General features: G+C 43.9%; 6 protein-coding genes across 8 annotated transcripts in view; 4 read left to right on the forward strand and 2 right to left on the reverse strand.

Moving 5' to 3' along the window:
- The window catches only part of BCL11A (BCL11 transcription factor A), a gene marked incomplete at both ends in the record, with an annotated part of 70557 nt that extends 18632 nt beyond the window's left edge, over positions 1-51925 (reverse strand). For 2 of the 3 annotated variants that reach the window (XM_082277236.1, XM_082277235.1), the window contains 2 exons: positions 45877-46206; positions 51871-51925. In XM_082277236.1, coding sequence (XP_082133362.1) covers positions 45877-46206; positions 51871-51925 — 385 coding nt within the window. Of the gene's footprint in view, positions 1-45822; positions 46207-51870 lie in introns of all 3 variants that reach the window. The other variant, XM_082277234.1, reaches the window with a different exon arrangement.
- Positions 51926-120389: 68464 nt separating this feature from the next.
- Positions 120390-141219, forward strand: PAPOLG (poly(A) polymerase gamma; the record flags this gene model as incomplete). Its single annotated transcript, XM_082302372.1, has 23 exons — positions 120390-120448; positions 122618-122776; positions 122868-122934; positions 123561-123642; positions 123726-123835; positions 124413-124466; positions 125563-125674; positions 126554-126643; positions 127222-127360; positions 127501-127573; positions 127656-127776; positions 128066-128150; positions 128445-128498; positions 130028-130147; positions 130360-130469; positions 132305-132426; positions 132514-132683; positions 133601-133689; positions 133767-134005; positions 134897-134968; positions 135560-135613; positions 136317-136411; positions 141147-141219. The coding sequence occupies 23 exons, from the start codon at positions 120390-120392 to the stop codon at positions 141217-141219; spliced, it is 2349 nt and encodes a 782-aa protein (XP_082158498.1).
- Positions 141220-154373: 13154 nt separating this feature from the next.
- REL (REL proto-oncogene, NF-kB subunit) lies at positions 154374-182239 on the forward strand (the record flags this gene model as incomplete). Its single annotated transcript, XM_082276724.1, has 10 exons — positions 154374-154502; positions 159392-159534; positions 162183-162331; positions 166183-166274; positions 176215-176355; positions 179981-180085; positions 180369-180581; positions 180933-181001; positions 181103-181180; positions 181527-182239. Exons 1-10 carry the CDS (start codon positions 154496-154498, stop codon positions 182237-182239), a joined length of 1710 nt encoding a protein of 569 aa, XP_082132850.1. The 5' UTR covers positions 154374-154495.
- Positions 182240-184109: 1870 nt separating this feature from the next.
- PUS10 (pseudouridine synthase 10) lies at positions 184110-209394 on the reverse strand. The gene is made up of 18 exons (XM_082277123.1): positions 209376-209394; positions 207611-207747; positions 206365-206631; positions 205000-205086; positions 200819-200853; positions 200260-200371; positions 198586-198647; positions 196052-196097; positions 193819-193883; positions 193306-193391; positions 190999-191124; positions 190131-190187; positions 189138-189214; positions 188989-189044; positions 188744-188861; positions 187483-187625; positions 186818-186917; positions 184110-186569 (listed from the first exon to the last, which is right to left on the reverse strand). Exons 2-18 carry the CDS (start codon positions 207734-207736, stop codon positions 186531-186533), a joined length of 1602 nt encoding a protein of 533 aa, XP_082133249.1. The 5' UTR covers positions 207737-207747; positions 209376-209394; the 3' UTR covers positions 184110-186530.
- A 237-nt stretch (positions 209395-209631) lies between these two features.
- PEX13 (peroxisomal biogenesis factor 13) lies at positions 209632-215984 on the forward strand. Its single transcript, XM_082302542.1, has 4 exons — positions 209632-209773; positions 211756-212453; positions 212887-213012; positions 213252-215984. Exons 1-4 carry the CDS (start codon positions 209706-209708, stop codon positions 213545-213547), a joined length of 1188 nt encoding a protein of 395 aa, XP_082158668.1. The 5' UTR covers positions 209632-209705; the 3' UTR covers positions 213548-215984.
- A 6044-nt stretch (positions 215985-222028) lies between these two features.
- SANBR (SANT and BTB domain regulator of CSR) lies at positions 222029-239317 on the forward strand (the record flags this gene model as incomplete). Its single annotated transcript, XM_082302342.1, has 20 exons — positions 222029-222178; positions 224061-224247; positions 227408-227501; positions 228480-228718; positions 229561-229619; positions 230257-230417; positions 231238-231324; positions 231451-231561; positions 233324-233447; positions 233619-233771; positions 233964-234139; positions 234485-234584; positions 235582-235614; positions 236211-236310; positions 237290-237381; positions 237496-237524; positions 237617-237690; positions 238337-238425; positions 238788-238879; positions 239281-239317. The coding sequence occupies 20 exons, from the start codon at positions 222029-222031 to the stop codon at positions 239315-239317; spliced, it is 2187 nt and encodes a 728-aa protein (XP_082158468.1).
- Between the last annotated feature and the right edge of the window lie 4476 nt (positions 239318-243793).

The raw sequence follows: 243793 nt of genomic DNA on the forward strand, positions 1-243793 counted from the left end.
AGCCAGCACCTGGCACAGGTGAGGGTGAGTCATAGATGCTGCTCTGCAATGCACATCGTGCACTCAGTATCTCTTACACACAGAGACTCCCAGACCAATGCCAGGACACTGCTTTCCCAGGAAGAGCTGCTAAAGCCTGCTGACCTGATTAGTGCTGCAAGACCTTGCTGGAGGACACGGCAGCTCTGCCGCAGGGGGCACACTCCTGGAGAGATGAAGTGTGCTTCAAACCGGCTGAGCCCCATCCCAGGGACAAAGTGGGGCCGGCACCTTCCAACCACTGCTCACCAGCAGGGACACTGCTGCCAGAGTATCACTGGGCCATCAAGTCCCCTCATCACCTATGACCCTGCTTTATTTTTGCTGATTTTTCACATCTCAGTGTCTCTATTTGATGTGCCCAGCTCTGTAAAGCCACATGCATTTAAACCATCACCTTGAAGAGATACGGTGGTCCCTGACAGTCCCTCCTGGCCCTTCTCATCAGCCAGGCACCACCAACATCCCCTTCCCCAGCCCACAGCACCCAGCTCCCACCCATGCTTTGGGAAGGGCGTCGGTGGAGCCAAAAATCCCCAGCCCTCAGCCAAGTCAGTGGCTGAGGAACTCCCTGGAAGCCTTATTCCACCATCTCCTTCCCAGAACAGATCCTCTTCAGACTCTCCTCCTTCCCAGCCTTCTCCTTTGGCTCGCTTTCCTCTCACTTTCAAATTAATGATATTTAGCCAGCAGCAAACCATCCTGACAAAGTGGGTCAGGGGAACTGCAGGTCCCCCGAACGACACCTCCGCCTGCAAATCATCTGCCAGAAAGGCAAAGGTTTATTCTGTCCCTGAGCAAGTTCAATGTCACCATGGAGCTGCAAGCACAGCAAGTGCTGAACCAGATCCTACAACGTTTAGTTTCATAACTTGCACAAGCAAGTACTAGTAGAATCGATAAATTATATATATTTTTTCCCCTCTCTGCTTTGCAAATAGGACCAAAAGGTGTCGTAAAGTTGTCCAGTCTTCTCCGGTTTATCCTGTCTCCTCTCCATCGTTGAGATATCCTTGAAGTTGAAAATGATATAATACTCCGAATATCTGGAGTTTGGAAGGATGTAAGACTTGCAAGAATTGCTACAGCTTTATTGCATTCTCGGGGCACAGAGAGTATTTACCACACATACATCAAGTCAAGGAATGCAAAAAGGGCATGCGGAAATTTGGCGCTCCGAGCTCAGGAGCTGAAACTCCCAGAAAGGCAGATAAAGAGTGGATTTCCTTATTTATAGATTTGCAGATGAAACCCAACAAAACCAGCCCTCCCCCCTCCAAAAAAAAAAACCCCACCTCCCTCTTTTATGTCAGTAAGGCTGATTCAATTTCCAGGCTTGCAAGGTCTCCTCTCGCCAAGTATTACCCGACCCCAATAACACGCGCTGTTCCAAGGTTAAGATCCGTTTCCTTACAATAATGCAGAAAGCTGTTGTTTCAGTCGTGGCTGCAGAATTCAGCTTTGAAGGACAGGTTAGTACCACACTACATTTAACTGAATTCAGTTCATCTGATTATACAGTGCCTTGCTTTCTGGAATATGTAATCATCTCTTTCTGATGACATTTTAAATATCCAACTAGACAAATAATTGCAGCAATAATTGATAGCTGAGTCAAGCTGGAAGATTATTGATTGGCACAGTACCCACTGAAACAAATGTTCATCTTTCAAACATTACAGTGAAGATGCTTAAATCTAACTTTTGCTGATAAATGATAAAAATTTGATTTACTGATAAAACCACCGGAATAGAAGATGCACTTCAGGATTTGATTACCTGGGGAAATTTTTTCAAAGAAAAATTAGGCTGTGGGATTTATATTCTATTTCACGTGAATAATTGCCAAGATATGGATAAGCTGTTGGAACATAAACACACGCGGAGGAGTCTTTAAGAGTTGCTGATTAACTCTCTACCTTCCTGAGTGGAATTTATCTGTTCCCAGTCACTGTTTATGTGGGAGTTTATCCTGCTGCCTTCCCAAGGATGCATCCACCGGTCTCATTACCAGCGGCAGGAATTACGTGTCAGAAGAGATCCACTGGTCGTTTTCCCAGCAGCTCGAAGCCCTCAGTTTAAATGTGCATAATCTAACTCTGCTGTGAACGCAGCTCCAAGTAGGGTTCAATCTCATTGTCCGTGGTGTAAATCAGGAGCACCACCACCTCAATCTGTGGCACCACAGAACGGCAGTGAGAGGAAAGTCAAAACCAGGTGCATTTCCAAACTGCCTCCCTATCTTAAAGCTGAAATAAAACCACTTTTCAGCTGCTTAGGGCCTGCTTAAACTTGGGTTTCCTTCTAATTATGAAATTCCAGACCCCGCAGCACTACCTATACATCAGGGGAGAGAGGGGGAATTTCTGAAACTTACTGATTAGAAAGCAGAGCGAGTGGCCACGGCAGAGAATCGCATGCGGGGAAAGGCAGGCAATGAGCTGCCTAGTTAGGGCAGAGGAGCTGTCGCAAGGCAGAAGCCTGAAATTAAGGAAGAGAGCCAGAATATTTGAGCAGGGAACAAAGAGCATAAATTCCAGAGTAAGAGATGAAAAATGCACTGAAACGTTTTGAAACGGAGCCATTAGGAGCTGATTGAGTCTCAGAGCTACTGTTAAAAATCAGCCGCTTGTTAGATGCGGCGATCAGCTGAGCCCTGACACTTAAGGCGTACGAGGGGGCTTGTCGAGTGGCTTCGCTCTAATTTAGAGATCCTCAGCTAATTAGAAAGCCCTCAGATTTTCTGCAAATGCAGGTCACTATCGACAGCTCCTGCTTTTGATGCTTTCCGGGTGACAGTTGCCAGACTGACCTTTCCAGCACTGGCAGGGCTGCCCAGAACCTCGCCATGCCGGGGAATTCAATCACGGCCGCCAGCGCCACCGGGAAGTTACAAGTAAGGTTAGTCTGCTCCTAGATGTCGTTTCCTTCTCTGAAACAAGCCCTGATGAAATCTGCATCTGCTTAATGCTATAAATAGCTCCAGTGTTGAATTATTATTATTTTCCTCCCTGCTGAGTGGATGTCACAGCCAGTCCAGAACTTCAAGGTGGGAGCTTATCAAAGGTGGCACCAGCAGCATTTAGGAGAAGGGAATTGCTTTATGGGGGACAACCTGCTTGCATTGAACTCACATCCACAACTCTTTGCAGGAGAGAAACCTCCCTTTGAGATTTCATTTCCCCAATGCCTATGGCTGCAGAGAATGAAGGCCCTGCCCAGGGGACGGCACTTCCTGGGCTTCCCTGAGCACCCAGCATGTCCCATTCCATGGGGATGCCTTTCCCAGTCACGAGCAAGGTCCGGTGATGCTCTCCAGAGTGGAAACCACTGATAACACCTAATGCAGGGCAAAAAGCAACACAGGCAACCACTGAACAAAACAAGGCTTGTTTGGAAATGCATGGAAACGCTTGGAAGTTACAGTGACAACCCAAAGGCAAGATGACAGACCCGCAGTCACACAGGGAGTTGGCAGCAGACGCTAGAAAATTAACTCTCAGGAACTGTCTAGCATTGGCAGGGAAATGAATGAGATGATCTAAGAGATATTTTCCACCTCTAATAGGATTTGATGATGATTTTGCATAGGCTTTTGTGCTAGCCTGGCTTTTGATAAAGGCATGGTGTCTCTTTTCAACCCACATGCAAGGGAGAGATTAATAAGTTGCAAACTCGGCCCACCTCAGCTATAAATGGTTCCTGTGCCCATAGGGGGAAAAAAATCCAAGCTATGGCTGCAAAAAACCCCAGTGAACTGTGTGCAGTTAGTGCTTTCACACCCAAATCCTCAGTTATTAAGAGATTTGGAAAGGAGAGAAAAATTCTCCTCCAGCATCCAAAAAACCATCAGTTTAGTAGCCAGACAGGCAGCAATGCACAAACCGTGTCCAGCTAAGGAGCACTGGATTGAGACCCTTCCAGGGAGAGTCTTCTGGGGGCTGTGGGAGGTATGGAGAGATGAGATGGCTCCAGCATACCCTGCAGGAGAAGGGGACAGAGCTGTTGCACTCGTGTGGCAAGTGCTGGGCATGGACATTTCTGCCCGTGCACAGCCTCAGACTGGCAGAAGGTAAGACCTGAGGACTGGCCTCGGAGGACGCATTAAGACAGCACTGATGGTAAAGAACTAAATGAAAACCAGAGTTTTCAAGCATACAAAACAGATTGTAGAGAACCCCAGTTTTCAGCAAAATAAGCATTTTCTTACAGGAAAACACAATTAAATGTTGTAACTGCCAGCACTTAGATACCAGTAACAGCCTCTATAACAAACCCCTAACCTCACCTGTTCAAGCAAATAATCTCCCAGATAGTCTACATGGTCATATCAAAATATCCTTCCTTACTCCATGGGCTGTTCCACTGCTATTTTTCAGAACGAAAATTTGAATTCACTTCCAGGATCCTGGCCCTGCTCTTTAGCATCCCTGGGACTAAACCAAGCCTTGGTGCTGTCTAACCCTTGTGCTGGGCCAAATGAATGTGGCTGAATGAGCCACTCTCCTGCTCTTCACCCATGAGTCTTCCTCTTTTGACTCTTCATCTCTCTAACTTTGAGGACACATTGCATCATAAGGAGGGTGGGATCTCCATCACACATCTGCTGATGCTACCACAGGCAACCCACACATTCTGCTGTACATTCAAGTGCACAGGAGGACACAGGGCACACTGTGACCTGCCAGCAGCACCTCCACATCCACACAGCCAGGACAACCCATCTGGGAGGCACATGCAGGCATCACTTCCCTTGCTGCCAGCACACAGAGCAGCTCTGCTTTTCAGGAAAACCAGCCAAAGGGCCAAAGATGGACAACCAGACCCATCTGTGCATGCCTGACCACAGACTTTTGTCTGCAGCAAGTGCTTCAGGTTCAGGGCTGCTGTTGTTCACGCTGCAGTCAGGTCCAGCGGCCACCACGGGGGACCAGAGCCCCTCAGAGCGCAGCACTGCACCCAGAGATAACAAAATGACAGTTCCTGCCCCTGGAGCTGGCAGCTATCACCATCACTATTAGGACCTGCTGAGAGGGGCTGCCAGTTTAAACAGGCACTGCCTCCACGCCAACACTCCCCACTCCTCAGGCTTAAGAGCACCGAGTATTTCAGCTGGTGAGCGGCAGAAGTCGCAATCCTCTCGTTTGCTGCCATGTCTCGGAGCGCTTTTGAAAAGCCACAGAGGCCCATTCGTGGTTGGAGTAAAAGAAATTGGCCTCATGTAATTTTTTAGCAGTAATATAATAAGAGCAATAACATTAAAAAGTATTAACACCAAGATGTTGCACTCAAGTCCGAGGAACTCCGTGTGCTTTGCAATGTCATTAATGCCATGAAGGCTGTACAGGGAGTGGAAGGGTTGCTCATTCCATTCACTGACTCTGGGTCCTCATTTTCCTGCAGATGGGAGCAGTTTCCAACAAGTACAAGCAAGCACACAGCTCACACTTGCCACCTCCAGCACCTCCAACACTCTGTCTGTGGCTGACACCCTGCACTTCCCAAAAAAGGGTGCTGGATGCGGTGGGGATAGGTAGCAGCTCCATAAAAGATGTACAAGTCCTTGAGCCATCACTTTACCTGAACATGTTATCAGAAAACACCCCATCAGGGGCAGGCTGGGAGATGGCCATATATACAACAGGTCTGAAACTGCCATCAGCTTCACCTCAATCCTTTTCTGATGTCCTTGGCCATCCAGTTAAGATCTGACAGCATTTAAAGATGACAGTGCTTGAGGTAATGGGACAATGCCATAACAGGATTACAGGAAATGTGAAAGAAAGGACATACGTACGTAATGTCATTTAGGTAATGTCATCTATGAACAGTTTTGCTGCAATTTTTGCTGACAAAGAAGTCAGTCTCACTTATACAATTCCTTTAAACTCTATTATTGCCGTAAATAAATTTACTTCTTCCTGAAAGAAAGCTTTCTGGATTCATAGTCACAAATATTTTGTCCAACTTTCTGCCCTGAGGTGGGGTATCCTGGGGGGAAGAAGTCACATAAACCAGCACGAGGCAGTGAGCAGGATGAGGCAGGAAGATCGAAGGACTCCCCGCCACTCTCCCAACTGCTGCAGAGCACCCAGACTTCATAAGATCCTCCCAATTAATTTCCACCCAGCTATTTCCTCCCCACGCCTTTTTTTCCATCAGTATTCCCTTTCAGTCCCACCGCAGCTGCCCCCGAAACAGCTTCCTCATTGTCCCCCACCAGAAGTGGTGTATGTGTGCCAAGCAACTGACCGCAAACAAAAGCTTGTTTGACCAACGCTTGTTCTGAAACAAAACCCCGGCTGGAGAAGGAAATCCCGCAAAGGAGGGGGGGATTGATGCTGGGACAATTTGGAAGGCGAGCCCAGGGCGACTCACATTCTTGCCAGACAATGGTGTCTGGCCTCTTCATTCACTGCCTGCCTCGCACCCCTCCCCAAAAAGTCCCCCCTAAAAGCCATGTTTATTATATAGTCTGATAAGCAGGGGAGATGCCGTTAAATTGAGCCCGCAACACTCTCGCGCGCTGCCCGCGGCGCCTCGGGGACACAGGGCAGACAATAGGAGAAGCCTCTACGGGGACTTGGAGAAGGGTTTCTGGAACTGAACTTATTGCTAGGCGATATTGCAAGGAGTTGATTCCTTCTAGATGGGACGGTGAAAATTCATGGCCAAGGGTGCGTGTGTGAATTCCCCCTGTGTTACCCTGTATTGGGGAATATTTACTTATTCTGAGCAGTATGTTTCTTCCCACCTCCCCAGCCTTGCCTTAGGTGACTCCTTCCCCTGAGCAGCTGTTGAGAGATGGCTGAGCCTTTGCCCCCTGCACATCTGCCTGCCATTGGCATGTGAAAATACTGATTAGAGGAAACACCCTCGCTGGGCAGGCAGCCCCCTCCCTCGATAAGTACGGTTGGAAACCACAGGAGTTGCACAGGCTGGCTCGGGAGCTGTGTGCCGGCCTGACCATCTTATCCGTTAATAAACAGACACCCAGGTCCTGCTGGCGTTGAGCAACGCCGACATCTGCCCGCTGAGGCAACGTGTGGGGCAGCAGCTGGGTGTGTGGCCAGCGGGGTTTGCTGCAGGCTCCCTGTAGTCTTTTGTGGGGCAGCATCCCACCACCTGTCCATCTGTCCACTCGGGCATGCACCACTGCTAGAAGATGCTTGGAGTAAAGATAAGATACATTAAAAATCCTCACAAAGTCATAATAATCAGCCCTTGAATGGCACATCCCAGATCACCTGTCACCCAGCTGTCCCCAGAGCGCACCTCACCACCCCCCTGCACCAGGTAGAGACTGAGAAACCAACCAAAGCAGCTCCAGTCCTTTCCCCTGCACCTGCGCTCCGGTCACCACCTAAGCAGAAGAAAAGCTTTTGCTGTGATTAAAGGCCGATTCCAAAGCAGATCTGCCATTTCGGTGCTGAGGCCGCTCACAGTGTTTAGTCAGTACCGGGGTGTTTGCAAGCAGGTGCACACAGCTTTGATTTCTGTCCCGCAGAAGTGCAGGTGCAGTCAGTCTGGAGAGACCAGCCACAGAACTGAGGGGCTGACTTTGGTTCTGTTTAGAGAGTGCCAGAGTTACAGACCCAATCCTAAGGCACACTGCGGGTCCCTCGCTTTTGGGTTAGAATCTGCCCCTCTGGACCCTGTGTATCTGGGTCAGTTTTGCTGTTTCTTGAGCTCTCAGCTTTACAGAGATCCCACCACCGCTGAGCTTCCACAGCCTTGGACAACACCAAAATGGGAGCCATGGAAGCCATCCATCCCCTTGGTGCAGCTCCAGCAGCACCTGCAGCTCCTTGCCCCCTTCAGCAGGACATGCGGGTGATCAGGATCTGATCAGGTCATAAACAGCTGCAGTGCGTGTGCCTTCCACAGCACATCCCACATTTTTAGGCTGTTTGAAGCAATTCTGCACTTACTTTCCCATCTCCTCTAAGCTGAGCTTTTAACAGCCCTCCAAAGTGGTGTGTCGCTGCAGGCACCACTTATGGACTCATGGTGAGGATGTCCCATGCCACTGTGTCCATCCAGAGAGCTCCTGGCACTAGAGGAAACAGCAAGGGGGACAGGTGACCGCTACAAAACCGGCCTGCTCGAGCTATGCTGCCTCTGAGACACCAACCAGAACGTCCAGCTACACTATACATCGAGCAAAACACTACACAGACTTCTCTTTGGGGTTGCCACGTTAATAATGCTGCCCTAAAGTTGCCCTGAGCACTTACTGTTTCCATCTGCCTCCTCTCAAGTCGGGATGCTTCAGAGGCAGAGGACATCCCTGCTGGAAACTAAAGGAGAGGCTGCCAGGGAAACACATGCAGCCCTTCCAAGCCCAACAGGCATTTTTAAGCACAACCCTACTACTTTCAGAAAACCGGCCCTAATTGTTCTTATCCTGGTAAAGCCTCTCTGGGCACAGCACTGCCCCACAAGAGCACAAATAACTGCATGAAGGGAGGGGTCTACCCCATCCCACCCCCTGCAGCCAGGCTCATCAGCAATCCATCCATGGCCAAATGAGATGACTGGGACATACGGTTTGCAGGTACAATTTCAGGAATGGGGCTATTCCTGTTAGAACACAGGCAGAAAAACAGAGTTAATGCCCTTGTTATCTGGCTAACCACGTTGCTGTGCTGGGCACGGTCTGTCCAGTGATACTGGCCAAGCAGGGATGCTGCAGCACGGGGAGCTACAGGAGCAGGGCATACAGCGGTCCCAGCAAACTAACCAGCCACCATGGAAAACCTGGCTTTATTCCTTACTACGAGCATCAGGAAGTGATTTTCCCTCCCCAAGTCACTTGATCCTTCCCCTGCATGCAGCTCACCTGTCCAAGCCAGTGTTGCAGCAGCAGAGGGGCTCACCACAGCCAGGGATGTGGATGGAGCAGCCTCATGGCTCTGCTCCCCCTGTACAACACCAAATCCCAGGTGATGGGCTGACACAGGCTGCTGAACCTGACACTGCTCTGACACTGCTCCAGCAGGCCAGAGCTGAGGCACACATGACTCATTTATAAATTATATACTAAAATTATATACTACTTTTTTTTTTAAATTCAAATACTGTTAAGCAGAAATTGCACAGCAATTTGCTTTGTTTCTTTGATCATGGGATTGCTGCTCTTCTTTCCTTGGGGAAAAACATGCCCTAAAAACAAACAAATGCTGCACTGGAAGTAAAGAGCCCACTCCTTTGAAAGCTCTGGAGACACACTTATAGCTGTTAGAAGACACACATTCGTCCCTAAAAACCAAGGCTATCCCAAACTGTGACGCTGAAGGACACCAGGAGGCCCTAAGCAACCCCAGACTATGGTTTCACAACCTTGCAAATATTTTCCAAACTCCTAATCTTACGAATAAGTGGAACAGGACAGGCAATCACTATCAGCATGTGAAAACAGAGGGCTTTCTCTGCCAGGGCTGGGGCAGCTACTGATGTATTCCAACCCTGCTCCAGAACAGCCACTGCTTTCCACTGACAGCACTTGATTTATTCCAGTCACTTTGGTGAAGCCTCCAGCTTTCCCTACCACTGACTCAAACTCTTCTTGGTTCTGCAGATCTGGAATAATCCCTTTGGCCTCATGGCAGCAAGCAGTGTGAAGCCCGCCTGCATATATCCGATCTGAAGTGGAACTGAAGTCCTGTTGTCAAATTCTATTCCAGAGCGCCAGTAGGATCCTGTAATCCCATGGCTCCAAGAAAGCTTTAGGAAAAAACACAGATCTAGTGAGAATCACCATCAAACCATCAGCAACGCCTGGATACCTACCTATGTGGATATTTGGACTAACTTCCAACAGAAAGGCACAAGGTGAATTTTCCTCTATACCTATCCAAATCCATCTACACCTGGCTCTGCACAAAAGCCACCAAAATCTCTTAACCTCTCATTCTAAGTGACAATTGCCATTTTCCTATGTGGGGCCTGATGTGACATTTGCCTCCAACCATTAGCTGCAGACTTGGAATCAGACCCTCTCTGTGAGTGACCCTGGGGAGGAGCAGCATTCCAGGATAAGGTGGGAGTTTGCGGCCTGGTATAGAAATGTGTCTCTCAAATGCAGGGGTTGTCTCTCCATCATCCTTTGCTCTGAGCTTCTTCAGCCCACAATCTCACTCTGGGCTGCTCTGAATCAGCCCTGTGCCACATAATTGCATGAATTCAGTGCTAAGCCTGAACTAACAGAGCCAGGCTCTCACGGGGCTTATCAGCTGGGGCTGCAGGGGCTCAGCACCTACCCCACTCCCGGCAGGGCCGTGGCACGGGTCCAGCCGGCTCTGAGCGGGAGCGGAGCTTGCCATGTCCGCTGGCAAAACGAACGCAAGCCTCGTAAGAAGTACGCCTCGGAAAGCCTGGAAATCTGAGAGCTTTTTGTGCTGTAATAATGCAATTCAAAAGACTATCGGGATTGTATAAATATTTGTACAGACACTTATCGCTGGAGCAGTCAGATACTTGGGCCCCCTGCATCAGCTGATCGGCTTCAAGTCCTCGCCTCCTCTGCTAAACCAAAACCGGGCAACTCCAGCATCACCATCCACACAGCGAAACATAAAGCCTCTGTTTATATAAATAGTCTCCAGCCTCTACCCTCCCTGCTTGCTGGGAGGTTGTCAGCAAAATAAAAAGTGGGACTGGATTCCCGGCCCACTAAAAAAGAATAGGAGCAGGATGTATGTTTTAGCCAAGGAATTAATTAATTATTATTAATACAATGAATGCTTGCTAGGAAATGTTTGTACTTTGACACTGTAATTAAATATTCTCGCTCATGCAGCTCTCAGCCTTCAGAAATTAGTATTGCATTTTACAGTCCAGTTTGGGGTTCTTTTAATAAGGAAATACTTTCACACTGGATTTTTCATTTTCTGCTGGCACGGGAAGGCAGGAGAAGGTCTCTGAACACCCATGCCTATTTGCCTTTCTGAACAATTTCAAATACTTTTTTTCTGTGGCGTAGAGTTTTCAAAATGAAAAGTCCTCTGTCCTTTTTGCTCCAGTACAAGCTTGATCTTGGTGAATAAAATGGGTTCCATCACCCTGGGTGCCTCCCTCTGCACTTCCGCTGCTATTATTCGCATTCCCACGAGCTAAACCAGCAATCTCTTCATGATCAGGTACTTATGCAAGGCTTGTGGGGAAAACTCGTTCAAGAAACGACTCTCCACCGCACAAGGACTGCAACACCTCACCCAAGTGAAGGGCTGGTTTCTAATCCCTTTACTCAAGGTCTGTTTGCTTCAGCCAGCTGCCCACAGAAAGCAGGCAGCAGAATCCAGCCCTCTGTCTCCGTGAAATGGGTCAAAGACACGTAGGATTACTGCTAATTTGGAAAGAAAGCACCCAAGACATAATGTAATTCCACCACTAGATTTTATCGCTCTTACTCACAATGAGCAAATACCAGGGGAATCACTGAGAAGAGAGCTCAGAAGGAAACCAGACCCAGCTCCTTCCTGCCAGAGCCGCCGCCGGAGCCAACCAGAGCCACCGCCAAAGCCACGCAGCCCCAGCTCCCCAGCCGGGTAACTAACCACCAGACCAGGTGAGCCTCACCTGCCTCACCCTTCCCACAAAAGAAGAAAGCACTGGAGCTCGGGTTCAGGGATTTAATTTCTCCTCCTTAACCTCAGAAGGACGCGCGCAATTGCTCCGTTTTACCATTGCTGATTTAGCTAATGCTCAGTTCCAGCAGGAAACATCTTAACTCTGAAGATCTGATGATTGCCCCAGCAATCAGTTGTTCAAATAGTTGAAAATTAAGACTATGGCACACAAAGTAAATTAAGTAATTTTCTACCCTCCTAGGGTCTCCCAAGTCTATCAGATTTTCCACGACTGGTATGTCATGATGCCTCATTACTGTAAAGAAAATACATCTCTGTGAGTCCTTTAAGTGGCCTACTCTCAAAGACTCGGGGAAAAAATGATCTTAAAAAACAGATCCCACTGCAAATGTAACAGAAGACCATCAGCAGAGCTTGTTTATCTACTCCTGTGCTCAACTCTCATGGCTTAGGCCACATAAACCCCCAAGTGTGTGCAGCTGCTCTCCATCCTACCAGCTCTGTCACCTGAGACAAAAACTGAGACAAAACCAACTTTGGTTTTGTTTGCAAGGATGGCAGCAGAATCAGGGCTGAAGAAGATGCCCTCCAACCCAAAAAGACTGCAATCTGATCCTAAAACATGTACCACTTCAGCATCCTTAATACAGCAGTCCTACCTCTCGGTCTCCTTCCTAAAGCAAGTCAGCTTTTAGGCCATTACTGATTATTTTTAAATAAGCATTTTGAACTCAGCCTGCAAACATTCCCACTGCAACGCCATGGAATGCTGTGTTAGCTTTAGTCATTAAAACAAGCCTTCAGCATGGGGATGGTGCTGCGCTGCTTCCCAACGCTCCCTGGATCCCTTCCACCCCGGCTGCAGCATCACGGAGAGCTTTTGTTCCTAAGCCCAAACAAGCTGGAATCATTCCCAAGCATTCAGAAACCTTGAGCCCAGCAATAAGCACTCAGCATTACGGAAATCACCTGGTGGAGGCCATTCCAACTTCAGTTTTATGTTGTGACTTTCGCTGAAACCCTCTGATTTGGGCTACTTTTTTTTTTTTGAGCACAAACTCTCCCTCAAGACCCTCCCTTGGTCTTGAGTCAGAGGTGACCTTTTGTAAGATGAAAAAATATAAATCAGTCACTTATTTTCAGCTGAAAAGAGAGGAGATGGGAAAACCCCACTGATAAGAGCTTTTTAAGACAGTTAGTCTCAAGTTACCAAAGGAGGGGACAAATAGCCACCCCATGTTCAGACGCCTGTCAGGCTCTCAAAGAATCATCACTTTATAGACTGGTGGGGAAAGTAAGAGGGAAAGAAAGCAAATGCTATTATATTAACACAGTTAAATATTTTAGTATGTGCATCAAAACCTGTCCAGCAATCACTTTGTGCTGTGTTTTTTCAGCAGACCCTGACCCATGAGGCCAAACCCCACCACAAAGGTCCATCAAGACACACAGGGAAGCCTCCTTTGATCCAAAAGACAGAGAACAAACTGGAGCTCTTGCCGAAACACCAGCCATGACTGCTCAAAATGCCAGATTCACTGGAGGCACCTTGACTTGAGAAGCCACATTTCAATGTTACTTGGGCTTTGGCAAGGGGCTGAAAGCACACGTCAACCCTTCAAGACCAGGGGGAAAAAGCCCGCACCTCAGTTGACCACCCCAACCCAGATAAGGGAGGAGAGGCTTCAGGTTCCCACACAAAAGTGTATGCACAAAACAGGTGGAAAGATTCCTGTGCTGAGCCTGAAGCATTTTTCCTGGGTTGTATGCAATATAAAAGCCTGAGAAATGCCATGGGCCTGCTCGCCACCAGCCTAATTCCAAACACTTCCCACTGCCTGGCTGTTTAGGTGTTGCATATCCCCCCTCTTCCTCCTCCATCCCTCCCGGCATGCAGGCACCCAAAAGGAGATCGCCCACCGTGGCACAAGAATGTTGCACAAGCTGTGACTCTCCTCTGGTTACTCCTTATCTATCCCTGAGTCCTGATAAAAATCCACCTATGACCTCCTGCTCCTTTTGATTTATATTATGTTTTGCTTTTGAAACCTCGCTCAGCTCTTGGGATCCTAGAAGAGATCTGGAAAAAGCCCAGCCCCATGAGAAATACCATGATTTTAGCATTTTGCTTGGAAATGGGTGCATGCAATAGGCAGTAGTGTAAGGTAAACCAAAGAGTGCCAGAGCAGTTCTTCCCATCCTCTTCCAATGAAGCCTGCTATTCTTGGGCACCGTCAAAACCAAAGGAATTTTCCCTTTCCCTCTCCTGACAATACGTTATTTGCACATGTTTACGCTGAGGATTAACTCCTCATCCGGGCTGAAGAGCGTGGTTCATTCACAGCTTCTGCTCTTCAGTGGAGCTTCCCCTGAGCTGCCTTTCCAGGGCTGTTTAGCAGCTCCCTGGACAGGGAAGGCAGCCCACGGCCAGAACGCACAGGTACAATCCAGCGCAGCAGCTGGCAAACTTGGGAAATTACTCAGTGCATGACCACAAGGACTTGGTTTCAGCCGGACAAACACTTTCTCCACGTTTCTCCACACAGGACTCTCTGCCCTCCTGCCAAGCGCCAACTCACCCCTTATGTCTCCATCGGGACTCACCCCTTACCTTCCCATCGGGACTTGAAGGGGCTGTTGTTTCCTGATCCTATCATTCTGGATCAGGCCATGCATCCTCCTGACCAGGTATCTCCCCACGGAAAGGAGCACGCGCAGAGGTTCCCAACAGCCGGGACAGGGCCCAAACCCCAAGCGAAGGCAAGCACAGCACTCATAGTGAAATACCCCCTTTCTCCCTCAAAAACACTCAATGGAGTTTCATTTCCCTGCCAGCAGGCTTGAATAACATTTTAAATGCCAAGATTTATACGCAGACACTTATAAATGTATTCCATTATAGCCTTGCAAAACTACATTTCAACCTAAACATTCAATTAATGTAATTAAATTGCTACCTGGCGGTATTATCTAATTTCACTTCAGATCTGTGCTATTGAAAAGCATGTGTCTTTTAGCACTCCGACTGGCAAGACATGTGATAAACAGACCTATAAACATGTTGGCTCAACCGAGCTGTTTAAAAATAAATTAGCAAACTATAAAAATAAACAGTAACATACATATGTACTCAATTATGAACTAACTCTAATTTTTGTTCTGAAATACTGTCTTTGACCTTAGTCATAAACAAGCACTATTAAAAAAACATAATATCTCAACAGACAGAAGGGCAGGGATTAAACGCTCATCACGCGCGGCAGAATGCAAAATAAGGGATGAAAAGGAAGAAGAGAAGAAAGAAAAAGGGAGGGGGGAAGCTCACCCTTTATTAAATGCAGCAACCTATACCCACCGCAAGCATTTATGTTGATTAAAGCTGCTTGGATTCAAGACAAAAAAGTTAAAACCTACTGAAGTGCACATGGAGGAAAACCTTGTAAGGTTCAGCGGGAGGAAAGGATCGTTTTAGCGTGCGTGGGAGGGAGGGAGGGCAGTGTGGGTCCCACAGAGCCACCCATGGCCTTGAGCTGTCCAGGTGCAAACCCTGCTACCGTCTTGCAAGAACCCAAGAACATATGGCAGAAAGGTGGGAAGCATCCTCGCGCCCGCTACACCACAGCCGAGGGGGAAAAACAAACAAACAGATTTTTTGAAGGCTGTAGAGCAGCATCCAGACCATGTTTTTGCCATTAATCCCGAGCTCCCGTAAGAAAAGAACAAGGCACTGTGCTACAACTGCCAGCACTATTCTGTTTTCTCTGGGAAGGAAGGAAGGAAGTGTTGATACTCAAAAGGCACGTTTTGCACCCAAGGCTGAGATTTTCAAGGCTTTCAGGCTACACAAGGGGCACCAGTGTCTCTCCCCACAGCAGAACCCAAGCCCACATATGCACTCATGAGCAAAACCTCACAAGAAATGCAAAATCAACAGTAAAAGTAGCTGAGCAACTACTAAGCTCACCCTTGGAGAACCACCCTAAGACACCAACTGCCATCAGGCTGTCTCCCCAAAAAATCTTGCCTAAATAAACAATAGGAGGCAACTCATGCTCATTGACACATGGGCCCAAGAGCAGCAGAGAGAGTGGATGGAAGAGAGGCTTTGCCTAAGGCCAGATCCTCGCCAGCAGTGAGAAACTGAGACTCAGCCCTGCAGTCAGCAACAAGGCAGGGGCTGACATTTCCACTAACAAGAGGGGCTGCCAGTTGCAGAGACACAAACAAAACATTCACAAGGCATGTTTCTCAAGGGATGCAACAGGAAGGGTCCAGAGGAGACGGCAAGAGCATGCATCTCTTTTTTAATCTTTTTATCTTTTTTTTTTCCAAGGACCTCCACATTGGCAGAAGCTGGATGCTGGAGAGCTCCACGCACCAGAGGAAACATGGATGGTCAAAGAGGGTGGAAACAGAGACAAGCAAGGCTGTGATGGGTCTTAGGGTGAGTCAGGAAGACCACACAGCTGAAGTCACTTCCGGCCATCGGAGTCAGCACATGCTGCTGCTTGGTGGGATGGAGCCAACAGCCTCCCCTCCACAGTCATCAACACTATCAACAGAAAGATTTACCTTTATTTCTGGGGCAAACACTCCCGGTGTCTACGCAGACCCCCCCCACACCTTTTTTTTCCTCTTTTTTTTTTTTTTTTTTTGTTTTAGTTCTTCCAATAAATGTCTGCCATTCTCTTAAGCAACCTCTGGATGCTGGCACCTGGGAATGACCATGAATGATCAGTCAAATGTCAACCAACAAAGCACCAGCACAACCCAGAGCTGCTCTCAGTGTGGTGACTTTTCCGTGGTTCAGCAGTGGGAACATCTCACACATCTGGACCAACCAGCCCCGGATGTTACAGTAATGTTTCAGTCCCCACCACAGCCATCCCCTCGCTCTTCCTCCAGAGCTGGGTATCTCAAACACGTTGTAAGAGCAAAATAAGACTAACAACAGGTCCCATCCAGACTATCTGGTCCCTTCCTCCTTCTCTGTCAAAAAACTTGAAACCCAGCTGTGTGTCCCAAGGCCACCTCCCGAGCCCAGAGCATACCCTGATCACAAAGTAATGACAATAAAAAACTGCAATTAAAGCAACAAGCCAGTTTGAAAACAAATGCCATTTTCTGCCCATCCTCCCTGCTTTGTTACCAATAAAAAACACTCAGAGCCACTATTCATGCAGACATAAAGTGCTAATGGCTACCTGTTAACATGTTTCATCATGCCAACATTTTTGCTCTGATTTTGACAGTTCCCTTTTTGTTATTTTAAGCTAAGGGAGTGCTAATCTGGGTTGGAACTGCAAGAATTACAATCTACATCAACTGCACAGTTACTGACACGATTTCCTTTCACTCTGCACCATTTCACAGTCTTCTTGCAGCCAAGCTCTTTTCCAGACTATTACGAAGTTGGAAGTGCAGGAGCACAGTACACTGGGAAGATTGTAAAATGTTGCTGAGAAGTCCTGTGAATTCTTGCCCTGGCCCTGTGCACTTTAGGGCCAATGGGAGGGGAGAGAGCAATGTAAACACCAAAATCCATCGTACTGGAAAAGTCACTTCTAATGTCTTAAGGAGAAAAAATTAAGTGGCCAATCCTGTACAACTTCGGGAGTGAGACTTCAGGATTAAGAACAGCTGCTGGTGCAAATTGGCCAGGCAGGTCCCATCTGATTACACCTCAAGGGTTGCCCTAGGTGTGGCTACAGGTGATTCACTGGCTCTTCTGGATGTGGAAAGAACAAAACTCCTCAGGTATCATCCCAGCAGTCGCTGACACCAGCTGGACATCAGAACAGGTACCTGGTGTCCTCCGCACACAAAGATGTGCTGGGCACCTTTGCCTGCCTCACACTGAAAATATACCTACTGCCATCCTCAGAGTCGCAGCAGATGAAAATCTGCTTGTGTGAAAGGAGAGCCCGGTCCTCTGATTACCACCAGCTCAGGTCAGAGCCACAACCTGATTTTCCACAGGGCAGGAGAGGGACAGAAGCTCTTTGGTCTCCAAAGCTGCAGCAGCCCCACCGAGATCCCCAGCGGCTTTGAGTGCACACACAGGGATGTTTCCTTTCCCCAGCTTTGGAACTGTTTGTTAGAGCAAATTAAGAGTGCTAACAAGACTTACTGGAGCCCATTGCAAGGAGGTTAAGAAACACGACTTACCTGATGCAATCAGCAATGTAATGCAACCTCCCAAGTCCCAGTTCAGGCAAAATGCATGCAAGTAACCAGAAGGGACGGGCACAATCTTGAGGGAAGAGTGGGGATGCTCTGGCCCAACCCACAATGCCAGAGAGGAAAGACAAGAGAGCACAGCAGGGAATAGGAAATTCCCTGCACCTGCTTTGTGTCTTCTGCTGCTTCCAAGGGCTCCCACTCTGTACAGGCCAGAAAGAGAACACCAGATCTCTGGTCTGACTCAACATGGCCAGTTTCCTATCTTTTTTGAAAAAGATTGCTCCACAGTACAAGAAGGTGAGGGAGACCTTTATTTGCTGGGCTGAAAGGTAAACATGGGTCGGCTTCACCACCTAAGCCTTGCCAGCTGATTGCTGCAAGGGCAGTGTCATGACAGGTTGAGGTGGCCTCATCTGCAGACCCTGTACACTCCCAGGATCCTGACCAGGACAGGCAAGCATGGATCCCCACAGGAATCATTAGCCAGAGGGTGTTCACTTACAGCAAATCCCAGTGTGGAGCCCCAGGCCTCGCTGTGCACACCTGGCGAGAGGGATGGAAGGGCAGTGCTGCCCACCCGGGGAGGTTCCCACCACAAATTGGGTTGGGAGGCTGAAAGGCGGGAGAGAAGATAGTATTTTTGAGGGAGTATGAGATAAGAGGAGGTGAAGTTTCCCGATAAAGAGGATTTCCCTGCTCAAATATCAAAGGATTCACACTAAGAAAAGGGGGGAGAAAGGGGAATTACATCAGTCTGAGGCACACTTTCTCTTTTAAACTCTGACCTTCTATTGTCTGTCTTCTTGACTAGGATTTAAAAGCCCTTTGTTGGGCTGTGTTACATGGTGTGATCTAGAAAGCCGTCACAGACGAGGCACTGTGGGCTTCCGGCTGTGCCGAGCTCAGGCTCCCCCCATGCCTACACCGGACTTTCAGGAGGCGTTGAGCCAGCTCAGATAAGTCAGCACTTTCTATCAACACCCCTTCGAAGCCAAGTCGCAGCTTGTGACGCCTCTTGCAGCATGGCCAACACAGTCTGGTGGAGCTGGGCTTCACCCCGGCGTAGCTGCCAGACAAAAGGTGGTCTGCTCATCATTCCAGCCCTACCTCCCCTCAGGTCCCCTCCAGGCTCTCCTGGCAACGTCCTTCCCATCCCAAACACAAACAAATGGGTGAAGAGCAGATGACGGAAGCATAACAGATGCCTAAAATGGTTTAGAGTGATCTACGAGCATCTTTTGGTTATAATGCTCCATTAATGTGACATTTATATGGGGTAATATAATACTGCTCACTTAGGAGCACCTACGCCAGCCAGTCAGGTTTCCTGGTGTGCAAGGATAACCAGGAGGGTTGCAGCATGTCCAGGGACCCTACAGATGGAGTTACAGCGGACAGGAGGCACCACTGCCTAAAGGGGACATGTCGGGTCTATCCCTGAGGGAGCAGAGGTCGGTGGATATTAGGCAGGGAGAGGCTGGAGCAATGTTTCAAGAGGCAGAACTAGAGAGCCACAAATGGGGAAAAACCTGGCTTGGACCTATGGAGCCCTCTCTGCGGAACAGGAAATGTGATACCTGAGGAAGGTCTGACCCAGTCCCAAAGGCACAGCCTTGCCTTCCCCACAAGCTGCAGCATAGCTTGAGCATCCATCTGATTTCACAGCAGGCAGTGTTACACTCTGTAGCTAAATGCACCCTTAATGTCACCCAGGCCTAACAAGGGCTCCTGTTTTGTTCCCCTAATTTATAAACACAGTGGCAGTGGGCTGGAGAAGGGACGGCCTCACAACTGCAAGCCTTCGTTATTCCCCACAAATGACTTGCTTGCAGCTTTTGAACTGCCTAATTTGTTTTGCCCCTAGATTTTGGTCATTCATCTCATGTTTTCCTAATGGTGCTTTGAACACTGACACTTTGGGAAACGTCTCAAATGCTGTAACCCTTACTTGGCCCCGCGGAGGTGAAAGGACCAAGGGCAACTGCTGAATCTTCCCACAACAAGAGAGGGATCATCCATCTCCTCTTCCCTCCTCCTCGCCCGCCGCCCCACCCCGGGCACTGTTCTCATCTCAGAGTGTTTGAGTAAAGCACAAAACGAGGCCACATGAAGCCATTTCAGCACCTGTGGATGTCGAAGGCCACAGACTGTACCCAGTGACCTGGAAGGTCCTCCCCAGACATTTGCTGCTACGGCTCTGCCTCTAAGAAAAAGCATCTGAGAAATCACGAGGCTGGTTGAGTTCAGACTGTGGCAATGCCACTCAGAGAGGAAGGGGGAAAATCAACTGGTGCAGTCTGCATTCCGGGCAAATGGGGAAGGAATTGAATCAGAATCTGGAGTCTGATCAAAAACCCAATTCAACAAAATTCCACAATTTTGGCACTGTGTTTCAATACCTAGGTGCACGCTGGGTAGAAAATGAACAATCCAACTTTTCACTTCGCATGCCCAGCAAAAGCAGTCGACAGGTCTTAGGAATAAATGCGGAAAGTATCAACAGACTATTGTCACTAGCCTTTTGCCAGACACCAGGAAATCCAGAAGAGTCATCTAATGTCACAGGCAAAAAGCTGAGGACATAGAAAGTGTCACCGAAGGACAGGCAGAACAAACACAGAGCAAACTCCTACCAACAGATTAAACTCACGTCACGGTATTTTACCCACATTTTGCACTACTGAGATACCTTGAAATACGCGCACGCAACCAGAGCCACGACACCAGACCTTTAAAGACGTGAGAGCCACAGATTAAAAACATGTTGGAACGCTTACCGTGTCCAGTGCCAAAAATGTGTCTCTAACCTGTAGGAAGAAATGGGTGTGGAGCTGCTCACGGAATGATCATTGCACTCGCACAGCAGGGTACAAGGTCCCCCGCTTTGTTTCTCCCTTATAAGAGAAACAGCGACTAAAACAGGACTGAGGAGCTGCTTCACCTCCCCAAGTTTTTTTGAGAAGTACACAGAGCCAGATGGGAAAATGAGGTGGGAATCAGAGAAATACTATATGATTGTGAAGACTGAAGCCACTTTGCCATGAACCATCATGAACAACTGATCCTGGTGCTTGGCTGAGCACGGTGCTTGCTGCTTCTTTTTGGGGATTTCAGTCACCTCCTGAGTGGCACTGAAGCGCTGCAAGCAGATACAAAAACGTACACAAAGCCTAAAAGTATTTCCCTGGAATTGAAGCTCAATTTACAGCTCCCGAGACTGAAGGGTGTGTTTGAGCAGCCCTTTGTTGCAGGGTTTTGTCAAGTTATGTTCTGACTTGTCCCCTGCATGGTTGTGCAGTAATTCTTGATACTGATAGTCAATTACTTTGTTCATGTCACTCAAACACTGACTTTTTTACTGCTTTTTCTCCCCCTCAGCACGGCTAATCCGGGAAACACAACACAGACTGAAACCACCACTTCAAAAGGCATTAACTCCTGGCCAGTCCGGGCTGCCCTCCAGCCCTGCCAGGCACAGGTAGGAAAGCAACCGGCAGAGCAAAGAGCCCTCCTTATCCTTATCTCTCTTAAAATACCATTGGGCCCAGGCTCCAAAACTTCCTTCCCGACTGGATCAGCATTTACCCAGGTAATCTCATTACAGCCATTGTTCTCCGAAGGTTAATAAATACTTACCCTGATGAGTAAAGGCTCCGCAATCTGACCCTAACACAGCAGAAGTGATTGCTCAGGGCCAAATTTTCATACTCTTTATTATGCTGAACACCATATTCCTCTGCTAACAGAGCAGCATTAGCACCAAAATAAATGTGACTGCTTGCAAATAAGGTGTTGGCCCCACTTCTGGCCTCAAGTTTTTATGTTGCCATCATTGTGATGGCTCTGAAAATTAGCAGATGCTGCCAGTTCCTAATAAATACATGACTAAATTATTCTGAAACAACAGCAAAAACAAATTATAGAAGGAATAAAATTCAAGGAGACGCCTTTCCGATTTCAACATGTAGAAGAAAATAATTACAGGCCTTTGTTAATTTAAGGAAACACTTTTTCTCCCATCAGACGTGAGGTGTGAATTATGCAAACATGATTCGAATTTGACTGGGTTGACATACTGCAGCCCCAACAACTAATTTAAATTTGAGAGTTATGGAATGGAAAACCAAGTTTCCAAGAGCTTCTTAGCAAGAGCAGCAACCATCACCTTCCCCAAGGCCAGGCCAACATCCATCAAGATGGACATCCCCATCAAGATGGAAAGCAGCACAGTCAGCACTCCATAAAATCCGCCTCCTAACTCCTAAAATACCACGGACAAAGAGGGCTTTCCCTCCCAACAACACACATTTCAAAGCAATGCTAGTGCTGGCTGCTCTGTTGGGATTAAAACACATTATCCACTTGTTGCAAAACTTTTACTGGCAAAGCATATAGGTGAAGTGTACCTACAGATGTGCCCAGAAATCCACATGAAACCTCCACCTTGCCACAACATTAAACAAAACCCTAAATAAGACAAGATGAGCAGATAACTCTCTTTCAATGGAGGCCATCAAATCGCTGTGCAGTCATTAGTAATTTAAACTTAATCCCCTTCACAGGAGCTCCATTTTCCTAACAGAAAATTCAGAGGGAAAACCAGAATGGAAATGAAATAAAAGCCTTTTAGATTTCAGTTCAGTAACCAAAAGTTTTCCTTTTTTTTTTTTTTTGCCAGCCAAAGCTGTACCTAAATTCACCCAACCACACTTTCCAACAAATATTTTACCTGCCCAGAAAAGGTTCTCATTTTCAGGTGAACACACCACCACATGCTGAAATCAAGACAGAATCCTCCCCCTGCACCACACCAAGCTGAATTATTTGTGCCTCTCCTGAAGTCCCCCAGGGAATGAGGGAAAGTGCCAGGATCGAAACTTGGCCGGACTTGCTGCATGTGCCTGCAGGCTGCTCAAGGAGCACATGCCAAGGGCTGCAAGGGGCAACCAGCCTTCCACGCCAAGGCTTGCACAGCACCCTCACCACAGCTCTGCACCTTCTCCCACCACTGACCTCATTTTGAAAGGTGGTGAATTTAACGTGATCATCACTCTCATATGGATCAAACCCAAAAGTCAGGTTGGGCAGAGAAACCCCAGAGGTGTTCCTGCTTTGCGCTTTACCCATGAAAGCCTTGGCTCTGGAGCCTCCAAGCCCATACCTCCCTCCATAGAGACGGCCATACAGCACCTGTGCATGCTCCCCTGAAATGCACCCTGCGCGCAAACCACAGCCGCAAAGACTCTCCCACGCCAGGAGGCAAATAAATGGGAAGAACAGTGATAAGCAGGGTGCAGGACTCAAGGGAAAGCAGCCCAGCCTGCCTGAGCTGCACACCAGTCAATGCCGAGGTACCACAGGGAAAATGGAACTTGCTTACATCAGTCATTGACCCCAAAGCCACAAGAAAAGACAGCAATGAATTTAAGATGAGGGCTGAGTTTTAATCCAGCCATTACCTTTTCTAACATCTGCTATTTCCGTGTGGAGCGGCTGCTCACCCCAGCTCTGGGCAAACCTTGTTCCCATGCACCACAAATCCCACCCCCTCAGGTTTTTGGGACGATGGTCAGATGCCTCGTGTCAGGAGCACAAGGCACCAGCCGCCCTGGAACCTCATCAGCCGGCTAAAGAGACAAACATCTCCTGACACAACCAAGCTTGCCAACTCCTGGCCTGCTGCTACCCTTCTCTTCTTGAGGAAGCAGTTTTGGAGCGGGGCCTGTGTCTTGATCTTGAGAGGTGTCTTTGATCCCTCTCAATCTAACTTTAAAGGTAGAGTGATACTAGATGCAATGTCTAAGAATGCCCTTCAAGCAGCAGTTGAAGACCTCGGGGAGATGTCTTCAACCAGATTTTTCCATCCAGAGCTGGCTCAGAAGAACTCGGTTTCTGACACTGACCCTGTTTTAAACTCCTTTCCTCCCACCACCTCCACTCAAAATGGCCATCCCTTGTGCCACTCACCCACAGCAATAATTGGCAATTAAGTCCGTTCCATCTCTGACTAATTTCTTGACCTGATCTGCTTTTAGGGCAGAAAAAACTTGTGCAGAATCTTCTTGAAGGCCTGCTGCTTTTTAGCCAAAAATAAGTAAGACAAAAACATGCCCAGGAGCAAAAGGAATGACTTGCACCAACAGACTCATCAATAAGTAAATAATATTTATCATGAGCTCTGCACTACAGCATTTGAACAGACACAATTATAAGCACCAGTTTGGTGCCTGCACTTGCCAGCTGCTCACATCCACAAGCTCTCCATCTCAACATGCTTTGACTAACAGGGACATGGCCTGGCACTGAGCTGGGGATGTAGGTGCCCATGCTCCAAGGGATGGTGTTTTAGGTACCAAAATTGTCCCCTGCATGTTGAGACCCTCCAAGCACAGGCAGAGGGGAAGACCAGCTAAGGCTGTCCACCCTCACCAATGCCAGATTACATTTCCACGGCAGCTGCTCCCTTTGTCTACACCCAGTAAAGCCAAACCAGCCTAAAAATTAATTTAATCTGCTGTAAACCCAAGTGTCAAGCACTTAGATGGCAGCTAAAAGCGCCACTCTCAGATAACCGAGTGACACTGGCTAATAATAGCCTGCGCATTAGGGGAGCGGGAGCGGACATTTTGTGTAACCAAAGAGGAACCTGTGCCTGGGAACAGCCCGCGCTGGCCGGTCCCAGCCCCGCCAGCAGCGCCCGAGCCCACCCGGCCTCTCCTGTGATTAGCTGCACTAATACCACCGGTGACCTCTCTTTCAAGCTCGGAGGCAACAATAGTCCTGGCTTTTGTTAGCGGGGAGAACAAAATGCCACCTTTTACAGCTCTGCAATCATAGCTGCTTCCCTTTTCATCTCCCAGAGGCTCTGCACCAGACCTTGCTCACCAGGGACGACGGTTAACCCTTGCTGGGCAGCCCAGCCACAGCAGGAGGGAGGGAGGGGTGCCGGGGTCCCTGCAGGCTCCTCTTCTCCCACATCCCTTCATTTGCACAGAAAACACCAAACAAGCCCCTTCTGGTGGAGGATGCAGGTGTGCAATAGGGCTCTTCTCTGCCTGACATTGCCATAGGCAGGAAGTACCTGGTGGCCACTTCAAGCCCCTGTGCTGCATCAATAGGTCACCAAAATCCATGCCGAGCTCTCCCCCCTCCCTCTGCCCTTGGGAACTGCCTTAAACACACCCACTGACCAAGGAAATGGTGTAACTTAGGTGACCTTCTTTTGTGCAAATGTAGGAAGAATAGCTTAGAAACAAAGAAGAGTCTGCTTTCCAGAGCAGCACTTCCCTGAGCTCAGGAACTCACGCAGGGATGTGGCACAAGGTGCTGTTGTGAATGTGGATCTAGGTTTGCATGCAAGGTTCTTCCCAAAAGAGGATGGACGCTCAGAGGTGCTCGCTTCCCACTGCCCATGGGCTGGACCAGGGCTTGCTCAGGACCTGAAAAAGACCAACCCTCATCCACTTTGGGATTTCTGAGGGAGTAGGGCACCTCATCCACCACCACAGCCCTCCCTCTCTCCTTCTTCCCAACAAGGGCTACAAGGAGCACGGGGAGCTTTCTCCTGGGGCGTGCAAGGGTCTTGGATGCACAGCTGACTGCACGTGTCAGTTATGCTCCAAATGGGTTGTCACAGGTCAAGGTTCTGCAGGCAGCAAGAGCAAATGCTATTTTTAGACAGGATAAGGTCACGGTGCTTTTAGAGACAGTGAGGTCTACAATAAAACCTATTGATCAGTCTCTGGAACTAGTGCTCCGGAGAGACGCCTAAATTGAAACAAAAATTGCCTGGCCGTTTTCTCTATAGACTCAGTGGGTAAAAGCTTGTTGGAGTCTTTCAGGAGATAAAATAAGTAAGAAGAACCTGTGTACAGACCACAGTTGTCCATTTAAGTGGATGCACAGGGGGGAAAAAAGGGAGAGTGAGACCTATGGGAGAGAAGAGTGGGAAGCTCCGAGCATCCTTCTGCCATAGTGACAAGTCAGCTGCCCCAAGGGTGAAGGCCATCCTTACAATGCCCCGACTTCAAACTCCACAGCCCAGGTGTAAAGGCACCACAGCAAACTTGACTTCTAAGAGAATTAATGCTTTACTTGCATCTTGGAGGGTAAGGAAGCCTCTAAAGGCATTAATCACTGGGGTACCCGACAGCACACGCGCATTCACCATCCCTGAAGGTGTTCAAGGCCACGTTGAATCAGGCTCTGAGCAACCTGGTCCAGTGGAAGGTGACCCTGCCAATGGCAGGGACTTGGAACCAGATGAGTTCTGAAGTCCCTTCCAACCCAAATCATTCTGTGATTCTCTTTGTTTGTGTTTTGGTGATGAATATCACCCAGCTGACTCATGGAGGCCCAAAGATGAAAAACAGACCAGTATTTCAGCCAGGCAAATTATTTAACTGGATTGTTCACACACCTCCATGGTTTTTACAACAAATTCCAAGTGTTTATCCAGGTTGTGGATAAACCAAAATTTCACCAAAAATACCCCAAAGCACTGGACGATCACACCTTCAAGTCCAGCTCTAAGTCCACTACAGGCACATAAATCCCTCTATATCACAAGAGGATCTTTATTGTATTGGAGACTTAGAACCACAGGGATGAACATGAAACCATGTCGTATCTTCATTCATCATCTGCCCCACTGCCACAGCCTCGCTCACAAACAAAACATGCCGCAGTAAACGTAATCCATACATCACACCCTGACATGGGTGACCCCATCAGCGAGTCCCAGCCGGGGCACCCCACCAGACACCAGCAATGTAACAACCGATGCATTTGGAGGATATAATAATAACTACAGGTAAATACTATTAAGCCGTGAAAAGCTAGTGTGAGTGGCGGGATACGTAGTTTACTTTCTGCTCCCGACAATAACAACATGAGCAGAGATATACATTCAGTTGCTCAGGTAAAAGCAGATCGTGTGGGAATTAAAGCACTCGCAAGCCTGCGGCGTGGCTTGCTTGCCATCCGACTGCCAGGTTAGGCTGCAGTTTAAGTTTCTGTATAACAGAGATGACAAGATGCAAAATCTCAAGCAGTATTATCTGTACAGTGACTATGCTGCAGAGGAATCATAATAAAAAACACGTTTCAAAGCAGCACACTAATTGTGATTCTGGGGAAAAAAAAAAAAACACCACCACCAACAAAAAAGACAGGCTGATCTTTCCAAAAAATATACTGCTGCTAGAAAAGCCAAGGTAATTATTCTTCTATTTGGGAAATCAGGCTTGGGTTTTGTTTGGTTTCTTTCTATAAAGGTCCTTAGGCTCCTACCAACACTTCTACGATTTTCTTCTTAGTGCCCTGTGACTCTAGAACAAAGTTTGAGATAAAACGATTATAATAAATAAGGACAAAGTTATTTGGGAATTAAGGACACTGCTGCAGCCCCTCATCTTCTTAACTGATTAAATGAATGGAGCTTTAGTGGAATATATGTCTGAAAAAATTCAAAGCTAATTTCTGTTTATAATTACTGATAGCACACGAGTATCCTTTCCAGAAAGCCTACTCTATCACCCAGAAAGCAGATGCAAATATGGGTATAAATAGGGAGTGCAATGAAGCCTGTGGCAATGCTCACATTAACTGCTGTGCAGTCAGATTCCTACCCCATGTATGTGTATGGGTACACAGGCTCACACACACATGTGCTCCTCTGGTGATTTTTGACAGGCATCGCTTGTATCCAGGCTCAACTCCATGCCTGCCACCTTCTCCAAGTTTTTCTCCTAGACTCCAGTGGCTGGTAGACAAAGCTCTCTGTTAACATGAACAAAAATAACCGTAACGGGTTGAGCCCAAGCTCCTTTACACCGCTGTGCCTACCAAATGACTCTCCTGACTGCAAGGAAGCCACTTAGGATTTACCCCTGGGGTAACTCTGAGCAGGATCTGTCCCCACAGACACTCTCTGTGTCTATCCCTGCCCTTGGGTTTTGCATGAGCACAGAATCAGGGAGGGGACCACAAACATTCCCTACTGCTGCCTGAGAGGAGCTTTTGTAACCTGTGCAGCCGCTGTTGGGCATGAAACCGAGAAGCTGGAGAAGCTGGAGTGGCAGAGAGTGGCTCCCCCAGTTTATTTAACTGCAAGATGCATCTGGATTTGTGGGGCTTCCAGTACAAGGCAGCTTCAGGATCAGCACCTCCACGAGACAGAGGGCAGGGACATGATGCCATGCTTCCCAGAGCCACTTTCATCCCTCTCCCAGGGGGCAGAAGGCACTGAAAGACCCAACTCTTTCCACAACAGGCGGGGAAACGAGGGAAATAAACCCCCAAACTTTAAATTTCTGTCTTTTCCATTTATTTTTGAATTAGCATTCAGTGTCTGCTGCTGTGACACGGATAGCTAAAAATGTGTGTGCGGATATGTCATCCATGAACAAAGTGGCTCATGTTTGTTCTTTATTATTTAGGAAATGCACATTAATTACTGCAGATTTTCTCCTATACATCTACTGTATCTCAGACAGAATTGCTGAGAAGGTCTGCAGAATAAAAATGTATGGGGTAATTAAATGGATATTTATAATTAGAACTTAATAATTTGCATCAGGGACAAATGAGCTCTGATTTCAATCTGTAGTGCATTTAGATTAGCCTGAAGATAGTGTAATTTGATGTTTTATAGTCCTCCTCTCAGATTATGAAACAATACAGTGTCTTTAAAGCAGCCGTGTTTGTGTCAGGAGTGTGTTAAGAAGGAGCCACAATGAAAATGTTTGACAACGTGAAAGCAGCCATAAATTACACGACAACTGTGTAAAAGTCGTGATGAAACAAATAAAGAGCTGACCTATAATGCATCTGATTCAGCACCGTGCCCGGACCACTCAGCGCTCATCCCGGAGTGCATCCTTACGCGCGCGGCTACTTAGCGCTGAGAAAACTGTAAATTATCCCTAGTCAACAACGTTGATTTTAAGTCGACGTTTCAATCAGTTTGAAGTAGAAATACTACACCGCTCCGCCAGCAGCCTCTCAGCCAGCCGGCTGCTCGGCCCGAACCTCTTTGGGCGCAGCTCTGTTACAGCCCCATTGTTCCCACTGTACAATATTTATCGCGGGCTCTCCAGACACGGGTACTTGACCCAAAGGTCACCGCCTTGTCTCCTGGACCTGCAACCCACCTTTGCTACCAATGCCTTTTGCCCAAACACAGGGAGCCCCTGCAAATCCCGCTGCCTCCCCACAGATGTACAGGCGAATCTAACCCAGGGATGTGGCATTGCATGGCCGTAGCCGAGCACGTGCCCCCACACCAAGGGGCTGAATCTCCCCAGGGCCAGAGGTGAAGCGAGGTGGACTCCTTACCAAGGTCTTGGTAAAGAGCAGGTTGGTTTGGAGACGCGACCACATCTTTGCTTTTCTTCCCAGCTTTGCCGAGCCACCAGCAGGGAGGAAGAGCAGTGAGGCTGGGCTCCCACTCCCGCTCTGCTGAAGCTCTCTGGCCTTACCTGGGGTGAGCCACCCCACCTGTGCCACAGCAGTTGCCTCTCTCGCCCTGGCAGTGCGAGGGTGTGTTCATTAACATCTCCGAGGCACTCAGGTCCCCACGTAATGGATGCTGCAGAGGTAAACACCTCGATCAGCAGATAACAGGGAGTCCTGTGCAGGCATAACACACACGGGAGCTGTGCACGTGCGTAGGCAAACGCCTGGGAAAAAACACAGGGGTGCCAAGTCGCTGGGAAGCTCACCATCAAACCAGTTACAGTCTGACATGCAACATGAGGAGTGAGGGAAGGACCAGTGTAAGGAAGGAGATTTCCAGCCCCAGAGCCCTGGCACTTGGTTTCATGAAGCTGTATCCCACAGCCTCTTCCCAGCCTTTGTACTTTCCTTCCACAGAGCAGGGCTCAGCGCACCGCACGTCACCAGCTGCTGGCTAAGAACGCAAAGGGGAATGAGAGGAAACAAGGCTGGGATATTCAATCCATGGCATATTCCCAGATTCCTCAAAAACTACGACTCACAGACCTGCATGCCCACATGGAGCAAGGTGGTCAGGCAAAGCTTTAACTAAGAGAGGCTGTCCCTATGCATGCCCACTCTCCAAGAGGGACAGTCACGTGACATAAAGCCCCTAGTGCCACGCAAACCTCGTAATTCCCAGCAAGGCGTGATGCTGGGAATGCATCGAAGGGACGGAGGACAGGCAGGTGACCCAACCCACTCCGACCTACCCTTCACACCTCTGAAAACGCTGCCCTTTGCAGTGGGGGGAGCCCATGTTTTCCCAGCTATGCCCTTTCCGTGCATTTTGAAATCCACTGTCCATCAGCATGACGGGAAACAAGGCGCTGAGCTCTTCCTTTGAGGAGTTTCTTGTTTGACCAGAGTACACGTTATTCAAATCAGCCAGAGTGAAACACAGTTAAGCTGCTGTTTGTTCCAGCACGATGAGACTGGCCTGTTAAAATGCAAAAATGTCAGGATGTTACAGGCTCAGCCTCCTGCCAAGACTGGTAAGTAGCTGAACAACTGTCAGAAACAGCATAATCGGAAACAACAAAAAAATAAAAATACCCAAAACAACCATGAATTCAGACTGTGTTTCCAAGTCACAGGTGCTCTGGGGCCACCCACACCCCCAGTCAGGCACCCCTGGGAAGTTCCGACCCGGAGCATCCCTGCAGCCTCCTTTACTACATCCCCACCACATCCACCTCTCGCTCAGCAAGGAACTTTTGAGCAAAAACAACGGTAACCCAGTAAAGATCTCGGATTTTGTCTTTATTCTCACCACCACGGCATTACAAGGATTTTGTCTTTATTCTCACCACCACAGCATTTATTACACCACCACAGCATTTTGTCTATACTCTCACCACCCAACGAAGCACCTCGATGTCAGGGATGGCCCAGAAACGTTCTGTGAGGGCTGCGTGAAGGCTTTAAGTGCAGCCACCTTCACACAGACCAGCACAGGTCTGCCCTAGGGGATCAATTTGGTTTTGTTTCTCATAAAGTCATTTGAATGGGTGGGAGCCAGCATGGAAAGGTGCTGTCGTGCATAAGCTGTGGGCCTGCACTGGGTCTGCCCCCAGGGTTCACCCTCCCCAGCCAGGCAGGCATTGCCTTGCAGATGCTTTTCACCCCCCAATTTAACTCCTGCTATCTCTGAAATCTCCCAGACACACGCAAGCCCCTCCTGCTCTCACACTCTCAACTTTAGTTTGCCTCTCAGAACAGCAACCCCCTTTTTTTTTTCCTGTCCTGGGCCCTCAGGTTACTGGCACGGCGACAACTCTTTTTTTTCCCAACAGCAAGCCAGGAAAGATGATAGAACCTGCATGCGTGGCCAAGGGACTGGTCTCAACTGGTTCAGAGGGAAAAAATGGAGCTGTGTCTTTTTTCCCCCCCTCTCTCCCTCTTCTTGCCTTTAGCCAAAAGACCTGGGAGCATTTGATGTACAGTCAGCAGGTATTAAAAAAAAAAAAATTATTGAAAAGGCTGGCCAGCTCCGGAGCTGTGACACTCTCTCATCAAACTCTGGACTTCAGCCAAGTTCATCTGTTAATGGAGAGCCACAGCCAGGGCCTCCCCGCCCCCCCCCCCCACCACCACCCCCTCGCTCCCTCCTCTACCTCTTCCTCCCTCCTAAAAAACTAGACATCGATTATGTCTGTGCTTTTCCCTTTCTATTCAAGATAAACAAAGTGCTTCAAGTTCAGGGCACACCCTGGGACCCTTGACAAAGCAATCTATCATCCTGTCTGCTAAACCAGTCTGGCCACACCACCGCCGAGGAGACTAATGCTTCCAGTGTACAATTTTCCCTTTGTGCTGCTGCCCTATTACTAGTAACCTCTTTTCTTCCCTACCTTCCCAGGAGCAGATGTGCTTGACCACTTTGCCTAAGCCCCTCCTGGCAAAGGCATTTTTTGCTGAAAGCAACGTCAAGAATTTAAAAAAATAAAAAAAAAAAATAAAAACCATAAAAAATAAAGAGCCTAGCCCCCGCCTGCCCCCTCCTCTCCCCGACTCCCATCTCCATCCCTACGTCCACCAAAGAAATCCAGCACAGAGCTTGATTTTTCCTTCCCCACTGAAGATTTCTTTTTAGGGAGTGACTTCAGGTTTAAATCATATCCACTAATTCATTCTGACTTGCAATTAAATGCAAATACACTTTTATAGCCAGCATGGAGTGTATTAATTTTAACAGCAAATGACAAAATAAGAATACAGTCCCTCCAATACCAATAATGAATCGCACTATAAATCACGTTAGTGGTCACATTCATTAAAGCTTGTAAAGCTCTTGGAGATCCGCGGGCGTGATGTGCCACCAACCCACAGAGCAGCTTCAGCTCACACGGACCCCACCGCTGGCACCCAAGTGTCCCAGACCCCACCTGGAGGGCACAGGGAACACCCCATCAAGTGCAGGGCACCCAAATCCACCCCCAGTCCCTCCCAGCAGTGCCACAGGGAGCTGGTGCTTCCCAGGTGAGCCGTGCCGGTGAGATTCACAGCCCACTATTGAGGGTGAGTCTCACCACAGGGCCGAGGCATCTGGGCAATGCGGTTTAAGTTAAGGGAAGGGCCAGGCTGGGTGCTCTAAAACACAGGGCAGTCACAGAAATTAATAGAAAACCACGAATCACCATTTAAGGGCACTTCCTAACAGCTAGCCTGGCCTTTTCCTAATGCTCCCGGCTGCCGACAGCGCTTACCCCTTCCCCAGGTCTACACAGCGCTCCATTTGCTTGCCAGCACTAAGATCCTCTGCACCGTTTATTAGCCAACATGGGGGAAAGTGAGGGTTTTCTGGCTCCTTTGTTTTGTTAGGACAGCTGTGTGCCATTCCCACCCCCTCCCACCCATCCTCTCCTAAAGAAATAATTAAATCCAATTAGGACCAGAAAGTAATTTACATTTTGGTTCTGTGTAAGATGGGGAGGTGGGGGAAGGAAAAAAAAAAATCCCGTAAAACACGTTGTGATGAAATTTCATCCCTTTGCTACTCATTTGTCTGCTTTTGCTTTTGAGGACAGATCAGGCTGCACTGTCCCTCTTTAGAGGCTGTACATTTTGGTGTGTGGACCAAGAGGGAGACAAGGAAGGTGGAAGAGAGAAAACTTGCTCCCATTCCCTGCTCTGTGAACAAGACAGTTCTGCTAGGCAGCCCATCCTGCTCCTGCTCCTGCTCCTGCTCCTGCTCCTGCTCCTGCTCCTGCTCCTGCTCCTGCTCCTCCCCTCGCTGTGCCGGGGGCTCCTCTGCCGCGGTTTACTGATTTACAGAACCTTGGTATGTGAATGGCAAAAATTCCTTGGCATAAGTATATGTTTGCTGATCACATTTCAGATCATGTGTTGTTCATTATTATGACTTGCTCAAAAACAGTTTTGCTACAGTTATGTGGGTTTGCCTTCGATATTTTTTCCTCTTTTAGTACATTGAAAACATCATGGCATGGGGGGGAAGCAAATGAGAAAATGTTTTTGTGTCTACACCACCTCAAAAGTCTATTTTAAAAAATTACGGAAAGGAATACAAAATATTCCAGGACTGGGAAACAAGGGGGAAAGGAAGATTAACAAATCATTTCTTAAAGACCAATGTGATGTCAAATTTTCAAGTGGAGTATTTTCCTTTGGATGTGGATGGAATTATAGGTGGATTTGATATTTACAGACTGCTGAAATCTCTAAAAATATATCCAGCCCAAGTGAGGCATTGACTTTAATTTGGTGGATTATTTAAACAGCCAAGAGAGAAGATCTTTTTGCCAGGCAAGGCACCAGTGTCAGGACCTTCTGCAGCACAGGGCAGCAAGTCCAGGACACACTGATTTGTAAAAATACTCTCCCCTTGCCTTCTGCAGAACTTTTTTCTGAGTTCACATTCTGGCAATTAGAAAAGCAAAAAAGTCATCACTCCAGAAAAAATGAAAGTTTCCGAACAACGCCACTGTTTTGCTTTCACCTGTGTTGTAAAACTCCAATTAATTCCAGAGAGTTTGCTCTGAACTTCTCCAGCGATCTACCTCCATCTTTGCTCGTGGGAGATGGTCCACGTGGGTTTCCCCTCACCACGCAGGTCACCTGAGCACCCTCCTCTCCGTGCCCGGCGCAAAACGCAAACGTTTACCTTTTTGTCATTCTCATATAGTAAATTATCCATCAGATTTCAACATATCTTACTAAAGCAATTACATCAAGAAAATGATAGCGCGTGTGGAATCAATTATGCATGCACTTGGCCAGGGACCAAAGGCTATGAAGTCGGAGGGCAGAATCGTTCGACACACACAAATAAAAAGCCCCTGGATCTCGCAGATGGACCCCATCAGTTCATCTTACTGCCGAAAAAGTTCATGCACTTAATAATTTATTTGTGTTCTGGATACTGTTTCCCAGCTGAATATTAACAACTTTGAACTGAACCACACTTTTAGCGTGGTATGGGTGGAAGTCATGGAAGGGCAGCAGCAGGTCTCCTCCGAGGTTAAAATTATACTTCTGTTCCTTCCAGAATGGTCCTTTTCCCCCTCCGTTTATTTTCTTTCATTAAGCAGTTCCTTTAATCAGGGTATCCATTTCACCCCTCCGATTCATCTTCTTACCCAGTGATAAACTCTCCAACCAAAGCTGAGCATCAATTACCAAGGCTGGACAACCGAAGGGATGAAGCAAAGGCAAGGCCCCGATCCCACAGCCAGGAACTGCGGTGCTGCCAGCATGAGAAACAGGGGACAGGGACCAGGCCAAGCCCCAGCCAGGCAGGAGGGGTGGCGGATGGCCTCCGGTGCTGGCCGGGCACGGATGCCCGGGCAGGTTATGAGAGCTGGGCAGGCTTCCAGCCAGGCTGCTCCCAGTTTCCCCTCCCAGGGCTGGATGATTAACGCCTTGCCCGGACAGGCAGGAGAAAAAGACCCTTCCTTGCGATGAGGCAACTGGAAGACTGGAGTGGAAGAGGAGCAGCGCCAGCAGCACGATTTGCTGCTACGAACAGGGCGCTCCCTGCCCTTGACACAGCGTCTCCCAAAGGCACGGCCACCACCCCAATACTAGCAGCAGCTCTGCACCCACAGGCAGCACAGGATGGGGCCTGGGGCACGTCCTTTCAACACTGGTCACGCAGAGAAGGGTCCAGGCACCGCCACATCCTGCCCTGCTGTCACCTGTCCCTCCGGCCCTGGCGTCTCCGGAGCACGGAAAATAATTCTGGTCTATCTATACATATAGAATTATTTTTTAAAGGAATGTCTCCCCCAAATGGGAACAATTTCCTTCTACACTTCCAACCAAGTGTACTTAACATTAAAAGAGAACTGATAGAACATATTTAATTACTCAAGGTTAGACTCCTAATTCCTCAATTCACTAAAGGAAACTTGGCAAGAAGATGCATCATTTTGCTGCTTTCTACTGGAGCATCTGAGGGAGAAGAGCCACTGAGGCAGCTAATACACAAAACATGATCAAAAGTGATTAACAACAGCTTCATATGCAAATTGCATTAATGAAGGAGTGCAAAGTCATCATGTAAATTAAATATGTCAAATCTCTTGGTGAACTTTCAATCTTGAGAAGAAAAAACACCGCTTTAATTTTTTTACATCATCAATTTTCCAAGATTGAAAATCTAAGAATCTTGGTGCTATAAAACAATTTTCACCTTTTTTTTCTCCTTCAGCAGCCTGACAGGCTGGCCTGATGTGTGCCGAATGCACATGTTAATAGGCCAATCAAAAATGCAAAACAATTCGCAATTACTGCAAGGACCTAATGGTCATTAGAATTTACAACTAGGTAATGAACTAAAGTCTGCCCACACCATGCATATTCATAAAGCAATTTAGCCTTTGAAGATTAAAGAAGTGCTTAAAATTCAAATGAGCTTTAGCAAATTATCAGTAAGATTCATCCAAAAAGCAAAAGGGTTTTTCTTCCTGTGATTTCCTTATTTTTTTAATGCAAAATTGTTATATCTTCCAGACGGAGCTTCAACTAAACACAGGGCTCCGAGTCAAGCCAAAGGGGCTGGAGACAAACAGAGGCAGAAAACATTGTTATGGACTTTGTTCAGAAAACTAAGCCCTTAAGAGCCAAACCTATCTCTAAACATGGTAATTTATCAAAAGCAGCACAGACTTGCTCATAGGCAGTATTGTGTGCCGCTCTCCGAGAGCAGATTAACAAGATTTCCACCACCCTCCAAAAAAGCCTTTTTCCCCTCAAGTCACATCTTCCATGTAAACAGCAAATGCATTATAAAAACATTATTTTCATCAAAGTGCAGCAGCATTAATTTTAGGGACTCACTGCATTTAAAAGGGAGGGATGAAAAGATCTCGGCACCGGAGCGTGCCACTGAGAAAGTCGCTGTGCTCCCGGGGAGCGGAGCTGCAGCCGCCGAGCGAGCGGAGTTTGCGGGGGCACCGCTCAGCGCCGCTGGCCGCTCCCAAACTTGGCTCCGCTCTCGGCCGGCCCCGCCGGGGCCTGATCCAGCCATCCCAAAGGGTGCAGAGCAGGGGAGCGAGACACGCTTCTGCCAGAGATCCCAGGAGGAGGTTGGGGAGGGAAGCGCTGGCTGCCTCCCTGGCACCCCGACTTTGAAGGATGGATGAATGTTCAAATAATTCCTATTCCCACTTCACCAGCCTTCTCCAACCTCACAGTTTATCCTACCTGCACCCCTGCAGAGCAAAACAGAGGATGCCTAGAGCTGTGCTAATGCCCCGTTTTTTAACATTTATTGGACAAAATAGGACCTGGTGCCGTGCAACAACCGCAACAGCAAACATCTGGATTGGCCATGAGTCCCCAGTTTTAGGCAATTCCCCCCAACACCAACACTACTTCACACAAGAAGAGTCCAGAGAAGGCCAGTACGGGACGTGACAGCATAAATCAGAATTAGGTTAAAAACAAAAGTTTAGAAACTACTGCCGGGCCGCCGAGCTGTTGAAGGCCACGTCTCCCAAACTGCCTTCAAGACATGTCCCCCATTAGGAGATTTCCCCCCCCCCCCCTTCTTCTCTGTTTCCAGAGACGTAAAAACCACACTACTGGGCTCTGAGCATTCCTTAAAATAAAGCAATTAACTTATTTCCAGGCTCCAGCAAGCGATCGTGACAGCTTTCCCCCCGGCAGAAAGTGGGAGCCGTGGTCCCTGACCCCCGGCCAACACAAAAGAGGCAGCCCCAGCACAATGCCTGCTGTCAGCAACTGAATTATTTTTATACAGGAATTTTTATCTCTATGGTACAAACAAGTATGTGTCTGTGCTGACTTGTTAAGCAATCCACTTGTATGTAGAATAAGATTTTTTTTCCCTGCTACCAGTCACACAGCTCTAAGATCAGAAGAAATACATACTCTTTGAAGCTCCTCAAATGTTTTAGTTAAAAGAACAGCAGTTGTTTTCAAAGATCCAAGAGTATCTTTATCAGAATTTAATTTTTCCTTATTGATTTTTTCTAACGTAACACAAATTTAACATAGGACAGTTTATAGTTTATTACAAAATAATACAGCCTCTATCTCTTTTTCCAAATGTATCCCACTGTGTTCTAGCTCCTCAAAGAGAACAAGGCTCCTGGACTACTGTTTCTCGTTGCACAGCAGCAACTCTTCCCTAAACATGAAAATCAGCATCAGTAATAAAGAAACACGGGGAAAAGCCCCCAGCCACCCTCACACAGTAAATGCTCCGAGCACTTGCGATGCCCTGGCTGAAGAACGACAGTTTTGCTGGTCTATTCTCCTGCTCCACGAAGAATAAACTCAGTATAAAATGCAACGAAACGCAGATGATTCATCCAATGTCAGAAAAAAACGCCAGCTGTGACGCTGAAGCAAAGTAATGCTGGGTGACAAATTAATTGTGAATATTGGGGGGGGGGGGGGGGGGGGGTGATACAACACAACACATTTTTATTTTCGCATTTTATATTTCCCTACCTGATAAATCAATTAAGCAAGCAATTAATGCAAAATTAAACTCCTTACTTCCTAAAGGAAAAAGGAACTGTGATGCATAATTTTAAAAAGGTAATAGCTGTAGTAATAGCAGTAATAATAACAATAATAATAATAATAATAATATTATTATCCACAACAACAATAACACCACTAAAGGCAGGGCTCTTCTTTAAGCCTTTGTTGTTCAGCAGTAATTCCATTGTTTATTTAGGCAGAGGTTTTTCTATCTGCAGCAAAGATCAAATTGTAGGTGTAATTGTTCAGCATCTACGCAAAGCAGGGGAGGATGGAAGCAGAAAGTCCTTGGTTCTGACTGACCAAAGCTCCCCAGGTCTCCCTCCACCGGCACACCCACACCAGTGGGAATCGTGCACCCTCTGAAGCACCCTGACAACGCCTACCTGGAAGGGCAGAGAGGAAGCACTGCTTCTCCTGGCACCTATTTCACAGGGACAGCGAGCCTCCCTGCGTTGTCGGCAATGCAGTTATTTGGGTTTTGCTTCTTGCCCCACTCTTGGTGTCTCAGCTATTAAGTGTGAAAAACAAAAATCTGAGCTGTAGCTGAGCTCTGCACCCACCAAACAGGGGGAAGCGGTGGGATTTTTCTTTAACAGCAACCTGTTCAGGTAAAAAGTTCCAGCAGAATTGCAGCAGGCAAGCGGGGAGAGGTCTCCGGGGAAAGCGGAGAGAATAAACACTTTGGTGCACTGTCTGCAAACCCAGAATTCAGCAGCTTTTTTTGGCAGCCAATTTGTTTCAAGTATTTTGTTTCAGGGAACGTATGTATTTTTCTTTGTGCATTTTGTGGATTTACTACAACCGCTCCTGACAGCTGTTGATTCAGTTAAATGAGCACATCATTAAAAATCCTCGAACACAACCACACTGAAAAACAGACACCTTTGGATGGAGCTGAAGATTTGAACACACAAGAAGATGCAAATGAAACCTCTGGAGGAGGATGTACAGCCTGGGCTGTGCCCAAGCCAGGGGGCAAAGGGGGCTCCAGACCTGTTTGTGGTGACTGTTTTCTTTGTTTCGACCAGACCCAGATGCTAAAAAAAGAATGAAAAGCAATGCCAACAATCCCAAGTATAAAAAATAAATGTTTGCTAATACTTGAAAAAATTACATCCCCCAGTGTGCTGGAGTTAATGTGCTTCAAATAATTCTGCACCGTGCCCAGTACTTTGTTTTCTTTTCTTACTTACTCTCCAGTTTTGCAGAAGAAGGGCACCTATTCAGAACAAGGAGGAAAAGAAGAGGATGTTTTCATTTTGCTTTAGATCAAAGGCAAACAAGAATGCAAACTGTGGCATATTGAATATTTTTTTCCACCGCTGTCATTCACACTGGGCTATCGAAGTTTTATACAATTCCCCAGCCCGGCTGCATATTAAGCTGCCTGTGTACAGCTTTATTATAGCATGGTGCTGAGGAAACATTAATATTCCTGTGTTGCATCTGACAGGACATTTACATGCGCCCATCTGAGCTCACACCTGAGAGCTGCTCCAAGGTACAGTAGCTGTGCTCCGATTGTAAAGGCAAATGAAGAACACAAATTCCCTGCTGGGATCAGGGCTGACCTCGCCACACCCCACACCGCAAACCTTTCCCTCGCCAACCCCAGGCAATGCCACCTCCGAATGAAGAATGAGCCACCAAGTTACCAGCCTGGGTGATAGAAGAGCAAAAAAAACCTCGCTGAAATATTTTAAAGATGCACAGCAAGTGCAGCTGGCCAATAAAGGTTGGAAAACAAACTGGCTGAACCCCGTGCGGGATGTGTTGCATACTAAACCTGATTAGAGAGATGGGGAGGATGTTTATGGGCTTTAAAACGCGCTTGGCATTAACACAGGAGGGTGTGAATAATGTGAGCACTTGGTCTGCTCATCCATAGGGGTCCACAGCCACCGGTCCCGCTCCTGCAAGAGTTTGATCCACGTCTGGCGGAGCAACGCACACCCAAGATGGGGGCCCTCCGGAGCGAGCTGTGTTTCATGGAAACTCATTATCAGATCATCCCAACCGCTTGGGTGGTTTGTGGGTCCATTAATGTGCCTGTTATTTTTAAAAGTATGCCATAAATCACAGCAATCCATGTACCGGTGTCTACCTACATGGGCCCAAACCTGTGCTACATCCGACGTCACCAGACATCAGGCTGCAGCTACTGTCTGTGTACACAGTGAGACAAAATTATGTTCATTAGCCCAAGGGAAAAGCAAAAAAACCCACCACCCAATGGTTAATTTTAGGGCCATGCTACCAGTATGAATATATATATATGTAAGTCTTAATGTATTAAAATATATGGACTTGATGTGTTTTATGGCCTTGTGCAATACCCCAGTAGCTGACACATAAAACCCAACGCTCCCGGATGGAAGCTGGGTTCAAATGCCTGCCACGGGGAGAAGACAGCTTCCTTGGACTCGCGACATCCCTGGCAGCATCATGACCCGAACAAAATCACAACAAGCAGAAAGGTAACGAGAGATCCTCAGCGACTAGCTAAAAAAAAACCCCAACAAAACACAAGTGGCACTGTGCCAGGCCATGTCCAGCTTGATGCTAAACGCCTTTTATTGCACAAAGCTGGTACTAGTGGACACAAAAACAGACCGAAGCTTGAAGGGAATTTCGTCCAAAAAAATTTCCGTAATGAGGATGCGTGCAGGCAAACAACTGGAGGCTCTGCTCCCCTTGCCTGACGGTGCCTCGCAAGCCTCTTTAATTGTCTTTATTATTTGAATGAAACAAGAAAGAGCTCGTGGGCTGAGAGTTGCATGTACAAAACGGGGTAATGCTAATAGGCCTCCTCCTCTTTAAAAGAGGCATTACCAAATTATGGGAATGTTTAGGGAAGACTTTACTTCTCCCACCGGGCTAATTAGAAGGTGTTTAATTTACTCCCTGCCTCAGTTTCCATCACCCAGCATTCGTTGCTGGGACTCTGCACACAGAGCCTTGGGTTATTACGCGCATGATTTTCAAAGCTTTCGGCACGTGATGCCAACATGCACCTTTCAAGATCTATATGGAACTTAACGTGTGCCAGGCTGCCTCTTGAACCACCAGCATTTTGGATGCAGTGATGCTTCTGCTTGTGGACAGCTCCACAATTCAGTGTCCCATGCAATAGGAGAAAGAACAGAAAATATACTTCTCATCCTCTCCGAAGATCTGATTTGCAGGAAACAAAAAAATCCACTAGAAATATTCAGGGCACCACAACACTGGGATGCTCCCCTGGAAGGCAGAGACAGAGGAAAACTTTCTACCCTGCTTCTGTGCTTTGAGTGAACTCATATTTGTGTTTCCAATGAAGAGCCATTTTTACATTAACTGTCTGGAACAGCGGGGAATAGGAAAACTAACACAATCTTTACCTCGTACAAAGGATGATATTGGTGTCATGTGCTTGCTTCTTCAAAAAACATTATTTATAAAAGGCAACAGGGAAAACAGGGAAACTATTGACTGTTCTCTGTATCCCCGTGCAAGCAGCATTACAACAACTTTTTGATCCCCTACATTTTTTACATTTTTCCCCCCCGAGAAGTAAATTTCACAGCCGCACAGGCCACCGCCTTTAATTAAGCTTTCAAAAGTCTTCTGACAATGCCAACAATTGCAAGACACTTCTAGAGCTCAATCATGCAATCATCGTGACACTTCTATTTACAATTTGTCTTAGAAAGAGTTTCTCTGACATTGTACTTTGACAAAACAGCCAAGCTGCCGGTTCACAACCTTTCTCTGTCTTATTTACAAATACAGCTTGTACGCAGCGCTCCAAATCTCGGGAGCGGGAGCCTTTGGGTAGAACCCTCACTATTTTTTCCTGCCTGCAATATTTTACCCAGCCTGTGCTCTCTGTTTCTTTGTATGAGGAAAGCAGACAGATTTGACTTCAAAATCTTCCCATAGTCCTTTTTCCCCTCCTCTATCTTGAAGCTTTCATGTTATTGTCCAGATGCAATGCTAACTATTCAGTGCAGACAGCAGTATTTTTTTGTCTCCAGAACAAAACACAACAAGGAATCGACATTCACAACCTACAGAATTATAATGGCAACTACTAATAACAGCCCAAGAAAATTTCTGCTTAAAGATGTTACTTCCCGAGACCTGTAACAATCAAATACACTCAGTCTGAAATTTAGTACCGAATGACGTTCACCTTCCCCCGACTGCAGCAGACAGAGGGACTTCTTACATTATTTTCCCACGTGTTTTATTCGAATGTCACAAGCAGCTTGAGAATATAGGATTCGAGCAGTAAAAACGACCTCCCCTCCTCCTCCCCCTCTTTGTACGGTAAATAGAGCATCCACGGATACACACTCGGCATCATACAGGGGAATAAGCAGCAGCACTCCAAAGTGTTCCCCCAACTGCATCCAAGTAACATTTAAGATCCTTCTTCACCCAAACCCCAGCCTTTCATTAATTCCCTCGGATTTATACATTCAACAAACAAACCGCCAAAACCTGACACGGGCGGGCGATAAATATTTCCTCAGCCTTTACAATAAGTGAACAGCGATTTTACGTTCACTGATCTCCAGATACTTCAGTTAATATTTCCCCCTATTGTAAAATACGAGAGCGGATAACTAAAGCCCTGCCGTCGCCCTCACTGCAAATCACGGGCGGCTGGTATCTGGTGGTGAGGCTTTGACATACATATTGATGAAAGCTGCCTCGTTGGACCCACACAACATATCCTATTAATTTTCAGTTAAATTTATGGCATTTCAGCTCCAGTGCTGGATCAGCATCACTCAAAATTTTATAGCAAGGCAGAGCTGTGCACAGGCAGACACCCACATGGAATAGCCAGGTACGGACATATGCCTGCACCTATACGGATCCCACGGCTGCTGCACACGTTTCACGCATACATGTAAGCAAGCTCCTGTCCTCATCCCTGTCTCTGGAAATCGGCAGGATAACGAGCAGCCTAGTGACAGTTAAATCAGACATCATTTCTCCCTGCATTTGAATGAGTCACTGCCTCCTTTCTCGTCTGTAGATCTTTAACCATTACTTAAGATTCTCTTCTACTGTAATACCCCAACTTACAGACTACAAAACTGCAGGCAGGGAACAAACTGCACCCGGAGCTCACCTACAGCACCTCTGTATCCAGGGCTAACCTGGAACACCTCTTCCAGCCTCACAACTAACTGGGTACATTTTTATATTGCTACAAAATATGTATTTTCTGGTCTCTTAGCAAAAAGAATCACTTCCCCCAACTTCTGTGTATTTTTCCAAATGCACCCTCTGTCTTTTCTGTTTTAATTACACACTCAAATCTTTTGCATTTTGCATTCTTGAACAGAAGTCAGATATAAATAGCTGAACTGGAAGAATTTGAGGTTCTCTGCAGGGGCCTTCCTGTAGCCTGAACTCCACAGTTCAGGCTCCAAGACTCTCACTGGAAATTTTACTGCTGGACTCCGCAAACTACTGGCTACGAGCAGTGGGTCACTCCAGCTATCACCACACTTCTTTGTGACACGAGGGAGCTGAACTCATCCAAGTGAAAAGGGAGATGAAAACACGAAGGGGCAGAACAGCACAAGACCCCGCAAGTCCTGGTGCACCTTCTCCTTCTCCCAAAGCCAGGCTGCATTTCCAACCAACAGGAATAACCAAGGGACCCCAGTGTCACTCAGCTCTGGCCCAGCCAGAGAGGTGCAGAGAACCTGCATTCTTGGACTTGCCATCCGCAGGCACAGCTGGGCACCACAGCCAGAAAACTTGGAGCAGAAGAGCCCTGACAACTGCAACTCCATCTCTACTCAGGACACACTCACAGCTTGCTCTGTGGACCTTCCTGCATGACACCAGGCCTGCTCCCAGTCAAGCCCACCTATGTGTAAGAGCGAGCAGGGTGTAAGAGCGAGCAGGATAAGGCCCTGCCACCACGCCCCTGTCCTCAGCCACCGCCTCTGCCCAGCGAAGCATTTACAGTCAGTTAAAACCACGGCCCTTTCTGAATTAACAGCCCCATGACGGCACGCAAGCCCAAATCCTCCTCGCTTCGCATCACCCGTGCCACGCGAAAGGGAGACTTGGCTCACTGAGCCTCCCGCGCCAAACGAGTGCCAGAGCAAATCCTTCAGCAGAGGAGGTTCCCCTCGTGCAGAACTCCTCGGCGTGGCCATCCCTTCAGCCCAGGGACCTATCTGGGACCACGGGGACGACAGCATGTTTAATTCTTGCTTGACAGATACTGTGTTTTGTCTTTTGAGTGGAGCGGCGCCGTACGTAAATACAGCGTTACATCATACCGCCGCTCCTCCATATTTGGTGATTTAGTATGGCTCCAGAGCTTGGAAGACTACAAATCCCTTCCGCCAGGCTCCTGCTTCATTAATCATGCCCTACACTTCTGCTCGCTTTCCATCAGATTGCAGGCAGCACATGGAAATGGGCACTGCCCTCTACCACTCTGGGAAAAAAAACCTCACCTTTAACATCCTTGTCTGGGAAACTGCAATACGGGGAATTATTGGGGGTTTAAGTCTCATTCAAAATGTAGCTCAGCAGTAGCTGAGCCTCTGTTTCCGCTTAAATGTAGAGATATTCACATTTCAAGGAAATACCAATTACTCTGCAGAAACAGCACACACTCATTCACATGACGTCTGCGTGTGCACGCACATGGCTCTGCACACAGACACGTGCGCAGGCAGACACCCATGCGCCGATATGGATCTGCTGCCACCACAAAACCTCCAAAACTGCAGCTCTCCAGCACAGTTTGGCGACCAGCTTGGAGGCCAGAGAGGCTGAGGATCCCGCTGAACCTCCCAGTGCCTACTGCCCTATTATGGTTTAACTCTGTGGCCAAAGCAAGCCCAAGACAAGGTCCAGCACATCATGTGATGATGTACTGCGCCTCTGACAACCCCGAGCGGTCCTGTGGGCTCCCCGAGGAGAGGTACCAGCAGTGCCGCATCCCAAACAGCACTGGAGGGGGAGTTTGAAACTGGTTCAGGCATTCGTTGGGGCTGATACACTGCAGTCTCGCCTTTTTCGACTGGCAGTATTAGCGTGGTTTGAAGTGATTTGAAATGCTCACTGCAAATGGGCAGTACTTTTGTTTACTAGCAGGGTTTTAAAAGCAGAGTGTGCCTTGTTACACTACCAGGGCTCTGCGATTTTCTTTCACATGGTATACTGTTATTTTTTTAACCTCATTTGTGAAAATACCTGCATGGCCAATGGCTTTCTGATTTTTTAAAAAATAAAAAAATATGCTATGAAATGGAATTATTTACCCTTTTTTCTTTTTTTAAATTACATTTCACATTGTTTGTTGCACAAAACAGAACTCTGCCTTGGACATTTGTACGGCTGACATGTGGTTGTGTAAACCGCAAACAAAATCAAGATACATCTGTCAAAACCACATCAGAGACAAGAGAGAGCACAGCGAAGCATTTATCATTTGGCTGAGGAGGCAGGCTGCAGAGAGTAGCCTTTCCTGTCAAACCAACCTTTTGAAATTTCCAACATGCCCTTAAACTTTTCGAATAAGCATGTCTGTGCGCTTCAGCAACTGCCCTCTCTACTCTGGCCTGGCCAGTCGAAAATGGCATCTTAAAGTCAAGGTCGGTGGTGTCACTTTGCCATGGGGCTGTGTTTAATTACAGTCCATACGCTGACAGCCAATATGGAACCAACGCTGGCTGATGCTCGGTTAACTCTTTCACCCCTGACTTTGCCAAAGACTCAAAAGCTTCTCGCTTTCTCGCACGGCAGGCTCGGAACCCTCCTCCCACGGCGCTCCAGCAGGCGAGGCACCGGGAGACAGTGACTACAATGCAGGCAAATCGCGAGAGTGGCCTCAAACAATACCGCCAGAAACACCGGCTGGCACGGCACGTGCCTGTTGCTCCTGCTGCTGTGCAGGCACCAGGAAACACCACTAACCCAAGGCAGGGAGGCCATGGACACCCCGGCCGTCACGGCGAGCAGAACACACAGACACAGTAGCGCACGACTGCCAACATGCTACGTTGCAACTGAAACAGAAATAAACTCGCAAACACTTCTCCTTGCTTTAATTTACCTGCTATATGTTCCTGTTTAGGGCAAATTCCTCTAGATGACGTTGATAAACAATCGTCATCCTCTGGCGTAACCTGGATGCCAACCTCCACAGGATTGGATGCTTTTTTCAGCTCACTTGGTGAGGGTGAAGGTGGCTTATCCACAGCCTTCTCTAGGCAGAGACTGCCATTGCATTGTTTCCGTTTGTGCTCAATAAAAATAAGAATGTCCCCCAACGGAAAGTTCATCTGACACTGGCCACAAGTGAGGAGGTCGTGGTCCCCTTCCGGAGCTCCCAATGTGCCATGTTCAGGTTCATCATCAGTGAGAATGGCTTCAAGAGGTTCGGCTGCAGTTTGAGAAACAAAAGGAGAATGGTTAGAGCTCTCGGGAAAGGCACCGGGCGCGGGGGGAGGAAAGCGCCGAGCCCCCTCTTCATGAATATTACACCCTGCTCCCGAGTCCGCCTGCTCCCCCCCAGCCAAACCCATGCAACACGGCTGTCAGCACAGCACTGAGGACAGGGATTCATCAGTTACAGGGAAGAGATTTTGCAGGAGCAGCTGTAGCATGCAGAACTCAGAGGGCAAGCACAGCAACTGTTTCTGTGTTCCTACAGGAAGGCAAATTTCTGACTCCTTGAACAATTCTGTGCTAAAATTAAATGGATAGGCTGAAAGAATACACTGCGAAACTCTTGTGGTACTATGACGAGAAGGGAATAGAGTGTTTTACTGCTGAATGTATTATTTATGTACGTGAATTCAAGGCTAAAAGCACTGCACACGCTCTCACACACATGGGTGTGTATCTTCCACCAGCCAGACCAGACCCACTTTCTAAAATTCAGAAACACAGCGTGGACAGGAGGAGTTTCAATACACACAGACACCGCACATTGCCTGTTCAGGCCGTGCAGGTAATGTGTGCGTGTCAAAGAGAAGAGGGGGAGAGCCAGCCTGCGTGGCCACACACACCCAGGCACCCGACACGGGGGGCACATCCAGCCCTCAGAATGCACGTGCAGATGGAAATGCATGGATTTGTGTCACTGTCCCCATCGGCCCGTTAGCAGCTTCCAATTTAAAAAAATCCTGAAGGCGGTAGTTATTCAAAGGGGGGGAGGAGGGGGGACGGGACAAGGCAAATAAATAAATAAATATACATATATGGCAGAAAACCAAAATGTTAAAAAAGCAAGTGCAGCAGAAATGCCTTCGGGGTGGGGGAGGCACCTCTCACTTTCAAGTTACTCCTCAGGATCCAAATAAACAGCAAATTCACCACCGAGTCCACTCAGAGATATTAGCTGGATAGAATATTTTTTAGTACTTAAGGAAATCAGGCAATCAGTCATTTTGCGTTTTTTAATCCTGAAATAAGGGAATGCTTAAATTATCTTGAACATGTTAGCACTGGTGGCCTTCAGCATCTAAAAATCAGCCTGGCCAAGCAACTGCCACATTTCCTCGCAACAGTGAGAAGCGCCTTCTTTAAACTCAAAATACCTTGCCTAATGTTGTCAAAGTTGACAAATTTTCTGAATGAGCTCCAAAAAGCTTCATTATGAGGCTATTTCTGCTCACAGAATCGTCAGTGGATGCTTTAACGAGGCAGACTCAGCTCTCTTTTCTGTTGGCTTATTTTTTTTTACATTAAATTTGCAGAGAAATACCTTGGCAATCTCTGTGCAGTCTCCATCACTATTGCCTTTCACGAGGGGGAAAAAAAAATAAATACCAGCAGCATGTTGGTGTTCCTCTGTCTGCGCAACACAACAGGCACGCTAACAGCAGCGAGCAGGAGGAGAGGGTACTACAAATACAACCCACATCAAAACACTGCCAGGTAATGCAAGTGAGACAGAATACAACTCCTAAACAGTTAATCAGCCTGACCTTCTTTAGTTGGCTGCCAATTTCACATTTAATGAACTTAAAGCCACAGAGAATCAAAAAATAGATTTTAATTTGACTGCACAATATTGGAACTGATTTTGATAAAGTGCAAAAATCCAGTGAACTCAGGTTAAATTTATTTCAACCCTACCTAGGCTGAATATTGAGGAGGAAGATCTGGAGTAGCTCCCAGTTGTGCTGCGTAAAATAATATTGAAAGAGCACACTACCTCGCCGTACCTCAGCTCCAACTAGGACACAGGGATCCAGTCCATCATTTCTTGCCTCTAGTACTACTTCTAATTTAACGTAAGGTCAGCCACAGGAATATGAAGGTTACATTCGTATTAATAAAAACAATGTCTTAATCGCTGGGGCTTTCTTCTAAACTTACAGACCGACAGGAGAGGAGGCACAACGTGCGTCTCACGCTCCTCGGGAAGCCGGCAGAGGAGCAGGCTGTTTCTGCAGGATTGCCGGGCATGGCGTTTTTCTCCCCAAGCCGTTCCTTGCGTTCGGACCGAGGGAGTAAATTATTGCAGGACTAATTCCACCGGTAGCTCGCTGCACGCCGCAGACAAAGGTATTTTGCGAATCTAACTTCGAGCTCACCGACCCTCCGCAGCAAAAAGACACAAAACCACCCGTGTTCCCCTTACAACTGGCTTAGCAAGGAGCTCTGCATAATCATTACTCAATTATAATGTTTTCCCGCGGCCTGATTCCTTTCTGACGCTGTCACTATTATTTAGCAGGGGAAGGTAACCCGCTGCTTCGACACCAGACAGTTAAAAGTGGCACTGAACAAAAATAGACTTTGCTAAAAGTCTGTACGGACTGGGCTGATTTACAATCAAAACCAGGAAATGAAGTGGTAATTCAGAGGTTGCTGATTACACCTCCACATTTCACCTAATTAATTTTATAGGAGGCAAAGTTCTTGAAAATAACAAGATGATCAAATGTACAGATATAAAACCTGTAACCTCAACATTTTCTATGCTCTTAACGTAAATTATTGCTAATTAACAAGAATTATATACTAATGTATGAAATACAGCTGGCACCGTGTTCGCTGCAAAACATTTGGCTCCTGACAGAGGCAAAGGCAGCAAAAAAACCATGCTTTTTATTATTACTGCTACTTTTAGAACATAATATAAAATACCGTGATTACAAAGAAAACACCAGAATACTATTCACCTGGTCTTGCTTCTGATTTGCAGGATGTATCTTTTAATTCTGGGGCAATCAAAATTCCCTGCCTGGGTCCCTAATCATCCATCTCTATTTTTCATGCAAATTGCCCTTCCACCAACATGTCTTTTCAGCTTTCCCCCTTCGCCCTCCTACTCCCCCCTTCTTCCCCCTGTTCCCAGCCACCAAAACAACCACACCGGCAAAAGCGGGATGGATTTTGGAGTGTCGGGAGAAAGGAGGTACTGGGGCTGATGGGGCGGGGGGGTGGGGGGGGGGAGGGAGGGTGTGCCACAGTATGGTGCGGGGAAATGCCCGCGGGGCAATGCGGATGCGCTGCCGGGGCATTTCCCCGCACCGTACCGTGGGAAGGATGGACATGGGTTGTTTAATCCCAAGTTTGTGTCTTCAGATCGTGCGGTGCAAGGAAAGGGAGACTTGGGGGTACAATGGGAACCGCCAACACGTTTTGGGGAGGGAGGGGAAACCCGGGGAGGGGGAAGGCGAGCATCCCCCGCTGCCTCCCGGAGCAAGCAAACTCCGCGCAAAATTAAGAACAAAGAAGAAGGAAGGGGGGGGGGGGGGGGGTTGGGGGGGTGGAGGGGAGGGAGCTGGGCGCCCTCCCCCTCCCGCCGACCGGGAGGCAGCGGAGGAGCCGGCCAGGTTCAAGTTCGCGGGGCTGCCCGGTTGTTTGATCTCGCTGTGCCTCCTAGCGACCGAAGCGGGCACAGAGCCCGCCCGCCGCCTCCGCCGCCCCGGCCCCGGCCCCGCCGCCGCATCCCCCGGCGCGCCGCTCCCCCGGCCCGGCCTCCCTTTCCCCCCCAGCTCCCGGCCCACCCACACCCCCCCCTCCTCACCGCCGGGGCGGCTCTCGCCGGAGAGACCCCCCCGGGCCCGTCCCGGCCGCCGCTCCCGCCCCGCACGTGCGGGAACTCCGCGCCGGCCCGCGGGTTTCTCGGCGAGAAGCAGCCGCGGGGATCCCGCCCGTCTCCGCTGCCCCGGGGGGCGAGTCGGAGCCCCCCACCCCCTCCTCCGGTCCCGCCGCGATCCCCGCTTCCCGCAACCCACTTCCAGGGCTGCCCAGGAAAAGCACCCCCCGTACCCCATTTCCAGGGGGGGCCCCATCCCCATAAGCCAGTGATGCTGCACCCCATCCCCAGCCAGGCGATTAAAAAAAATAATAGTAACAAAAAATAAAAATTAAAAAAAAAAAAAAAAAAAAAGGCGCCCCGAAAACTAGCGGGGAGAAGAGCAGAAAAACGACTGGGGGCAGGGGGAGGGGCTGAGCCTCCGACACCCCCCGGGTTTTAGGGCAAAACTTTGGGCAGGCAGAGCCCCCGGCCGGCCCTGCCCGCGGCGGAGCGGCCGCCTGCATAGAGCCAGCGCCGCTTCCTTCGCTCCATGTGCGAACCTGGCTGGAATGTCTGGGCGGCCCAGGGGGAAGAGAAATCGCGGCGGAAAGTTTGGGGGGTTTTGCGAAGGGCCGAGGGAGCCGGGGATGGTTGGCAGGAAGAACTGGCCCTGGGTTTTCTGCAATCCCTGGGAGAGAACAAAACCCGCCGGGAGTAATGGGAGAGAGAGAAAGGAAGAAATAAAGAAAAGGGGGGAAAAGGAGTGAGGAGAAGCATGCAGCATTTCCCCTTCCCCCCGGCTCACCTCGAGGAAAGGGGGATTTTTTTTTCTCCCTTCCTTCCCACCCCCCTCGCCCCAAACCTTTCCAGCTCGAGTTGCCTTTTGTTGTGCAAAGAGCGCTCCCGCTTATCTTGCATCTAGCCCTGGTGTGTGTGGTGGCGGCTGGAGGGAGGGACGGAGGGAGCCGGAGAGTTTTTGTTGCGAACGGTGTGGTGGGGCTCGGGATTTGTTTTTTCTCTCCCGGGGAGAGCGGATTTGGTTTGGGGTTGAAATGCGGCGGCGAGAAAGGGCCGTTCGCGGGTGTGAGGGTGCGAGTGTGTGTGTGCGTGTCTGTGTGCGCGCGTGTGTGCTCAGCCCGGGCTCGCTCTCGCCTGTGTTTGTTGGCAGGAGGCTCCCCGCACACGCGGTGCTTGTAAACATTCAGACACGAGATTTTTCCCAATCAAAATCCACTTCCACTTTTTTTTTTTTTTGAAAATCTTCCAAAAAATAGTAAGCGAGCGGGAGAACGCGAGGCGAGGGCGAGGAGGGAATCCCAGCCGGCGCAGCGCGGCTCGGCTCGGCTCCCTCGCCGCCCGGTGCCGCCCCCCGCCCCAGCCCCAGCCGGAGCGGCGGCGGGGCGGGCGCGGGGCGAGGTCGGGGCGGCGGAGCCCCGCACGGCGCCGGCCCGGGGCGGCGGGGAGCGGCGGGACGGCCACCCCGCACCCCGCGGCAGTAACAAAAGGGAGGCGGCCCGGCGGCTCGGTTGTGCCCCCCCCCGGGAGGGCGCCGCGGGGCGAGGGGGCGAGCCCGCCGGCAGCCCGGGGGGCTCCGGCCGCCGGACTTTCTCCGCGCTCCGCTCGCCCGCACATCCTGCCCGCCCGGCCACCGCGGTGTCCGGCGTCCAGCCTGCCGCTCCCGCAGGAATTTCTTCCCACTTTAGGCCGGTTGTGCCCCCGGCAGCCCCGCACCTCGCCCGCGCCTCTCCCGGTGCCGGGGCGAGAGCTGCCGCTCTTGCCGCCAAACAGCGCGGAGAGCGGGAGGCGAGCGCGGAGTGGGGCAGCGGAGTGCGCGCCGGCGGGCGAGGGGCACGGGCAGAAAGAGAAGAAAAGTCATCAAGGTGATTAAATTAGAGAGGGAGAAATTAACCGGAATGCTGAGAATCCCGAGCCGGCGCTGAGTTAATTTTTTCCCCGACTCGCTCACTCGCTCTCACTTTTAAATTTTTTTTTTCCCCTGCTCTCGCTCGAATTAAAAATTAAATCCGTGAAGGGGAAATTAAATAAATTGCTCTCCGGGTTACTTACGTGAAAATTCCCGTTTGCTTAAGTGCTGGGGTTTGCCTTGCTTGCGGCGCGACATGGTGGGTTGGTGGCTTCGGTGGCTTGTGAGTCGCTCGGTTCACATCGGGAGAGACGGGTTAGAGAGGAAGGAGACTCCAGAGAAAATATCTTCATCAATGTCTTTTGACATCCAAAATAAATTAGAAATAATACAAAGATGGCGCAGGGAAGATGAATTGTGGGATAGCAGTCATGGCTTTTTTTTTTTTTTTTTTTTTTTTGTGCAAGGAAAAAAAAGAGAGAGAGGGAGAGAGAGAGAGGGAGAGAGAGAAGGAGAGAGAGAGATGAAAAAAATGGCAAAAGCCCCCCTGAGCTGCAAGTTCAAGTGCGGACGTGACGTCCCTGCGAACTTGAACGTCAGGAGCCTGGATGGACAGAGACATACAAAACATGGGCAGGGCAAGCCGGGGAGAGGGGAGGAGGGAAGGCGAAGGCAACACCAATGGACACTCATCAGGGGCTGGACATGAAAAAGAGAGCAGGACAAGCCAATGGACAGTGATCGCAGGGGGGAGAGGGGAGGGGGCGCGGCGGGGGGGGGGGTGCACCGGCCGCCCGGCGCACGCTGCCGAATGGAGCCGGGGGGCCGGGGGCGGAGGGGGCGGCGGCCGGAGCCGCGAGTGGCCGCGGAGGAGCGGGTGCAAGAGGAGACCCGGGAGAGGGGCGAGGGGGGGAAATTAAACACGCACACGGGGAGAGAGAAGGGAGGAAAAGGAGCGGGAGAAAGCGAGCAGGCAGGCAGGCAGCGGCAGCTCTCGCACGCACACCCCCGCTGGAAAAGCACACACATCGGTGAAGCCAGAGCCGGGCAGAGAGGGCTGCGGGGCAGGCTGGCCGCGGGCGTGGGGGAGCTGGGGGAAGCCAGGTAGGACCGGAGACCACCCAAAAAGCAGGGGGGGAGCATCCGGCTCCCGGCTTCCCCGCTCGCCCCCCCCCCCCCCCCCCCATCCCCCTCGAAGCCGCCGAGTCCCCTCCTCCTGGGAGCTGCGGCCCGTCCCCGGGGGACGGCGGCGGCGGCCCCGCGGGGAGCTGGGGGGCGGCGGGGGCTGGGGCCGGGCCGCGGGAAACTTCGGCGGCGAGCGGCGGGCCTTGCCCCGGGGCGGGCGGGGGAGCAGTGAGCGGAGTTTGGCGGGCGAGGAAGTGGCAGGCACGGGAGGAGAAGCCGCAGGAGCGGGGTGGGGGGGAGCGGAGGGCGGCGGGACCTCGCAGCTTTCCCCGCGGGCTGCTCGCGCCCGCCAGCCCCGGAGCCCCCCTTCCTCCTCCGGCGGCGCTCCGAGCCCTGCCCGCAGCCACGGGCTCTGAACGAAAGCGAAACGTGGGGCTGCCGGCGGCGGGGCGGCGCGGGCAGCGGGCTGGCAACGGGGGAGGGGGGGAGGCGAAGCGGCAGGAGGCACCGAGAAGTGGCTGGAGTTGGGAGGATGCGGCGACGGCGGCTGCAACTTCGCCAAAAGGACCCGGAGCGAGGCGGACGCTGCCGGCACCGGGAGGGATCAGGTTGCGGTAGAAATAAGCTCTGGAGGCGAACGGGTGTGCGGAGCAAAGTGCGGCTGCGAAGGGAGTGCGAGGGGGTAACCGTGCCCGGGACGGCGGCGGACAGCCGGAGCGGAGCGCCGGGCGAGAGCCCGGGGGAACGAGGAGCTGCCCGCCGCCGTAAGGGAGACTTTGCCGGGCAAAGCCGCGGCCGCCCGGGGGAGCGAGGGGGCGGCGGGGGCCGGGGCTCGGCGGGGACCTGTTGGCGGGGCGAGCCCGAGCGCGCACCGGCGGAGCTGTCAGGGGCCGGGCCGAGCCGCTCCGCCGTGGGATGGTTCAGCTTCCCGCCAGCCGCCCCCCGGCTCCGCCCGCCACCGCTCAGCCCCCACTCAGCCCCCGCTCCCCTCCTTTATCCACAGGCACGGGGATGCGCCCCGCGGCTGCCGGGGCAGGGTGCGGGAGCAGATGCGGGACCTGGCGGGGGGACCCAGCCGCAGGTGACAAGAGCGACGGCTCCTGGGCTCACGGCGCTCGCAAGGCTGGCTGTGCCAGGCGTGCACATGTCCCTGCGCGAAACGCGGGCGTGTGTGTCTGTGCCGGAGATGTAGATATATATATGGGGCTTGATTTATATCTAATGGCACGTATAAAGCTTTTGAAGGTGGCTGCAATGTAAAAAGTAATGACTTTATTACCCCTGAAAGGTTCTGCGGTTCGCAGTTAACACTCCTCTGAATTACAATTCATTACTCTCTCTAAAGCCAACCTGCATCAGAACACCTACCTGTGCTTATTCCCAATCATAGGCATCGTTTCATTGATTTTCTTTTTTTAAAATCATAGCAAATTAAGCACTTGGTGACAACTAAATCTGTTTCATTATCGTGCCGTGTTTGAGATTCCAGAGGTGACTTCCCAGACCGCATCTCAAAACCTACAGTCAGGAGCTAATTTTACAGATGCTTTCATGAATGGCAGCGAGGATGTTCTTACCATCAGCATGCCCTTAATTCCAGCACCGTAAAAATGCCTCGAATTAAATGGAAACTCGCTGCCTTAAAAATAATATTTCATCCTGGCTGGATAATTATTAATATTAGCATTTGATCGCTATAGTGCTGGGCTCCCCCTCGTTCCTGTATCCCCCCCCCCCAGCGCTTCGCATTGTCATGTGATTGGAGGGAGATAACAAACCTCAAGAAAGAAAAGGAGTGAGAAGACATTTTTAACACGGCATGACCGCAGATTAATAATGCAGGTGGGTTTTTATTTCATTGTATTTTTAGGGGAAGGGAACGAGGCTGTTTAACGAGCGGTCGTGGACACAAAGTGACTGTATTTACAGTCCTTGATGTGGCTTTCGGTGGGTAATAAATTATGACAATATTAAAATTATTTTCTGGCAACCCAGCTAACTGCGCTGGGGACTGTAAAGCCCCTACTGATTCCATTTATGCCTTGTAATTGCAGTCCACGGTCTCGCTCTAAACCTTTTGGTGTATATTGTGTGTAAACTTTTAGCTAATAGACTTTTTTTGAATGGAGGGACTTTTCTCGGTACTTCCTGCCGTATACATTTTGTCTCTGATCTCTGTATTTAATGGCCAAGTCCTGGTTTATGCTTTATAATGTGTTGACAAGTTTTCTAACAGACTTTCTGAAATAATGCACATATATTCACGTCGGTTAGAAACTCCACAGTATTTTTAGAGTCGAGTAGATCTATATCCTAATGCACTGAGAGGGAGTGTAAATCATAGAGGATTTCATAGCCCTTTCAGTAGTTTTCTGTATGAAGTATGAACAGCGTGGCCTCCAGACGTAACCTTTTAGAAAAAAAGACAGTGCTTTTATTTTATGGTGTAAAGTGCTTTTAGCTTCAGGGCTCTGAACGTGAATGTGGTCAACAAACAGCTCTTGCGAGGGAGTTTGCTACAGCCTCAGCCCAGTGCCGGGCGCTGCCTTCGCTATGGGGAGGAATGCGGGGCCGCCCCCGGCCGCAGGACCGGGCTGAGCCCCTCGAGACACGGTACCCCCCGCCGGGTCCCCCCGTCAGTGTCCTGGGTTCGGACACCCCGCGAAAGGAGGGGCCGGATGGCCCCCGGCGCTGCCGGAGAGGCTGATGGTGCCAGCAGGGTCAGCCCCCCACGGGGACGGTCCCCGGCGCGTCCGGGCGCAGGGGGGTGAGCTGCCTCTGAGCTGGCCCCGGCACCGGCGGCAAAGGCAGGGCCAGGGGCACAGCTGGGGCTGGGAGCACCCCAGGAGAGCTGTGGAGCAAGGGCGCTGCACCCCGTCACTGCCCCACTGCACCCCACAAGCTGCCCCTCCTGCATCTCTGCTTCCACCCTGACAGCACCTCTGTGACACACCAAGCATCTCTAGCCCTGTCTGTACCTCTTGCACACTGCCGTCCCTTGCTGGGTTGTACCAACAAACCCAGTGCAAGTGGCAGGTAAACACAGTGAGAAATGCCCTAATGCTGACTAACACCCAGAAACACTGGCAGATTGGAAGGGCAGCTGAAACAAACCCAGGCCATCACAGAAGATGACCCAGTGATCATATTCTGTGGATTGACACAAACTTGTGTCACCTCCTGCTCCTCCGCAACCGTTCTTTGCCCAAGCTGCAGGGGATGCCTCGCAGTCCTGCTGCAGCGTTTGGAGCTGCTGTCACCCTGGCCATGTTATCAGCTGCTCTTTGGCTATGGACTCCTAGCCCCAGAGCAAAGTCAGCTGGAGGAAATGTGGCCCTACACCTCAGCAAACTGAGGTACACGCTGAAATCAGAGCCATGGTGGGTTTCAGGCTGCCTCCAGGTGGAAGCTAACCTTAGAGAAGGGTCTGTCTCATTGACTGAGTGCCCATCCCACCTCAAACTGTCCCATGTGAACCAGAGCCCTGAGACACCAGCTCGTGCCCTGGAGCAGCTGAGAGCAGGGGTGGGAACCCATCCCTGTCCCACAACGATGGCAGTAACCTGCAGCAGCAGGACAGAGTGCCCAGGTGAGAACATTCATGCTGTAAAAATTAGTCTAAGATTTGAATCTACCAAAATGTATCTGTCCCTTTCCTCATACCTCAGCTCTCTGCCTGAGAAAGTGTAGTCCTCCCTACATTCAAGCACGTGAGATACTTAGAGGTTGCTGTACAAAGGGACGTAAAACTGTCTAACGTTGAGAAGTGTGGCCTTCCTCCGTCTCACAGGCAGGCACACAGGACTGGGACCCAAAGGTGCAAAGGAGTGTGACACAGTTCATGCCACATACTGCTGTCCCTGCCTATCTGCTAATTCGGTGACAGACTTGGCAGTGGGTGAGTTCAGCAACTTTGGTTGGGCAAATGTTCCTGCTTCGAAGCTCCAACTGTCACTCACTCAGAGCAGGAATCTCACTTGCCAACATTACAGAACATTAGGACCAAACACAAATTCCAAAACTCTGCCAGTTCCCCGGAGCTGGGCTGCATTATGTAACGGCAGATCGCACGGGGTGCTTTCCGACACTGTCTTGATAGTCTCAATCAGGCGGAGGCAACGTGGGTGGAACTCTTATCACACCAGGCTGACTCCCGTGAATGAGCAGAGGACTTGCACGTTCTAGAAATAGTACATGCATTAGTATTCCCGCAGGAGAAATTTGGGCGCGCTGCTTTGCCTTTTCTCCTTTCTCCCCCTTTCCCCCCCCTTTTTAATAAAGGCTCAAAATAAACTCCGATTTTGCAAGCTCTTACTAGCAAGCACAGCACACACAGCAGCGAGTCCGTGCAGGATCACAGACATCTGAGCGCCAGGTGACAGAAAGATTTCGTTATCGGCTCGCCCTAGGCAGGACCTGGAATAAAACCCTGAACTTGGGGAGACTTTTTTCCATGGGTTTCAGCAAGGTCTGGGATTTCAGCCTGCCTCTGCTTGCACAGCACCTAGCACAATGGAGCCCTGAACCTTGACTGGGCTTTCTGGGGATGACTATAAAATAAATGGCACAAAGTGCTCACGGAACAGACTTTGAAATGGCAAAAACCCTCCCTTGAAGCACACAAAGAGTTTTGCTTGTGTGTGGGCAGGTAGAGGAAGGCATCACTAAAAATCTCATTTTTAATCAAATGTTTGATTTCAGCCAAACTGGGTTTAGTTTGCACTACTTACTTAGTTATTTGTCATACTGTAGGTTTAATATTTATAAATCTTTTTATAAGTAAACACGTAACCTGCCCCTGAGCGTTTCTATGCTACATTTCAAGCCAACATGATTTAAACTATGTGCATTTAAAACCTTCCAGAACCTGACCTATAATGCAAATCCATAGTCTTAATTATTGCAGCACCAGCAGCCACGGCACGAGTGAGGCAGTTGAGCTTTTGTTACTAAAGAGGCACAGTAGTTATGGTCTGTCAGTGCTCCTGTTACAATCCCCACCTTGAAGAGGTTATAACTTGGTCTGTGTAAATTTGATTGAGCTGAAACTTGGGACTCCAACTGTCAGTCCATATAGGGAATTATCTTATGAATAATTGGCTAACCCATTGCTTGATTCACAGACTTTTATACAATGATTTTTAATGGGTTTTAATGTTTTTTTCTTTTACTGACATCTAGGGTATGAATTTGGTACTTCTAGCTCTTCTGAAGCTCCATACTCAGTGGAATATGTATAGATACCCAAGGTAAAGCTACAGCTACCCAGAGGATTTCACGGGGCACACCTGGCACCCTGACCCACCTGCATGTTCCTATACACTGAGAAGAGGCCAGGAACAAGAAATGACGCTTTAGTTATCTCCAAAGAGGGTCCTAACTGTGTAAGATAAAGAGAACATAAATAAATATCTTTGCTAATCTTTTCGTTTTTCTGGGCTTTATCTTCTCCCCGGAAATATGTGGAAATGGGTCCTACCTGTGTGCTGGCATCACTTAGAAAGGGATGAGCCATTCAGATTTTAATATTGAGCTTGAGTTTAAATATTGCTTTGTGTTACAAAGGATTTTGCTGATAAGTGCTCCCTACTTTTCTCTAGCCTTTAACTTCCAAAAGGTAGTTTTTATCAGATTAAATCACACTAAGACAAAGAATGGTTTAGACGAAGACTTGAGATTTTCCTTGACCTACAGCAAACAAAGCCCAGCCCGGGGCCAGAAAGATGAGCCACAAGGTGTGAATGGATTTCTCTCATAGAGCTGGATCCCACCATTTCCATGCCCACCTCCCCACACAGGTACACCCGAACTCAAGAGCAGCATCTCCATCTGTTTCAGGAGAGTTTTGACCAAGCCAGGCTGCAGCCCGAGGCTCTCTCACTGCAGGGTTGTGTTGTGTGCAAGCCATTCCCAAACAAAGCACTGTGAGGGGCCAGATTCTCCTCGGAAAGATGTTCCATGCATCCAAATCCCCCATTCATCGGGACTACTCTGTCTTGCCTCACAGGAACCCCTGATGGCACAAGTTGGTCCTTTTGAGTCACTGGTGAGATCCCAAGCCATATATCTAAGCAGGTCACTGTGTCCAAGCCTATGAGCAGTAGGAAGACAGGTCATTGACACAAACAGCTTTTTAAATTCCTGTTCTGACTTGAGCTGAAAAGTGCACTTCTGTGCAAGATTAGATCCAAGGGGATCAAACTCTCCCCATGAGGAAATCTAGAATGCCCTACTCTGGATGTGGCAGGCAGGGAAAGGCAAATATTTCGTTTTGAAAAATAAATCCAGCTACACCTCAAACGAATTTTAAAAAGTAGAATAACAAAAATAACTCACTAATCTGAGAAATCAAACATCAGCAATCAAAAAGAAATTATTTCCATTGAGAAATTAGTTTTGTTAAACAAGATGAAGAAAGGTTTAGTTGTTTACTTATCTGCTGCTGAACACAGTCCCTCCTTCCTGGCACGCTTGGTGTGAGGGACAGTAGAAAGGACAGTGCAATAAAAAAGGATTTTCCTCCTCTAACTCTGCTTGATATAACCCCTGCCAGAGCAATCTACTTGGCCTTGGGTACTGCAAAAGTCTTAAGCACATATTTATCTTTGGGTACATCAGCTGTACTTACATGCTTAAAGTAAGCATGTACTCAAGCATGCTGTTAGATTGGTCCCTTAACATCTTCAGTAAATAACTTGCATTGCTTTTTAGAGCTTCAACTTTTAGTCACTTAGAATGCATTGAACTGAAATTTAACATACACAATCATCATTCTCTATATTCATTTTATATTACTATTTCAGGTGACATTTAGCTTTAGCTTTTAGCTTCAGCCAAGAAAAAATGTGCCTGCTTTGCAGAACATGACATAGTTTGTGTGAAGATCTAGATGAAAAATAATTAATAGATGAGAGAGCAGAGTCCTTCCTCTGTGCTTAAAAATAAGGACGGCTTTACTGTGGGTTTTCTCCTTTGCCATATTTATTCCATGCAAAATTTCAGCTTAATTGTTGAAATGCTTAAAATAATATTTTAATGCAACGCTCTGTAGTCAGTAGAATAAATTATTACATAGCCCAAAGCTGCACAGAAAGACACAGTGCTGAGGGGGAGCAGGAGTGGTGGTGAATAACCTGTGATAAGAGCCCACCTCTTTGAGCAGTTTGGATAGTTTTGCCACCATTTGTTATTGTCAGCACATATAATTCTGTCAGTGCAGTATGAATCCTGGCTGCAGTGAAAAGAATGCTTTCTCCCACCAGAATGAATAAGATTTCACTCAATTAAAATAACATGCAAGTATATTGTATGGTATTACATAGAAAGCTGATGTGCATTAAGTATGAATGCTGGGGTTGGGGGGAGTTATTGTACTAATGCTATTGTTCACTGAGCAACTATTCCCCAGCATTTAAAAAAGCAGGGGAAATTAAATACAGAAATCAGAAATAAGTACAATGTTTGATATTACCATACTGAAATTAATGTATTCACAATTTAGACTGTAATTTGCCCTATCATATTTAGTTTCACAGCATCTGAGAGCCTAGAGAGAGAGAAATGGATGTAAACACATGGAGAGAGAGAGCTCCATGGACTGTCTGTGCTGACACACACCTCCCTCAGACGTTTGGGTGCTACAGATACCCACAGGGTAAATCCAGGCCATAGCAGAGCACCAGTCTGTAAGTGCTATCCCCCACAGGCAGCAGGGACAAGTTTGGTCTAGATGTGGCTGGAGCAATGTGATCCGCAGCCATCTCCTCCTGAACAGCCCCTCAGCACGGGGTTAGATGAGCTACGGGCTCGTGGCACCCTGGTTGGTGCTGCCCAGAACTGAAGGGATCTGAACACTTAGGGATGTACAAGGACACAGCGTGGCCCTTCCTACGAGGAAGGCCAAAAGTGCCTCACAATAGGTGTGGCTTAGGCAGTCACTGTACTCAGAGCCAATAAAAGTGAAACTGTTCTCTATTAATAGAACCCAAATTAGCTCTTCTATTCAATGCCATACTGCACATCTGTGCATTGCTTATGAGTGGGACTAAAAAAATATATGTACCATGACACTGTACTTTTAAAGTGTCTGTTCAATGCCTTTCTCAATCTCCAAGGACTGCCTCCTCCTTAGACTTACACATTCAGTGAATATGACGAAGCTAATTATTTTCCCCTGAAGTGATCAGTGCTCGTCTCCAGCACGGATCTCACATTTTCAGCCTCAGAACTTAAAAAAAAAAAAAAAAAAAAAAAAAAAAAATATATATATATAAAGAAAAAGAAAAAGAAAAAGAAAAAGAAAAAGAAAAAGAAAAAGAAAAAGAAAAAGAAAAAGAAAAAGAAAAAGAAAAAGAAAAAGAAAAAGAAAAAGAAAAAAAACCCACACAACTGCTTTCAAATTCTAAGACAAAAATCAGTTTGGCAAACAAATCCCCTGCCATGGGCTTTACCAGGCTTTACTCTTCCATCAGAGCCCCCGTGCACGTAGGAGCCTCTTTGCCATTTTTGAGAGGGGGTTCTATATTTTCCTGTTACCTTTCCTTCCTGTAAAGCAATCAGGGAGAACTGCAGGAGGCACTATCAATATGCAAATTGCTGCCAGATAACTGGTTTCGCTGGTTCCGCCTTGGGAAGCGGCACCGCCGCCGCGGGGGCATCCGGGGGGCCCGGCGGCCCCTCCGCGCCCGAGTCCCCCCGGCCCCGCGGGGCCCCCGGAGCAGGGCTCGGCGGCAAGGACAGCGCTCCTCCGAGTCCCACGGGTTCCCTGAGTCCTCTCAGCCTTCACGCTGGCTCACGGGGCCTTCTTCAGTGTGTTCGTGGGCTCTTCTGCTTGGGCATTTCTTTTGCAAGGGATATCTGAGTGCTCTTCCTTCGCCCTGAGAAGTGCTGGCAGTTGGATATCGCCTCTCTCTAATTACAAGATGAAGATTTTCGTGCCTCTATCAGCCCACCTGAGTGGTGCTCCTAGGCATCGGGTAGGAGAAAAACTGGCTCATCCCTGTGTGGCATCACAGACCTGCTCAGGAAAATCTGTGGACGCTCACATGTGGATCTGTATCCAAAGCACACACCCAGGCCCTCTCTTTTCTAACTCAGCATTTGAGGGATGGAAAGGGAGCCACTGGTTTCCAAATTAAAATGAAACCGCAATTTACAGGTAAGTGTTTGCAAAAGTAAATGAGCCCAATTTTAAAAATCACAAAGAAACAGAGATCTCAGGTGGGTTCTGGGTTTGCTCTGCTGGCAGATTCAAAGCAGCACTGCTCATCACATCAGCCTTCTGCAGGGCATTCATCAAAACCATGGGAGTATTTTAAAACCCCACCAAAGTAAACAATACAGCTAATTTATAAGCATTCAGAAGTGCAGTATCTTTAGCACAAATATCCCTATCAGTATGGTGGTGGCCCCATATAATACAATAAGACACAATTCAGACCTGTGATGGTCTATTGAATACATAATATGCATTTTTTAAATTGCCTGGAAACATATTCATATTGTAAAATCTAATGGTTCAGGTGGAGCTTTTACTCTTGATCAAATAATAAAATAGTTAGAGACCACTCTGTCATCCCATTGCTCACCAGCCTCCATGAGGACTGTTTTACGTTCCTGTTTAAATAGGACAGGAGAGCAAAAAAGGAAAACATAAACCACAGAAGAGTTACTACAGACATTAACTTTTAAGCCAAAAAAGCAAAAGAGCTGAGAAGGAAGTTCCATTCTGGGGGAATTGTCTTTGTCACTCTGCATCCATTGAGGTTTCCTGCAGCCAAAGCCTCTGGGCAGTGAATCACATTAGGATAAGGCTGCACTCACTAAGTCCCAGGGGCTGTCTGGGGCAAGGTGTCCTTGTTCGGCCTCCAAAATAGCTTCTTCCTGTGGATCTAGGTCTGCCAGGGAAGGGGACTGGTGTGGACAGACAGACAGAGCCTGTGGACAGCTGAGACTCTCTGTGGGATGGAGTGGGTGGCGATGGCCTTGTCCGTGGAAAAGGAATCTAAAGTGCAGACTAGCGATAGTAATGGTGATTACTAATAAAGCATGGAGCTTTTCATTACTGAAAACTTCAAATAACTCTCCTGAACTATATTTGAGACTTTTTTTTTCATGTTAACTCCGGGTTTGATTGCTGGAAAAGGCTGACTGCTCGAAAAGGAAAACCAGTACAGTGCACAGCAGTGGGGAATGTAAGCCCTTCTTTACCAGAACCCCTGCCATATATGTACTGTCACTCACCTTCCAGACACTCAGTACAACCATTCAATCTATTGAATCAAGAGACTGTTTGATCTTATCTGCATCTGTGAGCTGACTGTCAACCTGCTTAGGCTGCATATTAAATCATCTATAGTAGCTGTATCAAGCTGGGATGATCTGTTAATTCTAAATTTATTAACCCTTAGAGTGCAGTCATCATGTTTAATCTAGTGTAGCCAGCATTTATTTTACAAGACTAAATCCTTCTTTAAGATACAGCTGTGCTGTAGGTTAAGGAATTGGTAACATGGAGGAGCTGGTAACTGGGAAGAGCCTCACTTTGATCTCTGTAAGCCAGCTGACGGCACCGCTGCTCCAAACATGTATGTGTGTGCTCACATCACACTCCTGTGTCTGGGATGTGGGGTGTCTGCACACGTGTGTGGACCTAATGGCATTTCCTCAGAGTTTTGCCTGAGATGAGCCAGAAAATGAGTGGCCTTGAACAATGTCTGAGCCCTGTGCCTCCAGGAAGACTTACAATCAAAAATGAAAGTGACTGCAACCACTGCAACATGAGTTGGGTCCTGCAAGGAGTCTCCACCAAACCTCTCCTCCAAGTTGGCCCCCGCTTCTCGGCCCATAACTGCGGTCCAAATCGGTTAACAAATGTCCTGGGAGTGCCGAGGACCACGGCCACTGCAGGACACACAGGAATCCGAGCGCTCCTCTCCGCGTACGTACAAACACATCCCGGCGCAGACACGGCGACGCACACGGATAATTTTATACGGATACATACATCCGCATCAATATGTTAATCTGTTCGTTACACACACGCGTCTCTCCCTGCCCCTCTCTCCTGTTATCTATTATCTTTGCACATCGCCGATGGTATCAACATATTCACAGCTTTTATTTCAGTCGCAAACTGCTAGGCATGCTTCCTTTTTTGGTAATCATGTGCCCGGTATCTCTCTAATGTAGCCTAATAACAATTTTAGCATTCAGATGAAGCGATTTCATTCTGTGACTGCCTTTTCTATTAGATTTGATTCTGAGAAGCCCCAGTGGGTGCCTCGGAGGCAGAGATCTATCTGTGAGGCTGCAACCGATTCAATAGCAGCCTGAGCTAACCTTGACCTTTCCCTAGACCCTGCTCCATCTGGTGCCAGCCTGGTCCCCCCCTTCTCCTCCTCCTTGCTTCACAGTCAGCATTGATCAAGGCAGAATCGAGCGTCTCTCTCCCTCCAAGGGCTGGGCAGTCGTGGAAAGGACAGCACATTTCAATATATGGAAATGATTGAGCCTCTTATGCAATCATAAATCTACATACAGCCTCGTGATTTGATATTTCATTCACCTCCAAAGATTCTCACCCTCCCTCCCACCAGCAGGGATTTATAAACTAAAAGACAACAGCTTTCCCCAACACCTGGGTATTATAAAGCTTGCTGTTTATCGGGAGTGAACGCCTGGCGATTTCATCTGATTCACTTTGTGGTTTATTTATCACTCCGTTGTTTTTCCTGCGTGCCTGGGTTATTTTATTTTTTTTTTTCGGGGGCTTCCCCCGCACACCCCCGGCCCTTTCGGGCGGTGGCAGCGGCTTGGGCAGGGGCTGTTGGATGCCGCTGTCGTAGCCCCCGAGGGAAGGGGCAGACAGGCTCGGCTCGATCCGCGGCTCGCAGCGGACCCGAGCCCGCGGCCCCAGCTCCGCATCCCGCTCCTCTCCGGGAGCGTTTCAGTAGCTGGGAACGAGCACAGGCTCCTACAATAAATCAGCGCTCGTCACTTTGTCACCTTCCCACTTCTCTTTCTTGCCCCCTTCCCCGCTCCCCCGGCCCCCCCACCGGAGCCCCCTGGAAGCGCCGGGCTGCCCCTGCTCCCTCCTGGGGGGCGAGTCCCGCCTTAGCGAGAGCCGGCGTGGCTTTCACCGCCGAGATTTTCCGTGCTGCACCATCCCTCTGCGCTCCTTCCTCGCTAGGACGTGCACTTACAATCAATAATTTTATTTTTCTTCCGAAGAATTCTGACGTAACCACAGTTTCTCACTGCATACCAGCCTTGAGATTACATAACCGATTATGTAAAATTATAATTGCAAGATAATAGATGCAGACTCTAATTATTACCTAGAGTTTCCCGTGTAGCTGTAGCCAGGCACACAGCACATATGTTAAGAGTCGGTTCTGCAATATTTGCATAGCCAACACTTCTGGCTGGAGACGCGGTGTGGAAAAGGAATGGATAGATATTTGACAGTACATATGTATGAGAGAGATATATTACTTAATAGGAAAAGGTATCTGGAAATATATTCCTCTCTGTTTTGAGGAATTTGTTTTGCTTTATCTCCATGGGTAGTAAAAAATAATAGGAAGAAACTGTGAATTACATTGAAAAAAATAGATATATTCAATTTGTCAGTTTAATATTACACTTCCTCTGTGCAATGCTACAAAGATTTAGGACATTTCCTAAACTTTCAGCTCTAATCTGTGCCTTGGGTTTGTTTGGAGGACCTGCCACCACATGCCGGCTAAAAATGAGTGTCAATTAATAATAAAACCCACTCTTCCTTATTTCTGCACTCATATAATTTAACAGGTTTTGAGAAAACCACAGATGTAATGGTGAGAATTTTCCAGTGTGTGCAATATTAACAGCTTTCATTCTAAAGCACCAAAACTTCCTGGAACAGAACTGCTCGATGTTTTCTCACTTTTCCCTATGGCCATCTCCACCTACTATTATACACTTACAATGTAAAGAATATTCAGCTCCTTAAAAAGTGTGGTTTGTTCTACCAGGAACATAGCTGGTAGAAACAATCTCAGACCAAGGCAGCTCAGGTAAGCACACTATTATTTGTGGCCTGCAAAATTAGAAATAATTTGAAACAAGAAGTGGGAGAGGTTTCAGCTTGTGTTTTCCACCACATGAGACATGACCAGAAAATCCTTACCACTACAGTGCAACAGGATTCATAAAGTCTCTGATTTCTGAGCTACCTGAGCAACCACAAAACCTCTGCAGAAGTGCCTGAGCACGGCTTGTTGTTGAAAAGCATATTGTACTTATTAGTAAAATGTGAAATGACTTAAAAAAACAGTTTGAGCTATGAATTGCCATCTGCTCAATGGGGAGAAACAGAAAGTAACTGAATATATTTTCTCACCTTTTTTTATAGTAACATAAACAACACTCCAGAACACTATAAACTTGTAGCTGTACCAAAGGCATTAGTGCAGTTCATTGCGCTTCGTGTCAGGACTTTGTCCACACTATTACACACTGTTTCTTTTAACTCTCTGCAAATGTCCCAATGTATTTTTTTCCTCCTATTAGGTAAGATGGCCTTTTTAATTTCAGGGATTAAAAGTCTGATGCTGCTGCCCACATGGAAGCTGTCCCTGATACAGAGCTAGCCTGAGGTCTGTGCGTGCCTTGAGACATCAAAATACAGGTAAAGCAGCGTACACAACTTGTTCTGGTTCCCTGTGTGGGAGGGGAAGAGGGAAGGGTTTATGTTACCCAGCTTTCACGTAGAGCTTTGCATCACTCGTTCCATCACAAGAAAAATTTGTCTTTGTCCTCTCTCTGCCCCTGCCCCCTTTTTGCAGGGAAAACCTGAGGAAGCCCTTGGGACTGCTTCCTCTGGTGTTGAGCTTTCCCAGCGCCAAAAGCACATTCCTCCAGCGCCTGCAAACAGTGACCTTCCCCAGAGCTGTGGGGACAAGGCCGTGAACTCGGCTCAGAGCACGGGGAGGCCTCTGCCCGTCCCAGGAGAAAGGCCCCGCAGCAGGGCAGTGCCTGCCCTGGTCTCTGCCGGGAGCAGGACTCCCTGTGAGCGCTCAGGGAACCATCCGTGCTGGCAGTGCTGCTCCACACAAACGCTACAACAGAAAGGACAAAATAACATCTTTTTGTTTTCTGCTCAGCTGGGGTGATTTCTTTGCTGTGCTTCAGCTTTATCCACCTGGGAACACAGAATTTTTTTAACCTGTTTGTCCCGTTTCTTGCCTAACAGCAGCTCAGCTATCCTGCCCCAAACACTGCTCCGACCACCTGTGGATTGGAGGGGAGAGAGTTCCTGGAGTCAGGGAGCCATTCAAACCAAATGGAGGCAAACTGGAAGATCTTGGCTTGGACTGAGTTTCGCAAGGGAGTGTGAGGACAGGAGAGCTGTGAATTGTTAAGTTTCATCCCACAGGACAAGCACATGTAAGACAGTAACTTTGCAATGCAGAAATTGTCTTCACCTGCCTGCCTGATGCTTTCTCCTCTCTGAAAGCCTGACTTGTCAAAAGCATCACTTAATAATAATACAAGGAGCAGCTTTCCTGCTCCCTTGGAACTTGGCAGGAGTATAAATACACAGTAAGAGAAAAGAGGAATCAAAAACTTAACAATAGGAAAGGGAAATACAATGGTGTAAAGTGGCCTGCGCCCCTCATATTTTAATTTCCACCAAATGCCCCTAGAAACGCTGGGCACAGCAAAAGCCTCGAGATTGATATGCAAAGCGTGTGAGCTTGTTGCAATAGCTGCACCACAGCGCACGCCTAGGTGTTCTACACCTCACACACACATATCACCCCCTAGGATTAAGATTCAAATCACCTGTCCTCCGTCGCTAATAAAAATGAAATATATTAGGGGAAGTTTGAATACGGTGGCTTGACAGAGCATGTCATGTCTCACACGTGAAAAAATGCACCGAGTGCACAATCAAAAAGCAGCTGCCCATTTTTGTGGCACTGGATTTTTCTGTTTCAGAGGGCAAAATATGTGCTTGGAGACCAGGTGAGCCTGAACCCTTAAACTCCTGCAGCCCCTGAGAGTGCAGTGTAAGGTCAGATCAGCACTCACTGCTTTGAGGAGGAAAATCAGATGTTTTTATGAGACCTCCAGATTTGCTATTTGCTTTCCTTTTTGAGTGTGCAGAACATAAGCAAAGCATGAGAAGCAGCGCTGTACTTTGAGTAGCGCCTCCCCAGTGAAGAAGTTGCCACAGCAGAATACCACCCTAGGGTGGAAGTTGTCGATATTGTAATATTAAGGGTTTCCACTATAAGTCTAAGCCATCCTTAGCCTAAAGGCCAGATTGTACAAAGGCTTTCTGGAAAAAAGTGCCAGCCAGGTAGATGAGCACATCTCCAGAGTGCTGACAGGGCTGGTGGCTTTTTCAGCCCATCCTAGGCTCAGTTTTTCAGGAATGCAAGAAGCCAGACAGATTTTAGAGTGGAAAGTGATAAGCAGCACTCCAAGTGAGATGCAAACAAAGGACAGGGGCTTGCATTAAGGAACCACCAGGCACAACAGGTTATTTTGTTCTGTAAGAATGGCTTCCATTATTGACACAAGGATGGACATTACCAGTTCAATCCCTGTTGGAAACTGTGCCCCTTCCCTAATTGTGGGGATAAAACTGATTCAAAAAGGTACATCACAGCTCCAGGTGCTGGAGATAGAAATATGGTAAAGCCTGTTCAGTATGGACTCATGCAACAGACAGCAACTGCTTCAAAAATTGCCCCAGCTTCCAGGAAGGATGCTTTAAGAAGCTGTAAACAGCCAGATCCCAGGCAGCCTCTGGGAAAGGCCTCATGCAGGTGCACAAATGCGTCTCAAATCTGCGACCTCAACAGGTGGGCCTGATGTTGGTTTCTGTGGAGAGGCACCACAGCCTCTGGGATGCCCTTTTCCTCCTGAATTGTCAGGCTGGTGGTGGAGGAAGACAGAAGAGGAAGAACTTAATGTGCCACTGCTTGTGCTGTGACCTGCAGATAGCGTGAGGACTTTGCTCCTCAGGACTGTCCATCTGGCACCATTCCTGAGCAATAAAAGCTCACCCACAAAGTATTTTAAAGCAAACAGTTGGTGTAATGAATACCTTAATACTCCTAATACAATACCACAAATAGTAACAACTATAAAAATACCCACTCAGTGAAAAGAGCCCAAGTTCAGAGCCCAGCTCCTTCAGAGAGCAGGAGTTAGGACCCACGGAGGCTGTGAGTTTATATCACAGGAGGGTGACTTCCTCTACCACTCACTCTCCAATGATTCCCTCTGGCTAATCCAAGCACACCTGTACACCTTCCAGCAGAAGAGGTGTTCCAGCAACCCTTGGACCTAGCGAAAAGGTGAGCTAGCCACCAGAAATGGGAGTGTGTGTGCATGGGGGCATGGGGTCAGGTATCACATGTTCTAAAAAAAACTGAAGGAAGGATTGTACAATTTACCACCTTTTTTTGTTTGTGATCTCTGCACAGATTCTCTCTCTGCCTTCTTCAAACTTAGAAAAGCAGGGCCACTGAAACAGCCTCAAGAGCCAAATACTATCTCTGATTCATCAGCACGCATCATGCACAAGAGCAAGAACTGATTTCGTAAGATACCTGGAACAAAAAGTCTTTATCATTTAAGATCAGAATTTGTTTACCAGGGAGCATTATTTAACCTGAGGAAGACAGGCAGAAATCTGAAAATCTGCCTTTAATTTACTCTGTTATGATCTATATTATTGTTCTTGCAGTTCTCTTTTTAGGTGACTTTACAGTAGGCAGGCTTGAGCAACACAGGACAAGATACTTTGTAAAGAGTTGGATCCTAATGTCTGAATTCCTGATTTTAATCTTGTTGGTTCCAAACCAGATTCACCCATTTTTTTCCTTTTGAAACTGTTTACTATACAAATGTAAAATAAGCACTGAAACCAGGTGTACATAAGTATTGTGCCCAAGGAATACTTACAGTACCTGAGAAAGAGCACTGTGTGGAAGGGGTTTTTTTTGTTCAGTTTGGTTGTTAGCATAGTGCATCAATGATTTCATGCCATTTTATATCATTTTACCTTTCTGCTTTGGCCTATAATGAAAGCAGTATCTGTTCATATCCTCCTTTTAGTCCAAATCATACAGGTAAAAATAAGGTCTCTTACATTTTTAAAATTAAGTGTGCCTTCCACTAATCTTACATGTCTTTTTTTTTTTTTTTCACGAAAGCAAGTGTTGTTTGCTGTGTGTAACTATTTCAGTGAGCTAAATATCTACTGAAAATTCAAATCATTCACTGGCCTCGTTCTCTCTAGTTGTTGCATTCAGATTAATAAACCTGTTTCCCACTTAAAATGAAAAGAGAATTCAGAAACGTTTAGCATCAAGTGAAAAAAGCAGCAAGAAAATGACTAACAGGTACTGGGACATGGCATATTTATTTTGTCCTGTCAATTATTTTTAAAGAATCCCTTGCTTATGGAGGAAGATTTTTTAAAAACCTGGACTATTAAATAAAGATGTCCACAAACACCGGTTTCTTCATTTTTCCTCATTTTGGAGGAAGTGGATACTGGAATCGCTGGAGGTTTTTTACTTTATATTATTATACTTTTGCCAGTGCTGAAAAGAACTCCCGTTTCAAGGGTCTTAGAATAAACCTGCATAAAGTGTTTATGACACTGTGGTAACACATTTATGAAGCCAAATACTCATGGGCACTTACAACATTAGGAAAACACCAATATCAGACGTTCTCCTCAACACTTCAAAGCAGCAGCTGAGTGCAAAGTTCCAGAGGTACCAGCTACTCCAGGGTCAGCGGTGGCTCCAAGTAAACGCGTTTAGAGGCCTGGACCTGGAGGTAATTTCAATGTGTTCTCATCCAGTCATGAGCACACAATCACCTATTGAAAGTGTCTGGCTTGGAGTGCAGACAGATGGAGAGCACAGGGGTTAGTACAGCCAGGCCTTGGACTGACCTTTGCAGAGAGAATTAAATCAGTCTGACCTTGTTGTGAAGCCTAAATTATATCCATAGACCCCCAAATAATGCATCTTTAATGCATCGCTGCCCTCTTTTTATCAGCCTCTTTACCTCGAGGGTATCTTGTTTGCTAACTACTGATGTTAAATTGCAGCTATTTATGCTTACATTTGTGACCTCGGTGGACATCTTGTCACATTTTTCATGAGCACTTGAAAAAGTAGAGAAATATTTATATAGAGAGAATATATAAAACTGAGTTCTCGTTTCACTTAGACATAAAATAAACATTAAGGGGAAAAGAAACCTGGTTCAACTGTGGGGCGCTGTATTCATTGCATAAGTCTAACACAATAGTCATTGTATGATTCTGAGCTTCAATATCATCCATAACCTATCATCTGGACAGCCTGGAAAACAGAACGGTGCCACGTAATGGGATTTCCAGTATCTTACAAACACCTTTTCTTCTCAGATATTTTTAATATTTCAGGATTTTTTAAAATTCAAAATAGTGCTAAGAACAGAATAACCTCTGTGACACCTGTCAGTTTTTGTAATACAGACCTCTGGACAGAAACAATACCGAGTCCACAGGCTGGAATCTCGACTGGAAACCAGCTCGGTTCAGACCAGGAAGCGTTTAATTGGTTCTTCTGTTGACTGCAGCAGCAGAGGAGCCCAGTGGAAGTTCAGGAGAACTGCATCCTTTCCCACTGCCTAAAAGACTCCGTTTTCTGCTGTACCTTAACCCGAACAAAAGGTGCTTTAAAAAAAAAGATTTTAGTCCAGGATGTTGCTTTCCAAGTACCACTATTCTAAAGTGCCTCGAGTTCCCTTTTAGCTTCTATTAATCAAAATAAAACTGATTTAAACTACAAAAGGAGCAAGGTTTTGTTCCTCTGCTGTTAGTTTGGGATCTTGGCTCTGCCACCGGCTGTCTTTGCAATTCGGGCGAGTCACCGAGGCCTGTCACAGGGAGTCCTCTGGGAATCTCCACACGGAAAGCTGAGACGTCGCAGGCCAGTGTGGTCCATCATCCGCAGGTTCGGCCCCACACCACTTGTGTGTAGGAACGCTCTTCCCAGCAGCAGTGAGCTGTTAAGGTGGCTCACCCAATTCATGGAATCACTCCAGGGCTGGCCCTGCCACCTTGCTGACCTCATCATCCAGCTCTCTAAGCCAACACAAAAATATTTGCTCCCTTTTGCCGAGAGGGTTTTTGCTGGTTTAGCAAAGTGCACGGAACGAGCGAGGGGAGAGGAGCAGCAGCAGCAGAACAGAGCATGCAGCTGCAGGGCGGAGAAGAGCAACCCAGTGCAGCACTGATTTAAATCAGCTGCACAACCACACCATTAGATTAATCTGCTGATGAAGGTTAAGTTTGGTCTAATCCTTGGCACCGAAGCAGCTGAAATGCTGGACGAAGATGCTTGCTCCCAGCTTTATTCCTTACACTGAGAAAAGCCCAAACCATCAGAACTCTATTTGCATCACTGAAGAGCCGCCCTCCAGGGTGGGCTACAATGATCACGCTCCTCAGATACACTGGTATGAGCAGTGTTTGCCTGCTGCAATAAAATTAATATTTCACCTCTTCCCTATGAGATTAGACTGTTCATTTTTGAAATAGATAAAACAGGGCACACTTCATCCCAAACTGCCCACTATTACCGCCTCAAGAAGCTCATTCCTTATCCCAAAAGCGAGCTTTGGGATCAAGTCAGGCACTCAGCATCCTGCAGATGCAGGCAGCAAGCACCCCTGAGTGCTCTGCCTGTGCCGAGGGAAACCTGGCCACAGAAAGTAACAACTGTTGGTCAGAAGCACCAGCCCTGGGCACAGGAAGAGCCACAGCTGCACGCAATGCAAACTATGTGGTGTTATTTTAATTGGGTTTCTTTGGCTCACAAGTCCACAGGTGCTGCTGAGAACGACGATAATCTACTTGAAAAGCAGAGGTCAGTGCAGCCCACGGAGCTGGGCTGTTGGCATTTTCTGCCTTCAAACATGCTAGAAATCCCTGAAAATGGAAGTTTCGCATTGCCAAAAGCATGCAAGCAGAGCATGAGCACCAGGCTCAACTGTACTGCTGCAGATTCTTCCTGATATTTTAAGAGTCTTCCAGATAAATCAAGGCTCCTGTATTTCAAGGGACAGAAACAGCAGCTGACTACAACAACAACCAGTCAGGGTCTGTCAAGTCCCCCGAAACCAGGGCTACTGCTGCAGACCAGGTTGGAAAAGCAGCTCCCTTCTGGCAGCTGCAGTCTTTCCCCACCTTCTAACTTCTGACAGTTCCAAGGTCGCCAAGCCTGATCCCAAGCTCTCACAGCTGAGGCAGCAAAATTCAGTCTTGCCAGCCCTGCTGAGAAGTCTTGCTCCAGCTCTGACCCCAGTACTCTTAGTTGTTCTTCCTCTTATATGTGGTTCCCTACAAGGTGTGTGGAGCAAGGAACAGTGCCCCCAGGAGTTATATATGCCTGTGTTTGCCCAGTCATGGAAGAGACAATCACAGGATGGAATGGACATAGGGGAGAAACAGACCAACCAAAAAGACCCTTTTTTTTGTGTCTTCATCATAATTTAATCCTCCAAGGCTGCAAACTCCAAAAAATCAAGTGTGATCTAAACAGTCAGATAGAATACAATAAGTACTAACTACTACCTGCTTGCTTTGTCTATACAAAGCGAAAAAGGCAGTGATAATCACTCTATTTGATTCCATGATCTGATTCCTGTGTTACCTTATTTCTCAGAGACTACAGCTCTGCGTACCACAACATGCCTGTCAAGATGTGGATTTACAGGTTACACCGTAGTAGAACCTGCTGGTTTTCAGCTCCAATCGACATCTGCTTGTCGGTACATGCCTGACAGAGTTGCAGTCCAGATTAGGAAACATTTGTTTATGCCCCAAAATCCCCAACATATTTTTCCAGCTATGTTCCCAGTGCTGAGCTCCATGCCACTCCAGCTCTCTGGTAGTCAGCTCTCACACTGCTTCCTGGTATAAAATTGATTAGAAGCAGCATGAAATGTTATCAAGCTGACCCTCGGGAGGCTGGGCCCAAAAATAACAGATGGGAAAAGTGGCCTTTTGATTAAACTTTCAATTGCCAAAAACTGTGCATTTCCCCTCACCGTGCATGTACACACACGTTGTAACTCAAGAGAAGTCTATGCCAGCTGCAGACACAACAGTGAGCTTAGAACAGGCCTATTCTTAACAACACTGATGTTGCTGAAGTCAGCAGGACACTGGCCATCAGCTTCAGCAGTGGCAGGAAAAGGGTCCTTTGTTCCACTTTTTATTTCACATCTCTCTCTTCCTGGTGTCGCTCAGCTGATCCCGGGGAGAGGATGCGAAAGTAACCAGAGCAGGCCCAGGCTGGCTGCCCATGACACAAGAGCTGCTGGAGGGGGTGGTGGCAGCTGCTTGGGAAAGCCATGCAGATTTTCAGGCATTCTCTAAAGCCCAGGCCAAGATGCTTTCAGGGTGGTGCTGGGTAAGTGCAGTTTGTACCTTTCCAAGGTCAAAAAATTACCAAAAAGCTCTTCTGGTAAAATCCTGAGAGACCCAGGTTCCACTGCAAGGAGACAAAGGAGCCACAAAGGATTTTGGTGGGAAGAAAAACGACAAAGAAAGCAGCACATCTTCATGTACGCCTATACTGATATGAACCTCTGATAATACAAATCTGATTTACATATTCATATATTTATATGCCTGACTGTTCCCATTTCAAAGAGTCTTATTGCCTAAATTGCTGCAGAACAGCCAGCTGTAAAGGAATGAGGGAAGGACGGAACAGCAGACCTTGGAACCTGAATTTCAAGGCCTCACTAGCTTTGCCACAGTCTCGTTTGCGTAGGTTTTTCACTCTCTTCTAGAAGTGCCAGCTTACTTGGAGCCATTCATACACAGAGCATTTATGGTAGAGATTAGTAACAGGGCAGCTTGACTAGGGATTAGAACATAAATGTTTGTGCCTTCAGGCCCAACGTTTGGAGCTCACCCCTCATCCACGTAAAAGTGGGCATCTCTAGGGACAGGCCATGAGCTGCTGCCGTTTTGAGAACAACATATATCAAAACTGAGCACAGCTTTCCTGGACAGTTCAGTGCTGTCCAGACCAGGAGCTGCCTCGGTGGGGCTGGGCCTGGGCCACAGCAGGACCCTGTGGTAGCTTTTTTGCATGTCAACAGAGCCACAATCAGTTTAAAACTGGTTTTGAGGCCTACAGATGAATGACAAGAGCCAGGCATTTTAACAACTAATGATTACTATTATCCTGAAAACAGGGCTTGAGAGGAGCTGCCAAGAGCTAACACATGAAGAACGTACACATTCATCCTACCTCCTCTCATTCACACTTTTCTTTCTGTCTTTTCAGAGGACTCCAGGACCTTCATGTGTCCCAACCTCAGCTGCAGTTCCCCAGAATTTGAGGAGGGCATCTCCACTGCAGGACCATCACATCTTTCTACACTCATTTTCTCTTTTCCCACCATGTTCAACCACTAAGTTTGCAATGTATACAACTAAAAAAAAAAGTTTCTAAAAGACTTACTTAGTAATTCTCAAGGATTACCAAGTCCATTATGGCAAGTGTATTTGGGAAGCAATGGAAAGAAAGGAGAAAAGTCACATGTGCTTGGTAGGGCACGTCTGTCTTGAGCAGGGAGTCAGGACTCAGTCGGGGCAGCAGGGTGCACCTATGTGGAACCTGCACACCCACGGCAATTTAAGGTAATATTTTGGTCACCAGGTGGAGACCCCAAGTACACACTGGTTTAAGATCAGATTTGTGAGAGGGAGAAATTGGAATTGCATTCTAGGCCTGTTGTTTAACATTCTACGTATATGAGATAGAGAACGAAAGAATAAGAATTATCTTTAAATCCCTGCTAAATCATGCCCTGCTTTCTCAAGGCAACCTCGAGCTTTAGTAGTTCAGACAGATTCTCTAGCTGACAATTAATATTAATGGATAGATTTCACAATGTGGCATTATCACACTGTGCGATGGGTGGGCATACCATCTGGGTTTTGGCAGGTATTAGATGTAATCAAAGGGATTACTTGGCTCAGGAAGAAATAGAAAACCTTGGGTTTGTTTGGGCTTTTTCTTCTTTTGTTTGGATGCAGCTCTAGGTGCACTTAGCTGTTTTCGCCTTGTCCTTTGTTTCTTGTGATGAGCGCTTCCGAGTTTACACGGGGAAGGCGAGCCAGATAACCAGCACATTGTGTTAGTGAGAGCGAGGACCGATTTGCTTGAGAGCTCCCTCTTTCTCATGCATTGTTGTTTTGGGATCGATTGGCAGCTCGTTTAGGGGTCCGCTGCTGCCTTTTAGAAGGTTAAGCTGAGAATTTAAACAGTGAAGGAATTAAAGGCAAAATGTATTTAGATAATCAACCAATCGGACCCTTTGCAAGATAAAAGCTGAAGAAATCAGGTGTATGAACAGATGCACGCAGAGGACTTTGTCCTCATCTTCCCACAAAGCAAATACTAAGTGCCAACTTTCCGGAGGGAGGGGGGAAGGAAATTCCCCTCCTTCCCTTTTCCTCCTCCCAATCCAGCCACAAACAAGCCCCCGAGCATCAGCAACACTAAAGGGAGGAGATTAAGTTTTAAACTTTGGGAAAGCTATTGATTTGGCAGCCTTTCTCCTCTCCTGTCTGTGCCCCAGCTGATTGTAACTAAGTAATCCTCATCAATCTGTGGTAATGCAGGACCATGTTTATTGCTGTAGTAGTTAAGTTGTTGTTAATTTTACACTAAACGGTTGTTATGATGATGAATGAGTAGCTCGGGCTGCCACCCAGGGGACTTCAGCCCGTACAACCGACAAAAGGGAGATCGTAGAGGGAAGATCAGGAAAAAGCCAGAGCGCCCACCCGAGAAGTTTTTCCGGGACCTTTAAAAAAAAAAAAAAAAAAAAAAAGAAAAAAAAAAAAGAGAGAGAAAAGAAAAAGGCAGAAGCTGATCTTCAGGTTTATATTTGAATTTGGACGCTGTGGGGTAAAAGGTGCTGCTTAAGTGTAATTGCAATTCTTTTACATACTGGCTGGGATCAAAGAGGGGAACGAAAGTACAAGTGATTTCCCTTCCCGGCCCGGCAAAGCAACTGATGGGATTCTGCCCAAAAGCATCGCGCTCATTAGCTCTTGGGAAAAAAACCCCACATATATAAATTCACTCCCTCCCGGGGTTTTCCTGCGACGGGAAGGTTCGATAACGTAACTGCAGGCTTGAATCAGTGGGCAGCCTCCTTCAGCAGTAGCCTTTCCCGGCCCGGAGTGCCGCGTGCCGCCTCAGGCCGGTCCCTGCCCGCGGCCCCGTGCCCGTGCGCAGCCCGCTCCCAGCCCAGAGGCCCCGCGCCGTGCCCCGGGGGTGCCGCGTCTCCGCGCTGCCCGTGCCGGCCCGGGGCGGTGCCGGGCGCCAGCGCTGCCTTTGTCCCGCCGCCACCGCCGCGTCCGCGGGCGGGCGGCGCCCCCGTGCGGCCTCAGCGCGGCTCTGCCGGCCCCGCTCCCGCCGTGTCCCGGGATGCTGACCCGGCCCCGGGGCGCCGGGAGCGCCTGCCCGAAAACAACACAGCCAGCTGGGGTTTTCTCGCCCGGGGATGCGGCTGGTGGTTTCCAACCTCAGCGGTGCTGGGAAGAAGTGCCACAGTCATAAGCGCCCGACGAAAGATGGGCATGGAACTGTCGGAGCAAGTCTAGAGGAGCACAACAAGATGATTAGAGGACTGGAGTATCTCTCTTAAAAGGAAAAGCTAATGGAGTTGGGCCTGATCAGCCTCAAAGAGACAATTTGAGGGGACATCATCAATATGTATAAATATCTAAAGGGAGGGTGCTGAGAAGATGAAGCCAGACTCTTCTCGGTGGTGCCAACCAATAGGACAAGAGGCAACAGGCAGAAACTGATGCCTAGGAAGTTCCTAAACCTAAATATGAGGAACAACTTTACTGTGTGGATGACCAAGCACTGGAACAGATTGGCCAGAGAGGGTGTGGAGTCTTCCTCACTGGAGATACTCCAGAACTGTCTGGGGATCAATCTGGGTAACAATCCTGTGCCACATGCTCTGGGATGACCCTCCTTGAGAAGGGAAGCTGGCCCAGATGCCTCACTGTGGTCCCTCCCAACCTGACCAGTTCTGTGATTCTGTGCATCCCTCCACCATTCACCAAAGGCCTGCAGGAGAGGCTCCAACAGAAGAGTTACAAATGAATGCAGCCACATCTCTGGGTCAGAGCTCAGTGTGTCAGTGGAACAGCAGAGGAACCTCACTCAAGAATGAAGAATTAGATCTTGTCCTCCCAGACAAGAAAATAGTTGTAATCCAGGCTGTTATTTCCAAACAACAGCCAAACATGGGAATGATTAAGGATGTAATCAGAAGGTAGTAATCAGCATTGTCTTCCATCCCCACACTCTAGAGATGGAAAAATATAATAACCAGACCTCCCAAGCTCAACAAGAGCAGACCTGAAGGCCTAAAGCTCAAGAGAGACTTGACCTATTTTCAGATTATTCTAAAAATTTCTCACAAAGCCAGTAAAGGACAAAATACCATCTATATATCTACTGCAAAAAATACTGTGTCCACTTTGTCCAAATGGTGCTTTTGCCTGCCATGACAGCACCTCCATAGCTCAGATTCAGTGTGTGCAGGAGTCCCCCAGTTCTGAGGGGTGTCCCATACCAGTCTGGGACTGCTGGGATCACAGTAAATAGCTCTATTGCCAGGTGACATCCAGTGTTCAGACACCAGGAAAACAGCTCAAGTCCACAAGAGTCACAGAGGACCAAAAGACAGCATTTCAACTTGCTCTGGCCTTGGCCCAACTCCAGACAATCCCAGGCTTGCTCAGTAAAGCTCCTTTGGCTCTGAGAGATCAGAGCTGGGCAGCGAATGGTTCAGGTTACACTTCAACATGGGCACCTGCCTGAGAGCCTGGCTTACCTGGATGAAGGCCAGATGTGGGTGAGTCACCTAACGAGTCCTCAAGAACCATTCTCAATATGTTAAAGTCTTTGTTTCCCTATCACAGGAAGTAACACTTGAAGCACCGCACATTAAACAATAGCGCCATTAATTGTGAGAACCTTTGGCCATGCATCCTACTTTTCCATGGTCATTAGCATCTCCAGACTCTTAGCCTCCTAAAACAACAATCCCTCTCCAGCTTCTTTGCAACTCAAAGAGGACTATTACGTGAATGCTCCAAGGGCTGGGAGACTCCTTAAGCCATTATCGTATACTTACAGTTAACACTAATTTTGGCATATAATTCAAAGCATCACATGGTAACCCTCTCCAGATGCTGAGACATAACCACGACAGACAGGATTCTCTCAAGAAAACTAACACAAAAAGTTCTAGATGGCTCTGGAAGCTCAACAGCCATCACTAATCCCTTGCACATCCAATTAGTATCCATGCTGAGTAGGTCAGATCCATCCATGTGGGATTAAGAGATGCCTGTTACATCATCACAGTACCAGATGAGTAAAACACTCCATCTCAACTTCAACAGCACAGTCCAACAAAACTTCATCATAAATTTGGATTGTGAACAGCAGATTACCTTGCATCCTCTTATAATTTACATAAAACAACAGAATGTGCCATTCTCCGGGAGAACAGCAAGAAATATTGTGCTTATGTTGTTTAAGACACTTAGTTCTTCCTGGACCTCCTTGTTGTGCTCAGAGTACCTCACAAATGGCAGCAGCTCACCCCTGGGCCCTGCCATACGGTCTCAGCCACCTGCCTGGTTCCACCTGCCAGCTTTATCTCGGAGCAGGAGAGGACATGTGACGGGCAACCTTCGAACTCTTGCTCCCCAGACTGAAATAAGGCCTCATCTCATCAAGTGCCAAGCAAAAAGACAATTTCTGTCACAAACCGCTTGTGATCCAATGTGTTCCTAAGGCAGGGGCCAATATTTACTTCCTGTTATGATTAGTGGCAATTGGACTATTGAAAATAGACAAGTGTATCAGCACCTCCTAAAATTAATGGGCAATAAACAAAATAAATGAATGCCAGTTCTTCCTTATTGACATGGCTGTACCTGTTCTGTGCATGCTGTTCCTACCTTCCTTTCCAAGGGGAACACAGCTCCTGTGCCACGTCAGATCTTGCAGTACCCTCACCCATAAGAGGACACACAGAGCAATCATCTCTGAATATATGTAGTCATCCAGCATATATAACATATATAACATCCAGTTGTTATTGCAAGCAGCATGGCTGGAGCACAAAATACCCAAGTCTTTCCACAGATCTGCCACTGCCTTTCAGCATTGCTTTGAGCAATTCACTCAGCCAGCTGCATTTATTTCCCCCCGCCAAGAGACATGTTCCATGTATGATGCAAAAAAAGATCCAATTCATGGCTACCCTTGTGTAGGATAGGGTTCCCTGCAGGATTACCCTCTGTGCATATGCATACACGTTCCCACATGAGACTGAGCCTTTTGCCAAGGTCTCATATCAGTGACTGGCAGGAAGAAGAGGCTGCTGGGTGGTCCTACCCCTAAATTATTTGCTGACTGCTTCCCTAGGGACCATGGCAACTGTGGCATAGACAAGAGAATCCCTAAGGACAGCACTGAACTGGGTCACAGCCAGCCACTTGTAGAAGAAAAAGGGAGATGTCCTTGTGTTGGCATGGGGATGAGGTGCCGTCCCCCTTCTGTAGGAGCCAGAACCATCTCCAGTCTCAACAATCTACACTCTAAATTAAGGGCTACTATCCATGAGAAGATAGGAAAATAAAAGGAAGCAGCAGCAATACGAAGAGACTAGGCATTTATTCCTGGCTCACTTGCTCTTAATGGAGATAACAATACCTCACTCCTTGACAGCAAAGCAGGGAGACTTAATGCATGGAAGTTTGCCAAGTAAATTGAGATCTTTGTACAATAGGCACTTTCGACATGCACAACTCCTGGCTTATTAAAGCAAAACAAAAGCTGCTCACCTTGAGGAGTGTTTAGAAATTAGGAGCCACAGTTCCCCATGGCACAACACTCCACAGGATTATTTAAGCTTATGCACATCCTAACAGCAATGCTTGACTAGTTAAATACCTAACACCAAGGTGGAAAACAGTGAGGAAGGTACAGGATTGCTCCATCTGTTCCACACAATTTCCCAGGCATTTTCCAGGACCCCACTCTGCTCCCTTTGAGCAACATCTGAGTTTCAAACAAGGCACTGCATTGTGACCTTATCATATCCTTACATCTAAAGTATAAATGTACGTACGAGAGAAGGAGTGTTGCACAAAAGTGGCCCACTTAGAAAGGTCCCAGAATACTTTTTGTGTAATTTTCTCCTCAGTTCCCCATCCATCCCTCCCTGCTGAAGTGGTAGGTAACCTGAGCAAGAGCAGCATGTGAATTGATTTGGAGGCGATCAGCGCATCGGTGTTCAGCTCTGGCCAGCTGTCGTGTCTTTGATTGCCTCGAGATCGATTTGCACACCATTCCCACTCACCTGCCAAGTCAGATGGAGAGGGAACAATGAAGTGAAAAGAAAATTATGTATTTGTAGTAGACACCTTCACCTCGCTCCACATCCTCCCTCAGGAGAAGTTAAGGGACCTGGACTGATTTCAGCGCTACTTTTAGCAAGTGTTAGGAGAGAAGTCAGTACAAAAAAGGGGACAGCAGGGATGACCTTCTTCCCCTCTTCCCTTTGACAAGAACCACCTACAGTGTAAAAGAAACTAATATTTGTGCTTTAACAGAGGCAGAGATACAGCAGAACAGAGTTTTGGCTGATAAATAAATCTTTTACTGTACTGTAGTCTTGTGCACCAGCCATAGATGATACAGTTTTTTATTTGCTTGCACCTCATCTAAAAAGGGGACTAGAGCACTCCAATACACAAGTATTTCAGATGTCTGCTCTACCAGTGGCAATGATATTTCTCTTGCGTCACATGTAAAATTCTCTAATACTGGATAACTCCAACTTAAACATCTCATTTCTATAGCCCTTTTTTTCCCCCCCATTTCTTCTTCAAACACAAAACAGCATTTAACTGATTCATTACCTTCGTTCCCAAAACCCTACACAGATTCCGACAACATTTTCCCAAAAATCACTCCAGAAAACTCCCTTTATGGGCAATAGTTAGCGACTCTCAGAAGACCTAGTTTCATGTATCCCTTGTAAAAATGGGTGTTAGGCTCCTAAATCAACTGGAATGCACTACATGTGACACTGAGCTGGACAGGAAGACCCAATGCCAGGGGACAGAAGCAATCAAAGCAAATAGATGCATAAATGAGGGAAAGCACCATTCTGGGCTATTACACAAGATGCTTCGAAAGCAAGCTCAGACCCAGAAAATTCTGCAGACTGCTGAAAGTAGGAAATTACAATCCAGTCAGTGTCACACTCTACTTGTCACATATTTTCTTTTCTCCCTTATGCATCTGCTATTGGTCACCATCAGAGACAAAAACCTTGTGTTAGAAGGGAGTTCGGTTTGACATTGCAGAGACATTCCTACACTCTTTTCCTATTGGGAAATTTAATTTTCACAACACGTGTCAAATAGGTGTTATTTTTCCTTCCTAAAGAGTTTGCAGAAACAGGCAGAGTAATTAAAGGTTACACTTGCAGATACCATCACTATTATAGTTATTACACAATACAGTCATATTATTACAGTCACCACAGCGTTGTGTTCCTCTGGTTCTGGTTTTATCAGCTGGAGACACTTGCTTTCTAATTTCAGGTACATCACAGGCTTCTAGTGAATCTGGGTCTAAATGGCCATCTAGTTAAGAGTGATGGGTAACCTTTGCTTTGTTATCCTATTTTCAGAAGAAATCAGCTTACATTTAAGCACTGCCAAAAAAAACAACCTAGCACCAATAAATTGACCAGCAATTTACAAGGGCCTTTTGGGTGATAGCACCTGCAGAATGAAGAGAAACTTGTAAAACTGCAGAGCTACTCAGGGTTCTGCAAAGGCCCTGCCCTCAGGAACCCGACGCATTTGTGAATATTTTTCTCTCCCATTCACAGAGACTTAGACAATATAGAGGATTTAAATAGCAAGCTGAGGTATCAGTACCTACATGCAGGTGTCCACATTTAGTCAAGTGACTCCCATCCTTTTGTGCTCTTCTAAAGTAATTGGTTTCAGAGAATAAAACATTCATCATCTATCTCCAAGGAACATGTCACAGTAACCCTTCTCTCTAATGTTCGTACAGTAATGAGTATTTTGGACCAAACCACTACACCCACCTTCTCCCTTCGGGCACTTCCTGATCCCTTCCTTCCCATGCAGATTATGAAAGTAATGTTCCTTTTGCCTGGGCCTTTTGCCCCAGCCATTTTACTCTGTGCTTTGAATTCCTCTAACATCCTCCTCTGTGTCATCACATCATCTTCAGATGCCTCGTTCTGAGCTTCTCCCCTCTGCTTAGTCATCCTCATTTCCTATTATTGAGCCCCAGCACTCCCAGTTCTGCTACTAAACCACCATCAGGCTCACATGCAGAATACTGCACATGCCCAAGGGTCCCCTCTCACCTTTGCCCCCTCCATAAAATTCATCCTGAAAGCCCTGTTCTTCCTCCACAACATAATACAGGACTCATTGCTTTTGTGACCTCCGTGAGAAACTGATAACGAAGCTGATAATGAAAATGTTATTGACTATTTAGGTACAATCAGTCCATATTACAAAGTTTATTAACTGCAGGTAAAATAAAGAGCAACTGGACACAATGGTAAGTGATTCTGAAGGTTTAATTTTTCAGAGCTAAGAAACAAAACTGTGCCAAGTATCTGTGGTCTGAAAAATTAAGCTTTTTAAGAAAAATACACCTGGATATCAAAGGCATCTGAGATGACCCCACAATGGTACAAGTGATTTTGAAAGTCTGTTGCAGAAACAATTTTTAAAAGGGGAAAAAATAAAAGAAAAATTCACTTCAGGTATAACCTTTACTCCATTGCTTATGTGTCATTTATGCCTACTGGATTGAGTTGCAGACACATGCAGTAGAAATGAATAAATCCTGAAAGTCAGCTTATCAAAAATACATTGCCAAGTCATGACTTCAGCTTTCTTCAGTTCCAGTGGATTGTCAAGTATCCCCTGGGTTTTTTTCAGAAATTTGGAGAAGAACCTTATGAAGAATAACTGACCTGAAGACAAAGACAACTTTAGAGGAGGCTGGAAGACAAGGAGCATTTGGAAGATGGATTCTGATAGAAAATCCCTGAAGACAGCTGGCTCAAAAGGTGAAGTGTGGTCAGCACTTTTCTCCACAACAGGATGCTGCTGCATGCACCCACTGGCACACAACTTCCTTTATCCTGACAGCTGCTGGATGCTGATACAGATACATACTTAACGCTTTCCTCAGTCCAGCATGCTAACACTAGGCCTTACTCCACCTTTTGCTAGAGGTTCAGCAGAGGTACATACCTAGAAATGTTAAAAGTCCTCTCTGAATCCAGGTTCAGAAGTACAACCCCAGTCCTGCTGTGAACCCAGCGATGTGAAGAATGTGCAGTCACACCATGCTTGCAGTTGTGGGGCTTCTCCACTTCTCCACGGCTTCTACACTGTGGAGTGGAGCGGCACATCAAGCACTGACACAAGTGTCAAATTAGTAAGTAGCTGCATAAACTTCCTCCATGGCTCGTACTAGGACCAGGTATTTTGGTGTATTTTAGGTGCTCTACAGAACAGTTATTTAAAGAGTCACGGTTCCAAGAAATGCTCTCTACCATAAGCCTTTGTTTCCTGCCTGAGAAAAGAGGTCGTCCTTCCCAAATGAAAAAGTAACTATGACATTCTGAGCTTGACCTCTGGAACAGAAAATAGTTCATTTACAAAGAATCAATCCCATCACATGCAGTTGCTTTGAACTCTGCTCATAGTACAGCTCAGTGTAAAATATATAAATTCTATCAAACTGAAAAAAAGCAAACGTGGCTGGGTCAATCATGATGGGTTGTAAAACTGGAGGAGCTCATGCTGTCCCTCGGGATGAATAAATATTCATCAATTTCCCCCTTCTGGTCATCTCCAGAGGAAAGCAGATTGTGATGTACTAGGAAACTCCAAAAACAGGAGCTTCTTGCACACTCCTTGTCTTGAGAAGGGAAAAGACTTTGAGAAATCTTGTCTCTTGGCTCATAGTAAAGACACACAGCCTAGTGGCCACCTCTGTGTATCTTGTATCAAGCCAACTTGGAACACACTGGGACATCAGAAAGAAATTAATTCCCGAGTCCTTCTACTGCTTCTATGCTGGCTTGTTTCTCAATGCTTCTTGTAAAACTACTCTGCAGATAATCTAGTGGAAAAACAGCTTGGAGCAGATAATTGCAGGGGCTGGGAAGGAAGGGATGGCTTTCCAGGGAGAGGAAGTGAGCTCTCCCTTTTTTCTTGACAGTACAAGTAGCCCACACAGCAATATCTCCTCTCTCCCTACTGATGTGGCTATGACTGATGCAGATCCATTCCTCTGCATTCAGCCGTGTCCACACACAACAGGCAGTGCCTTAACTGTAGCACAAAAGATCCTGTGAAGACAATTGGGCCATTGATAGATTCTTCACAGTCCAACTGAGGATAGTGCTGCTGTGAACTCTTCTCCCCATCCACTCCTCTGCCAGCAGAGGAGCTCAGATGTTCACTTCCTAACACATGACAGACAAAATCAGCTGGGTGACTTCAAGCCAGCTGTTTGAACCGGTTGAACTGCTTGACACAGAAGAGAGACTGTTGGTGCTGGTGTTGATTAGCAGCTGGAGCATTATTGCCCTTGGCCTGCAGAGAGGGAGCCCAAAGAGGGCATCTCACCATGGCTCTGCATTACTGAGGGACATGAATCCTTTTCAGCTATTCCTGTGAAGGAATAAGGATGGGAAACGTGGAAACAGGGCACTTTTTGCAGCAATGTTTCTACCTCCACAAGTTATATCTTTAAATTACTTGTTTTAAAAATCACACTACATTTAAACTTCTAAGCTCGCTCACATTTATGCACACACACTAGCCTTTGAGATGAGGTAACTAATAGAAATCACAAAGTCTTGCTTTAACAGCCTATTTTATGCTGTAGGTAATTAGCATTCACTATTCTTTTTGAATTAAAAATTTAAATACAATTTCTTTGTTTCTTCTTCAGTTTGAGGTAAACTTCTGCGGGGTATGGGCCAATTCAATAGAGGTTCACTGCAAATACTGAGTATTTCATGCACAGGGAAGAGGCCGCAGAGTATTCGTGCACTGTTCTACCTCTTAAGGTCCACATAACATTAATTATGAATTACACAGTTTGTGAAATCTGTGTCACAGAAGTTACATGCTGTTGCTTCTAAAATTGATTGGTGCAACCCTGACAAGGATCTAATTGAAATCAGTCTGAAATTCAGTTGCTTAAGGTTATCTGGATGTTTTGTGTGCTGTGCCAAACCATGGCTTGTGAGCTCACCTTGTATGATACATGCCAATCCTGTTAATAAACCTAGCCTTGCATCTTAAACCTATGATCCAAACCCATATTCTTCATCTGCAAATCCAAGCAACAAAAGTCAGATACACATACTACTCATTATTCTGTTTTTAAAATATTCTTTGAGAAGAATCAACGTTTTCAAACTGGACACCAGAAATGGGTATTCAGATTTATCATAAAGCAACTGACATAGAAAACCTATTTCTTGGATGTAAGCAAAAGTTTAAGCCAAAGATTTTGGTAGTTGATTTAGAAGTCCTCCATGGGGAAGCAGCTCTGGAAGCAAATGAAAAGCATTCAACTCCTCACAAATCTCCCTTTTTTCCATTCACTTTCCACCGTCTTCTAAACCAGGGAATGGGTTGAGGTCTTAAAATAGACAGAGCAGTAAACGCCCAAAAATTCTGGATAATTACTGACTGAAAGAGAGCAACTGCTCAGATTACAGAATCAGACACAGGTTTGTCTTTGTTGGACACAGTAGTTTGATCTCAAAGAGACTGGAAGCCAGTAGACTCAAATATGTGGAGCCAGAAGGATGAAGAAAAAGAAGACAAACCTAATCTCTAATCTAACCTAGGAATGGCACTGGCAGAGGTAGAAGTCACATGTGACTAAACCTCAAGGTCTTCTATCAATAAGATGAAAAAAGCAGTGATGACCACCACTGAAAAGTGCAGGAGAATAAAAAGGCTGAGACATCATAAATTTAAGTCCACGTACCACTGATGTGCTAAATTCCAAGCCAGGAGCTCCATTCTTCCTACTTGGTATATTTTGTGAGCCTGAACAGCATACTCCAATTCTACGGTGTCAGAACTTTTTTCCCTTGTTTGTCTGTGAAAGAGAATCTTCAGTTCATGTCCAGAGTTTTAACCAAGGCAGTGAAACCTACCCAAGTTAGAATTTCAAATAACAGCCAAGAAATGAAAACTCTGTCACCTACCTTGGGATGTTGGTACTAAAGCATAACAATGGCACGTAGGAGGTCAGCATCAGCTGTTCTGCTGACAGCATTGTAACAGAGAAAATGGGACAGTGGTGAATAGCAAAGAGTACATTTGGAGCTGCAGCAAGGAAAGAAACAGAAGGAAGGATAGGAAATATGCCCTTTTAACACCACTGTGTATTTTCCTACAGAACAGGGCTATAACGAGGTTCTAAACAGAGAGGAAATGGGTCTATCACTAAAACAGCAAGTGCACTAAGATGTCTTTGCAAACTCCTTCCACCAACAGCAGCAGCAGCGCCCTTGCAGACTGAAGGATTGCTTCACATGTACACACTAATGTACAGATCAGAACAAAAACCCACAACCAGATTTTCTCCACCAGATTCCTTTTAAGTCACTAATTTAGTCAGATCCCTGCACTGCTAAACCCTTGATACTTTCAGAAGCCAAGTAAAACAAACACCATTTCAGGGAAAAAAAACCAAAAATACCTGCTTTTTGAAGTCTGAGTTTCGGGCTTGTTTGGTGAAAATTCTAACATAGTTTTGCTATTAATGACACTTGTGACTGGACTGAGGTATGTGCATCACACAAATTCCATCGTGTTCTGCCACTGAGAGGTCTGTGCATGCTCAGACCGAGGGAGGAATGTTTCACATCTGCATAGCTGAGCAGAAAAGCTCAAGGAACTCTAGAACTGTTTGAGGCAACTACAGAAATAGGCTGATACTGGCTTCTGCAGATTGGCTTCTTTTTTTAAAGTTTGAGTTTCTCAGCAAACACAACAAGAAAAATAGAAAGACACTGCATTAAACTTAGTTCTATTTTCTCTTGTTAGAATTCAAACCTAAAAAGTAATGGTAAAAATGAAGAGCTGATCTCAGCACTCAAAAAATTCAGAGTGGGGGAAAGGAGTGCAGGAAGGGGTGAAATGTAGGTCAGAGGATGGTGTCGGAAAAGCACTCGGGAAAAGCAGAAGTTTCTGACTGTTTATGAACCACAAGCTGAAAGTGAGGCCTGTAACAAAAGCTCTAAGAGCAGATGATCTGTGAAACCAAACCTGCAGATAACAAGATAACTCCTAAATCACAATCTAACAACTGTGGAACTTAAAATACATATTAAGGCTGTCTTGACAGAAGGTGTTTTACTGTAGATTGACAGTGATGAAGACACTGGTGCTCACCACACTCCCTCTTCACCCAAACCTCATAAGGCCTCAGCCCGAGAGCCTCTGGCTGCCAGTCCATTAGTGCTCTTCCCCCATGGAATCTATAGCCAGGATGTAGCCTCAATCCAGAGTAAAACAGAGTGAAATATCAGCTCGTTGAAAACTCTTCTCAGCACTCAGCCATCCATCAGCAAGTCCACCGGCCTTCAGCCACAAGTGCAAAACTTCCCATTTTCTCCCTTATCTTTTCATCTTGTGGTATTTATTTGCCAAGGCAACTCGGCACACTGCAGTAACATGTCTTCATGTCCCTGACCTCCTCCTGTTTGTGCTTCTAACTGTGACACCATTTCTGATCACCCTCTGGTTTCTACTGTCATTAAGTACAGTCTCCACAGCACCACTCCAGTGGCACCAGCAGAGATAAGCTGTATCAGCAAATATAACCAAGAATGGATAACAGTAGGATAGTTTTATGGCTGGGAGTTCTATAAACAGCATATGTCATAACTGCATTAATAGAGACGGACTTTAATGGGTTCACCTTCACCCCATATAACTGCTCAATTACATCACTGGTAACAGCAAGATAACCATTATTGCATGGTCATTACAGCCCAGTTGAGGTTTGGTTTTTTTTAACAGATGCACCGGAATAATTAATTTGCAAAACAGGACTTCAAATTTGATTAGTGAAAGGTAGTAACAGGACTCAAAACAAAGTATAGTTTATGTTTGCCAGCGTCCTCTAGCAGAGACCACTATTACTCAGCAACCAGAGACCACTATTACTGTGCTTCTGGAAAACTTGTCTTTTACCTCCCATTTCCAAACAGGTGTAACTGTCTCTTAAAGAACATTAATTAAGATAGATCCATTGTGATTTCAGAGTACTTTTTGTCTAAGCTTGATAAATTTATCACAGACAGCCTTAACAATACATAACGAGTTATATCTGCACTTTCTGCAAGTCTATGCAATTAATTTTCTATTTGTGAAAGGAAATGGAAAATGAAATATTGTGCCCTTTCTAATGCAGAGGCAGATGTAATGAATGGCTTTGGCAAACAGTTGTCAAAGTATGTTAACTAACATCTACAAATCTTTTCCTTCCCCAACAATGGTTTTAGGGCCCAGGATAATTCACTTCCCTTTTTTGTCATACTGATATGACATACTGAATCCACTGTATCTACATAAAAGAAACATAATTGAATTCAAGTTGCAAACCAGTTGTCTTCATCTTTTAGCCAGTGGCTTGAGAGATCCCAAATGCAGATTAAAATCCACAGAGCTGATCTTTTCAGTATTCCCACTGGAGAACAGAAATCTGGTTGGCAAACACTTGAACAGCAGACTCCTCAGTTTTGGAAGACGCTGCTGACACACACACTGATCACTCTGCTTCCAAAGCGAACAACCACTGTATCCTGCACCTCTTGTCAGCACCCTTTCTTTGTGTGGGGAGGGGAGTATTCACACTCTTTGCATCTGGACTTCAGAACTGGTTTCAATACCTTTAAATTCTTACCTGTACTACTAGAAAATACCTATAATACTCTTGCAGGCAGAGCATCCCACCCTGCTTCCAGACGGTCAGCAATTTGCTGCAGCTCTCCATTATCCCATTAATGCACGCAGTGATATCCACAGGGCAGACCTAAAGAGCTTGTCTTCTGTAGTCTTCAAAACATGGGGAATTATTCACCAAAACCTACATGAGTTTAATCTTTTAGTTTGCCAGCTTTAGGCTTCAAAAGGTTAAGAAGCCCTAGGACGAAGATTACCAGTAATTCCTTGAGTTGGGCCCTTTGGGGCACTCAAAGAATCTTTAATGGCATGCCCACACACCATTCTACTCCTACTATCAGATTTCTCTTTTATTTGTGAACTCGGGAAGCAGAGCATGATTTCAAAACTTCAGGTTCTTTCATCCTTTTACATGACAAAGTCCAGCTAAGTTCTCCAAGCAGCTTTGACTCTGGCTTTTCCTGCCCTTGGAAATCTTGCAACTTTCCTAATACTCTTAAAACTACTGCTTTTAACTTTTGGACGTATATGATATTAGTGTGATGCAAACCAGCCAAGGTTAAGTATTTGGTAAAGCCTGAAATAGTTTAGCAGTCAAGGATAACAATGCATGAAATAAAAGCAACACCAAATTGCTTGTAAGTCATCAGTGACAGCACTAAGCTACAAGAAGTTCCCCAGCACTACACAAAAGAAGAAAGCAACACTTTTGTACCCACAAAAGCAAAATTGAAATGACCCAGCAGTACAACAACCCTAGCCTTCAATCTGCAAGTAGACTGAGGAGAAAGAACACCTGGTTGAAAAACTCCTGGCACAGAAGCCACTGTTTCACCTGAAGTCATGAATGCAATAGCACTCACCATGGGAGAAGTTTATCCTCTCATGGATTCCTCAAAGCTTTCTGATTTTGCAATGCTCAGCCTTGCACTACCGTGAGACATGACACTGCCTGGATACAAGCTGTTCCACAGGCACAGAGGCACTATGCAATAGGGAAGGCTCCAGAACTGATCAGGCATGAAGTGTACAGGCCATTGGTGGCATTTCAGCATCCTGCCTGTCTTTCCCACAATCAGTAGCATCCAGCAAGGATACTTCTAGCATCATAGCAATGCAGCATTCACATCCATTTCCTCCAGCAAGGAAACAAGAAGTGAGGGAGAGCCCCTGGAGTAATTAGCCACCTACGGTTTCAAGTACTCCCTCAGGAAACTCAGATTCCTCATCTGCTCAGTTTGAGCAGACACACAAACTTCATTCCTCCATACTTCAGGTGACACCTTAACCACCTCAGCCTCCCCTCTGAAGTCGCACTTCCACATTGTGTAAGTAAGGTCAACAGTAGGGGCCTCTAGAGATCAAGGTTTGGGTCCCTAAACTGTTTAGGGGGCAAATCAGCCATGTTTTTTGCAAGTCTAAGTGGAATACAAGCATCTTCAAAGACATCACCAGCCACACACATGCACACACCCAAAGCCCCAAGCTCAGAAAGGATTGACGTCTCTGATATTACCAAAATGTTTCTGAAGTAGTTGATGTTTCCCAGGCATGTTACACCTGAAAAGTAGAACAGCCTAGCCAATAGAGCACCTGCTTCACCAAGCACCCATCACATGAAAGAAAAACTATGGGAGCAATAGAATAAATGCCGAAGGCATCACTGCTAAAGCCACAGAACCCACAAGCTGGATAAGCAGTATAAGGCTGCTGAAAAGGTAGGTAATTGTTTTGCATCTTCCTGACCTCTGTACCCACCTGATTCCTTCTGAGAGCCAGGTAACAGCACTCCTGCATAGACACAGAAGTTGTGCAAAGCCTTTGAAAAAACACTCATCAAGAAATACTACCTGACTTGGCCAGAGCAGTCACAATACTCATTGCCAAAGGTATTGTGGAAGGATAGCAGTTACCTCACAGCACAGTGAGCACCAGCAGATGCCAAGGAATGCCATGTGGGAACCAGCCTGCCACAAAGAAATATTGATGTCATCAGCAAAAGCAACCAGCACGATTTCTGAAACCTAGAATCAAAACTGGGGGTATGGGCACAGGAGACAGGATGGCAGAAGAGGTGGCAGAGCACAGCTGTATCTCCAGGCATTTGCTAGAAAGCACAAATATGGGAAAAAGTTACACACATTGAAGCTGGAAACAGCTACAAAACTACACACAGTCCATCCTTGCTTTTACTGCAGGAGCTACAAGCTGAATCTGTAAAGCAACTCAGAAGATGCCACCGCTAAAAATGCAGCTGGGCCCAGAGGTTATTAGGGTTTGTAGATACCATCTTTTGAGCCCTTCAGATGCAGACGAACTACTGGTACGAATGAGAGACAAAATTGCAGTATGGACACTGTTAATTCAAGGCAGCACAGCCTTCACAAGGAACTGGCGAACAAGGACATCAATCACAGGATGCTGCCCCATGAAAAGGGTGTTCAGTGATGCAGAATGTGGGCTCGATCCCAGTGAGCTACACAGCACTGATGTCAGAAAATGCATCCACCTGAACTGACTTTCCTAAGTGTCTGTCCTTCTCTCAGGATGGCTATTCAAAAAGACAGCAACTCAGAATGTGAATAGAGCAGGGATGAAGTCATATATGACAATCAAATCATGAGGCACAGAGCATTAAAAAGAAGGAATCCTTCTTTCTACACTTCCAGGGTAGTGGCCTTAGCGTGGAAAATAACAGATGCTGTATGCTGGCCAGGCATGTCAAGTGATATCAACATCATGATGAGTTTTTAAAGATGAGACACATGAGGAAGTGCAAGCAACGAAAATGTAGCTGTGAACATAGATAAAGCTCCTAAGAGACCCTGAAGTAAAACAGGAACGAGACTACTGGCCTTGTATTCAAATGTCTTCATTATTATAAGTGACTCTTTTGACTGCTGAGAACTTAACAGGTAGTCTTTCATTACCACAATAATCACCATCAACATTTCTGTACATACAGTGTCCCAAACCATGCAGCTGCAGAAAATACATTTTTGGTTACCAAGAAAAGAGAATTCAATTCCACCACACATCAAACCAAATTGGCAAGTTATGAACAGCAATGACAGGCGAGTCATTTCAGACTGGGGAACATCTTGGAAGGCACTGAGCAGTGAGAGACCTGTGTTAGAAAGAACAATGGATGAAAGAGAGGGAAACAAAAATGTGCAACAGCCAAAAGCTGTCTAGTCTGAAAAGACAGCAGCCAGAACTAAAACCAGACACCACTTATTAAGAAATTGTTTCCATCGCCAAATCATGCGCTCCTGAGTAGTGTTTTGAACAGATAAACTCTTATTTACATAACATGACCATGGTTGTGTCTTTCTCACTGAAACAGCACATATGTTCACACACGCCATACATATCAGATGCACACATGAATGTGGAAATTAGTGAGAAATAATTAGTGAATTAGTGGGAAAACCACCATGAGCCAATAAGCTCATAGCATCTGGACACTCTTCCAAAATCCCTGGGAGAATAAAGTCAGGACAATGTCAAATTCATAGGGAAATATCTGATTTACCAATCAAACAAGCAAATGCTTTAAAAGTTGAGCTCACTTTATGGGTTTGTGCATTCAGATGTGCACACACGTGATGTTACAAGCAGGACAGAAACATGATAAGTTCCATAAGCATGTTTACTTTTTATCTCTGATAAATACAAAGGAAGTGATTCAGACTTGCCCAGAAGGCAGGGATTCGCCTGACATTACAGATGTCTGTGGTTATGTCTAGGAGCCTTCAGACAGGTAGTACTTGTGAAAGAAATATTGAAGTCAGCTTTAAAGTATTGAATTCAGGCATAGGTACCAGACTAGCTGTGGCAGCCTGGAGCTCAGCAGGGGCTGATTTATCCTGCTGGAAAGTAATCATCATGTAATTAATGGAAACATCAGTCTTTATTTTAGGGGGTGGATGGCAAATCTACCACACAAGTTGTTAACTAAACTATATGTAAGTTTGTTAAATACTTACACTTTTTGCACCAATGTGAAAGGATGGTTTATTCTATTTGCAGAAACGTTTTTCAGGGGAAAAAAATGACTAACAGACCATGCTTACGTGACAGGTCACAAGAAGCAGGTTTCATATGCTGAGACAAGAGGGGAACTCCACCCTGCACCCTGAGCTTCCAATCTTGGGTCTTGACCTAATGGCAAAAGTCCTCAGAGACCCTCCCAGAATTACTTCCTCTTCTCTGGTAAAATAAAGCTTCTGCTTCTCTTGGTTGCTCTATCCTTCTTTTGGGACACAGTAAGTATAAACAACAAAAGTGCTTCATCTTCTGCACAGGGAAGGATTAATCCTTGAAATTAATTTTACCAGCAGCATCTCAAATGAAAACCAGGGGCACTGCCTCCACCAGCACTGCATTCAGAGCAGCACAGCTATTGATTTAGCTCAATTATGTTTTAAGGTAACATTTGTTTTGTTAAACAAAGCTCAGCATCTTGCAGTTAATGGCACTGGCCAAACAACCTCAGCCCAAAGATGCCACTATCTGAGGTGAAAGTACAGCTGCATTGTCACATGCTGCTTCTCACCCAGCGCCTGTCAGCTGAGGAGCCAGCACAGGTCTTCTGTGGCTGCATGACGTACTCCAAGTTAGCTCAACTCTTTCTACAAAGCACTGAACCAGACCATGTAGTCCCATCCAAGGCTGCTCTCCGGTGTTCCGACCAGCAGATTTTGAATTGGCTCCCCACAGAGCCGTTTCTGTATGTTCTGGCACAAAACAGCTCAGCAGCTGGGCATTACCAGTGTTGCAAGCAGACTATCACACTAATGCCCAGGAGACCTGAATGAGGTGGGCCACAGCCAGCTACTCCAAGCTTTTCTCAGGGCACCCCAACTCTACAGGCACAACTGCTTCTTATTTTTGAAGTTGACATTCACCACCACAAATGTTAAGACAGAAACACAAATGCAGCATTTAAACCATGCCTATACAATACCAAACAGCCAAAATATCAACAACATGTTGCCTTTTTATCAAGACATCAGTCATTTTAATTGCCTTACACAGTGGAGTTCTGGCTACCCTAAGCTTCTGGACACCTTGGGTAAGTATTTAATGACACCAGTAGCTCTAAGAGGCGAGTCTATCCTTCAGTATTTTCCTTCCTATCATGAGGGCTCAAAGTCCTTCCCCCCACCCCAAGCCCACTGCAAGGCAGTCCTTTAATTTCTTTGGGTCTTCACAGAACAAGATGCACTTTCAAATAATGATTTTGAAGGAGCAGGAGAACCAGAGTAAAACAAGTGCAAAAACATACCAGCAAATAAAGTATGAAAGTTTTAGCATTCATTCAAAGCCATAAGGGTATAAAGGATTTGGGGAATTAAGACATAACCTTCACACCAAAGATCTTCAATTTAATGCAGGCAAGCTATAGCAAGAGCTGACATTAGAGAAAGGCAAGATGACACTGCAGTGAGATCATCAAGGACTAATGCTGCCTTTACACTGGGGCAGATGGAAGACTGGGATGTTTAAAATCCCTTCAAAATACTTTCAAGTCAAGCTGTTACATGAGATGGAAACAGTACAGGTAGGAATATACTACGTGGGGTTTTTTTTCAGGTACATATACATTTTGGACTGGACTTCAACAAATAGGAGGTTGCAGGGAAGAGACTGATAGACTTAGTAGCAACACAAAACCCAGCCCTAGATTTCTTGGTCAGGTTGGATAGGTGCCAGGGAAAGTAGGGCAAAATATTCCATTAACTTTCACTTTCACAATTCCAGGGCTATTCATCTTTGAGAAATGTAGTAAGTTACACAAATGTATACAGGTGTCCACTTAAAATGACTTGTTTTGGAACTCCCATACCTTAATATTGCAACTGCATCTACAAACAAATGTAACGCGGGTGATACAGGATCTTCGGATCCACAAGGAGAGGGACAGTAGTCAAGTGTTTACATGAATTGAACAAAGGGTCAAAGAAAAAAAAAAAAGGCAATTTCATTTCAAATACATCTAGGGCTTTCTCATTAGGCCATGAAACTCACAGGTATTAATCATGAAAATAAATGTTCCTTGCCCCAAGGTGTGACACAGTTCTTACACAAGAGAAATGACCAATACAATTCTTTCTCTGATCAAATTACTGAAGATGAAATTAATTTTAAAACAATATCCTGGGTGGATTATGCATTTAGCTACTTAAGAAGAGACTTTGTAAGGACCCCCATTTATTACTTTGAAAAGCCAAGCTAGTTGCTGCCAATAATTAAGGCACAGTCTTGTTCACATCTCACCTTAAAGGCTTTGGAGCTGAAGAGCCTATGGATGATAGCCAGCTGCCTTATTGTACCTCACGCTTTGCTTTAGAAGTTTTGTTTCAAAAGTAAAACCAGGTAAAGTAGATAATGTCATTCACCACCACTTTATTATGGGGACTTGTTACAGGAAAACAACAAATATTTACTATATTGCCTTTTAAAAAATTGATAGAAAGAATTCTATACGTGTGTACTTACCTATACATTATAGGTAATCTCACACACACAAAAAAAAAAAATCACTGAAAGGCAGATGTTTAATTAGCTCTAGACCCCCAATTTAATAGGATTTCATTTAGGCTGGGCTTCTCACGAGTATAAAATGAAGTGTGTGATGTATATTTGCAGGATTAGGGCTCGTGGGCTGATTGCCAGACCTACACGACAGCTCCACTGGGGTTGCGTGCAGACAGCGTCTCACACGCTGCACCCTGCACGAGCAGCTCCAACACCCAGACAAGGCTTTTGTGCCACTCAGCCACCTCTGAGGCTGCTCCCTTTACTCCACTCAGCCAGCCCAGGACACCGAAAAAAATCCAGCAACCACAACTCACATCCCAAAAATGTCAGGGGTTTGGTTATAAACCATGGTGAGAGCAGCCAGTTAAGAAAAGAGGGTATCTTTTCTACTTGAACTGTACCTCTTGAGCACTTCAAGCCTTAGTCATTGAAGCCTCATTATGTTTAGGACGGATTTTTCAAGCTTTCCTTTACAAAATGAGAGCTAGAAAGTGTAGAATGAAAGCTCTATTTTCAGAAAATTCACTGAACTTCAGTATGAAAAAAACCCCAGACAAACAAAAAACCCACGCATGGCTGGAAATAAGATCATGAGCAAAAGCACTACTGTTCTTTAACTCAGAGTACAGCTCTATACGCTTTCCAGCTCCTCTCAGCACTGCTCTTGCCTTGCCTTTCTCCCCACGATGTTGTACATCCCTGACCTCCTCCTGCACCTAGAACTGGCAATTGTCAAATCCCACAGTAAGACATCCTAGGATGAGTTCAGCTGCCAATATGAAAGCTTTTCTGCAGGTTTAGGTTCTTGAACCTACTTATGTTAGCATGAGACAAGCTCCTGGGCAGTGTACCAGGGGCAGGGGGGAACTTCAACAGCACCAACTAGAGAGGCTTCAACTGGTCTAGAATCACAATTACATTTAGCCACAGCCAAGAAAATCCAAAGCCACTGGTATTCAAGTGTCCAGCAGAGTAATTATCTACCTAGAAGAACATTTCCAATTTCTAAAAGATATAGAACCAAGCTCCTCTTTCAGATGTGCCAGTGTAAATCAACAGCAGAGCCCCTGACAGCAGCAATCTGTTCAGATCTACCTCAGCGTATTTGACAATAGCTTTTGGCACAGCTGACAAATTCAAGCGGGACAGGGTTTTAAAACCACATCTGAAGTTCCTACTGCAAGTGTTGTTATATGAACTTCTCAGCAATTATAAAACCACCTCAGTAATTACAGCAACTTATGTTTTAGTTCAGGCCAGTCTCAATTAAGGGGCAATTCTGTGGTAACATGATTAATACCCAACAATAAAGTAAATAGTTTCCTACTAATCTGTGTCCACATAGCAAAGACATTAGCTAAGCAGTGTTGGGCGAACTCTGAGCTTTGACAGAAGATTTTAATGGCACTGAGAACCTGATCCATTTCTCCCAGAAATCTTAAATCTATTCTTTTAAAACCCTGACCCAGGGAAAGCACTGCAGGACCATAACCAAGTTTGGCATGTGGCTCTTCCCTGGACAGAAGTGACAACACAACACCAAGAAATTCTCAAAGCAAGAGGTATCACTGGGAATATTCAGCTGGGCTTCCCAGTGGTATCAAAGATTCACAAGTAACAGCAATACAAAAATGATGGAATTCTCGGGGCACTTCAGAGTTGGGATAATTCAGGCAAATTCCAGTTTGAAGAATTAAGACTGTACTGATTCCAAATAACCACTAATCAAATGTGTTTCATCCTGTCTGAAGTGTGGTAGAGCCTCACAGCACCATTAACCAGCTGCATGTTTGGGTGTTAGGTGACATAATCATTCTACCTCATTTTTGGAGTGTTACAAGATTAAAAATTATTATATTAATGAAGAAATTTTCACTTAAAAGGAGTAGCAGTGACAGCACAGAGGGGAATGTTTCTGTGTGGTCTTCTCATCAATGTTTCCTTGCCTTTTAAAACAAGGCAAGCCTTAAAATTAACAGAGTGAAGAGGAAAGGACAGAGGAGTTACTACGCTGAAGTGGTCCAAATAAAAGGAAAAAATGGAAAATGGTACCAAAAGGAGCACATGAAATTAAACAGTGAACTTTTACAGACAATCTATAAGAGAAACTATATGACAATCTACAGAATAATTAGTTCTAAAGTTAATTCATATGCTCATACAGCACTAAAATATAACGTGGTTATTCCTGGGGGTTTTCCATTTTTGTTAACTTTTTAACTAAGGACAAAAATTTTAAAGGCACATTAAAATTATCATCTATCACTAAATTACATATTATACAAATGTAAATGTGATCACACCACACTTAAATTCTTATAACAATAAACTATTCTGTTTTCTTCCCCCTGACATTTACAAAATTCATTTGGAGGAGTAGGATATACCTTACAGAGATTAGTGATAAATCATGTATTTTTAATGAATATCAATAGGAGAAACCCCAGGACATAACCCACCATCTAATTTGATTAAACTGTGCTTAAGGCAACACCACCTCTCTGGCTGGGGAATAGCACTATAATGACTTTGTGAGCATTATTGCAGGCTGTTTTAATGATTTAATGAACTGACTCTATATTTAGTTCAATAGCCTTAAAATGATTAGTGTTTAAGAAAAATTAGCTCACTTTGATCTGATTCTATTTGATAGTAAGTTTAAATAACCTAACCCTTCAAAACACAGTGGAAAAAAATTCCTAGAATCACAGCCAGCTAACTGCTAGAAAACATTATGGCAATCATTAATAACAGTTCATTTATGTTTAGCTACAGCATATGGAATGACATACTCATCCCCCAAGATGGGACAGCAGCATATATTAAGTTGTATCATATTATTTTCCTGTGGTTTTTTTAATGTGAAAAATAAACCAAGAAAAAAAAATTCCCTCCTGTATGCTCATGTAATGAAAAAATTTTTCCTTCGTCAACAGTTCCACTTAAGAATTTTAACTTGTGGGCCCAGTGTGTGGTTCTGTGTCATCTAGAGATGTGTTGGGATTCTGGAGGCACAAGCTATGCTTGATGGCATTAGTCAGTGCTGGCAAGTTACCTGAAGTGCTCAAGCCATGAATGCAACACAGTCATGCTGCTGAGAAAGGGAAACAAAAATATGCCATAGTGCTTAAAATAACACTTGCAATAGGAAGTTTACAAAATATGGAACTAAATCGGAGCTGAGTTTCTGCAAGGATGAAGGCGGAAACATCCACTCTGCAGGGTTCTCTGTACTTCACCTGTGCAGACACTGTGATCCTTTTGCGATCCAAACCATCCCTGGTATATCACATCAGCACACTCCCTATACCAAACTGCTAGAAGCAAGACCACAAATGTCCAGTATTATAACCCACTGTGCAAATTCAAAAGCAGGCACCCAATTCAATCAAGAATCAAACCTAGATGTCAAATTCTTCTTGAGAAACAGCCCTAGCAAGGAGATCCTTCGCTGGTTGTAACAAACACCGAAGGGGAAATGCCAAGTACAAGCTAAAACTAGAGACTAGCGCAAGATACCCTCAGACCTTGTGTTATGTTTTTCCACTTTTGTTTTCTAACACTATAATCATGAACTGGTCCTCAGGTTTTTAGTCTTAAGCAGTTCACCTAGCCTTTAAAGTGAGCTCCAAATTGACAGGCTGCAAACACCTTCCTCTCCCCAGCAAAGAAGTGCAAATGAATGTGTTGCCAATCGACCCACTGTCATAGCCAGCAAGCTGCAACAGAAATCCATCACCCCAACGAACATTTTCCCCATGTCCTTTTACAACTTGCCTAATTGTGTCCCTTGCAAAGTACAAGAGCTCAATTTGCTCAAAAGGAATTTCTTGGTGGTGTTTATCTGTACAAAAAATGTTTGGGTACACCCAGAATACTCATACTGCTTTTTCTTATGGTTATTTCTGTGTCTCAATACTCCTGATTTCCAGCCATCCATCAGGAACTGCAGGCCATGTTCTCCCTGAGGCTGGCTTTCCACATTATTTTATATAATCTGTGTTCCTATAGTATTTTTTCCCAGACCTCTTATTCTTACTGTGCTGGTCACACTTTATGGCCAGTGAGTACTTTCCAATGTTTTACGTTTCCTGTAGAAAAATCTGAGGCCACCACTTCCATTGGAGACTCACAGGACTGGTCAAAATCTTTATCATCAATAGATTTGATTTACATCAGGATTTGGTTTTTTTATTCTGCCAACTCTTCCTAAAGCTGTCAACTTCTGTTTTCCAAGAAATTCCAGCATTTCTAATTTTTATTAGAATCTAATCTAGAACCTAATTTTTATTTTATTAGAATAAAATAATAAATGACATTCTGTGGCAGTGACACTCAGTAAAAGTTGTGTTTCTACCCGCATGTTCCACTTTAATACAATTTATCATCAACAAATTATTGTGTAGAAGATAATAGTTATCATATATGCAAACTGGTATCTCGGTAAGAGTACAATTACTCTAATTCTGCTTTGAGCTCCAACATGAAACATGTCAAATAGTTCAATAAGGCACACATTGTCCAAATGACACACTCATATTACTAAAGCACTGACAAATTGACTTAATTTTCCCTTTCTGTCAAAAGCTACGATCAGATTGACACAGTCCTATGGAACACTCCAATTTCCACTAAACTGCATTTTCTAACAGAAAACTGTTCCATTAAAAAAAAAAAAAAAAAAAATCAGCCAGCTCTAATGTGCCTGAAGTCTATGCAATTAAAAAAGTTTCTAAATATAGCTTTAATCATGGCCGACCCCAATCTTCTCAGAAGTCCTTGCCCTCTAGGCCATCCCAAAGGGATGGGAACATCCAGTAACAAGCCAAAAGTCTCATGACAGTGTATTGACCCCATTTGATATTTATCTCTAGCCATTTGTGAGAGCTTCCCATGAGCTTAATTAAGCTCATTCATTTCCACAAATTGTGGCATCCTAGAAAATATCAGACTTTTGTTTGATAGATGAGATTCAGATGTGGAAGTCTTATGGGAGGCAAGGTGTCTCTCAGGCTATTTGACAGAGTAGCTCATGAAACAACTTATCTAATCCCTCCCCTCCAGAATGTGGAAGTGGAATGCACATAGGATTGTGCCCTGTCCAATGCAGACCACAGCAAAGAGCCACTTGCTACAAACTGGGAAAAAGTCCCCACACATTGTGGAGAAGCTGAACCCTCTAACTATAGAGGCAGAATTGCAAAGCCACAAAACAGTTTCTGTCCTTCGAGGCGATATTTAGAAGGAAAAACTCTTGCATCAAGAAGCAAAGGTCTGAGAAGCAAACAGGGTGAGTGTTTCTACACTTGGCATTTGGGTTTGGCTTCAAGTGTCATCCTTGTCTTTCCTACATTATATTTTTCTATTTGTGCTATATTTGACTGCCCTTAGGGAATTTGTTTGGTGTAACAAAACCCATTTGAGGAGACACTGTAGCAGCCTTCCACTGTGCAAAAAGCTGCTGCAAAAACTCACTAGTTATTCTACACAGATAAGACAAAATACCAGGTAAAGATAATCAAGCATGAACAGAGGAAAGCAGGAAGACTCAGTCTTTATTATAATGGCTTTAAAGGGAAGCCAGACAAACTTCTGTCTTGAATAACAGGTAAAATTGATCCCGCCTCAGGGCAAAATAATAAGCTAGCAAATCCCTCAGAGTTGCTTCAAGTTGGGATTTTTTTGTTGTTTGGTTGTGGGATTTTTTAATTTAAGAAAATCCATTATAACTGCACGCTGGGAAAATGTGTACCTTAGTATCCTGTAAAAACCACTTCTTAATATCAAACATAAGTGGGAAAAAAAAGTATTTCCCTAACGCACCAAAAGATTTTTCTTCAAAAAAAAAATTTGCCTTTCATTTATTTCCCACTAAAACATTCAATCACAAGGTATAAGCTTAAACTTTGTTGATTACATACTTTTCTCCCACAAGTGTTTTCCTTTACAAAGCTGCTTCAATCTAGTATGTGGTCAGCTGAAGACCAGTGCTAATATAACAATATTTTCATTCCTTGAGTATATTTAAACACTTCATTTACTTTGGAATTTTGGTTCGTAATTCCTGTGATATCCTAATTGCTCCATTTACCTTTAACATATGTGCACAGAGTCCATACCAAGGAGTTCAGGCACTTCATGGAAAGGAAGAGCATTTGGTCACCACACTGCTACCATCATTCCTAATTTTTCCAGCTCATTTAACACCTTTTCTACTGTTTTATGTACACTGAGCACCAGTCTCATCTCAGCTGTGCTACCACCATTACACCTCATCTAACCTGAAAAACATTTTCATCTTGGGGTCCTTCAGTACCTCCAACACCTCAAAGAAAAGATTTTTTCCACCCTTCATATCTGGATCATGAACTATCTTTCTACTGTAGCACAAATAGAGATCTGTTTTCTCCAGTACACAGAAGTTCAGGATTTCCAGTGTTTTTGTTATTCTGAGGTTACAGTGAAATCTATTTACCAAGCTGTGTCCCTGAAACAGGGCATCACCAGTGGCACCAAACACCAAATGATACCCACATGAAGGCTCTTTCCCCACAGAAGTTAATTAAGTCATTTGTTGCCAAAACAGCCTTTTTTCTTTAATGTTTCCTTTTTCTAGATATAGCTTACCTGGAAAAGTGTAACCGATGTAAAGCACCCCGATTTTATATTTTGCTTTTTTATTATTTGACTTAGACAAACTCCAAGTGGCAAGACAAAACATTTCATGCAGGCGAAGGTACTTGAGATAGCTACCTAAAAATAGTAATGTTTAATGTATATAGCATCTAAAAATAGTCCCAGAGTCAGCAGGTATTGAACAGCTACAGAAAATCTCAGCCATAAGGATCTGTTTACACAGATACTGTTCAGTCTTGGGACAGAAGTATTTAAAAAAATAAAGAAACAAACCACCATACAAAACAAATCTGTTTGGGGGCTTTTGTTTTGTTTTTTTTCCAATTACTAATATATTTCAGAACACAATGTGGGTGCAACAGATGAAACCACTACTGCAGGGGAGGGTGTGAGAAATAGAGCAAGAGAGGCAATTTTGCTGCTCCATATCTTGGCCCCATACTTACAAAAAGAAATGGCTTGTGGACAGCTAACTTCAGGTCAGCAAAGCTTCTACTATTAAGTAGTTCCAGCTGGTAGGGATTATCCAATTCCCCACTTACAGGAGCCTCTGAAATTATCATTTCAAATTCATGCAGATCTGGGACTCCAGATACAGATTTTACAGATTTTTACAGATACAGCAACCAAAAAAATACTACACCATAACACCAAAAAAATCCTAACTCGAGCTGCAAGTGAAATTACAAAAGCAATACCTCCAGAAAACTACATGCTTCCTATGTGAAGCTTTCAGGTATGAGGTGCACACAAAGAAGTCAAAATCTGAAGAAAAGTGGGAGCCAACCTTATTCTGTCAACATTGACCTATTTTGTTCAGGTCTAACAGCTCAAAAAGCTACAAATATGGTGAAACCTGGATTGTAAAACTGTAACACTCCTCAATTACTTTTCGTTGGCCAGACAGGTAAACCTGTCATTTGACAACACATCATGATCCAAGATAGTAAACTTTATCACTCAGGGGTCATGAGAAAATGGCCACAGGTACAGCTTGCTAACCTTCCCTAGGTAATTTTTCACAGTTATCATCCAAAAAGTGTAAAAGCATAAAAGACATGTTATCTTTGAGCTCCATTTATTGTAACATGGGTGAGATCCCCTATAAAACCACTTACTAAGTAACTGTTGTGTGTTCTTCAACACAGAGAGTCAAATCAGTAAAACATCTTCTTGACAGTGTGTCAGGAACAAGACGACACCTCTCCTCTCAGAGACAAACACATTATTTATCATTCTGCTCTGACTTACCTTTTCTTCCCACCCAGCACTAGCTCCAAAAGCACTCCCCTGCTTGGTTTCTTAATAAAATATTTGAAGACAAAGCTAAGCTAGGAGTTCCAGAATTCACTTCACATTTTCCCAAATGCCAAGAATCCATTGGAGTTTTGCTCTTACCTTTGAGTAGATGCTTGATCACGGAATTTTCACTAACATTCATCTTCTTGTGAAATCAATGGAGCAGTTTCTGTGGGGGAGTTTGAAGAACAAATCCACTTAATTTCTCAGTTCTCCTAATAAAGTTTTGCCTTCATAGTTTTGCACTACGTTCATTACAGGGACAAGTTCAAAGACTGGTTTCAGGGCTCCCTGGATTACCCTCTCAAGGATTTTGGGTTTTTCCTTCCCCTTTAAATGAAATCAAAGTCTACAGAACCATGGTTTCAAATGAAGGACGTCCAGCCACCCATGCAGAAATTCACAGCCAAATTAACATGCAAATCTTGACACTTTTGATACCAAATTTGAACTCTGTACAGAATCAAGTTCTAATTTAGTATTGAAACCTCTCATGCTGATTCTTACTTAAACTGAAGTCCATCGCACTGCTGAGAAAAGTTAACCCTTGTATTCCAAAGACGTATTAAGGGGCAATAAGAACAATGGATCTGACACTTCTTTTGGAACAAAATTACCACAAGCTGAAAAGTGCCTTAACCAGTTCACCACTGGCTCAAGTTAAAACAGGAAAGCATTGGAGTGGTAGGTATGCAGTCTCCTTTAGAGCTGGACAGACACAGAACTCATTAACATTATTAGAGGAATCATAACTGTGTCCCTCTTGTGGGTTAGCCAGAGCCCGGTGTTGACATAACACAAGAACAATTGTCATCCTGACACAGCCTCACTCTGCAGTCAGTTAAAGGACTGGTCACGTGCAACACCAAGTTCTCTCAAATTCATTTTTTTAAACATGAGCTGGGCAGGCTTGGCCTCTAACTGAACCACTGTAGTGGTCAGGCTGGTGCAGTAGAAAGTCCTTTGATTATTTATTTCATGTTCACCCAAGTTTGTTCCTCTGGAGAATTTCAATCCCTGCATTTATGTAACACCCCATTACTGTTACATCCTTCTTAATGCTGTGAACTAGCAGAACTTTCAGATAATTTTCCTGATCACCAGGTTTCTGCTGGAGTTTTGTTTCATTGAGTTTTTCTTCCCCAGCAAATTGAAGAATGTTAGGAAGAATATAAAATATTTCATTGTGTAATAATAGTATTATCAAAGTAACTTTGATTGCTTGAATTTATCATTGCTAGCAGAACCCCAGGTTGAAGAATTTCCTCCATGCTATTCCACAAATGATTATTCCTGGCTGTTTGTACAGCCCTCTACCCTCATAGCTTGTGGCCTTCTTTACTTGATACCTCCCTACAGTCACTGCAAGCTCCTTCTCTCCTCTTCCGCATCTTGAAATCAGGTTTGACTTGCAATAGCAAGTCTTTTGTTTGAGAATACTTTCATTTATTCTCACAAACACATTTTTGGGGTAGCTTACAAGTAATCTACCACCTGATTTCTACTTCATGGCACATGAAGATCATTTATAGTTGGTTTTTGTTTGGTTGTTGGAGGGTTTTTAATAGCTACATATCTTACACTCCCTCGCACCTGCACAAACACACCACTAAACAAAACCACAACATTTTGTCTTCCACAAGGACACTAATAATGGATTCCTAATAAAAAAATCACGGTAATAACTTATCATTTATCTTAGGAGACCTACTAACTTGCAGTAGAGTAAAACCATGCTCAAAGCACACACCTGGGCATTATCTCAGCCAAATCAGACTGGCAATCTGCATTTTTACATCCTGCTGCAGTCGACCCTCAGGAGCTGCACTTGGTGCAAAGTAGTACAAAACAGGATGAAATTGAAGAGTTATACACACACACACAGAGCAATCCTAACACTGGTCACAGGACATGTAGGGGAAGAATATCTTTGCAGGCACAAGCCCAAAAAACATATTCAGTCACTTAATCAAGGAGCAGACTGACCATCTTTCCTGTTTTCTGTTCACCTTTGAACCTTTTTATTTTATTGTCATGCATAGTGGATTAATTCTTTGCTCTTGTTTTATTTTTGATTTGATGATGAGCGCAGATTACACTTAGATTTCTTCCTTATACCTACAACTGCTTTTCTGTCAGCACTTTGTTCTGTACCTCCAGCTCATTTCAACTTAATCTTTTTCAAATACCCAGGTCCCTGTAAGGGGATGTCTACATTAGCAGTTTAAAGTGTAACAAACTGGAGTATTTGGCGCAGTTAACTCCAAATTAACCTCCCACCCTGGCTAAGCAGGGCTATGAGGAGCTCAGAATCAAGTGCTTGGGACCAGTGCTTTTCTTCCATTACCAGGAGAAAACTGTCAGTGTAAACACTGCCTGCTCCTCTGCAGCTTAGTGATTGCTTATAAACCTGAGTGAGGAGTATCTGGTAGTGCCTTGCACCCACTTCCCTCAAGTATAAATGACTACAGGAGGTGAAGGGTAGTACAGAAAGATCACTGAAATTTTCTGTTTGTTTTAAAACGAAACTATTTTATGGCTCTCTCTACAGCTATGTGCTTTTAACCTTCTTGCTGTGCTGGTGTTTTCTGATTATACCTCTTAGCATGAGAAAAATCTGTATCCCAGTCCTAACATTCTACTACACTTAAATTAGATGCTGAGGAGCAAAAAACAGCATCTTGGTGGAAAAGTAGCATCTTTTTAAAATACAGTGACTATAATATTCTATAATCTTAGGGCAGAAATAATTTTTATTTGCATTAGCTAGATAAACTGAATTACAAAGAAAATTATCCCTTAGGCAAGAAGAAAAAAAATATCTTCAGATGTGACTCTTTTTTATTGCAGGTCATATGTTTGCTTTGCCCTAGTTGATTCAGAATATTAAAGACAGCATATTAATTACCATGTATATGAAGACTCTACTAATCATAAGGACCATAACATTAGAGCAAATAAAACCACTAGAAATACCTAAGAGCAGAGTAAAATTTGGTTATAAACAGGAATTATCAGCACCAGTCTGAACCTGTTTGTTAAAAGGTTTAATCCATAAATGCTCAGGCAAACTTAGAAGTAAATATCTTTGATGACATCTCTTAACACAGAAGCTTAAAACCAAAATCACTTTCTATTTGCAGTCAGTTTTGGACTACCCAGGGCATCAGTACCTTCTCAGTTTCCAGAGCTACCTCCAGATTGGTTATACATAAGGATTTGCCCTTTCAAGAGATTTTTAGAAGAATACACAGTTTGTTCAACTACTACTTGGCAACTCTACACATACCAGATCAAAATCAGTTGTAGAAAATCCTTATACAGACCTGCAGGACTTTGTCAGATTTGTATTTTCACAGATACAGAGAATTATCCTCTGAGAGTTAAATGACAATGGGAGGGGAGATATATTTTTAGACACAGACGGTGCATGTGTAACTGCAGTGGGCATTTTCATCAATTAACAAAAGCTTTGGGTAAACCTTAGGTGAAATAGATAAAACCTCTGTCCACAAAGTAAGGGATTAAATTAGTCTGCAAATCACTTCTGATATTTAATATTCCATCTGTTATATTTGCTTTGGCTAAAGACTTCCAGCTGGAGCAATTTCTACTCTACCTAAATGACAGTCTAACTATACACTTATTTTATGACTTATTTTTCATTTGTCTGAAAAAGCAAGAATGCCCCCTTTTGACAATTCCACATATTTCCCCTATGAGGCCAGGAGAGGGAGTAGTAGCTCGTATTTTTCCCCAGGAAAATCAACACTGGACGCCAAGTATTGTATTCAGTTCCCCGCAGACAACGATCACATCCTTTGTTCATTACTTTCTATGAAAACCATGGAGAGATTTTGGGGGGGGCGAGAGGGGCAGAAAAAAGTACGTTGGGAGCAGAACATCTGCCAGAAGGAAGTTTCAGACAAGAACTAATACACACTTTGTAAAAGCTAAATCTCTTACACATTGATGGATGGAAAGCTGCGCAGGTGCCTGCACGGGTTAATCTGTGCAAGCTCTGTGCTCACTTGCCCTGCTGAAGGTACAGAACAAATCCAGATCACCTGCAATCAGGTAACCGAGCAGATGCTGGCCAAAACACGATATTAAGGTCAATTAAAAATAGACTCTGCCATTCTTCTGCCTCTAGTTATACAAATTCTAATTTAAAAAATCTGAAATACATGTTTCTCTAGATTCCCACCCAAAATCTCAAGGCTTTTGTATGGATGCCAACAAAAAGCAAAGACTGTTTGAAAGCACTTTTGCTTCAAGTTTGTCTGCAGTGAAACCTGAAAAATGACTCGAAATTCTTCCAAGATTCTGAAAAACTCACCACCTGCTCTTAAACAATTTAAATTCCAGTGTTAGGAAGTCAGTCAGAGCTCTCTAGACAGAGAGTGGCAAATGACATGGTCTTCCAAAAGATGACTCAGAGGAGGAAGAAAAAAAACCCCCAAAAAACGAAAAACTTACTTGTGTATTTTCCAGCTCTTCCCGAGGGCTGTTACCTCAGCCTGAAAAACGAAAGGGAAAAAGTCCACAAATGAAATCATACAATGTATCAAGTAAGGCATTTCCAAGAGAAAAAAGAACATGGTAGAAGGCACCAGGCAGACACCAGTTTAGGGTTTCTCTCGCCCACATCCCAGGCAGCAGAACTGGAAGCAGCACAGCTGCACTGCCTTGCACTAGAGACAGTCTCCCCTGACCTCAGAGACTGTCTGGGGGACTGACGGGCTTAGAGTGATACATATTAGACACCTGCAGAGAGCAGTGCCAGCCTCAATCTCTCACCGAGAGTCAGCACTGACTTAAGGGTGCTGCGTTACCCATCTCGGTTGTTATCAATCTTTGTTTCTGTAGTTCGAGCAAGAGGCACATCCCTGCACCTGTGTGATCCTGGAAAAGAGAGATGAGCACACTCTCCTTGATACTTACCCTATATAATAACCATTAACTGAAACTGTAGCCTCCTCCTCTCAGAGACAGATGTGCTTATGGCGTTTAATTAACAATACACAACAGTCACGACAATTGCAAGATACCTTATTCAGCTGAAAAAGCATAAGTGTTAAGCCAGCAGCACGGAATGACAATTGAAATTACAGCATGGAGAGAAATCTCAGGTCAAACCTGGGAGAAATTTTTTTATCTGACCCAATAAGAAGTTAAAAGAAAAAAATAAACTAAAGTTAACTTGCAGCTGTAAAAGTAATATCAAAAATCCTGCTGTGTACACCTGAAAAATAGAAGTGTTTCTTTCTCATGAAAGAAAGGTTCCTTCTGCATCAGTGAAAAATAATCTTACAAATTTCAGGCTTTGCACCACTGCTTAAGTTTCCCCTAACACCACTGAGTTACTGGGCTTAAAGTGCTTATTGGGGTCACCATGGTTTGTTACAATCCAACTACCATGTTTTCCAATACCTGCATGGATATTTAGCCACATATCTCCTAAATAACGCTATTAAAGCTAAGTCATCTTAAATAAAAGAATCACTGTGTATCTGACTACCCATGCAGCTCCTTGAGAAATTGTAAGAAACTACATTCATGTTACATTCTCTCTTTGGTGCAGTAGTGGAGAGAGGAATCATTGTTCTCAAGCAATATTGCTTGCAAACTAAGTTTTGCATTGGACCAGTGGCATTCACTAATGGCAGGGGCCTTACCCATGTGAAAACTACAGATTTCACAGAGGTGCTTGAGGTGGCTGCAATTAAACTATGCAGGTTGGATTACATATGCAGATTTTCTCCAGCTCTTCCTTTTTCAGTGACAAGATCTACAAAATCAGCAACACGAAGAATAGGAAGCTGTTTGTAAAGCCTGGCATTGAATATACTATTTAGGAACAGCCACTCTGAACACCTTGTGCTTTGTTACTCATCATTTAATTCAGCGTGATATGACCTAGCACACACTGGAATTTTTTAAACTCTGTTTTGCTCCCTAAATTCCTTCACAAACATTCTGAAGCATGTTACCTACAGGAGGGAGTTTTCCAAATAAAGATCTCCTTACAACAAAAGCACCTTCAAGGAAGTCCTTCCCATTTAACAACAGCTAAAGGAAAAACAAGAAGTTTTCTATGAGAATTGAAGAACTAGTTCAGGATGGAGCCCTTCCACCTGAATTTGGCTCCATATCAAATTCTGTTCAAACTTAAGCAGGGTGCTCACTTTCTTAGTGACTTGCACACTTATCTTTAAGGTTATAGACTTAAAGTAGCCTTTCATCTTCCTCGTATTATACAGATTTTAGCTGTCTCCATAGCAGTAAGTATTGTTGCTGCTGCTGTTTAGTTTTACCAACAGTTTTGTATTCTTCTTTAAGTGCAGAAGAAGTACAGTTGGGTTTGATTCCAATTTCATAAAATGGGGCTGTGAACAGAGATAATAATTTGCTGAAAGATTCAGAAAATTAATTTACATTGCTTCAGCCTTTTTCTCTCAACTCCAAGGACATTCACCACTACATTCCTCTGACCACCTTTTTCATTATTAAGCAGCTTCGTAAGGATATTACTCTGATTTAGAGAATGTTTTACTGGAAGCAAGTTCCAAAGAGCCTCTTTCCTACTACATTCAATGTGTTAAGCATTCACTATCAGCTCTGGGATTTACTGAGAACTCAGCAAAATCTGTTCTCATTCTCCATCAAAGATTAGAAAATTTAAGTGTTTCTATAGTTACAAAGAGCTAGTTTCTGGAAAGCCCTTTATCAAGAATGAACTCTGTCTTGTTGAAATGAGATTCTCCTTACTGATATTTTAAATATTCTCAAGATCACCTAGCCAGTATTAAAGGGATTCCACTAGTGGCTATGCAACCAGCTTTTTCTAGGCTCTGATTCTCTCCCAGGAAACTGAAGGCTTTTATCTGTTGCCAGCTAAGAAATATCCACTAGACTGAAAATCCACTGTATACTTTTTGGAAAGCTGCAGGGCTGAAGGTAAAAGCTGAACAGCACTGAGGTTTCTTTTCTAATCTGTTTCAAGTTCTGCACTCTTGGACACTTAATTATAGTACAGTATGAAACTAGCAATATGAAAACCTATTTATTCTCAGTCTTAGTAGTTGAAGGTAATTAATACTTTTATCTTCCTACGTGCTTCATTGATGGGGCACATGAAAGGATAAATGAAATGAATCCACGTGTAGTTTAAAGGAAAAAAAAAAAATCAATTTATAAAGCTACAGTCCCAGGAAAGAGGTAGGGCAGTCTATGCATGTCTCTTGCTAGTGAAAAGTACAGATGATTTCTACCTGAGTCAAAATAAACACCAAGATGCTGAGCTGCAGGGTAACAGTTCTAGATCTGTATCTGTTACCACGTTAGACCCAGCCTTTAGGAGAGACCTTCACCCAGAATTTACATTCTGCCTCATACTATTACACGATAACACAATTTACACAGCATAGCTATGAATCAAGTATTTGGCAAGTAGGTCCTTCCACAGCCATGACTAACTAGGGGTGGAGAGCACATACCACACAAACACCTAAATGCCTCACCGCTTTATTTATGCTTCAAAAAATTCATTTTACTTCCTGACTTTTGCCTCAAGAATTTGTGTGCATTGAAGGAAATCCTAAAGCAAAACCAGACAACTCAAAGACTCAGTTGCACTCATGTGGATGCCACATTGAGGACAATTCTCTCAAAGCAAGATCGCTGTAGTTTCATTGCTAGAAGCTCTCAGCCCTGAGTTTCAGAGCTCAGCCCTTCCCTTAGCATTCTCCTCACTCACATCAGAATCCACTTCACACCGTATGAAACACGTAGAAGGATCATACACCAAATAAAAACCCCTACAGGAGCCTTAAGTTTCTACTTAAGTATTAAGAAGATGACTCCAAAAAGTGCAGCTTAACAGTAACTCATTGCTTTCAAGAATCATTGCAATTAATTGCATTTATCTAGGCATAGAGCATAGCCAGTGCTATTATCCACATGCATTATAGAACAGTACACAGAAATATTAAGAACCCACTGGTCATCCATCGGGGAAGGAACCAGCAGCTTAACAAAAAGGATAATTGCACAGATGTGGACTACATGGAAAATTCACAAACATGAAACCAGTTATTCCCTCCACTTTTCCAACAGTTGTGATAGAACATTTCTTCCCCCTGACAAGTTTTCAGCAGTCAACATGGCACACTATTTTTGTGGCTATGCTGATGTGACCAGAATTATTTTATTTATCAATATGTGTATGATTTTAGCTGTGTATTAATAAATTCTTAGCTTTACTTTTCTGTATCTCATCTGCAAACAACCAGCACATTACAAAGATTAAAGTGTGACTCCAAGATCTCACTTGTCCCTGTTTTCACATTATAGTAAAATAGTCCCAAAGTCTGGCAGATGGGAACATAATTAAAAGCAACCTTGCACAGGTTAGCATTATTTCTTAACTATCTGGAATAATTAAATACTCCTGTTCAGAATAGCAAAGAACACCTGGAGACTTCTGCTTGAAGAGTGAACTCAGCCATCCCAGAAAGGAATTACTTTATCTAGTTAACTAGATAAATTAGTTAACAAGTTAATAAGGGCTCCCCAGGGAAAATAGAGCACTTCAAAGATGGAAAACTTACCTGGCAACAAATTCCTAGTGAATCAATTTTCAATAATCTCAGAAAACAATAATCCTGTGCATCTGAAATCTTTACAACAATCTTCCTTGTGAACAACTCCCCTTTATTGCACTGCTTCAAACAGCAAGCAAAAGGGAAACTTTCAGACAAACAAAATTTGTTAATAGAAAAAGGACCAAATATACATTATTTAGGAGAAAGCACGTGGATGAAAGTACAATAAAGGTAGCATGACTGCTAGATAACCACTAAGAATTTGTGAGCTCACAGACTGGGGGCTTATTTCCACAACTGCCCTTTTCTTCTTTCTGTACAGCATAAAGAAAACCTAAATCAGGAGTAAGTTATATTTATACCAGGTAGAAACCCTTTGTATTTTAGTAGAGTTGATGCACCCAAGAATGAACCCCATATTCAGGGGCTCAAAATATTTCAGCATTTCACCCACACACTGGAACACCCACCCCAGGCACTGTATTCCTGATGCAGACCTGGGACTGCCTTATTTAAAAGCAGTTTGTTGTGAACATCATGCACATCTAATCCACTGCTCACTTGTTTGTCTCTTGCTTTCTATTCTCTCACTCAATTTTTACCTGTAGCTAAGGGAATACATAACACACGTTAAAATTTCAAACCTATCAGGAAACACTTGCATATTTGTGTGCAACGTTGATTTTGCCCTGTGCTTGTTTGCCAGTCATCAAGGCAGAAGTAATTGAATGTGCACATCCACCTATACACACACAGCTAGGCAAGAAGTCCTAAAGGATACGCCCATAAACTACATAATTGTAATGACTTTGTTCTAAAATGTTCCTCTTGCTTTTCCCTAATTTTTTAGCCCATTACTTGTCACTCTCCTTTGCGTCATCTCCTCTTCTTTTTCAGTTAATTTTGGTTTATTTAAAGACTTACAAGAAAGCATCACTTCCATGCTTACCTTGCACATAAATTCACTGACCAGAAAACTGTTCAAAAATAAATTATTATCAATTATCTATGGTTTACTTCATCGACTACAACAAAGAAAGCCTGTGAACAATGCACCAGACTGGATAAAAGTGCCAAAATCACAAAACCCTCTAAAAGAAGCTGAGCTCTACTTATGGCCTCTTTTCCTGTTTCTGCATGAAGTTGAACATAACACCATCACGTAAAAAGGTGAGGGGAAAAAAACCCTTCGAGAGGGTTTCACTACAAGGTCAATGGATATGAAAATTTCTCCCCACTCGCACATACAATTGAGGTGTTTCAGTAATTATCAGTATCCATTCCCCTCTTTAAAGTTTCCCTGCAAGCAGCAATCAGAATTATATACGATCTCTGCATGAAACTAATGAATTCATGACAAAGAAGACTCCTCAACATGATAAGAGATGGTGCATCAGGGGTATTAGCACCAGGCTTTAATGCTCAAAAACAGGCTCACAGCCACGTTCACACTATAATGGAACTGGAACAGTACCAGTGTCACACACCATCAGCTGTCCAAGGACTTGGGTCCCTATCAGAGGGGTAAAGAAAAATGCAAAGATTAAACAGCTTTGTTCTCTTCCTACATCAAGAAAATAAAAAAAATACACTTGTCTGCTCTCCATGTAAAGCTTTTCATAAAGATACTCATCTTAGAAACTTCAGGTCAGAGGAAATACTTCCTCAACAATAACAAGCAACACCTCTTCAGTACTCCTGTAAAATAAGTATTACCTGCAAAATGAAGATAGTATGCTAAAGAAAAAACTACAAGAGCCATATCCTGTTAAATTTGGGCAATACCTTCCTGGCAACTATTTCTGACCCAAGAGGCTTTCTGAACCTATACCTACCCCCTAAGATTTTTTCCTTCTTCAGGTGCAGCTAGCACAGATCACTGTTCTTTTTATAGAGAAGTAATCTTAAATTACAAGCACGCTTTTCACTCAATTTTCCTGCCCGAGAGGAAGCACATTAAAGGAAAACTGAAAGGGTAAGGAATTTTATGCACATTATATCTTTGGAGGGTACCAGAGTTCAAATCAAATCTTTACAGAACCACAATAGCCAGGTTCTCCATATGACACGCAAGCACTTCACGACACAAGGTTCCTCCTAAGAGTGAAAGCCCAAGAAACTGAAGAAACCTACAATTCCCTATGCCAGCTACTTATCCAAATGCTATCATCCTTAAACCTTGTTAAGCAGACCCTTTGCTCATGCTTAACTCTTGAGCATCACAGGTCCCATCCACACGTCCCCACAAATGAACATCCCAAACTTGCTATCCCCACATCTGATGCATTCTGGTGGAATAAAAAAAATGACTGATTTATGGGCAAAAATGAGTGAAGAAGAATGGGAGATGGTGGATTGGGACGTGGTTGCAACTAACACACAGCTTAGGAAACACCTGGAAAAGCAAAAAATCCTCAACACCCTCCACTGTCATCTTGCTTGTTCCCAGACATTTAAAGCTATACCCCACTAGCAGACGGCAGAACAGCAGCGTCCTTTACATGACCGGCCCAGGTAATCAAAGCAGAAAACAGCCAGAAATAACACTGCCAAGTGATTAGAAGAGAACTGGTTGTAAATTCAAACACCCTTTTGATTCATTAATCTCCAACAGCTAAAGACAAACCTAAAGCGAAATTAACGTGATTGTAAACCGAGCACTCCTGTCCTGTGGCTATTTTTCGGCCTGCTGAGAGAGAATGAGTTGATCAAAGACAGACACTTCAGTGAGATTAGTGCTGCTTCAGTGAGCTCACAGTTAGCTCCCATTAACTAACCTGTGTTAGGAGCTGGTAACACCGGCATTAATCTCGGCTCCAATTTGGAGTGAAACCAGGGAGTGACCCGTCCATCTCCTGGTGACATTTGCACCCGCCCTGCGAGCCGGTGCAGGTCCAGTGAAGCCTTTTGCTGCTGATGGGCAGGGAAGAGCGCTACTAATTTTGCATCAAGGGCACAAGCATTCAAACCTTCCCTGGGAAAGCAAAGCAGAGGTTCCATTTTGCTGGCTCATCACCAGTAGCACGTTGAAATCCTACCAAGTGACTGCAGTGAGGTGAGGAATCCCCTGGAATGGCCCCTATGAGGAGCTAACAACCATTAGGAAGAAGCCAGGCTGGAAGGACAAATGGCAGTGTAACAGAACAGTCCCAAAAAGGATGCCCTCCAAGGCAAGCTCGGTGTTTCAGCAGCAGCCAGGACTGGCTTAAAAAATAAATGGTTTATGCAGTCACAATTCTGAGCAGCTCGTACAGTTATAACTCCACAGAATTGCATCTCTGAAGTAAACTGGTGGAATTAAAAAACAAAGGAAAAAACCAAATCCACAACAAACTACTCAAACCCTTTAGCCACCACTTGTTTAAATCCATCCATCCAAGATCTGTCTTCAGTAACCCCACCTTCTGCTGTTCAGTGTTATCTCTCAACATAGATCTTCCCGTGATAGATTAGTGAACCCTGGGAACATTTATTACAAAATGCAGCTTTCCAGATTTGAATTTCATATTTTAGCTGATATTCATCAGAGCCTAAATGTATATATACAAATTATTGCTGACAAAAATCTCTCTAGTGAAATATAGTACATTACACAGATAAGATCCTCTGCACAAACACAGAGTTTGAATAAACTATTTTTTCTGATAAATTTCTGTGATGTGGACAATATTTTAATACCATAAAAATATTTTCTCTGCAGCAGTCTCCCTCTCAGATTTCACATGTTGAAGCAGAGAGACTCAGGTGCAGTAGCTGGTACATAACGTTTCATGAAGAAACCCCAAATTCCTCCAGAGCTGCCTTAAAAAAATCTGTTTAGGCTCACTTATCTATCTTTAATCATTAAAATTTTATAACATTTAAATATGATAAGAATCACAAAGAACTTTATCAAATAAAATAGTAACAGGTAACTAGCTCACTTAGGAGAGACAAAAGCAGTCTTCAAAGAGGAAAAAATGGACAAGGCTGCCACTTCCCACTAAAAAGGGACAGGCATTTACAAGCAAAATTCCTTATGGCATACAGGGTGGTGCCTGAATAGACCCAAGTGGAAGAAGGATAAGAAACAACAACAGAAAGATTAAAAGGAATATACAGACAACTTCTTTTAACCAGGAATAAGAAGACTGTCAAACATCCTAAGTCTATCAAACACATGGTCTCCCACCACATCACACTATCATTAACTTCACGGATTAGACTAAAATAATGTATACAGACTATGACATAGGAAAATGCATAGCCTAGGTGTCTATAAAGCATCTCTCCATAACTCAGTAATACTTTCTAACAGATTAAAAGTACTCAGTTATCACCTCATTTTTACTACAGAGAAGGATATTTACTCCTTGACAATGTAGCAGCAATTTAAAAAATAAATTTGAACAAATAAACCCAAACATCCCCCCCCCATCATATCACTCTAAAGTAATCATATCTGGATGACATAGACCCCCACCAAGAAACAACCCCAACTAGAATATTTAGTTAGCTTTTAGGCATTTCTATAACCTGGGCACTACACAAAAGTATTTTAAAGGTAATGTAACACACCCAGCAAAGAAAAGCACTACCTCAAAACAAACTGTCCTCATACTCTACACACTCTGGAACATGAGATGGTTTAGTCACTGCTACATATAAAACTGGGGAAATTACGTGGATAGAAAGCAGCAATTATACATTAGAAACAAATAACTAACAGTAACCAATATTAGAATAAATAAATGGCAAACAACAGAAGACCCCTATTTTCTGTGGAAAAAAAAAAAAAAAAAGCCAAACTACTCACAGAAGAGCCAAAGAGCCAACCCAGTCACCTCAAGTAACACTGGAAACTAGAATTCCTAAACTCCAAGACAACAAGAAGAACACCATTCAATTATTGTTCTCAGAACTGTCCCTTTTCCAAGAAAAGCGTATTATTTGTGAATCCAAGCTCTAACCACGTAAGAGCTCACCCAGCCACCTCACCCTAACTTTATCCTTCTCTGTTTCTCCTGCCTTTTCTCTTCAACAGCTGAGCATTAAAGATGGTCAAGCTTAATTAGTCTTCACTTCCATTTAACATTAGAGTTGCACCTGAAGAAAATCTTTTGTGCTTGATGAGCTGTTAACTTTTTCCTAAACGTTCTAGGTGATTTAAAGGGAAGTATCGCTTCTCCATTAAAAACCTCCCATCACATCTGTAGGTAAACGCAGCTCCTGTTGAGGTCCTAAAGCACACAGCAGAAACAGGTTTAAAAAAAAATAGACGTGGGTAATTGGCCTTGTAAACTCGGGAAAAATAAAGGCAGGTGTTTTCCTCACACTAAATAGATAGTATGAATCTGAGAGAAAAGAACAGGAAGCAGTATACAGGTTTTCCTGATTGTAGGATCACACTATCGTTGTGAGTACCATAAAATATTAAAGAAAACCCTGATGAATTTCTGAGAATAAAAAGTGCTTGACTAGAGGTTTAACAAAAACTCTCAATAAATTTGCTTGGTTTTTTTTTCTTTACCAATACAACTCCTTGCAGAAGCATCAATCATATTAAAGGCTTTGAAATGTTAGGATGAACACTACCATGCAAATATTCAATAGATAAAATAATTTTCATCTCCCCATTAAGTTATTTGAGTAGGGTGGGTAAGACTATCCTGCTAAAGGTACATTTGTTTTGTTAATTTGGTAAAATTTCAGGACAAAAGTTAAGTTTGTTTCTTCAAAGCATCTTGCAAGATAACAAGTATTTTACCTCAAAAAAGATGCTATGGGCAACTCAGAAAAGTACAGAAATCATGTGTTTATCTCAGAGAAAGGCTGTGATGTGGCAAGTCCTCAGGGCAGCAGGAAGGAGAAATTTTTCCAAAGATTCATTCAACTTTACTGAAACATTATGGTTTTTGATTTTTTAACTTTTTTGCAGACTCGAATGTGAGGGGGGAATTGTTATCTAAATGCCATCGTCTCAGGGTAGTTTGGTTGGTTGAATACTGAGTTTGTAATACACTGTGTTGGCCCAAAGCTGTTGTAATAATTGTGGCCTGAATGGAACTTTGAGGGAAAGATTAGCCAAGGCAATTTACAAGAGCAAGTAGTGACAGGAGAAGGGGGAATGGGTTCAAACTGAAAGAGGGTAGGTTTTGACTAGGTATGAGAAAAAAAATCTTCCCTGTGAGGGCGGTGAGGCCTTGGCACAGGGTGCCCAGAGAAGCTGTGGCTGCCCCATCCCTGGAAGTGTCCAAGGCCAGGCTGGACAGGGCTTGGAGCAACCTGGGACGGTGGGAAGTGTCCCTGACCACGGCAGGGGGTGAAATGAGATAAGCTTTGTGACCCCTTCCAACACAAACCACTCCGTGTTGCTATGATAATTATATATAGTAATTATGTTGTGGTGTGTACTCAAAGCTATTTGCTGATATTAGCAAGGTGTGTTAAATCCTCCCAATACCAGCTGTAGTAAAGGGATGCTGGGCTTGCACTTACTGGATGAGAATAAACCAATACAAGAGCGGTTCCTGGGGTTTTTTTTACTCGTCCTCTCTGGAAGGGGATGTCAGGAGGCTGTCAGGAGCCTAATACGAGAGCGAGTCCTGGTTCTCTTACCCCTCCTCTCTGGAAGGGGGTTTGTGAGGAGCGGGAACGTCCTATGGGAGTTGAGGGGCAGGCAGGTGCGATGCGGGATCCCCTCATGCCGGGGACCAGCCCAGCCTCGGCGGATCGGTCAGCGCCACGGGGAAGGAGTACCCTCCTCGGGGCAGGAATATACGCCACGGGCAAGGAACATCCTCCCCGGGACGGGCTGCGCGCTCCCGGCGGCGCTCTGAGGGGATGGGGGGGGCGCCGTGAGGGGACACAGCCCCGCCGCAGCCGCCAGGGGGCGCCGGGCGGGCGGCGCGGGGGCCGTCGGGAAGGGGGCGGCGGTGTAGAAGGGCGGGAAGCGCGGGCGGCGGCGCGGGCGGTGCGCGCGCGCCATGAAGGAGACGCGCGGGTGAGGCGGCGGCGCCTTCCCGCCCTGCCCTGAGGGGAGAGCGGGCGGGGGTCCAGCCGGAGCAGCCCCGCCAGGGGCCCCGGCGGGCCGCGGGGGCCAAACCTGCACTGGCCCGAGGGGAGGAATTCTCGGTTGAAATAAATGGTGGAGTGCGGGTGGCGGGGCTGCCTCGCCCGGGTCTCACCGCGTGTGGTGGCGACGCCGTCGCCAAGCAACGGCAATGGCGGGCGAGGAACGGCGGTAACGGGGCTGCGCCTTGGTGTGGGGCTGCGCGTCCTGCGGAACCCTGCGGAGAAGTGACTCTGTCTGAGCCTCGGGGACAGGGACAGGGAAACTTGACCTGGCAGCAGCTGCCCGCGGGCTCCGCGCAGCATGAGCTGGTGCGGCAGCGGTGAAGGGTGGAGTTGGGCTCCCTTCGTTGAAGGTCCCAGGTGGTGGGGTTTTTCCTCCTTCCTTGTTTTTCCCGGTTTCTGCTATTGATTGTGGTGTCTCAGGAGCTGATTTCTGGTCGTTCTACCCCGCACCGATGGCTGAAAGCAGCGCCCTGAGCCACATGGCGTGAACTTACCCTTCGACTCTTGGTGTGTGTGGGAGACACGCCTTGCAGCTTTTGGAAGCTGTAAAGGAGGGGCAAAACCTGGAATAAATCCCTTTAGGTTGGCTTTTTGTGTAAAAGTATGATTTACTAGAGCAGACACATCTTGGAGGTGTTTGCTGTGGTGCACAGGTTGTAGCAAGATTTGGCGAAATATTAAACTGCAGCATGATTAAACAGAAGGCTGATGGGTGAACATCAGCCGTATGTGTTAGGATCCATAAGATCCCTTAATTGTATATGTTTGAGAGAGCAAAGTAAGACTTTACTTATTTTTTATTCCAAAAGGACAACAAATTCTATGGAGTTTCACTCAGTGAAACTTCCCAGGTGCTGTTTCCCTCACCTCTTGAGTTGTGAAGTCAAACTATCAGTAATATGTATAAGCAACTGGAAAATACCTACTGTTGACTAGAATAATTTTATATGAATAATAATTAATTAATAAATATATTTGATGCTAATAATATTAGGTTTATCTAATTGATACTGTGCTTTACGTCAATCTCCACTTATATTATCTGTAGGCAGAATGAGGCAATGAAAGGTAGGTGGTGCCTTTTTGGACCTTGGAAAGCTCTTAAATGCTGGTGTAGTCTAAATCCTGTTCTTGTTTTGTGCAAACTTTATGAAGTGCAAGTCGTGCAATGCAAGCAATGCATAAAACATGGGAGCAGTTGCTGCTGTAGGTGTTTTAATTTAGTTGTAATGCACACCAACTAAGTACAGGCTTTCCTCCTGTATTTGTTATGGAAAGTATATCATAGGAAAGAAAATATTCATTATGAACATTTTTATTTATGAAGTGGAAATTGTCAATGTCTATAAACAAGGCAAATTAGGTCAAGACCTAGTTATGCTTGTAAGTAAACAGATGTTCTGTTCTGACTGGGGACACCAGTTGATAGGACTACAGTCCTAATAGCTGCCCCCAGCTTTTTGGAAAGCACAGAGAAGAAGGTTTGAAAAATGGGCTTGGAGAGAGCAAACGTGGGGGTGTGGGGGGAACCCCTAGGTGACTACAAGTTCTGTGTGTTGCTGCATAAAGATACTTAAAGAGAGGGAGTAAAGGCACCAATTAGAAATGAGGAGCTGTGTAATAAGCTTTTTGTTTTTTTAAATCAAGTGGTGAAGCTGGCCTTTGAGCATTTCCCCGTCTTGTTCCAGCCAGAATGGGTCAGGTACCTTAAATAGGTATAAACATCTCTCGCCTAACTCAGCTGATCTTTGAAGTCGTACATGTGTGAAGGAGGAAAATATCCAGCTTAAATAATGGCACGATCACTCCCTTGAGCCTTAGGGTCTGGATCCGGACCCTGACAAGCGTGATGAGACCTTCTGGGGTGTCTCCCGCTTTTGCTCCTGCTGTTTCTGTAGAGACCCTTGATGTATTAAGCACCATTCTTACCTCCTGGCCCACTCCTTTCTCTCTCCTGGTTTCAGCTGATAATGCAAAATAAGATGCTTTTTCTCCATTTCCCCCTTTTTAAAGCCAGCGGTTTATTTAATAATATATTGAATTTATTGCATCAACTCTATTTAACAGACCTATATGCCTTTACAATAAACTATAATGCCCTTCCTGAATCAGTAGAAACCTAACAAAACCTTTAATTAAAAGGAGTTTAATTGTTGTGTTTGGTGCTAGCAGGAAACTGTTGCGAGTATCCTTAAACTTAAACTGAAATGTCCAAAACTGTCCGTAGGGTTGTCCTTGGTGGATTTCAAACCTTTTTATTTCCCAGTGATTAGTTTTGATGGGCTAGAGCAATGCAAATAAATTGTGTTAAGATGGCAGCAACTTGGATCATTTCTTACATCCATAAATGCTTTTTTTTTTTGAAGTAGTTGTGACTTCTAAAAATGATAAGCGAGATTTTTTTTGTTCTCCTTTCTGTTAACATTGGGTAAAAAAGCAGAAATGGATTTGTAAAGTGTAAGCTAAAGTGTTTCTATCTAATAAGATTTTTTTCTCATGTGTACTCATTCCTTTATTTTCTCCCAGTACTTCCAGGCAGCAGAACCAGCCTCAAGGGCACTATGGACTTACCTCTCCAATTAGCTTGGCTCCTCCTACCGATAAAGATCACATTCATACTCAGAAGCTGATTGAAGCAATGAAGCCATTTGGGGTGTTTGAGGATCAGGAAGAACTCTTTCACAGGTATAACAAGACTAAAATTTGTTAACCTCTTGGGGGTTTTTTGGTTTGGTTTTTTCTTTTAGAGCAAACTTAGCATGGGTTTTCTTTACAGGACAACTGTTCTTGGTAAACTTAATAACTTTGTCAGAGAATGGATTTCAGAACTTGCCGAGAGCAAGGTAAGAGTTTTTTTTTGTTTTTATCAAAACAGCTGAAGCCTTTTGATTTAAAAGCTCTGCTACTAGGATCTGTGCTAAAGTTCAACTTTTCTTAAGAATTGAGTAGAGCTATAGTAACTCCCATTGGAATAAGTTATAAAAGATACTTCAAGATCTTAGAGTCTTCGGGGAACTGAATAAATTCCTGCATTGGCTCAATCAGTTTACTTGCAGTTGTTAACAAAGCCAAAACAAGGCATAGTGGATGAGAAAGATGGTAAGATTGGCACTAATCTTGCCCCAAACAGCCTACAGCATTCAGTCTAGTTTGAAATTATTACTCTAGACATGCCTTTTGAATGGCTCTTAGGTTGTGTTAATTTATGTGCCTTTGCTGCAGGGAAGGCTAATAATAGGTCTTAATTTGTATAAATTAATAAAAGTACTGCTACATCACCTATAATCTTTTTTTGGAGTTGCAAGCTCAATTTATTTCAGAAAAACAGTATCAACCTAGTAAACTGAAATATATGGGAGTGAGAAGACATTGCTTATGCAGGCTGCTACAGTTTTCCTAAATAACTTACATGCAACTTAAACTTGCACAGAGGACAATGCGCATCTTAAACTCTCTCTTCTACCCACAGAATCTTCCCCCTTCAATAACAGAACAAGTTGGTGGCAAAATATTTACATTTGGTTCCTACAGGCTTGGAGTACACACCAAAGGTAGTACTTTCAGTGTCTGGTCATAGTTCTGATGGTGGAAAGTGATTTCTGACAGTAAGAGGAGAAATGGAATCTCGTTGCAGGTTCTGACATAGATGCCCTTTGTGTTGCTCCCAGTCATGTGGAAAGGTCGGATTTCTTTCAGTCATTCTTTGAAAAACTGAAGAATCTAGAGGAAGTAAAAAACTTAAGAGTGAGTAAACTCTGCTTGATAGATGTGTACATTTTACAGTAAGAATATTCATGTGAAAGACTTGAGTTGGTAGTGAATGTCTTACAAGCCAAAATTAAATCAGTTTTGAGTACCCTCTAAAATACTGCTTTATGCAGCATGAAAATGTTGATGTCCAGCTCTCTCTGTCCTTGCCCCAGTGACTACATCACGTCAGAGTTTTTGTGGTCCCTCTCCCCCCCCACTATGATCTCAGAATGAGTCAGCTGTATCAAAAAGCAAGATTTTCCCTCGAAGCTATGCTTTCACCTTGGATGTAGTAGGGGGCTTACAACCACTGAGACTGGTGGTTTGTTGTGCACTGACTATTGGTTACAATACACAATTAGCCTCTGAATCTCTTGCCTAAATAACTTTTTAATAAAATCTAGTCTTAGGACCATAATTCTGCTTGATAGTTACTAGCATTTTTTGTCTTTGGAAGGAACTCAGTCTTTATACTGAGTAATTTAGTGTAAATTCTGTATTTTATCATAGTATAGGAAAAGCTTTAAAGTAGCAAAAGGATGTCTTATTACAGATATCCTCTCCTTCACAGGCCATTGAGGATGCATATGTACCAGTTATCAAATTTGAGTTTGATGGCATTGAGGTAAGAATTTTAATTTCTATTTGGGTTTTCTTTCCCTTTAAGTGAGATTTTTTTCTTTCTTGCTTTGGAGTAGGATTAATTTTTCGGGGACTTATGATCGTGCTCTTTTATGAGATTATTGGTGTGTTGCAGCATGTTTAGGAAACTGTAATTAAACTGCCTGACCACGACATATCCCAGAAGAAGTAAAATGGGGTCTTCTAGGAAAATAAGCCTGGCAGGTAGCCTGGCAAGCGTGGGAACATGAGGGACATCTTTTTTTAAACCCATGCTGCAGACCAGGGTAGCCTCCTTGGATAGCATTTATCTCCCAAGGATGTGCAGAGTGGGAGTAGAGGCAGTGTCCTTGCTAACTCCCCTGAGCTCTGACAGAGCTCCCTTTCTGCAGGGGGTATTCATGTTGTGGTTCACTGCATGAATCACCTGATGTTTTGTTGCAAATCAAAAATGAAGTGCTTGTGAGACAAACACCATGGAAAATGAAAAGTAAAAGTACTCATTTGACTCCTGCCTCAGCTTGTCAGCTGCAGGAATCCTTCTATCTGGAATACATTTCATGTAGATTATAAATACCTACTTGCTGTAATACCTAAGCAAGTTACTGCCTGGTATTACTATCATGGAGACACTTATTCAATGACCTCCCTGTGGCCTTTATCTGCTACAGACATTCACAGAATATTGTCTTGCCTCAGACTACCAAAAACCAGATGCTTAAGGCCTTACAGCATAAAGAAAATGCTTTCTCATTTGCTGAAGTATCATTGAGGTGATTTAAATTTATGTCTTAATGTCATGGTTAATTTAAAATTTCATTTTAATAGGAATTCTAAGTTTAGAGTAATTTTTCCAGCTTTCAAAAAAACCCCTTCCTTTCCTTAGCTTAAAAAAAAAAAAAAAAAGAGGTGGTTTTGTAAATAAATAGGGAAGAGTAGTTTTCTTGTTTTCTGTCAAATAAGTATCTGTGGTCATATAATTCTAAATACAAATGTTAACCACTCCTTTTAGAGCTGAAACTCTAAATGTCCTTCACTAGTGTCCTGTTTGCAAACAGTGCTGCATTGTAAGTCATGGTTGAAACTTCTTTCTCTTGAAGATTGATCTCGTGTTTGCAAAGCTGTCTTTGCCAACGGTTTCCGATGATCTCGATCTCAGGGATGACTCGTGCCTCAAAAGCCTGGATATAAGATGCATACGGAGCTTAAATGGTGAGCACGGTCTGCACACCTTTAAAAAGACATTGAAATTGGCATAGAATGCACATTGCACAACCAACATTTCTGTGCAAGGTGCAGAAATTGATCTCCTGTGTACCTCAGTTCTGAGGAGGTGACCAGAGGGCCTAAATTTAGATATTTCAAGGAGTTGTGTGTTTACATAGACTTGTGTTTCATGTTTGTTTGATTGGTTTGTGAGCAGTGCTCCAGTTTGCCTCAGAAACTCTGATGACTAAGTAGGGCACTTGATAAGAATGTATGAATGATAAAGAGGGTAGTTCATAAAAAACAAAGGAATTAAAATACCTGACATCTGACTGGCTCGCTGTTTAACACCGATTGGTTTAATGGCTGTCAAAAGAAACCTAGCTTTTGGAATCACAGAATATTTAGGGTTGGAAGGGACCTCTGGAGATCATCCAGTTCAACCCCCCGAGCTGAGGCACAGTCATCTGGAGCAGCTGACCCAGGAATGTGCCCAGGTGGGTTTTGTATCCCTCCAGACAGGGATATTTCACAACCTCCCATGGCAGCCTGTTCCAGCGCTCTGCCACCCTTCAATGGAAAGTTCTTTGTGCTGAGGTGGAACTTCTGGTGTTCTAGTTTATGGCCAACACATCCTGTAGAGAGGCTTTATTTAAAAGTTTTTAGTTGTAGTCTAAACTGTGAAAAGGCTGTTGAGGGCACCAGTTACCTAAAGTGATGCTGAATGTTATGTGTAGTCTATAATTTTTAAGGTAATACAAAGCAAGAAATCCAAACTTGTTTTCCTAGACTTGAACCATAAGCTGTAAGCTGTTGATCCTATATAGGAACACCTGACTTGTACCTGTTACTGGGAACTTCTGTAGTTCACCTTTTGTCTTGCAGGCAGCAGGGTTACAGATGAAATACTGCGCCTGGTGCCCAATCTGGAGAACTTCCGGCTCACGCTCCGTGCCGTTAAACTGTGGGCAAAACGTGAGTGATGGGATGGTTTGGGATCCTTTAACTTTTCAGAGGCACCTCATGCTCGCTATCGGATGTACCGCAGCTTTGGATTGCTATTTAAATGGCAGTTGTTATGTCAAAACCCTTTTAGTTCGTGGTCTGTCCATGTGGTAAATTCCATGTGTTTTTTAGTGGGGGTGGAGTTTGGAGAAGAGGGGAGTGCTTATGAGACAGGGCACTGCATTGTTTGTCAGGAACCTGACTAAAAATAATAAAAAATCCCAATTAAGTGTAAAAGGAATAAGAAAATCCCGTTTGCCTATGTGGCCAGAGCAAGTACTAGAAGAATGGCAGAACTTTTCTCTTAAGGAGAACTGGAGTGAAGCAGTAGGTGTAGCAGCACAAGCAAGTTTCACAGTAGCAATATTTTGGGAAGTGGTGTTATACTGATTCTTTTTCTCATCACTATAAGGACCAGCAATTTTGGCCCCACTGCACTGCAAAAATAAATGACATTGAGGCTGAAATATATTAAGTATTCTATAGATAGTGCAGCTGGTGCTGTGAATTTGAAAGACCATAGACTAACTGCATGGTATCCATTCTAGGACGTGGTGTTTACTCCAACATCATGGGATTTCTTGGTGGAGTCTCCTGGGCAATGCTGGTAGCAAGAATATGTCAACTCTACCCAAATGCTTTGGCCTCTACTCTCGTTAACAAGTTCTTCTTGATTTTTTCAAAATGGTAAGAGCTGTTTATTTTAATTTTCATCAAGAAATGACACTTGTAATTATATAAAGATGTACATTGACAGCATCCTGTGCAGCCCTGAATTCAGAGCAGATCTTAACACAGACACTTAATTACTGCCTTGTCTTCTCTAGGGATTGGCCCAAGCCAGTATTGCTGAAACGTCTTGAAGAGAGCTTTCTTAACTTACCTGTCTGGGATCCTAGGGTAGGTAGCCATTGAATTCAGAAGCCTTAAAACTTTCTTCTGACCTAAACTGGTGCTAAACAAAGCTGTTGTAACCTCGTAGGTGAACCCGTCAGACCGGTACCACGTGATGCCCATCATCACCCCGGCCTATCCACAGCAGAACTCCACGTACAATGTGTCTGTGTCAACACGGGCAGTCATGGTAGAGGAGTTCCAACGTGGTAAAGTGCATTCTGTGCCTATTAACTGATTAAACAGTCTAATTCTTGCTCTATGAAACCACATTATCTGAATTAGTTTTGTGCAGTGAGGTGTTCTAGTAATAAGATTTCTCTGGGAAATACGCCTGTTGCAGGCAATAAGGGACCAGTTTTCCAATAAGCTGTTGTAGATCTGCATTGTGTCAAGGGAATTCCTGCTTTTTGTTCTGTCAGTTACTGTTACAATCTTCTAAAGTTTGTCATGGTAATCTTTAAAAAGTAGTAATAAGATTTTCAACCATATTTGTAGGTCTTGAAGTTACTGATGAAATTCTCAAAGGAAAATCAGACTGGTCAAAGCTCTTTGAACCACTGAACTTCTTTCAGAAGTACAAGTATGTATGAAATCTGTTGTCTGAACTTGAAATTATTTACTTAGTGGTTAGCATAATGAGTTTTAACTTGGGGCCTAAATAGAAGATTGTATTGATATATTTCAGTTTGGTTTTTTTTTTTTTAAAGAAACTGGAGGGGATCACAGAAATTTTGGTACGTATAAGCATAGGGGAACATAGGAAAAACTGTCTCATGCCACTCATACAATTTTTCCTACGAAAAATAATCATCTGAAATTTAGAATATAGAATAAAGTTTTGTGCTAGTGTATTCATTTTCCTTTCTTCTTCTAGACATTACATTGTGCTGACTGCCAGTGCCTTTACAGAAGAGCACCACTTAAACTGGTAAGCCTCACTTTAAACGTGGGTCCAATGCAAAACTGAAACTCAATTCAATGTTGTACCATATTTTTGTTAACTGTATTAACAAATAAAGTCCGTAAGTATGCAACTAGGCATGGAATACACCCCCTTCCCTCCCTGCTTTGAAGACCACTGTTACAGAGCCTTAGACTTGATTTCATAAAGAGTTTAGTATTTAAGGACTAGGTTGCACTCAGTGCTAGATTGCACTGGTGTGTAGTCAGCCCATTCCAGACCTACTTTTCTTCAGTGAAGGGAGGTATGCCAATAATTACTTACTTAACCTATGTGAATGTGCTGACTCACTGTGAATTTTGAAATAAGGGGAAATAGTGAGGAATTAGGCACTGTAATGCGTGTTTATTGACTTTCCAGCGGGTTTCTTTGCTGAGAAATGAGTACTTTGCTTGTTTTGCTCAAGTAAGCAAACTCACTGTAACAGACCCCCATTCTGAGGGCACCTTAGTTTTGCTTCAAAGTTTGGCTTGTGCTTTAAGTTAGATAATTCTTGTGCCATCTCTAAAAAACAGCTTAATGTTTAAAAATAGTTTTAATACGTAATACCTTTTATCTGAACTTTGTAATATATCCACTTAAAAACCTTATCAGCTACAGCTTGATATCAGTCACAGTTGTGTACAACAAGGAGCATGGGCAGAGGGCCAATTAATTTTTAATATGAAATGTTCTCGAGTGAACAAATCTTACTGTACCTCACAATAAAGACAAGGAAAATTCTGGCTCTGGTAAGAGCTGATGTTTTTGTAGTGAAAGAAACAGAGGCAAATTTTCCAGTTTTGCAGCTGGGATAAACAATAAAGCAGAAGATAAATTTGTTCAGTTTATTTTAAGAAAAAGTTTAGTTCACCAGTTCTTGGGTGGATTTGGGAATAGATAGCACATCTGTGTTATTCATCAATGTAAGATACTTTTGAAGAACATACAGATTTCTGACTGCTTTTAAAGTTAGCAGAGTTTTAGGTAGAAGGCTGAAATGCCACTACCTTATTGAAATTAAAGCTCTCATGGTGATGATTCATTTCTTAGGGAAGTTTCTGATGGGACTGTTGACTAGATCATTTGTTCATTAAAATAACTCTATTTTTCCATTTTCACTGATCAGTCTACAGGAAAAATTGCATCGTGGTGTGCTTGAGCCTTTTCAAAACCACTCTTCTTGATCCGTGTGGCAAAAAGGAGTTTTGCTGCACCCCAGAGGTGCTGAGATCTACTCCTTGTTATTTTCATCATAGGTTATTGGTGGAAGTGTTGTATCTGAACTATTCAGAGTACATGTAAAACTTACTTATCTCTGTCTTTAGAAACAAAAGCACAGATGGCACTGGAAACATCTCAAATTATTGTGTGTGTGTGTGATACAAAGATCTAGTGTCTGCTCAGCTGTATGAAACTTGGTACTTATTGATTGGTTAACATGCTATTACAAAAAGACATCTAACTGATGTGCTGGATCCAGTTAAAATTAATAAAATACCTCTTATTCTTATTAGGATTGGCCTCGTTGAGTCTAAAATCCGTGTGCTGGTTGGAAACTTGGAAAGGAATGAATTTATAACTATTGCACATGTGCAGCCACAGTCTTTCCCTGGCAACAAAGATCTCTATAAACAGTGAGTTTTGTTATTTTTCTGAAGTACAGTAGGTGCTCTAACAGGCAGGGTCCTGAGCGTGGAAGATCTTTTTAAAGAAGGGAGAACGTCAGGAAGAAGTACTCTGAGAATTTAAGTCTGGGATGGCTCTAAACTAAACAAGTAAAATATACTAGAATCCAAATCACTGGTATCTGTGCCTAACTAAGGTTTGTGAATCTGTGTTTTTTTAGGAGTGGATATGTATCAATGTGGTTTCTTGGCCTTGTATTTAAGAAAGCAGAAAGTGCAGTAAAGACTAACGTTGATCTAACACATGGGATACAGTCGTTCACAGATACAGGTAAGGCTCTATTTTTGCTCTAGACTTGCAGGGTTTAGTTCTTTTTATTCCAGTGGAAATTGCTTCACGAAGTGAATTGTGCTTCCTTCTGTTACTAGATATCCCTGTAGATAGCAACATAGAAAGATTAGCTTGAAAAACAGGTTGTGTTGACACTTTCTCAAAGTGAGGCCATCTTGAAACAGAAGTGTGTTACAGTCATACACCATGTACCATATGCGAGATAAGGGTTCTGTAGCTCATAGTGTAAAGACTCCCAAAGGAGCTGCATCTTCTGTAGGGGACAGTCAGATGTGAAGCCCAGAGATGCCCATTTGCTGGGATAGCTATACTTGTCAAACAGTAGTCAGGTGCTGTACTGTGAAAGTGGGAATTGACTGTGCCAAGCTCTGAAATGAGTTGTTGATGGTATTTTTCCAAGACAGTTTGTGTATAAGATGATCCTAGAACTGTGAAGGTCGCTGGGTTGTCATATTTTAATTACATGCAGTCTTGCATGTAAGTTTTCATGTTCATAGTCTGATACTACTTTGGATAGATGTAGACATAAATTAATATTGCAAGTGTTGTTAGATAATGCTACAATAAGAAGGAAACCAGGCTATTCTTCTGAAGTGACAAGTGTGTTTGGACAAGGAGTTCTAAACAGTGAAATGCTCTGTTGGAGTTTATCCGTATTACCAGCATGATGACCTGTGTGTTATCTTGCTCAAACAACAAGTAAATGCAGTAAAACCTGACCTTCTAAGTTCATGCTTGGGATATGAGAAAAGCACAGAAAAATGCATCAAAACTCTCGTCTGAGTTACAAGCTCAAGGTGGGGTGATTTCCTCAGACTTGCACTGTTATCTCTGCGTGCACATTACATCCAGTGGCAAATGTTAATTGTGTTAATGAGATTTACGTGCTGCCAAGAGGCCGGAACTAATGGTGGATCCTTTATGCACAAAAATCGTTAGTATGGCTGTGTGCTCTTACTTCAGTGAAGCACAGCCTATGGTATTGGTTGGATAGAGGACTTGAATCCAGAGAGAATTGAACAGAAAAGCTATTCCTTGAGAGGTGTGAAAACCTTTTGCAGCTGTGGGGATGACCAGTAGCTCTGTGCTAGAGAGCTGTTATCATGTGCCTTGACTTTGAGGGAATAATTTTAGAGGGCAAAGACTACTTTCAAATTTATGAGCTCAAGGATAGAAGACTCAGTTTGGAGGGCTTTTGTTCAGTGAACTTTATTTCCCTTTTATGTACAAATATTATTGAATTTCCTTAGAAATAACTGTCCATATTGGTGTGTATGTTCTTGTCTGTGCTTTTATTTCATGTCTGGTCTCCTGTAGAAAGCCTTTTAATTGCATGTCCTTGCTTTGATTCCCACTCTGCATGTTAGTAAGCTGACTTTCCAGTTACGCTCATGATAGGCCAGTTAGATAAGCTTATCTAAATGTGACTTAATTCTGTAGTAACTGTTGTGCTGCTATAGCAGTTTTCAGTTGCATAAAAGGCTGCTCGCAGGCAGTTGAGAAAAACCTGTTTAAATTGTAGCAAGTCTGTTAAAGCAGACGTCCCTAAAATCCAGTCTTGCTTCCTCAGACAGAGAGAATTTATAAATGAGTATTTGAACTCCAATAGCTGTTGTGGGTGGTCTGTAGTGAATGTGAAAGGGGTATCATAGGTCACATTCATCCTCTTGTGAGTTTTGGGAGTTTTGTGTTCACTTAGGCTGGGAATTCTTCATGTGGGCTGGGCAGACATGTTCCTAAAGGAACCATCTGTAACTTTGACAAGTACTAAGGCAAACATCCCCACTAAGCTACAGCACTGTGTTTGATGTCAGTTTACAGACAGGCCAGTGCCCTCAACATCCTAAAGGAAGGTATGAAGATTGAGGCAACTTACGTGAAGAGAAAGCAACTCCATTATTTTTTGCCAGCAGGAACCTTACAGAAAAGAAAGAAGGTATAATAAAAATTCAGCTCTTCTGGTAATTTTTAATAAAATCTTTAATAATTACTTGAAGACTTTATTTTTTCACTGTCGTTTCAGCAAAGGGTGTCAGATATTAGTCAAAATAATAGTGGACTTCAGTGCAAAAGGTCTTCTTTAGGTGAAAGCTGTTCGGATGGTTCCAAAGATAGAGATTACAGAACACCCTCTAATTCCTCTTCGTTAAATAAGATATCTAAGCTGGACATCTCTACAGCAGAGACAGAAAGGTTAGTGCCATAACCTTGGAACTGTGGAGAAGCTGCTCTTAACCGACTCACAATGTAAATGAGGTCTAGGATTTCTTGTTTGAATCTGTGTGGATCATAAACATGTGGAGAGCTCTAAGAGTTTCAGGAACAAAGCTGGAATCTCTATTGGGCACATGGTAGGAGACCAGGTTAAAGGAATTCTTGAAAAAACGAAATGTCCGTGAACACATAGGTAGGAAGAATTTGATACCAGGGAAATTATTTAGTCTTGAAGATAAATCTTCATAGGTTAGCGTGTAACTTGAAGCTGGAGTATTTTACGTGCAAGTAACTGTTCTTTCTAACAAAAAGTTGACGCCAAGTAGGTTGAGTTCTAATGAAGTACTGATCTTGGTCCCAGAAACACTAGAGCTGCTGCTGACGTAGCAGAGTGGTATGAGAACTCAGGCAGTAAAAGTGTCTGTCACTTCCTGGGAAGTCTCTTTATCCCTAAGCTACTCCCGAAGCACAGGAAGAATATGTAATCTTGAGAGTAACTGCCCTGTCCTACCAAATGTGTGATACCTGCTCTGTTCAGACTGTTTGATACTGTAGGAGTCACATGAAAAACAAAAAAAACCAACAAAAAGTTGTGTGCACATCTGGGTAGAGCAGAATGGTTCAAAGCAGCACAGTGTGCTGGGTAGGCTACTAATCTGGGAAAATATATCAGGACCTAAAAGCTCAGTAAAGAAAATGCTTGAGTTTAAATCTGCAGTCTGAAATTCAGCAAAATGATGGTCTTGTGCTATGTTGCCTGGGAGGTTGTGTTGTTTACTAGAGCTCTGACAATGAGCTAAGGAGGTCGATGTTTGTCTTGCATGCACTTTCTGGAAATGACATATATAGTATTTTACAAACTAGCATTTTATAACTCTAGTGTTTGACTTTTATAGAAATGTTGAATGTCAGAGTTGTAGTGGTGCCAACAGTGTAGCTGAGCCATCAACGTCTAAGGGACTTTGCATTCCTGTGACTGATCCAAGTATGTATTTGAAGTGGTAGGTGGAATGTGGTTTTAAATTTCATGGCCAAACTCTAAAAGCCAGGTGTCTCCTACAGAAATGGAGGCTACAGTTGCACTAAGAGCATCGGGACCTCCAATTGGTTGCACCATTCCAGGATATAACATGGTTTGTCAACTCAGAACGTGTTTTGTGCAAGGACAGCATAAATTAAGTGGGACTCTAATCACGGATCCTAAGAATGCTTCACCTAAGCAACATTATTCACCAACCTCTAAAGTATCTCGTCCACCTACATCGGGAGAATGCCCCCAAAAAGCCATAGATGGAGAAAAGGCAAGAAGGGGGGGGCTAGGCCAAGGAGGGTTTGAAGTAGTACTAATTACTGTTGTGGAACAAATGAAATAACTGAAAAGAAATGCATTTACACATGCCCAAAGGATTTGGGAATCTAAATTTAAACATATCTAGTTGTACTAGAATGTACATGTGAGAAATTGTAATCAATATAATGTATAACTATTAAACAACATATTTTCAGGATCTGGCACTTAGGGACTGCTTCTCATCTGGTGCCAAGGTCTCTAAATACTGCTGTACTTATCTGTCACTGCAGTGACCAATTGCTGAATGAACTGTCTCATCTGGAAGCAGTTCTTAATTCAGAAAAAAATCATATTCAAATGAAGATATGAATCTTACAACTGTACAAGTATGAGTTAATCTGTTTCTGGTAGATGCTTTTTGAATGCCTTTTGACAGTTTTGCTGCTTTAAAAGTCAGCAGCCTACTCAACAGGTCATTACTTCTGAAATGGTAGTGTGGAGTTGCTTGTTAAATCTTGGTTTTGTGGAACTTTTAGATTAATATTTCATTTGTTTTATTGCTACATGTAAATCTCCCTAAATAGCTGTTCTTGGAGCTTGACCTGTGGTTTGAGGCCCAAGCAAAGAACAACTAGAAAAAGAACCCTCAGTTTTGACACTTGTAAAGAATCATCTTGTAGAACTGTTATGTAGTACTGAATATTGCAAGTACAGATTTCAAGGTTTGGGTAGTAGGACTTCTTCAGAGGCTTGACATTCCTGTGGGGTAATGGTGGACTTGTATAAATATTCTTTTAAGAATGGCCCCTAATACATTTAATGTGTTGACTGGAAGCTGTACCCAAATAAGAAGGGAATTTTAGCACAGCAATTATTTTGAGTGTGTATTTTGTTCCCCCAGCTAAACGTGTGGGACTCCGATTTCACAGAAAGCGGATGCCCTCAAGATGGGAGGAAGAGAGCCACAAAAAATGTAATTTTAAGTGATTTTTCTCAGTGGACTAACTGAAAAGCGGAATAGTTTAGTACCTAGACTGCCTCACATAAATACTCTGCATGTTTACTGATGGAAACAAAAATACACTTTTTAGTTTAGCTTATTTCAGTCCTCATTCCTCCAATGTTACAGGTATGACCTATCTTTTAAATGTTTGATTTGGTAGTGTCTAATTCCTTGCATGCTTGAAATAATACTGAATTTTCTTTCTTTGAATTCTCTTTTTAAAACTACTTGTTTCACTGATATAAATTAAAACAGCTATAAAGACCAAAGCATTTGACCTCTCAAAGGGAAGATAAAGAGCTTTGCTATTCATGTAGCTTGTTACTGAGGCATAAACTCTTGAGGGCACACCCTCAAATCAAGATGAGATCTTGTTGGTCAAGGTTAAAATACCTGAACCACTGTCTGTGTGGTTTTAGGGCTTCAGGATACCTAAACCCACCCTCCACGGGGTGGAGGTTGTTAATGCATGTGTGATTTTAAGGTATCCTAGCTGCCAGAACTTGCTGCCTCTCAGGAACCTGGCAATACTGCCTAACAAATTCCTTCTGGCTTTTTTAGGGTGTCCTTGATGGAAAATCCATGCAGATTCCAGTGATCACATCAAGATCACAGGTATTTATTGTGCTTTTGTGTTCGTAGGTAAAGCAGAGCTAGCATTTTCATTTTATGTAAGATTTATATACCATTAAACTTGGTAGTTTGAAGATTAGTAAGGTTTTGCCTGTTGTGCTTCCAACAAATTAAATAACTGAATGACCTTCACAAAAATAAAGCCAAAGTTTCCAAGTTTTGAACTTGAAAAAACATGTTTCTGTGCTCTCAGAAACGGCCAGTTTGTCCTGCTTTGGTTCTCTTGTACTGTTATCAGCACTTGTATACTGGTTTCTGTGATGAGACATGGAAGCTTTGAAGTCTATAGGTGACTTTAACTGCTGTGTGTCCTGTAAAATGTTGCGAAATTGAGGGCTGTAAGACTGGAAGTGATCCAGACAGTAGAGACTCTGTTTTCCTGATCCATGGATCTGAACAAAATCTTTCTTTACTGTGCTGTTGAGCAACTCACAGCTAATTTCCAACCCTCCTCCCCAATCAGGGATATACTTGTCTCAGTTCATGCAAGAGAACTGTGCAGAGGGGAAAATGCTCTTCCTCTGCATATTGTGGTAGTTAAACAAGTGGTATGGTAAAAAAAAATCTTCTCTGAAAATGGGTCTGGGCTCTGCTGCTACTTTTGAATTAATGAATTTAAATTAATTCATTAATTAATTAAAAATTTCTTTTTTCTTTTTTTCTTTGGCCTGTTTGTGTGTTATAGAGGCTTTCCAGTAAAGAGCTGCCAGATTCTTCATCTCCTGTTCCAACGAATAGCATTCGTATTATTAAAAGATCCATCAAACTTACCCTTAATGGGTAAGTGGTTGATCTCCAGGTGAAGAGGATAATCACTTGTTACCAGTCCTTATTCTGAATGTGTGTTGTAGTTACTAACAAAGGTAGAAGGTTACTGTGGCTGTACTGTAACTGACCAGTTAAAATCATGGTCTTATTTTTATTCTGTTGTTAGATGCTTGCTTCCTTTTGAACTATTCTTTGCATGGGCTTGTAACAGTTGCCTTTATGAGTTTTTAAGAAGTCTGAATTGCCACCAGCTGAAGCAGCTGCTAAAACCAACCTGTCCTGTGCCTTGGATTCAAAATGTATATCATCAGGGTTAATTAGGTGCTGCAACCACATTCTGTTTTCAAGTGTTTATGAATGTGCCTGTATTCATCTGTGTTTGCCTAATTCATGTGCATATATTGTCCTTATCTCCAATTATTTTCCCATTTGGCACACGCACTCCTGTGCATCTCTCACAATGGTGCTCAGCTTCCTTGGCTCGCAGCCTTCCACTGTCTTGCACAGCCATGCACTACACAGGTATTGCCTCCCATGGAGGCCCATAAATGATTTCAGTATTGAAGGAAATGCAGCAGAGGATGCTGCCAAGGTATGGAGATGATAGACATGTCCCATGCTGTGTTGTCTGATACTTTTTTTTGTCTCAAGACTGCTCTCCAGCATGAGACTTGAGAGGTTTTTTGTGTCACTGGGTAGTAAAGCCCAACTCTGAACACACAGCTGAAGATGCATTGAAACACTGCAACAGCTGAGGCTGTCCTGACACTACTGCCCATCTGCAAGCTGTGTGCAGAAAGTGGTTTCAGAAAAACCCTGAGAGCTGTTCTAAATGCTTGCGTGAAAACCTGTAGTAGTCCTGAGTCTGGTTCTGTAAACTGGTAACACTGCTTACCCAGCTTAGTGCATTAGGGGTTTTGGGGGGTGGGGAGAAATTCTGATCATATGAAACAAGTATTATGCTATTTCTCTATTGTAATTTCTTCATCATTTGGTGGTTTCATAAGTGAACTTGTAAGTTGTTTTTCCAGAGTATTTTTGTATGTACTGTAAAAAACTGTCTTCAAAGTGAAATTTAAAATCTTTAGTCTCTTTTTCTTTTTTTTTTTTTTTTTAGTGCAGATGTGATCTGCTTAAAAAATCTAGACAACTAAACCAACTCTAAGGGATGGGAGAAAGGCAGTGCCAGAAAAAGTGTTCTACAAAATGATAATGTCATAGAATCATTTAGGATGGAAAAAACCTTTAAGTTAGAGTCCAGCTGTAAATCTGACACTGCCAAGTCCACCGCTAAACTGTCATGCTAGAGTAAATCTGAGGAGACCAGGAACACTGTTTTGCTTTCCTGCTTCTGGTAGATCTGGGGTTTGATTTAATGCCCTCTGAATTTTGCAGTTTGCAAACTGCATGACTCCACTGAAGTCCCAGTATGATGTGTGGACAAAGATACCCCTGAATTGTTTTTAAATTAGTTGCTTGTCTTAAAGAGCAAATCTGAGCTCTGAACATCTTAAGTATCTACCTTAGTGACAAGATTGAAGGACTGTAAAGAAATAAGAGGTGGGATCTATCTTGTCATGTCTTAACTCTTTAGCATTCCCTCTGCTGCTACTATCCCAAACCTATGGAGAAAGCATGACTATATTTATCATAATCTGCTTGATTTTTCCCTCACCCTCTGGTTTCCAGCTTGCTTCAGGTGCAATTTATCCCTTAGAAAATTGACCTTAGTGGGTTTGAGAGGCCTTATTCTTCCTTCTACCCTCCAAAACCCCCAAAACTTAGACTGTAAGGCTTTGATTTAGTCACAGGTTAAAGTTAAGGAAGAGTACCCATATTGCCTAAGTAGTTTTTAGCAGAACTACACCTTGGGTTTATAAAACAGTTGCCTCAGTTTTGTGACCTGTTCTAAAACAGTGGTACTCAAATATTGTCACTTCTGTGTACCAGTTACAGTAGGTATTCAACTTCAGCACCTGTGTAAATACAAATCTGTCAAGAATTTGAAGGAACTAAAGCTGAAGTAGGCGATAAGATAAACAGCAAAGCGAATATGGGGAGTGTTTTGTAGTAGACTACAATCCTGTAATATTCCCATGCTTTTAAATTCTTCCACGTGAGTATTCCAAGACTGCTTAAGGGATGATTTTCCCATAGGCTTAATGTCAGTACATGCACTTCTGCAATTATTCTCAAATTAAACTAATGTCTTTAGTGCATATACCTTTAAACAGATCATTTTATTTTACTCTTGCTTTGTGGTTATCTTCTCATTGCTCTTTTTTAAAACTTTTTTATTTTCCTCCTCACTCTTAGGGTTTTAAGAAGAATGTTCAGGGTTTTGAGAAGAACATTCAGGAAGAATTTAGGTTACTAGTTTCTCAGACTTGATCCATTGGTGAATTACACGTCTTATCTTAATGTATCTTGACATACAAGATGTCAAGTGTGATGTTAAGTGACGTCAGTGTTCTGGAGTTTCCCTGGATGTTGCAGAAGCTCGATGCTGCTCCAGGACTCTGCAGATTAGAATTCAGCTGTTTGTAAATAAAGTTCGAACGTATTCAACTTCAGTGTTCTCCTCTGTTAAAGTGATTGAAAGGGAAGTTACTCCTGCATAAGGACTCAGTGAGGGAGGCTCTTTGGTATCAGATTTCTTCCAAATGTTGCTCTTTTCTCTCTGCTTTCTTAGCTGGTTGCTGGGTGCGTGGCTTGAGATGAGGGACTCGTGCTCAATCTCTTCCACGAGGAGCAGCTCTATACTGAAATTGTCTGATTAGTAACTTTGACCAAGAAATTCCTTTGCAGGAATTAACATCTATGGTTTTACTCGTTAGGTACAAGCAAAGAAGCAGTTAATGTGAAGTCACCTACATTTTGGCTGTAGCCATTGATTTTCATGTAGAAACTGAGAGAAAGTAACAGAATACGTACTTTTTGCCTTAATGAGGAAAGAGCAAAGAGGAAAAAAGGTATCTAGAAATTTGTTAATCTTGACTGTGGGAGAGAGGGGGCTTACTAACTTTCTCTTATGTAATGCTTAGTGACATAAATTGTTGACACTAAAAAGACCAGCAAAAACTCCTGGCTGTATTTTTGTAATTACCTCATCACACTTCTTATAAAGAGCGTGATCTTGTGCATTATTCCAGTAAATGAAGAGCCGTGGTTATAGAGTGCAGGCGAGGGGCTCACACTCACCCTGGGGCTGGAGGCAGCCCGTGCCCTGTCCCAAAGAAAATCAAATGCCCGTGAGCAGGATCTTGGTCCTGTGGTCCTCTGCCCCTGCAGAACCCAGCGGGCTGCTGCCTTCTCCTCCCCTCCACCTACTGCGGGGTGGCTGCGGGGGTTGCGTGCCCTTTCCCCGGGGCTCGCAGGGAGCTGTGGCCGTCCCACGCCGGGGCGGGTTCCTGGCCCGGAGCCCGCGGCGGGGGCGGGCGGGGTCTGCGGGCTGCGTGTGCTGTGACAGTGCCGCGTGTGGCCAGCGGGGAACGGGAACGGCCACCTTGGAACGTCACTCCTGCCCTGGGCTGCTGCCGCCGCGGCCCCCTGCTTCCTGGCCAGCCCTGCTGTGCCCTGCCTTGCCTTGAGCCCTGCGGGACTAAGCGGAGTGCAGGAGGCTGTTGTCCAGCCTGGAGCGGGTGGTGGGCACTCCTTGCTGCCTCCATTGTGTTGGTCATTCCCCATGGATGAGGGTTTCTTCAACCATCATCTACCTCAGGCTGCCAAGCCCTAAGCGTGGCCCAAGGGCTCAGGGCTCCAAGCTCTTGGACCTTGGGTGTTTTTATGGGAGGATCTTGGCAAAGCAGTAGCCTGGGGGCTGATTTTTCTCTCATTCTGGAAAATACAGCCTGTTAAACTCTCAGCTGTCTGACCTTCAAGAAAGTGATACGGACTGCTCATCCTTGAGCAGTTCCTCTTTCTTGGGAAGAGAAGACACTCTGAATCCTCCTGCTGTCTTCTCCCAACCTTGTTTCTTATTTGCACCTCATCTTTTTTTTCATTTCTTCCGATCTCAGGCTCTTGCCTGTTTTCCTTTTCTCTCTGATAATTCACATTTCCCTTTCTCACCTGAGCCCCTCTTTCTGAATTTGAACTGGGCAATACATTATTCGATGGTGATGAGTAAAACTCTCGTGAGTCCTGAAACCAGAGGAGAAATAATCTTACCTGTTTCAGTTTCAGCTTGTGGCAGCCTGGCAATCAGCTGCCTACTGCAGGCACCATCCAGCTCTCTCTCTGCATGTGTGTGCACTGGAGAGAGAGCTGAAAATTTTGGCTACTAAAAGCAAGTCTGGCAAGCATATGCAAGGTCAGTCTTTTCCAAGGAAGAGCAAAAAATCCCAGTAGTGACACCAGCACGGCCTCCTTGCTAAATTTCATGTCCCTGTTTCTGAAATGCAAAGAAGTTTCTTAAAAGTTTTCAGAATTCTTTGAATATAGTTAAAGCATATGTTCCCCGTGATCATTCGTAGAAATGACTGAGTCATATTTGTTCTGTTTTTCCTAAAAAATCATCTCAAGGGGCAGTGTATGTGATCATGTGAAGAAAAGGTGTTGGCAAACTGGGAGTAACTAAAAATGTGGCCTTAAAATAGGAAGTGTTGACTAGCCATAACCAACAATGTGTTGGTGATAATATGATAAAAACAAAACAGAGTTCAGGCTATAGTAAGTAGATGCTAAAACTAGAACATGCTAGAATTTCTTTTATCCCTGCAGTTTTAATTCTCCTCTGTTTTTCCAGTGTGGTCACTTGGCCAGAACAGAAAGTTATCACACCTACTCTGAGTGCATGCACACAAGGAAGAAAAGCTTGAGTTTTTGTGAATCACTTGATGTGTAATTCTTGGCTAAATGCTTTCAGCACTGCTTCGGAACAATGTTTGTTGTGATTTTGTTAGATTATTTTCCCTTCTTTTGTTTATTTGATACTGAATTTTCATTTTATTATGTACAGCCTTAAGCAGAAAGGCATAAACCTGTCATAATGAGCAATCCAACAGAGATTTCTAATGACTAAGCTAAAGAAATACCAGCTATGTAAGTTTATGCATTTTCTGGTCTTAAACGAAACAGGCATTAGACTATCAGGAAACTGAAAGCTGGTGCTGGGTCTGTATTTCTGAAACTGAAGTCTCTATTTCTTGCAAGACTTGTAACTGGTCGTTACATTCACTTTTGGTTTTGTCTAGATGGTATAGCATGTATTAATTTTCTCCTCATTTTGAATGTTTTCATAGGTCTTTAATTGATACTGTCCCTTTTTTGCTATGTAGGATAACATGTTGGGAGAGTCTGTAAAGCAACCCGGTGTAGCTTTTGTTCAAAGCATTTACCAAATTTGTCAAATAGTGAACAACTGGAAAATCATGGAAACAGTATTTGCTGTAGAGTGATTAGTTGCTGTAATTTAGTTAAAACCAAATGAGACAAAAATATGCCCCTAGGGATCGTATTTTGAGGAAAATGACGGTGTTGCAAGCAGTGAAGTACTAGCAATGAGAAGGCCAGGGAATCCCCTGTTTCTGTTCCTCTGTTCACCCACCAAATAAATCCTGCCTTACACCAAATGGTAAGTTGTGCAAGTACAGAGATGTTCACTTTGCTGTAATTCAGGGTAAATGTTTGGTACGTGCCTGTAAAATTATCAATCAGTTTACTAAATACTATTCCTCTTACAGAAATGAGTAATCAGCAGCATGTTAATTTTCTCTCCCATTCATACATGTTGTGACTTCAAGTGGGGAAAATTCGGTAAAGGTAGTATCTCGATTTTCTCTAGACTTTAGTTATTTGAAGTTGGTTTGAGTTCACCTTTCAGTAACAAGTAAACTGAGATGGATTGTCCAGCAGCCCAACTATGGAGCTCAAACAGAGCTTTGTATGTTCAAACTCAAATCTGGTGTGTGTTGAGCCTTAAAGGTCACTCCTGATTTCAGTGGCTGTGATGTCAGTGGGGAAACCCTGCTGCACTTCTGTCTGTCCTCGTGCAAAGGTCTAAAAACGTCAAACAAAAGCAAAGCCATTACTTAGAAATGCTTAAGGCTACAGTATTGAAACTAACCACAGGTTCTCAGTGACTTCTAAGCAACACCACATTATTTCATCAGCTCCTGCTTGTATGTGAACTTTGGTGTGTTCTCAGTCACTGTTCCTTTAGCTTAGATTGTTTTGGTTTTCAGCTACTTATTGAGAAGATGATTTGTTGATAAACATGGGATGATCTATTTGTTAAGTAATGGATACACCACTAACACCAGTGTTTAAGGTGACTTCTTATCTGGAATAATTGGACAGAGTGCCCACCAAAAGTTCCTTATTTGTATTAAGTTTTGGAATGAAGGATCATGCATTGTTTTCCAAGGCTTTCCTTCTGCTTTAACAGATGAATTTAAGGTCTAGAGATTAACCACTTATGAAGGGTCAGACAGAAACTTTGTGGCTAAGACCAGAAACTAAAGCCAAGTTCCCTGAATGTGTGAGACCCTTTTTCTTTAGAGTCAGGTTGCCTATGCCTGCAGTGGGGATTCCCAGTGCATAAGTTACTGTATCTGGCTAAGGCCTGTTGTAAGGGCTCTGGTAGCTATTTCTAGAGACTACTGACACCAGCTACTGATTTTTAAGCCACTACTTACATGATAGCCCACTACTCTTTCCTGTTGCTTTTTTATAAGTTTGCAAATTAAACAACTTTTCCTTTCAGACTATATTCCTAACAAGAAAAAAAAAATCACAAATTTGTTTCCTGCTTATTTTTGTTTCTCCATAAAAAAAGTCTCTCACTAAGAATTTTAGCACAACACACAGTGCCACAGGACTGTCAGATGCAGGTTAACACCTTATTAAGTGCTCATAGGTAAGTTCTTATCTCCTACTATCATGGAGGTGAGTGAGAGCGGTAAGGAGGAATCCCAATAATTCTTGATAGTAAAACTGTAAAAAAAAATAGGGTGACTTATTTTGTAAGGAGTATTTCCAGAAAAGGAATGGATGCTAAGTGTACATATTTATTTAAAAACATGATTAAAGTTACATATATGAACTGGTATATTGTTATATCTTTCTGAAAGAATGAAAGAGGTTCCAGAAGCAAGTTTCTGGAATCCACCTCCCTTACAATATTTCAATACTTACATGAATGTTCTGTTTGCAGGGCCGTGGACTTTTATCACTCAAAATTTCAGTCAGCTCAAATGGAAGGGTTGTCTGAAAGTGAGGTGTGTGACTGGGTTCTTGACTTTTAACTGTACTGTATTGCTGTGAATGTGTTATTGCCTGACCCCAAATTTAAGGAACTTATTCCTGGACTCAAAGCTTGTTCAATGCAGTGAATGTGCACAATGAGCATGTCTCCAGCACCAAGAATGTGCTGTTGCTTCATGAGTTTCTTAAAGCCCCTCAAATAAAGCTGGAAAAACACTCATTTGAGAGAAGCTGACATACCCCTTCTGTCTTCCAGCTTTAAGAGTGTGAATTTTCTGAAATTCCCAAATAATGCTGTTGAGCAGTCTCTGCTTGAGCATGTTATGAGCCAAGATGGAGCTGCTCTTGTAAAGGGAACCACAGAGAATTGTGGCTCCCCGCCATCTTACTGAGCCAGGGCAGGAGTTTATGAGGAAACCAAACATCTGTTCATAAAGCAGTGCTGTGCACATGGCATTAGGAAGCTCTGGGTTGGAAGACAGCCAGTAACTTTTGCAAAAGTTGAAAGAATGGTTGGTTAGAGGCTTGTGAAGGGGAGGATATTGCAAAAGAGAAGTGGACAGGGTTGCTAGAGCATAGAATGGCTGTTAAGGAGAGGAGAAAAAAACCCTTTAGTAATATATAATTAAGCAGTAGCTACTTTGCTATGTATTGTTTTTATAAACCACAATCAATTGGGTTTTTATCATTTTAGGAGGTTCTTGCTGCTACTTTCATCCCTGAGAACTTGAGTCCTTCTCTTCTTTCCTGGCTGGAGAGTTCTGCTTCATCAGCTGCAGTGAATGGACTGCCTGTATGTAGGTAAGGAGCCAAACAATGTTAAAGGGAACAAAAGGAACACCATGTTTATTTACCCCTGGTTTTTGTTATTTCAAATTAATTACAGGGATGTTTATGAGGCAGGGTTGTTGACCACACAAATATAAGCTGTTCATAATACATATAGTCTGGGAGAAACTGTAATTGCTATGCTAAGTGTAATTTATTCTGTGGTTCCATTCAGCTATATATTTAATTTTATTTTTCCATTCTTCTTCTAGGGGCACTGGCAAACATTCTTCTAAGCAGAGATGGTATGATGAGGCAGTAATTGTCTGAGTAAATTATCCAAGTGGCCATCTTTCTTTTTTTTCACTTCCTACATTTCTGGTGTCCTCTGGCATCAGAACAGAAGTATATGCTAGTCCTAGGCTATGTAAATTAAAAGTTCTGTCTGCATTGCAATTAAAAACATGTCAGGTCACATGGTTTCCACTTGACCAGTTACAGCAGTGCTGTTTTGCAAATAAGGTTTTAACTGTGTTGCAAGTGTGAAGTCCTGAACTGACCAAGTCTGTAGTAACTGGGTCACCTGCCAGAGTTTTTTGTGATGTAGGTCATGGGAATATTTGCAGAAGCAAAAGTGCTGTAATTGCATAGCTGTACCAGTATTTATGTTGACATTGAAACTTAAAGATGCATATTCAGGAGGCAGAAACAATACCGTGTGTAATTAAGATCCGTAAAAGGAATATAAATTCTAGTTTTAAACAATCCAGCAGCTAAACAATGTGGATTTTTGAATTAATGTCATTATTTCAGATCTGTTTCCTAATGGGCTTTTTGCACCCCGAGAGCACAGACATCGCCCACTGTTAGGCAAAGAGAATTAGGAGCAGTAACATAAGAGAGCTCAGGAACCCAAAAAGAAATCAGTGTATCACATGTAAGAGTTGGGTTGCCACACAGCCAAGGAGCTGTAGTCTTAGACCACCCTGGTGTGCTGTGGAGCCAGGATGAAAAATCCCCCCAAATTGTCCCAAAGCCCTGGCAGTCTCAAATAAACAGGTGAAAATTGTGAAAACAGGGTAGCACCAGCAAATTACAAGACAGCATTTGTCATGGAATGAGGTACTGTCTTGGAAAGGAACCTCAAGATCATCTGGTTCAACCTTTCTTGGCAAAAGCATGATCTAGACAAGATGGCCCAGTGCCCTTTCCAGCTGAATCTCAAAAGTGTCTAACACTAGGGAAAAGAAAGCTGGAATTTAAGAAGGAGTTAAGGAAAGGTGGAGGTAAAGCTCTCCTTGCAGCAGGAGCTTTCTTCTGGGAGCCACAGGAAGTCTCACTTGGTGGGGCAGGTAAGTTTGAAAGACTCAGGGCAGTAAAAGTGTCCGGATGTGAATCAGGCCTCACTACCGATCTCACAATTGCAACAGTCTCTCTGCAGGCTGTTTATAGGGGGTGTGGAGCCTAATGACTACTAATTAAGTGTGGTAGCCAGTTTTACTTTAGGCAAGTATCTCTGCTATTACCATGTCTGAATCTTCTGGAATCAGGCAGCTACAGATTTACTTCTCTACAGCATCCATGCCTTTGGGACCAGATTTGGTGTCTCTCTTACTGAACTATGAGTCTCTAGTATCTCTAAAGCTTTGAAGTGGTATTAAATCTGGATTGGTTTACTCACAGGATTTTGCTTTTACAGTGTAAGAGAAGGTAGTAAGAAAAACTGAAATAGCTGTATTATTTTTAAAAAGTAACAAGCTTGTTTAGACTTCTGGATTTTGCTTTTTGTCTGTTTTTTTTAAGCAAATGATTATGTATATGGACAGAAATACTTTTCAAATTCAAGTGGGAACTTTGGTCTCAGTTTAATTTCAGTTACGCCAATGGTTATTTATGCAGGTTTCCTTTTAATGGAAACTCCTGGAAAAGGCACAGTCAGCTCTCCTTGGCTACTTTTCTTGGAGATGAGAGCTCAAGATAGTGCACAGAGTCTACAGTTCTCTGCTTTGCACATGGAAATTTTTACCTTCGTGTTCTGGGAGAAGCAGACAGCCAGAGCAGGGAGGGAAGCAGGATTTGTGCCCTGTGAAGAAATCGTGGTGGTCACCACGAGGGGGCATTTTATTGAGACACCACAAACCCAAGGGTGTTACTCACAATCGCTGAGGCAATGGTATCAAGGCCCTTAAGGGACAAGCTGCTGTGACAACCAGGAGTAAGAGCAGTGGAACTGTAATCAGAGACTTTATTCCAAATGCCCTCCATTCCTTACTTTCTACTCTTTGGATACTGGAGCCTGTAATGCCCATCTTAGAATCCATGGGGCTGGTGCAATGGAAAAGTTTAGGTAGCCGGTACCTGTCTCAGCCTCTGAGAAACAGAGAACCGAACAGGTTGACTTTCAGCACTGCTGACCTGACTTGCACCCCAGGTTCTCATTGGAGACTAATCAGAAGTGGAGCTGGGACATCAGTTGCTTTAATAATTTGTCTTTTTTGCATCTTCCTGTTAAGGAACTTTTCCATAAAGCAGTTGCCTTTTCTTCATATTCAGCTTTATATATGACATTGCCCTTGTAACCAACACTAGCCCTTGTTCTAATTAATCCTTCTTGCCACTGGCTTCTTTCTGTCAGCTCTTTCTTGGGTTAGGCCTTCTCCTTTCTCTGGTTCCTGCACGTACTTGCCAGAAGCAGCTTGTGGTGTCTGTTGTGTTTCCATTCAACAGCCTGAGTCTAGAGCTGTTATTTCCACTGCACAGAGCAAAAAATCACTTCAGTTCCTTTTTTAAAAAAATTTTATTGCACAAGAGATCTCTTCAAGAATTAGTTGTCTTCTTGGCTTATTGTTCTTTTTAATTCAAAACCAAAAAAGTCAGACTGATATGTGTATTCTTTACTTGCTTACAGTGGGTAAGGTACATAGAGTATTTTTTTTCAGACATCTGAAAATGTTCTGAGTCTCATGGTGCCTGACACATTTACTGTACCTAAGGCACAGTATTTCAGATTGAAAACACAGAGGTTGTTTTTGGATTTCATCTCTTTTCAGCAATATTAAGGCTCACAAATGGAAATCCTATGCAGATGAATGAGTATTCATCAAAGTCATTGTTATATGAGAGGTTAACCACAACGTTGATTATAAAAACGATGTCAAACTTTCCCCAAATGTCCTAAAAGCAAAATTGACAGGTCATGTAGCAACTGCCAAATGAACAAGACAATGAAATAGCAAACCTCATCACTGTTCTGGGTGAGAAATCAAGGGCTTTCAACCCTGTAATTCAGAGATCTCAAACTAATAATGATAGCCTTACTAAGATGTAGGCCTTGTTAATAAATCTGAATTATTTTATTGCAGCAAGGCAGTGAACTGGATGCATAGGCACAAAATGTGGACAGCAGCAGGGTGAGCAGCCTGCTGGTGGCTTACTCGGAGTTGATTGTGGCCAACTACTGCCTGTAAGACTTTGCATGGTGAGGTGGCACCTGTGACACACAGCCCCAGGCAATCTGTAAGAAAGGGCTAATGTAGGGCCAGATAAGACATGTAGTGGCCAATTTACAAACTGGAGGTTTGCTTTGTATATGGAGGAGGAGTTGATGTGTAAACGTGTCCCAGAAGGTTTTAAGTGTTTACTTTTGGCCTGAAGAGCCAAAGAGTGTCTCTCTCTCATTCCTGGGTGTAATCCTTTAACTGTACAAGTCAGAACTGCAGGAGTCATTGGGCTAGAGGTTGAAAATTAAGGTGTGAGACTCCAAATTAAGAGGAGATATATCTGATGGGGCTGTACTGAAACAAGGTACCTTTTTCATCTCTTTAAGGTGGCCTTGTCACTCTCTGCAGCTCCCTGAAAGGAGGTTGTGGCTGGGGTCAGGCTCTTCTCCCAGGCAGACAGCAATAGGAAAGGAGGACACAGTCTTAAGCAGCACCAGGGGGTGTTTATGTTGGGCATTATGAAAAATTTCTTCACAGAAAGGGTGATTCGATACAGGAGCGGGCTGCCCAGGGAGGTAGTGGATTCACCAGCCCTGGAGGTGTTTAAGGAAAGACTGGATGTGGCATTCACTGCCATGGTCTGCTTGACAAGGTAGTGTTCAGTCAAAGATTGGATTCTGATCTCAAAGGTCTTTTCCAACCTAATTGATTCTGGTTATTGGCTGTAGATACAGTCTTTTGAGATTCTTGAAGCTGAGGGTGCTGTTAAGTAGCTTAAACTCCTTGTGAGCCCTGAGGAAAAGGGAAGCCTTGTAATAAAAACCTGGATGAGCGATTGTTATGCTCTGTAGTGGATCCGGTGCATGGTGACTGGCTGGTATGTGCTGGCATTTTGGAGAGCAGCAGAATCACTTTAGACACCTATTGCCTATATATTTTTAGTATGCAATTTTCATGATAAACTCCGTACCCTAACAGCTTGCTGTTGCCAAAGGGACAATTCCCATCCTTCCTTCTGCCTCCTTATATTTGTTTTGTGGCTGCAGATAGAGTAACTCTATTACTTCCCTTTGAAAGCAGCAACAGTGATCTGGCTTCTAGAGGTAATCTATTTTGAAAAAAATCATTCTGGGCAGAAAAAGGTTGTTTTCTGCTGACTTAGCTCCTTCTGCTCAGCTTGAGCTCATCTCTTCCCTAAGTCCTCTCCCTACAGCTCTACTGCATCAGATGAATCTCGATTGTGGCATGAGGAAGGTGTTTACAGTTTTAGTGACCACTTCAGAGGTCACTAATCAGCTTCACTGTAGTGAGAGGCTTTTATGTACCACAGTGGAAAATGAAAACACTACTCCATCTTTTTCTTTGCCTGCCAACAAACATTTAAAGTTTTGCTCTGTTAAATAATGCAACTCCCAAACCGTGGTATGTGTTTATAGCACTGGGAGGAGGAGAAGGGAATAGGAAGCACTTGAGAGGTCTGGGGGAGAAAGTGCCCGAGAAGTTCTGCTCTGAATACTAACTCTGGGAAGGAAGGAGTGTAAATTAGAAATCTCAGGAAGGTTTATCAATTTCTCAGGCTAAAAATACAGTGCTATGCTACCGTTCCATGACGTTAGCACTCTGTCAGGAAGCAGGCACCTCTGCCCAAATTCGTCCTCCAGAAACTTCTTGGTCTTGGTGCCACCACATTCCTTCCTGCTGGCAGAGTCATTTCTGTGATTGTACGTGGAGCTGGCTCAGTAAAAACTGAGCCAGCAGAAAAAAACCAATAATCTTGTTTCCACCAGGTTGCTTTTAAGCATGCTCCTGTGTCTCCAAAGGAATGCTTGGGACAGTGTAGGAACACACAGGAGTGAGTTACCTGGATGGAAGGAGACAGAGAGGGGACACTGTCTTTTTCTGACACGACCCCTCATCATTTTGTGCTTGGGACTTTAATGTAACAAGCGGTTCATCCCCTGAAGAAGTTGCATCATCAGTGAATAAGACAGAAGTGTGGGAGCAAGGAAGTATCTTCTCTGATTTCTGTTGGGGAAATTGAGGCTTAGAGAATTAAACGACTTGCCTAAGAGTAGAAAGGCTGACTTGCCAAGAGCCAAATACCAGTCTCCTGAATCACAGCCTTGTGCCTTATCCACAAGACCAACCTTTCTCTATTAGCATTTCCTTTCTCTCCACCCTGTTTTGAGGGAGGCACAGTAGCATTGTTCTATGTCAAACAAACTCAAACCGTGGCACAGGAATGCTTCCAGCAGAATGACTTGAACAACCTTTGAGTTTATCATTAATCTGAAAGCCATGACTTTTTTGAGAATGGCTTCTGCATTAGAACCTTCCTCAGGACCAATAACCACAAAAGCTTTAACCACCAAAAGGTCTGATGGTGTTTAAGTAAGATGCCTTTGAGATAAAAAAACATACTTCAAACAGCAAAAGGTTTCTTAAGGCATAGAGGATTGGAAATTTCTAATCTGGCAGTAGGTGAGGCTTGAGATAGAGTGGACAAGAAAACAGGACTCTCCCTATATAAAGAGAGGAGGGAATGATTTTATTAATACTATTCTTACTCCTAGTATGATGTACCTTATTAGGAGAGCCATACGCTGAAAGTACCTTAGTGTCTGCCTAACCAGGCCAGTGACAAGGGCCTTATCTTTGATCGAAGTCAGATAGCTGGGAACAGGAAATAAAGACTTAACAGTTTGCTTGAGCTGCTCTCCTGTCACAGCCAGCTTCATTGGGCAATGCCTGTGCTAAGCACCACTAGAGAGCCATCATCCTAGGCTTGACAAATACCATGTCAAACACTCACCCCTCTGCTGTAGGAGGTTTTAGTGCTGGCTTTTTATCCCTCCACTCTACTCTTGCTTGCCCCATAACGTTCCCTGCTGGAACAGGGAACTTTACTCCTTACAGCAACATAGGTGTTAACTGTGCTAGTGCAGCAGCCAGTGAAAAGCAGGAGGTGAGGACTTGTCTTTGGACTTGATAAGTGGAGGGAAATGGGATCTTAAAACACTTGCTTTAACTGGAAGACAGGAAGTGAAGCACTGGATCAGACTGGCCTAAGAATTCTGGTATCTCGCTTCTGGCTATAGCCAAAGTCAGCTGACAAAAATAATAGTGAAGCACCTGGCTTTTGTTATGCAATGCTGCAGGAGGGGAATTCCGTCTGCTCTTTGCAGAGATCTGCATATAACCAAAGCTATGACATGTTCTTACACTTCATTTCAGCTGCTGACGAGGTTTCTGTGATTGCCAAAGCTGTACTGCAATCCTCTAGTTCACCACACTCTCCCCGGGATAATCCCCGTGCCAGGGATTCCGATCGCAGCAGAGCAGAATTGCATACAGGGTAGTCAGGAATAGAGGAATAGCCTCATGCTTGCACGACCTTGAGTAAGGCCTCTTTCATTTGCTTAGGTTTTTGCCTTTTTCTTGGGAAGGCTTCTTGGTTTCCATAGAGTTTAGGAACACGAATGTTTTATAAAACAGCTACAGTGGTCTTAGAATAAAAGCTCCTTTTGTCCCACTGTTGTGCTTTCCCCTGGCCATCGGCTTATGGCTACTGCTAGAGAAGAACCATCAAGAAAACATCTCCTTTTCACGCTGTCCTTCCTCCAATCACTTTGTTCAGTCTGTGTATTCTGATGACTGGAGCACACAGTTTTAACACAATGAAACTCTTCATATGGTTGGTTGTCCTTTTATCACAAGCTTTATTCATTTGAAGGAAGGGCTGGAGGTAAAGTTTTTGGGATGCTCTAAGAAGTGCAATCCATTCATATTTTTTTCTTAAAAATAATATCAAGGAGCAGTTTGTACCAAAGACACTGGTATGTATGTGAGATACCACCTCAATTTCGAACGTGCAATCTTAAGGATTATCTTTGAGTAGCCTGTTCCTGCAAGCCCTAAGAGTTAGAGTTCAAAAGAGCTGGGGAAACGTAGGGAATGTTTATTATGTTTTAGTCATAACATGGCATTTGTATTGCCTGGAATACTGCCCTTAATTTCACATTGGTTTAGACTGTGTACCCTACAATAACACTTTCCTTCTGAAGAAATGAGTAGATACTTCTGTTTTGAGCCACAGTCTCCCTGGTCCATGTTTACTCAGTAGTGTAATGGGCTGGAAAAAGAGGTGGGAACCAGGGATATAAACTGTATTTAGGGAAGCACCTAAATTCATTCTGAAATGTCACAGTTTTTATCATCAGAGGTTTGGCAAACCAGCCTGAAGATAAGTAAGAAAAAGTATTTAGTCACTTCATACATCTGTACTGACAACTTGCTTTACATCCAGGCTCCAAACTCACATCTACAGCTTCAGCTATCCCAGAGGAACTGCAGCCCTTTCCTTTTAAAAGTCCTGTCCAGGTCACTCCTGTGATCTGCAGACATGCCCTCAAACTGGGGGCATTTCTCTGGCTGTTCAACCCTGGGAAGGAAGGCTTGTACAAAACTTGAACCACCAGGCTATCAGTTAAAAACCTGAAGTATCTTCTAATATGAGATGTTGACAAGCTGATTGTTTGGATGGGGCACTTAGCAGAGAGAATTCAGGCTGTGTGTTTTCCATTTGCTGCCTTTATTGTAGAGCAGCACAATTTTATTTGTGATCTCTTTTTCAGTTCGTGCTTTGGGGTCATGTGTGCTTGTGTAGGTAAAGTCCAAGTTTGATTTAGAATATTAGACTCACTTGCCTGCTTTATTGTACATCATCAATCATAGGGAATCCAAGAAATCCCTGAAGATGTAAAAATCTAGTCCGAATTTCTCATACTTTTAGGGCACTGCTGGTTTATATCTTTTGTATTGTTTTGTTTTGGCTTTTTTGTGGGAGAGAAAATAAAAAATTATGTTCTTCTGGCAAGAAACTAACCCACAGCCATAGAATTATTTTATTATAACATCTGAATAATGTAGTTTTTCTTTAATCATCTAAGGCTAATCTCACAGACATTTTGATTATCCTGTGTGCTCCCTAGGATTCTTCTACTCCAATTTCAGTTGTAAGTTTGACAGTGGTGCAACCATGTGACAAACCATGAATCTTAAATAAGGAAAGTTTTGCTTGTAGGGTGAAGAAAGATAGATAATTTCAGTTTGTAGGAAATATGCTGATAGCTGAGCAAAATTAAGGTTACAAAGAGAATTCCTGTTAATATGAGATGGACTACAGAGCAGGAAAAATAATAAGCATTTGGCAGCCTCTTCTGCTTAGTTATGTGGGTTGGTGTATGGATTTGCAGATCATAGAACAGCATTTTCAGCTTCATTTGTGGACGTCCCAATAGCCTTAGCTTTAGAAATAGGATAGCGAAAAAAAGTAAAAACCTTGTACCTTACTTGAGTGTTCTTTCAGGCTTTTCTTGTTATTTTATTAATCTTTCTTTCTCAGGGATACTAATTGATTTAACTGCATTTTCACATGGGACAGTTTACTCCACTCCCAGAGTAAAGAGGTAAGAAAAAAATTTAAATTTTGTTGCTAACTAAACAGTCTTAACACCCCAGCTAGGTGTGGCCTTCCTGTTTCTTTGTGTTCCTCTTTTTTCAGGTGTTTTTTAATTTTCCCTCAGATTTGTTTGTTACTGACCTCTCCACCTGATCCAAACATGGGGCTATGGGGTTGTTCCCAGTGTCCAACTCCTTCGCTTCATCTTGCTGTCAGGACCTAGCTGTGAGATTGAGGATCTGGGATGCTCTGAAGGTTCGGTAGATTTAAAGCTGATAATTGTGACTTAATAAGCTTGTTGGTGATTAGTTTTTACCTCACCTGCAATGTTGGTCTATCCCTAGTACATACAGCTTAGTTCTTGAATCGCAGAATGGGTTGGAAGGGGCATTCAAAGCCCATCTCATTCCAACCCCCTGCTTTGGGCAGCAGCATTTTCCACTAGACCAGGCTGCCCAAGCTTCATCCAGCCTGGCCTTGAACACTTCCTTTGGATGGGGCATCCTCAGCTCCTCGGGGTAGGCTTGTTCCAGTGCCTCACCACCCTCACAGTCAAGAATTCCTTATCAGTATCCAATGTAACCCTGCCATCTGCCATTTAAAGCCATTCCTCCTTGTCCTGTCACTACAGGCCTTGGTAAAAAGTCTATCCTTGTCCTTCTTATAAACCCCAAAAGGGGCTTAGACAGGCACTGGACGGCTGCAGTACAGTCTTCCCTGGAGCTTTCCCTTCTCCGGGCTGACCACCAAGCTGCATGCAACCGAGAAGATGGATAACGAGAGCGCTTGGTGTCTCGAGGCTGACAGGGCGGGAGAGCAGGGTGTAGGAATGATGCTCTGAAAGCGTGAGGGTATGGAAGGAAACAGGCTCTCGGTGTATCTGCCGTGCTGTGAAATCAGAGGAGCTGAACTTTTTCCTTTGTACTTTCGGCTACCGGGCAGGGCAGGACCGGAGGACAGACTCGTGCCTGCCTTCCCGGCGCGGCTGCAGTCCCGGAGCGGGGTCTCTGAGCCGCTCCCGCGGGTGCCGGGCGGGGCGGGGGCGGGCGGGGGGCGGCCCCGCACCGCCCCGCAGCTAACGCGCACGTCCGCCCGCCCCACGGGAAATTCCCCCTGAAAAGGACAGCGAGCCCGGCAGCTGTGGCTGTCCGTGCGTCCCTGCGAGGTGTGCGGGCCCGGGCCGGAGCCCCGCGGCGCAGAGGCCGGAGCGGAGCTGTCAGCATGGCCGGTGAGCGGCGGGGCTGGGCGGGGGGCGCGGGGAGCGGCCCCGGGGAGCTCCGAGCACTCTCCGCCCTCCCTCGCTGGTCGCGTTGGGTGTTCACACTGCGAGGCTGAAGCAGGGATGGGTTGTTCGGCTGAGTCGCGATGAGATCTTACGAGGCTGTTCCATTTCAAATGGATCTCCTAAGCCTTAAAATTGCGACGTTAAAGCCTTTAGGTGTTAAATACGCACGCGGGTCCCGTATCTGGGCTGGAGACAACCGGCTGAAGGTTGGGTGATGCTCATAAGGACCCTGTTCACATCGGAACTCGGCTGTGAGAATGCAAATGAATGAGAAATTGTGATGGCACAAATGGAAAGTAACGCAGATAAGGGATCGTGCTTTGAGTAATTACAACAAAAAGCACAATTAAGTTTCTTCAGGCTAAATTAAACCGAGTTTGTCATCCTTTCGGGAGGAGTCTCTCTGGTATCTGTCTTAGGGTTAAAAAAAAGTCCCTAAATTTAAAACTTGGCTATACTAATTAGAATAGTATTTCTAGGGAAAGCTGCTTTTCAAAAGCTGTACGTTCTGTTCTTGTTCTAGTTAGCAAGGTATAAACTTTCACTCCTGATAAATATATAGGTGTGCTTTACTATCAACATAGAGAGAAAACAGCTAGGCTTGTCCTTTAAATGTTATGATGTATTTTAGAGTGGCAACACTGAAGCAGGAGAGAGCAGTTTCGGGGTTTTTTTTTTCATGTCTTTATGTATTTTCAGTGTAATTAGGAACCAGATAAGGAATTTTTCAGCGGGGGAAGTTTATAACTTCCTGGTACTAGCTAGCTTTTGTCGTTTTTTTTTTCTAGTTGCCGTTTTATAATGTAACACGATAGTAAAGAGGAAGTTCATGAGCGTTTCTCGGTCTGTTAGAATTTGTGCAGTTCATGGAGCCGTAGGTAGACTACTGCTTTTTCAAATTAAGTCATGTATATGTTTCCAGTTGCTTTGGCTTAAACTGGGGTGTGCTGCAACAAAGCTTTCACCGTCCTCCCCCTATGCCTGAGGTGTTGCAGAAGGTTATAAGTGGATAGATTCTTGCTTTTTAGAAATGACAGACTTAGGGCCACCAGGGATTTGTACAGAGCAGTGACATCGGAGTTAAAGGGCGAAGCTTCTCCCATCTGTGTCTCACTGCAGTCACCTCGGGCGGGAGGGTTTCGGGTGATACTTTCACATCTTCTACAACGACCCGCAGCTGCTCTGCTTTCACATGCAGATGTTGATGGAGAGTCTGTTCACCGGGCACTCCTGGCTGTGCAAGAAAATTGGGCACAAATGACAAATTGGGCAGTTCCTCCAGAGCCTGCTTTCCTGGAGGAAAGGAATGAGACAGAACCCTTGATCGCGTGTCACTTTGCTTGGTGGCAGCATGTCACACTTCCTCCCTCATGGCACAGACTATGTTAAACTTTAAGCCATCCCGGGTTTCTTGTCATGGAGAGGTCTGAGGAATTTTGTTCTGAGTTTTAGGGATTGTCCTTTTGTTCCTCTTTGTATTGCTCAAAATGTGAGAATAAAACACCCTTCAGTTCTTGAATGAGCATAAACTGGCTGAACTCTTGGAGCTGTCACTGCTTTTACCTGTTTTCCTTTCTGAACTCTCAGAGCTGTCACTGCTTTTACCTGTTTTCCTTGAGTATATAATTGGGACACTTGATCTCCTATATTCTCTTTAAAATTATTCAGTGTTGTATTCGGGGCAAGAGGGGGGAAAAGCAATTTAATAACAAAAAGAATGACAGGCAGGTTATAATATGTAGCACAATGTTTCTATTACTAGCATGTGTATAGGCAATTAGAATTAATTACAAAGGCAAATTAAACTCTTAAGAACTTAGATGAAGGATTAGCTAGATTTTTTTCTTTTCTTCCATTTCAAATGCTTTATGGAGTAGTTGTGGGCAGGCAGGTAATACGAGTAGCTGTGCATTTCTCTTCCAGAATTAGTGAGAGTTTGGGTTTTGGCGTATCTCACATTTGTTTGACAAACAAAGCGAGACCTGAGGAGGACAGGTCTGTAGTGACTGTGTGGGAACTAACAGACCTCTGTGTGTGTGTGTGTGTGTGTGAGCAGATTGTGAAATAGTTACGCTGTGCCGCTTTCCAAGCACATTGCTGATTTACAGAAATGGGGAACACTGGACACTTGGCTGCAGAGTGCTGGTAATACCTCTCGTTTGCACAAACACTTCTGTGTGTTTCCTCTCTACGCAAAACATGATGACACTGATAAGCACAGCAGCGATGATAACGCGATTCTTAAATAGAGAGAGAGGCAGCCAAGACAAAATGAAGTTTAATGTTTAATCTCTGGAGGCTGCTGTGTCACTGAGCTTTACTTTCCCACAAACACACCTGCTGCTGAGCAGTGGGTTTACCTTCAATGACATTTGTTTCAACCACAGCCCTGTAAAGATCACTGAGCCCAGAGTTTTAAAATAAAGGGCTTTTAATAGGTGAGAAAATAGCCCTCTCAAGTGAGTATTAATAGAATGTGAAGGGAAATTGTTGGTTAAAGCAGCAAGAGTTAAAGACCTCAAGTGATTGTGCTCTTGTAGTTTCAAGCGGTGAGGCTTTGGCTAGTTTTGACAAATACGTAATGTCTGTGGGTGTCCTGCACGTCTGGTTAGCAGCTATGTAAGCATGAGAATCTCCAAGTGTAATGATTAGTAGGTACTTTGCTGCAGTTTTGTCATTTAAACTTGTAAAACAGATTTTTAATTTCATATGTGGATGTGTGTCTGTATTTGTGCTGATCAATGCAATAGCATAAGTAAATTGAAGTGTTAAAGTTAAAATAGCCATACGCAGATGTGTGAGCGTATTTTTGTGAGAAACTCAGACTTCTGCTCTTCTTGAAACTAGCTTTACGTCATTTTTAGGCTTTTTTGTTATCAGTGCCTGTCTTCCCCTTCCCTTTTGCTGGACTTGCTTGTTTTCCAGAAAGAGAAAATACGCAAAGCTCATCTAAAGGACAGTTAGGTAAAGAGCTGGGAAGTATCTAGAAAGGGGACTTCTAAGTGGCTGGACCTAGACTAGTGGCTAATGTGTATTTAATGTGACAGCTCATGGCTGGTGATCAGAAAGTTATTTAAAATCTACCTTATGGGAGGTGGTCGGTTTAGAAACTGCACTTTGATTGATTGTTAGAAAGGTCTATAAAGAGTCCTGAACCACAGTTCCCAAAGGTTTTGACCCCAAACACAGCCTGGAGTAGAAGTGCATTGTGCTTTTGAAGAGGCATTCAGGTTTTGCAGAGGCTCTGGTTGTTGAAGACAATCCCAGCACAGGAGCTGCTCTCACACGGTGGCAGATGCAGTTCCACCACTGGCTGTAGGTGTGTGACAGATCAATGTGCTTTCAGGTCAGACCAAGGTGACGTCTCAGATGTCGTTCTTTCCATCCATCCCTTCTCTGCTGCTCTTGATTACTTTATCTCATAGGTTATAATATTTTCCTACTTTGGGTATGAACTGCTGCAGCACTGGAAATGTTTTGCGGTCAACAAATCCCAGGCATAAAGCTCAAGTTTTGTGTTGGCAGGGGTACCTAAACCATTGTAGGTGCAGCAAAAGAGAAGCCTTTATATGGAGTTAGGATTGGAATCCACCTCTTGGCCAAAACTCGTGTGCTGTGGACTCTCAGGCAGCACAGACCTTGGGCAAAAGGAAGTAGGGGTTCTTTTACCCTTTCAGCACTTTCAATATATTTAATAACTGTTTTGCTTATTATGTTGAAGTCCAAGCACTTTTTTTTCAGTGCTGTGCCACAGGATATTGTCTGTCCTGTTTGTTTGTGATGCTCAGCCTTGCTTGAGGAGGATGCTATTATATGAAGATGACAGAGAGCTCAGTAGACATTTCCATAAGCTACGTTCTTCTGATCGTGTAGCACTGTGATGATTCAACTTCAACAATATTTACTTAGCCTCTGTTGTTTGTTTTTCACATGCCATCCCACTGTTGTCACTGTTTGATTGACTGTCCTGTTTGATGTTCTCAGTGAGATATATTAAATAGCTTGTTACTGTCTGGCAATAAAACATCACTTGAAAAGTACTTAGGCTCTTGCTAAGTTAATGTCTTTCTAACCCCCCCATTTAAGAGTTCTGCTGTCTCTTATTCTCATCTATCACTCTGTGTTTCCTGAACACCTCCCTTCTGACAACTGCCCAATAGCTTTTTTGAGGTTTCATTGTCTGGGGAGATACTGCAACTAGAAACGAGCCCCGTGGGAGATAGACAGCTCAAAATGTAGAATTCAATACGAGCAATCAGGTATTTTCTGAGCTCACAGGACAGTATTCAACCCAGAAGGGTGGGGGTTTTTTGCAGAATTTGAATAGTTTCTGCTGCAGGGTGATAGGAACTAAATCAATCAATTCTGAGCAAACATCTTCACTTTCGGAGGGCGCTTAAGAGATCATAGCAGCTGACCATACCAGTGCTTGGAGAGGACAGCCATTCTTAAAACTGTATTATTCCTAAAAATGTCAACCATTCCCTCAAAATAATGATATGGATTTTGTTGTATAAAATCTTCTTTCATCAGACATGTCTTCTATGATGGTTGAAAGAAGCTAAGTTCTAGATCAGATGGAAGGAAGGGTGTCTTTTTTGCTAGTTACTTCCATGGCACTGATACCATGGATGTTTCATCCAAATCTGTCCTCTTCCCTTGTACCCCACCTTCAACATGTGCACGTACATAAAGAGTAGATTTTTCTGATAAGGTAGACCAAGTGAAAAGATGGTAATGTAAATCAAAAGTCTAGAAATTCTAATTCTTGCATCTTCTGCTGCTTTTTAAGCTCTACTGTGTCCTAACATTGAAAATATTTTATTTTTAAGGTGGCCCTGAGCCCTACATTGAAATATTTGAGCAACCCAGGCAAAGGGGCATGCGTTTCAGATACAAATGTGAGGGAAGATCAGCAGGCAGCATTCCAGGAGAACACAGTACTGAAAACAATAAGACCTTCCCTTCCATCCAGGTAAATACCGCTTTTATCCGGGAATTACCATTGCCCACGTTACCGTGATGCTCGTAGCTATGCGTTGGACTCTGCACAGTAAATACAACGCTTTTCATCTCGCGTTCTCTGATTCTTTCCTTGGCATGCAAATGGAGTTGCAGCCGAGTGGGAAAAGAGTTACTTGCTCCTGGTCACGAAAAGATTGGGTTTACAAAAAGAGGAGAAGGTGCAGAGGTGGTTTACAAAGTGCTGCTAGAGGGGACTCAGTGAAGACTCAAGCTCTGGGAGCCATTCGTTAGTAGCTTTCTCTGTATGCATGTTTGCTCTGCTTTCTTAGTTTGGTGACGTAGGTTTGGTTTTACGGTTTGGACTACAGCATGAATTTTGGGAGAGCGTTGAAGGAATTTGCCTACAAAATGTGGAAAGGCTTTGAAACATTGCTGGGCACAACATGAAAGAAGGTGCTTTGTACAAGCGAACAATCGCCTATGATGCGGTGAATGGGCTCTGCAAAAGACACCAGCGTGAGGTGTGTGAAGTCAGAAAGGGGGTACAGAACTTAAAAATGAGCTGAGAAAAGGGAATTGTGTCCTCAGAGCATCTGCAATGATGATGAGTTGGATGGTTGCACCATGGATGGGTTGGGAGATTCAGAATGAAGGGATTCAGAGGAGCCCTGGCAGCTGTGATCAAAGCAGGGACAAAGATAGACAGTAGAGCTGGAGTGGAACCACTTGGGCAGTAGCTTTCATAGGTTGGACAAAGGAGACCTCAGACACATAGGGTAGGAGAAAAGAATTTCTGGTCCCCTATCTGATATTTAAGTTGCTTTTGTTTCCTTGATCTATTTCAGTTTGGAGAAAGTCTGTCAGAGCTGAGATTAGAGGAGAAACCTCAAATTTAAATGGGAAGTTAAGAGCACTTGCCATCTTGCAGTCCGTTGCAGTGCCCCGGAACAGAGGCTGTGTATCTGTGTTTGCAGTGTGTGCAAGTACAAAAAAGCCAATGTGGAGCCAAAAATGGAGTCTCTGGAATCACAGCAGAAAAACAACTGATAGAGAGGTGGTGAAATGGGAAAAATATGAGATGTTTTATGCTGAGACATAAAAGCTCTTTAAGAAGGAGGGTTTGAGAAAGAGAGTGTTGGCAGTCATGTGTTGAGCGGCAGAGTGAGTCTCTATTGCATAAAGCAACTGTGGAAGCTGGTCCAGCCCTGGAGCCAGAATTACTAAGGGAAGAAGCAGAGAAGGTTTCCCTTTGACTATCACAGTGCCAGATTTGGTTAGGGAATGCAGGAAATGGAGATGGTGCCAGACTCATTTTTTCAGCTCTCTGCCAATTGAACAAGGAACTGTGTGGGCTGTTGGCAAGAGCAGAGGCTTGCACAGACTCTCAGCCTAAGTCTGTGTCAGGGCACAAGCTGAATGGGCTGAATCAAGCCTTGATTCCTCTTTCCTTGGACTGTGCTGGACATGAAGGCCAGGCAGAACCCAGAGGGGAGATGGGACATGACTAGGTGACCATGCAAGGCTGGCCAAGTTTGTTCTTTTGAAAGGTGACTGTTGATGACAGCGCTGATTGTACTGATAGCAGGTGATTTCTAGGTGAATTCCTGCCTCCCTGAAGCCCGTAGGAGGCTTTAGTGCTGATTAGGTGCCAGGGGAGTCCCCTCTAGAGATGGAAACGTGAATGAGGATGAGAAGAGAGGGGCCAGGAAGAGATTAAATTTCTTGGTGTGGTTATGAAGATGAACATCAAGGAGGAACTAGAGAACCAAAAGCAGCTAGGTCAGCTTCAAGTTCATGGGGCTGGGTGTGAAATGAGGGAGAAATAATGTAATGGTTGAAGAAAGTGAAGGAGTAGTGAAGTATCATTTTAAGGGTAAAAAATACCAGTGACTTGCATGAAGACTGAATGGAGCGGAATTGAAGACTGAAGAAGCGAACACATGATGACAGGTAGAAGAGCACAGGTCAAGTCAAAGGTTTGAGGTGTTGACTAAAAGGGATACATGATGGATCCTTGGAGTCTCAGGAGGATGAAAGGAAGGGAAGGAGAGGAACTGTTAGTTATAGGGCAGGGGAAGTGGAGGAGGCGAGCTCACCTCTGCGCAAACGTGTGCCTGGGCAAGTCTTGTATTTGCTTTCAAGTTTTTATGCGTCAAACACTTTAGGCCAAACTGTTTTTCCTCTTTTTTTTTTTTTCCTTTTACACTCCCCCACACTCGGTGACTTCACTGGTAGCCGTCAGCTCGAGGTTGCTTTTATGCACCTGAGAAAGGACACTGAATTAGGCTGATGACTGCTGTGAAAGCTCTGGTAGGGGAGCTTGAGAATTTGGTACTCCCCAGCTTGAATGTAAGATTGAATACTCATCTGAGAATTAGTTGGGAAAAAACCCAACAACTTCAGAGGGGATTGTGTCATGTTGTATCTGTTAAGATCCTCTTTCACTACTAAGTGTTCCATGCACAGGTAATATCCTCATCCCTGAGGCTTTATGAGTTTTTTCCTAAAATCTTTGGAGGGAGACTTGTTCTTCAAGCAACATTTCTGTGTGTTCACCTACGTAGCTCTGCTGTTTCTTCCATAGAGTATTTCAGGATAAAATTTATTTTCTGTAACAGGTTGGGACTGATACCTAAAATATCTTGCATTTTTTTGTAGATTCTGAACTATTTTGGAAAAGTCAAAATAAGAACTACGTTGGTAACGAAGAATGAACCCTACAAGCCACACCCTCATGATCTGGTTGGAAAAGACTGCAGAGATGGCTACTACGAAGCTGAGTTTGGGCCAGAACGGCGAGTCCTCTCGTGAGTAATGGTGTTCCTTGGGAGTTTGATTAATTATTCAAGTGATTTGCTAATCTTGTGTTTTAAAACGCACACTAATGATTAAAAGAGCAATTAGAATTCTGTCTTTGCTGTAGCTTACTAATGCATCTCGGGGAACTTCCCTTTGGAGTATTTCCTTCTTTTTTCAATACTACACTTGCGCTTTTTCTTTCCTTTCACCCTTTTCTTTCCTTTATCCATTCTCCCAATGTCTGTCTTCTTTTCCTTTCTCACACTTACTTTTTTTAGTCTTGCTCATTAATACATCTTACTCTTGACCATGATTCTTTGGTACATGTGAAAATGGTGAGTAATAGAATGGGTAACAGCTACTTCGTGGTGATGAGGGAAGTCCACGTCTTCCATGGAAATTATATTTGGACTTTCTGGAGAAAGTTTGTAGTGGCTGAGTATCATGTAATCTAGAAGACAGTGGTTGTGGCACATCTAGAAATGTGTTAGTAGCTGTCACTGTTGTTGCTTGTTGTTTGGATTGGGGTTTTTTGAGTGAAAATACAGATTCTGCTCAGGCCCAGCTCTGAAGAGTAAGTGTGCCAGGGAAGGATCTGCTTGTGGATGCAGTGAGGAAAACTCAGGGATATGTACAAGACATTTCTCAGTGCTATTAAGAGTATCTCAAATACAGTTGTATTTGATGGCATTTCCTCTAAGTTTACCAAGTCTTGTATAATAAAATGGAAGCAGAATAAGCTGCAGCAAACATGGAGTGATTATTGCTGGAGAGGGGAATTTAGAACCAGCAAGCTGTTTGTGGTTCACAGTTTGCAATGTAGGGAATATGGAAGTAGGCTGTTGCTCTGGGGTAAGCATAACTGAGCTGGGAAGAAAATCAGGTAAATATTTCAGTGTGTAAGTAGCTCTTACACACAGCTCTCAGGCCAATGGGATTCTGTTGTGTTAGTGAAATTACTCCATGTTTACATGGGTTTAGTCAGTAGGACACTATTAAAGGAGGGAGCTGAAGACACATCTGTTTTGAAGGTGGTGATTGCCTGATGGTGAAATAAACAGTGGAGATGCTTCTTCAGCATCCAGCCCAGGCTCAAGGGATCATGAATGTGCTGCAGTGTGTTCTGGTGGCACGAGGCACGCTGACCTGCAAACATCCTAAACTGTTACAGGACCTTGCACCTTCCTCTGACCATCCATGACCAGCTTCCCCTTTTTCTTCTCAAATCAAGCTTCCTCAGCCAAGGTCAAAGGAAGTCTGCTGTTCTGGCCCGTCCCACTTCCTCCCTTCAGCTCTGTGCTTGCTGATCCGAAGCAGAAAAGCCCGATTGCTTAACACCTTTTCTGGCCCTGTGTTCCCATCACTGAGTGCGGGAAGACACTGATAATTGTTTCTCCTCTTGGCATTTTGTTGCACAAGGTTCAATGTGTAGGCACGAGGTGAGGCTGTTAGAGAAGCCATTACAGGATGTCATGCCAAGAAACACTGGGATGCTCTGCAAATATTTATTTGCGGATTGTGATTTCATCTCCATTATATGTTTGCATCAAGTCCTGTCCTTTGGCATAATGCCATGCCTCTGTTTCACTTCAGGCACTGGTGCTTGTTTGCTCCATCCAGGAATTCTTCTCAATATTTTTAGGAATTGAGCCTCTCGGTTTCTTACAGAATAGTAAGTGGGCTGCTTTCATTTTATTGATAATGTGAAACTGTGAGCTTTGTGTTTGACATTGGAGATCCTGATGGGAGGAGGCTCGATATGTTCCCTTTGAAATGTTTCCAGCATTGGTACACTCATTTTTTTTAACAAATCATTGGTTGCTTTAAGATGAAAGAACAGTGTGATCCATAATTGGATCTGGATGTTTAAAGTCATTTTCCTTTTTGTGGCTGGTGACTCAATCTTCACATTCTTCTCTTCGAGTCTGTGTTGGAGAAAAGCCTCATCCAGTACTAGTGAACAGGAGATGTCCTCTGTCAATAGTGTTTCTGGCTCTTTGCTCTTGCTGAGCATCCCAAATTGAGCAAAAATCCATTTTTTTTCACAGTAGAAGTGGAATTATTAATCACAGATTTTGGGCTGCTCTGAGTAATTACTCTGCTTTCTGCTGTTCAAAGTTCCCCATGTTCTAAAGTTCCCAAGTGTTTTGTTCTGCCTGTGGTATAATGATCTTTGTACTGCTGCCCAAACTTGATCAGAGCCCTCCCTGGCCGAGACATCAAGGCAAGAGTATGAAAGTCAGAGCTTGTGGGGCTGCCTGTGTACTCAGATTTTTACTTCCTAGTTTCCTCTCTCTGTGAGGATGATATCATAGTTTTTTAGATGTTTTTCATTTTTTTTTCTCTCTCTTCCTACTTCTCCCTCTCTCTTCTCGTTACCTCACTTGCTTCCTGTCAGCGCGCATCGATGTGAAACCCCACAGCCCTGCTGGGGCTCTCGGCAGTTCCTCCTCTGACCCAGCCTCTGCCTAGCCATGGTTAAACACACACTTTCACTGTGACAGCCCAGCCTCAGAAAACACTGATAATCTGACAATTTTGGGGTGCTGAAAAGCCTCCTGTCCACGAGAGGCTTTGTTTGGGGCTATCATATGGAATCAGGCCTGTTTGTGGACTTTGAAGTGTGCTTCACACAACCTGTGGAATACAGTGGGTATTCGGGGGGGGGGGGGGGAAGTACTGTGTGCTGTGATCAAGCCCTAAAGAAAGTACTTCCTCCAGGAGCAGGTGGAAGTAGGATTGCTCATCAAGGTACAGTCCCAGTCTGAATATCAATAGCCACGATATGAGGGCAAAATGCTTTAGTGAATGAGATGCTGCTGTGTTTTATTTTCCCTCAGTCATGTCATGTTCAGTTTGCAAAGGAAGCCTGTGCCTTCCTCTCGTGAACAGAGGTTCTGGAAGTGGAACCTGATGGTGGAGGGTTTGGGAACCTCTGAACACAGTATGTGGGGTGCAGACAAGGGAGTTTAGAAAAATTAAGCTCAACATCATGCTAGGATAGTCTCGTTCAGAAGTATAGAACCACTCTTGGCAGGAACAAGGAGTATCTTTAGGTGCAATAAGATGCTCTTTTGGTAAAGCAAAGAAGGTTTGTGGAGTTTCAAAGGAAGGGAAATGACTGGTACTTCTGGAGAAAGATGCCTGCTGGCACAACCCATCTTCAGGAGCTTATTGTAACATCATGAAACACAGATTATTTCTTTCTTTTTTTTTTTTTTTTTTTTTTTTTAACTTCCTGCTTTACATCCACTCAGCTTTGATGATGTCATGGTTTTTCCATGTGGGAAAGAGTCACCCTGCCTGGGACTCCCCCCACCTCCTGCATTGGGTTGACCTGCACTTTTATGCAAATCAGGAGGAGCTGCAGCTCTTCAGAACTTTTCCATAACTATGTGAGATTTAAAAACCTGTTTTGACCTGTTAAACACTATTTTAAAGGTGGTTTTTTTAAAGATTTACGTTTCCTGATAAAAGCAGGAGAGCAAATCCTTTAACTAATGCAAATTACCAGGTTTATTGATAACAAAAATGACTGTCACTATAAATCACCCAAGAGTGAGTATCTTTTTAATCACTATAGGCTTACTGCAGAGTAATAATTTTCAATATAGAAATATATATTCTTAATAATATAAATTATTTAGGATTTTATTTTAGAATTTTTTTGCTTCTGTGTCTGCCCTTACTTTAGGAAAAACAGCATCTCTGCTCTTCAGGTCTTGTACACCCTTCTCAAAAGAAGCCTTTTTTCATTCCTTACACTGGATGTTATCGCACTAATTAACACAAATATTTTATTTAATAGTCTACACTGAAGATGTTATTAGTTGCTGAAATCTTGCCACATATGCTTCAGCTTTCAGAACTTGGGCATTCAGTGTGTGAAGAAGAAAGACCTGAAGGAATCCATTTCTTTACGAATCTCGAAGAAAATTAACCCTTTCAATGGTGAGTGGAAATCAGCTGGTTCTCTTGGCACGGTGATGGGGTTTTGTTTGTCCTGTCCTGCCTTTGCTTTTGTGTTGGAGCTTTATTTTTTTTCCAAAAAAATCTCTTTCTGAGAAACAGTCTTCCCCTTCTGTGTCCCTCCCAGTCTTTCTTCCCAGTCATCACATGATGAATCTATTTGGATAGCTGCCCTTTTTTTTGAGCTTTTTAATTCCTGGCAGCAGTCTGAGTTGCTGCTTGGACAGAAGGAATGGGATAGCAGCAGAAGCCTTTCCTGGAAACTTCTCCAAGTGTCTTGGGAATTGGATTCCCCGGTTTTGGCAGTGATGAGAGTAAAAGACTGAATTAGAATAACTCTGCAACAACTTAAGCCAATACAAATCTCACTTGCCACTTTCTCATCTTTTCTCTTGCTGTGTTTTTTGTGACCAGGTCAGGGGGCTGATAGACCCCTGGGAACTGCCTCTCACTTGATTTCACAGCTCAGATACCCACAGCAAGATTGCAATATCAAGGCTGGGTTGGAGAGGGCTTGGAGCAGCCCAATCTGGTGGGAGGTGTCCCTTCCCATGACAGGGGTCAGAACGAGATGATCTTTAAAGTCCCTTCCACCTCAAAGCATCCTGTGATGCTGTGGTTGGTCTCAGCAAGTCAGAGGCAGGACCCACTGCTGCAGAACCACACCTGTGAGGGGTTGCCCACAGGGTTTTGTTTGATGTGACGACTGATCTGTGGGCTGCTCTCAGAAGGAGTCATCCTGCTCTTCCCTCCATCCCTGCTCACACACTCCTACCCCTTTCCTCACACCACACACAGGGGCTGCGTGCCACACAGCGAACGAAAGCAGCGAATTGCTCCAATGGAAAACCAACTTGAAAACAAAAAAATAAAAAAAAAAGGAGAGTGGTTTCCCTTCAGATCAACTTGCTAAACCAACTCCTCTCACAGCAATTTAACTGCCAAGTTCACTGCACAGAGGGGGTGGGGGGCACACTGCAAAGTTTTGGGCCAACTGGAGTCAGACCAACACATGCAGAGGGCAGGCACAACTGGGGGGAATTAGATGAAAAGCATAAATACCCCCAAATTATTAGCTAAGCAGTGTCAATGTAGTCATGTATTTCCCTAAGTGTGGCAGAAGCTTGGAGGTTTTCCAGACACTTTGGTGGGTTTTTTAATACCCACAGAATTCTTGCTATATTCAGGTAAGATCCTTTATAGAGAGTTGAGAGCTGGATTGCTGGCTGGCTTTAAAATACACGTCCGTGAATTGGGACAAAAAGAAGGATGTTGAATTTATCACAGAATAAGAAATGTCTTAGATATTTTTCTTAATTTTAGGACAACTGCTTGGAGTCAGGTTGATGGCCCTGATGACCCATCTGAACAATTACCCTAGTTATGATAATGTATGCACACAGTATTTTGACAAGAGTTTAGTTCAGCAGCACAATTTAAACAGTTTAAGGGTTTGAATTATGTTGCCTTGACTCGGCCAGCTCTGCCTTGATTTCAAACAATGGAAGGGGAACTTTTCTGTAGAAGGAAGTAGATTTTTACAGTTGTTGGCGCTTAACTCCACATTCACTAATAAATTTTGGGTGATTGCAGAAGGTTGTGCTTGGTAGCATCCAGGCAGATCCTGGGCTGCTTCCTGCCAGTGCAGCAGTGGAGGCAGCCACATTCCTGCCCTGGCAGCAGAGGAGAGACTGCCTGGGTGACACACGGGGCAGCACCCTGCTCTGGGCAGGGGCTGTGCTGAGAAGGGGCCGCTGGCAATCCCCACCTGCATCATTGCCCTTCGGCGCATGTTAACGTGTCAGCACAAAGCAGAGCCACTTGAGAACGGCCCCAGGGCAGTCCCACGCTGAGCAGAGCCTAGAAAGGCCTGGGACCAAGGTCTAATAAAACAGGATTAGTGACAGAAATATTTTTATATGTTTATTTAGTTGATCAGAACAGGGTTTTGTGAGCAGCAGTCACTGCAGTGTTTGCTGCTTGATAAGGCTGAAAGTTTTATGTATGGATTTAGTTTGTTTTTTAAGGTCAGAAGAGTACTGGTACATTTTCCAGGATTGTGCAGGCTGTGCTGAATCCATCCTGCACTGTGCTTTACCTCTGTGTCTTCAGAGAGGCATCTGACTTCCCTGTTCAGAGACATTCCAGAGCTGTGCATCCTCTAAGCAGGTCGCAAGTTGGTGTTATTCATTCCTTGTATGACATCATCAAAGAGACTTCATGGAAAATGAGCCTTCAGGGTGCTTGTGTGTTGGCTGGCTTTTCTTTTTCTTTCCCACTTTCTTCTGGAACAAATATTCCCTGTCCTGAGCCTCCTTTTGGGGCAGAAAAGTTCAGTATTGACCCTAAACAATCGATGCCTACCTCAGAATCCCTGGGTCATTGGAATTTGTTTGCAGATCACTGCTATGTGCCCAGCTGGAGGTGTCTGCATCAGCGTCGTTCTGCAAGTGTACCTGTGTAAAGCTGTCTCCCTGTGAATTCCCAGGGCTGGCTGGCAGCATTTATCCCTTATGAAGCTCAGCTCAGGCTGTAGGAACTGAGTGCATTCACTAGGATGACTTGCAATCAGGTTGTTCCTCGTGTTAGCCATGTTTGAGAGAGAGGGAATTGCTGTTTCCACACCGTGTTCGTGATCCGTTGTGTTCCCAAAGCACATCCCATGTATTTTTGTCCTCTTAACAATCTAAACAATTCTGTAAAATCCCTTTTGTCTCTCATCCCTGAGCACTCCAGGGAAATGGGGCACAGTGTCAGCCTAACATGTAACTAGGACTCATTGGCATGGTGATGATGGTGAGGATGATATAAATAGCAGAGCATCGAAGGAGCAGAGTTACTCCTCCAGTGGAGCTAGTCCATGTCTGCTTTCTATGGTGTTTGTTTTCCTTTAGTAGCTGTTGAGTTGTGCCATATCCTTGTCTTCCCATGCACTGTCTGATGTACAGCCAACTCAAATTAAAAGAAGAGCCAGTTTTCAGTTAAGAGCTTTTGTGAGTGGGTGTGACTTGACATAGAGACAACAAGTGAGTTAATAACAATACGAGTTAATTATCAATGAGGAAAAGCCATAAGTGTTTTCTTTAAATTAGGGGAAAACTAAACTCAGTGCAGTGTTACAGAGGGCTGACCTTTTTCCAGCCAAATGCATGACGGAATGGAAACCCTGGACTCATCTTGGAGTGAGAACCCAGAGAAACACCAAATTCCAGGCAGTTTTTATCCGAGGGGATAAACTGGCTTTCCCTGGCGCTTGCCACAGGCTTAGCCTTCCTGCTCCTTTGCAACTGCTTTTGCGTTTGAGCGTGCAGTTCATTTTTAGGCTCTCCCCTGCACCCCACACCTAAACACGTCTGCGTGTGCCTCCGCAGTCTTTCCTTTGCCATTTCCCCTTTCCACCCGCGGGCAGCTGACCCCGCGGCGGCTCTGCGCTCGTCACCGTCTCCGCCGTGACGCCCCCTCCGCGCCCCCGCCGCGCTCGCTTCCTGCCCACGCGCGCTCCCCTCTCCGCAGCTTCCTCCGGCACTGCCTCCATGAGACACCCCCCTCTCCTCTGACGCCACTCGCCCACGGCGTCCCCAGGATCCCCCTCTGCACCTGCGCCGGCTCTAGGGCGAGTTTTATGGAGCCGTGGATTACGCGAGCGGCTCTTGGCAAGAATCCTTGGGTTGGGAATGGGTTGAAAGTGTCCACTATAACGGTCGCCTCAGATATCACAAGAAACTTGAAGCTTCTTTTCTTGTATTAAAACAAATATGCAACCCCCCCACTAAATCCTGAAGTATAAAATATCAGTAGTGAGAGTCATCAGCTTTTGAAGAGGCACGGAGCAAACCCACTCGAGGGGAGCTGCGTGTCCTGACCATGGCATGACTTTACCACTTAGCTTTGGAAAGCCCTTTGTTCTTCTGTTCTCATGCAAATGCCCCTTGCTGCTGATGCCAAAATATGTATGTTAATCTAAAGGACAGCCCCCTTCCAAATTGTTTAAAAAGGAAAATTACCAAGTAGCAAGACAAAAATGCTGACTTCTTTATTTTTTTATGATAGAAACTGCTAAAGAAAGGTATTAGGAATCTACAGAGGCTGATGGATACACTTGTTTAAATCTGTTTGAACTTTACCTTTCTCATATTGAATTTGAAACAGGAAAAGAAGCCAGAGAAACATTGTCTAGGCAAAACAAGGACTGAGTTTTGAAAGTTTTAATTTGTAAGAATTTCCAGTTCTTCCCTTGGCCAGGCCATCCACCTTCCTTGCATTTCTTTGTTCTGTAAACCAGGGAAATGCATCCATACAAGTTGGGCATTTACTGACTGTAGATTGGCATCTGAATTTGAGTTGTTTGCACTCATCAGCTTCCTGAGTTTTTTGCTTTTTAAAAAATGGGTGTTGCTGATGCACATTCTGTTTCAAGATATGTGTAAAAGTTTATTTTTTTTTCTGCAGAATTGATTGAATATTACCTTTTTGTGGATCTCAGTGGAATAAAACAGGCGTGGGTGTATCAGAAGAAACACAGTGCTGCCCAAGTCCTTCCCTCCCCTTGTTCCCAGCTTCACCAGGACTCTTCATCAGGGACTGTAGTGATAGGACAAGGAGTAATGGGTTCAAACAGAAAGAGGGAAATTTAGGTTGGCTATACAGAGGAAATTCGTTAATGATGGTGGGGCATTGGCATAGGGTGCCCAGAGAAGCTGTGGCTGCCCCATCCCTGGAAGTGTCCCAAGGCCAGGCTGGATGGGGCTTGGAGCAACCTGGGATAGTGGAAGGTGCCCCTGTCCGTGGCAGGGGGTTGGATCTGGATGATCTTTAAGGTCCCTTCTAACCCAGACCACTCCATGATTCTACCTCTCTGGAAGTGCTGGTAGAAGGCTACACCAGCTGTGGCTGCAGCATAGATGTAGGCTGGGGGGATAAGCTGGGTCTGAAATGGACCTCCTGGGCACCAAGAGGGACCTGTGACTTGCACCCCATTTCCCTGCCTGGTTGAACCTGGTGTAAATCAGCAGCAGCTCTGGAAGGAGGCTCTGCTTCCACCGATTCCCTTGCACCAGGGCTACCTGTCGTGGGAACCAGCTGGCTGAAAACGAGCCTTTTCCTCTTCCCTTCTGGCAAGATTGTTCTGAACCAGACCAGTTTCTTGATCTGATTCACCACATGAGAGCTGAGCCAGTCTGAGCAGCGCTGGAAAGGTTGGGCAGAGCCACCTTTTGCAGCAAAACCTCTGGCAGGGACCGAGTTAGACTGCCCAGTTGGTATCAGGGCCAAGGGGGGTATCTTTGTACTCCAGGAGCAAAACCCTGGAGGCAAACCACCTCTGTGTCATCCCTTAAATGAAACTGAGCTCCCAGTGTATCCCTAAATTAAAAACCCTCATCTGCGTAAGAGAGAAACAACTCATGATGATTATTAATGATGTGTGTTCCCCACACATGTGGGGAGTGATGTGTGATGATTATTAATGATGTGTGATCTCTGGGGTGTTTTAACTTGTGAAGGTCATTCTCTTTGACATCTCATGTGGCTCATGTGCCCCTGCAGCCCCTCACTGAGAGGGGAAGGTCACAGGATGTCCCTTTGCAGGGTGAGCTGGTGCTCTCCACAGAGCCCTCTCTGACTGTCACACCACGTTTGCCCTGGAAGTTTCCATGCAGGTTGAGATGCTCAAGTGCCTCCAGCTCTGCCCACTCCAGAAGGCTGACATCATTAGCTGGGTGATGGGCTCTGTGTGAGGGATCTGCTGTTTGATCAGGTGTTACATTATCAGTCAAAAAACCAAACCCTTGATCATTTCTCTTCAGTGTTCAGAATAAACTTTCACTTTCCCTGAAGCATCACCTTATGAGTGAACATCAAAGCTTTTAATCCCCCATTTATTTAATCAGATAAATGGCGTTTTATTGGCCTTGCTGGATGTTGAAAGCTGTTGAAATACTAAAAGAATTACAAAACTATAATTAGAAATTAATGAACAGGAGGCCTGATACTACAGGCATCTTTAATTTTGTGTTGGAATTTGGGCTTGCACATTGGTGTGTTGAACCCAGGAAGTCTCCAGTTTTGTGTCACAGAAGCAAATCCAGCAGGTTCTCAGTGGAATCTCAGTGGGGCATCTCTGGATTTTAGAGAGACAGTCTTGGAGACAGGGACAACCCAAACCTAATGCCTGTGAGTTGCCCGGATTAGCCAGCTCAGGCTGGAGGGAGTTCACGGTTTAGCTCCTGTGGGGTGTTTTGCCCACTCTGGGACTATATTGGTCTCTTCCCATGTTATTAGACAATGGATTAGGGAATTATTTCCAAGATAATTATTTATTAAAGTTGGGGAACCAGCATTTTGTTCAGAGGAGTTGTAAACAGATTTATAATGAAATTATTTACTAGTTACTGTAACCCCTTTCCAGATGAACAGCAAATCCTCCCCAGCTTTGACTTTCGAAACCCTATTGCCAGAATCTTGGTGAGTGGGGCTGGATTTCTTTTACCATGGTGCTGCTGGTATTTTTATGGATTTTTTGGACATCATGTTCTATATTTACCTTAGAGTTTTATTTATTTTTAAATATTATTTTAATTTCTCTGTATTATTTCTGTTACTTCTGAAAGCTCCTTGTAAAACTTACAAATAGTCCTTCATGTGTTCCTGTGTGCAGAGATAACTACAGTTGAAGGATTTCTGCCAGGTTAAGGCTATTTTTTGTAATTAGATTGGGCCACCACAGGAACATACCCAGGCTTTTGGTTGGGTTCCAGCTCTTTCGGCTGGATTCAGATGAAGACACTAAGGTGTGGTACCACACAGTGAGCAGCAGTCAGAAGAGGAAGTTGAACTCTTGCCAAAACCAGAGAACTTCTTCCCTTTTTGTTTTTGTTTTTTTTTTTGGTTCATGTGTTGTGTTGGAGCCTTTTTTTACCACACCTGCCCTGAAGGTGCCACGTCGGGCGACGTTTGCGCTTCACGTGCGTGATGCCCCTGGTTTCAGTCGAGCTGCTTGTGCGGAGCTCGCAGGGCTTGATGCAGTGGCTGCTCCTCCTCTCCAGTACATAGCGTTCCCAAAATCTTCGACAGCGTTTCCTAACTTTAATAACTTCAGGTTTGTCAGGTTTAACCCTGTCTGTTGTCCTCCTGCACAGAAGTTGTTGGAACAACATGGAATGACACGACCATCCTCCATCCGGCCATGCTCCAGGCATTACTCAGGGTGTTTGTCTGCCTCGGCTTTGTTTGCTTTTAATATTCCTAAGGTGTAAGCCAGCATCCATTCCACGTTGGTGGCTGCTCTCAAATTGACTTCAGAGGGAGCAGAATTAGACGTTTGTTAAAAATAACAACATTTTATTTTGTTTGGATGATTGTCTTTTATGTTTTGAAATCGGTGAAAGCGGTGTGCTTCTTCATATGCGTGTGGAATCTGGTCTCTCTCTTATTTTTTAAAGCATGTCATCACAAGATGGAGTTGCAGCTGTCTTGTTCTCCTTTCTTTTGCTCTGTTATGTTCTTCTTGTCTGGCTAAAAATAGCTCAAGAGGAATCATTCTTGACTGAAAAGTTCCTCTTTCAAACTACAGACTTTTAAAAAATTCTATTAAATCATTTATAAAAATATGCAAATCAGGAGCAGTGGGTTTTGCTGCAATGGAATGAGCTGTACACAGTGATTCTGTCCCCTGCCATTCTTGGCACACCAATCCTGTGTCAGGTGTTAAACAGATTTATTGGGAATTTGCGCAAGTTTGTAGCATAGGAAATGATGTCATTTGAACATTAACATTGCTAATTTTTTCCATATCTAGAGTATTTTTGCTTTTATAGAGTACTCTTAGGCTTTAGTCTGCTGTTACTTGTTTCTGAGGAAGAGACACATTTCCCTGTGGAAAAGGGAGGCAGGAAAAGAGCAGGACTGAGGCTCCTTTAGCATGAGGGACTTGGTTGCACAACTACAAAGTCCTCACTTCTGGTTCAGGGTCAAAAGCCAGATCCAGATTTCGTGCTCGGCTTCCAGCTACAGACAGCTTACTCAGGCAAAGGTGTTGAATCTCTGTGCTCAATTTAACTGGGAAGAGGTTTGAGGTTTGACCACCCCTTGGGTCTCTGGAAGGATCCGCGTGGTCACCAATGGCTAACACAGCACAGGAACATAGGCCGTGAGGTCAGGGTGTCCTTGGGAGCTGATGTCAGGGCATGGCTTAGAGCTGCTCTCCTGATAGCCCTTCTGCAAGGTGCACTTTGGAAAATGCACTTTCCTTTCTGTGCTCTCTGAATCAGGCTGTATCAAGAGCTGGCCTGCGGAGTTGGCCAGATCCAAGTCAGTCGGAGGAGCTGTCTGTTCCAAACCTGTTTCCTAAAGATCCTGTTTCAGGCTAGCAGGTGAAGTGGTGAAGTGTATCAAAGCATAAAACTCTGTGTATCTGTCACAGTCAGCACCAGCCTGCAAAGTGCTCACGTGCAGAGCTCCCCTGGGCCTCACCACTTCTGAAGCTCACACCGTTGTTGCTTAGTTTGTACTCGCTGCTGTATTTGTCTTGAAATACTGCAGATCACAGGCTTATAAAGGGGAAAGGTGACTTGATTTCCCTTTGCAGCAGATACCAGGAGAAACTGATATTCAGAGCACCAGAAGGACTCAAAATGCCAGTGGAAAGTATTCTGAGCTCATCACACTTACTATTTCACACTATCAAAAAGTAAAAGGAAGAAGTCACTCAGGTGGGCATTGTGGAATCCCACTCGTGGCAGGGTGGAGACCTGAGCCAGTAATAAATGCTAAAGGTCAGAGCAGGCAATCTAATCAGTACAGCATGGTCCCCAGACTTCTTATCACAGCCATGTTTAATCTTCTGTTCTTGCAAGAGGCCTTTGAAAGGGAGGGAGGGAGTGAATGGGGAGCTGGTGATCTGGTGACTTGGCACCTGTTGGCTTTGGGTAATTGTGAGGAGTGTGAAACTGCTGAACTGCTGCTTGGAGGGGTTTGGGGAAACAGAAACACTCACAATGATTTTAATTATCAGTACTTCTACTTAAGTGAAATTAAGTCAGTTTCTCATTTTTGCTTGCACTGAATGTCAACACAATGGTTTAGTGTCAGACCTTAAAGGAAAGTGTCAAATTCAGAGGGGGCTGCTCTTCCCAGAGTTGTCCATTAAGATGGGAATACATGAAATGCTCAGTAATGATATTCCAGGTCCTGTGTCTTGTAGTTAGAATAAGGAGTGAACAAAATTGGAATGCTGAGTTCAGGTTATGCATTGCTGGGTTTTACACTGGGAGGGATATGCAAGGAAATGGATCCTTTACAACAAGAGTTTCCTTCTAGTTTTACAAATCTGTATCCTAATGGTTCCACTAATCCCTGCTCTGAAAGGTACAGAGGTGACACTGGTGGTGATGGGGTGGGGAGGTAGTTTCTGTTGTTTCAGCTTCATTCTTGCCCTGGGAATTGCCGTCTTACTCTTTTTCCATCTCAGTTTCTAGAGGAAGATAATGATACCATGTAGCCAAAGTCTGTCACTGCTGCAGAAATTCTTTCAAGAGATCCTAGGATCCTTTTGTACCAAAATATTTCTCTTGGACAACAACATTAATTTTGTAAATTTTATCATGCACAAAGAAGAATAAAAAATGACTTTTCAACTACAGATACATGAAACTGTTGTGGCAGGCAAGGTGAGGAAACCAGACACAAGAAACAGCTGGAGAACTCAGACAGCTGAGCCCTGTTGAGTGCAGGGAAAGCGTTAAAGGCTTCAGTACCATTTGTTGTGAACAAGGGATAATTCATGCAGCCCCTGTCCAGCTGCCAGGGGCTACGGGCATGTGTGCCTGGGCAACACCATCTCTTTTCCTGGTGAGGATTCATCCCCAGTTTGGTAAAGAATTCCTGCTGGTTCCGTGACTGACCCGCAGTGTTGTCTGTCCTTCAGTGCCCGAGGAGCAGCTGCACAACATCGACGAGTACGACCTCAACGTTGTGCGACTCTGCTTCCAAGCTTTCCTTCCTGATGAGCATGGCAACTACACGAGAGCCCTTCCTCCTTTGATTTCCAACCCCATCTATGACAACAGTGAGTACCAGCTCAGCCAAATCGCTTTTTTTTCTTTTCCCTTTTGTTTTTCTCTTTAGCTTGGGATGAGAAATGCCAGGTTTCTGAGGTCTATGCCAGTTCTGGGTCACTTCTGCATGACTGACACGTGGCAACTCACAGTGAGCATACATTCAAACTTGATGCCAGGGTGAAATGTTAGCCAGCCAGAGTAAGGATTGTCCATGGCATTCATGGACTCACACACAGGTCTTTTTCCAGCCCTTGTTCACACACAGCAGCAGTGATTAAAGTGATATAGATAGATGGCTGATAGAGTAGTGAGATAGATGGCTGCCTCAAGGTTGATCTGTTTTCCAAGAGAGTCCTCTGGATCCTGTTTGTGCCCTTGAGGAATCTTGCCTTTGCCTTGTGAGGGCTCTGGAATGGGACTTGCAAGAGAGATTTATCCCAGTGGGCACCTGTCTTAAGGCCTTTCATGTCCTGGTTGGTGGCTGCTTCACTGTATAGGTGGGTAATGGGGGAGTCTTTGATCATGTTCCAGGAGGGTGCAGAAGTACATGAAACCCCTTCTTGGCACAGAAGGGGTTTTCCACATGCTGCAAAACTGGATATCTCCAGGGCATCAGCAGCTGAGGATTTTAGCCCTCGGTGTGTGCTGGACTCCTCTCTGGGAGCAGAGTAGCAAAAGAACTCTTAATCCTGGGAAACTTTCCTGCAGTGTTTTTCATTTCTGCAGCATGGGTGTTTCCATACTAAATATTTGAGGTCCTTATTTTAGCTGAAACTACTGGATAAAATGAGATCTGCATTTCTTAAAGTTGTTAGGATTGTGTTGATGTGGGCACAACCATTGTGAAAATGTTGAAAATCTGAACTCAGATGGCTCTGATATATTTAGAGGCTCCTCTAGAATGATCTAGAAGCTGGAACTGCGAGCACTGTGTTACTGAGAACCCTTGCAACTGAAATAATCAGGGCTGAGATAAAAACTGATGTACCAGATTTACAGCTCTGCCTCAGATGCCATTTAGAAATGTGCCAAATCATGATTACTCGTCCCCGTGGATTGACGTCAGTCCCGGCACAGCCGCGAGAGGCTGGGGCTGAGCGTGGTGGGGGAAGCAGGGGTGGTGCTGGAGGTGTCTGTGGGCAGCACTGGAGGCACCCAAAACCCTCCCTGTAATGCAGCAGCCATGTAAATAAAAGTGTGCAGAGCTGCAACCACAAATCGTAAAAAAATGGCCTCGCTCAGTTTCAGATCCGAGTTGCTTTTAGAGATGTGAGCCTGGTTAGAGCTGCTCTGAGGTACAGCTGGGTTGTACCCTCAGGTGACAGGGACTGCAGGCTGGACAGCCCTGGGCTCTGAGCGCTGAGCCTTCACGGATCTGCTTGGATTAGGAGCAAAGAGATGCTCTGAAAATCAGCTTAGACACTTCAAGTGTTGTCTTCACTTTCTCCTCCTTTGTAGTCTCCTCTTGCTTTGCACAGTGCGACACAGAAGAATCATATTGACATCACACAGGCAGCCCCATTAGCAGAGGCTGCAAGGGTATCAAATTCAGCACCTTCTGTTTCCAAATGCTTCTAAAGTTAACTGGTTTGGAACAGAATTTCCCAAGCTGCATATCAAAAACTCAGAGTTTTTGAGTCAGATGAAGCAGGTCACCATTTCTGAGAAATGGGGTTGGATAGATAGAACATGTTGTCTGTCCTTGTTGAAAGCAACATGATTTTCGGTGAGGAGCTCATTTCTTTAGGGACTTGTCACCAGGGATGTGGTGTAGGGGAGTGAGGAACAGGAATTGCACAGGAGTTGAGGTGACAGGAGGTGACGAACGTTTCCCTCTGAGGTGGGTGCCGGGCTCAGCGCTCCTGCTGACAGCACGGTGGTACATCCACATCTGCTGGCATTTGTGTGTGTCGATTTCCCTTCTGAATTCCTTGCCTAAGGACAAAACAACAAACTCCAGTGAAGGAGGCCGTCCCAAAAATCTGTTATAAGGACCTAAAGGGAACTGCGAGAGAGCTGGAGAGGGACTTTTCACAAGGGCATGCAGTGACAGGACAGGGGGTGATGCCTTCAAATTGACAGAGGGAAGGGTTAGATTGGATATTAGGAAGAAATTCTTCTGTGTTGGGGACGGTGAGGCCCTGGCACAGGGTGCCCAGAGAAGCTGTGGCTGCCCCATCCCTGAAGTGTCCAAGGCCGAGTTGGACAGGGCTTGGAGCAACCTGGGATAGTGGAAGGTGTCCCTGCCCATGGCAGAGGGTTGGAACTGGATGATCTTTAAGGTCCCTTCCAAGCCAAACCACTCTGATTCTCTGCTATTGAGTGCCATTCAAGCACACAGAAGTGAAACAATGGTAAAATTAGGCTTTTCCTCACAATTCTTAATTTACCCTTCCTGTGAAAAGTGCACCATGACGCTGTCAATCACATGGCCCTGTTTCTGGGTTTGTTTGGTTTCCCCTCCCTTGAAGGTTTCTGATTCATTCAGCAAATGAAGTGGTGTGTGTCATGTAGTACATGAGGCTGTAGCTCCCACTTATAATAATGACAGTAATAACTGCAGATGGTAACTACGTAATCAGGGTCTGGTCACAGGTTACCAGGAACTCTGCTCTAGGTGTAGTCTGTGCTGTGCTGTACCTGTACTTGGGCAGGAATTGATTCCAACTGAGAGTCCAAAGCAGGTTTGATTGGTTTTTAGGGTTGTTTTTTTTTTTTTTTTTTGAGGGTGACACTGTGAGCTTTAGTTTGTATTTCTTCTCTATGTCTGGATGAGGGAGCCTGTGGTGGTGGAGCCTCATGGAGGATCAGTTTCATGGTGTCAAAGCAGCACCAGCTGGATTGTTCCAGACATTTTAAATGTGTTTGGAGCTGCTGCTCCAGAACGGAGCCAGACACCACCGAGCAGAGCGTGGCTCCATCCAATTGGAGTCACCCATAGCCATGAGATTGTTTGGAATGCAGTGTGCAGTCTTCAGTGGGGGCTGATTTCATGGTGAGAGACAGCTCTCCACCCACAGCTATCCTGAGGGCTGTTCACGTACAGCCACAGTCTGGAGTTTGAAATTTGAGTGGTTTGGGGTGCAACCTGCTGCCCTTGGTGCAGGTACGAAATTATGGTCCTAGAGCTGTTCTTGGACACCTGCAGAGGGGAACAGAGGAGAGGCTGGATGGCCAAGTACTTCTGAGAATAGAACTAGATAGAATAGAACTAGAGCCAGATCCTCAGAGAGGGGAATTCTCCTGACTTGCCAGCCCAGCTCTTTCCAGAGAAGTGTGACTGTACCAGGTAATCAGTCACTCAGAGCTGCTTTGAATTCTGCAGCTGAAGGGCAGCGGGGCTGAATACAACCACGTCAGTGGGGGAAGTATTTGAGACTGTTCTACAATAGTTAGGGAGTGAATGGCACAGCACTGCTGGTGTCTTGTGTTTGGAGATAAGCTGTAGGATCATGGAATAGTAGGCCCTGCTGCTGAATTTCCTGTATGGAGCGACTTGCTTTGTGTGGATTTCAGGGTGTCACACTCCTCCAGCTGTTGCCTTCCCTTTATATGCCTGAACTCCCAGTACCCATCCAATAGTGACAAAGCCACAGTAATTCTATGTCATTAAATTTGCCTGTTTGCTTCCAGGAGCTCCCAACACCGCAGAATTGAGAATCTGTCGTGTGAACAAGAACTGTGGAAGCGTCAAAGGAGGAGATGAAATATTTCTGCTGTGTGACAAAGTTCAGAAAGGTAACCTGGACTAGGTGTTTTCTCTCCCTTTTTCCCAAATGAACACATTCCATAACCATTTTCCTGCTGGGGGGCTGAAACCCTTCACCACACACCTCAAAGTGGTTTGGTTTTGTAGCTGGGTGGAACAGCTTTCAGGTTCATGGGATCTTTTGCCTTTAAAGTTTATCCATTTACTTTGCATCTGAATTCTGAGTCAGGCTCCTCACTTTGCTCCCCTTTTTTCTGCTGCAAGTTCTCAGTTTTCCAGCTTAACAAGCAGCTTCTGTTTCTCATGGCCCAGATGACATAGAAGTCAGGTTTGTCCTGGACAACTGGGAGGCCAAAGGTTCCTTTTCCCAAGCCGACGTTCACCGCCAGGTCGCAATCGTGTTCAGGACGCCGCCGTTCCTCAAAGACATCACTGAGCCCGTCACGGTGAAGATGCAGCTGCGGAGGCCCTCTGACCAGGAAGTCAGTGAACCCATGGATTTCAGATACCTGCCAGATGAAAAGGGTATGCTTCCAATGAGATGAGCTTCTGAACAGCCATGATCAATGCAGGACTCGTGGTAGTGGCTTAATTAGTAAAAAAGCTACAACATTGCTTCTGCAAAGTGGAGTTTTGGGTTTTAAAAATTACAGCAGACAGTTTGTTCCCTCTTTCGGTGAAAATATCCATAATTTCCATCGGGTAACACTGGCATGGTTTGTTAGTGCTGCCATGCCTGCAATATTCTCCTTTAAATAAATCCTACTACAACTTGGTGCCACCAAGGTATTTATTAAATACCACTTTAATAAATACCAGTTGGGTATTTATTAAAGAGAAATGCAACTCTTTGCCCTTCCACTCCTTTCTCTGTAGATCCATATGGCAACAAAGCAAAAAGGCAAAGATCAACGTTGGCTTGGCAGAAGCTCATACAGGACTGTGGTAAGGAAAATATTTGCCTTTTTCTTCTGTTTGATTGAACTTACATTTAGATGGAGCTGTTTTCTCTGAATGCTGCAGACTCATGTTTTGTTCCTTTGCAGGATCAAACACCACGATGGAGAGGCCCAAAGTAGCCCCATTCCCCGTCGTCACCCCTGAAGGGAAGCTGATTAAGAAAGGTAGGTTTTTGCCTGCAGTCTGACGGTTGTTTAAGCACATAGTGCCCTCCTCTTTGCTTGAAACTCTAATCTCTTGAGGGTATTTTCCTGTAAGATACTGATACTTCTGACTGTACAAACTTAAAACTATCAGTTTTTTATGTCACCCTCAGTATGGGCTATAGAAACGTGAGGTAGGCAGCTGTCTTGCTGCTGTCCAGAACTCTGAGGTCCATCCTGGGGAGCAGTGAACCAAGTAGACAGTGGAAATGCATGTACAGTCTTACAACGATTCTGCTGTCTTGTCTTTGCTTTTTACCATTTGTAATTCGGAAAAAAACCCTAAAAAGAGGCATTCTCTCCGTAGAACCAAACATGTTTCCGTCCACGCTGATGATGCCAGGGTTAGGCGCCCTGGCCAACACGAGTCAGCTGTACCCCGGCTGCTCCCAGCTGGCGCCGGCGGTGGGGCCGGGCAAGCAGGACGTGCTGTCCCCGTGCTGGCTGCACGGCTCCGCGGCCCCGGCCGGGCTGCTCGGCACCCACCCGCCCAACAGCTTCTCCACGGAGCCCCCGCCGGCCGCCCCGGGCAGCAGCTCCCTCCCGGCCTTCCACGACAGCGCCCTGGCCTGGCCCGAGGAGAAGGACTCGGGCTTCTTCCGGACCTACGGCAGCACGAACGGGCTGGGGGCGGTGGTGTCGGCCGCCGAGCTGCACAGCCTGCCCGGCGGCAGCGCCGCCAGCGCCGGCATGCTCGGCATGGACACGGACGACATGAACTGCACCAGCATCAGCCTGGAGAAGTTCAACGCCGTGCTGGGCGCGGGCAGCCACCGGCAGCAGCTGCAGCTGCCCCCGGCCGCCCCGGGCAGCGGCGCCGCGACTTTCGCGTCGCAGCCCGGCCTGGCCGACCCCGTTTACAGCTTCATCGACCAGGAGGTGCTGAGCGAACCCAGACTGTCCAGCAGCCACCAGGGCAGCCTGGCAGACGGCCAGTTCTATGACACCGACGGTGTCCACACTGATGAGCTCTATCAGTCCTTCCCCTTTGATAACATTTTACAGAGCTATAACCCGTGAGCCAGCGCTGGGTACATAGAGCTCCCCGGGTGCCGCTGCGTGGAGAGGAGTAATTGACCCTTCTGGAGTCCCTGCTTTCTCTTTCAGAATGTTGCTGTGCAAGTTTCGTGGTATAACTTAAAGGTTATTTATTGCAGCCCATAGTGGTGCCCATAAAGAGGGCGGTGGGAGTAGGGTTTGGGGTTCTCTACCTTAAAAGTACCTTGTAGACATATTTTTGCGCTGTCGGAAGTGGGAACTGTTAACACTTAAAGCTTCCTTATCTTTGGGGACTGTAAAAGCTGGCATCTTCAGAAGGGTTAAAATTTCAAATACTTCACAGGGTTAAAGTTGTTTTGAAATAGCCATTTTTGCTATAGAAATTAAATTTTGATAGGACAGAAATTAGGAAAAAAAAACCTGCACGTGAGCACTCTAGTTCAGTTTCATCTAATGACGTCCGAGTTCTGCTCAACTTACTTGAAAGGTTTAGGTTTTTAACCCCCTTTCTATAAATATTCTTCTCCTAAAATGAGAACATATATTGATTTTCCACGCTGTCACCACACTCCATTTGCTTTGAAGGCAAATTTACTCATAAATTTTTTTTAATGACTATGTCATTGTTAGATATATTTAAAAAGACCGGAAGGTTTGAGTTCTTAAATAGTCCAGCTCTGTTGTAAAGGAAATCACTGCACAAGAAAAGGAACAGAAAGTGAGGACTTGTCTGCACTTCATCCAGAGTGCACTATTTTACAAGCCATGCCCCTGTTGCTTTAGGAATGAAGCTGTTATTGCTCTGCAAGTCGTGTGTGTGTGTAGCTGCGATGTGAGTGAGATTTGGAAAGGCAGAAATCTCTGGAGCCGAAGTATCCACTTACTCTTTCCTCAGGTATCCCGGCAGTTTCCTGCTATGCAAGTGACTGCTTAAAGAAGGCTCAGATCCTGCCTCCCCAGTACCACCCCCTCCCAGGAGGGCAAAGCCAGAGGCTGCCTTGGTGCAGCCTCACCTCTATTAACAACTTTTAAAGCCATTTCAGTCAGTACTAATTAAAAACACTCCTCTATCCTCTGTATCAGGAACCAGAACTTCTTCCCTCCCACTTGATTCCCAGTCTTCGCTCTTAGCCTGAGCTGTTCCTGGCACCAGCTGGAGGTAACTGGCTGGGTAAGACACTCTGGCCTTGGCTACTTCATTATACTGTTATTTTTTAAGAAGCAACACAGAAAAATGTCTGAGTATTTCTTAAATGACACAGCTGCTCTTTAGGGCAGATAAGGCTTAAGGGTCTCAGTTGTTACCTTTCGGTGACATAAAACTGCACAATGAGAGCAGCAATAAAAAAAGCAATAAAAAGTCCAAAACTCAGCCCCAAATCAAAAAAGTCACTTGAGATGTAGAATTGTACACAAGGAAAGGTGCTCCAGAACCCCTGTGTGGCTTACAGGAACGCAGGGATGCCTTCCCTGCAGGAATCCGCTGCACTGGGAGCACTCTGGTGGTGCTGCTGGAATTCCATCACACAGACCTGACAGGCATGTGAAGTTTGGAAACTGCTTCCCCAAACTCCAGGTGCACAACAAAATGAATTGACTCTCCCTGTTTCAAAGCAGTTTTTCCTCACTTCTGCACCTCTCCTCCACACTCTTAAGCAATAGAAAGACCAAAGAAATACACAAAGTTTGAAATGTGTTGTTTATTCAGTTCTTTTTTTTTTGAAGTTCTCAGTTTTAAGTATATTAAATGTAAACATTTTACTCACTTCATAGAAAGCTCTTTATAGTACAATTTGTTTTTACTGTATAATTAAATATTTTCAAAGTTCTGTTTTCCTTTGTAAACGAGTTGGTTTGGTAATTAAAAAAACTGGTTATACCAAGTGCTCAGCTTCTGCAACCTCCTCAGCTCCTGACATCCCTCACCATGGGAAAGGCAGGAAAGAGGGAGAAGGTAGGTTATTGGTTGCTTATCCTGGGTTTTTTTAGGGTATTTTCTGCTCCCTGCTGCTGGTGGCCACTATAAAACCTCAAGGCACGTGAGGGCTCATCTGCCTCAGCAGGTTGTGTGGCAGAGCTGTTGAGTTTTTGGGCAGAGGGGACAAGGGTACAGATACTTCTGGCTGAGCTGTGCTGCTAGTACAGCTTTCTCCAGGCCCAGCTGAGCTGATGCAAAACCAAAATGCAGGGGGGAGGCATTAGAGGTGTCCAGCTGGGGAAATACAAGATGAAGTCTTGCTCTCACAAAACACCCAGTCTGAGCACTCACAGAACTCCTAAAAGTCAGGTTGAAGGCCCAAGTACAGCATGAATATTATTGCTGCAATATTTGGTACTTGATGGTTCAGAAACTGGACTGCAAGCAAAGTTCAGACCCCCAGATTGCATCTCTCAGTTTCATATTTGCACATGATCAGTGCCCAGGAGCTGCCCCAAGAGCTCAGGGATATTTGCATATCAGCTTCCACCCCCCCATTTGGATACTTCAGATTTACCGTAAAAATAAACAGCTTGGGAGTTTTGGGAGGAGCTCTCTGCCTGGTCCAGAGAAGAGCTCAGGCTCAGCACTTTGAGGGTCATCTTTATGGCCTTGTTTATCCTGGATTCTGCCTGGGATCCCCACATGCAGCAGGAGCTGCAGAGGGAAGCGCCTCATGTGTCCTTGGCACTACGGCAGCAGCCCTTTCCCCCTTTTGGCTCCATTTCCCCTTGGAACAGCTCTTCCCATGCCTGTTGTGTCCAGAGTGCACAGTCTTGTTTACATTTTTTCCCTTGTAGCTTATGGAATTTATAAATCATATTTTATCTCACTTTGAGTTTTAAGAAATCACACAGATATGAAATTCTCTTTTGTTTTCTGAATTCAGTTTCTTTAGTTTTCCATCATTAATGACACTTCCTTCCTAGCTGCAGATCATTATCTGAGAACTGCTCATGGAATCTGTTGCTCATAAGAGCGTTAGTATTAAAACCAAAAATAATATTGCTGTCTGAATCAAATTTTTGTGTTAGAGAAACAGGAGCTTCTGAATTACTTATGTTACAGACACAAGTTTTGACAGCCCAGCACAGGCAGAGCCTTAAAGGAGCTCCTTAAAAATGTATTCATTAACACTTTTAGAGCCTCCATCTCAAGCTCTCATGGAGCTGTTTCTAGCATGAAGTCCTGGCATCACTGAATTCAAGGCAAGACATCCCGGTCATCCTCCCTGTCCCCAGACAGTGGTTTGTCTTTGCAAACATTCCCCTCTTTATTCCCAAGATGTTCACAAAGAGCTCTGAAATTCCAAACCTTAGTTTCTTGTTGATAGTTTAACTCTCTTCTGTTCTTCAGGGAAGCACGTCCCTAATGCATTAACATGATACAAGTATAAAAAATTACTTCCTAAATATGTAGGTGGTGCTTAGTATGAAATATTTAAAATAACCAAAGAAAACCTCACATCTTCCTTATTCCAGGCAAGTTCCTAGGCTGTGTTCAGCTCTTCCAGGCATCCATCCAAGGTGAGGTACAAGAAAAAATGTATTATGCTACTAAATCACAGCTTTTTATCTGTCTCTCGATACCAACATACCTTTTGTTTCTGCCTGCACTCCGACATTCTTGGTATTCCTGTTTTTCTTTAGATTCCCATCATGCACCACTGCCAGGAGTTCCCAATCTTTTTATATAGTGTGACTCACTGGGGAATTCCTACTCCTCAAGAGACCTGATGAGGCCACAACTCTTGTTTCTAGGAAGCATCCCCAATGTTTTTAAATGAGAAAACCTTGGTTTTAAGTGCAAAGTTTTCCTCTGAAAGCTTTTTTTTTCCCTTTGAAAAGTACTTTGAGAGAGAAATTTGCTCATCTCTACTGCCACTGGCCGTAAAGCAGTCAGTGTCTCAGGGAGACTTGCTCCAGGCGCTGTCCTGCTGGCTGCAGTCTCCCTGCCTTTTGGGATTTCCTGCATGAACTGCTCAGAAAAGGTTGTGAGTGGGTTTCAGGTAACTCAGTGCTACCTGCATCCACACAAGGAATGCTGTAGTATCCCATATAAAGAGTTTAAAATAAAATCTGGCTTGATGGAGGGTTATATACACTGGCTTCCCAAAACCTTTCTATGTACAGAAGAAATAAAAGTAAGGCTAGAGCTTGAACCAACACTACCTGGTCCAGAGTGCGTAAAGTAGGGTCCAAGGGTATCCTTTGCCAGATCAACATGATCCAAATGTTCCAGGGACACCCTTGGCACCCAGGCTGTAACACTGCACAGTATCTGGTCTCCAGCTGCTGCCCAGGAGCTGCTGCTTCCTCATCCCAACTCCAGAAGTTAATCAGCCAGGGTTGGAGGCCAGTCAACATCAACAGACTAGAAAAGCAGAGGGGGAAAAAAGCAGCAGAGTTGGTGTTTTACAGATACCAAAAGAATCACAACTCCTTCTGCTACTTCTTGACAGCATCACTCACTGTTGGGTTGCATTTACAAAGGAGAGTAGCAGTAGGAAATGTGTCCTGTGGTAAGGAATGTTGATCCACTTGGAGCAATTCCATGGAAAGCATCTCACAAGGGCAACTCCCTTAGTAATTTCCCGGAAAGACAAATAGCAAACAACTTACTTCTACATCCAGCTCCAGAATGTCAGCAGTTCTGTTCAGAAGGGACCCAATGTTGGGCTTTGTTCTCCCAAAGTCTCCGTGCACAAACTCTTTAATGTAGCTGGAAATACTGGCTGAGGAGAGGTGGATTCCACACCAAAGAAATCAAAAGGGGGGGAGGGGGGAGGGAAGTGGTTTTTTTTACTTCCAAGTAATTTCTCAGTTAATATCCTCTTAAGCCCATACTTATCTTTAAGAGAGCTCCTAATTCCTGGCTTCTGACTCTGGTGCCTGCTGCACTGCTGGCCTTTATTTTGTTTCATTCCAAAATGAGTGGTGACTTTAGGACACAACTGTAACTTTTAAGTAGCAGTGATCTCCAGTGTGCACTGAAGTGCATTAAATGTTGTGGAAAAGCTCCTTTTTAGAGGTGAAAAGTTCTCAGTTAAATCAGAAAAAGCTGAAGTGTATTTTTAAGCAGCACAATTTTTATATCTCTCACATACTTTATGAAAACTCCAGTGTGAAATTGTGACCTAAAAGCAAATACTGTGCAGCAACATCACTGCGGGAGAGCAGGAATTTTGCAACACCGCAACCACCAGAGCAGGCAACTTCCCATTATCCCAATCACTCCCATCAGGAGGCTGTTTGGCACCTGCCTTGTGTCAGGGCACCAAGGATACGTTCCTGCCTGAGTCTTCAGGTGCAGGCGGAAGTGGTGCTCGTCGATGTACTCGGACCTCATGGTGTGGATGAGCCGGCAGCGCACAGCCAGAGGCCGCCGGTGGAGCACCCGCAGCGGGGTCTTCTGCTCCAGCTTCAACTCCTGGTACAAGAAGCAACCAAAAACGTGAGGAAGGGAATGTGCAAACGCTGCATAGATGGTAGGAATTGTGTTTTGTTAACCAGTCCCATCTTTTTTATCTTTTGTTCTGGTAGTTGAGTCATCTCAAGGCAAGACCCGTTTTTTCCAAGTTTATCAAAGGAAAAAGGGCAGCCCTCTCAGAGGCCAGAGATCTCACATGAACACAAACTAATGCAATCACAAATACAGAGGAATAACCTTGAAATCTCCATAGACCTTTGCTGGAATGACTCCAGGATTTGGCAGCTCACTCAGAGCCTCAGGGCAATCAGGAAAAAGAAATCCCACCCACAAAATGCTTTGTCTAAACTACAGCCAACCCCCTGGAAATAAAAGTGAGGGAAAAAAAGCCTTAAATGAGATTAGATCTCAGAACAGTCTTTTCAAAAGTTCATTCCCAACTCCCTTCCCCAAAGGAGATGCAGCAGGTTGAAAGGCAACTTCTCAGGAGCAAGGGAAGCTAAAGGAAGAGCTTCCAACAGTTGTCTGCCTGAACTGCAACTGCTCAAGCCCTCATTTTGTGAATGAGCTCATTGGCAAGTCCTGTAGGAAATGGTGCAACACACCAAAAACTGAACCCACTTCTCCATCAGGCCAACTTCTGGAGAAAGTTCTCATTCCTGCACATGCTGAGCCTTCCTGAGGCCTCTTTGCACTCTGTCATAGACACTTCCACCTCCAAATGGTTGCAGCTGTGGGAGAATGGCTTTAGAGCAGAACAGAAGAGCTTCTCTGCCCCTCTCACACAGGACACTATCTAAGGTAAAGAAAGGGGTGCAGGTACCAGGTTTCCTCCTCTCCCATCCACTGATTTTGATGATTTGGTCTCCTGGGAGGTGAACATTACACAAGGATTTGTTGTCTCTGCTACCAGCCAGCCCCCTGTCCTGCTGGAGTGACTGGGGAAGGAAGAAGGGTGGTATGGAAGTCCCTACAGCAAGAGAAACCCTGATTAAAAAAAAAAAAAAAACAAAAACCAAGCACAGAGCAAGAGATAGGCCCATGAGTGCATGTATTTAACTCTTCCCTAGGATATCAGGACAGGTACCATTAAAATCAGCAACAAGAGCTCCTGCTACCTTGATATCATCTAGAAAGGCGATGTCTTCTCTCTGTATTGCTTTGTCTGTCCATATTAAGGCACTGTAGGTCTTTGTCTTCTCCTCTTCACCTTCCTTCATACGACCAATCGCCTCTCTAAACAAAAGAAATTAATGACTCACTTAACATCAGCATAATTATACAAGGCTGTGAGCAAGAACACTTCCCAACTCCCCCCCGAGTGTCGCTTTGAAATGCCTCGCCAGCAACGACAAACACTGACCTGGTGACAAGCTGTAAATCTCGAACCTGTATTTTGTCTGAAGAGTCATTAATTGCCTGTGATATTTAAAAAAGAAATCAGTTAGCAGAGCTGCTGGGTTGGAGAGGCAGCACGTGCTTTACGAGTTCCGGGAGGTGCCAGGGATTTACCTGCTGAAGCCTCTTCATCTCCTCCGCGGTGAAATGTATCCTGCGAGGATTCACCAGCTCGATTGCAAAGGGCCTTCCTGGCAACAGGCACAGGCATAAAACACAAAAACATGTTGTTCTAAATTAATGCTGGAGTTTACACAGGAAGCCTGCAAGGTGTGAAGACGCTCTGCTGCTACACAAACAGGGAGAGGACTGGCGGGCTGAGGGATGGAGCATCAGATGGAAGGGAAGAAACAAGGGACCTTTTTTTGGCTACTAAACCCCAGTATCAGCAATAAGTGCAAATTATGACTTCCCAGAAGACATCTTGTACAAGTCTGTGCTAATTAAAAAATAAAATAAGAAAAAAAGCTAATTAGCTTATTTTCTGTCACCTACAGCAATGCCCAGGTGCACGGCGATGTTAAATCCCACTCCCTCAGCTCAACATCTGTTGCCAGAGTTGTAACTCTGTGCTCAGGGCCTGGACAATCCCCAGCACAAGCAATGCCAAGAATCACACTACAAATCAGACAGCAACTGAAACACAGAATTGTTCATTTTTACTTTTTCCTTCCCTCCTCCCTCGGCTACAGCAGCTTCAGCACGCTGGAAAGCAGCTGACCTTTATAAGGGACTCAAGTTCATAAAGAAAACAAGCTCCCCCACTCTGCAGTCACAGTGAGGGAATTAGAAGGATCCAACAGAAAACAAGAGAAAAATCAGTCTGACATAAAGGGCTTAGAAGTAGGGAGTGAATAAAACAAAATACTGGTAACTAACTATGCCTTTCCATGCAGCCAAGGCCACTGAAAAAGGGCTCCTGTTTCAAGCTGGTTTTATGAAGCTGTTTGGTCTTTGGGAATAAATATATAAGTTTCACTAAATTGCTTCTGAGATAAAATTCCAAAGCATGCCTAGTCACAGACGTGGCATTCAGCAGGATCTGTTAGAGGAGCTCCACACACCCATTTCATCTCTGTGTTTCACAAGGGGTCTTCCAAGCCTTACCATTGCCTAGTGTCCTTACATCCACATCTTCTCTTCCAGAGGAACTAAAATTAAAGCCTATAAGAGATTTGAACAAGGCAGGTGAGCTTTAATTTTACATTTTTAATACTCTCTACAACATTTAAAAGGCAAAATATTTTCTTTCTAAACTTGTTTGCAAAATATGCTCCAAAGATTTGTCTTTATAAACCGAAGCCTGCACTTTACAAACTGTGAGAGTTCCCATTATTCCCAAATTTCTTGAAGAGCACTCCCAATTCCTTGGCCTGAATGAGGCTGCCACAACCAGACTAACCATATCCATTGGGAGGAGAGGAGGGGGAAGCAGCAGGTTTTTTTCCAAACTAATATTTAATGCAGTTTTTCCTTGGGCCTTCTATGTCTCTAATTCCACATCTGTTAGATGACAAATGATGGGCAGTGATTATTTCATCTGGATAATCCCTGGATAAGCATTTAGCTTGTGGAGCTTTATACACTGAGGAAAAGAAATGAATTGAGCTAAGAAACATGAAGGGGTCAAAAGCCAGGCAGATATTGTGAAATACCTGTGGCAAAATCCTCCTTGGTACAAGTAATTCATGAATTACCAACGGTTAAGAAGTTTGGTTAGGTAAAAACACTGCTGCATGAAACCAACGTTTGCATCATCAGATCCACTGAAAAGCTACTTTAGCACAATAAAAGGATCTAATTAGTCCCAGATCACAGCTAAATAAAGTTCACAAACTTGACTTGGAACGATAAGAGAGGATAAAGAAACATAGTTTTTTCCATTATACTCCCATATTAAGTGGGTAGCTACCAAGAAAAAAATCTCTAGTAATGATGAAAAATGTGTGTGGTAGGAGATCTCCTAAATTCTTACTGTCTGCCTTGAATTCTGCCATTAGATGCTCTGAAATCAATTCTTCCACTGAAGACTCCAGCTTCCGCTCCCCATCAATAATCCAGGGAGTCTGAGGTAAATTCCTGGAATATTTGTTGTATCTTCCTGGAAAAAAACAACCACAGTATTTCTAATCATTCTATGACCATGAGCAAAAGCTGCACTCTTGCACAGCACATTTAACTTTCATGGGAGCTTTGTGACAATAAATTGACAGGCTCGAGCTTGTTTTATGGCAGGAGCATTACACCAGCACTATGGAACACATGTGGCTTGGTTTCTGATTTGGATTCAGAGAACTTTATACACTGAGGAAAATAAATGAATTGAGGTAAGAAACATGAAGAGTTTCTTTCTCCTTGCCAGGAGAGTGGCAGTAGCCAGGATGGCCACTTAGGATGGACTTAGGGAGCCTGTGGCTGCAGTCCTGCCTCCAGGTATATCCCTCCTGTTTGAAATAATCCAGGTTCCAAGCCAGTTCTGCCATTGTCTGAAGGCTTAAGAAAAGAAACCCACACTAAAATGCTTTGGCTCACTACAAGGAACACCATGCAAGGAGCAAAAAGTCCCAATAATAAATGAGGAGGAATGGCAGGAGTCTTGAGAAGGTGCTATGTAAAGAGATTGGCATCCTTGGATGATCCCAGGGATGTTTTCATGGCACCTCCATGACAGGCTATAATCAAAGAACAAGCCTGATGTGGATGACCAATATGAGCGTTTTTATGGACAGGTTTGATAAGAACTGAAAATATTCCCAAAGGAAGGAAATAATTCATAAAGGCCAAAGAGCAACCCCTTGCTTAAACCACTTTCAACGTGAAACTTTGCATAGAGAAAATGACAGAGTTCAGAGTAGCTCAGCTCTGTGCATTTCTCTGTGTCTCTGACATCTCAGGGGTTTGGAGTTCTGCATCATATTTTCCTATCTCGAACAATGTTTCCTTCGTGCAGTTTGAGCTGCAGAAAAAGCGACACAAACAAATGGGGAAACTGAGTAACAGTTTCACTGGGGCAAATAATGAAAGTAGGATGACTCATCATTCAGATGCAACCTCACACTGCTAAATTCTCTTTCCATAAAATGGAAAAAGGAGAAGAAGGTTTGCTTTTTTTTTTTTCTTTTTTTCTCAGCTCCCCATTCTAATAATTTTAACTTTTGATCTGAACAAGAGTAGGTTTAAAAAACCAGAAGGTGTTTCTTGCTTTGACAGCCCCATAATCCTTAAAGAAAGTTGGGGTGAAAAGTGATCACTAAACATCAAAGGTAAGGTCAAGAGGACAATGCTGTGCTTACAAATTAAGGTCCCATCTCATTTATTAAAAGCAAAATACCTGCACTGTACTCAATAAATTCTATTCTGGATTTAGTTCTTCAAAAATTAAATACCTCCCTGAATTTTTGTTTGTTGGAGCAAGATATAAACTATAAATGACAAGAGCAGTATTAAATGACAGGCAGAAAACAGACCCTCTGTTTTGCTGTTCATACTGTTGAATTCTGATAAAACTATCCCAAAAAGCACCCTAAAATAAAACAGTGTGTTTGGAAAGGCCTATAAGGAGCTGGATATCTTGGATTCACGAAAATGTACATCTAGCTGTCTAACCAGTAATTAAAAATAAGGAATGGTTATACGCTGAACATCAGCTACCCTGCCATTCACTTTTGCATGTTTTCATTTTCCATTTCTCTATATTCAGGATTTTTATCATCATAGTATGTTGTATTTAAATTGCAGGTTGGGCTCTTTTTAATAATAATCAGTTTGCATGTATTTAAATAAGTTGTTCATACAAAGGATTAGAAAAAGGGCAGATACTCTGGCAGGCAGACGATAAAAAAGTTAAATCATCTCAACGCAGGGGCACCCAAGTGTTGCTGCACTACCTGTCTCACCCAAACCTCTATAAATCCCATTAAGATTTGCAGTCTTGGATGGGATAATATGCAGAGAAACCCAGATGGTGAAAACCCCTGAATCCAAATCAAAACCCAAGGAAGTGAACAGCACTGCTGGGAGCTTTTTGGTGCAGAGGTGCCTTTCCCAAACCATTATTCTGAGGGGATCCGTAATGCCTAACTTTTGACAAAAAAAATATCTTCAGCAGGGGTCAAATGTAACTTCTTCCCCTTTCAAACCACTCTTGGATAGAGCTGGATTTGTTTCTTTGCTCCCTACACTTCATTACAGGAATTAACAAACAGCAAGAATCCTCTGGGTCTCAGGGCAGTGTTACAAAGTTCTCTTCAAAACACAGCAGCAAATAAATGGATTGCTTTACCAGCCACAAAAACTGCACCATTATTGCACTGAATTTCCAGAGCATCACAGAGCTTCTTTGGTGAACTTGGAGGACATGGAAAATGCCTGCATTAAAAGTAAAACCAATGTAAAATATATTGTCACTACCAGAACATGATGCAGCATCATCAGAGCAGTAAAAAGTGTCAATTCTTGGCTTCCCACCGTGTGTGATTTTTACCATATTAACAGCACTTGGTGTTTTCCTAAAACTCACCTCCTAACATTTTGGAACTATGAGAATATTCCTTGGAAAGGGAAGCTTACCTTACAAACTCTATAAAGTTCAAAATAATCCTTTTAATTAAAAGATCAGGAGTGATTTTCTATTGCCAGAAAGAAAACACGTTTTAACCAGTAAACCAACAGAATTTAAACAGTCAAAAGTTCTTTTAAAGCCACCCTACCACTACTTGCCCACTGACTATTTTCCTCCCCTCCCTAATTCTATACAAAAGCACAGTACTAAGAAATAGTTTCAGTATATACTTACTTGAGAAAATCCTCTTCTTTTATCTTCTCCAGGGCTTTTATAACTGCCATTCTGGTGAAAACAGACTGCACAGTGAAATTAAAAAATGAGTCAAGAACTAAGAAAAGCAAAGAAAGGATTACACTGTGCAGTTTTGTCACTGCTCACTTGGAGCCCAGGTCCAAATTTGCAAAACAGTTTAAAAGCAGAATCCTAAATCCATGAACATGAACCTAAACCAGCTTCACTTTCAAGAGTTAAATATACCTAAGCCCCAGCTTTTATGTCAGTGACAGCAGGCAGGTAGTTCTGCTGAAAATAAGCCTGTTGAGTAGGAATCTGTTTCTGAAGTTCAAAAGTTGATTGATTCTCAGAACTAAGGGCTCTGAACGGTGGGGCTGGGCAGTTCGTCCTGTGGAAAGCAAGCAGCTTCCCACTCCCAGGCTGCAGCAAAAGCAGCAATGACAGGGCAGCAGGAGCAGGAGCCACGACTGCCAAGCTCTGTGCACAGCCAGCTGCTGCTGGGGTAATGCCAGTGAGAATTTATGTTCCTAGGACACGAGAAACAAGCGTTGCAACAGCTGAGGTGAAATCCTGCTCTGGGAAGGCTGAGAGCAGGAGAAGGTCTCTAAATGAAGCTCCTAATCAAAGCATGGTCAGGTCTTGAAATCTACCAAGCCTGCAGCCCCTCTCTCCACAGCCTGCTCCACTCTCAGTTCCCTCAAGGTAAAATGTTTTTCTTGCATCTCCTCTGAACTTCTCATTTCAGCATATTCCTGCTGTGTCTCATCCTTCCAGTCATGCTCTGTGAAGACCAGCCTGGCTCCCTGCTCTTGATCATCTCTTTTGGCACTGGCAGGAGACTCAGCTGGATCCTCCCCAAAGCCTTCACCAAGAACCTTAGAGAATTCCAGGTTCCTCAGCCTCTCCTCCCAGGCATGGGCTCCAGCCCCAGGACTGCCCTGATGGCTGTCTGCTGAATTTCCAATTTAATGGTGTCTTTTTTGCAAACTGGACTGGGGATTTGGGGAAAAAAATTAAAAAAAAAAAATACTGGGTCACTGTTTGGGACAATTCAAGTCTTGGCTCCAGTTCCAGGGTGTCTTCTGGAAAGCTGCTCTTTCTCCTTCTAAGCATAAATTAGAGATAGTAGCACTTCCCTTCCTCATAGAACAGATGAGCTGGAAAGCCCTGCAAGCAGCAGCAGGTTTAAATAACTATCTACAGACAGCACAGAAATTTTCCCTCAGAAGCCAGTTTTTACACCACTTCTCTGATTAACACAGCCCTTGAAGCCCAGCTTCTTTGTAAGGACAAACTTGTGACAGCTCTTCAGAGCTGGTATTTTTCTTTAGATTCCCCTACATTTTGTTGCCTATGTGGTTTTAACAGCCAGGCCCTGCTGGTTTAGCTCCTTATGTGGGATTTCCCCCTTTTAAAGGACAGCAAGCAGCGAGTTATAACAATACAGCCCTGCTAAAAAAAGAGTGGCGTTTATTGGTCAGGTGGAGTAGAGTCAGCAGAATTCCTGGGCCAGACTCTGCCTCTGCCAAACGTTGGCAGACTCTTCACCAGAAAGAATAAAAGGCCTTGCAATGGTTTCTCACAGAAGTTACTTGTTCTCCCTCTGATCACATCAACTGTCCCACTTGTATCAGTTTCCCTCCGACTGGTTTTTTATCCTCACATGTCCCCCTTTCCGTCAATGGTTGTGTGTGTGCTCAGGGTCTGCAACAAGTAGCAAGGTCCCTTTTCTTTCCTCCCCTCCTCCAGAGGCAGAGAGGATAAAACCATCCTGCATGCATCCTGGCTTTCATTCAGATCAGAGGACATGAAAACTACAGAGTGATCCTTTCCCTTTTGGCTGCCGAGTCTCATCTTCACAATGTGACTTATCTGAACTGCTTCACCCACAGAGAGCTTGAGGATCATCTTTTATGCTACTTTTAATGCATGACAATCAAATTCCTAGATCTTAAGGGAGGTATTTACAGAGGACATTCCTAAAATTATGGCCTTTAGACAGCCTGGAAAATGAATGACCTAAAGAAAAGCACGAAGCTCTTGGTTTTCCTCAGCTGAGAATTGTGAAGTGAATAAAGGAGACAACTTTATTTTCAGACAATTGAAAACTGGAGAGCTTTTTGATGAAGGAAAACCAGACATTGAGCACTGACTGAATACCCAGATAAGTTGTATCTACTGCTGTGAAATTTTGAATGTCAGAACAGAAATACAGTGATGGAGATCTTACCTGTTTGTTCTTCGCTGGTTTGAAACAGTCTGGGCAGGCTGTGGCTCTAAATACAGAAATGAAAATTAGCTGCTCCTCTTACAGAGAAAGAAATAAACAGGCAGACTCACAAGCACAGCACGTGAATGGTTTTTGTACCCATAGATCCAGTGTCTCACTTCCACAGCTTAGCTCAGAGCTAATTCAAATTCCCTTTATCCTAAACCACAAATGGTGCAAGATGTGCCTTGCTTGATCCAGAGAAATCATGGACAAAGCTCTCTTCTTCTGCTCTGGCCAACACCACTGTGTCTCAGCTTTGAGAAGGGCTGGAAAAGCACACAAGTTTAGCTTTCAGTCCTTTCCAATCCTTCTCAATAAAGGCCATGTTTAATGTTTTAAGTTATAGGCAAGACTTTCTGACACCTTGAAATCTGTACTTGCTGCTCTTAGACAATGCCTACTACAAACCTGAGATTCAAACTGTCCCTTTTGGAGAGGAAAATTCAATTTCCTACTGAAAAAGTAGCCCCAGGTGTTCACACCACTTGTGCTTTGCCTGTTCAAAAGGAAACTACTGGCTGTTTCACAAAAGTGAAAGCCAAGTCAGTGAAACATTTTTTCTGAGTAGTGTAGAGGAAGTTGCTCTTCCTATTAGTGGATTTCCATGTATGCAGTCAGAGACGATTTCTGGATTTCTGTGTATGCAGTCAGAGATATTTCTGACCTCCAACCCAATTTATCACTTCTTGCTGATGCTTTTCAACACCTCTGTATCTATTTTCAGACTCTAAGGAAGCAGGTTTTGCAGTTTCTATACAAACAACTTCCCTGGCCAGTCTGCGACACAAAGCAGCACAAACTCCCTCTTCCAGAATTTCAGTATCACCTTACCCTTAAATATCTCCAAATATGAATTGACAAGAGCCAAGCCAATCTTGGGTCATTTCAGCACAGCTACCTCCACACAACTGTGTAAGAACAGGAGAGAAACTGCAGATGCCATGCTTGGAAATCCAATCCAAAAATTCTCCAGGTTGAGACAAAGTCCTACTTTGCTTCCATAAAATCCATGACTGTCACTATTCCTGTGACAATTGCCAAATTTATCATATTCACATCAAAACCAAAGCACTGCCTCAGAATGTGCCCAGAGCCAGCCACTCACACAAGCAGAATGCCTTGGCACCTCAGGAACCACCGCGTAATTAAATTAGGTAAGGTGCTGTTACTTCAGAAAGCCTCTCAAACCTTAATTGCTGTTTAAGTGTGCTACAAAGAGAAGGCAAATAAAGGGATATTGTCAGGTCACATGGAATAAACCTGAGTAATTGGAATGTGGAATGGAACTTCTTTACAGCTTTCACCTCTACAACTGCTCTGGTTGGAGCACTAGCACTGGCACCATAGCATGTTCCACATCAATATTCCTGAAATGCCAGAAAAAGGATGGAAGGATGAGCTGAAAATACCAGGGAATAGGTTTCAGATGAAGGAAGTAAAATTAAATAAATGAGAACAAAAGGGTGAAGGATCCAGAAACACTTCAGTTCTTACAGGATTGAAGGTACCATTATTGAGAACTGTAGTTTGGCCCCCAACAATTTTCTCCCTCTTTTGCCCAGCCTTGAAGAAGCTGGAAAGGAAAGATGTTCAGCAAACACTGATTATCATTGTTCCTAATACCTGCTCCTTCCCAAGCTTCCATTCCCTCATCCCCCACCTCATGATAAACTAAAGATGCAGTTGTGGAAAACCAAGAAGGTGGTGGATTGAGCACTCAAAGATCACAAATTGCCAGAAGAGAAATCAGGAAATAAATAAAGGCTGCGAGACAAATCTCCAGCGTCAAGAAGTGAATTCACTGTTCAGCAGAGATGTCTCTGCTGAGCCTCTTTCTGTGCTAAGAGCTTGCAGTAGGTGAAAATTAACTGAGTGAAACTTTGAGTTTTCCAGGAAGCACCAACAAACAGGAAGAGTGACCCTAATTATCCAGAATATACTACAGCTAGATTTTGAGAAATCAGATCAAATGGCAGCTAAATTCACAGAACTGTTTTGCTTCTTTGTGTACAGCAGGTGCCCTACTGGGCCAGGCCAGAGGCTGTGTGTAGTGGCCAGGGAAGTTCTGTTTGTTTTCATCAACCAGCTACGTTGGATTAACTCACTTCTAAGCCCTCCCTCCTGTCCATGTATCTTACAAGAGGAGGAAAACCTATGTATAATCTCAAAAGATTCCCCACCTGCAGTTACACGGTTTGAATTTTTAAAAATGATCCAGGGAATGACTTTGAGAAGGGCTGAAATTGAACAACTCATCTGAATGCTCTCCTTCCAGCTCAAATCAGAATTCTGGATGATATTTTTTTATTGGCATCAAAGAGCAGAATTGGTGTAACTTCAAGCTCTGCAACTTTATATGGATATGAAGAAATCTAGATGCAGGCCACATTCTAGTTTATAAACATGGCATATTGTCCTCTGTAACAAATCCAAACCAACAATATTGCACAACATTTAGATAAAGATCTTTTGTTACTTGTAGAAAAACTTACAGGAAATGGCACTCCTCGTCTGTTTCTGGGTGAGCAAAGACCACGCTAACTTCAAACAAACTCTAAATTAAAAAGAAAGAAAAAATAACAAGAGGGTGGTAATAGTTTTTTAAACAACCACGCAGGATATTCTCAAGTACCCACATTGTAGTTTCAGGAAAACAGTAGAGGCAACAGAGACAGTAACCCATTTATTTATGTCTCAAGACATTAAAAGGCGTGCCAGAGCAGCACTTGCCTTTCTGAAGTCACCAGAGATGATGTGAGAGCACTTCACAGCCATGAGTGACCTGCACTGGTCCCATCCTGTGCAGGGCCAGGGCAGAGGCAGCCAAGGCTCAAAGCCTATTACGGTCACTAAACCCCAGAGCCCTCCTGGCAGTGCAATACAGATAAAAACCCTGCTGTAGTCACCACTGTAAAATTTTGTCAGGGGCTTCCTTTGCAGTGCCTGCATGGCCTTGGGGCAAAGAAAGGCAACACATCCTCGTGGATTGACAGTAGCCCAGGACCTCCAGCGTAATCTCAATTCTACCCCCAATTCCCTCTCTGGCCTTGGGCAAACAACACTCATTACTTGTGTTACTCAGATACCAGAACACCTCAGGAGGGCTATTGAAAAGATTGGCTAATATTCAAGTGCCTTGTAGATAAAGGGCACGAGAAAAATAACTTTTATGGTACAGGGATGTCTGGAGTGGCTCAGTGCCTAAGTGGTGTAGAGCTTTTACTAAGTTGCTATGTAAGAAGTTTGTTTCTTCCTGCATCATCTTCAGAGTAACTGAGTGGGTTTTTTCTTCACTAAGAAAAAAGGGATGCTTTCAATTAGCACTCCTGGGAAAACACAGCCTGTAATTATTGTGGAAGCTGACAAATCAACATAAAGACTCAGTGAATCTACTCCTGGGGTCAGTGCTATGGCTGGTGACAAGTAAAAACTACAGACAGCCACAACTGCAGAAATTTTACATTCAAGATGACTCAAGGTGCTTCTGAGTTTGGCAACACTTGATGGCCATGTTCAGTCAATGCCTTTCAGAAAGATTTTAAGGATATTAGTCAGAATCTTCAAGTTGAAAACAGCTTGAAAAAAACATTTCTGTTGCCTACTTAGGGGTGTTGCAGGTCCCAACAAGCCCATTTCTAGTGCTCATTAAAGTGAACAGGGACCAGTCTCTTCTCTTTCAGTTCATTTCAGAAATATATTTTACCCACAGAACCTGAACAACTGAGCTCCCAGAGCAGTAGCAAGTGTTGGCACTGACAGGAAAGCAAGGAAGGAATGTGTGAGCATTCCTCAGCCTCTGCAAAACAGGGATCCCGGAACAGGAGACAACTGGAAAAGTCTCATTAACAGAAGGAGGATGGCAGCACAAGAGATTTAGCACAAGGCTGTGGTGGTTTCAGAAGATGCAATGATCTGTGTGTACAAAAATGAAGATTGGGCCCCTCAGGAAGCACACTTGGAGATCTCTGGTTAAAAGAATTTCCCCCCCCAGTTTCCCTACAGTGAATTTAGGAGCCACTCAGCTTGTTTCTTTCTTAATAAGGAAAACAGGATAGATTTTTATTTCCCCACCATGTGTGTAAGTGTACAAATATACACACACAAACACATATGAAAAAGAATAAAAAAAAAACAAAGAAAAAGGTGTTCTGTTATTTATACAAGACCTTTCCATCAGCAGGAACACCCAACTCTTCTGACAACTGGGGATGAATAATCCACTTATAAGCTTCTTTCAGCTGAACAATGTCATCCTTTGCCAAGGGAAGGCCCAGATCTCTGAATCACAAAGAAATAATAACTTGCACAGGGGTCTGTCAAAAATAGATACATGACATACAGTATTTCAAGAGGAACTTAAGTAACTACTGCCAAGTAAAACAGATGCATTTTTTTTTCTGTGCACTGAGGAAACTGATGCCAGAGCTTGCTGGGAGATCAAAAGTTGCCAAAGTCTTTACAGAGCCTGCCCAGAGAAAAGCTGAGAAAGAGAGAGATGCATTTCAAACCACTTGTTTGGGAACTTACAGAGCAAAAGAGATAAGGAACCCCAAGTAAGGTCAAACCAGGGAAAAAAGAAAAAACCAAACACACAAAACCCAGCTGCCACCTTATTCTTTGTAAGCATCAGGTAAACTGGGCTATAAAATCAACATTTATGTAGACAAATGGTGTTTGTATGAAGAGGTCTTGTCAGACAGACAGACAGCAAAAGCCATTACTCACCTCATCTCCTGCTTCACCCCCAGCCAAGCAGCACGCTGCAAGTCACCAGCCATGCCCAGGGAAAAGAGAGCAAAAAACAAAAGCAACTGAAATTAAGGCTCAGAACTCCCAACAATCTGAGAGACTCTTTGCAAAAGGAAAAGTGTTTTAAAAACTCATGACTAAAAGGAAGTATCAGGAATTTAGTTTTTGCTTCAGAAGTGGAAAGATGGAATTGGTGTTTGTTTTTATTTCTAAGACATCACTTTGCTCTTCACCTCAAATCCTATCTGGCTTTAAAAAAAACAAAAGAGGTTTCATTAAACTGTTTGGAACTTGCTATCAATACTGTATCTACAAAAAGACTCTTAAGTCATTAGTTGTCTTCCATACAGAGAAATGAAAAAAAAGTGTCTAAATGAATGGTATATGAAGGCTGATTGACATAAATTAATAAAACCCCAAATTCAGCTATCATGCATTATAAAAAAGAAAGAAATTAAAAATATACTTGCTCTTACGGTAATCCCAGAATTACCCCCTTATTTGAAGCACACCACTTAGTTTAGGAGAATAGGCTAAATATGGAAAACGTGAGGAACAGGAGGAATAATTCTAGAAATCAGAGGGAGCTTTTTGTACAAATGCTTGAGTTCACTAACAGTTAGTACAAAGAGAAAAACTCCCCTCAAAACTTCCTACAATGAAGCACAACAACATTTTCAGTTCTCTGCTAACAACAACTACAAAATACAGTAGGACTGGCAGGAAACCACTTAAGTAGTTCAGCCTGTGTCACCATCCTCACTGAAGATAATTCCAAAAATCAAGTTGTTTGATTTGAAACAGCCACAGTGAAACAGTTTTCAGTCTGTAGGCTGCAGACTTTTAAATCCCTTCCCTGTCTTTCATTCTTCATATACAGTGCTTAAAGCATAACCTCCCCCAAACACTGCTGCAAGAATTACTGTCCCTTGTCAAGGAAATAATTATAAGGATTAGGTTTGAGAACAGGTCTCAAACTTCAGGAAGCAGGGCCAGGATCACATGGATATCAGAAGGAACCACATCATAGATCCCTTTTCCATGCTGATAAGGAGCTCAATCAAAAAAATAAATCTATTAGCCTTCCTTTAGTCCATCTAAAAGAATGAGGGAACCCTAAAAACAGTGCTAGAAATTAAGAGGGAAGGTGGAGAGAGGACACGAACTTTGTTAGATCCATGATACACAAACCCCCACACTGCTGAATGAAACAAATGCAGTTGTAGTGATGAAATGCTGTTTGCTCAGACCCACCATGATTCATTATCCTGCATTTGTAGACAGGATGAGTAAGGCTGCTTTACTTGAAGTATCTCGTAATCCTGTTTGCATAATAACCCAGATAAAATCATAAATAAAAATAGCTTCAGTTGAAATTCCTTGAACGTAGCTCTGAACTAGAGGATATGACAACCACAGAACTGGGCCTAGGAATTTGCATTTGACAAATGCCAATTTACAAAGAAACCTCTCCCATGCCTTGATTTAGAGCACATGCAGGGTTGGGGCTCAGTGGGGTGGCTAATCTCACTCCTCTTCCCTGTTTTCTGGGGATAAAACTACAAAATAGGCAAAACTTCTGCACGGGAGCAGCTATGCTAAAATGAGACCACAGGTCAAATTTCATCTCCTCTCTCTCTTGATTTCCAAGCTGAAAGAGAATTAAAGAAATCACTTTTCCCCTTCAATTAAAGGGAAACAATAGATGAGGGTACTGCAAGCACAGAGGCCAAAAGATCCCAAATTCCAAATCGCATTCAACCACCAAGCCAGCCAAACCCCTCCACTCTCTCCCAGCTGTATGTGGAGCAGGGGATCAGATCCCTCTACTTCGTAATTACTTCATGTTTGCGAAGTGGGTTGAAAATGAAGACTGCTCATTACAGAGCTGAAGCCTGCAGGGCAGTGCTTAGCAGCAAACACATCTCTGGAATACGGCAGCTCAGGTGCTGTATTGATTACAAGCTGCAGGATATTATTCTGGTGCTGTCTGAGGGAGCTTAGTGGCAACAGTTGAAATACCATGTGCAATCCCAGCCACAGCATGGTTTGAGAAAAGAGCTTGGAGATGGGGAATTCCAGGATGAGGCACAGGCAGCCCCTACAGGGGGTAATGACTACAGATGTTATTTGCATCAATGTCCTTGTAGCAAGCACCAGGATGATGGATCACGACTGAGACCACAGACAGAGCCAACAGTCACCCTTCTGAAGGGCACGACTCACTTCATATTCTAATAGAGTTGTCTGACATAAACCTGGGACTCCCGTATTTATGATTTATTTCAATCAAATCTCCTACTTGTGGAAGGAGGCAATTGCTTCCTTGCATCACAGATACAAATACTATGCAAATGTAGATTTTATGTCCCACTCTTCTCCAGCTCCCCTCGTACATTTTAGACTTGGCAGGATGACAACTGCCATAATTAAATGAGTTGAAGGTAATACTGAAAGGCAGTTTCTGATTTTTTTGTTAAAAAGATGATGGAGAAAACCTGTGTGTCACACCCGAGGGCAGTGGGAGAGAGGCTGCCTTTGGGTGTCCTTTGATGATAGGATTACACATGTTCTTGTACAGAGCAGGTCAAAGAATTAAAAGCAGAATTTAACAAATGACCTCTTTTCAGCACAAAGCATTTTGAGATATTCTGATATCTGATTTTGATATTTTCAGACATTTTTACATATTATATTGCTGCCTTTCTGTGGCTGTAAAACAGGTTCTCACCAATTATTTGTTTTAAGCGATAAAGGGATAGGAGGTAAATAAACCCCCGTGATTTTTAAAGTTCTTCCTCCACCATCACCCCTTTTCACCCCTGCAGTCAGAGCAAACAGCTGCTTTAGCATTTGGCAAGGCTGGAGGCAAGGAATAGAAAGGACAGCAGGAACTTCTTAATCCAAACCTTCTCCCAGTCAAACCAAAACTGCTCCGGTTTTGGAGCTTCCTACTCGCTCATTTCACTCCATCTATTGATTCGTGGGTCCACAGCACAACTCTTACTCCCTTGGCTGTGCCCAGCAGTGCTGCTTTGCTGGAACACAAGGCCCAGGCAGTGAGGACATCCCTCACCTGAACTGCAACGCAACACCACCCTCTACCGAGGCTTCCTGCAAACACCCGGTGCTCTTTGAACACCTCAGCTTACACCCGGCTTAAAGCTGGAGTAAAACTTGGTGAAGTCTGACCTACGTTTGGCGTTTCCCAGAGCACCACAGGCATCCCAATACTCACCTAGCCTGAAAGGGCTTTATGACACACCTCACTTTTTAGAGGCATCAAAAACCAAAATGGGAATCAGGGCAGTTCACTCAGCCAGAAAGAACAAAGCAAACACACCAATGATGCTCGATTTAGGATGGGAAGCAGAGAATCTTATGCTCCAGAAGACTTAGGAGCAGAATATTTGTCAGCTGTGAGAGTGGCATTTGCCCAGGATGCCAAAACTAACAGCACAAATCACCACTGCACGTGCAGTAGATTACTTAACAAACCGTGTGGGAGCAGAGGAGGCCTCAACACAGCTTTACATACAAATCCAACACCACCTATGCTTCTTTCTGCCATGTTCACTGAAGCTTCCACCACATCTTAACCGCAGCAGGAATCTATTGCACCGATTTACAAGGTCCTCTTTAAAACACCACTTTTGCATCACTTTTAGAACAGTACTTTTGCATCATTTTATATCAGAAAGCAGGGGAAGATTGCAAAATATCTCACAACTGAGTGCCTTTTCCCGTCACGTAAAATGCTGAACACCTCAAGAGTTCATCCTCAAATTCCTTCCTTTGCATTCTGCACTACCAGTTTTCATTTCTCCCTGGAAAGGCACCAGCTGTGTCTCCAAGAAGATCCTCACAGCAGGGCTGGTATCTGCACCAAAGGGAACAATTCACTGAGGGTTTCAACAAACTCCTGTTAGGTTTTCAGATGGAAAGTAACTCCTGGGCTAACTGAAAACTGAAGTGACTCAGGCCCTTTATTAATTACAATAATACTCACCCACAAGGAAGGGGAGAGCAGACTCCACTTCCAGCATGTGCTTTTGGATATTTTTTTAGCCAGTAACAATTAAAAATTAAACCACCTCCAGCTCGTGCACACCACAGTTACTTTCTTAAATATGTATTTAATTATTTAAGTTACTTACCTCCCTAACAGACAGCTGTGGGGGTAGTGACACTGAAAATACAAAACTGGTGAACTGGTAGTCAGCAGAATTAACTTTTTGGCACACCTGTAAGAGAAGGAGCTTAATATTAATCTTTATAATTTTATAAACTTGATAATCTTTATTCTACATAATCACTGTGAATTCATGCATGCTAACATACATTCAGAGAGATGCCCAAAATACAAACCAGAGTAATCACTAACAACTTATTGAAATATAAGCTTTTTTGTCCTGTTAAAAAAAATTTACTAACAAACTGTATCCTTAGTGCTATGAAACAACCAAATTCACTATTTTAAGGCCAGGGCCAATTGTATATTGAAATTTTAGGTGAAATCAGCATCTCAGATAAGGAAATTTATGTATCAAATATTTAGGTTTTGTGGTGCCTTAACAAGTGCTGTCAGATTTTTCATTGCTACAGAAGAGAGTAACTCTGAAACAAATACTAGCAGTGGATTCTGTAAAAAGATACCTATTCTGCCAATGGAAACAAAAAAGATACAATTATGTTCTGCAACAACAGAAACTACATACTATGCTTTCTGTCTACTCCCATTTTTGACACATTCCTGCTATTAAACGAAATCCTTTTCAATCAAAACCCTGTTAAACATCTCAGATGCCAGTGTGAGTTTTCTAGCTGATATTTCAGTTTGTCACATAAGCAATTTGATTGCTCAGAGATGGTGTTTGCAACACTCCGTGCCCACATTCTCTCCTAACTCACATTTTCTCTGTTATCCACAACCTGTTGTACCACCAAAACATTTTCTTCCCCTGTGGTACTTCCTAAAGATGGGTTCATGCTGTACTAGAAACAGGTAGTTCAGAGAACAGCACTTGATGACTCCTCATTTTCCTGTCACATAAAAAAGTGAAGAGAGGTTGCCTGTTCCGCTGAGGTTTCCCTTGAAAGCAGCTGAAACTCAGGCCATCTCCTAAATTCATGTAACCACATATCTGTTAGTCCTTTTCTTAGGAAAGTGTGCTCCCTGCAGTCATTCCATTGCACCTGCACTGCTATTTTTTAAAAAGTGCCTCTATGCAAAGTCTGGGCAAAATTCAGTCCCACCACAGATGCAACTTCCCAGCTGCACAGGTGTGCCAACACTGCCCAGGAGCAGGACGGAGTAGAATGCTGCCATCTACATTCCGAATATCCCAAATAGGCAAATGTTTTGGTTTGTTTTTTGGTCTCTTTCTTTCAAAAGAAAGAGAAAACATCCCTTTGGAAAAAACAACAAAAAAACTGCACAATGTTTTCAGTCAGCAGCTCTATCCCGTAGGCCCCAACATACACAAGCTCCAAAAAAGTAGCTCAAAAGGCTAAGAATGTACCTTTTTAACAAAGTCAGCCTCGCAGAACTCCTGCAGAATTCCCAAACACACGTTGCAAACCTTCGCAGCCGAGCTCTCCACTGCGGCGTTCCCATCGCCAGCCTCAGGAATCTGCGGGATGGCTCCGTTGTGGTTCACATCATTGGCACCTTCCTCCCTGTCTTTGAGTCTGATTCTCTTACAGGGGGGGCCAGCCACATCCCAAGAGACTGTGTCTTCTTTTTCCCGATTGTTTTTCAGAAATTCCTGTAAATCCTTCATCAAATCCTAACACAAACAGAGCAATCGCACTGTGGTTGTTTTCTCCTCTTTAACAAACACAATTCCATAAGGCAGTACTATTCCAGTTGAGGCTCAGGATATGTAATTAACAACTTGGAATTTATACCCAAAGACATCTTTAAGACACAATTCAACAGCTCCAAGCTGCATTTCTCTCAAAATAGAAATTTCCAGAGAAAATATTGCTGAACAACTCGTTTATCATCCAAGAACAAAAACATTTTCCAGACTTGCACAAACACATTTATCTTTGCCCCATCATTATTCAATGAAAAGACATTTAGTGCTTTCTTGTCATTTAGATTATGTTAGAATTGGATTCCTCCAACTCCACTAGCCCAGGAGGAGAGTTGGCCACTATAATAAAAAGAAAAGGGAGCAGACACAGGTGGGTGTGAAATGAAACACACAGAGTAAGAACTTTGTGTCAGGAGAGAAGCCTTCAAAAATTAAGAATTACCTCCATGTCTCTGATTCCTGGAAAGATGAGAGACAGTACATAGCTCAGGAAGAAGGGTTCATTAAAAGGTTTTCAGTAAGGAAGACAGCAGTTACTGTGTTGTTGCAACTCAGAGGAAAATCAGGTAGAGATGCAAAAGAACAAAAAAGGGCAAAATGAACAAACACTCCTCAAATAATTGATAAAAAACGGAGAAGGATAGGGAAGAAAGATGTTAAAAATTAATTCTGGAAAGTCTGAACTTGAACAAAGGTGAAACAATCAAGACAGACACCAGCAGACACAAGCACAGAGACAGGGGATTAGAGCAAGCTAAAAAGGATGTCTGATAACACCATGTTTCTCTGATTTATTCTTACCCGGTGCTCTCAATTTGTCAGTAGCATCCTCCTACCAATTCTGCAATTTAATGTAAATTTCCTTTCCATCAAAGCAAAAAGCACAGTTTTTCATAATTCCTTTTCCTCTCAGGCAAAGAGCCCAAGAACACAATGAAGGACAAACCTTGTGTGGATGTCTATAAAGCATCTGTGATCCCACGCAGCAAAACCTCAAAATACATCGCGGGCAAGTGCCAGCGTTGAGTAACAGCTGAACAATTGGTCTGTCCTTCTCTGTTAGTGAAGACATGCTGGGTAAATCTAAAATTCAACACAGAAAAGTAAAAAGAAAGAAGCTTAGAATAAACACAGTTCAGCAATTCAATAATAAAAAGACTCAGCTTAGACTTGACTGCACCACGTTTAGAGTAACTGGAATTTTTTTTGTCCTCTACAGAAAATTTAGGATACATGTTTGTTTTAAGTCACAGGCACAAGAAAAGTGGAACACCAACCCCAAAAGACCACTGACTGGGGGAAAATCTCCTGTACTTCCTAGGATTTTCCTAGAAAACCTGAACTCGAGTTCTGACAAGGGAATGCAGAGCTTTTGCCCAGTTTTATCTTGGATAAAGTACGTGACATGCTAATCTTGATTGAATGAAGGAGGGTGGAGCTAAGACACATTGAGGCAAATTTAAAAAGGAAATTCCTCCTAAAATTGCAATGACTAAAGAAACAGTGTGTTAAAAATCACAGGGGAAAAAAAAAAAGAGCCTCAAGCCATCCTCTTCTGTCACACAATCCCCTCCAATTGCTTAAAGATTTATTTCCCCTCTCAATAAAGAACTCCTGCTTTTGTGAGAAATCTCATAATGCTTCCCCCCCCCCCCCCAAAAAAAAAAAAAAAATCATGGCTGATTTGGTTTCCTGTCATTCTCTCTGCCCAGAACTTTAGGACAGACTGAATATTTTTTTGGCCGAAATTTTGTGATGAGATAGAACTCAGCATTTTTTTTTGGAAGAAGAGAGATTGCCGGTGAGGTGTTCACCCTTACTGGACACCTAGGAAGTGTCAGAAGGCATGTAAGGATAACCACAATTGTTCAGACCAAAGGTTTAATGAGTCTATTATCACCCAAAGAGGGAATAAATTCAGCAAGGAATTCCACAATACCTACAGACTAATGAACCACCTGATTTTGGTTTGGGCTTAGCTCCTGCAAGCGACATTTGATACTCTCCTAGTTCTTGTGTCCCAAGAGATGGGATATATCCACGTTTTCCATGCCAGCCACAGTCTGTTACACCTGCAATATCCAATCCTGCTCAGGATTACCCTGCACAGAAATACTGCAGCCGTGGAAAACCTCTACAGCATGGGAAAAGTTCTTACTTCCATGAATTTCGTTTGCCCTGGGTTTGGATGCTTTATGGTAAGCTCTAAAACCAAGGGCTACCTGGAAAACTTCAAAGCTGCTTTTCAAGAGGAAAGAGCAAACACAAACACGCTTTTAGGTAACTGTAACCTCAATTCACCTTCATGAGACTGAAATACTGGCAGTGCGTGACGCATAAGGGCAAATGTGGCAACATTCGTGACATTTTGTGGCAATGTGGGGGGAGGAATCAGGGGCCCCGCTGGGGCCCAGCACCTCAGGGCTGAGCTCAGCACCCCTCCTGTGAGAGTGAGGGGGAGCTCAGGACCCCGTTCCGGCCCGAGCCTCAGGACTGCGGGGGCTCGGCAGCCCCTGTCTGACGGGGCGGCCCATTGCCCCCCACACTGCGGGCCGAGCCGCAGGGGCGCGGAGGAACGGGGCCCGCTCAGCACAGGGCCGGCCCCCCGCAGGCCGGAGGCGGGTGCCGTTCCCGCTCCATTCCCATTCCCCCTCCCTTTCCTACTCCCACTCCCATTCCCACTCCCATTCCCGATTCCCGGTCCCGCTCACCCCTCGCTCGGCGGCCCGCGGAGCCGGCACAGGCTCGCTCGGCAGAGCGGCAGAGCGCATCGCTCAGCCGGCGCGGCGGGGCGCCGTGCCCGCAAGGGCGGCTGGTGGAATAGCTCGGCGCTCCCGCGCGGTGCCTGCCAGTGGGCGGGGTCGAGCGAGGCCGAGCCCGAACCGAGCGGGGCCGAGTGAGGCCGAGCCTGGGTCGAGCCTGAGCCGAGCGGTGCCGAAGCGGAGCCGAGCGGTGCCGAAGCGGAGCCGAGCGGTGCCGAAGCGGAGCCGAGCGGGGCCGAAGCGGAGCCGAGCGGGGCCGAGCGGGGCCGAGGGGGTGCGATGGCGGCGACGCCGCCGCCCAAGCCCTGGGAGTCCCGGCGGCTGCCGGGCACCGCGCCCTCCTTCCAGTGAGTGCGCGCGTCCCTCCCGGGGTGTCCCCGCCGCGGCGGCCACGGGTGTTCGCCCCCTCGGGCCGGCCGGGCCCGCTCCCCTGGGGCGGGCTCAAAGGTCGGGCCCGGCCGGGGCTGTGCGCGGCCCCGGGGGTCGGTCGGGGGGGCGGCCGGGGGCGGCCCCGCGCTGTGAGGGGCCTGTGCCGGGCGGGGAGGGGTGGGCTCGGCGTGCGGGGCTCGAGTCAAACCCCGCTGGCGCCTGAGGGAAGCTGCGTGTGCGGTGTGGGGAAGGGAGAGCTGTGTTGTCAGCGGTGTGAGTTCACAGTCCATTCCTTGGGGCATTCACAGTCCGTTCCTGGGCGCTGTGCAGCTCTGTGAGCCCCCGAGCCTCTGCAGCACTGGGGGAGCTGCGTGTCACCCCCAGCACTTGGAAAACATTCCTGTGTGTTGTCAGTCTCGTGTGTGTTCCCATCTTCTGGGAGCTCTCCCAGAAAACCCCACCGGCTCGTGAGGAAGGATGCACAGAAAGTGTTTGTATGCTCCTTCCTTTTCATGAGAAGTCAAGGAAAGCTCGCTCGGTGGCTGAATACTCGTCTTGTTTTTCGCTTGGTGCTGGTGATTGCAATCGCAGAGAGCTGAAACTGGGCAAAAGGGTGGCCCAACACTAAACATTGAGCAGAAACTTCGCTGCGTTCTCTGCAGCCTGCAGCGTGCTGAGCCAGAAGCTTGGTGTTAGTTTTCCATTCTGGGTTTATTTACCCCATTTTAAATGGCTGCAAGCAGCTTTAAAGTGTGGTGTCCCAAGCTGACTAATGGGGAGAGGACTGTAGTGTGACTTACGGAGTTACAGTGGCTCTGTTTGCTGGGATAATAACTTATTTTTCCTCCTGTTTTCAACCGCTGAGAGAGTTACAGTCTGTGATGGAAAAAACAGCAGTGATTCTTTGCTGTGGAAGCCTGTAAGTTTTGCTGAGAGGAAGCTGTTCCCTGCCTTGTATGGAAATAGTTTAGCAAGCAGCAGCTCCGTAGCCATTCCAGCTTGACTTTCTTCTTTTTTTTTCTGGGAAGTCATGGGATGAGGCAGTAAGCATGGGAAATAAAATGTTTGACTTTTAGGGTGATAATATGTGGATGAAACATATATTTTTATTGAAATGGCAGAAGTTGGACAAAAAGCTGCTCGACAGAAGTCAAATGCCAGTCAAGTACTTGCAGAGTTTTTTTTATTACAAAGGGTGTTGGTAAAATGATGTAAACTTATGGACATACAAAGGAAAAGAAAAATTACTCAATTAAGTACAAATAATGGAGTCATAATACCTCCTTCTGCCAACACTTACCAGTAGCAGATTCAACCCCTTGACAATCTGCACAAAGGTGATCGGGTAGTTTGGGTAGAGAGGGAAATTGGGGACCCCAAAGCCCTTGCACACATTGTTGCATAATTACTTAGATTCTCAATTGGGTCATGCCACCCTTTAAGAGTGGATCCAAAGGAGCTCTCAAACTTCCTTCCTGCTATATCATTGGCTCATTGTATAGAAGAGCTGGGAACAAGTGTTGGAAATAAAGCTTTCAGATTGGAAAGTTCCTAAAAATTCCTCTTAGGGCCTATGAGAGGCTCTCATGTGCAGAAGAATGACCCTGGGTGTTAGAGCAGCAGGTTTGATGGCTCTGGGTTGTGTATTTCACATGTTGATACATTAAATACATAATAAATGATACAATAAATAGACAAAGATTTTCCATGTTTACATTCCAGTTCCATGTTTACACTGAATATCTCATTATGGGGGTTTTATTCCCTGTAAAGTCTGTGTTTCCTGACCAGATTTTTTACTTCCAGCCAACGCTGTACAGCATACCGAGCATTTGGCTCCCAACTTCCCTATCCCAGCACTACTGAAACTCACCATGGTATTTATGTAGTTAGCCGAGGGCTCTGTGGAAAGGAAAAATTAAACTTTGGGTGCTGATCTTGATTATCTGAATTCGTTTAGGTCTGCTGACTTGGGTGACAACCTGCTGACCAGGCCCGGACAACCCACGGTGGCACGAATCCCTCCACCCATTTTGCCAAGGCCATCCCAGCAAACGGGAAGCAGCAGCCTGAGCACTTTCAGGCCAGCCTATAGCAGTTCTTTTTCTCCAGCCTACGGTTCATATGGCACCTCTTTCTATGGAAGCTATAGTCCCTACAGCTATGGCTACGGCGGTCTGGGCTATAACCGCTTCTGTGCCGATGGCATTCCTCCCAGCAGGTTCGTCCAGCAGGCTGAGGAGAGCAGCAGAGGTGCCTTTCAGTCCATCGAGAGCATCGTGCATGCCTTTGCCTCGGTCAGCATGATGATGGATGCAACCTTCTCAGCAGTCTACAACAGCTTCAGAGCTGTGTTGGATGTGGCCAACCACTTCTCCCGCCTCAAAATTCACTTCACCAAGGTGTTCTCAGCTTTTGCTCTAGTGAGAACTATAAGGTACCTCTACCAACGCCTGCAGCGCTTGCTGGGTCTGCGGCAGAGCTCTGAGAACGAGGATTTGTGGGCTGAGAGCGAGGGCAAAGTAGCTCGTGCTGGCCTTGAAGACAAGGTGGCTAACTCTGCAAAATCCTGGCCCATTTTCTTGTTCTTTGCTGTTATAATGGGAGGCCCCTACCTGATTTGGAAGCTGCTTTCTACCTACAGTGATGAAGAAACAGGTAAAGATGACCTGCAGCACCAGAGAAGTGCAGCATGTATTGTTCCTTTTGTTGTTGCCTGTATAGTGATTAATCTCACACTACAGCAGTGGTAATTAATAGATACTGGGGCACGGTACTGAGTTTTAGGCATGTGGTGCAAGTGACAGCCTGCCTGTTGTTGAGTTAGGATGTGGTTTCATGCTGAGGCTTTCTGTGATTCCAGAATCATGGTTCCTCTCTGTTTCTGGTTCCTTCCTATTAGGTGTGGCAGTTTGGGTTGGGTGGGAGAATTGTTGGTTGGATTTATTCAACAAGTCTTGCTTTTCATGTCACTTCTCTATTGGAGAAGTTTTAGCAAGGAAGTTAAAGTGTTTTCTTCATTTTCCTTTGAAAAACAAACCAAACTTGGTAACTCAAAGCAGATAAACTTGTGATTTGTGTTTGAAAACAGTGTCTAGTAACTGGGCAAGTGGAGAAGATGACCATGTGGTTGGAAGAGCAGAATATGATTTCAATGCTCTTTCAGAAGAAGAAATTTCTTTCCGTGCTGGCGACATGCTAAGATTAGCACCCAAAGGTAAACTTTTAATTTTGGCTTTACTTCCTAATCACATGGGAAGCAAGTTATACTGTAGGAGTTTGAAAATTAAAACAAAAAACCCCCAAACCACTTTATTGGACCAAAATTCTCACCCACACTGATTTTTTTTCTCCCCATTAAATGATTACTTGCATTCTAATAAAACGTAATGAGTAGTTTTGTTCCGTTTTGTTGAATTGTTTTGTAACTTGAAGCGTTTGCATTCTCTTCTTCAGAACAACAACCCAAGATCCGTGGTTGGCTTCTGGCTAGTTATGATGGCCAAACAACAGGACTCGTGCCAGCTAATTACATCAAAGTCCTGGGCAAAAGAAGAGGTAGGAGAACAGTGGACCTGGAAAGGATCACGGAGCAGCGGCCAGCCTTTCCCAGCACAGCTGTCAGGGGAGCCCCTGCTGCTGTGACTTTAGAGGAGCAGGAGGCTGCTTTTGAAACTGTTTTTGCTGGAAGTAGCAAAGTTCCCGTTGCGTCGGACTCCGCTGTGGCTGGTGGAGAGAAGCAGGAACTCTGATGCACTTTGATCAACAAAGCAACTGAACTGTGCTTTATTGATACCACTTAGGGTTTGTTGAAAATCTGGTTTGTAGTGGAACACTGGTGGGTCTGTACCAGTTATTGCTGCTACTGGCTGGTGAAGGGATGGAGAAATGATTGCTCAAATTTGTGGTATTTATTTTTGACTCACCTAAGGCTGTACATCAGTGATTCTATCCACCCACCTGGCAGCAACTCTGAGATCTTGAGATAGGAGAAGTGAGGCATTTACAAAAAAGCAAACAAAGAAAAAAAATAAATAAGGGACTGCCATTCTTGTTTAGGAGAAAAATTAACACCCAGTTTTCCTAGGAATATTTGCTGGACAAGAAGCCTCTTCAATAGATGTGCAAAGGGAAGATTGATTTCTGTGAGATGTCCTCCAAATCTTCACACAGAACCATAAAGGAGTAATAGCACATTGTCTCCCTCTGAAAGGAGGGAGAATTGCAGGAGATTTACACAATTCAATAGTTAAAAGGTTTGAGTTGCTTTTCATAAGAAGTCGGGTTCTGTCATAAAGAACTGAGCTCTTAGAAAAAAGGGACTTGGGAGGAAGGGAGGAGAAAGAGAGTTTACAAAGGGATAACAGTGAGGCATCACCAGTAGTTCAGTTATTCTCTTTTGTTTATTAAAAGACATCAGAAGAAAGGGTGTTCTGCAGTCAGGCACTCATTAGCTGTTAACTCCCTTAACTAACTTTGCATCACTCTCAGCCATTTTGTGTTGCAGCCTGTTAGCTGCCTGTCCACAGTCTATCAGCAGCCATCTGCATCTCAGCCTATTTCTGTTCTGTATTGATTTGATATGAGTGTCAGGATATCTATCCTGCATTTTTAAGCAGTAGGAAAGCCTCGAGTAGGGGGAAGTTAAAATTAATTGGAACATCAAAGAAAAAGTAACATTTCTTAATTAATTGTCTCAGTTAGAGAAGGTCTTGGACAAACTTTCTATGCTGCCTTTCAGGTGGTAAATTTTGCATCTGCCCATAAAATTTGAGGGCTCCAGTTTATCAAAAGCCATAAAAATATTAAGACTGTTCAGAGTATTTTCTTCAAGTGAGTGTTTGAGACTTCTGTCTTGAAATACTGTTCTGGTTTTTTGTTAATTGAAGCAAAGATAATTAAAACTTTTTTTTTCCTTGCAGTATGTATGTATAACATGTTGACCTTCTGAAGGTTATACCAGTGGATTAAATAACTAAGTTTATCTTAATCATTAAAATAGCTGTTTTATTTTAAAGGTACTCGAAAATATAAGTAGGGCACAGGCCTTTGCTTAATTGATTGAGAAGGTTCAGTTTGATCATTCCTACAGGGATCTTCAACACCCATTATGTGGTAACAAAGCTTTCAGTATTTATATTTTAATTGCATTTGCTGGCCTTGGGTTCTTACAAGTCTCTTCAACACAACAAAACTAAAAAAACCTGAAATGAACACAATTTTATCAAGGTAGGGTGGCTGAAAAGACAGATATTACGCTGGAACCTTGATTTTAAAGTAATCTCTGAATGCCTGTTATTAATAAATAGAACATGCATTGAAGTGGCTGTGCTCAGGTATTGGGAGATGGTGATTAGAATAATTTATAGTAAATTGTTCAATTTTCAAGTGCAGCTGTAAAGGAAAGAGTAGTTAAAGGGCAAATGAGAAACCTGAAAATAGGTTTAATAGATTTAAAACAGAATGTGTTCCTGAGACATTGCCCTGTGTACCAGGGCATAGAAGAAAATTATCTGTATTTGAAAATTATATCTGTTGTTGAAGTGAAAATAGCAAAAAAAAAAAAATCTGAAAGCTAAAATACAGAGAGGCAAAAGGGGGAAGGGGGGCATCAAGTGTACAGTTCTGTGTGCAGAGTGTGTCCCTGGAGGGAATTAATTAATGTCCTGAGATGTAATTAATGGACTGTCAGCCTCTTTTGTGGCAGTGAAAGATTTCAGTCAGAGGAAGGGTCTTTAAATGAATGAATAAATAAACCTCAAACTTTGTGGGTTTTGGTAGAGTATCCATTCAGGTAGATTTCTTGTTTTTCTGGCTGGTTTTTTCCTGTTCTCTCTTCTGTTTTCTGGCTCAGAACAAGTTGAGAAGGCAGTGCCATGATGTTTGTTGGAATGTTTTAAGTCTCATTTTTAGAAAGACAAGTTTAATTTCACTTTCAGGTCGTACTCTTTTGATAACAATTCTTTTAGAGGAAGATAGGTTATTCTTACCTGAGTTGTCTTTATATTTGTTTTACTTAGCCTACAAGTCGCCATCATCATTGTATCTATTAAATCTCAACAAGAATTTTGATCCTTTCAGTCTTGCAATTACTTTAATTGGAAAAGAAGGCTCTGAGGAAATTTAGTTATTTAACTCACAATTAATTGTACTGATTGCAGGAGGGTATTAAAGTTAATTGAAGTAAAATACACATTACAATTCACTGTCTGTTTCTGTCCATGTGTCAGGCTGCAGAAAAAAGACCTAAATGAGCACTGGGTGAAAAGGAAGGCTGGTGGACAGGCTGCTCAAGACTTGCACAACTTTAGGAAGGGGAGAAGACCAAAAGGAGCAGGTGTGGCTGCAACAGAGAGTGTAGAAGAGGAGATCAGAAAAGAGAGGTTGTTGAAATACCGCTTAACTTAAGCATTAGGCAATCAGCTCTTATTTTGAGGTCTGTACATACTTGGTTACCTTTATGTTATTATTTGGAATTATTTATATACCTGTAGCAGACCTGGAAGTCTGTATCAGAGCTTTGACATCTGTTTATATAAGGTTTTAGTTTATTCTTACTGAAATCTTACTGCTCCTGTTTAGTAGGTCAACCATTATCTGCTCGAATATCTGAGCTACTGACAAATTCCATGTCTGAGTGGTCCTCTGGGTGCAAACAGAACATGAACATGCACAGGGTCAAAGCTTTGTTCAGCTTTCTGAATAATAAATTTAAAATACTCAGTTTGCCTAGTAAAACCCAATAAACTGGCCACTTTTGCACAGGTTCAAAAACGCTTCCTTGTGTGGAATTGTACTCCATCCGAGATTTTAAGGTTGTTCTGACTCACTTGGCGGTCTTGGTGAAATTTGTTAGTGGGGTAAATACAAAGCAAATGCAGTTTCTTACAAATCTGATCTGTTTGCAATGAAAGTCTTCCAGAGGAGGTGCAAACTTGGAAACCAGCAGAGGAATTTCTTGATGCACCAGTGTAGAAATACTCTTGACTGCAATCATGGCAGAACTGTACTTGTTTTGCAAAATATAACACAAAAAGTTATGTTCTTATGTAACTCCTTCCAGATTTTTATCCATGCAGGTGTGGCCCAAGTGTTGAGATTGGTGAACATTTTGGGGCTGTAATGGCAAGCAGTAATTGTGTGTCTGCACAGGTGGTGAGACACATCCTTTTCCTTTCTCCTTGTACCTTGGACTGGTTCCTCTGCAGAGCAATGTGAAGCAGCTTTGGGCTGATAAATCTGTCCCCTGGGTTCTGTGGCCACGTGGAGCTCAGCCTTTAAGCAGCTGGATAATCTCTCCTTGGAACAAGTGTACTGGTGTAACTGGTTTGACTGGTAACAGAGGCATGATGTCAGTGCAGGGCACCCCTGTATCTTTCTTACCTGTTTTGAGCTACTGAAGTTCCCTGAATTTCACAATAGTCACAAAACTTACCAGACTGGAGCAAATGACAGGGATTATTGATGCTGTCCGAGTATAAACACAGGGTTTTGGTTTTAGAAATGAAAAATACTAAAAGATAGTTCCAGTACCTTTGAATGATTGTAACTGATCAAGCACAGTCTCTAGAACAGCAAATGAGTAAAATTTAAGATACTGCTTTTTTTGTTTATTCTCAAATATGGATTTTTTTTTCCTCATTTATAAAAACCAGCAGAGGGGGACTGAACTGCCTAATAGCTCAGGTTGATTAAAAAACCGTGTTCCAGTTCTCTGACATGCCATCCAGTTTCCAATCATGAAATAAGTGGATGTCATCAGATCACAGCAATACTCCATCGTTAGCTAATTCTGTGGATGGCTGTGGGGTGGTATGAAATCAGTGGGCTTTGCTTTCTCTGAGACCTAAGGGAAGCTTTCAGACTGACTTTGAGGATTTAGATTTCAGATACTTCTCTAGGTTGGTAAAAACATTTTTTCTGAATTTTCCTATGCTTTTCTTGCATTCTACTGTCCTCATTGTGTTATTCCAGAATTTACAAGTGGGGTTTTTGGAAAAAAAATTATTAGTTTCCCCGATTTTTGCCAAATTGCCATGAAGGAACAAAAGTTACGTGTGGCATGATTGGGAAGGATTGTTATGTGGGAAGTGGGGATCTGGGCTGGTCTTTATCAGGCTTGGGTGGCTTCCCACAGGAAGTAATTTAAAAATGTTTGGGAATACTTGATGCAGTAGTAGATATGCAGTAGGAATCAAACTGTGTGGGTGAAATAACAGGATTGGGACTGTCTGAGCCTTTGCAGAATAAGTCTGGTGAGCCACTCCCAGTGCTTGGGCTGTTCTGTGTAATTATCTCTAATTTCAGTTTTCTGCTACTGTTTTTTATAGTTCACAGTGGATCAAATATTTCCATCAGCTGAAAACCTGAGAAAACTTAAACGGAGGCTCCTTCTCTTTGGTGGGAGCGTGGAGTGCGTTAACACATTCCCGCTTAATTAATTTGCTGTGCTTATTAGCGAGACTGATTCTAGTGTCTGATGCGTTATTTTGGCATGCGGTAAGAACTTCTCGTGGCCAGGCTTTTCCTTCCCTGTAGGGTTCTGGCAGGTGGGAATGCGGCGGTGAACTTTGACTGCGAGAAGCAGAGTTACCGCTCTGGGGTTCCGCTCGGAAAGCTGAGCTGGGCGGGATGGGGGTGCAGCACCAGAGGGAGGGGGGCGGTGTGACGTCACACGGAGCGAGGGCGAGGCCGTCGTGACGTCACCGGTGGCCCGGCGCAGTGTCGTGTCCCCGCCGCAGTGACCGGGACCGAGCCGGGCCGCGTCGCTTGTCCGAGGCGCGCCGTGACGTCACCGTGACGCCGCGCGGGGCGGCGCGTTGCCGCGGCGACCGGACGCCGCGCGCGGGGCGGGAGGGGGCGCTGCCGCCGCCGCTGCACTGCGGCAAGGCGGGGCCGCCGCGCGCCCGGGGCGGGAGCGCTCCGCGCCGCTCCATTGGCTGTGCCCGGCGCGAGGGGGCGGGGCCTCGTCACCCGCCCGCGCCCATTGGCGGGGGCCGCCCCCCTGGCGGCGCTGCCGCCCCTCCCCCTGAGGGGGGGCCGGGCGGTGCCGGCAGATGAGGGCGCGGCGCGGCGGGTGCGGACGGGGCGTTTGCGGGTCTCGCTCGTCCCTCGGTGGAGTCGAGTCCCCGTCCCGCTGCTACCCCGGCACGTCCCGAGGAGGAGCCGCTGCCTGTCCTGTCCCGCTGACCCCGCGCCTGGGAACTGCCAGGTAAACCCAGGAGCGCGCCCGGGAGGGGTCCCGGCGGAGAGCGCCCGGGGGGGCTGTCGGGGTCCCCGCTCTGAGGGCGTCACACGAGGACGCTGCTGCACTTGTAGGGTGTCCGAGACCGGTTTTTATTATTTTAATTTAAACGCGTTGTAATTTTTAATGCTGGCTGGTACGTGGGCACGCTACAAAGTTGCTGTTGTTCCTCTCCCCCGCCTCATTCTGCACCATCACTTCCTTGCGTTTCAGGGCTGTGGATGGAAACCTTGTGCCCATACCACCATCTTCACCTTCCCTCAGGTTGTGCGCCTGCAAGGGGTAGTTATTCTTCATTTCTACATTAATTATTTGCTTTAAATAATAAAAAAGTAGAATCAGATTGTGTGATTCCATGATGACTTTAACTCTTAGGAATCCTTTGCACTACTTAATTAGGAATTCTGAGTAGTAATAGAAATTTCTGTTCTCACGTATCTTTCTATGCTGTGCATCTCAAATGAGTTGGTCAGAGTTAAATAATTTGGAAACTTTTTTCTTCTCCAATTTTCATAGTTGAGGAAAGGGTTAACCTGAGCTTTCCTTGCAATAACAGAGCAGTGAGAATCTGTAGAAGTTGTTTTTTTCTCTTAACAGTATGATTTATTACAGGCTTTATGTTGCTGCTTTTAGAGAGTTCTTGCATGAGACAGAATCTTGCATGTGTCTGTATTTCCAACAGGGTTTCCTAAAGGACAAAAAAGCAAATATTGAATGTCCTGTATAAAGCTGCAAAGAGGAGTCCCATGCTCTTTCCAGACTAGAAATCAAAACACTTAACTTCTGTATGCCTGTGATTCAGTCTGTTCCTTCATTTGTCCTTGCAGTAATAAGCACATACAGAACTGTATTTTAATGTGCAAGATAAGCAAATAAAGAACCATGTGTGAGAGACAAAGACTTGATTCTCTCTGAACCTGTCATCATGTTTTAGAGCACCTGTCATCCCTTCATGCTCGGGCTGCTTCATGGTCCACAGAGTTGATGTGTAGTAAACTTGTTACCAGTGAAGCACCCAGAATTTTTCCCTGTAAATTGCAGACTCAGAGATGTTGCAAAAAAAAAAATGGTTTTCCTTCTTTCTTCCTTTCTTTGATTTCCCAGTGTAATCATCCCATAGCACTAGCCCTCAAAATGCTGATTATGGAATATTGATGTTGCTGGCAATTTTACTTACATTAAGCCTATTTTATGGTGTGAGACCAGGGGATTATAATACTCCATCGTTTACTTATCTCATCCAAACATATTTTTAAACCAGCTGCTACATGTGTATGAACTAGCACAAGAAGTCAGCTTTGTATTTGCCCCTGGTGCTGACCTGTTCTGGCCCGGTTATTTCTCCTCCTAACAGCAGAAATGGGGGATGTTCCGGGGCTGGAATGTAATTGGTACCGACATCTGTCTGCACACTGACAGAAAGAAGTCTCCACCACAGAATCACCACAGTAACACTGCTTGAAAGTGCTCTCGGCGTGAGGGATAAGGGCACAGTGACTTCAGGGACTGATCCACTTTTACCTGATAGTGGCATCTATTTTACTCGGAAGTTTTGGACTCGTATAACCTGCGAGGACCTTTCTCCTTTAGAATTGGCTATCTGGCATATTTTACAGCAGATCTCATTTAGATAGAATTGCTAAAAGGGTATGAAATTTTCTATAGGACTTGCCTTCTGCTTTGTGGCTCTTTTTCTTCTTTTTAAATCTCATGACTGTGGGAAGCAAGAATTTTCTCGGTGTGTTCTGGGCTTTCTCCTTCTGATTTAATTCAGCTGCTCTTTTGAGAGGATGAAAGCTTACAGTTACCTGCTGTGCTGATTTCTGTTTCTACCAGCAAAACAAGCAGAAAAAAGAGCTGGAACAGCTTCTGGAGGGAGAAAAAATCAGGGAGACTTTGTGTATTTTAAGCATCTTTTATTTTAGAAAAAGGGTGGTGCAAAAGAAACATCTACATATAGTGTGCTTTTAGTAACAAGTTACCAGGTGTTATCTGGGTGTATTTTCTCTCAAATTCTCTGTCATTCTTGCATTATAAGTCAAAAATTTGTGTGTGGCTTTTAAGTTCTGTTATTTATGGCATCTGTTTAAGGTACTTCAGAAAAGGTCCAAGTTGCTTTCCAAGTGTGGGTCCCTCCTGAGCTTTTTGGCTGTGTGTTACTTGAGCATGAAACTCTTGATTAATGCCTGCAGTTCTTTCCCAGCATATGCCGAAACAGTACTTTGAACTTTTACTCTGTTCCCTGGTGCTGTATATAAAATCCATTTGGAAAAAGAAAAAAAACCAAAACTAAATATAATCCTGTTTTTTAAGGTGTTTACTGCTGTCCTCATATGCGTTGTTCTGGTGTTCAGCTTGAAGCTGAGGAATAAGAGGTTTTTGGAATGGCTTATCCTGGCTAATAAGGAGTTAGGAATGTCAGGTGTTTGGGATGAGAGTTGAACGAGATTCAGGTGTTGTTTCCTGACTCCGAAATATTGATGGCTCTTAAATAGGTATCCTGGTTTGGCTTCTGAATAATGGCAATCAGGTGTGCTGAGCAGATGGGGAGAGCAAGAGAGAGCAAAGCTGAGAGTAGAAGGTTTGTGGGAACACATAACTGTGTTTGAATTTGAGTAAATTTACATTAACATGGCCCTCTGTAACTTAGGCCGTTTATTCTGAGATTGTGGGAAGCCCTTCTGTTGTGTTAGAGCACTCAGAGGTGTGATTTCCCCTCTGGAAAGAGGCACCTCAGGGGAATGGTGGATAATACCTGCTGCTCTTGGGTTGGGTTTGGTTTGGTGTGTTTTGTGCATTTGCTTCTCCCTCAGGGTTTTGTGAATATGTAAATTTTGTCGAAGAAGCCTCAGTACTTGACTTTAATGCTGTGGTAAACGCTTCCCCCAGTAATTTATGGAGTGCTGCAGGTAAAGTAGATCAAGCTTTAGCAAACCATGCAGTGAGACTTGCTAAAAACTCTTTCTCTTCTAGGCTTAAGTAGCCAAAGATGAGTCGTGGATTCTCAGAAAACAATAACTTTCCCTATGACAACAACCAAATGGTTTTGGATATGATCCTGTGTTCCCTAATTGGTGTTCCTCAGCCTATCGACTGGGACAGTGTGGCAAGGCTGGTGCCAGGATATACATCCAAAGAAGTGAGTTTACTAATAAAAGAATTTGTATGCTTTAAGCAGTGTTTTATGGAGAAGAAAACATTTCTCAGGGGAGGGAGGGAAATGGAAGTTAAGGGGTTTTTTTCTAAAGTAATTTACACCTAATTGAAAATGTTAAATGAGCAGTAGATTGGAAAGAGGTGGGGGTTTTTGTTTTGTTTCTACAGAACCTGAGTATTGAAATTAAGAAATGTATTCTGCATTTTATTTCATTAGAACTTATACAGAATAAGAATGAAAATTACTGGGAAGGAAAAATTAAAAAGTGTAATTAAAAAAGGGAGCTGTGCTACTATATTCCAAACTCCATAGCTAAGACTTGGGTGGAAAGGATGCCAGTACCCACTAACCTCATGTAGGTTGTAGTATCCTTACTAGGAAACCTAATAACTCTCTATGCTTGTTGTTATAATGCTAAACGAGGAGGATTTACAGGCCTCTATTAGGTGAAGAGTGCAGTTGTTTCTTTTTTGATCCTCCAAGATGTGGATTTTTCTTTCTCTGGTTGGAACAGAATTTGAAGAACCTCTGTATACTTCTCTTTCTGGATTGCTGAATTTCCTGGTGAAATGCCTTTTTTCTTTTTTTAATAATAATTTTGACTTTTTCATTTCTGAGAGGGTGTAAGCCAAGAAAAGAAAATGTCTTTTGCCCTTGTGAATCAGCAAAGCTGAAAGAAAACAAGCCAGTGGTCTTGACTTTCTTGCAAACCTAATCAAGTGTGTCAGCTCACATTTATAGCAGTGCTATTGGGCATTGCTATAACCTTGTATTTAGAACATAAAAATGAAGGATTGGGTGTAGAAGCTTCTGTGGAATGTTGCTGCCTTTCAAGTGCTTGGGGACGTCTCTACTGTTCACCTTTCAAAGTGCAGACAGCACTGTGCACATTAAGCAAATAAAATAACAGTATCAGTGAGCTCTCTCCTCATATTAATGAATATGATTGATTAGTACATGTCTGATTACTCTGTTTTAAAGAACTAAACGTCTCAAATATGTGGAGTCCTTGTTTAAGGCAGTTACATAAAAGCACAGATACCCCTTTATTTATCTCTTGTATGTAGTAGACTGGCATCCCAAATTGGAAAGACTGTGAATATCAGAAGGATGTCCCTGTGTGCCCCTGGCCCAAAGGGACACTGGCATGGAGCAATGTCTGTTAGTTCAACCCTAAACAAATAAATAAATAAAACCAGCTGCTAATGGAGCCCAATACCTGTGTCACGGGAAGATCACCTGTAGAATTAAGTAGATTTTATGTGCAAGTTACCTCTGCGTAGGACTTGGCTGAACGAAACCTATAATTATGACTGTGTTGGTACAAATTTGCAGAATGGAAAGACTTTCTAGTTCATCAAAAACAGGGAATGGGAGGTTTGTAGAACTGCAGTGGGAATGAAAAATTAATAGAACTGCAGTGGAAAACACCAGTCCCTTTTGTCCAAATTGGAATGGAGGTCATAAAGTAAAAGAATAATGATTGTGAACCAATTTCTGTAGCCACTCTTACTAACATTTGACCATATTTATGGTAAAAGAACTAGTTACTAAATGAGAAGTCAAATTCTCCCCATAACTTTCCCTGTTGAAAATGAGGCTTAAAATCATGGGGTTTAAGGAAATGAAAGTTGAAACAGGTTCTATCTGATTTTTTCTCTTTCTGTATTTAATTATGGTAGCTATTATTTTACTGTGTTTTTATTTACTTTCCTGATAGCACTAACTAAATAGGAAGCCTTGTAAGTTTGATATCAGTAACTGTTCATGTGCAAAAGATGTGCAATATCCATCTCAAATCATAAGTATTAAAAATGTACTGAAAGCTACTGCTTCATTGTCCTATCATTTAATCTTGTGACAGTGTGCAAAAAGGTTTGATGAACTAAAAAGCAGTGGAAGTTCACCTGTTGACAACCAGTATAATCCCCTGATGGCTGCTGGTGGGAGTCCCGTGGAAACTTTAGCTACGTACATCAAATCCTCCTTGCTCGATACACAGACAGAGTTTCAGGAGCCTGCTATTGGGCAGGATTCCATTACTATAACTGGTATGTTTTTAGTCATTCTGAAATATATTGGCTTTGATAATCAGTATGTGCATGCTTCTGTCCTGAGTGGTTAAGTCCACTCGGGAATAATAGTCATTCATCTTGGGGAAGTTTAGTATAAATGTCATGCATACAACAAGGCACTTGCCATTAGTTTAGTTTAAGAATCAATGTTTGCTTGGGTATTTTTGATAACTTGTCCTTCCAAGAGGCATGAATCCTTCTGCTGAATCCTCTATTCAGGAGTTTTGGTGGTGTGCTGTTAACCCTACAGCCATCTGAAGTCACATTAAGCAGCGTTATTAAAATAACTGGAGAGTATTGTGAGGAAGAGCTGCAGGAAGCTGAGGAGACGATCCCTCGAGGGCAAACCTTCCTCTCCCAGATAGAAGCCCTGTGTTTGACAAGGATGGGTACAGAGGAGTTGGAGCAAAATGTAGCTGAGTTGTGCTTCAAGACAGTCTTGTGTTGACATAAAATGTGTCCTAGTCAATTATGTCCCAGTAATTATATGGGCAGAAGAGGACCAAACACAATAGTTGTAAATTCAGTCACAGGACAATTAAATATTGTTAACAATTCCTTAAGTACAACTTCTGTCAGAACTTGTAATTAAATGTGTGTGTTATTCTCTGATTTTCAGTGTAAACGGAGATGTTCCAGTGACTATAGGACTTGGTAAAGGCATTGCATGAGGAATTTGCTTCAGTGATGAATAAATAATTTCTGTGTGAAAAATTAAGATGTCAGTAAAATGTTTAAACAACGTGTTCTCTGTTAAAATGTCCTTCACTGCAGCTTTCACTATCCTCTTTGCAGCAGAAAACAGCTGTTTGAACTTTGGATAAATTGTTTTTAATAACTCTAATCAAGGGATGCTATTGGAAAACTGTATATGGAGTGTCAAGACTGAAAGTGCTTCCCATCAGCTTTCAATTATATATAGTTGCATGCATGATGTGGGATAAATGCTGCTGGCACCCAAATGCTGGTTTACAGGATTAGTAGCTTCCCAGTAGGCAGTTAACGAGCTGAGTCTGCTTCTAGAACTCCTCAGACAGTTAGTGCATGTTTTCTTTCTAACAGTGTAATAATACATGTAATGACTATTAATGCACTTAAGTCCGGCAGTGTAATGTTTCCTATGACAAGATCCTAGCCTGAGATTATTCTCTGTTCTCTTTGTAGCTTTGGATAAATCATTTGCCCTGTTTATGTGTAATTTGTTGATATGAAATTAGGGTAATCAGTCTCTTTTTCTCACAGGCTTGGGTGAACTCACCTTCTTGGTATTTGTGAGGTACTCCTATATTTTAGAATTGGGGATTTGAGAAAATCCTATATGTGAATGTTTTTTGTTTAATTAATTGCTTCCTAGTGGATTTAGTCACATTAGCTTATTGTTAGGATCAATATCAATAATTTTGGGCCTGTTTGCATTTGTTTGTAGTTATGAGTAACAGCAAGAAAAAGCAAATCAGACCATAGTCATTCTGATCTGCATTCTGGTTTTGGCTGAGTTATAAAAGCTCATTTAATACTTGCTAATTATAAGGCAAACTGCTGGTAAGTCCCTCTGATTGCATTTCATGGCAATAAACAAGCACATAGGATAGCCTTTTACCCAAGGTATTTATTATAAGGTTTCAAAAGTTAATCAATCTGTAAGCTTTGGGGGGGGGGGGGGCCTAAAAAGATATGAAGCAACGTATGGTGAAGTTCAGATGTCCCCATTAATTTGGCTGTGTTGCATATTCTTGTCAGCATTATTGCCTTCAATAAATCACTTCACTGTGTTCACAAGAAACTTGTTAATATTTGCAGACAGAACTGTTTCATACCATGTATTTCCACAGTCCCTTCTTTTAAAACTCGCACCTTTGATTCCAAACCCAGGGATCCCACCTCATCTGCCTGCAGTGGGATGGCTGCCCAGAAAGCTGTGGCTTCACCAGCCCTTTCCAAGGTTTTACTGGGAGTGAATCTGTTAAGTGAATCTTCCCCTTCTCTTAAGTGGGCTCCCTCTGGTAAGGCCTTGCTAAGGCTTAACTGTGCAAGGCCTTAGGCTGCACCTTCGGAGAGTTTTGTTTCTTCTGCCTCCAGTGCAGTAATTTTGCTTTCCTGAGGGGCGTAACTGCTGTGTTCTGAGCCATATCATTTTTGTTGTCAGTCTGCTGTAGTTGTTTAGCCATAAGAAGTCTGTCTTAATCTTCTTCAGAAGAGTACAGCCTCTTACATTACGCAAGAGGGGAGAAGATGCTTCTGAACTCTTGAAATCTGAGAGAGTGGCGTAATCATGGAAAATCACCACCTTATGTGTTTTCAGTGGCAGATATGTGCCCTTCCATTGTTTAAAAAATACAATGATCCTTCTGACTTTTAAGCAAGATCATTGAAGTTTTAGATTGCAGTAATCCATTCACAGTTGGAAAAGAGATTCATTGTTTTAATCCTTGATCCAGAACTCAGTGGATGTGGTGACCTCACAAAGTTGTGTCTACTTTCCACTGCTTGTAGTGCCTTTGTGAAGATCAGCCATTTGAAGTGCATCTGTCCTTTATTCTGGGAATAACCTCCATGATGTAGCTCTAGGACCAGGCAAATTTCATGGTCTGTTCTCTTTGAACATTGTTTCACATGATCAGCAAGTTTAAGCCACGTGTGTAAGAAATTTGGCAGAAACAAACACATTCTGAGAGTCTTCTGCACTTCTTTTTGGAAGCTGCTGATTTCCAAAGCTGGCACATGATGGGTAAGGAGTGGGATAGGTCTCAAGTTATGGCCTGGCAGAAGCTTTGATGTGGCAGGGTCTTAGGAGCCACATCCCACAAAGCAGACAAGAAGAGCTAAAGGGATGGGTCGCATTCCCAGAAGGAAGTGCTGAAGGCTGAGTCTTAAGCTCTGTGTTGAGCTGGGAGTGATCTGGGTTTGTAGCCAAGTGTCTGGGCAACCCAGCAATGCTGCTGCTGTGAGTTCCCAGTGTATGGCACTCAGAGCAGGAATCTGGATTGTTTAGTAGCCCTTATGGAAACAGATTTGTTCCTAGCTGTGTGCCATTACTCCACCATGACAGCCGTATTTCAGTTGCATTTCCAAGATGCTGAAGAGCAAAAGTTGAGGAATTTTTGTTCTAATGCAGCCTTTTTTCCTTACATTGAAGGAAGGCCCAGTGCAGCCTCCACAAGGAGTTGTTCTTCAGAATCTGAGAAAGGTCCTGTACATAGCAGTGGAGAAAGCACTGACGAAACCCAGGGGTAAGAAAAGCTTTGTGTGTTTGTTATCTAGGGGCTTGTAGAACTGACAGGAAGATGTCTAAATTGCTCGTATTTTTCTACTACCAGAAAGAAAATAGCTGGAAACATCCTAATAAATGCTGTAAGAAATCTGGAAACCTTCCATTGCTACAGAAATACAAGGAGTTGGTTTGAGAATGTGTTGTGTGCAGTAAGATATAAATCTGTGCATAGTGTTCCTCTGGGTGATTGATCACAGCTGGGGCAGGAATGGGAAACATACCTGATTTTAAAAAGGAATGAAACAAGATTGATGCTCAATTACACTTAAAAAAATATTCTGTGAGCACAGATTTGTCCTGTATAAAATCAGGAAAAGAAAGCTGTAAATGAAGAATTTCCCCATGAATTCAAATAGCCATCCAGGTCACTTTCATTCCATCACATCCCTGTTTTTCATACTGTGTAAGTATGCATAAAATAATGTCTGTTTGAAACCTAAGCATCTCTCTGTAAAGATGGCATTTACTGATTCTAGCTTTGAGCTTTTCTTAAGAAATAGACATTTTAATGTACAGTAAACCAATCTTAATATCCACAGATGAAAATTGCTGTTATTGTCCCTGGTGCCTCCGTAGCTTAGGCATCTATATCTGGTTACTCTTTTAATAAAATTAAGAAGGGAGAACAAATAAGTTCTCCATATAATTCAGGTTGCATCCTATAACAGAGGTGACCAAATTGTGGAATGGAGCTAGAAATTTTCTATTTCTGCGCCCTCAATTAAATCACTGTCATTATCTGTAGGAGATATGCATCTGTCTTCTTCACCTATCCGACAATAGTTTCTATTAATAGTTAATAGCTGCACTTTGTTTTCCCTCTGTCAATGAAACCCTGTTGGTGACATCAGTGTTGCAATGCGTGATCCAGAGTTGGACATGAGTGTCCTAATTGGCTTAGGCTCCTAATTTGCTTTGCGCCTTTTTTTCTTTTGAGGCCAAATATGGTGATCCATGTGTGTGATGAAGCCAAAAACCTCAAAGAAGATTTTGTGTGTCCTCGAGACCTTTTGATTTCAGAGATGAAATACTTTGCTGAGTACCTGTCAGTGGATGCCCAGCGCTGGGAGGAGGTGGACATTTCCGTGCACTGTGATGTTCACATCTTTGACTGGCTGATTAGATACGTCAAAAGGAACTCTAAGGAGTCTGAGGCTAATGAAATGCCCACTTTAGGTAAAAGTAGATAATTTCTTGTAGGTTCATTATGTTCTGTACTAATTGAAGATGAATGGGTTTGATGCAGTTCAGCCCCAGCTGGTTTGTTTTTGACTGTTGTCATTTGTTATAGAAGTGTTGCAACAGAGATCTTGTGGTCATTTCAGCAGATGTCTGCTTTGCCAGCACTGACAGCTTTGAGGAAACATGTTGAAAGTTGAAGCAATAAAAAAACCCTAATATATTTTGGGATGTGATGTTTTTAATTAAGAGTCTTCAGACCTCTTCTGACCAAGGACAGGGTGGTAGATTTAAAATGCTGATGATTGGTTTGTTTGTTTCTCCTCTGCTCCCTGTTAGTACAATTGCAACGTTTTCTGCAATTTCAATGCAATCCAATACAATGATAGAAGAGCCTTTGCCTTTATGGATTTTGAGGCAAGTTTTAAATTTTTAAATGAGCCTTTGCTACCATTTAAAAAGATACAACTTTCTTCTCTTGGTTTGTTTGTAACTTGCAATGCAAAGATTATGTTGAGAAAATCTCAGCTGGGTGTGATGGCTACAGATAGAAGTTAATCTTGTGTAATTGTTTAGTCATTGTATCCCTATGAAGCCTCCTTCTCCAATTCTAATAGATTCCAGATTGTTATAGTTGTACTCTGACCACTGAAATGGTAAACCAAAAGTTTGCTTCTTAAGGTGGTTAAAAGGTTCTGGATACTAGAAGATGGAATGACAGGTTGATTGCTAAAATAATCACTAACACAGATGTTAAATATGAAGAGGGAGGGATGTGATACAAAACTACAAAAAAAAAATCATGTAAAAAGCCCCACCGTTTTTCTGTTTCCTTTTAGAGCCATCAAATGTCATATCAATCCTTATTTCTTCTGAGTTTTTGAAGATGGATTCATTAGTAAGTATTAAAAAAGATTGATTTTCTGGCTTGAGGGCACAGTTAACTACCAGGTGTCTTAACTGCTTGTTTGTTGTGCTTTGGCTGTTATGTAAACAGGTGCTGCAATGAGAACACTTTGAGATTTTTACTACCTTTCTTATTCAGTGCAGTTATCAAATATTTACAGAATCTCAGTGCAGTAAAACTTAGAGTAAGTTACTTCTAAATGTGATGGTGTGATCTGGAGTGCTTGTTTTATATCCTTTTTACATGAATGACACTTCTGCAATTTAGGATCTGATTTTCCAGTTCTGTATAAGGAGTATCTGCTGACTTTGTTAAAATGTTTGTCAGAAGTTCTGTCTTTGGGGTGACCCACAGTAAAGGACAGCTGTTGAAGTTGAGATCCATGTGTTTTGTGGTTCTATTTTAACAATTGGAAGGTTACTGAAATTTTTGGAGGAGAACATAAACTAAGTCATGTTAATTCAGCGTCCCCTTTAGGCAAATCTGAAGCTTGCTTTTTATTTTTAAGTCAAACTGAAGTAGTTTTCCAAATCACCACACTCTAAAAAAAAAAAAAAAAACTTGAAGTGATTAGTATGAGGGTTTTTTGTCTAGAATTCCTTAACATTCATATTTCTATTTTTCCTAGGTAGAAAAATGTATTCATTATTGTCACAAAAATATGAATGCTATTGTAGCCACACCGTGTAACATGAACTGTATCAACGCTAATCTTGTTACACACATTGCTGATCTCTTCAGGCACAATGAAGTGGAAGAGCTGAAGGACAAAAGAGACAAATTTAAGAGGTAACTTTTTTTTGCCCTGTAGTACACTACTGAAGTGCTGTTGAGCTTTGGGATAATATTTTGTAACTGCTAAGGCTGTGGAGTTTGAAATTATATATTATATAGATATTCTCATGTAATGTATTTTTCATGCAGAATTATAATGGTGTGACTCCAGAATTTGATATTTAACATTATGAGCAAAAGGAAAGAGCTTTTATAGGAAATGAGCAAAAGGAGAGGCCGCACTAGGAGCATGGCATGGGCGAATTATTCATGAATTCTCACATGGGAGTCAGGATTAGAGTGAGAAACCTTTTATGAGATGACATGCTCCTAATTGGTAGGGAATGGTTTGGCTTCAGCATCCTGTGAACTCAAGATATTTAGACTTAGAATTCAGGATGGCTGGGAGGCTGAATAGTTGTGCTGGAATGCTCTTTCATACATCAGGACTCCAGCTTAGTGTGGAGATAAGGGCCAATTACTGGAGTACAGACTGACAGATAAGCAAGGTGAAAGTAAGGGAGGTCTTTAGTCAGTAGGGATGAAGGCTTACTTTTAGAATGAAGTGCAATTTCACAGCAATATTTACTAGTAAAAGGTCTGGTAGAAGCTGGCAGTTTATATTGGCAAGCAATATAATAAAGGGGAAAAAATCAAAGTATCTCTTTTGTCATGCCTGTGTAAAGATGAGATGAACAGCATAATTAAAAGGACAATTATATTAAAAGATTCTGAGAGTGGCTTTGCTTGTCAGAATGTAGTTGTTAATCTCACTATGCATAAAGCAATTCTCAGTTTTTTTCTAATGGGTGAGCTGTGTTGCTGTCATTAATAGTAAACTTTTCTGCAAGAAGATTGAGAGACTGTTTGATCCAGAGTATGTAAATCCAGATTCTAGAGGAAATGCAGCAACATTATACAGGTATGGTGTTTCTTCATTGCTATTTCAATAGCAAGGACAGTCCCTGTGTTTAGAGGTCCTGCTCTTACTCCAGTGCTTTCTTTCCTTCCTTCTCTCTTCTTTTTTCTTTTTTTTTTTTTGATCTAGGTGTTGTTTATGTAAAAAGCTGCTAACTAAAGAAACTGAAAGGAGAATTCCCTGTGTGCCAGGAAAAATCAACATAGACCAACATGGGAATATTGTCTATGTTCATATAAGGTAGTGAATATATACATATTTTTTTATACATAAAATGTTTCTTCAACTCTATGATTTTGGGTGATTTTAGAAGTACTGCATGCTCAGACACATTACAAAATTAAGTCGTAGATATGTGAAGAGTGTATGAAATGTCTCAACTCCTTGTATTACCTAGAAAAAAATTAAACCAGAGGGGTGTGATTATGATGATGTACTACTGAAATTCATTCAGCAGTGCTGCTGCTGAATGGAAATGGGAAAACTGCAGCCATGATTACTGGGAGGGCTATTTTGGGTTGCACTGCTTTAAATAGAAAATACTCAGCTAATTCTTTCATCAGATGGTTTTAAGATGTGTGTGGTTGATGACAGATTGAATTAAATGCTGCATTTCTGCAAGGTTTGTTAGTGAAGGATAGACCCCACCATGCCAGTAAAGAGAGGCTAAAGAGAATTTTCTAGACTGACTTTATACTGTCAAATCAAATGCTCAACCTGCTTAAAGACTGCTATAAATAAACTTTGCCAATTGTTTTTCTGTTCCTGGAGTATTTGTCAGAGGAGCCTGCAGGACCTGTTCTGTGTGTAAGCCTGATTCGTTTGGCACAAATGTGTAATTGAATTTTGTCTGTCTGATCCATGGCTGTGAACAGCTGGATTCTCCTGTTAATGAAGATCAGTCCATGATCAGCTGCTGTTCCCTCCCTCCCCACAGGCCCCCTTCAAGGAGGATGGTGGGAGATTAATGACAGGAGACCTTTCTCATCAGATTCATTTTGTTCAGAACAACCCAAACAGTTCCATATCATCTCCCACCAGTTATTCCAAGGTGTGGGATAAGTTTTGTCACAATCTAAATAGAACCAAATCTTGTGCCCTTGTCCTGACCTATTTAAGATCACTGCTGATTAGTCACGTAAAATTCATTAATTGTATTACTTCACTTAAGCTGAGTGTATGTAGCTGCTCTGCAATTCCCAGCAGATATATGTGCAGGGCTTTAAAGTTACTCAGAGGATTATCCAGATTCTTATTCTCTGCCTTGTGCTACTTGTGATGCTTTGCTACACAGAATATGTTTACTGAGAAGTGATGCTGGCCACTAATGAATTCAGGCTCAGGAGTTAATACAATTCTATCTTTAATGATTTAAAAATAGGTTTCTATTTATTGGTCCTCTGATGGTGCCTAGAACTAACTTTTGACTGGAAGTAGTGCTTTCTTAGTCTAGGCTAGGCGCATATATAACAAAAGTTATTCAGGCTAGGGCTTAAAATTGGGGGGAAAATGTTATCTGCTCTTTCTGAAGATAACATACCCCACTGCAAGTTGCATATTCTCTTTTGAGTTCTGAAGAGGTGTGTCTTATTTGATCACAAGGAAGAAACAAAGTCCTGTATTTTTTAGACTAGAACTGTCAGGTATGGACCTTCATCAAAAGGGCATGAGCTTGTGTTTTGAAACTGTATTTCTTAGTTAAGTAATTACTGTTGCAGTGCAAATACATAGAAGATGTTAATCTTAGCTTATAAATTTGCAGTATATGGCTCTTGAGATGAATCCAGCTGTAATTCTTGGTTACGAGTGAGTTTAGGATGTTGTGAAAGAACAAAGGTTCTTCTGTCATGCTCTGAATTTAATAATCATTGTCTCACATTGTACCCTTCCGGTTGTAACTCTGCTGTAGGCTTTTCACCAGTGTGTTTTCTGCTCGTTCTCCACCTCATGGTTCTGGCAGCAGGATTGAAACACGGTCATGACTGATGCTTTGCTTTTTCAGAGACAAAACCTGGGAAGTCCATGAGTATTTAATTTGCCTTCATGAGGAGTTGAAATCCTGGCGAGATGTTTACTGGCGTCTTTGGGGGACTGTCAATTGGTTGACCTGCTCAAGATGTAACCAGGTTAGCGTCGTTTCACTTTGGCTTGTGGTGGGTGACTTTTGGAGGGTGAAGAAGGGATTAAAGCAGTTTGGAAAATATGTGGTAATAAAGCTTGGTATGCATTCTTTACAGTGCAAAATTTTTACTTCCATAGGTCATCTCACCCCTCTCTCTCTCTTTTTTCTAATGTAGTCTTTCCTGTGCACTGAATTCTCCCACTGCCAGTACCATTCGCAGCCAGTCCTTTATCCAGGTGTAGCAAGTGCTCTGGGCTCGACTGGCACAGGAGTGTATCCCTGTTGTAACCAAAAAGTTCTTCGGTTTGACCCTACAACCCTCCCAAAGGTACTTCAATACCAGCTCTCTTTTAAAAGAGCATAACACATAGTGGGGGGGAAAAAAATGTGTGTTAGGAAAATGGATCTCCTTCCAAAATAAGGATTGTAATTCAAAACTTGAACTTTTGTTATTATACTTGCTGAAATTAGTTCTTCCCATTAACTCCAATATTTGATCTTCTGTCTCTGTGTACTGCAGGGCTGCAAAGTGAGGGATCACATGGTGGAGTTACCTCCAGAAAGTGAAGATGGGGATACTTTGCCATCTCAAAGTGAAGGTGGGGATGCTTTGCCATCTCAAACGACTCAGATCTTGAATGATCTGCTGCATCATAGAGATGTTATCGTTGTTCCTTTCACTAAGGATGAGAATAGGTAAGAACATTGTATTGTGTTACTGAAATAACTTAGCCTTCAACAGTGAACACGTGTGCTTGTTATATTTGAGTTCTCTCCCATTTCAAAATGAGTCATAGGACTTTCTAAGGGTAACTTATTTTTGGTTGTTTACTTGGAAATTGGGAAGTGAAGAACAAATACTTTTTCCTTTTATTTTTCAAGCAGGCATTTAGTCATTCATAAGCAATCACTCATATCTTTATATATTAATGTGTTGCTATTGAAATGCTATGTGGCTGACTGATACGTGTTGAGTGAATTGAGACTGATTCTGAAGTTGTGGAATAGAAAATATTTTTGGTTTATGTATTTCTCTCTAAGTGATTCTGGTATTGGGCTCAGTGATGACAAAGGCCTTGAATGTGATGTGCTTGTAGAACCAAATACACCGTGGGGCCCCAAAACTGGAGAAATCAATGCTGTGAGTGCTGATGCTTTTCCTTCCTTCTTTCTAATAATGAGGATTCTTTGAAGAAGTTGTTGAACAAGTTTTAATAAATAATCCCCATACATTGTTGGAGGAAGAAGCACACTGCTGGGCATTGCAGGATAACATAGGTACAAAATACCTGGTTGGTGAAAAGGCAAACCTTTTCCCATGTCTGCTGGAAATATTTCAGTATATAAGAGGGAGTTTCCTTATGTCTGGTGCTTTCCCCACCCCATTCTCAAATTGATGATATTTAAGGATCCAGTCAAGCTGTAAAGTACATTGTGTGGCAAATGTTTAAGTAATTGCTGCCTTGGTTTTGTCTGCTGATGTATCTGAGGTTCTCCATGACTGCTGCAAGTCCACAAAAGATGACCAGCAGCTTGGGTTGTGTTTTGGTTGAGGTTGGTTGGTTTGGGGGTTTTTTCCCTTTCAAGATGTGCAAGATTTTACTTTCCACAGCAAGTCAACAGAGATACTTTCTAAGGCATATTTAAGGAAACTGATATGATAATACCTCTCGTTTAAAGACAACGTTCATGCAATGATAAGTTTCTGAAGTTCTGGAACTTCTGATAACTTAGTGATACTGATGGTAGCACAATGCTGTTGACTCCATGAGAGTTTCAGAGTATCAGAAGTTCTCCCACTATTTAATTTAATCTCTGTAACAACAAGGTACGTAACTTCCCTCCTGTCCTGGACTGATTTTCCATCAAAAAATCAGCTGTAGACATTTTTAATGCTAAGCTTAGGCACACTAGAACATGAATTGGCTGCATTTAATTGGTCACCGGTTTGCATCCTGCTTGGGTTTAGTCATTCCACCAAAATTTAAACTTTAAGATGGGAGGAGGCCTGGGAGTTACCAGTGTAGAGTGCTGTACTATAACATACCACCCCTATTTTTAGAATTCATCTCACTTTTTCATTCTAATTATTTTTGGCTTGTTAACTTATATGCCTTTCTCTCTCTTTGTGACTACAGTTTTTGTCTCTGAAGAACTGGACTTTGCAGCTGGTTAGTAAAATACTTATTAATTTAAATATTTGGTCTTCTGTACTAACAGAGAACTAGCTTTGATTATCATTTGCTAGCTAATGAGACAGAAGTTGCATTTCCTTGCTTTTGCTTTACTTCAGGTGTTGCAGTATAGCAACAGTTTTTACAAGAAGTGTGAAGTACTACTTTGGCCTTAATAGAAATCAAAAATTCCTTAAATGTTTTTATAAGTGACAACAGCCCAACTAGAACTGCACGCATGAGTTATTAATAATTTTTTAGGCTGACAGAAACATAACTCAAAATCCAAGGTTTTGAGTATCTGTCTCTGTTGGCTGGTCTGAGGTGCTTCATGTCTTCATTGTTAAGCTTCCTCATTACTAGGCATCCATTATCACTTAATTTAGATACATGTGTATATTCAAGCAATGCAAACATCACATTCCTGAACATTTCCATAATTCCATGCTGAGCTGTTAGGAATTGTTCACTGTTACATCACTGAGATAGGGAACTCTGTTGGATATCAGCTCCTGCAAGAGAGATTTAATATGTATCATTTAATAGAAACCCAGCCTCACTTTTAATCCCTGGCTTCTCCTGGTGTTGATTAGAAACAGCAATCACTGTTATCTGAAGAGGAGGAGTACACCACTGGCTCAGAGGTCACTGAGGATGAAGTGGGGGATGAAGAAGAAGTGTGCAAGAAACCAGGTACAGCAAGTTTTTACAGTCCTCCTTTCTGGAGTTACCAGATAGGGATTTGAGGCAGCAGAAGTCCTCTCTAGGGAGATTTTGAACATTAGCTGTTTTGAAATTAAAAACCAGTGTTACTTGAATTTTATTTCTAGTTTTTCTGTGGTTAGGTACAAATTACTCCACTGCTCAGTGCCATCAAAAATCACTGGCAAACAAGGAAATCTGCAGCTATTCATGTCTGAGAAGTCCTTGGAGTTATCAAGCACTTATTTTGCAGGAAACTATGAAATTAATGAAATTTCATGTAATAACTGTTGGAAGAAAAGGCAGCAATTACACGACTGCTTTTACATGCAAAAAAAATTTTGCAGAATATTCTTTTGATTACATAGAGGAATGACTGGTTAATGTGGCTAAAATTGTGTCTGCACTGAAGCTAAACTTTTTATGGTCTAGAAAGATTTTTATTCTTTTTTTAACGTGATAATGGTTTTAGGAACATGGAAAACCAAAAAGCAACTTTTTACCCTGCTGATGATTCATTCACACAGAGGCAGTTTTTGTTCTTTTTGACTTTACTCAAAGGGTATGGATTTGTACCAGCGTGTTAAAAAAAAAAAAAATCAAATTTGAAAGAAAATTTTTGTCCTTTAAATTTAAAGTTGTTTGATCTGATATTGTTTAGAATTTATTCATTTAATTATTATGGTCCAGAATGTAGGTTGTATGTGTACTTACTTTTAAATGTAAAAAATTTATGCTGTTATGTGTAACCACTCTGCATTTTAAATACATACTTGAGTTTCTGTATACTTCTCATAGAAAAGCATTTGAGTAATGTGTGTTAGCATGCCTGCAACACTAATAAAAGGAAAACAGCCTGTTAATTTACACTATTTGTTAAGAAACAGAGGGGAAAAAATACTTCAGCAGCTCTGTAGTTGAGAAATTCCAAGTATCTGAGGGTATGAATAGATATTTCTTCCATTAGCAGGGAGAAAGGAGAAATTAAAGAAATCCTACAGGCACCCAAAGAAAGTGGTTTCTTCACCCAGTGTTCAGAAAAAGGAGAAGCTGTCTGACAAGGTAAAATCACAGCTGTGAATCCAGGCTCTCTGGTTGGGTTAATAATGAGGAATTCTCTCTAAGTTTTGGACTTGACCTTAAAACACTTTTAATGTGGTTTTCTTTCTTCGACAGTCAAGTTCCCGAGATGCATCTCCGTTCATGTAAGTCATTTTCAAAGGCCTTGAGAACACGTTTTAGTATCTCCCTCTTTGTAAGCTGTTATGATAACAGGGTGTGCACCTTTCTCTTCCAGTGTGAGCATGCAGCAGAACAAATGGGACGCCTCCAGGTCCCTGAGATTCAACCAAGATGCTCAAAGAGAAGATGGTCTGTTCCTGCATGAGTTTAGCTTTCCTAAAGTTAATATTATGCAAAGAAAATGATTCAGCTAATTTCTTTAAAATATAGCTAGTTACGCCCCTTTAGGGTGAATTTAATCTCAGACACAGCAGTGGGGTTTGGGGATTTTGTGTGATTTATGTGCTTTATTTGGAATATCAGCACATAACCTACAGAGATTATAGCTGTGTCATCTCATGATTATAAAAGTATGCAGATATTTTTTCCTGCATACCTGTGGCATTTGTTGTCTGTGCAGATAAACAGAGAAACATCCACTTCTATCTCTTTCACAGTCTCTCTGACTAAAAATATTCAGAATTGTATTAATTTGTTCTGCCTTTTTTTAATTTCTCCTGAGACTCTTGTGCAATTTTGCTGTTTTGGAAACCTCAGCCTCAAAACCATTTCCAGAGATTTTGATCTCAGTGTAGTGCCTCAGGCTGATTCTGGTATCTGCCAAGGCTGCTGAGGCTACATCCTGCATCAGGGTTGAGGGTCTTGGGTGTTCAAGATTTTTATATGAACTGAAAAAAATTACAGATCCAGTATCACTAAAGTCTGTGTCTAATCCTCCTTGTACTCAATAGCAAGGAAGAATGCTGTTCTAAATAACCTTTCTTATTTCTGGCAGATCAGAGAAGAATGTCTGAGATCACAGGGCACTTAATAAAAATGAGACTGGGAGACCTTGAACGAGTCAAGTCCAAAGACAGCAAAGAAGTAAGATTTGTCCTGGCAAAATGTAGTGATTACAGAGCTGAAGTGAGCCTTGGTTAGCAAAAATATTAAATACAAATCAAAATAACATCTATTCAATACTTAAGCTTAAGAATGAATTTTATCAATCTTCATTTTGTTCCAAGCATGATTTTTTGAGGATTATAGTTTAAAATAGTATTTAAAGTTTACTGCCTCTAAAAACTGCTCATGGGAAATAGAATGGGGTTAAAAAATGCAGTACTGGGCTGTGGTAATGGACAAAAGAATGCCATAGGTTCTGCTGACTTTTAGTGATTTTTATGGAAAGTCACTGATTACACTGAAGTCATGTCAAAACTTGATTATTTTTTTCTGGATTCCAGTATGCAGGAGGCATTTATTCTAGACTTGAAGCTCAGATAAAAGCCTCAGCGCAGGTCAGTGCACGACAAAGCAATGCTGAGAAGAATCCCAGGTAAGATTTTAAATAACAGCAAGAAAAACTCAGGGATTTTGGGGGTGTGGGGTGGTGGGTGTTTAAAGAAAAACACACCTCATTTCACACATGCTTCTTATGGATCAGCTTCCACCAGGTTAAGCTCTCTGAGGTGTGAAAGCTTCCCTTTGCCTCCCAGTAGAGCTGGGAGAATGACACGCTTGGAGCCATGCTGGGGGGAGGTTCACTGCAGCTCCAACATCATTTCTTTTTGTGAAATTGTGGAAAACCGGAAAAGTCTTGGCTAAGGCTTTTGGCCTGTTCTTTGCCACCTTGTAAAACAAAACCAAAAAAACCCCACACCTCAAAAACCTGCATTAATCATGTAAAAAACCCAACATTAACAATGTAAATATGTTTCTTGTGTGTTTCTAACCCAGGTCAAAAGCCCGTTTTGGTCCAGGCCGTCCCACATAAGGAGTCATGGACACACTTTAGTCAGAACTCATTCTTGCTTCCTGAAACTCCGCTGCACTCTGCCAGGTGGAGAATGCACATCTCTGAAAGCTTTCCAGTGACTTATTTATTACTTTAAGCCTTGTAAATTATTTTGTGCTATAAATGAATGCAAACTCAATAAGGTCTGTACTTATTTTAATTGTAAATATACTGTTTCTTAAATTTAAATTTAATTGCTTTTTTTAGGCTACTGCGTTAAGTTGCATAGAAAATAATATTTTATAAATCTACAAAATTAAATTATCAGACTAACTTTATTTATGGGGGAAGACACAAATATGCCTTTTGGTATGCTAGAAATACTGAAAAGGAAAAAGCAAGACTACTGAATTCTGAATGCAGTCAGCAGCATTAACCAAGTCTCCTCGTGTATTTATATTGTGTTGTATTTAATGGTACATTTTAGGTCAGTCTTCTGGGGATTTGCATTTAAAGTCCATGACAATAGCTGTGACTTAGACTAGTTTAAGCAAAATTTCATGCAGTTCTGAGGCTTCCTTGTGTACATCACACAATGCCCACTCCTCTGAAGGTGGGTAGCAGGTAGGGACTAGACCTCCAAAGATGCTCTCAGTGCCATGATGGTGCAGCATTGCATCTTGCATGTGAACCACTTGCTTTTCTTGTATATGAAATCTATACCCATCCCTATTCCTGACCCCCTCCTGCACGGGACAGTGCTTTGTTCCCTTCTAAAACCCAAACCTTAGGATGCAAAGCAGTTCTAATTGATGCTACGCCACTAAATTTCTGAGCAGATCCATTACTGATTCTGCATCTTTCAATGGAGATGTATCATTACAAAGGCTTGTGCATGTAGATCTTTTGGGTCTAGTTACTCCCTGAAACTTGCCTGATTAATACTGTTTAGAAGTCAGATGCACTTTCAAGTTCTGTATTTGGAGCAATAGAATACAAATCCAGGGCTGCCAAAATGAAATAACTTGTCTAGAAAATGTGTTGCATATTAGCAAAGAAAATGGCAATAATAATAATAATAATAATGGCTGAATTCAAGGAAACATGTTCTGACTTTTTGAAACAGGTAGAAAGAGCGCTCAGGGAAAGCTTATTCCAGCTCCTGGCTGTACAGCAAATTGTGAGTTTTGGAATTAAGTCAGCAAGATCCTGGGTGGGAGGGCGGGGTGGGGTAAGGAGAGGGCGATTTGTTTAAATGCTCTTCTCTCCATTTGGGTTTTTTTGTTTGTCTTGTTTCTTGATGATTTTTGGTAAGTGTTAGAAGACTAGGATAGCAATACTTGAAAATACTGCTGTCAAGGTGAAAGATTTTTACTGAAACACTTAAAAATCAGTGTTACTTGTGTATTTTGTCCAATGCTGTAGCAAATCTGGAGCCCAGTGAAACCAACAAGCAAAGTGGGTTTTCAGTGGCTTTGATTTCGGGCAGGAGCGGTAACTTTGCAGAGTGCTTTAATCTGTATCAAATAAATAAGGTTTTGTGAATGCCTCAGGCCTGTTTGCAAGTACTAAGGCAGTTTGAAGCACTTGTAGTCAATATTGGAAAACTAATTGTTGTTTGTTGAAAGTATTATAACATCCATCAGGTATGAAAATGCAGTAGAAAAAGTGTTTTGCTACAATTTTGTGACTTCTGATAGAGGATTGTTCCAAATTCCCATGGTAAACCTGGCTATGAAAGTTGCAGGCTGCATGTGTGTGTTTAGTTTTCATACAACTACTGACTAGAAGAGAAAGGAAAATTCTGCTGGTTTTGTTCTGTGGGGAAAGTGCAAGTTCTATGTGCCAGTATTGTTTTGCTCAAAAATATTTTTGAGCATATACAAATAATATCCATGATGTGCAGTCATATCTTTTTTCCCCATGCCAACCACCTTGAATTTTTATCTTGTATTAATTTTGAAAATTTGTCTTGGTTTAATGGAAATAAACATTATTAATTTAAGAAGTGTGTGAGTTCTTTATAGATGCTTTTAAGAACTAAGTATGTGCATAAATATTGTTTGATGGTCTCAGTCATGCATGTGTATTTGTGATTAAATTGCAGCATCCTCATACAGGCTTTTTATCTGTCAAGAACAGGATATCATTAAATGCAGAGCTATTCCAAATCTACAAGAACTTAAAAGAATTTTTATCTTCATCAAGTTTTGGAGCTGGGTTAAAAATTCCTGAGTGAGCTGCCCTACACCTGACCCAAGTATGCAAAATGTCAGAATAAGCTATGTTTAAAAAAAACCATTTAACTTTGCTTTGTACTGCCACAGTGCAGATTGTACCATTTAAACAATCTGTTAAATCTGTGAATACGATTAGTTTTCATGATTCTGTTTCTAGGAATTGCTGTATGGATGTCTTGGGTGTCCTGTATTTGTGCAGTTGGTGTATTGGGAAGGCTGCAGTGTACATCCTGCTGTCACATGTGGGTATAAACGAACTTACTGCACTCTGGAGCTGTGGCTGTTCCCTGCATGCCCAGAAATCTTGGAGAAAGGGACAGAATTTTAGATTCAGTGATGGCTCCAAGGGAAAAAGATGTCGTGTTAGGAGAAGTGTGGACATATGGTTGCCCCAGTCTATGAATAGCGTGGGCATGTTTGATATGACTGAGTAACACCTTCTCTTGGCCAGAAGGGAATCAATTTTTAAAAAAATCATTGTTTTCTGTTCTTCTTGAGTGTGCAGACATATGGGATTGTGTTGGGAAACTGGTCCTGTGCATCAGATGTTTGCTTGAGCCACTGTATGGAGTTTCTGCTTCCATTTAGGCACCTCCCTCCCTACTCTAGGGCAATGTAACACCTTAAGTTATTCCTGATGTTCAAGAGAGCAGCACACACAGACCCTGCAGACATTCCTCCTGCAGCTCAGTGAAAACTAACCTTCATGAACTGTACCACTGTGTTCTGAGCTTCTTCCTCTATTTCTTAACAGTTATAGAGTCACAGAATCCTTTAGGTTGGAAAAGACCTCCAAGGTTGAGTTCTATTTTTGAGGAGGTAAAGAAGACTTGACTTATGCTAAATTTATCTTATCATAGGAATAGATTCACTGCTGAATCCGCTCCTGGCTGTATCTATAAACAAAAGCAGCCCAAGGCTTTTCCAGGCTTGAGGCCAAGTGACAGGCTGTGTCCCTGAGGTCAGTGTCTTGTCCTGTCTTTGGGCAGCACAATGGTGGAGGCTGAAGGATCCATCAGCTCGTTGGAAAGCTACAGCAAGTGGCAAAGTTTAACAGGACTGTGAGCTCCTCTACTTTGGGAATCATAGGGGCATTGAAGGCTAGTTTTTGGGAGGTGCTGCTGTTGTTCTGGACCAAGACCCTCACAGCAAAACCAGTGTTGCAGTTTCCAAAGAGAGAATTAACAGAGTAGTGCTGCATGTCAGAGCAGTTTTCATTCTACACCTGCCTGTATGGGTTTGTGTACACTAGAGGCCTCCTTCCTTCAGCTTTTGGGCTGCTTCCCCATGGATAATGTGGGAGGTGTTGCTGGAGTTTGATCCTCTAAGGTCTTGTGCCACCTCTCATGGCTGAGCTTCCAGCTCTCTGGGAAGCCTCTTGCTAACAGAGCTCCCAGAGCACACTGAGGCTGCATTGCCTTCCCTCTGGTTTGGAATATCCAAAAGTAAGTCTTCTTCAATGGATTAAGGCTTCCAGCATGTGAATATTTCCAGTGGTCAAGAGGCTTGGTGCCTAGAAGTTTTTGGTACAAATATCAGATTATGTAGGCTCTGGCCTGGCTGCAATAGCCCAAAGGTGTTCGGTGAATGAGGTAAGGAAAATTCTTTTCCTTTTTCCTCTTCACAAGAGGCATTTTGTGCACAGACCTGCCTTCCTATTTTGGCATATAAACTTGCAAAGGCTTGGCCAGCATGGACATGGGGAACAATTAGCTCAGGGAGGAAAATTACCTACCTGAGAATGGCACCAGCAATAAATAACACCACTGAAGGCATAATCACTGCTGCATGTGGCCTTTGTTCAAAATTCACGATGCCCATGCTTGAACTTCTGTAAATATTTCTTTAATTGCTTCTGTTTGAGTTGCTCCCACATTTCAATTATTCAAGGCTAGGACAGCACAATGGTAATTTTATTTTTAGTTGTTATATGCAATTTTATTGTATTTTGTGTTCTTGTTCAGCCTACAGTAATTACTTTAGTATCCACGGTGACTAAACATGCTGGCACAATCACAAAAAGACCTTGGGCTGGCAGCAGTTTCCTTTCTGTGTAATCAGTTGCTCCTTCCAATTAAAGGTATATTTACCTACATGGGATACATTGATTCATGTAGTTTGTTTCCATCATTTGTAATCTTTGATGTTCTCTAGGAGCTTGAAATATTGGTGGTTTGGGGATTTTTTTTTTTTAGGTAACTTCATTGAAGTAAAAAGTTTTAGCTGCCTGCTAAACTTATTTTCAGTGTATAGTATCTGTAAAATACTAGACATG

Source organism: Coloeus monedula (genome assembly GCF_965178545.1).
Source record: "Coloeus monedula genome assembly, chromosome: 2".
NCBI lineage: Eukaryota > Metazoa > Chordata > Aves > Passeriformes > Corvidae > Coloeus > Coloeus monedula.

Excerpts from the sequence above, each read along its gene's own strand:
- PUS10 (XM_082277123.1), bottom strand. The coding sequence starts at position 207,736 with ATGTCTTCACTAACAGAGAAGGACAGACCAATTGTTCAGCTGTTACTC. Across the intron at positions 205,087-206,364 it reads AGGCTGACTTTGTTAAAAAG|GTGTGCCAAAAAGTTAATTC; the intron begins GTACATTCTTAG and ends CTTCTCTTACAG. Across the intron at positions 198,648-200,259 it reads GTGTTCCTGCTGATGGAAAG|AGTTTGTTTGAAGTTAGCGT; the intron begins GTCTTGTATAAA and ends TTTTTAATTTAG.
- PEX13 (XM_082302542.1), top strand. The coding sequence starts at position 209,706 with ATGGCGGCGACGCCGCCGCCCAAGCCCTGGGAGTCCCGGCGGCTGCCG. Across the intron at positions 209,774-211,755 it reads GGCACCGCGCCCTCCTTCCA|GTCTGCTGACTTGGGTGACA; the intron begins GTGAGTGCGCGC and ends GAATTCGTTTAG. Across the intron at positions 213,013-213,251 it reads GCTAAGATTAGCACCCAAAG|AACAACAACCCAAGATCCGT; the intron begins GTAAACTTTTAA and ends TCTCTTCTTCAG.